Source organism: Equus asinus, chromosome 28 (genome assembly GCF_041296235.1).
Source record: "Equus asinus isolate D_3611 breed Donkey chromosome 28, EquAss-T2T_v2, whole genome shotgun sequence".
Lineage (NCBI taxonomy): Eukaryota > Metazoa > Chordata > Mammalia > Perissodactyla > Equidae > Equus > Equus asinus.
In genome coordinates, this window is record NC_091817.1 from 26,820,310 (window position 1) to 27,108,667 (window position 288,358).

General features: G+C 37.1%; 2 pseudogenes; one reads left to right on the top strand and one right to left on the bottom strand.

The window, feature by feature from the left end:
- Positions 1 to 27,738: 27,738 nt before the first annotated feature.
- On the top strand, positions 27,739 to 30,863 carry LOC139042324 (tigger transposable element-derived protein 1-like; annotated as a pseudogene).
- A 4,638-nt stretch (positions 30,864 to 35,501) lies between these two features.
- LOC106822193 (AP-3 complex subunit beta-2-like) lies at positions 35,502 to 216,156 on the bottom strand (annotated as a pseudogene).
- Between the last annotated feature and the right edge of the window lie 72,202 nt (positions 216,157 to 288,358).

The following is a 288,358-nucleotide window of genomic DNA, read 5'->3' on the forward strand; positions in this document are numbered from 1 at the left end:
AGATTTTTCCTAGCCTTGATGCAGATCCTTAAAAAGTGCACAGAATATAAAAGAGACAGTGGTGGCATAAGAAGTAGAAATAAGATGAGAACCTATTTGAAGGGAAGGGGATATTAAGAGCAACAGAATTTGGAACACCTGCTCCAGCCATTTCTCCCCGCAGATATTGTCCCTTAGCTACTAACCTTGAAAGTTTTATGTTGTCAGGAGATGTCATACGCCTGATGATATTAGTTCCACAATCAAGGATCAACAACCATTCATTCTTGATTAATTTATGCATCCTTTCACTCATTCAATAAGTATTGAATGCTGACTTTATACCAGGTACTCCTATAAAATTGAGACAGAGAGGTTAGACATGGTTGCTTACATCAGGGGGCTTAAATTCTAATAAGAGAGAGGGTCTATAAATAAGTAAACACATAAATAAGGAAAGTAGTCTTTCTATTGTGTATAAAAATATTTATTGCATTCTCTGAACAGCTTAATGTGATAAAGACTACATACAAGTGGGAGAGGGCCCCTAGGATGTGATATTCAAACTGACATGCAGAAGGTGAGGAGGAGCCAGTAATTTCCACAGCCAGCAGAAAGAGCTTTCCAAGAAGATGTAACAGCAAGTGCAAAGGCACCAACATTGTGAGGGGGCTTGAAGCTCAAGAAACCAGGAGGAAGCCAATGTGCCTGCAGTGTGCTTGGCAAGGGGGCTTGGCATTGATGAGTTTGGAGACCTCTTCCATGAGAAGGAAGCTTTTGCATGGCTTCGAAGGCCATGAGCAGAGTTCGATTTCAATCAAATGGTAGCAGGAAACGTTAAAGGTTTTAAAAGGGAGAATGGCAGGAATTATATTTTCAAAATATCATTGTGGTTATTCTTTGGAGGATGGTTTGTGCTAGGAGAAGTAGAAGAAGGAAGGCGTGAGTGGCTTGGACAAGGGGGAAAATGGACAGCCGTGAATGCATGTTTTTGAGGGAGATTCATACATAACGGGTTCAATAATCTCTATGGTCTCTTTCCAATATACTTGAATCTTAGAAAGTTCCTCAATATTTAAGTATAGATATACAAGACTAACGATACAGCTGTACAACTAACAATGTGCATTCCTATTTACTTGGGCAATGTTTTATACAAATATCAGCTATTGCAGCAGCTATTACACAGTTACCTAAAAATTACTCTTCCATCATTATTGATGATATTTGTTAATTTCTTGAGGAAAGTAAGAATTGCCCAATGATATCAGATGCCAGGCTTATAACTTCTCGTCTTTCAAGATAGTAGAGGTATGAATCTGTTGATGGGTTCAGTCCTAAGAATAGGTCCTGCCTCAACAAAATGCTGTCCACGTTAGATCTTCTGTGTTAATCTTCCACCCTTAGATTCCAGCTCTTTCATCTCTGATCTGGGATCATCCAGGGACTAATGGATACTGATGTTTAATATCATTGCTTGAGTTTAATAACTGCTATTTTTGAGAGTTATATCCCGACTTACAGGGACCTCGATTCCACTTTGTGCTACTTCTCTCATGTCTTCAAAGGACTCTTGACCCAAGTCCATTTTCTCTGTTTGTCCTATGTAGCTCGGAGTTCTCCAACACTCCTAAAGCTGAGATAGGTGAGGTCTCAGCACTCCGATTCATTCACTTGAACACTGATCACAATTCTGCCCTCACAAACAAGTTAGCTTCTTGTTTGTACTTCATCTGGACGTCACCTTGAAGTCTCAAGTCCCCTGAAAGTAGTTGGCCAGACCCTGCTTCCCTTTCCTCTCTTGCTATGTCTGAGAACACTTCCTGAAGTTAGTATCCTGTTCAGATACAAACGGTGATGGACCGACCTTTCTAAGAAGAGGTTATTCAATGAAAAAAATCATGTAAAATGTACAGTTGTTGCTACGGCATAATTATAACAACAGGCACAAGACTGAATTTATATGACCCGTGACAGTCACATTTACTTGTAGTGTTTTAAGATCAAGCATTCTTCTACTTTTTCTCTATGGTGTTCAGCCAAACCTTATTTTTCAGATCTCTTCTAGCTCAGCCTAATGCATGCCCCTCTTATTGACGGAATGCCTTACGCCTTAGCCAGGTGTTTGAAAAAATACTCATCACACCAAGCCACCTGGAGGGACTTTAAAATCATATTAAGGATTTGGAATTCATCCATTGACCATAGGAAACTTTTAAAAGACTAAAATAAAAATGAGTTTAGGTCACTCAAAAAGTGTTGTTTTCGCTCTCTCCTTATTCATTCCCGTGTTTAAAGACTACTTCCCCGCATATGGTAAAGCATCTGATATGCAACTGATGGCAATTTTATTTTTAAGGGAACAGGTCTTGGTATTAGTTATTCACTTTAATATTCATTAATGTTTGGCTATTCCTTTGTACATTTTATTTATGTATTTCAGCCCTTTAAATTAAATTACTCAAAACCTCTGTAGCTTCATTTTGAGTTCCTTGATCTGTTCAAAATTTAGAAAGTTGTATTGAAGTCACATTTCATTTTCAAAGAGCTTCTACTTTATTTTGATTCAATATTTTGTTCTGTAATGATTTATGACTCTTAACTCCATCATGAATTATACCTTTTATCAATATGAAATGATGTTTTCCCTCCTATCTACTGCTGTTTAGCTTTTATTTTCATTTAGTCTGAAATAAATAATATCTCAGAGTTATTTGTCAATCATTTTAACATTTTTGTAACTACATTCATTTAAATAGCATATATTTGGATTGGGAAAGTATATAATCTGAAAACGATTATTGCAATTGGGATGTTCAGAAACCATTTCTATCTATTGTCATAATTAATATAGATCTCCAGAAATTAGATGAAAAATTCTGATTCATAGGTAAACAATCATATATTTCTTCATCTTCACTAAGTGTTCTTCTGTGACAAACGTAATCTTAGAGAGTAAAAATTGAGATAACAAAGGTATTTGTGAATTTGTATAGAACAAGTATTAATTTTCTATTTTTATTTCAATCAGGATATGGTAGGCTATTGTGCAGCAATGAGTAAATAGATCAGATGGAATGAATGAAAGAAGGGAGGGAGGAAAGGAAGAAGGAAAGAAAGAAGGAAAAGAAAGAAAGAAAAGAAGAAAGGAGAGATAGAAGGAAACTCACTGGCTTCACACAATAAAAGATTTTTGTTGTTGTTGTTGTTGTGATGGTAAGGTGTGATTCAGACAATTGTTCTGGGCGTTTCTCTTCCAAATGCCGACTCAGAGATCCAGGCCATTTTCCTCCTGTGGCTATCCTACCACCTGGGCTATGTGGCTGCCAAGTTGCTATAGGGCAGTGATTGTATAGTGCACAGGATAGGATTGTATAGTACACAGCACTTTCACCCACCTGCCTTCCTTTACATTCCTTTCACATTTTTGCTAATTTCTTGAGAGAGCTTCTTAGTTTGCCTTTTATGCTGTTAATCCAGTTTGATGCCAATCTCAGTTCCTTTTACTGTCTGTTTGCGTATATAAATTCTTCTGTTGCATTTTCAGTTCCTTTACAGTTGTTTCTTTTCCACCATCATATAAGTATCTTTTTTCCTCATAATGGCGCATTGTTATCCCATTGATAAAGTGCTGCTAAAGATAAAGAAAGAAAAACTGTCTCATAGAGATGAGGCTTTTGGATTCTTTGGAAATTGTGAAACATTTCCCTGAATTTTCTTCTAGTTTTAATTGTAGTTTGGGTTGAATGGTAGGATCATCTGTGTCTTCACGATGATGCACTGTTCTTTTTCTCAAACTCAGAGGGCTCATCGTTTTCCACCTACTAGCTCTACAGGGATTCCCCGTGATCTGAACTGACTCAACAGTGTGCACAGGGACGTGGATCAACCTCGATCCTGATTGTATCAGACGTCTCCTTTGCCCTACTTCAGCCCTCACCTCTCGTTCCAGCTGAAGATAAATTCTATGTGGCCCCAGCTTACTTTGCTCTGATGGCTTCTTGCCTCACTCATGAGTCTTGCTATCTTTCTTTGGGCTTCTTCCTTGCCAATGCCATGTCACAACTCACAATTGTGAGGCAGCTAATGCTCTCTAAGAAACTTCCAAAAAAAAAAAAAATAGGAAATAGCCAAAAGACTAATGCTTCCCTCTCCAATTGCCAGTTCTGAGAGGGCTTCTTTGATTTCTCCCAAAGAAGATCTCTAGTGAGATCTGGATCCAGTTGCCCACATGCTAAGTGACTTAATAAGACACACTTGTATTGCCTTTTTTCTTTCCTTTTCCGTTTTCACAGCCCCTTATTCCTGTTCCTTGTTATTTCCGCCCAAATAAACTCCTTATTCACAATTACCCTTTTTCAAGCTCTGCTTTTGAAATGAACCATCTTAAGACACAGAGTATTGTCACCTTGATTATGTCTAGACCCCTCCCTCCCTTTTCAGATCTATAGTGAAGATTGCTGGATTATGAACAAAGCTTTTTGCTTTTTGGTTGACTTATCGATTGGCCAATTAGGGTAGTTTTATACACTGAATTAAAATCTTATCTTGAACTTAGTTCCTGGTTCTCTAAAAGCTTCAGCCAAGAATATATCACAAGTAAAATCCCCAGTCTTAATTCTTACCCAAGCTATCCTTGTCTATGGTTTATTTGCTGATTTTCTGCTTCCCAATATGGTGAGCTACCAACCCTCTCTCCCTATCTCATGCCCTATTATTCTAGTAATTAGCAGTTCATATTTTGATATAGAAAAATAGGTAGTGATAGAGTCAGTCCAGGGAGAAATAACATACTATAGTCATATCAAAACTAAGAAGTACATCAAAAAGGGACAACTAGAAACATTTCTGATTGGTACAAACCTGGGGTCTCTGACGCAGGAGAAAAGAGCGAGCGAGAGAAGACTATTATGTTTTCTTTCTTTTCAAACTAGAGTGTTTTCTTCCAGTGGTAAACCAGGAAAAAAGTGTTGGCCTTCAACTCAAATTCCAAACTGAGCTATAGAGATGTTAGACAAAGTTTACAAGGATCTAGTTTGAAAGAATTTTCATAGTCCGCCTCAAATTTTGATTGTGTTATCAGTTTAATATGCTATGTGTGTTCACAGGAAATAGGAAAGTTGAGATATGCAAAACAGGGGTTGCTATTTAGACGCCACACTAAACTTTTAAAATCTGTAGTTATGTTGTTCAGCGATTTCTAACTCATGAGGAAATAATATTATCTTGCATTTCCCAGTTTGCTAAAGCAAATTAACTACATTGTTGACTTTCTGTGGTCTCCCATTGAATGGGAAAAGTAATAAAAATGAATTAATGGTAATAATCTGTGTTGCTGGAAGGTTTTCTCCACAGCGCCTATAGAGAACAGAAGCATCCGTAAATGAAAACCCATACGATCAGATCTTCTTCAAACAGGTCACTAATTAACTTCTATAATTAACACCTTACTACAGTAGGGGGAGCCAGGTAATTATCAGATATGTTCTGAAGGTGAGTCACCTCATTTTAAGTAGCCATCATCCTAGAAATACAATTGGAGAGTAACAACTTCTGCATGTTTCAAGGAGTCATAAACCTCTTCAACAGTTCCAACTACAGCTGCATGAAGCACCTTTTCCTGTCTATATCAGCAAAGAGATTCTCACATAAAACCTTTACCATTTTGACCATAGACTCAATGAACAGCCACTTTTATTTTTTAAAAGGCACTCATATTTCTTGATGCAAGTGATTTAAACTATTTGAACATTTCTTGTGCAATTAGAATTTAGCCTTTTTAGTTTTTGAAATTGTCTTTTTATATATTTCTATTCCCTGACCTACTCAACTAGCATAGTATTTATCCCTTATAACTGGCTATTTCACACTCAAAGAAGATTTGTGTGGGCTGAGCAGAGTGATCAAAGAGAAATTAGAAGGAAAAGGAACCATCCGAGTTCATGTTCTGCAATGTATAGATTCACTAAAGACATGGAACTTTCTCTTGATATGTTGCCTACTATTAAGATAGAATGTCTTATTTCTAATCTATCTTGTGAACTGTATTCTATGTATCTATTTATCAGTATATCTGAAGAGGAAAAAATACATACACACATATTAACACATTCATGATCTTATCTGTTCAAGGTAATTGAATTTCCTAAGGTACTATTATAAGAATAAATATATTAGCTATCAATAAAAAAAAAATCTTTGGGGCCAGCTGGGTGGCATAGTGGTTAAGTGTGTATGCTCCACTTTGGCAGCTAGGGGTTCACAGGTTCAGATCCCCGGCATGGAGGTACACAGCGCTCACCAAGCCATGCTGTGGCAGCATCCCATGTACAAAATAGAGGAACGTTGGCACAGAAGTAGCTCGGGGACAATTTTCCTCAAGCAAAAAGAGGAAGATCGGCAACAGACGTTAGCTCCGGGCCAATCTTCCTTACCAAAAACACCCCAACAAAACAAACAAACAAAAACTTCACCTAGTATGGCACTGTGTTAAGCATTTCACCTACATTTACTCGAATCCTTACAAAAATTTTGTCATCCTTCCCTGCCTCATATTTACACATTAGGTTTGAGGCTCAGTAAATATTCATATATCCAAACTAGTCAAAATTCTGACCCATTTTGATAAACTTCAAAATACCACTAGAATTACTCCACATTGCTTTATAAATTACTGGTGTTTGTTTGCCAATGATGTGATGGACATTTTTCCTTAGATACACACATATGAGCATGTGAGTGCACTATTATAAAAAAAACAAATAAACTGCACAGATAGATTCTGTTATTGGCTACACTAGGAGTGGGAAAACCGTAGCCCATAGGCCAAATTCAACTAGCCACCTGTTTTTGCAAGTAAAATTTTATTGGACAACAATCATGCCCAATTGTTTACATATTGGCTATGGCTGCTTTCACATTGCAACAGCAGAACTGTGACAGAGACCATAAAGACCATAAGCCTAAAATTTTACTCTATTGCTTTACAGAAGATGTTTGCCAACTCTTGGACTAGACCATTACTGTGGTAACTGTATTGATGTAAGATGTTGTCATAGTAATGTATATGCATGTCACTAACAGTAAGTCACTGGAACCCCAAAAGAGCATTAAATTACTTTCTTTCCATTAGGTGAAATTCTTCCTTAGTACCTAAATCATAATTATTCAGAGTTACTCTTAAAACAGAAAGTGGCAACAATTGTATTTTCTTAGAGTTTCATCTTTTGCAGATGAAACTGCAAAAGATGAAACTCTTATGTTTCAGTTGAACCCAAATCTGACAGTAACACTGTGGATGTCTTTGTCTTATTACAAACCATCTTTGAGTAGTGCCTCATTTATACAACATATTCACTTTATTAAAAAATTTTTTCGGTTCTCTGACATGTTTTTTTAGATCTCCTTCTTTTCACATTTTTATCCCCTTATCATTTTGGACCTTAAATATTATGGTAGTCTCATACTAGTCCTTCTTTTCTCCCTTTCCTCAAAAGTGCAGTTTTAATGTCTTCATTCTCTACCACGAATAGCATCATCATCATCATAATGGCAACAGCAACAACAAGAATAAATACATAGCTCTTACCATCTGCCCGTTGCTGCTTATATACATCAACTTATTTGATATTAACAACTCCAGGAATTTTTATTGTCATAATACAGATGAGGAAACTGAGACAAAGAGGGGTTAAATATCTTGCACCAGAGTAAGTGTCTGAGCTAATATTAGAATCGATATCTTTCTCAACAATAATCCTTATGTTTTTTGCTTTTAAATGTTTCATCTCTTTATTGAGACCTCTTGGATTGATTGCCTGATCTTTGAATGCCTATTTTGTTTTAGGTTATAGGAGTGTCCCAGCCCCCCAAAGCATCCTCCGAGGCATGATCCTCAGTCTCAGGACCTTCATCCATTGTGGTCCATGACAGCAGTGGGAATGCCTGATGGGAAGACTTCACAAAGCCCATAGGAGGCCAAGTGTGCAGAGGGCCTCCTTCCTCCCTTGCGGGCTTTGGGCTGAGTGTTGGTTCTTACTGCTTATCTCATTTTCAAAAGGAAATGCATCTAATCTTTAACACTTTTTGCCAGTTGAATCCTAGCTGCAACTCCAACCTTATTCTTCATTTCTTGTGAACCGCACCTTGTTCATATCAATGCTTAGCATGCTTCCTCAACTACGGTTTTCTAAATAGTGATTTTGTGGCTTTGCTCATTTGATTTCCTTTGTCTAGGTTGTTTTGCTTTTATTTCTTACTTTTTTTTATACAATAACTAACTTTACAATTCAGCAAAGGGAAAGGCAGTAGAAAGGTTGAAAGTGCCTGCTCAGCAGTCACAAGGTCAGGGTGTCCATCCCACTTAGCACCTGGTGACCTGGTGACTCAAGGTAAGAAATTTGTAATCTCTGAGACTGTATTTCTTTTCCTGGAAAACAGATCATAACGCAGCTACCTACCATAAAATGCTATTATGGACTTTTAATGAGATAATCCATGTAAAATGCTTAGGATATGGCCTGGCACATAGTAAGCACTCAATTTCGGTATGAATGAACACCATCTTCTGAATAAACACAAGACACCCCTCTAGGATAAAGGATGGCAAACTTTTTCTGTAAAGAGCCAGATAGTAAACATATTAGATTTTTTGAGCCAAGAGGCAAAATGGAGGATATTATGTAGACATTTATATAACATTTAAAAATTTAAATCATTCTTAACTCATGAGCCATACAAAAATAAATGGTGGGCTAGATTCAGCCCACAGGCTATAATTTGCCAAACTCTGCTCAAGGAGATAAATAGTAAATAGAGCTAACAAAAATTATACCCTTAATTAGGATTAATCATTATTTTTGTTATTTGTAATTTTTTTTTGTCTTTCCAACTAGCTTATAAACTCCTTGGCTCATAATTCTTATTTTGCCAAAGTTATTTTTCTGCTATTTTCATTTTTCTTTATCTCTCCAAAAAGTGTTCTGCAGTATAGAGTGATTATGCAGTGTATCTGTATGTGTGTGTAGATAGATAGCCATGTATATATACACACACATTGACATATATGTACATGCATTATAGAGAGTAATTGATGCATAGAAAGACATAGAATGATATATAGTGATGTATATGGGGGAGAGAGTGCGCATTTTGTGTATTTTAAGCATCATAACATTTATTATAATAAATAATGTTTCCTCAAATTACCAGATCCATCCCTCAGTTCTATAGCTTACATTCTCCCATTTGTGTTTATATTACTGGAGGCCCTTGCTATTTATTTTTTTAATGTGATTTGCTGTGATCAGAGTTCAAACCTGCATTTACAATCACCATTGGTCATAGGATTTGATTGTTCAAAAAATTAAATCACAATTACCTCGGGGGAAAGTAGCTGATGAAAATACTGGGAACTAAGGTCTGGTAATTCCATTTATTCCATATGCTTCCAGGAATCCCTTTTGTGTCATGCTCTGAGCAATTTTGTAAGGTTGTGATAAAACATTCTCAGGCATGTTTTAAGAGGTGTTTGGCTGCCCTTCATTTGGGTATGAAGCGGCTCTTCTTTCCTGCTTTTTCATATTTTATTTCTCATTAGTGAATCAATAGTCTCCAATGTTGAGTGGTAAATAAATTTAATTATATTTATACGTAAGTGCAATGTCCATAGTCACCTCTGTTTTGGAAAAGGTTGTGTGGAGATTCAAATTTAAAAGTAAATGCCTTTTGAGGGACGTTCTGTTGGAGGCCATCTGTGTGCTGGTGCAGGTCACAGGGCAGCAGAACTTCTGTAAACTAAGTGGAGAATGCTGTAAAGTCCATATTAGTAAGAAAATGGCCCGGGTCTTAGACTATGGCGCTGAAACGAAGGTTGGCAAATCAAGTGTTTCTTCCTGGAAGAAGGGAAAGCACTGCAAATATTTTTTCTTGCTTTTGTTCCCTTTCTCTTCAGTGGAGAATTAGAAAGACCATATAATGCTTAGAGTGTTGAGCCCTGAAACGGAGACTTTGGATACATTACTATGTAATTACCATGATTAGATTTCTTGGTATATAGATAGAAAAACAGTCTCTCAGAGTGAAACTAACATAGCTACTAAGTGGCAAATCTATGAATTCTAACCCACATGTATTTGATTCCAATATTGATGCAAATATGTAAATCCAACTATACTCTTCAAGCTTAATGCAATAATATGTATTATTTTTAATTAATATTTATTTATTATTATCCTTGTTGATTCCACTAAATAAGTACTTTAGCTTCTGAAATTACCTGTGGTTTGGTAGGTTGTAAAATTTTATTTATACAAGCCATGAGAGAGAAACATCTATTTTGTGAAAGCAGATATGTTCTTTCACTGTTTTTTCAATTGGTCCCCATCGTTTAAAGCCATATTGGTCTATCCTGGCAATATTCTTGATATCATGGATCAATCCATCTGGGATACTAGCTTGATCCTGAAGTATTCTTCTTGGTTTTGCACTGGCTTCTGTTTTTCACTCTACATGCTCTCCCCTTCTGGCTCCATCTGGTTCCGTGGCCTCAACCAGACGTGCTAGATATTTCCAATGAAGCAAAACACAGCCCCCAAAGTCAACTTCCCCAAATGAGACATCCGAATTCTGCTTCAAAACATGCTCTTCATCCAGAGGAGTCATCTCAGTAGTTCCTGTAGTGGGAAAGGAAGGATATGATAACATCCTGATCTTGACTTCATTTAAAATTTTGGTATTTTGTTCATCATGAATTTTTTACATTAGTTTTGAATTTTTAATATATTGCATTAAATATTATTTATATTGATTATTGAGTTTTTTTGGCATCCCCTTAAATTTTGTGTTAGTGGTGAGTGCCCCATCTGCTTTACCCTAGACCCTTTCCTGTTGAGATCAAATAGTCAACAAGTCTACAGCCAGTGTGACTGGGCTTAAGTTCTTTGTCCACCATTTCCTGGCCAAGTTTCCCTGAACAAGTTACTTAACATCTCAGCATCACTTTGCTCACTTATAAATTGAAGATAATAATAACAACTTAGCCAATATGGATGTTGTGAGTTTTAAAGAAATAATGTATAAAAAGTATTTAGAATAATTTCTAGCTAATTTTAAGTACTATTAAGGTAGTCACCATTATCAATAAATTTGAAATCTTGCTGCTAAAAAGTTTAAAAATAGAAATCCATCTTCATATGTAATTTATTTACCGATTCAGTGTCTCTCAGGGTGAGGCCAAAAATCACTATTTAAAGAAATAAAACAAGATAAAATATCTCCTCATGTCATTTTAATGATCAGCTTCACTTGGAAACTCCTGAAGGATGATGAGACTCCTCAATTCCTCTTGAGTTTATCCACTTCTCACTTTCTGCAATGTTCTAGCCTGGCTCCAGATCTTAATTGTTTCATGTCCAGACTCGTTCAAGAATGGTCCATATGGTTTCCTTACCTCTAAACTTACAGCACTGCAGGCAATAGGAGAACAAGGTAATTATTTGAAAACACGTCTGATAATATTATCACCTTTCTTGAAACCTTGAGAGTCAAAGCTAGAGTAAGCCAGAAACTTGGAACTCTTTAGCGAGCACTTATACTCTTTAATGATGTGGACCATGTCAAACATCTCCAGATTCAGGGGCTGGCCCAGTGGCGGAGTGGTTAAGTTGACATGCTCTGCTTCAGCGGCTGGGGGTTCGCAGGTTCAGATCTCGTGTGCAGACCCAGCACCACTCATCAAGCCACACTGTGGTAGCATCCCACATAAAATAGAGGAAGATTGGGACAGATATTAGCCCAGCAGCAGCCTTCCTCAAGCAAAAAGAGGAAGATTGGCAACAGATGTTAGTTCAGGGCCAATCTTCCTCACCTACACACACACACACAAAATCTCCAGATTCATCTATACATGTAGTTTTAGATAATGATTTGGAACACCATTTCTCAATGTAGTGTTAATGTTTCTGTGCAATTGTAATATTATTCTTTCTGCTTAAACCCTCACCCCAACCTGTCTCTGCTACTTCCTCATTTAATATGTTCCCATCCTTCAAAACTTAGTTCCAATGTAGTCACATCAGAGATACTTTCCTTAACCACAGCCTCTGGAACAGGTGCATTTCATCTATGGCAATCATGCTTTGGTAGAGTCTGCACTGGATGTTCCAAGGAGCACACAGGAATATGCCCCAGCCAATTGACTGTCAATTCTATACTGTCAACTGTCCTGAAATTATAGTCTCTGGTTCCTGGTATATACCTTGCTCATGCTTGGCACTCAAAAAATTTTTGAATAAATGAATGGATGGAGAGAATGATAAGTCTTTTATACCAAAGTGATTGAGAAACCCAAGATATCTTTATAAAATTCAGGCTAATTGTACCTAGATTTTGTGACTAGGAGGTAGACAAGCAATTTACTTCCATACCTTTCTCTCTTCCATCCTCATAATCAATCTGTCACCAGGCCTGGATGATTTTATCTTCCAAAGAATTATCTCATGAAATTGTCTACTTCTTTCTATTTTCACCCAGCACCCAAAGCAGTTGTTTCAAACCACCAATCTGACACCCCATTCCTTACGGATAAAGACAAAACTTAAAATTGACTTCCAAGATTTGTCTAGTCCAGCTCTACTTCTGTATGTAACCTTATCATGGCAGATTATATATTTTCAAAGATGACTGCCACGACATGCCCCATCCCACGTGATGTTCTTATAATGTGATGTTTACATTCATTGAATCATACAATGTATGCATCCTTTCCTTGAAACTGGGCCACCTTTGTGCCCAGACTGATCAATAGAGTAATGTCGAAGGAATGCCAGGTCATAAAAATTGTCAGTCACTTTCTTCTTGTTCTCTGGAGCACACACTCTCAAAACTCAGTCATCAAGGTGAGGGAAAGCTAAGCAGCCATGTGGAGAAACCACATGAATGTGTTCCAGGTGACAGCCCCAGCTGAGCTCTCAGCTGACACCCAATGATGCCTGTTGGATATGCTTGTGATGCTTCCAGCCTCCAACTGTTGAATCATGTCTAAGCCACCCCTGCTCCAGCCACATAGAGCAGTGAAGCTGTTCTTACTGAGCCCTGCCCAAATTGCAGGTTCGTCATCAAAATAAATGTTACTGTCGTTTTAAGCCATTAAGCTTCGTGGTGATTTGTTACACTGCACTCGATACTGGATCACTCGTCAGGCACCGTACTCTTCCCCCTTGCTCTCTGTGTTCTATCTACACTGACCTTTCAGATCCTCATGCCTTCCTTTGTCTTCTTTCACACACTGTTTTCTTGCCTGGGGTGCTCTGTCACACTTTTAATTAAATTTATCAGTTAATTCTTACTTATCCTTTAGGTCGCTGCTCAACCATAATTTCCTCAAGAAAAATTCCTGGGCTTTCCAGCCTGGCTCTTAGCCCTTTCCTTCTCTGTCCTCATCACAGTGATAATTTTTAAAATTAGTATAATAATTTGATTATCTCACAATATCTTGACTATCTCACAAAGTAGACTAAAAGCCCCATGAGGTCAAATCTCTATGCTCCTATCAGTGTAGCCCAGAACATGCTGTATGGTGTGGCACATACTAAATTCTCTGTAAGTACTTGTCCTATTCATAATGGAAATAATTTAATAATCATTCAAAAGTATTTATCTAGTTCCTAATCTGTCTCACGCAATATTCTAGGTATTACGGATTTTGCTATGAACTAGTAAGACGAGGCCCTAGCCTTTATGGAGCTCACATTCTAGTGGGGCAGAAAGAAAAAATATAGAAATAATTTCAGGTGCTAATACATGCTATGGAGAAAAATAAATCAGAGTAATGGAAGAGAGAAGAAGGATGGGGTAAGTATTCTGATAGGACTGACTTAGCATATGATGTTTAGGAATCTGAGTGAAGATGTAGTTCACAAAAAGGGAAAATAGAGAAAAGAACATAAAAAAAATCCCTGAAGTAGGAACAAATTTAACGTTTAAAAACTAAGAGGTAGTGGGCCAGAGTGAGCAGACAGAGAAGGTGAGAGAGGCAGATGAGGTCAGAGAAGTAAGTGATGAGTTCCAGATTCTTGGCAGTTTACAGCATGGGAAAGACTTTGGATGTCTTTTGCTAAGTTTGATGGGATACTGATGAGTTTTGAATAAGGGAACCTGATGTTATTTATTTAAGTCTTGAAAGGTTTCTGTGTGAGGGGCTGGCCCTGTGGCCTAGTGATTAAGTTTGATGCACTCTGCTTCTGCAGCCCGGGTTCAGTTCCTGGACGTGGACCCACACCACTTGTCAGTGGCCATGCTGTGGTGGTGAACCACATACAAAATAGAGGAAGATTGGCACAGATGTTAACTCAGGACGAATCTTCCTCAGCAAAAAGAATAAATAAAAAAAATCTTTCTGTGGGTAAAATACACTTTGTCAGGTGAAGGAGTGAAAACAAATAAACTGGAGGCTGTGACTCCGGTGTAGACCAGAGGCAATGGTGGCCTGTATTGGAAGTTTCCTTAAAAGTGTTGAAAAGTGTGCAGAGGTTGGATCTCTTTAGAAGATATAACCAACGGAACTTGCTGAATTAACGGATGAGTAATCTAGCCCCTTGTGGTTCGACATCGCAACACCACTCCCCTTTCTCCCTCCAGTGCCTTTTCTCCTGTATTCCTCTTCATTCTCACTGTTTCTCATTATTCTGCAGGCCCCTAGAACTCTAGTCAAATATGCGGGTCGCCTGGAGCTTTTTATATGCATCCCGTGCTTAACGGCAAAATTAAAGTCATTGGAGTTGAGAAGGAATCACCATTTGCAGGGGTCTAAGTTCTTTAAATCTCCAATTCCTTTCCATGTTGTAATAAAGGAGAAATCCTCCTTGGGTACTTGTGTTAATATGTATGATTGTATTCTTCCTTTCCACGCATGTGAGATTAAATGCAATCTCTTCCCCCAATACACAAGTGCTATGCAGCTTTACAGGTGAATTAATTGTTCATTTCATTTGATTTTCTTCAAATGAGTTCCAGTTTATTTCTCTTCAATTTGTCTTTGGCAGATTTATTTTAAAAGTCTTTTCTTTCAATTTCTAAAGTATTTATCCTCTGGGTCTATTCTCTTTCCCGTACGATGGGAGACTAATTATTCTTCTCCTAATGAATGTTCTAAATGTATCCCATATGGTGGCATATGTGTGTTCAGACCAAATATGCTTTGGGATAAAATAAGTAAATTCCTCTGTGGGGTTTCCTTGCGAACTTCACTTTGTAAGAGTGATAAGTTCAAAGATTCATAGACTCTAGGCTCTATAGAGATCATTTTCTTCCCACCACCTTCCTCATTTTGCAGGAAAGGAACAGAAGTCTAGGAACTACTTACCTGGATAAAGAAAGAGCTGAAGGCTGGGATTCAAGAAAATTGAGCTTTATTCCCAACTCTGCCACTGACATTTTAAAATGTCTTTTATATTACAGTCACTTGATTTCCAGATGAGAAAACTGGTTCAAAGAGAGAAGGGGGATGTTCATTCCTAAGGGGAGTCTTGCCTGGTCCTCCCATCCTAACTCAGGCTTCTTTCCTTCAAAGTAATTCTCTCTGTTTGTAAATAATATAAATCAAGTAATTACACTAGTGAAAGTCTGAATCCCATTTGCAATATGAGCTTGATCAGTGTGTTTGTTTTTGTTTACTTATAGACAGTAGGTGCTAAATAAATATTTGTTGAATGAAGTGAATGAATCAATTATGTAATATCATGGAGTACACATTAGATGTACAGCAGCATAGCAAGCATTTTGTCTATGTAAATTAATCTTCACAAGAAGCCAGTAATATTTAAAAATAATAATACCCTTGAGAAACTGAGTCTCAGAAAGTTTAAATAAATTGGTATCAGTCAGCCAACTTGCAGAATTATAACATGAATATGTATGTCATCTGATTTCAAAATCAAGTTCTTTCTGTAACAAAGCAATAGGTTAACATTCTTTATGTGTCAATCACTGTTGCTGATGGTTTTACATGTTTTCTGTCAGTAGCTTTTTTAAACGAGCCTGTAACTGTAGTTTTGTCCCATCAAGAAATCAAAACTTGAGGTTTCTAAGTCTACTTATCAAGGTCAAACAACTAGTAAGTGGGTAAAGATCTGAAACCAGGTCTATGTGGCAGGCTCCACATTCCAAACTAGGCTACCATATCCTGATAGATTGAAGAACCACCTTGCCAAAGCAAGTTTTTAATTTATAATTTTGAGAAATAAAAACCTTTTCACAGTTCTCTCAAGTTGTTGATTTCTTTAATTAAAAGAGAGAGGCATTTTACTTAATTTTATACCAATGTCACTGGGTACAAAAGCAAAGTAGTATCATATACCATCCCCCAAAATTTTGGAACAAATAAGGTCAAGAAATAAATGACAAATGCTGAACAAATGGTAAAATACCAAGTTCAGTTTGGCTTTGACAGACATTTTGTAATCCTTGAACACCACCACACCACTAGCTGTGGGAGACGCGGAAAGTCAATTATTTTCTAAAGAGCAGCACTAATCATATCTCCGGCCTGCTCAAAACCTAATGAAACCCCCATTTCTTATCAAGTAAGTTCCAAACTCCCTGGAATGGCTTTAAATGCTAGGTTCAAATACTTTTCACGCTCATCTTTTTCCACCCTGCCCTACACGACTTTTTCGGGTACACAACTGATGGGGTTTCCAGAAACATGACGTATCAATGTCTCTTTCCTTGATCATTCCATTTCTGTCTGTCTAGCCTCTCCTTCCTCTCCCCTCCCCAGGCAGCCAGCTCCTCCTACTCAGCCTTGACATACCTGTTCAAACGACTCATATCCTATATGAATAGGTGGCCAGAGAAAATATATGCAATGTTTGGGATTTTGTTGATCCAAAACAATTATCTATTGTTTATCTGAAATTCAAATTTAATTGTGTCCCATAATTTTGTTTGCTAAATCTGGCAATCCTCCCCATAGAAGATCCCTTCTCCCACAAATGTCTTTGTGTTCTCAGAGGCATGTGCACATAAAAATTGGCCAAGTGGTATTTCTTTTTAAGATTGGCACCTGAGCTAACAACTGTTGCCAATCTTCCTTTTTTTTTAAATTCTTCTCCCCAAAGCCCCCCAGTATATAGTTGTATATTCTAGTTGTGGGTGCCTCTGATTGTGCTATGTGGGACACCGCCTCAGAGTGGCCTGATGAGGGGTGCTTTGTCCACACCCAAGATCTGAACCCGTCAAACCCCAGGCTGCTGACGTGGATAGTGCAAACTTAACCATTCAGCCACGGGGCCGGCCCACGATAAGCGATATTTTGTTATTTAGTTTATATGGATAGCCTTCTATCATCTTCCATGAGTTATCTAGGAAAGGATTTCTCAGGTTTTGTATTTTTACATGTCTAGTTGTAGGTCAATATTTCTTCATTTCCCTGGAACCATTTACTAATGATACACATGGATGGACTTTGTAGTGGAGATGGAGGGAAGGAGAAGATGAGATGGGAGATATTAATTCTTATTTCTAAAAGTGCCATAGATTTCCTCTTGTTCAATGCCCACTTTTATGCTCTATAGTTTAATAAAATCATATAACTTTTCCTGCTGTAAATTGCATGATTTCTGGGAGAAAATACAATTAATTTTATTTTTAGGCCTTGAGTTTGATGAGAGTCATTTTAACTATATTATGCAAGTTTTTGTATGGTTGCTGCAGAGTGATTATGTATGTACAATATTTAAATGTGCATAATTATGTAATTTGGGTACCACAGAATTACTATAAAAGGAAAATAAACCATAAGAGATAGGAACATCACTTATGGTCGGCTTACTGTGTGCTAGACACTGCATTTTTATGTTATTTGGCGTCGTATCAAAACCACCAGGGCCATATGATAAGCTGTATGTTGTAGATCAAGAACATGAACTTGAGGGGCTGGCCCAGTGGCGCGGTGGTTGAGTTTGCACATCCCGCTTTGGCAGCCAGGGTTCACCGGTTCAGATCCCAGTTGCGGACCTATGCACTGCTTGTCAAGCCATGCTGTGGCAGGCGTCCCACATATAAAGTGGAGAAGGATGGGCACAGATGTTAGGTCAGGGCCAGTCTTCCTCAGCAAGAAGAGGAGGATTGGTGGCAGATGTTAGTTCAGGGTTCATCTTCCTCAAAAAAAAAAAAGAAAAAGAAAAAAGAAAATGAACTTGAGAGGCTGGTCTGGTGGAGTGGTGGTGAAGTTCATGTGCTCCACTTTGGCAACCTGAGGTTTGTGGGTTCTCTGGCACAGACCTACACATTGCTCATCAAGCCATGCTGTGGCTGCATCTAACATACAAAATAGAGGAAGATTGGCAACAGATGTTAGCTCACTGCCAATCTTCCTCACCATGAATCTAAATCTATCTCTACCCGAATGTAAAGCCACTTACTCATTTATTTTGATAAAGAGCTCATGTAAACTTAAAATACTTTAACTGCTTTATACCAAATCTTCCATATTTAAATGGATAAACATTTCAGAAAAAAAATATAGCAGCAGCTATATTCACGCCACCAGGAATTAACAACTGTTAGTACATTTGCATAAATGCTTTCTGTGTTTTTGTTGTTACAAATGCTTTTTTAAGGGAAAAATATTTCTATTTATTTTTATAAAATGAAAAATATATATTAGACAAAATTCAAGCAATGCAGAAAACTGCCAAAAAGAATATTAGAAATCACACCAAATCCTACCCTTAAACATTAGATGCCCCTTATTCCAAATATCTTTCTGGTGTATCTAAAGTGGAAGGAAGAAAGGAAGGAGGGAAAGAAAAAGGAGGGAAGAAAGACAGCATGAAGAACTAGTAGGAGAGACGTAAATATAGTTTTACAAAAATGAGATCATCTTCAAATGGTCTCTGTTGAAAATTATTAAATTGAATATTACTTGAATATTACATAACTAAAATAAACTGAAGTAAATCTGAAAAGATTAACAAAATTCAATTAAGTATTTCTTCACTACAAGTGATATTACTTGCTGAAATATTCATTTTTTTTTTTAAGATTGGCACTTGAGCTAACATCTGTTGCCAATCTTCTTTCTTTCTTCTTATTCGTCTCCCCAAAGCCCCTCAGGACATACTTGTATATTCTAGTTGTGAGTGCCTGTGGTTGTGCTATGTGGGACACCACCTCAGCATGGCCTGACGAGCAGTGCCATGTCCGCACCCAGGATCCGAACTGGTGAAACCCTGGGCCACCAAAGCGGAGCGTGCGAACTTAACCACTTATGCCTGCTGAAATATTCTCTTAAGCTAAAACAATAGAGATACTGTGAATGAAACATTGAATACTGTACTTATTTTTAAAGATGTATTTTAATTTCAGCCAGTACAATAACTATTTTGAAACATGAAGAGATAAGAACTCTTTCTTCTACCTACTTTCCAATTTGTGTGTGTGTGTGTTTATAAACCTGGAAAATATAAAAATAATAGCATACTTTTCACATTTTTATATATCCATAATTGATGTAGTTTTTACTTGTTTTAGTATTATCATTTATACTTAAATGGGCTTTATGTTGACCATTGTTCTTTTTAGCACCAATTGCCCATTCTTGGATTGTTGACTTTGATACTTCTTTTAGTTGGCTGGACTTTGTCAAGTAATTTTTCAAAGAAGATCTCACAGATTCTCTGCTGATTCTGTTCCTTAATGATTGGGGTAACTATTTGTTGCCTTTATAATTTAAAGACATTGTGGTTAAGTTCAATATTTTCAAATGTCACTCTCTTTCCCTCAAAAATACAGATATTTTCATTGATATATAGCTCGTGATCTTTCTAGAAGTGAATATAGATGTGGAGGAGATTGAAACCAGTGTCATTTTTTCTCCATGTAGGTCCTGTGTTTTATGTGCTCCAATGTTTTACGAATTCTTGTTTTATTCTCAAAGTTAGACAATTTATCTAAGATATATATTTGCCAGAAAATTTTGGTATGGTAAAACACTACGTGTTCTTTTGATCTGTGCATTCAATTAGTTTTTCAAAAGAAAATTTTCAAAAGAAAAGTCATATATCTTGCATTATATGATTAGATGAATTCTCTGCTCTGTATGTAAGTACTTCACTTCAGGGAACCAGGTACCTTATGTTGAATCATGACATCTTCCAAATCGATTGACTTATCTCTAGTTGTTTTACTCTGTTGTTTTCATCTGTATTTACCATGATTATCCCTGTGTCAGTAATTTAGGCTTAGGGTCTATATGCTGCTCTTTGCATATTTCAACATGTAGTAGTTGCATAATGAAAGCATTTGCCCTCTAGTGTATTTCCTGCAACCTACAACTTCCCTTATTGTTTTATTTGATTGTTGTAACGCTATTGAATTCAAGTTCTTGTTAAGTTATTCTATGACATGAAGCAGTTTTTAGCATTTCTGAATAAGGTTTTATTCTAAATCGTGGTCTCTGACTCTTATTTGCTTGGCACATTCCTTTTTCCCCCATATTTTGTTTTAAGTTTTGGTTGTAGATTTGCCATACCGTTTATTTTTGCCTTAGTTCCTTTGGAGTGACTCTTTGTAGACACTCCACTTCTTTTGATAGAACAGAAAGAGAGTCAGGTGACACCTGTTATATCTGAAAACGGTGGTTTGGTTTTATTTTGAGCAACTCTTGAGGGCTTTTTGTGTTTTATCAACTTTTACACACCTAAGCTAAATGGATGGGGGTGATAGTGGGCAGTGGTGTTGGGAGAGCATAGACAAGGGTAAAGTAGAGACTTTTTAAAATGCATGAGCTCTGTTCTTTTGTGAGAGTGTTTATGATGCAAGAGTATTTATTATACCCTAAATCAACTTGACACAGGAAGTTAAGGATTTACAATTCCCACTCATTTTTGTCATTTCTCTCTTCAATGTGTTCACTTTCCCCACTGAACTCTTTTTGCCTTGGTGGTGGTTTCTATGACTTCTAGGTTAGGAGGAGAAACAATAAGATAAGTAGTTAGTGAGTATTCCAGAGTAATTAGTGAGATGAGTAATTAGTGAGTAATAACTAATTGGTGAGAATTCTCAGGATACTGTCATATTACCACTTAGCCTTTAGGTGGTTCCTAAACTGTCTACTTCAATCCAGCTTCTTTTCTTTCTTTCCCCAGGCACTAGTTGTTGAGGGTTGTTATATGAGGTTGTATCTCTCTCTTTCCTTATTTATTCTTTCTTTCTACTGTTGGGAAACTTTCCCCCAAGTGTTTGTTATTATCATATGTTTTCCATTATATAAGGTATTAGGGGAGAAAATTATTTGAGTTTTAATATGTTTATTTAAATCTGAATTTTAAAGCATGTTATTCTATCTCTATAGTCAAGATGACAATTCATGTGACCCACCTCTTCACCTCTAATACAGCTTAAAAATCCATTTCGTTAGCTTCTTAATCACATTCTATTATTAATACATGCTTATTCATTCATTGTCCCCAGTAAATTGTGAGCTCCTTGAAGGTAGAGAATGTGCCTTCTCTTCCTTCTTTTATTTTTATACTTTTAACATCTGGCCCAGTGCTCAATGTGTGTAAAATAAATGAATAGATGAACGAATTTCATGGTGCTTCCTCTACGTTCAACATAAGGACTTACTTTCTAATAGGCGGGGCTCTCCAAAGGTAACATAGAGATTTTTCAAGGAATTACCTACTGAGAAAAGTACTCAAGCTGTGGACTGAATGATTATCTGGATGGGCTGTGTGCAAAGGAAATTTTCCACATATTGAAATTGGACATCATGTTCTCCAGTTAGGATTTTATTGAGAAGCACTTACTTAAAGACTTCCAAAAAAGGTTTCCACAGAATCTCCAGCTAGATCTCCTAGAATAAAGAATTCCTTTAAACTTTCTAAAAACTTGTGGTTCACTTTTTTTCCCTAGGAAGATTGGCCCTGAGCCAACATCTGTTGCCAATCTTCCTCTCTTCTTTTTCCTCCCAAAGCTCCAGTACATAGTTGCGTATCCTAGTTGTAGGTCATTCTAGTTCCTCTATGTGGGATCCTGCCACAGCATGGCTTGATGACAGTGTGTAGGTCCACACCCAGGATCTGAATTGGACAACCCTGGGCCGCCGAAGCAGAGCGTGCAAATTTAGCTACTTGGCCTCAGGGCGGGCCCCATTTCTAGTTTATTTGTAAGAATTGTTCACTATTAAATTTCTCACACACCATCTCTTTCTCTGTGGACTTTTTTTCCAGTGACTTTTAATATAATATTAAGAACAATAACAACAATATTACCAACAGCAATAGCAATGGCAATAAGAAAATAAATACGCCCGCTTAAAATAAACCTGTATGTCATTCCTCCTTTGAATCTGAAACTCTGGCATCATCAGTGACTGTTTTGAAGGCAATGTGAGACTTCATTCAGATTCATTTTCAAGTTTATGATTATTAACTTCCCAAACTTGGAAACATTCCTGGTGGTCTCTCCAGTAGCTGTGTCCTCTTCCTGACTTTCAGTCTTTGCCTGCAAACAATCATGGGAGTGCAGACCGTGTTAAAGTAAAACCTCTTTAGCAGAAAGATTCGTTTCCCCTTTTTTTGTTGCCTTGATATACTACTAGTTTCACATGCCTAATTTAAACTTGAAAGAAAATTCCCGATGTCCTTGCTTTATATTTCTAGAGATCCGATAGCGTACCAGGTCCTGAGGTAATAATCTATTCATAGATTTATAGAAACAGCAAATAAGTTAAGTAGGATAAACAGACTAGGTCAGGAACTTTAAAAAGTATTCTGATAATTCTGACAAATTGAATAAATCTCTCTTGATTTTTTTATGTGGCTAACAACTGAGCATTTAATAAGAATAATACTTATTGTTTTTGAGAGTACCATCCCTGAGCGTGGTTGATATTCAAAATCCCATATGATACCATGTGATTATTACTTTCTATTTTTCTGAGCTGGAAAATTGAGGTGCAGAGTTGGCACTTAACCAAATTTGTAAAATGTAGAGCTAGAATTTGAATTGAGTTCTTTCTCATCCTGCCACCATTATGAAACAATATCCCTGTGATTAGGCTGAGGTGACTGCAAAATTTAGAATATAAGAAGAAAATGTCTAGCATTTAAGTAAGGCAAGAACAAATGAAAAGTTCAGGAGGAATTTAAATGTTGGTTTAGGAACCAGCCTAATGAGACAGGCTCATCCTCAAGGTCCCTGGCCTAACAGGATAAGGCCCCTAACCAATGGCAAACTAAGAGAATCAGATAGAGACCACCGAGATCCACATTCCACAGCCTCAGGGCTCTTTGGGGATTACACATGCACCCTAGCACCCAGGAGTTGCCTGAAGGTGACCTTTGTGTCATTACTATAGTAAAAATGACACCCAGGGGTGCAGAACTAGCATGTTAATGATACATGTGTTGCATTTAGTAGCATGCTATGCAACAGTGCAGGTGCATGAACAACCCTGCCTCTACAGGCTGTGAAAACGCACTCCTCCCCAACCTTTGCCTAATAAAAGCCCCACAATCATGCTCCCTAAAGAGCTGGTCACTCGCCCTTTCCTTTCCACACCAGCTCCCTTGTGAACAAACTAATGAACTTTTACTTTTCTACTCCCATTTGTTGTCTCTCTTGGTTTCCATCCTGGGGGACAACAAGCACCCAATGCACTGGTAACAATGTCAGGAGTGAAATGTTTTGATGAAGCATTTCATAGAAAAAGAAAAAACAGTAGAGGAGAGTAAGGGAGACCTGGAGTGGGGAGTTTCAAAACTTTTTCCGGCTTTACTGAGATATATTTGACATATAACATTGTGTAAGCCTAAGGTGTGCAAGGTGATGGTTTGACACACATATATATTGTGAAATGATTCTCGCAATAAGGTGAAGGGGAGCGAAATATATCACCCCAAAATATGCTTCTTTGAGCTGATTATTCTTAAGAAGCAGCAGACACAGAAGCTCTGAAAACCCAGTAAAAGCTACCCTTTGTAAGAGACAGTTACATTTATACGGGAAATCTCCATTTGTAAAGGTGTCCTTCTCTCAGTACCTGAAAGAGAAGGAGGACTTTAAATCTCTAGAAACTCTTATCAATGGAGAAGGCAAGGACTTAGCTCTTTATCATAACCATACCCTCAATTACTCTGCTTTTTCCGGAAACCTCCTGTAACTGGCCTCCAACATCTTTCTTTTGTCTATAGCTGGAGATGGTATTTAAGGTGGTGGCTTGAGTTATTTTGGGGGGTTACTCAGTTTTCCTGTGTATCTCCCATATATGGGAGGTCTATATGTTATTAAATTTTTGTTTATTTTTCTCCTGTTAATCTGTCTTTTATTACAGGGGTTGGGGGGTCTCAGCCAAGAATTTAAAAGGGTGAGAGAAAATTACTTTTCCTCCCCTACAAAGGTTAGTTAATACCTCCATCGCCTCACATAATTCTGTTTCTATGAGTTTGGCTTATAATCAGATGCTCCGTTTTGAGAAGATGACATTTGAGCTAAGAATGGAAGGATGTAAGTCAGTTAGATCAGGTCTGTGCAGGAAGAGCATTAGAGACAGAATTAGCACTTGGTGCAAAGACTCCAAGGGAGGAACATACTCAGCAAAGTCCTGAAACAACAAAGACCCAAGTGGAGCTGAAACCATGTGTTTGGAGGAAGGGAGAGTCTGGGTCAGAAATGAAGTTAATTAATGGAGGCCAGATGAAATATTATAAATTGTGAAACAGAATAGATGTTATGCACTAAGTAATGATGGAGCTCGTGCTAAATTAAAGAAGGTACACCCAAACTAGTGAGGTTTAGGTTAAATTTTATAATAATAAAACATAGTACTGACCAACAAAACACATTAAGAGACGGTATTTAACCAGTGGGACACTAGATTGCAATTCCTAATTTAATTTAGCACCTTTTATTTGCAGAAAAGGATGCTGGATCCCTAGAAGTTTAGTATCACAGCTAGCAGATGTCAGAATTTTGTTTTCTAAAATGCCAATTCATTTTCCCCTTCGTCTACAAAATGTGCTGTGACTTGGCAAAGTTTTAGAAAAGCAGTTTGAACGTAACCTAGGACAAACTCAATTTACAAGGAAAGCTTGGAGTGACTTAGAAACTGTGAGATATCATTGCATAATCTAAAAGAACAAGTTTGCTTTTAAAAGCTGGTTTGTGAAATCCAGAGCAACATCCCTAAATCCCCTTGATAGAGGATAGATTGTACAACCAGTTGAACTTGCATCAATGTAACTTGGTGAAATGACTTTTGGATGAAGTTAATCCTTTCCCTTTTCTATCTAGTTCTGCAGGAGCTATCATTTTACATGATAAGGACTCTTCTTCTCTCCTGGTATGGATTTATCTCTCTCATCTTTTAGAAACTTAAGCCTTAGGAATGCAGCAAGAGTCTGTCTGTCATTTCCTGCATCCTGGGTGTTTAAATTTCTCTTTGTGAAACATCCTGGTGAAATGGAAAGGGCATACCACAGAGTTGAATGTCCCATTTTCTAGTTTCAGGTGTGTTTATATATCGTTTTTTCCTTTCAGTCCCAAAGAATAGGATAAAATAATACAAATCATAAGAAAGCTCCGGACACACAATGATTCATTTTTAATAACTCCTTCATTATTCCCATATCATCTTTAACAATTATAGTAAAGGTTCTAGTGCATTGTGGGTCTTCCTAAATCTCAGTTTCTCTTATGTGTTTTTATATTCCACATAATGTGTGCAGCATAATGTTTTACACATAGCAGTTGTGGCATGGCTAAATGGATAGATGGATGAATGAAAGAATAGGCCGTTGGACAGACACACGAATGAACTAATAAATCAATAGATTGAATTGCTTTTCAGAGTTGAGAAATTTAGTTAATCTCAATGGTCATCTGATAGTTCATCTGGTGGATGGTAATATCTAAAATCACATCCAACTCTGAAAATGTGTCATTCTATAAATAGTGTTTATCTCACACATCATTAAGGCCACATATGGTAAAGAGATATTTCTTCTTTATATTTAAAAGTTGGATCTATGAGCAGTTGTTTATACAAGATTATATGACTGTGGGGCTCTGCATTTTTTTTTAAGTATGATGTTTTTGCGTGAGGAAAATTGGCCCTGAGCTAATATCTGTTGCCAATCTTCCTCTTTTTTTTTTTAAGTTTTTTGAGGAAGACTAGCCCTGAGCTAACATCTGCTGCCAATATTCCTCTTTTTGCTGAGGAAGACTGACCCTGAGCTAACATCCGTGCCCATCTTCCTCTACTTTATATGTGAGATGCCTGCCAAAGCATAGCTTGACAAGCAGTGCCATGTCCACACCCGGGATCCAAACTGGCAAACCCCAGGTTACTGAAGAAGAACATGAGAACTTATTTTTTTCTGCCCAAAGCCCCAGTATCTAGTTGTATATGCTAGTTGTAGGTCATTCTAGTTCTTCTACGTTGGATGCCACCACAGCGTAGCCTGGTGAGCAGTGCATAGGTCTGCACCAAGGATCCAAACCGGCAAACCCCAGGCCACCAAAGCAGAGTGCGTAAACTTAACCACTCGGCCATGGGGCCGGCCTGTGGGGCTCTTCTGATTCACAAAAACTTGAATTGGGCTAAATTCCTTATAGAGATACAGGGATATGTAACATATTGCTATATTTTTATTAAAGCCTATGACTTCATCAACAAAATATTAGAACTGATAGGAACATTTGAGACCAAGAATGAGATACCCTCATTTTATAACTGAGGGGACTAAGACCCAGCCTGATCAAAACCAATCCTAGTCTGATCTTGTTCATTGTCACCTAAGATTCTTTTAGGCTTACCGATGTTTGATGGGCAGAATCAGAAGAGAGTTTTAAAGTCAATGGGACAGATGTCAAAGTTGGATGAATGGAAACATAACATGCTAAAGTTTCCTTAAGATTCATACCCTTTGTAATCACTAGACACGCTTCTAAAGAGCTTCAACTAAAAAAATCCCCAAACCTGCAGATTTTTCTTAATCTGATTTGTGAAATTTCAAAATTAATCTAATACCCTCAAATCTATGTTCCTTGTTTTACAAAATAGTTTATTGATTAGCCAAGGTCTAAACAAAGCTTCCTACATGACTCATTGATCAAAACAAGATCCGAGAGCTCATTAATTCTGTTGTCAGATACACTCATTTATTCATAAGCTCCCTTTTTCCTACTAACCTTTCACCATAATAAAAGCAAAAGAGCTTATCTACTTTTGTGTGTCACCAAGCATATATCAGTCACCATTACGCTCCTTTCCAAAGGAAATGTTGGAGAAAATGTACATTCCAAAGTGTCTTACTTGGAGGATGAAATAGCTTAAACCTCAAACTGTTTAATGGATTATTGTAGTTTTATTTTTTTAATTTTTTTATTCAGTTTAGTTAAACTACAAGAAACAAAAACAGTTCACCCATTTCTTCCAACTTCAAATACAAGAGAAAATGTAGCCACTTAATATTCCTATTTTGATACCATTAATTACTAGCACAATCCAACCATCACACAAAATACCAACTTAATAAGGAAGAGAGAGATCTTTTGGAAAATGTTCTTTGGATACATCTTGTGGTGGGGGACTCACTGGTAGAAGCTTGCAAGTTTTATCACTAAAATTTGAATGGACTAGTGGTTAAACTTGTCTCATATTTAATTATATCTTCTATGTGCAGAAACTGAGCTCAACTTAGGTAAATGGTCCCACATTTGCATGGATGGATTCCAATCTATATTTACAAGATGTCGTCTTTTGCTGCGATAGCTATACACTTTATCATCCGAACCAGAACACTTTTGAGAGTAAAAGGTAGTGCTATTAATAATTATTTTGGAACAAAGAAGTCCAATGCAACAGAGTCAGAGACTTATGACTACCCTGCATTTAGTTGAATAGATGACTGGTCTTATCGTAACTGCTCTGTCTTTTACAGGAACCCTATTTCTCACTGAAGAGTATTTTGTGCATTATTATTCCAGAATGTCTTCAGTAAAACTCTTTCCCTCTAGATTTTCTAATTCTATGCATCTCAGGTTGCACTTTTGCAATGAAGTTCCCTGGTCCCCTCGCTCTCATTGATTAATCTTTCTGAGCCGCACTTTGAGTTTGCACTGCACATCATCATTGGCTCTGAAATTGTTTGCTCTTGTTTCATATATGTGCAAGTTTTATCCTCCCAAATATAGCACAAGTTCCTCAGAAGCAGGGAGAAGAGGCTTATACTGTTTCCTCTCCAGTAGTCTTAACAGAGGAATCACCAGCTAATACTGTGATCGTACACTGAATGTCTAAACTGGACATGCTATGTTTTTTTGTCTCACACCTACCTCCCCCTTTCTCATTGTACTCCAGCCACACTGGCCTACTTACCGTTTTTTCAACTTGCCAAGCATGTTGAATTTGTAGTACTCATTCAGTTAGCCTAGCATGTATTTTCTTCCACTTATTTGTGGATTGGGTTCTCTGCTTTATTTCAGGTTCTTTATCTAAAGTTACTTCTTTAGAAAAGATTTCCTTGGAAATATCCCTACTGTGTCCACCTCCCGCCCACCTCATTAGCCTTATTCTCTTAGCTGCTCTCCTCGCATTGTAGCTCTTATTTCTTTTCTAATGTCAAATGAGCACAATAATAAGTACGCTTCGTATCTTATTCTTCTACAGGCATACCTTGTTTTATTGTGTTTTGCTTTTACTGTGCTTCGCAGATATTGCATTTTCTACAAAGTGAGGGTTTGTGGCAATCCTGTGTCAAGCAACTCTATCAGCACCATTTTTTCCAACAGCATTTGATCATTTCATGTCTCTGTGTCACAATTTGTAATTCTTAATAATTCAAACTTTTTCATTATTGTTGTATTTGTTATGGTGACCCGTGATCTTTGATGTTATTACTGTAATTGTTTTGGGGCTCCAGGAACTGTGCCCATAGAAGACAGAGAACTTAATTTGTAAACGTTGTCTGTGTTCTGATTGCTCCACCGACCGGCCCTTCCTCCATCTGTCTCCTTCTTCTTGGGCCTCCCTGTTCCCTGAGACACACAATATTAAAACTAGGCCAGTTAATAACCCTACACTAGCTTCTAAGTGTTCAAGTGAAAGGAAGAGTCTCACATTTCTCATTTGAAATCGAAAGTTAGAAATGACTAAGCTTAGTGAAGAAGGCATGTCGAAAACCGAGATAGGCTGAGAGCTAGGCATCTTACACCAAACAATTAGCCAAGTTGTGATTGCAAAGGAAAAGTTTTTGAAGGAAATTAAAAGTGCTACTCCAGTGAACATACAAATGATAAGAAAGTGAAATGCCCTTATTGCTGATATGGACAAAGTTTTAGTGGTCTGGATAGAAGATCAAACCATCCACAACCTTCCCTTATGTCAAACCCTAACCCAGAGGAAGACCCTCACTCTCTTCAATTTCATGAATGCTGAGAGAGGTGAGGAAGCTGCAGAAGAAAAGTTTGAAGCTAGCAGAGGTTGGTTACTGAGATTTAAAGAAGGAAGCCATCTCCATAACATAAAATTGCAAGGTGAAGCAGCAAGTGCTGGTGTGGAAGCTGCAGCAAGTTCTCCAGAAGATCTAGCTAAGATAATTAATAAAGGTGGCTACACAAAAGAACAGATTTTCAATGTAGATGAAATAACTCTATTGGAAGAAGATGCCATCTAGGACTTTAGTAGCTAGAGAGGAGAAGTCAATGCCTGGCTTCAAAGCTTCAAAGGAGAGGCTGACTCTCTTGTTATGGGCTAACGCATCTGGGGATTTGAAGTTGAAGCCAATGTTCATTTATCATTCCCCAAATCCTAGGGCCCTTAAGAATTATACTAAATTTACTCTACCTATGCTCTATAAACAGCACAATGAAGCCTGGGTGTCAACACATCTGTTTACAACATGGTTCCCTGAATATTTTAAGCTCGCTGTTGAAACCTACTTCTCAGAAAAAAGATTCCTTTCAAAATATTACTGCTTATTGACAATGTAGGTGGTCACCCAAGAGCTCCAATGGAGATGGACAATGAGATTAATGTTGTTTTCATGCCTGCTAACACAACATCCATTCTGTAGCCCATGGAGCAGGAGTAACGTTGATTTTCAAATCTTAGTATTTAAAAAATAAATTTCATAAGGCTATAGCCACCATGGATGGTGATTCCTCTGATGGCTCTGGGCAATGTAAATTGAAAACCTTCTGGAAAGGATTCACCATTCCAGATGCTGTTACGAACATTCATGATTCATGGGAAGAGGTCGAAATATCAACATTAATAAGAGTTTGGAAGAAGTTGATTCCAACCCTCCTGGATGACTTTCCGGGATTTGAGACTTCAGTGGAGGAAGTCACTGTAGATGTGATGGAAATAACAAGAACACTAGAATTAGAAGCGGAGCCTGAAGATGTGACTGAATTTCTGCAATCTCATGATAAAACTTCAATAGGTGAGGAGTTGCTTCTTACGGATGAGCAGAGAAAGTGTTTTTTTGAGATGGAATCTACCCCTGGTGAAGATGCCATGAAGATTGTTGAAACGACAACAAAGGAGTTAGAATATTACATAAACTTAGTTGACAAAGCAGTGGTAGGTTTTGAGAGGATTAACTGCTATCTTGGAAGGAGTTCTACTGTGAGTAAAATGCTGTCAAACAGAATCTCATGCCACAGAGAAATCATTTGTGAAAGGAAGTGTCAATTGATGCAGCAAACTTCATTGTCGGCTTACTTGAAGAAATTGCCACATTTAAATAAGAATTCTTAAAGTATTCTTACTTTAAGAATAGCCACCCTAACCTTCAGCAGCCACTACCCTGGTCAACCAGCAGTCATCAACATCTAGGCAAGAATCTGCACCAGCAAAAAATTTGTGCTGAAGGCTCCGATGATGGTTAGCATTTTTTAATTAAGGTACATATTGTTTTTTTAGATGTAATGCTGTCGCACACTTTAAAATAGACTACAGTATAGTGTAAATATAACTTTCGTATGTACTGGGAAACCAAAAAAATCATGTGATTAGGTATATTGTAATATTTGCTTGCTTGCAGCGGTCTGGAACTGAATCTGCAGAATCTCCGAGGTATGCCCATGTTACCAACAGCTAGCAACGTGCTAGGAACATAGAAAGTCCTCAGTAAGTTTATGTATCTGTTGAAAGAGTATGGCAGGGGAAGAAAAAGCTGCCCAAATAAAGAGTGGTAGTGAGGCTGAAGGAAAGTATGGAGCAGTTTATTTGAGAGAGAATATGAATCATGCTTTTTAGAGTGTGGAACTTCTAATTTTGTACTTGAATTCAGATCTGTCTTTTTGAGGGGAATGGGGGATTTTATTTATTTATTTATTTTTTAAAGATTGGTTCTGAGCTAACATCTGTCGCTAGTTTTCCTCTTTTTTGTTTTTATCTGTCTCCCCAAAGCCCCCCAGTACATAGTTGTATATAATAGTTGCCTGTCCTTCTACTTCCTCTATGTGGGACGCCACCTCAGCATGGATTGATAAACAGTGCCAGATCCACACCCAGGATCCGAACTGGAGAACCCCGGGCTACCATAGTGGAGTGCGTGAATTTAACCACCCTGCCAAAGGGTCAGCTCCCAGATCTATCTTTTGACTTCATTCTCCCTGAAGTTTCTACTAGCTTCACCATGCTGAATGATCAGCAAGGCTAATGTAAATTCTGAGAAATTTTCTGTTTCTAGAAATCCTTCAACATTTCTCCCCCACGAGGAGTTGAATGGAAGCTAAGGTCTGTTCTGAAATTCCTTCTCAGTTGAAAAACCAAAAATGAGCAAATAGAACATCATGCAGAGATCTTTTCTTTTTTCATTAGCTATTGGGTCTGGGAAGGAAAGAGCATCAAAGCAACATATTACAGATGTCCTAGATACCTTGCCTATCACCACTCCTTAAGAGACAAATTTAACCTCTGCTGCTTTAAAACAACCATGCATGGTCCAATGAAAATGGTAGGTTATAAACAAAGTATTTTAATAGATTTTCACTTTTGTACTGTCAGTGTAGATAAAACTTAATCGCATCCTGTAAGATCCTTTTCTAGAAATGCAACAGAACATAGAAAATTTGTTTGGCCATAAACTCACTCTGTTTTTTCTGGAAACAGCACCTTTGCCACTTTGAGATTCATTCTTTCCCATCTATGGTTATATGGTTGGAATAGAAGCTGCTGCCTTTTCATACGATCCAGGGAGTGAAGACATGGCCCAAGCTCAGACCGTCATCATAGCTCAAGGTTTACACTTGATCAACCGCAGATCGATGACACTCTTGCCCATGGATTTGTTAAATTTGAGCCAGAAGGAAAAGCCCTTTCCTCCTTGGCCACAGAAGTCTGGAAACTCATAAGACCTATATTATCCTTTATGTTTAGAAAGGTGCTATTCCGGGGAACAGTTCCTCTTCTCCTGTGATGCCTCCTTTGAAATCCCAGATCTAATTACTTACTTTCTCTTCTCTAGCATTTATTCTATTTCACGTTCATCCTTCTATAATTGTATGTCTCATTGCAGTGCATTTTTGCATGTGAGTTTCCGATGCTGTATTATGTGCACTGTGAAAAATATGGTTCTGTTTTTAACCTCGATCGCTAGAACCCAGCACTTGAATGTCAAACATTCAGTTTTCAGTAAATTTGAAGTCATGGACAATCTTGGAAAGGCACTCTTTTGTCTTCCTAAGAAACTAAGGATGCTCCACCAGATTTCACGCCTGATATTTGACAAAAATAATAATTAAAAACCAAGTAAATAAAGTTCAACAAAATAGTGAAACTGACATTGGAGGCAAATGCTTTCTTGCTCTATTATATACAGCTTTTCCGTCAATTCTGGTCTTTTTCTCTTGCAATCTCAGTTATACCCTCTTTCTGTAGAAATGCTTCATCAGAAATACTCTTATCTTTCTCTGTTCTCCTTTTGAGTATTTTATCATAATCTTTTAATGATATGACACTCAAGATTAATTGCATTTGAAAAAGAGAAGTATGCAATAGTATGATGTAAGATATCAAAACGTTCCACATTTAAATATGCTTCTATTTAATTCAGTTTGCTCCATGCTACATAATTTAAACATTAAAATTTATTTACATATAGTTTATTTTGTGTTTCTCTTTCTTTTAAACAAAGAATATAAGAACAACAAGCAAGGCTTACATGAATTGACAGCGTTCATTCTAATGGATCTTTTGATTTCAGGTTTAGTAACACAAATGCTCACTTAAAATTGGATATATATTACACATTTGTATACCCTTCCATAATTTCCTCATCCAGATGGGTTTCAGGAAGGGACATTTAAAATATATTTATGTGAAATTTAGATTTCAGTTGAAAAGCATCCAGGGGAAAATATAGACTAATACTTCTGTTGCTATAATTATGCCATTAGGAGAGGATTCAAAGAGTACACATTGAAATAGGCTTAGTACAATGTATTTGTCTTGGCACTGGCAGGAATAGAGATGGTTCTACTAATGTTTATTAGCTAAGACCCACCCTTGGTAAATACAAGCTAAACTTTAAGCAGAAAAAGATCTCTAGATTCACACCCTTTCTTCCCAAATGGAAAATTAGGTTTGTTCGAATTTACATTTTTTTGTGTCAGAAGTTCAACCTTGCAGCTATTTTAACTATTCAGAAAATATAGTAAAAAGACAGAAAATTTAATCTACATCCTAGAAGGACTTTATTACACATGAGAACCCAAAATATTTCCCTTGTCTTGAATTTCCATATAACTGATTCTAGGCTATGATGAGAGTTGAGTGTATAGTTATATAGTTAGTGTAATTGCTATGATGTTGACCCTGAACTGGACACTAACAAAACTTTGTTAGCTCTCCATCATGAAGAGAAGTTTCATAGTCCTTAACTTAGCATTCCAAGGCTCTCTATTTTCTGATTTTTGTTCCTATTTCTCATATCTCACCATTCATTTATAACTTCACACTATATACTGTAAACATATTGAACTCATTACAGTTCCCAAAATATGGCTGAATTTGTGTGTGTGTTTGCTTCAGCTGCCTAGCATATTTTTATCACCCCTCAAGAATTGGGACACATTATTTTTTAAAGATGAGAAGGTTTCCATTAAATGGACAAGGGCTTAACTTAAGCATTAAGCACCCAAATTTAATCAGAGTTTGTCACTGACCAGCTCTTTGGCTGTGGGCAAGGTACAGAATCTCTCTCTGTATCTCAGTTTCTTCGTGTGTAAAATGGTAATATTCTAGTATCTAACTGGGGGAGTAGCTGTGTGTGTATATAAAGATATGTTCTCTTCACACAATTTCAGGCATGTTTATATGTCTTTACACATATAAACAAAAAATACAAATAATGCTGAATTAATATAATTTTCTCTATACTGCTATTTCTCTGCCCTGATGATGGATAGGAAAAAATGATAATATTAGTGAGAAATAGTGCATGCGTGTGTTTAGCGCAGACTACAAATGAGAAAGCACTGAGATTTTTGCTCTATTTCCAGTGGTCACCAGAAATGCCTCTTCATGCTCACACTTAAAACCGATTTGGCACATCATCAGATTCACCTGGTGACTTAAAAAAATATAAAGTCTGTGTTCCCCACTCCCCCGACTCTGTAAGGTGGTGATTCTGAAGGTCTGGAGTAAAGCTGTAACATCAGGTAATTCTAAGTCATAGTCAGATTGGGGTGGCCACCATGATCATCTCATCCTCCTTCCTTCTCCTCCTCTTTTTCATCTTTCTGATATCTCATTATTTTCAAGTATTGCATTCTATCCTGTCTGAAAGGCTAAGTGAAGGCATCTCAACTCTGCACCTGCTGCTATGCATGCATTCATTTATTCTTGCCACAAATCCTTATTGAGTGACTTTTGTGTGATGGGCACTGTGCTACCTGCTAGGTGTACATTGTTTACTGTTTGGTCTAAAGGCTGTACTGCTGAGAAACAGGAATACAAACAGCCTGGGTTTTAATCCTGAATGAATCACTGCTTGTTGTATAACACTGCGTGGTCTCTAACCTCACTCATCCTTGCTTCAACATTGCTAACATGTGCATATGCTTGTCCCCCCCTCTCCAGATTCTCTGTGGGGCTTAACAGGGGATCTTTACTGTCACCTGATAGTTCACAAATGTGTTAGTTATTATTTTATTAATAGCAATATTCATAGTGAGGGAAACAACAAAAAGTAAACAAGTGAAAAATGATAAATTGTGATAAGTTCTCTGAAGGGCAAAAATTGGAAGCTTGAGAAAAAGCAGAGAAATAAGACTCAAAAAAGCAATGAAAGAAAGTTTCTTGAGAAGGTGCCAGTTAAGTTGCTATATAGAAGATAAGAATGAAAATTCCCAAGAAAACCAAGAACAAAGCATTTTGGGCAGAAGGAGATGCACATCTGAAGGCTTGCATCAGGGAACCATCCAGAATCTTCCTGAACAATCGAAAGGCCAGTGTACAAGTGCTGCCCACCAGGAGAAAGCAATTGGTTGCTTCAAAGAGGTCATTGCCCAAGGCTGTGGAAGGCTGTGGAAACACCTGCATCCCCTAAAGCCATTCTCTGCTGCTGGGTATGGCAGCTGTCCCCTGCGGTGGTGGCCAGCGTTCCTGATGAAGGCACATCAAGCTGTCTGCTTAAGCTGTTAGAGGCAAGGCCAAAACCACCCACCCATGAGATGACCTGTGGAGCAGTTAGTTGCCTAGAGCTTCTCTTACATTCTGACCCACTGTCTCCTTTTATCTGAAAATTTCTCATGGTGCCATGAGCCCAAAGCTGTCCTGTTTACATTTGAAATGACTTATACAAATTTTACTAAATCAGTTCTTTTAGACTCATTTTTGGGCACATGTTGTTGCTGGTGGTTAAGAGTTGAACTCCGGAGTCGTATTATGATTTATAGCTCTGCTTTGCAACTTATGTGACATTTTATGTACATTTTAAATGTTGCATTGAAAAATCAAGCACAAACTCAGTGGCTTCAAATAACACTCACTTATTAGCTCATGCTTCTGTCAGTCGAAGTCTGGGCACAGTATGACTGTAATCCCAGCCTAGGGTTTCAAAAGACGAACTCAAGGTCTCGACCCGGCCCTCATCTTGAGGTCAAGGTAGTCTTCCGGGCTCACATGATTATGGCAGAATTCAGTTCGTGGCTGGTGTGGCACTGAGGCCCCATTTCCTTGCTGGCCATCAGCCCAGGGGCTGCTCTCAGCTCCTAGACAATGTCTGCGTTCTTTTCCACGTGGCTCCCTCCATCTTTAAAGCCAGCAGCAGAGAATACCCCTTATGTCGAGTCCTTCTCACTCTTCAAATGAATTCTTCAGGAAGATTCTGGTTCTTTTTAAGAACTCACATCACTAGGTCGTGCCCACCCAGAGAATCTCCTTTTCTTAAGTTCAACTGTGCTCTATAACATAACCTAATCACTGGAGTGACCATCCCATCTTATTCAGAGTATACATCTGCATGAGTGGCTGGAACCTTGAGGACTATCTTAGATTTCTACCTGCCACACCTTGTCAAGACTTCAACTCTTAGATTCCTTCTCTGTAAATCAAGGATGATAATGGTGCCTTGTCTTTGGATTGCTGTGATGAATACATGAGATAAACAATGTAAAGTGATTGCTATGGTCAGTAGCATGTGAAAGCTCTTTAAAAAAAAATTGATGCTGTTCCACGATTCTTGCTACTACAACCACCATCAGCACTCCTGCTACTACATTGCTGAGGTGTAAGTCTGTGGTGGATGGCATATCATTTACATTCATGTTTTCCCTTTTTTTGCACTCTAGGATGATTATTTGCCTAAGAAATCAAGGACCCTCTTGACTCCAAAGAGATCCCTGGAAGATTTTTTTCCTCGTTCCTCCCTTCAAAATGTGTTTCCTTGAGTAAATACAATAAGTTTCCTGTCTGTACCCATTTTTCTTCACAAACACACACACCCACATCCACACCCACACAGCACATAAGCTCTTTGAAGAGCAAGAGATGATCATTTAATATGTGTTTTATAATCAGACAAAACTGCATTTATATCCTGGCTACTACTAGGATATTTAACTCCAGGGAGACTCCACTTTCTTACGTATAATAAAGGTACATTCATAATGACTGCCACAGAGAGTGGTTGTTAGAATTAAATTACTCTATCGTGACTCCCAGATAAATTATAGCTATTGTTATTGACACGAAATACCACAATTATTATGAAATCTACTCATGTTGAAAATTGCCAACCTAGAACACTTAAAAAATATTAAATGTGGCATTTTACTTCATTGTTTTTTTAACTGGAGAAAAAAGACAAACATGCCTAATTGTTCATCTTAAATTAAGTTTGTTCACAGGATGGCAACTTAAAAAAAAAAAGAAGTATTCAGTACTTCGTAGCATTTATTTTTTGCTTCTGTTCTGTTCAATTTGTTCTGGGTAAAATCTCAAATGCTTTTCATCACAGACCATGAGGAATCCTGTATAGGTGTGGATTTTGATGGATGTGACATTTGGAGGTGTCCTAGTTAGTTTTTCTTACCCTGAGCGTTCATGCTGATCGAGTCATGAACAGTAGTGAGCTGATCACTTCCATTCATGACATCTACTGTTTCTCCACCTGAGCCACCTTACCCCAGATGTGCTAGACCCACAGAGACCAAGTATTAGTAAATGCTTTTCATGAAATAGAAAACTAAAATAAAGAGGAGCTCTGTCTGCTATCTTAACACCCTACAGAGCTTGAAATGGATTTTGAGATATTCAATGTTTTACTCATTGGTGTACATCTCCAAGGTCAAGCTGTTTTTATTATGTTTAAAGACAATATTACCATTTTCCTTTTCTCTTCTTTTCTTTCTGAATGACAGAGTGTTATTTTCCAGAGTTTGAAGTGCATTCCAAGCAAAGCCATGCTCAACTGAAGGGTGATTTTTGTTGTTTGGTACTAACATTTTGATTATACACTTAGCATTTAATGTTGCTTTTTTCTTTTCTAGGAATTAAGTGGTAATCCACCATGCGATTTTTCTTTTTTTTTTTAAGATGTGCTTTTTGGTGAGGAAGATTGACCTTGAGTTGACATCTGTTGCCAACTTTCCTGCTTTTTTGTTTTTCTCCCCAAAGCCCCAGCACATAGTTGTCTATCCTAGTTGTAAGTCATTCTGGTTCTTCTACGTGGGATGCCACCACAGCCTGACTTGATGAGCAGTGTGTAATTCTGTGCCCAGGAGCCGAACTGGCGAACCCTGGGTCACTGAAGTGGAGCGTGTGAAGTTAACCACTCGGTCACTGGGCTGGCCCCTTAATATTGCATTTTTCACTAAACAGAAATAGAGTTTATTTATTCACTAAAGAAATACTCCTTGAACACCTACTTTTTGCCAAGCACAAAGTTAGAAACTGAGGACACAGATATATAGCATACAGTTGCGTTAAAAGAACAGAGTCTGGAACCAGACTGTCTAGGATTACCACTTACTAGCTGAGGACTGTGGGTAAGCTACCTAGTTTCTTTTTGTCTCAGTTTGTTTACATGTATAAGGTGGATAGTAATAGCATCTATCTCATAATAATGTAATGAGGAGTAACCAAGTTATTTGTAAAATGTTTTAAAATACTGCCTAGCACATAAGAAGTTCTCATAAGAAGTTACTCTTAAAAGTAATTTTAGAAAGCAATAATAAAACTGACACATTTACCTTCTTAGAGCTCAAAGTCTTTGAAGGGAAAAGTACCACTAAATGATTATATTTATTGTGTGTTATTCATAATTAAATCTTCATAGAAATAACTTAGCTTAACACCTCATGCAGTTGGGCCTGGGAGATGTGAGGAGAATGTGGAAGCCTTCAAGGAAAGATGATGCTTGATTTGCATTTTGAAGACTGAGTAGGAGTTTGAGTAGGAATTGATGCAGAAAAGGATGAGAGAATTCCAGGCTCTGTGTTCCATACTGAGCAACACAGAAGAACAGAATGGCCAGAGCGATGAGACTGTAGAGGAGCGAGTCATGGGTGGTGAGGCTGCAGAAATAGGCAAGGCATCAGATGATGGAGGGGATGTGCATTTATTGTTGTTGCTGTTTTCCTTCCTCTGAGGGCAGCAAAGAGTCACTGAAGTACTTGGACCAGAAGGCATTGAAATTACACAGATCAGGTGTACCGTGTTAGAAGAGTCATAACAGTAGGCATGAGGAAGAAAGAGGCTAAAGGCAGGGGAACTGGCCAGGGGCCTGCAGCAATGGGCTTAGGCCTGATGAGTCAACAGCAGTGGAGTAAAGGTAGGAAAATAGACACAGGACTCGACTGATGGGAATCCAGCAGTGCAGGAGAGGAAAGAAATTGGGCCACTGGGTGAGAAAAGACAAGGAAATTGACTGACTAACCACTAGTCATTCCTGGTGTAGTTCTTCCGTTCACATTGCATGGCAAAGAGGGCAAAAAAATTCATCAATTTTTGGCAATATTGCTGACAATTATTGCATCAGCAGAACTTCATGAATCAGTGGAACGCAACATTAGACCAAGGGCTCTTGCCTTCGTAATTAGAGAATTAGAGAACAGTTGAGTTAGAAAGCTTCTAATCCACACTCCTGTGGATCAGAGAGATTAAGGATTTAGACGAGATTTAGGCTAACTTTGTTAGCTTCAGCACAATTAAAAGTACATGAATTCTGCCATTAGTTAGACCTAATTTGAGTGAGTCACTAGAGCTGTTAAGCTAAGAAAGTCACAGTTTTGTCTATGTTTTCCCATCTGTAAAGTGACTAAAAGATATCTACTTTATAGAATTGTGGTGAAAATCAAAATTTTGTGCTATAATTTATATAAATGGTTTTGTTCCTGCTACATATTCGATTCTCACATTACAAGGAAAGCAGCCACTTCTTTTTATTAATGTTTTCAATATTTGACCTATCATGGTTTTGAGCTGCCTTCAAATAAGAAGACATTCATTAAATAATAAACTATTGAGCTAGAAATTAAAAATAAAGACCATAGAAAATGAGAATAAAATGTGGGTCATGGAAAGGGAAGTAAAAGATGCAAATGAAGGTCAACTCAGTTGCTAGAGTTGAGCTAAGATTTGAACGGATCCTCAAGAGCCAGATGGTGAAATGTGGCAGAAGCAGGGATGATGCCAGATCTCCTGCCTGCTAGGGCAGTGTGCTTTCTAGTACACCAAGAAGTACATGAATTAAGATTAAAATTCAACAAGAGGAAATGTCCCATTGTTAATTAACAGCTACCTTCTTTAGGAGGAAAGTTGATGCAAGCATTTTTCACCCAAGTGTCTCACTTTGAATTCTGCACGGTGAATTTGAGAAGTCACATTTGCTGCTCTATTTCCCTGTAAGGAGTCCTGCAGTTTGTAGTTTTCCATTATGCTGCCATCTTATTAATGAAGAATTATTACAGCAAAGAAATCTTTTGAGGCAGTTTAAACTGGGAAACTGCTTAAAGGGGAGGAAAGGGATGTTTTCAAGTTCTAATCAGGGACTCCTAAACATTAGGACACATATCATCTTGCTCCCAATCTCCCACTTGAGCTACAATCATAATGCATTACTTTTTGGAGCATCTGGGCTTGGCAGGGTGGGGGGCTGGGAGGAGAAATAAACGGTACTCAGCAGAAAATAACCATGTTGGATTTCCAGTGAAGCAGATATTCATACAGATGTTAAACTGGGAAATGAGAGAAAGATAAATCTCTTGAGACAAGTAGCTCTGTAGAATTCAAAGGTAAATGATGGAGTATGGAATATTTTCGTAGAATAAAAACCTGCCAAGTAATCAACAAAGAGAAAAAAATGGTCACAGAACCTACTTGTGATGAAGCAGACAAAGCTAATTGACCCATATATTTCCACTGGGAAGAAGGAAAGGGAGATATTTTTCTTTCTTTAAGAAATGGAAGCATTATCATTTATGAAATGACAGCTTTTACTTCCCATCAAAATCTGCACCCTTTCTTTCTATTCTCTTGAGATCTCAATCAGAATTAGGAAAATAAAATGTGGCTCCATGAAGAGAAAAAGGATTTGTTTGAGGACAGAACAGTTTTAGTCAACCCTGAAAGCTGATTATTCTAAAAGTAGCTAGAACTTAGTGAATTAATCATCATTTAAGGCCTAGTGATGTTAGAATTAAAACAAACAAATCAAGCAAACAAAAAATATATATTGAGATATATCTTAGAAACAAGTGATGCATGTCAGTTCTCTCCTCTTTGGATTATAATTCTAAAAAACAGGATTGATGAGATATTTACTGTATAAGTTATGTATTACTATGGAACAAATTACCTCACAACTTGGCAGTATAAAACAACACACATGTGTTGTTTTATAGTTTCTGTAATTCAGTATTTCAGAAGTGGCTTAGCGAGGGTTTCTGGCTTAGGGTCTCTCATGAAGTTGAAGTCAAGGCATTAGCAAGGGCTGCAGTCATCCGAAGGCTTGACTGGGGCTGGAGGATTAGCCTCCAAGATGGCTCACTCTGGTTGCTTTGGCAGGGAACCCAGTTCATTGCCACATAGACCTCTTCATATGATTGTTAGAGGGGACCTAAGATAAAGTACAGGCTGCCTAGTTAAATCTGGAATTCAGGTAAACAACAAATAAATTTTTAGTATAAGCATGTTCCCAATATTTCAAGGGACATATTTATATCAAAAAAAAAAAAACCAAAACCAAAAACAAAACACCTCATTATCTATCTGTAGTTTAAAATCACTGTTTCCTGTGTTCCTAAATATGGAAACTCTATCTCCCACATCGAGTGATCCAAAAGGCAAAGAAAGTAGGAAGCTGTTATACCTTTTATGATATTTTTCAGAGGTCACATGCCATCACTGCTACCATATTCCATTTATTAGAAGCAAGACAGAAAGTAGAGCACACACTCAATGGCAGGAAAATTGGTTTCCTCCTTTGGGGAAGAGGCTTGTCAAACAATGTGTACATATTTGAGAACCATCACACATATATAAACAGTGAATGCATTTATATATTCTAAAGAAACTCTTTTCTGGTTCAATATTGACCTTGATTCTCTGCGTATATAAACGTACACACATGCACACACACACACACACATTAGACTTCAATGTATAGAACTGGATTAATTATAGTCTGTGATGATAACACACTTACCATGAGAATCGCTGATGATGATAACATCAATTTAGGCATGACTCTCATTTATTTATTTTTTACTTACTCAGTTAATTAGTTATTTGGAATCATGTAATGAGCACCATGAAACTACCACCCAAACAACATCTCTGACTCTGACGATAGCCTATATTTAACCAGATGATTCACCATCTTATCTCTAAGACTCTCCCCAGAGATTATCATATTTTTCGTATTCTTGCTTTTCATTTCACATAGTTTTATTCCTAAAGAAGATATATGTGTATGTAGACATTATATTAGTATCTATAATATATATACATCAGCTATATAATGGTTAATATGTCCTTTATAGTTTAGTTATACATGCAGGATGCATCCTCTCAGTTATTTTTAATTTCATAAAAAGTGTATCATTGTGAATGTAATGTTTTTCACTTAGGATCATTTTGTTAGCATTCATCTCTATTGCTGCTCGTTGTGATGGTACTTTCATTTTGACTGTGGTTTTATGTTCAGTTGTGATACAGTATTACAGTTTATTCATTTATCCACTCTCCTAATGATAGGCATTAAGGTTGTTTCTAACAATTTGCATGAACAACATTGCTATGCTCATATTTATGTCTTTTAATGTAGATGTGAAAAGTTTCACTTGGACATATACACAAGGGTGAAATTATTGATAAGTAACTCTTGTGGGCAGGAAAAGCAAACCCGTGCCCAGAATAAGTGTCTATTCCTGCGTGAATGAACCACTGGCTCTTCCAGGATAAAAGGGACCCAACTTGACATGTGGTGACTGATTGGTACCTTGAGGAGTAAACGCTCAGCATTGGTCACTCTTGCTGGCAGTTTGAACATTCACAAGTGGCTAGATCAGCTTTAGTAAGTAGGAACAATTATGCTAGGGCCATCAATAGCCTCCACCTCTGCTATTGTGGTTATTCCTTTTGTGCAGCCATCATGCCAACGACAAAGCCTGGTTAATGCCAATTAATCAAGTGAATTTGTTTACTTGGTTGCCCAGTGTCTCTTCCATGATGGATTTTCCTCTTGGTGGGCATTAACATGTGATGCAAACATCGTCGCACTTCTTGCCTACTCCCACATAACTGCCTCTACCACAATCCTCCTGGTTTCTGAGCTTATTATTATTACTATTTTTTTTTTGAGGATGTTTAGCCTTAAGCTAACATCCACCACCAATCTTCCTCCTTTTGCTAAGGAAGATTGGCCCTGAGCCAACATCCGTGGGCCATCTTCCTCTGCTTTATACATGGGACGCCTGCCACAGCATGGCTTGATAATTGGTATGGAGGTTTGTGCCTGGCATCAAAACTGGAGAAGCCCAGGCCCCTGAAGCAGAGTGTGTGAACTTAATTGCTACACTACCAGGCCACTCCCTCTGAGCTTTTTTTGTTTTGTTTTGTTTGTTTTTTTCTTTCAACGGATCTCACCTGCTGGCCTGCCCTCAAAGTTACATCTGAGTATAACACACCCGTCATCCAATTTTGGCTTGTGTACCACATTCTCAGCTGATGCATCCATAAAATGCATGGGATTTTTTCCCATTGTTTTGGCGATTATACAGGATCCTCTCCTATGCTCATAGGTCTGAGTTGAGAGAGGGATGATGGTACAATGGTGACTTTTGACACTGGAATTTGGGCTACTTGCTCATACAACTTGCCATGCCCTATGGTCCTGCTCAAGCTTGATCCTGGATATATCATTTTCATCTTTTGATGAATTGTTGCTGCACCTGCCCAACTTTATTACTTGCTAGATTGAACAGAACACACTCATGCTAGGCAGTTACAGAGAAATGGTCACTTAGTGTCCCATAGTCAAGCATTCTGCCTCTACCAAGTCCCATTAGTACACCAGGAGCTATTTACAAAGGTCATTTAATGCTCCACTGCAAATAACATGGCCTCACTCCAGAACTGTGATTTTCCCTCTGGGACCTGCCAGAATCTCCACACTGCATCTTTTCCCAGCACTGATATCTCCAACACTGCAGGGTCTGCTGTATCCCATGGCCCAAGCAGTAACCCTGCTTACACCGTAGGCTGCCCCTCCTGGAGAACCATTCTCCCCTCTAGACCTCACTCAAAGCTGAAAGTCTGAAGCTTTAGGCTAAAGCAGTAATTCAAGGTGTCGCATGCATTGGTTCAGAATCTGAAGAGGCTTACCATGTGTTGTGGTTCTTCTTCTAAGGTAGCACATAGAAGATAATGCAATTTATCTCTTACTTTGAAGAGAATGTTTTCATAACCCCCTGATCACTAGACCCCTATAAACCTTATTAATATTGTAGATCCCCAAAGCAGGTATCTTACAAGTTTAAAAACTGGCTCAGGTCCAGGAACTAGGCAAGGGATTTTTTTTTTTTAAATTTGAGCAACTACTTTTTGGTCATCCATCTTTATTTTTCTATTATCAGCACTCTTACTGGCTGCCCATCTACCTAGTTCCTGTTGGTATCATGTTTTATTAAATATCTTCACAAGTCTTTGTGGGTGAAGACCTCTTGGCTGCTACTCCCACCTTGTCAGTTCTTATGTGATTATGAACCCCTGGGTTCTGGAAGGTAAGCAATGCCATCTGGCCTCTATTGCTTTGAGAACCCCACATCCCCATTGTTATCCATGAGTCAATTATGTGATAGCCTCTTTTATTCAATCCCAGCCTCCAGAAGAGAGCTACTACCAAACTATTTTTTGATACTGGTTGCCTGTCACCAGAGCATTATGGCCTAGGTGAATAGTGTCGTCTTGGCCTTGCCAAGGAGCATAATACTTCTAGCATGCTGACGCACCTGAACCCTTCAATCCCTTCCTTCACATCTGGCCTGGTAATGTAGGCAGTTGAACTTAGCTCAGAATGGCTCATCAGTTTCCCCTGGATTCTAGAAGCTACTCTAGCAGCAAGTTTTTGTCTTTTCCTAAGGTTTTGCCAGAGTGTTAAATCTCACACCTCAAGAGAGTGGCCTCAGGTTAATAAACTCTCCCTTACCCAGTCTTCTGTTCTGAACGCCTTGATCGAGTGCCCTCAAAATCCAGTTTGGTGAATGCTGGCTAATTCTTGTAGTTCATGGGCTATAGTCCTTTCCTTCATGATCATGCCTACCATGTCCCTGGCTGCGTTACGCTGCGCCTCAACCTAGCACAGATTTGACAGACAGAAGTGGATCTTGTTGTCTATGTTGCTGTGTGGGAGTGAAATCTTCACAGTGTCTTCTCATGTAGGGTTGTGCTAGCTCTACTGGTGAGGGCTAGATCAATTCTGCTGGCACTGAGAGATAAGAGCAGCCTGGGGAACTAAACCCTTTGGCACCATCCACATGTTTCCATCCTATTTGTCAGGGTCCAAGGTTTTCCCAAGGGCCCTGGCCTTGGCATAACAGAACTAAATCAGTTAAACTTCAATTACATTTGAGGTTTGATGAGTGACTATGATGTTGTGAATTTGGTTTTCAGATTTTATAGTTTCCCAAGACAAGAGATAGGTGCCTCTTTCTAAGCTACCAACCCCTTCCTCCCACTTCCTGGACTTTTCAAAGCCTGAGTTAGAGCAGAGACTTTCAACGGGAACCAGTGCTGGAGTGGGAAAACCTGAACTATCATTGACAAATTTCTGGAGGCTGAGTATGGAAAGCCTGAGAGAGAAAAAGTCCAGGGGACCCAGTCATCAGTCTCCCCCACAACCTTTTGTGAGTTTTTACTCATGGAGATCTATCAGGTTCTCAGAGTGAATATCAGAGAAAAATCTCTCCACTCTCTGGGAGGGGGAGGAGCAAAGGAACATTCTGTTCTTATTAACAAGTTCTGCCCTCAGGAGAAATTATTTCACTCGAACCTAACCTGCTGGGGTTTTATCAGAGCCTAACAGACCTGAAGAAAGAGAAATATCCAACCCCACCTACTCCAGACATCCTCTCCCACCTAAGGGAGGGGAAAAACCTGAGAAACATTGGGAGTTTAGTTCAGAGACACAGGTTCACTGAGGCTGAGACCTAATCATAGGACTCCAGAATGCTTCCCCTCCCCCCACAATTTACACCACATCACTGAAGTCCTACTGACAGCAGCTCCTTTCACCCAGTACATCATGAGCAGCTATCAAGAAATAATTAAAAGGCATACTAATAAGTAAAAACACATAGTCTGAAAAGACAGAGGAAGCATCAGAACCAAACTCAGATATGGCAGAAAGGTTGGAATTATCAGGATAGGAATTTAAGCCAACTACAATGAAGATGTTAAAGGCTCTCATGGATAAACTAGACAGCATATAAAAATAGATGGGCAATGCAAGCAGAGAGATGGAAATTCTCAGAAAGAACCACAGAGAAATGTAGAGATCAGAAACACAGTAGCAGAAATGAAGAATGCCTTTGATGGGCTTATTAGTAGACTGCACACAGCTGAGGAATGAATTTCTGAGCTTGAGGCTATCTCCTTAGGAACTGCCTAAACTAAAAAGTAAACATAAAAAAGATGGGGAAAAAACAAGACAGGATATCCAAGAGATGCGGGACAACTACAAAAGGTGTAACATACAAGCAGTAGAAATACCAGAAGAAGAAGAATGAGAGAAAGGAACCAAAGAATTATCTGAAACAATAATGACTGAGAATTTCCCCAAATAAATGTCAGGCATCAAGCCACAGATCCAGGAAACTCAGAGAACCCCAAGCTATATCTATTTATCTACCTATTTATATTTCTATCTAGAGAGAGAGAGAGATCAGCATATGGTTATGTTTATGGTTTTCAAGTCAGGAGACTGTGAAGAAGAGGAGGTTACTGAAAAGAAGTGAGTAAAATGGAAGGAGTATTGAAAGAAGAAAAAAAAATTGCAGTATTCTGAAAATAAAGTGAAGAAACATTTTTTTTCTTAGAATACCAGTTAAATAATGATGAGATATCATGTAAGATGAGAATTGATAAAAGAGCAATGATATTACAAAATGGTGGTCATTGAAAACAGTCTTGTAGAGGTCTTCAGTGTAGTGGTGGGGAGGAAAGGTTAGCAGGATCAGCTAAAGAGAAATCACAAAGAGAAGAAGTTGAGATATAACATTTGGACATTTGTGATGATATTTTGAAACTAAAGTGGTCATTTTGTCTGTTAGTAAGTTGGTAATTTATTAAAATATAATTTATGTACAGGAAAATTCAACTTTTTTGGTATGAAGTTGTATACATTTTGACAAATATTTGCAGTTGTGTAACCATCACCACAATCAAGATATAGACAAGTGTATCATGCCCCCAAATCTAGTCAAGATAATTTAGCTAATGCCAAGATTACTAAAACCTTTGCTTTACTATAAAATCCCTCACAAGTATCTGAAATTATATTACAGAAAACCAATCAGAAATTAACATCGTTGATAAATGTTTTGTCGACTTTATATAATTCAATTTCTTATGTACCAATAAGTAGCCAATAAGTAAACCAAAATAGAATTTAAGAAAAAGTGACTAGAAGTTGTTTGAATTAGGAGCTCAAAAAATCCCCAACAAAGCAGTTAAAAGGTGGAGGCAAATAATTTGTGAGAAAAAGTTCTTTTTTAAAAAATCTTCAGAGACCTTTCATATGCAGTTGAGTCAATCTCAGGAATCTTTCTCTGCTCATTTGTTACAAATGCAGTGATGTGAACTTGGAAAGTGTTACATTATGGTGACACCAAAGGAAAAATGTGTGCTGAATTCACACTTTGTTTAACCATTTGTTGTATTCTAGAAGCATGTAGAAACAAACGTTTAAATCTTTCTTTTCTGTAAGAAGTATCAGTTAGCTGGAATATGGAAGACTATATAGGAAATTCTTTCAAATATTCAAACACAGTAAGAGTCAGGGACTCAGCATTCAGTGTTCCTAAAAGATCCTCTATCTTTTCAAACACCTTGTCGCCTTCAAAAAGGACCAGAAGGAGCAAAGGGCTAAAGATGTTAGGATGTTTTACAGGGGCAAACTGCCTAAACCTATGAGCATGTTCATTACTCCCATTCATTTAAAAAATAATAGAAGAAATAAGAAAAACCTGCCTTGTTAAATCTTTGCTCTGGGAAACGATTGCTCTTCTCCTGATTCTGATTCAGATGAGCACTAAGAGCCTAATTCCTGTTCAGTGAATGATTTAATGTATTCATTTTACTGCTCTGTCCAAAAATTCTGACAGTGGAATGAGCACTATTGTAATGATATTCCAAAACGGAAATAAAAATGGATGTCAGAAATAGTGATAGGAGAGGGTTTCACAGCCTGCGAGTCCAATTTTAAGAAAGGAAAACTGCATTTCTAATAACTCCTCATTATTTATTTCAAAGTACCATAGCCAGAACCTTTGTGTATAATGAAAGATAAAGATAGAAGGGTCTCTAAGTATTTCTTAGACGATAATAGATAAGTAAATAAATGTATTTCCTACACTAACGTGAAAGGATCAAGAAAATTAAAACTTTCCAGAATTCTATTTCTGGCTCTATGTCAATTCCAGTACCACCTCTTCCCGGCCCCTACACACTTGCAAGAGCCTTTTATGAACAGTCAACTTACATCTTCCAGAAATTATCCTTCAAAGCTACCTTTTAGATCACAACCTTAGGATGCCAAGAAAGCATAGAAGCATCAGATGATAAAGAGGTGAACGTATGAAAATGAGACATTATAACAGATGAGAGCACTCACTCCTCTGGTAAGAGCAAACATAGATGTCAAGTGGTTGAGAAACAATGAATAAACCACAACTGTACATTTCAATAGCATCATAATTCATATGGTATTTTTATATATGATAATAGCAATAACAATAATAATAATGGTAATATCATAATAACAATAAAGACCTAAGCAGTTGATGGTGTTATAAAAGAGGGATGAAATGGAGAGAACCCAGCATTGGGTAGAATAGATTTCTGTCATTCTTCCGTTCTATCCTTCACAATTTTTCCCATCAATGATATCATCTATTTGTTTATTTATTACACTTTGTTTAAATATACTATTTATTTTGAGCTTACAATTTTATGGTTGTTACTCCTTAATTCAATGACAAAGTAATAAATATTAAAGGTATATTAAAATACAGGAAATAACATACTGACACTTGTCCAAATATTAGTCTTATATCATTGATGGTAAATACACCACTTTTTGGAAAACTCTGAGCTAGATTAGCTCATTATTTTTTTTTCACTTAGTGATTATATATATAATTAAGACATTCCAAATAAGACTCTTTGTCAGACATTGGGAAAATAAGGGTTAGTTGGACATTAATTTTGTTCTTGTGGCATTCATGATCCACTAGGGAAGAAAGATACATTATCAGATTAGACTGATTCGCTCCTATGATCCTTTCCAATACTGAGATTCTGTGATATTCTGCCACTATGAAGCAAGCTGGAAGCCACAGTTACAAAATACATAGAGTTCTTTGACTTCTCAGATATCTCTGGAAGGACTTACCATTCCTCTGATATTCAGGAAGTTAAAAGAGCAATTTAAAAAAAAATAAAACTACTTCTTCCCAGAACATATTATAAATCTATTAGATATACCGAAATAGAAGGTCACTGAGTCAAGAGAGCCAGGCAGTTTATATCCAAGAACAATATTTGTAGTTATGAATGTAATGAAATCTTTTGCTCCAAGAATTAATTTCCCCAATGTATAGTTGGCTGAATGATTGGTTCAGTAAAGGCAGACAAGTTTTTGTGTCTCTCAAAAGTCATATTGGCCACTGCTCATTTGAAGCCACCTGCCTTTTTGTGGGCTGGAACATGCCATGTTCCTATTAAGCAAATTGAGCTTGTGATAGTTGTCTGCAAGTGGCAGAGGTATGGGAGACATTCTGTCACTCAGCATCAATTTAGAATTTAACACCAAATGTTCTTGTCATCAAAAACTCTGGACATGAGTCCTAACATGGACACTGCTTCCGTTCTGATGTTACTGTCAACTTATTCTAGCTTAAGACAAAGGAGCTTCAGATATTTAGTCCCTGAGGCACCCTGCAGCTCAAATCTGGAAATTTCTTTTTCATGTTCAGAAAAATTACCTTTGAAAAGTACTTTCTCTAAATTTATAAAGTACAAGGAAGCAGCTTTGTATTTTGGTTCTATTAACTTCCTTTGAAACCACGGATTTGTATTAATTTCAAAAGTTCTTACAATGACAAATGAAGTGCTCTCCTGAGGAAAATTTGTAATATAAGATGAGATGGTATTGTTGTTAACATACAGGAGAATTTTCTGTCTCATTGACCAACTCCACCTTTTTGTAACCGCAAAGAGTTGTTTTCAAAACAAAAGAATTGCCCTTGTTGCCTCTCATAACAAGATGTTCCCCATATTACTTATGGTACAAAGAATTAGGAGGGGGTCATCTGACTCCACATGGACCACTACACAATTCCTTCTGAAGGGAAGGTAAGTTCCTGGCCAAAGAACTCAGGGAAATTTTCCTGGACTATTTTTAGCAAGCATTGACTGAAGAGTTGGAGAAAAATATTTGAAATTACTTTAGCCCTATATCTAAGAAGCTTGTTTGATGGAATAAGAAAATCAGTTAAAAGAAGAAAAGGAGCGACACTAAAAAAATGGAAATTCCATCATTCTATTCCTTTGTTTTATGTGAGAATCATTCTGGACGTAAAAAACAAAGAATTGAGTAGAAAAGCTTGTGCTACAAAGGGAAAAGAATTGACTTTGGGATCTAATGAGTTCAAGTTTGATTTCGTTAGCCATTTGAGTTTAATCAAGGTACTTAACTATTTGCCCTAAGCTTTCTAATTTGAAAAAGATGAAAAGAATATTACTTGACATATTTTGGCTGATAAATGCTTAATAGAATGCTGGTATTATTTTCTAGTAGGTGCTTGAAAATCATCTCTATAATCAGTATTATCAGCAACTATGGCATATTGAGATGAAATATTCACTCCTGAGGCACCAGCACGACAGACGTTGATGATGAAACCCGCAGGAATGATGTTCTCAAATGGAAAGGTGAGAAGTTAATGGAGGAGGTCATAGTCTTGGTAATCTTCTTACCCTGTAATATACAGCTATCTAACAATAACTCAGGACCAGCCAACACCTCTCAAGAACATTCGGTTTCTTGAAGTTATAAAACCTAAACTTTTCATCTCTGAAGAACTCATTTACTACCTGATCCAGGATTCCCCCAAAGCAACATTGAGCAAACAAAGGATCACAACTCTATGGGTATTTTTTCTCTTGGATGATTAATCATAACTTGTAAAGATTGGTTGATTTTGGTGCTAGCTATTTAATCTCTGCTCTTTTTTACTATCTTGCTACATTTATCTACTTATCATTAGTAATTGCCTCCCGCAATGAATTTAATTTCATTTTAGGAAGCATCATCTGTTACCCTTTCCATAAGCTTCCCTTCTTGAATACTAATGACCCTGTCCTCCCCTCTCACAAACAAGTGGAATCTTCAAAGTCAAAATGAACCTTAAGCTAATCAATGTCAGAAGTTTCCAAGCTTTTTAAAAGTTTCTTCAATAGAAATCTCATGTAGATGCCGAATACATAAAACAGATGAAAATAGACTTGCTTTGTTTGAAGTAAGATGAGTTCAATGTTCTGCTCACATACCCTTTACTGGATTAATTAATCTGATATTTTCACTGATCTAATACAAATTTCTCCTTATTTCTAAAAAATAACTAACATTTCCTTGAAAGAATAATTCATACCTCAGTTCATGTATCTCTGCTGAGCCTATCAATCCTGTTACCCCATCCCTCCTATCACCATAGCAACCTAGACGGGCCCATCACATTACTCCATCTCTTTTCTTGTCAGAATGATAGCAAAGTATAAACCATCTTCACTGAGATTTGGCAGTCAGATATTAGAGAAGAGATGACCATGCATTTTGGCATCAAAAGTTGTAAGTTGTTAGGCTGAGAGTAGCTTAACATGATGAAGAGAGACTTCCTGATTGTAAAGTTAGCACAAGAGGGTACTGTTCACTTAGGAGTCCTGGCATCATTTTACCTCCTGATTCAGATGTAGCCCAATCCAAACCATCCCCCAACATGTTGTTACAGTATTGGATTATTGTTCATTAATTAGTTTACTTACTTATTTATCTTTCAATGATTCTTGAAAGAGACCTAACACCCTCTCCTTCACCTCCTTTTCTTCTTCATCCTCTGGCTCAGTCATAGATCCCATTTTGTCCTAAAGTAGTAATTTTATATAATGATATGCATTCAATAAATCTAGCAAGACTTTTTTAAACAAAAGAATCATATATAATATTTTCCAGAAGGAGAAGCTATTTGTCTTCCTAAAACGTTTGTTATTCAGGAGCTAAAAATGTATACAATTAACTAGCAATGATGGAGATTAATGTATTATACAAATATAAGGGAGCGTTACTGTTCATTTCTTGAGGTTATAAACTATGAATCATTTTACAATTCATTTTGAGTATAATTTCTTAGCAAATGCCAAGCAACCCATCATGGCTTTTTCAAATTAGTCTGGATATCAGAGTGGAACAATAGTACACACACATACGCACATCTCATAAAATGTGCCCCTCTTCATTACCCTGTAGTTAGTGAAGACCATTCGTTTTACTTGTTCTTTAAAAAAGAGAAATACACTTACTAATTAAGAGGGAGGGTCTAAATTTTACTGCCTCTCTAATAGTTCAAAATAATCATGAGATGGTAATTCAGATAATTCCAAATTGAGGAAGTCATCAGAAGGTTATTAAGTATTTGTCATTATTCCTTCATTCATTTCTGCCCTAAGTAAGTGCTTATGAACTACTTAATATGTGTTAGTAGAGGGTGACTTGGTATTTTCATTACTTATTCTCTGGATCCTAAGTATCTAAGGTGTGTTAATTCCTTTCTTGTTCAACATCTCTTGGTCTAGCATCAGGTTCTGTGCTGAGTATTGAGTGATGTGAAAACGAAAGCGAAGTCAGACAAGCATCCTGCTCTCAAGCAACATGCATAGGGCTCTGAAATCAATACAGATCTTTTGCATGAATTGTTGAAACTGTTCTTTTCTTTAAAAGATCAAAATATGGAGAGAAATATGGACAAAACCCTTAAAACTGCAATGCTATTTGGTTCATTCATAGAAGATTTTTAAGCATTTGCTATGCTCCAGGCACTGTATTAGAGGTTGGCAGACAGTGATTGGCAAGACAGTCCCTGCTGTTATGGTCAAATGGAGAAAAGTAAATATATGAATAATTTAAATACTAGATAGAAGATCCAGAACTACCTCTGAGAGGTCATCGGTAGGATGTTCTGTCTGCATCCCTAACTAAGGTGTGTAATTCAGGGAAGGAGAAGCAGCACATACATTGAAGAATAAATCCAAGTGAGCAGGCACAGAGTGGGCAAAGGAGAAAGTGACCATGTTATAGGAAATGAGGTCGCTTGAGAGTCCTGGTCATGTTGTAGAATACAGCACAGAGCACCAGAGATAAAAAAAAGTCTGCAGTGAGGATACGGGAATAAGCGTAGACTTGATTATGAAGGACTTTGTCAGCCCTGTTAAAGTGTTTAAACTTTATTGAAAAGGCAAAGGGGAATACTGAAAGATTTTAAGCCGGGGGGCTATGGTCAAATTTGTACTTCAGATTGATCCTTTGGGCTACTGTATGGAACATGGTTTGATAATAGAATTTTTTTGTATGTTGGTCAGAATGCACAGATAAAGACATATGTTCTGGATTTTATGAGCAGAGTCTTAGAGCAGTGGTTTTAATGCATTGCCGAGACTTCCTCTAATCTCATACCCTTTATATTATGACATTCTTGCGGTTATTCCTGAGATATGCATCATAGATTTTTAAAAAGTGGTATATCAGTATTGCAAGTCAAAGGAATGCATTCCTAGTTCCCAAATCCAAATGGTTAACAAATTCTGTCCCACCTTTAGCGATAGCTTAAGTGCAGATGCCTAACAATTACAACTATCAGAGTAAATGTTTCAGTAAGGGAAACTTCAAATGCCAGAAAGTGCAAAACTATTAATATTAGATAACATTGAATATTATTGAGGTGCTATGAGGAACATATCACTTATCTTTATATCAAGAACCCTATGAGATATAATCAATTATTTTTGATTCACTTATTGAGCAAACTGAAATTAAGAAAGGTTAAGGAGTTTGAGCAGTCATACAGCTAGTGAGTGGAAAGGCCAGGATTCAGAACTAGGCTGGTTAGCTTCAAATTTGTTTTACTTTTCCTTTAAAAAGCAGCAACAAGCTTACTTTTGTGGAAACTAAGGAAAGAAACTCTTAGCATGTCTCGATTCCTAAACTTTGCCATAAATTTTCATCCTTGGCCTCTTAAATGGAAAATGATATTGGGATAGCTTTTTTCCATCTCTCTCTGTAAAGAAAGAATGCAGAGGAGGGGAGCCCTCATAAATGAAGTAGTGGAGCAGGAGCCCCCTACCTCAGCCCAGTCTAGAGAGAAAAATGAGTTTGAGAAGCTAGAAAGCACATATTTCTCCATTTTCTCCTGACTACTGTCACCTGCCTACAGCTTTCACACTACCTTTGGCAAGTATGCCCCTTTATCCAACAATGAGCAATTATATTGAAAGTCTAGATTTGGGGAAATATGTAATATTATTAAAACTTTTTATGATGATCTTATCAACAAAATTGGAGTTAAACTCTTGACTTATCGTATGTTTTATTATGTCTTTGCCCAAAGGAAGGCAATTTGACTTTCTCGACGTTGCTTTCTTTTTCTCTCCTTTCAAAGCTATGATTAAGAACTAATTTATTTAGATCCGCTGTGATTAGTTGAATGATTCTGCTCCTTGTTGTAATTAATTTTCAGACACTTTAATTGATAGTACCTGTACTATATTTAATGCATTTCAAGGTACTAGAATAAAAATGTTGCCTTTTGAAATATTCACATAGCTGACTCACTAAACAGAATACTGATTTATTCTATATCAAAATTCTGTATTTGTTTTTTATGACTATTATAGAGGAGAATACTTCAAGTCAAGTGTATGATTTATTTCAATGAATATTAGCAAAAAAGAATCAAAATCATTTCACAAAATAAAACAGCGGTCCTTGACCTGGAAGCCCAGATTGCTAAAAGATCAATGGATGAGCTCTTATGAAGACTCTGAAATTATGCACACGCACGCACATACACACCATGCATATCACATACACACACAAGCAGATTTGGGGGAATTTATTAGATAAGTACATGATTTAACAATTTATCAGTGCCTACTCTACTTTTAAACCCTGTATTGAATCACCTTTTAAGTTTTTAAAAATACCTAGATAATCAATTTCTAAATCAGAATTCCTAAGATTTATATTTTGAGGCTCATCCAGGATTCAAACCCAGGGTGCATATTGGAGTACATGATACAACAGGAATTGTGCTAGACATATTAAATAGTTATGTCTCTTAACCCTCATAATACATTTTTAAGGTTGCATTGTCATGACCATTTTTAAGATAAAGAAACTGAGAAGTTAAGTTGAAATATATGTTCTGATTATTAACTACAGTTTTATCCATGTTCAAACATTTAAGAAGTTCATATCATTTAAGAAATATAAAGGAAAGTTTTTTTCCCATTTTATATTTCTGAGTTTTTGTGTTATTTTTTCAATTAATATCTTCTCGATTTTTCAGTTTATTTTTTCTCCAAGAGAAAGTTTTGTTATAGAAAAAATACATCTACATTTAGATTCAAATGGACTGTTCTGTTTATTCTTGAATATAATATTGTTGGGAACGGTGAGCTTTTCTTTGAATTTCCTGGTCTCCTATTTCTTTCCTCTTAGGGAATACGATGTTATCAAGTCATCATTCACTGAATTGTATTAAATATCACACTTCATCCTTTTGACATTCATGATAATGATCAAGCAACCTGCTCCACCTAATATTTCATCGAAAGATCTGCCATATTATAATGTTACACCAAATATTGTGTATTTTAAAGTATTTTTAAATCATTCCATTTTCTTGCTGAACATATTCTGACAGAAATGCATGGGGGGAAGAGCATTGCAATTTAAATGTCACATTTATCCCTGGCAGTGAATTCTACATTCAGGCAGTTGTTGTCTCAGTGAGGGCTGCTGTCAGTTATCAGCAATCTGCTAGCTCACCTTCTAACTTTCAGGAAGACTGTTGTAGGTATAGGAAACTCATGGCTTAAGAATTTAAGCAATGCCAGACAGACGTTTTTTACTTACTTAATGAACCAGTGGGCAACCTCTGTACATTTTTCTTTGAAATTGGACATTTTAGTTCTAGATAACTTGCCCCACATATTAGTGAAAGGATGGAAGCTTCTATAGACAGCATATCTCTGACAATTTTTTCTTAAAAAAAATATAAATATATAAGAAAGGATACAAATGTCTAGTCCACAATTGTTCGATGATATCTGGTTTCCCACCGCTCTCCTACCTATCCTGGATAGGAAGATTTTAGTTTCCTGCCTCTTGGAAGTTAGGCATAGTCATTTGAGCTTTTTTGTCCAATGATGTGGATAGAGTAATATGTGTGCTTTCTAGGTGGAAGCATTTAATTTCTGGTGCTTGATGCCCACCTGTCTCATTCCACTGCTTTTCTTAACATGGAAGCATGAGTTGATTTGGAGGTACAATGCTGAGCCATAACTTAGAAGACAGTTGCCCTGGAGATCTTCCAACTTACAATTGACCAGTTGTGAAAAGCAAATAAAGCTCTCTGTGTTATGTCTCTCAGATTTTGGGTTGATGGTTATTTCATCACATAGCCTATCCTAGGCTAGATCGAGTGATACTTGCCCTTCACTGCTGAACAATTCCAATGTGATACTTTGCCATCAGACTTATAATAAGGTCTTTAAAATGCCCCAAATTTTAGTTGAAAAAACACTCTCTTTTTATTGATTTTAAATTAATATATCAACATCCTCCCCCTTTTTCTCCAACTTTTCCTCTAGACCTTTTGCAATACTGTATAATGTCTGTCTGTTAAATGTGAAGACACTCGAATATGTAGAATAACAGACTATGTATTTTCAATAACATGTACACACACAAAATCTCTCCATGTGTAAAACGAGAAGGGATCTGTCCAATTTGCATGGCCCTTCCACTTAAGAAAGTCTCTCAACAAAAAATCAGTACCAGAAATCTTGAATCCACGTCCATCTGATTCCAAACTTCTGTTCTTTTCACTAAGATCTAAACCTTTTATCATCTAATGAAGCCTACTTCCAAAGTTGTCATTAGGATTAAGTGGGATATCATGTGCAAAGCAGCCAGCCCAGGGCCTGGCACTAAGAGCTACTCAATAAATGTTAATTTAGCTTTACAAATACTTAGGATGCCCTTAAATTTTAATCAGGTGTCCTTACATATTAAAATTATCAAACAGCAATCGTCATGGTCCTCAGCGATTAGTGTCTTTCCACAATAGATCATAGTGCTCTTTCCAGACCTTTAAAATGAAATTGCAACTTAATCCTGCATCCTTTTGTTTCAGCTTGCTGAAATCTGAACCTATGCCTGTGTTTGCATTATGAAATAACCAAAATTGTCAGTGGACCTCGCTTACATGAGATTGTCTGTTTTCTAGCTAGAACCACTACTTTTGGCATTATGCTGATAAACCGTGGAATGGTCTCATCCCAAATTTCATTTTTATTGGCAAATATCACCATAAATAACTTTTAGAACTCACTCAAACATACACAGAGTCTGAATTTTACAACTAATTGAATTTAGATGTACACACCTTCACTTTTATCGATCTGCATTTTTGTTATTGATTTACTATTTAGAATATATTTCCAATGTCTCCTGAAAATGGCGTTTTATTTTTGTTTTTTACATTTCTAGATAAGAGGCCAATATCATAGTTTATATTGGATATTGCTTTAAGAAATATACATTTAAGGAGAATGATCAAACAAAAGTGTGTGGTGGGTGATATTTATTACAAAAAATAGCCAGAATTGACAGTCTTTTATCATTGGTGATATTGACAGAGGTTTCCTCTCTTAGACTATTTGATATAAAAAAGCCTATGAATACATCATATTAAAGGAGCATCTTCACTTGTTTTACCTTTTCAGTACTTACTGAATATTTAGCGCTAAGTTTCTACTTGCAGATTAGGCAATGTATTTGTAAACACTTAGAATATTAGAATCTAAAGTGTCTTAAAGATGATTCTAGTATGCCCTTTCAGTTTACACAAATGGAACCTAAAGTTCATAAAGAGCCTAAGTGAAAACAAATGAATTAAGCTTATAACTTCCAATCAGTCATGTAACTACCTGGGCAGAGGGAGATAGATATTTCCAATCTCTGAGCAGAACTAAAACTTACCCTCTTCTAAACTCTTCACATGAGGTCTGGACTGCAGTTTGGCCTTCTGATACCAGGTCCGACCTATGGGAAAAACCTTACATAGGTCTGGAACAAGTTGAGACATGAGTAAGTAAACCATGAGAAAGCATGAGAAAACAAACAAACACAGAAACAAACAAACTAGCTACATTGCCTTGGAAAACTCACTGAAGCAGAGTCATTCTTGGTGTTCTCCCTTCTCCACAGGGTTGTTGTGAAATCAAATGTGAAAGTATCATGGAGGATGAAGGACTTTTTAAATGTAAGTCAGTCTTGGGTTCCCAGTTGACACAGGGAGTTTAAATATTGCAAAGTTGAACTTCTTGAATTAAGGGGCATAAGATAAGCTTCTAAGAGTATGGACTCTGATGCTAAATTGCCTGGAATTTAGTGTCAGCTGTTTGATTTACTAGCTGTAAATTGAACTTGGACACGTTACTTAATCTCTCTGTGTCTTGGATTTTTCATCTGTAAAATAGGACCATAATACATTTCAATTTATAAACTCATTGTAAAAAAATAAACAAGTTAATATGTGAAAAATAATTTGAAGAGTCTGGCATGTATTGTGGACAATGCACAATAAACATAAGCTAACACACTTATTGTTGTTTCATTAATTTTATTTTCAGGACTGCTAGGAACCTCAAGCCATTATAAATTCCACACGTTTTCTGTCTAAAAGGCACATAAGACAATCTGTTTACATTTACTTGATACCATGGGCTTGACTTACTTCTTCCACCACTGACCATCTGTGACTGACTGACTGTGTGATGGTAGCATCTTGTCATTTTAATTAGCTTTATTATCGTGTCTATGATTCAGACTCCAAATCTTGGGCCCTAGTTGGGTTCTGTTAAAATGCATCCATCAGTTTAACTTCACGAATTTTAGCTTTTGGTAATCAGGCCACATAGCCACTTTTTAATTTAATCTCCAATAATTTCTTGGTTCACCCAGTCCAAACAGCTTGGAGCAGTGTTTTTTGTGAAGAGCAGAAGACAGTATTTCCTATGTGAAGAATGCTCTTCTCTTTCCTTGCTCTCACACTGTGTTGTTAGGGGATCTGAATGCAGATTCCAAATCAATTCCAGATTTAACTAATCTCAGTTCTATGCTGTTACTATTAGATAGTGATTTATCATTGAGCAGAAATCCATTTAATTATGTCAGTCTGATACTGTATTTTGATATATCTCTTTGTTTGACTATTAATGATACTGACAAATTATTTAATAATTAGGCACAGAATTGATTAATAAGGTTTGACTGTTAACAATTAGATTTTACTATTTAAGGCTGATGCTTATTGAAACTGTGTCTGCTCTTAGATTGATAATTTGAATGATATATGCTAAATGACTTGCATCCATCATTCCTTTTCATTTACTCACATGAACCATATTGGTAACCATTGGGTAGTCTATGGTATGCATTCAAGAGGCACTTTGGAAAACAATCTGTCCCCATATCTTTGCTTTATTGCTACAGATTATTAAACAATTCTACATTATGGACACAAAGAATGACTTGGGATTCAAATTAAAACAAGTTTAAATAGACTGCAAAAGCTTTCCTCAGCAGACTGACTTCTACGTTAAACACGCAAATTAACGCACATCATCATTCAGGTAGAAGAGCCACCAGTTTTTAGACTTGAAGCTATAATGCGTACTCTTAAAAAAGCATAAAGTTTACATAAAATATGTTAACTGCATATCATTTCACTGCATATCATGTCTCTTTAATACATCAAAGTAAGAACTTGCTTAGTCTATTATCCTTTGGTGATTATGACCAACATCCAGCAAATCATACGCAAATTGTTCTTAAAAGACAAAAAGGAATATTAACTAAACTTTAAAATATTCATTCATTCATTCAACTCTTTACTAGACTCTGTTAGCCATTTATTAATTATTTCTTTTGTATTCATTCCCCTTTTCTTATCAATAGTCTATATAGTCAAGCAATTTTGTACAGTCCTCACTTCTAGGTATGGGTCCTGGTTGGCTTAAGCCAATTAATATTGACTCAGGCTGAATTTATTAATGACCACAATTCACACACCTATTAATATCTCTATATCAAATGCCACAGCACACATCTTCAGAAAGCAGAAATTTCCTGGAGATAAACAAGGGAGAGATAACAGAAATACAATAAACAAAGGAGACTACTATAATAAAAATTACTGTTAATAAATGCTGGCATTTATCATTTTATTCTATATGAGATATCTATTGTTACACAAGGATTTGTGTAACAAATCACCCAAAACCCCAGTGGCCTAATAAGCATTGATTGCTCAGGTGTTGGGATGGTCAGCTAGGCAGCACTCCTGTTCTTTGCTTGCTTTGCTCAGATATCTGGAGTTGGCTAGCTGTTAGCTGATTAGGATGGGCTTGACTGGAATGATTGGAGTGACTCACCTCTGATCCGTGCGTCTCTCATCCTCTTGCTGGGATCATTAAGTTAGTTTGGGCCTTTCCTTTTCATCGTGGTTGAGAGGGAAAGAGTGAACAAGCTCAATAACTCTTCCAATCCTCCCTTGTGTAATGTCTGCTAAAATTCAAATGGCCCAAAGCAAGCCAAATGGCTGAACTTGGGGTCAGAGATGGAGGATAGTACCAAGTTATAAGGCAAAGGGTATAAAAACAGGAAGTGTTGAAGAATTGGGACCATTATGATAATGTACAAAATACTTTATTTTTACAAATGCAGCATTACCAAAAAAATTCTCCTACTATAATCACCTCAATTTTATCTTGTTTTTGTTTCTCAACCACAATCCCCTATTTCATATTTTCTGCTTTCTGTTTTGTGGTTACTTCTGTGTCCTTTAATTAGGCTACTCCATGTGCACATTTTGCTCAACCTTGGGGCCACCTGAGTACATGGTATGTGGACAGAATGATATTTGCCTTGCTTGGAATGCTTCTTCTCCTGCAGGAAAACAAAAGTGTGATAGAGAAGAGAACTGTATGAATACAAGTCTGGATTGTGGATTTCTTCTTTTGAAATCTTGCAACTTCCACTTAACATTTTAGAGTTTAGAAATGTGCTTACATACTTCTATCCCAAGTTGCTTCCAATGTACCATGAAAGCCTGACACTCTTACTTCAGAGTACTAGTCGGGAGATCAAAGTTGATAGCCTATTTGAGATTTCCAGGGTTGCATCTGGCATAATGTGAGATAAATAAATGGAATTTTTTTCTTAACTCTCCCTCTCTGTGTAGACAGAAAGATATAGGTTACTTTTGCTAGCAGGTGTGCAAGCATCACGCCTAAAAATAATTTAGCTCAGTGAAAAAAGGTGTCCTACTTTTGTTCCACTTCAGAAACTATCACCAGGATACAATTATGAGCAATACTTTCCATTTAAATATCTAATTCTGCTAATGTGTTTTGATTTTTAATTGTATCTTTTACCACACGATACCAAAGTGCTTTCCTTTCTACATCTTCCAAGAAAGGTGTGGAGAGACAGGTGCATAAAAGAGTAGCCTGACTGTCTCTTCTATTTGCGAGTTGTGTCCTGCTATCTGCTTTTATGTGCACTCTGTTGCCTGTTAGGAATCCATGTACCCTCCAGCCACAAGTTCCACATGGAACTGCTAATAAGATGAACTTTGCTCTAGCATTTCTCTGTTGTGGATGAACTATTTCCTTCCCACCAAGGTCATCCTTCCCATTCCAGGTGCTAATTTGTGCTGCTCTGGATCCATTCATATTATTGATAGTGGAGTCCTTGGTACGTGTTATATTGAAATATTACTAATGTATGAACTGTAACATTAAATTTCTAATCTAATCAATCAAATGGCTTACATATGCAGTAGACGCTTGGCTAGTAAAAAGATTAATTGCCATGTGCAATGAAAACTAACTCTCTATACGGTGAAATATTGCATGTCTCCCACAGAAAGATGGAAGCCTGAACACTGTGTTAAGCTAATGACTACTTCTGCCATTCAACCATATGGATTGCCTTTAAGACAAACTGAAATGAAGATTAAAGGCATGTAAAATCAACAGTCTATTAAAGCAGTTAGGGCTTTTCTCCAGATTCTACAGGAAAATTATGCAATCTGTTGCAAAACCAGGCACTTGTCTCCCAGATGGTACCCAGAATCTATCTGAACAAACACTTCTTCCCTGCTCTCTGTAACAAACAGGGCATATTTTTGATTCTCTTTGCTTGATTATGCATCCAAAGACATTTACACGAGAAGGACCTTGTAGAGTTGCTGTGGATTTGCATTGTAAAACTCTACAATGTTGTAATATACACTTCTGAGAGAAAAGCTGAAGTTAGGAAGTAAAAGATGATGCTGTTTTTCGAGATATACTATTTCCCTGATTTGTTGGTTGACTTTTTTTCTCAAAAATATTTTGCATGTGGCTGATCAGAAAGCAAGACCATGAATCTTTGATTGTTGATGATCTCTTGTTAATTAACGTGGACCTGATTGCATTTTTGGAAGCCTATTGTGAATTAAATTATTGGTGGTAGGATACAAGCTTTTAATTATTATTGAGGGAATTTGGAACACAAAGATCATGCTTATTTGAATAGATGCCTGGAATGGTTGTAATTTCCTTCCACATGTATAGTAAACATGTTTATTTATATATTCAGGGAATAGTGATTGTTAATCAATGCTACTGGGGAAAAAGATTAGGCTACATTATCCTCCATATCTTTTCCACCAATTTTGCCTGGGTCTCCTAGCCTTTTTCATGACTATAAACCATTCTGTCCCTCTTTGACTTGACTAACTCCATGCACCTTAAAACTCATGTTAGACATTCTTATTCCAGGAAGACACTTCTTGTCACTTAGAATTGAGTTACGTGCATGTTACTTGCTTCCAAGGGACCAGGAATATACCTGTCCCATGAACTTATCATAGTGTCTGCCCTCAAGAAGCTAGTCTGCAAGGGAGACAAAATGCACTGTATTTAAATGGTTTATTTATCCTTCATTTCTGTAGCATTTCCCCCCCAAAAAAATTTTGGCCTATGATAACAACTTATAATTTTTTCTTGTTTGTTTACTTGATTGATTTGTTGACTACAGATCAATAAAATAATGAATGAGTAAATGAATGAATCTAGGTAAGTCATGGAAGAAACAAACAAACAAAATATATATATGGAATTCAAACATTCTTCCAATATGTAAAGAGCTTGGAAGTCATTATTCCTACCTTCACAACAAGAGAAAAAGCTGAATAAACTGAAAACCAATGACTTTTCTCAGATCCATCAAAAAACTGAGGTCACATACCAAGTCACCACCCCAAAAAACTAGAGAGACCAGGCTAATACAGAGAATACATAGCAGTTTACCTGAAGTAGAAGTCACCAGAGCCAGTACCTGGTAGGAACACTTAAATGGTGTTGCTAGAGGATGAGTGCAGACTAGCTTGAAAGTTAAAAACTCCTGGGGGTCAGCCTAAAGGAGGCCACCACACTTTCATGGGTTTTACCCCCAGAAGCTTCATCAGGTTCTTATGATGAAAATTGTAGAAAAAATCTCCTCAAGTGTGGCCCGGGGGAGGGTAAAAGTAACCATTTTGTTATACCCCAAAGGAAAAGTAACCATTTTGAAGTATTCCCAAGGGAAAAGCCACCGTTTTGAAATATTTCCAGAGCTTTCTCTAAAACAAAGTCTTGTCTAGCAAGGGAAAGGACACCAGCAGGGCCTTATCTGAGTTGTGGAAGCAAAATGACCCAACTCTAGCCCCTATAGCCTTCTTGTCTCACCTAAGAAGAAAAATAAGCTGAGAAGCTCTTGTGAAGGTCCTATCACGTAAACACAGGACCACTAAAAGACTGAGACCTAATTACTGGACTGTAGAACCCTCTTCCTTCCCCAAACCTTACCACTCATGAACAGGGCTCCTATATAACAAGAGTGAGTAACAGCTAAAAGAACTGCAAGTGTAGGACTCTACTTAAGAAGGAGTTTCTAGGGAAACCCAAAGACAACAGGAAACCAGAGGAAATTCCAACTTCTGACATCTATAGGTACATTAAACAGTAAACACAGCCTAACTCCTAGCCAGATAAATATAAACCCTCACACTACAGGCCTATCTACTTAATTTCCTTTTATTGGATATACCATGTACAGCTTTCAACAACAACAGAACAAATTACAAGGCATGCTGAGATAAATGCAAGTAAAACCCCAATCTGAAGAAGGCATCAGAATCAGATTCAGATATGGGAGAGATTTTTGGAATTACTAGACGAGGAACTTAAAATAGCTATGATTAATATGCCAAGATATCTAACGAAAAATGTCAACAATATATAAGAAATGATGGGTAATGTAACCAAAGATATTGAAACCATAAGAAAATGTCAAAATAGAAAATATTTACAAAGGAAATGCTAAATACAATAAAACTTCCCAAACTGAAAAGCATAATAGAAAAAAAAAAAAAAAGAAAGAAAGAAAAGATAAAGGGCAGTGTATCCAAGAATCATGGGACAATTTAAAAGGTGTAAGGCATGCATAATAGGAATATCAGAAAGTCAAGAAAGAATGGATCAGAAGAAATGTTTGAAGTAATAATGGATGAAGATTTTACAAAATCAGTGAGAGAAACCAAACCACAAATCCTGGAATTTCACAGAACACCAAGCAGTAGAAATAAGAAAAAAATCTACCTGTAGGCATATCATATTAAAACTAAAGAAAACCAAAGACAAAAAGAAAGTCTGGAAAGAAGCCAGTGGAGGAAATACCTCGTCTAGAGGAACAAGAAAAAGTATCATATCAGATTTCTCCTTAGAAACCATGCATGTAAGAAGAGAATGGAGTGAAACATTAAAGACTGAAAAAACGCCAAAACACCAACTTCATATCCAGTAAGATTATCTTTCAGAAGTGGAGAAATAAAATCCGTAATTTTGTATCTAGTGAAATTGTCCTTCAAAAGTGAAGGAGAAATAAAGACTGTCATACACAAATACAGACTGGAGCAATTTGTCACAAGTAGAGAACTTTCTTGCAAGAAATATTAAAAGGAGTTCTTCAGAGAGAAGGAAATTCTGAGAAATTGGAAACTCGTATCTATATAAAAAAAGGAAGAGTGTCAGAAATGGAATGAATGAAGGTAAAATAAAATCTCTACATTTCTTATTCTTATATGATGCAATAAATAACTGCTATTCAAAGTAGAAATAGTAACAATGTATTGAGGATAGGGATAAACAAAATTAATGGCAACAGTGTTATAAGGGATGGGAGGGAAGAATTGAGAATACTCTTTTATACCTTACCTACACTACCTGTTAAGTGGTAGAGTGCTATATGAAAGTAGACTTTGATTAGCTTTAAACATATATTACGAACACAAGGGCAACTGCTGTTTTAAAAGGTATAATTCATATGCTAAGAGAGGAGAAAAAATTGGAATCAAATAAAAGGCTCATTTAAAACCAGAGAAATCAAAAAAAGGGGGAAGATTTAAAAAAGAAGAAAAGACGTGCAATGAATAGAGAACACTTACAAACATGACAGATACTAATGCAACTCTACTAATAATTACTTTAAATGTGAATAGTCTAAATACACCAATTAAAAGACAGGGACTGTCAGAGTAGATAGAAAACAGCACCCAAGTATTCATTGTCTGCAAAATACTCACTTTAAATGTAAAGACACAGAGGGGTTAAAAGTAAGAGGATAAACTCTGATTCATTGCTGGTTGGAATGTGCAATGACAGCCATTCTAGTGACACTTTGGCTGTTTATTATAAAACTAAACATACTCTTACCCTACAGTCCAATCCAACAATTGCGCTCCTTGTCATTTAGCCAAATGAATTGAAAACTTATGTCCACACAAAACCTTACATATGAATGTTTATGGTAGTTTTATTTATAATTGCTCAAAGCTGGAAGCTACCAAGATGCTCTTCAAAAAGTCGATAAATAGGCAAACTGGTATGTTCAGACAATGGAATATTATTCAGCTCTTGAAAGAAAAGAGCAATCAAGCCATGAAAAGACATGCAGGAAACTTAATAATGCATATTTCTTGGTGAAAAAAGCCAGGCTGAAAAGGCTGCATATGATATTATTACAACTAGATGACATTCTGAAAAAGGCAAAACTATAGAGAGAGTACAGAGCTCAGTGGTTGCCAAGGATTCAGGGGTGGGGAAGGGGTGAATAGGTGGAGCACAGAGGACTTTTAAGCTAGTGAAAACGATTCTGTACAAAATTTTAATGGTCCTTGAATCTAAAACTGCTCTAAAATTGAAGTTCTTTAAAAAATCTTAATGGTGAATACATGTCATTTGTTAAAATCCTTAGAAACGCACAACACAAAAAGTGAATCTTAACATAAATAAGACTATAATAAGAAGAAGAATGTATCAATATTGGTTCATTAATTGTAACAAGTATACCGCACTAATGCAAGATGCTACTATGAGGGGAACCTGTGTGTAGGAGTGGATAGGTGGAACTCTTAGTATTATCCATTTAATTATTCTGTAAATCTAACACTGTGCTAAAAAATAGTCTATTAATTATTAAAACAATACATCCAAAATGTTGACACTCAAATTGCATAGCAGTTACAAATAAAAAAGTCTTTCAGTCACAATTTTGCCCTTCTATCTCTCTTAATCCTCCCTCAGACAAATGAATTCTCTACAGAATTGTTGAATCAGCAATTAAAGTGAGAAATTAATGTTTTTATGCCATATTTAAAAGGTGATGGGGTTTCATTGAAAGGAGAAATGTATCAATGCTTAAAAATTATGGTGATATATTTTTCTTAAAAATATTGAAAGAAAATGTCTTTCATATGGAATTTAATGTCATTGAATAAATGATTTTCTGTATTACTTCAATTCATATATATATAATGAAAGTATACTTATCTATTTTAGAGCCATTTTTTTCAGAGACTTGTGTAATACATCGAGATAAATGAATGTCTACATTCATCTTCACTGAACAGAAAGTTGAAAGCAAAGTTTGCTTTAAATGTCCTGTGAAGAAGAATGGATTTTAGTATATGAGCAACAACTAAGCCATCAGAAATTTTTTAATATGAAATTTACATGACAAACAGTTCACTTTGGATGACTGACCCTAAGAACACCACAAGTTGTGGCCTCTCTGATGAAGGGAGAAGGACCTGGCCTGGTGGCAGAACACCCCATTAGAAATCTATTTGCAGTTAATCAGTTGAGAGATAATGGTTTAATTAGAATAGATGACAGTAGAGATGAAGAAAATTAAGGGATGTATCTCTAAGACATTTGAAGTCAATGAAATGGATTTTTGGATAGTGATTACATATCTTTCACTTGGGTAGATTTGGTGATTTTGCATTCAGTTAACTAGATGAATTCTCTAGATGATTTTGTGTTTGGAATGGCATTGGTCAGTGATGCACAAATTTTGACTGGGTACTCTTGAGAAACATTATTTCTCCTCTACCCATGGACCTATAGTTTAAATTTCAGTAGCCACTGGAATTAAACATGTTCAGTTTTTGAAAATCCGTCTGATAGAACAATTTAGAATTCAAGAACTTAAGACTTAATAGGGTAAATAATATTAGAAAACGAAGTTCTGCGAGAAGCCATTAAAGAACTTTTAAATATGATTTTATGGTTATTTAGTTTCATATTGCTTTTCTTTTGCTTTAGTAAAAATATCTGACATTTTATGCATCTTAATGCATAGGATCTATTATCCTCAATCTAAAGTCTGTTTATTATACTTATGTAATAAAAGCTCTTGAGATTTGACCATAGATGAAATTTTTTGTTAATATCATATCTTGCATGTCATCTAGAGACTTATTTCAGAACTGATTTCAAGCATAACCCCATTTCCTTAATATTTTATAGTAGTTTTGTGGAAGGATCATAATAGCTTTGTTTCTTTGTTTTGTTTTTTCTTTCTTTTTAATAGTGTAGAGGTCTCTTCAAAGAGAAAGATACTCTGCAATGTACCAGCTTTACATAAGCAATTGCAAATCTCTTGTGATGGAGGCAACCATTTCATGTTATCTAAGAAGTCATCAAAGTTAGAATGCCGTGATTTCTGAATCTCTAAGCTGACTTTGTGTCTTTACTGTGGTGTACTTCAAATATCCAGACTGGCTTGGAAGAACTGAACTCTTTAATCAAGATTTTACGTCTGGGGATACACGTGAAACACAAGTGTTTAAGTTCTCTTCAATTCGTCTTACATAATGGCTCATCCTTTAAGCTGAGTTATTTCTTTGGATTGGACTTTAGAATTAAATAAGTATCCAACAATTTTTCTGTAAATGTTTGGCAAGCTTCATCCTCAAAAGCCAGAGAGCAAATATTGCAGTCCTTGCAGGCCATATGGTCTCTGCTACAACTACTCAACTCTGCCTTTTAGAAGGAAAACAGCAATAGATGATATGATAAAACTTCATTTACAAAAACACTTGGTTTGGCACAACTTGGCCCACAAGCCTTAGTTTTCTGACCCCTCATTGAGTGGCATGCACATTATATAAAGCAGTCATGTGCCACATAATGACTTCTTTGGTCAACACTGGACCAAATATATGACAATGGTCCCATAAGATTAGTACCATATGGCCTAGGTGGGCAGTAGCCTGTACTACCTAGGTTTGTGTGAGTACACTGTATAATGTCCACACAACAATGAAATCACGTAGCACTGCTTTTCTCAGAACAAGTCGAGTCATTAAGCAATGCATGACTGTACAGTTTATAAATCTATATAGTTTACAACACTGCAATTTAGTTTTATACACAGACTTTAGGTTAAATACATTTCTCATTCAGCTTTCAGATAGTGCGGTGTCAACCCCTTAGTTTCCTCTATTGCTGATTATGTATGGGATATCTTGTTAAAACCACCAAAAATGATATGGATTAAAAGACATGATCTTCCTTACAAATGCCTTCATCCATAAAAAGAACAAAGAGACAGATTCAGAGAGATGCATCAAATAGTATAAATCAGTGAAATAAATTGGCCAAAGAAAAAATTTTAAAGAAAAAGAAACATTATCCTTGGGGTACATTTTATTCATAAATGTGTACAGCAGTAAAATCCAAAATTTAGCTCTGTCTTGTGTCCAATGCAAAGAAGGAAACCTGATCAATTATAAAGATTTTTTAGCAAAAACATTTTTAAGTGATTTAATATCTTGGAATTAGATATTTCTGGGTATCTACTGAGAGAACTTTCCCAAATAATGAGAAAAGATCATTTGGTACAATATTTGAAATTTCTGGAAAAAATAGAATGACAGATCACATAAGAATTTTCCTTTTAATGCTTTCACAATGTAGGACACAGTAAGATCAGGTCACAATTTCTCAGTGTTTCAATAATTAAATAAAAAATGAGAAATTAATATCCATCAAATTATATTTTATTGATGCTATTCTGTTGTTTGTGGACGTGGTTTTAGGAAAGTTGGTAGGGTACAGAAATGCTGCCAACTGATGATCTGACTTGAGCTAAGAACAGAATAGAATTTTGACAATATAAGGTGATGCTGTAATGAGGAGTCTGACTCTAGTTTTTGAGGTTTGCTGGCTGATAGCTATTAAGCCTCATCCTTCCCCCTTCCTCTTGCTCCCACATCTGGACAAGCTGATGAGAATGCCCCAGTGCTCCCTTCTTTGACGCTGGCAGGAGATTCATGCCAGATGAGTCCCTGCCTCCAGATGGAACTCTTACAGTGGCCCCAACCCCTAAATCATAATAAAAACTCAGAGTCCATCTCCTTTCGTTGTTATCTCAAGCCACTTTGGACCTGCTTAAGAGGCCTGCTCTGTTCTCCCCTTTTCAATTACATAAGTAATAAATTGTGTTATACACATTTGGAGTGTGTGTGTGTGTGTGTGTGTGTGTGGTCATCAGTGTTAACATCCAAAACTAACTTTGGGAGGCGGTCCCTCCTGTTTTTGCTATAACTTTTGCTATAGTTTGTTAACTATAACAGATGAGCTTAGAATAATTGATTGGTATCAAATTGTGAAAGATTCTGAGTTTCTGCCTTGCTCCAGTATGAGCCTGATCACCACCATTATCATCCTTACCAGCATCAACTCTCTACACAGGTTATGGCATGATTAGAGTGTTGCATCAGGAAAATGCCTCCAGCACAACCTTACATGGAAAGAAGAGGTAAAGTCTTGAGCAGAGGTTATGACATTTGACCAGGCAAGAGAAAAAATAGGGGCAAATGCAATGATTTTTTGTCTTTTCTTTGCTAACGAAGATTTGCCCTGAGCTAACATCTGTGCCAATCTTCTTCTTTTTTTGTATGTGAGCTACCGCCACAGCAGGGCCACTGACAGACAGTGGAGTAGGTCCATCCTTGGGAAACGAACCTGGGCAGCTGAAATGGAGGATGCCAAAATTAACCAGCAGGCTGCTGGGGCTGGCCCTGCAATGAATCTATAACTGAGAAATCAAAAGATTTTGTCAAATGCTGAATGTGTGTATGTGTGTGGTACCATAAATGGAATGATAGAGGGAGACAACCTCGAAAGAGAAAAGAATCAATGACTACACCAAGATTTCACACTTGGGTAATTAGTCTTATGAAGTCAGGAGGAAAACAGTATTTGTGGTAAAATAAATTCTTTTTTGGATATGTTGAATTTGATCTTCTGATGGGTCATACAGTTAAAAATAACTAGAAGAGAACTGGAGCTAGAAATATCTAGCCAAGGACTGGAGATGGGGATAAGGAGTCATCTCCATAATGGTAGAAGAAAATATGTTATTGGATAAAGTCCTCAAGGGTGAAATCTTAGAGAGAAGGGAGTGGTGGGAAAATTTACATATTGTTAGGAACGATACTGAAGTAATTAAAAGAAGCTTTGAAATACTTCAATAGCAAAATAAACGGTCATTCAGAGCTACGGACCATCAATACCAAAAAATTGTTAATACCAGATTACATTCTGTCAAAAAATCAATTGTTTCAACATACTGAAGAGTTTGAAGAGTTGATGAAAAATGTCATTGACTAGAATTATGTTTTACTTATTGAATTAATTCAATTAAGATACAATGCAGTCTGAGTATTGCTGGTAGGATTTGTAAAATTATCAGGCTATTCAACCATTCTGGTCAAAGAGGCTAAGGGAAGGAAAGAGATTTATAATTTCATGGTTCAATGACATAATGAGCACTATTAACTTAATTAGTCAATATGAAAGCAACAGTCTATGCTGGAAACAATAGTGATTCTTTGGGGATGTGGAGCTTTTCAATGCCACCTAAAATGTTTTCATAAATTAAATATGTCACAAATCTTTAAGTTAAGAACTGATGCATACTTTTCTCTTAGGTGTACTCAGACTTTAAAAAATATTGCCCTTGCAATGTTGTTCTAGAAAGACATATAGCTAAATCACATAGAGATGACTGCATAAAATGAAGGCATTAAAAAGGAGTTTAAGATACATTTCACTTAGCCTTGAATATTAAATAAAAGAGAAGTGAGTGAGTTTGATGTTCCTATGTGACTTATATAAATATCTTTGAAAAGAAGAAAATATGCCCTACCCAGGAGAGACAGTTAGGTGCTAGGTCAGGCAGATTGTCATGGAAAATGACAATGTGGTGATTCTTGCATGGCCTGTAATCTTCAAGTAGTGAAACTAATAAGGAATGGTAGAAAATTCATAAATGAATGAAGAAAGAAGCAGAGTAAGTTTTATGTATATGTATAATAGTTATACATAGCAGTTAATTTTTCTTTTCTAACTTGAGAATATTTTACCATGTCCTGTTTAGCATATATAAACTGAATACATTCCATGTGTCCTATAATTCCCAGAAATACAATTATGAAAGACTATACGATTTCTTCAAGGCTGGCAAATTTCCTTCATATCAATAAACGTATTGGAGTGCAGCTCAATATTAGCTTCGATATAAAAACTGTACAGATTTCTGTGTAGCGGATAAGATTCTTTCTAGAGAAGATACTTTTTCAAAAGTTCAGATTGTAGCTTTTTGAGGGGCTACTACATAGTTAAGTTTTAAAGATTCTGATGTGGAATGTTTCTAAATATTTAATAGTTTCTTTAATTTCTTGACTTGTGTACAGTAGACAGGAAACTCGTAGAAATTAGCATCAATAGTAAATTTTGAGTTTTGTAGATTGTTGCATTTTGTTTTTTTGTGAAAAATTTTATAATAAAATTATGTAAAAAAAAAGAAAGAAGTTACTGTGATGCAGATTGAGCTCCTTCATTACTGCCTCGGCTAGTACTAGAACCCGTCTGATCTACTTGTCTCTCCACACTTGGGGGAATGGTAAGGACTGAGAGCGTGTGGAAACCATGATTTGCCTTTTTGCTTAAGTCCCACAATAATGAAAGAAGGTTCATTTCACACATAAACAACTATAAACGTCCTCTTCTTATAATGAGGTCGATTCAGTTCCATCTTGAACCTTGAAGCCTCAGAGACTCAGGATTCATGTGGCTCAATTTACATGGCTCAATTTGCTGTTAAAACCTGATCTGGAGAACTGACAGCATCTCTACATAGACACATATGCATCTCCAAATGTGTTCACTTCTGTGGAAGCAATATATAATTCTGCCGTTTACAAAGATAAAAGAGAAATAAATGATTCTTCTTAAAACATATTTTCCTTTTCTTTCCATCCTTAAAATGGCCTTTTATTCTCCCCCTTTAACTCTGTGGGCCAAATCAGAGGTATTATAGACCCAGCACCCTTTATTGAGTATATTTTATCAAAGAGACAAGGCAACAGAGTCTGCTGGTTCCATAGATAAAATGCAAAACCCCTTAAAGCAAAATAAAAGAACAATTCAGTGAGATCTATGGGGAGCTCATGTTTCTAACATTGTATAAATTTGTTACATATTATACAACAAATTTTCTTAAGGTAATATATTGCATATTATATTTCTATAGCAAGACACATTAATTGCCTGGGAGTTGAAGTACAACTGTGCAGGAGACGTAGCTTTTATTGCTCAGCCAAATAAACAATTACAGAGAGACTATTTACTCAAGGCCATGTTCATGAATAATCTGGCAGAAATTTGTCTAAAAGCATTAGACTGTTTAACAATACTTTTTATTTTGTTTGTGCTTAAGTACTTAAATTTAATTTCTTCAGTGTACTAGTTCTTTACATTTTATTAAACATATGTAAAAATGTGATTGTTTTCTTTGCCCCCAAATTTAAAATTTTTCATCAGCCCTCCACTTCTTAGTAGGAAAAAAACCCTCTTTCCATATTAATTGCACTACAGCTTTTCAAGGAAAAAAATGAGTAAAACTATTTCTCTACAGTTTCAGCATTCTAAAATTTTCTTCTTTTAAGACATGCAGATGAAATCATAAGTCCATATGAATATTTAGCAATGATCAGTTAGTCTGTTAATATGGTCGCCTCAAGTGGATACCTTTGACTCCAAAGAATACTGCTTAGTAAAGTTGTCCACTTTTCTTAAATATGGGAGCAACTGTCTCATACGTGCACTCATACACTATCCTGATATTAATAAATCTAAAAATTAGTGATTTTTCTTCTTTATAATTAGTTTGTTTCCATTTTCTCATAGATTATTGCTAAAAAGTGGGAAGTTGACAAGTAATGGCAAAAAAGCCAAATGATAAATGCATATTTAAGAATCAAAACAGGATTTCATTGTATTATGTGGTTGGTATGCCTAATGCATCACCCATAGTTTATACTGTGAATTAGGTACTTAAAGAATATCAAAACAACTTAATGCCTATTTTCAAAAACTATGGGTCTAAACAAAGATATTTCAATATTTATAGCTATTCATAAATATTAAGTAGAGTAACTGAGAATTTCCCATTAAATGGTAACATTTGAGCTGTATACATGAAATCTTAATTTCCAAATAAAATTCCCAACTCTTGCAAATGCTGCAATTTTTTAGTAACCCATCACATGAAACAATAATTTAGGCTTAGTTCCCAGTTAATAGAAGTTTTCTTTCTTTACTTTCTTAGGAACCAAGAAGAATTATGGGGATAGAAAATTTGTACATCAACATGTTCAATTCAATATTTTCTGTCTAAATTCATATTCAAAGGAAATGCAAACTTTCAGTTAAAGGCTAATGAAATTAAAGATGCAATTATGCTTTACTGTCCGTCAGAGATAATCTCAATTGTAACCACAGCTCTCGTATTACTAACACTCACTGCAGCTGGAGAAACCCTATTGCTTCATCTTTCGATTGATATTGTCAATATTTCTAAGCCAGAAGTTTCCAAATTTATGGACCACCAGATCGCCTGGGAGCTTTATTTTTAATCTTCTTTCAAATATACAGATTCTAGGGCCACTGATAAGCACAGCTCTAGGCAGCAGTGTTTAGACAACTGTGCTGCTCACCTGACGTGGGGGACCTTTTGAAGAGACGTACAGCAGTTTCTCAGAATCCTGAGTGGAACCGTAAGAAAATGGTCTCAGTTTTGTTCATAACACTCCCAACAGCAATAACAACAGAAATATTTACACAAACAGACACATAGTTGAAATATCTCGCACCCAAGTAACTTTTGGCAAATTGCCAGATAACTAATTCGTGCCTCTGTGTGTGTGTGTGATATCCCAAAATATCAGCAATATAGAAAAACAGAAAGCATACAAACTTAGAATGATTATCCCAATCGGAAAGGGTGTCTTTGTAAACATTAGAAGCATCAGTCTTTCTCTATTATTTTGCCTATTTCCTAGTTCTTTTAGAGGAGGTTATCAATACTCTCAATAAGAAGTGTTTATGTTATAGATATCCACTCTGAAGATGAAAATTCCAAGCTTCCTCTTCCTGCCAAGAATAAGGACTTGCTTCAGTCAGATGTGGGGAGATTAGAAGAGAGCTCACAATATGAAGAATAGTATGATTCTTATCCAGGAAGTCGAAGGGGAGGGGATTATTGGAGATGTTCCAGAGATCAAAGAACTTCAAATATCCTTCAGACACCAATTCAGTATGGCATAAAATATGGGAAAAGTAAAGTCTCTTGTTTATCTCCAGATATTGTGTGGGGGAGAGGGCATCTCTTGGCTTTTGTTTTTTTCCAAACAATATTAGTTCCAACTAACAATATATGGATAAAAACAAATCAGCAATTCATTACTAAAGAAGTTCTAGATTCTCTAAGTTCTAACCAAATGAAATAATAGGACACTACTGAGTGAAAAAAGTAAACACTATTTCAAAAAGGGGCTGAATACAGTTAAGAGGGGATAAGGAAACTCATCCTATCTCTTCCCCTGATTGCAACAAAAAGAAAATATAAAGACACTGAAGGATCGTGAAAATTAAATGAGAGCAAGTGGACAAGATAGGAGAATCAAAACCCAAATAATGACTTGCAAGGTGGTGAGTTAGCTATTTTTTCCCTCCCATATTTTCTGACTTAGACTCTAAGGCAGCACAAACCACAAATAGGTGCACCAGATCATATCTCTCTCAGATGAAACATAGCCAGAGGACTAAGGAGGGGGCCCCCTGTCTTTTGATTCTCCTGGCGTTACCCAAGTCAAGCATCAGTTGTAAAACTGCACCCATGTGTTGACAGTGGTGTGGCAGAGCAGTGGGGAGGTGGTGACAGTGTTCCCACAGGCTGTTTTCTCTTGCCACTTTCCCCAATGCAGACCCAATCATGGGAAGAGGCAACAAGGCAGGGAGACTAGAGCCCTCATTTTTAGCAAGAGCCCCAGGAGAAATAAAAAGCCCAGGGAACCCTCATGTGTGTGGGAGATTAGGAAGAGACTAGACCTAGAGGAATAAATTGTTTGAACTTGTATACAAAGTCTTAGGCTCACCTCCAAGCTGTGCATGTGTGAAACTGACTGGATTCAAAATAGCAAAGGCTTTGTGAAGTGAACTTTGAAATAGATCACCACTCATGTTCCAGACTGGCCCCTGGGAGGTGAATATGTGAAGCTGACCAGAATAGTAATGCAAAGCCTTTGAAAACTAAAACAGTTTGGAGCTGCAGCCCACAGAAGGTGGGTCAGAAGTTGCTGTGTGAATCTGAGTTTATTGCCTGCTAAAATTACAACAAAACAAAATCAACACTGTCCAGAGGATTTCAGGTGGAATCAAATTGTCCAGGGTACAGTCTAAAATTACTTGACATACAGAAGCTAGGAAAACATAAACAAATATTATTAATGAGCTCATCTTGAATATTCAATAAATGAGAAATTTTCTTATGTGTATATAAGCACATGAACATATTAAAAATGTGTGTGTTGGGGTCAGCTCCAAGGCCTAGTGGTTAAGTTTGACATGTTCCACGTTGGCGACCTGCGTTCAGTTCCCAGGTGTGGACCTACACCACTGATCAGCAGGCATGCTGTCGTGGCAACCTACATACAAAACAGAGGAAGATTGGCACAGACACTAGCTCAGTGCAAATCTTCCTCAAGCAAAAAGAGGAAGATTGGCAAGAGATGTTAGCTCAGGGCAAATCTTCCTCAGCAAAAAAAAATGAAATAAAACAAAATAAATAAATAAAATTAAACAATTTACAAAAAAGATGTTTATTACATATATATGTACATATGTAATTTACATATCATGTAAATTATATATAGTGCTATATGTAATATATATGTATATTGTCAAATTAACAGATTTAAAATTTGGATATCCTATTCCCTGAATGAGGAAAAGAGACCAAAATTATTTGAAGTGGTTATTAAAACCATTATTATTCCATAAACATCAAATATTTTCTATATCATTTTGATTTAATCAGTCTTGCAAATGTGTATTAAGATCTAGATAGCTCTATGTGTAGGCTTTCTGCTTTTCCTTTCTTTATAATCAAAGCCTATAAATTGTGTTAAACATTTTTATAAATAAAATAATGTCATACATGCATGTGTTTTAAAAAATTAGTCCAATAGTTTAAAGGCTTATAATGAAAAGCAATAGCCTCTGACCTATGCCCCTCATCCCCACTGTTAATCCCTACTTTGACAAATTTTCTTTTAGCTATTTACTTTTATAGTCTTTAAATCCATATGTAAGATACTTTTACTGCTGTTAGTTTTATAAAAATTTTTAGGATTGTCCACTGGTTATACTATGTTAGACAGTGTTTAGTTCTCCAGTGTCAACCCTCCAATTGTCCTCATTCCACCAATACACTATATTATTGACTTTAATTAATGTATTGAATATTGTTTAAACTTTCAATACGCTTTTCGTGTCTTATTCTTTGTTCTTATAACTCTAGGGAACACAACTTTATTTACCTATTTATCTATAGATGAAGACTTTAGCATCCCTTCTCTTCATCTCAGTTCCTCTTCTATCTCTTAAATGTAGTCATCATAAGAAGTTCTTTTAGTTGTCAAGTTTTTTTCCCCAAAGAACTTATTGATCTTATAACTGGAAATTTGTGCCTCTTGACTACCTTCACCCATTTCTCCCATGTCCCCAACCCCCACCTGTGGCATCCACAGTTTGTTCTCTGTTGCTATGAGTTCAGTCTTTTTAGACTCCACATGTAGGGGAGATGATACAGTATCTGACTTTCTCTGCCTGACTTATTTTACTTAGCATAATGCTCTCAAGGTCTGTCCATGTTGTCACAAATAGAAGAATTTCCTTCTTTGTTTTGGCTGAATAATATTCCATTGTATGTATTGTTGTCAAGTTTAATAATTATGATTACAAAGAAGAATCTAAAAATAAGTCTGTGTCTTTTGTCTATGGTTTAATATTAACATGCAGTAATTAATACTGGAATCTTTAAAAGTAATAGAAAGTATGTAAAGTTGATATACACATAAAATCTGATAATGAAAATTTCATTTCCTTAACTCTTTGTGGGAAAAGAAAAGCATAGAACAACAATTATCCCTGTCTCTTAGATGTAACACTAAATACTGTGTGTATAATGTTAGTGGAATTATCATTTTGTCTTCTAAGAATTTGATTCAAGGGCCTAGGAGTTTGCATTATTAACCAGAACCATAGATAATTCTGTTGTAGAAATTCTATAGACATTTTTATGAAAATAATAGTCTAGAACTTTGCTACTCAAAGTGTGGCCGTATAGAGTTTCTAGCTAAGATACAAAATTCTCGGTTAAATTTGAGTCTCAAATAATCAATGAATAATAGTTTAGCATAAGTTTGTCCCATGCAATTTTTAGGGCACACTTATACTAAAAAATTCTTGTAGTTTATTTGAAATTCTAATTTAACTGGGAATCCTATGTTTTATCTGCTAAATCTTGCAACCCTGAGTCCTCTGACCAGCAGCATCAATGTCACTCAGGGAGTTATCAGAAATATAGAACGTTTAGCCCCATCTCAGACTTAACTGAATGAGAATTTGCTGTGTTTAACAATATCTAGACTACTTATGGATTCAGCTCAACGTGTAAAAAACTTAGAAGTCATCACTCAGAAAAATACCTGAAAAAACTGAAAGTCAACAGCTACTCTTTGACCAATCAAAGAACTAAGATTGCAGGGGAAAGTGCCACCCCCAAATTTGGAGAGACAGGTGAATCTAGAAAATCACAATCAATATCTGATTACCTCGAGCAATAAATGGGCAGAAATGTGTAATGATAATTTTCACACCTTGCTGGAGGCTGAGTGAGGAGTAGCATGAGTGGCAGAAACTCCTGGTCTTAGGAGACCCCCACTCTTCTGTAGGTTTTGCCTCTAGGAAGCCCACTAAATTTCATGGTACAATGCCAAGGGTAATTCCCTGTGGCTGTGGCAAGAAGAAGTGAAGACTAACACCTGTGAAATATGCCCAGAGCATTCTCCATAACAACAGCCTACTCTCTGGCGTCAAGAACTTACCAGAGTCTTAACCCACATTTGAGTAAAGGCATTTTTCCAAATCCATCCCCCTTAACCTTCCTGTGTCACTTAAGTTGGGGGAATGCTAGGATATACTTGTGAAGGTCACAGCCCAAAACCAGGGGACCACTAAAAACTGAGACATAATCATAAGATTATGGAATTCTTCACCTCATGTTTACCTTATCAACAAACCAGCAAGCTCTATTTAATAACAGAAGATCACAGTTAAAAGATCTACAGGATGCAGACTATAACTGAGGAGGAATTCTTAGAGTAGCCCAAAGACAGGAAGGGACACAACAACAACAGAGGAAATTGAAGCCTCAGGCACATTCAGATACAGCAAGCATTAAACACACCAACTCCTAGTTATATAACATAAAATGCCCCACCAAAGGCTTATTTGCTTCATTTCTTATTATCTAATACGTTATGTGCAGCTCTCATCAAAATATTACGGCATGCTAACAGGTGAGAAAAAAAATACATTCTCAAGAGACAAAACAAGCCTCAGAACTAGACTCAGAAATGATATAGATTTTGTAATTATCAGAGAATATAAAATAACTATGATTACTATTTTGAGTGCTAATGGAAAAAAGTAAACAACATACAAGTATAGATAAATAATGTGAACAGAAAGATGAAAATTCTAAGAAGGAATCAAAAGGAAATGCTAGATATTAAGTGAGATAGCTACATGGTTTGTACATGTTTGAAGTTTGAGAAGCACCAGTCTAGAATATGGTTAGCAAGTAAGTTTCACACAAGATCCAATCTACTATTTCATTTAATTTCCCTCTCAAGGCAGCTATCCACTTGACTTTCCCTAAGAGTCCTTTTCAGAACAAGTTTTTATCCTGTGAGCTCAGAAGCTAGCACTCATTGGGTATTTTCCATCTTGAGTAAGGAAAAAGAATCATAAAATGTTTTGCCCAAATGATACCCAAGGAAAATTTAATCTAATCCTCTCATTCTAGGCATAGATACTGTGACTTAGAGATACTTCTTGTGCTTCCTATTGACATTTGCAAAACTGTGATTGGGATTTTCACATGTAGGAGAAGCTCGTGTTTCTATACAACATGATACCAGAAGATAAAGCTGGGTTATAGCACTACTGAAAAATCTTGTATTTACAGCGATCTTTAAGAAAAAAAAATTTCTAATATTTTAACCCTAAACTAAGAGTCTAAAACGATATTCATATCTAGAAAATAGAAGCCAAATCAAATCTGGTAAATTCCCATCAGCCTGACAGTTATATCCTCCTATTTCTTTTCATCGTCATCATTATTTGACAGTGTCTTCAAAGTTAAAAAGCAAGTTGAAACTCACTGTTAAAATTGGTCCTCAAAAACTCTACAGGTTGTAAGTTCAGGAGTCATCATTTCCAATTTTCTGTTAGGACAACTGAAATTTTGAGAGCTAAAATAACTTACTTCAGGTCCTTTGACTCCAACTGAAATTGTCTGCAAAGGCATTCAAATGAAGCTTCATGACTTAGGGAGTGAATAAATAAATCACTACCTACATATGTTGATTCAAAATGTGTTTAAATGTAAACTAGAATGTTTAAAACACATCCTAAGTAACTACATCAGTTGAATAGCTTAAAAACACATCCAGTGAAATTAAAGTCTTTGCATATTTGAAAATAACACCTGGTTCTTCCTATAATCGATTATTTCCCTTGAACTACCATAAAAGTTTCTAATAAGTGGGGGAAAGAATAATATCCACTGAAAGTCAAACAAATAATATGCTAAAAAAATACAAAAAGTGTTTTTCAGCTATAACCATCTAAACTGTATTGTACAAAAAGTGTATTTTACATTGAGGAAATCTCCTTAGGAAATGCTACGATAAACCCAATTTTCTTGTAGGAGGATTTTCACTGTTTTAAATCTCATTTTCTTTTATTTTTCTAGATTTTTTTGTAATACAACTCAGGAGATTGGTGACAAAAACAACATAATGAATTTTCAGGCTACATAATTTATGACTTCATACTCACAGCAACAGTTTTAACCTCCACTCGTATTTACATTTGCCCTCTATTTCCCAGATTCAAATGGTCTTTCTAAGGAGATTGGTTTCATGCAGAGACAGGATAGTAATCAGAAATTTCTATCTTACTTACAATAAATCAGAGTGATTTCTGTCCACATTTGTGGCCACCATTGAAACAAAATTGCACCTCTGACTAAAGGATGCACGCAGACTATTAACTACTTGAGTTTTGATTTCCAGTAAAGATATCTTTTCAATTTGTATAAGGCTTCCAAAATAGGGGTGTGGTTTCCTGGCATATTACGACAGTTTAGCTAACAGTCCTTGCTGCATCCTGAAAACATCTACAAGTACCATAATTTTAGGAAATGTTTATGAAGCAGAAAAGGAAAATAAGAAAAATGAACACAGAGGAGCATATATTTTATTGATATTTTTAAAAGTGAATTGCAAACCTTAACTTTTTAAATTAAGACTCTTTGGCATAAGTAAATCAAAATAAGAAGCTATCCCCCCATCCCTTTAAATAGATTGGAGTCATGTGAGGGCATTGTGGCAGAAATGCTATCAACAATGGCAAATATGAAGAAATTACTTGAAAATTTGAGTCAGAAAAAATTGATATTCAAAAGATCCAGGCAGCTCAGACAGCCCATTATCCATTTAACCACTTACCTGACTGAGACACAAATGTCCAATCATTGCTAGCCCAGATACTTTAGCAAGAAAACTGCCTGCAAAAGCCAGGCATCTGGATGTAGCAATTGCTAGAAGGAGGATGAGATAATTTACACAGAACCCTAAAACAACAAGAATTTTTGTTTTTCCAAAGAGAACATTTGGCCAGCTACCAAAGCAGCACATACTACATATCCTGGGGTGTGGTAAGGAGCAAGCTATGCATTGTTATGCCATAGGTAAAAAGTGAGACTTGTTCACAGAATTGCACACACTTGCGGTTTCTTCACATCTTTTTGTAAAGTGCTGACTATGCTGATGAGGCTACCCCATCCCGTTTTTGTTATTAAAAATTGATCTGCTCTTTTTAATTTCCATCGAAGAGTTTGGTTCTTCTTTTTAATTTCCAATGGTCTGATTCTTTGAGTATGTACTGTTGTAGACAGAAGTTTGACAGGAAAAATCAGATCATGTGATGAAGAGAAAGAAGAAACTTTTGAAGGTATGTGACTGTAAGTCCACATGATGATGAAATAGATTGTCAATTCTGGTATAAAATCATTCAAAGCAGCCAGCTGGAGTTTCATTAATGGCAGTCAAAACAAAGGGCACATTTTCCAACAGGATATTCTCCTATTATATAGGCATAGCCATTCCAACAGGTAGAATTAAACGGCAGCCATATCACCGCTTGAACTGTCGCTTTCCAGCATGGTATACATAGCCTTACTTCTTTACTTTCTTTAATATCTGGGACCAGGTTGTTGACTCCAGGAAAATTCAGTGGGGACTTTACTAGATACAGGCTGGAGAGTGCTAGATGTTTACCAAAGATGGTTAAAATAAGCTTAGTCAGACAAGGAGTGTCAAAGCCATGGCCAAATTGGAAAGTCACAAAGATGGTGGTGAATGGTCATTCATTCATTTATTTATTCTGCAGATATTCCTTGAGCATCCATGATCTGCCAGACCCAATGACAATGAACAAGACAAACCCTCTTTTCTCTTACTCTCATTCTTAAGTTTAAGTATAAATCCTGGAAATGACACAAGTGACAACCAAAGGAGAACTCTGAAAGGTGAAAAGAAGAAGATGAATTGATTAGAAATCCAGGACTAGAGGAACAATATAATAGCATGTTATGACACTGCACACAAGGAAAGGTGACCTAAGCCTGGAATTTCCTGACCCCTAAACTAGCAATAAAAGGTGGCTCAATTCCTCCCCAGGATGGAACAGTAGATGTGCAGAAACACCAAGCAATGATCACACTAGAAAGAGGAACGTTCTTAAATCAATAATATAAGTTGCCACATCAAGAAATGAGAAATTAGAGCAAAATAAATTGAAAGCAAGCAGAAAGAAGGAAACCATAAAGATAAGAGTAGAAGAAAATGAAATTTAAAACAGTAAGGCAATGGAAAAAATCGAGGAAATGAAACACTGCTTCATTGAAAAAATCAACAATATTGACAAATCTTAAGCAAAATTGACAAAAGTAAAAATATAGAAGACATAAAACCATAGCAAGAATGAAGCAGGAGATATCACTACAGATCATGCAGCCGTTAAATGGATAGTAAAGGAATACTACAAATAACTTTGCATTCAACTTAGTACAAACAGACTTAGTCCTTCAAAACCACTAGGTACTAAAACTCAACCAAACTGAGACAGATAATCTGAATCACACTAAAGTAATTAAATAAAATAAATTCTAAATTAAAATGTTTCCAAAAAATATATTTCCAGGCCCAGATAGTTTCACTGGAGATTTCTACCATACATGTCAAGAAGAATCAGCAATAATTTTTACAATGTCTTCCAGAAAATAGAAGAGAAGAGAACATTTCCCAAGTCATTTTATGAGGTCGCTATTACCTTTATACTAAAACCAACCAGACAGTATAAAAAAAAAAAAAAAGAAGGAAGAGAGAGAAAAGGACAAACCAATACAGACCAATATCTCTCATGAACATAGATACAAAATTTTCAGCAAACTAATAGCAAAGAGTGTATAAAACAGGATATAAAAACAATTATAAACCATGACCAAGTGGGATTTATTCCAGATATGCACAGCTGGTTCAGCATTCTAAAATCAATAAATGTAATCCACCATATCAACAGCCTAAAGAAAAAAAAAATCATATCACCCTATCAATTAACACAAAAAAGCATTTGACAAAATCTTACACTCATTTATGATTTAAAAATACCCAACTCTCTCCAGTTAGAAGTTAGGAAATGAGGAGAGTGCCCTCAACTTGATAAAGAGTTACAAAAAACTGACAGCTAACATCATTCTTAACAGTGAAAGACTGAAAAATTTTCCTCTAAAATCAAGAGCAAGGCAAGGCAAAGATGTCCACTCTCTTCTCTTTTTTAACACAGTACACTAGACTCTATAGGGTTAAATCAATTTCTATCAAAATCCAAGAAATCTTTTTGGTAGAGATAGACAAGATTGTTCCAAAATTATTATGGAAATGCATAGGCCCTAGAACAGCTAAAGCTTGACAGAAAAGAATAAAATGGGAAGAATCACTCTCCGAAATATTATGGCCTGCTATATAGCTACAGTAATCTAGATAGTGTGCTATTGGCAGAGGGATAAGCACATAGATAAGTTCTTCTAGATAAGAACCTAGACATAGAACCACAAAAATATGTCCAATTGATTTTTGACAAAGTACAAAAGAAATTCAATGAAGGAAGGAGAACTTTCTAAAACTCTTTTTTTTAGGAAAAAAATATGAGTCCTCATGATCTAGGGCTGGTCAAAGAGTTCTTAGACTTGACATCAACAGCATAATCCGCAAAAGAAAACAGATGATAAGTTGGACCTTATCAAAATTAAAATCCTTAGCTCTGTACAAGCCCATGTGAAGACAAACTCTGGCACCTCCTTATTCTAGACTACTACTCAGCAGTAAAAGAAATGAACTATTGATGCACGAAACAACTTAGACGAATCAGGAACATATTACTAGTTGATTTCCTTCATTTTGGAGGAGGCTTGGTTTTATGCATTATTACAGACTGTCTGTGCCAGTTTTACCCTTAGCTTTAGGTATACTACTTAGTCCAAGGAAATAGCCTTTACTTCTAAGCCATGACAATTGTAGAGTTTCAGTAGAAAGTTTTTTCACACTCTTTTAACTAGGTGCCATGTAGACTTCAAAGCATGTTTTCCCTGCTGTTGACAATAGCTGAGACCTCTGGTTGGATTTTCAATCTTCCAATTGTTGTTTTCTGGCAGGCTTCTTGGAACCTACATGTGCATGAACAGTTCAGGGTCAGCCAAAGTTTGCGGTAGGTTTATGCTTCTTTGGGACTCCAGTATCTCTAGAAAAATTCCCTCCTCAATTTCCAGACACTCTGGTATCCTAAACTCCATTTTCTGACACCTTGATTTGATAAGATTGTTGCTGTTATTTCTACTTCAGTCCTAGCTGCCCCACACAATGCAAACCAGAAGAACCTTTAGGGGAAAGACTCTTTAAACACAGATGTTATCCAGTGATGTACCTTCTCCCAAGAGTCAAATTTCCTCCAGTTTTTCTCTGCTGTTGTCTCCAATGTACGTAAAGTTTATCATCGCTATCTAGAGGAAGATCGCTCCCACATAAGCTTGATGATCCTGGAGGGACTGCCCCCCTCAAGGTTAGCTAATTCCTAGAGATAACAAACAGCTCACCTGGGAGCATAACTTTCAAGTGCAAAACAATGAACCTGGAACCCACACTGCCAACCACCTCCTCTGTGGCACGTTAACTTGATCAGTCTCTGGGCTATTATTCCCCTGTCCTAATCACCGTGGGTCAGGTGCCAGACAACTAGAGATGGCACCCATAGCCCAGAGCTCACTAAAACTGTTCAAACTAGCCAATCCTACACCTGATTACCCTGCCTCACCCAGTCTTTCCCATGAAAAGCTGGAAAGGCTCCCCGCTGCGTTTCCCCCTCGCTTCTTCTTCCTTCCACAAACCTTGGTGCTTCCATGTGGCCCTCTGTGGCAGGTCCTGCCTCCTCTTTCTGGAGATCTGTGAGTATAAGAAAATATTCCTTCATGACAGTCATTTCCATGTCTGCATGTCTCACCATACTTGAGTAAAACGAATCCTGGATATACTTGAAACCCTCATTTTGTAGCTCTGGAGATCTATAGCTTTAAAATTTTCCTAAAGTATTTATATCTTACATAAGTTTGGGAAACTCTGTGGTGGGCATAGGCCACTAAGAGGGGAATGATGTGTAAGCTAAATCTTGAAGGGTGATGGAGACCTGGGCTGGCAGGAGTTTTCCAGAGAGAGACGGGAATAACAAGTATAGAAAGACCAAGGTTGAGAGGACACGAAGATGTGCAACATGGCTGGAGTAAATTTATCCAGATTGAGAACTAGAGAATACAGCACTGAAGTAGACATTGTGATGGCCTAGTAAGTATTACTGATAAAGTTGGGCTTTAATTGGTGGCCCAAAAGGGAATCATTGAAGGGGTTAAATTGAGAAATGGCATGATTACTGTGTATCCAGATCTTTTGAGTCCTTGTTCTCTTCTCTTCTTAATAAATCATGTTGTCTCACTCAAATTACCAACTAATATTGTCCCGCTTGCTATCCTAAACTTAAAGGAAAGTGGAGATATTGCACTGACTGTGGTCACAGAATAATCAGTTTGCAAGTTTTCAAATGACACAGCACAAAATATTATATTGGACTTTTCTTTAAAGGCTAGACATGAAGGAAATTAAAAATGAGCTAAGTAAAATTGACTGAAATCAACTCTAGCTTAGGAAATGCACCATCTAGAAATATGTGCTTTTAAACAGCAGGTAGGGGACAAACAATCTATAATCAGTCAAGTAGAATCTGGAAGCCAATAAATAAAAGCAAAGTCAGGGTGATCATGGTAAAGACATATGGCTGATGGTCAATTTGGAAAGGACAAATGCTTATGACATTGACTTTAAAGCAGAAAAATGGATAATCTTTGGAATATAAAAAGTAACAATGGATATTTTGTATTTTTGGTGCAAAGCACATCCACCATGGTTTGAAGTGTTTATTTTTTTTTGTGAGGAGCTTCGTGTAGGGTGACTGTCACAGAGATATATGCAAAGATTAAGTTGCAATGGGTTGGGTCAATGTAAAGTAATGTAAACAAAATGAGCGACTTTTGAATTAAATTGGCTCATGCAGCAAAATTATTTGATATTGTGGAAATAAAATCTGAGATCTAAGTGGAAATAAAATCCAAGTGCTTCCAAAAGAGCAGGAAGTCCTGCAACTCAACAATCCAAATTCTATTTAATTACTCTTCCTCAATGTCCTTGGTGCTATTTATAATATAGGAGCCAGTTACTTTAATTCTTGCCTTTGAGTCTGTTTAGATTCTTAGAATTTGCTATAGGTCATGTCAATCTATTAATGAAATCAAAGCTTTCTATAGGGCAGTGCCATTTTCTCTTTAGTTATCAGTATATGCTCAGTGCTTGGCATAGATTAGGTTTTCAAGGTACATTTGATGTTTGTACAGATGAATAAAGAGCACACGAAGGAATTTTTACTGAGCATGTAAGGATAGAAATAGTGAAATATTACTTATTTAGCACTTACTGTGCTTGTGACTTCTTGATTCTTGATGATTGTTAATGCATTCTAATATTAAACTCACAAACATCTTAAATCCAGTGTTATTATCATTTTTAAGTGAAATATTGAGCTTCTGAGAGGATATGATACTTATCCAAACTGACAGGGAGCAACAGATTCAGGATTTGAGCTCATCCAGCCATTTTCCCCAAAATTATCAATGTCAGTCAGAGTCGGTGGTGAAAGAGACAACAATCTATGGTGTGGATAGAAAAGTGTGTAAATTAACTGTGTGACGTTGGGTGAATTATTTGATCTCTTTTAAATTCAATATCCCCAAGTGTCAAATGGAAATAGTCATGACAACTCTTTTGGGTATTACAAAATTAAATAATACATATAAAATTCTTAACATCATGGTACTAATAATGACAACAATGATGAAAACAATACTAATAATCAAATTAATATGTGTGGTGACTTAGGAATTCATAATTTTTAGTCAATACTGATTTTCCATCATAAAAGGAGGGATTAATATTAGTATTTCTTCTTCAAATAGTCACAATCCTCTTTTGTCACCTATCAAAGAGATAAGATTCAAAGCGTTATTGGCTATGCAGGGAGAAATAGCTAACAGAGAAATAACTCACGGAAACCCAATTGCAATTTTCAGTGCAGTTTGAGAAATTTCTGCTTTTTTCCTGTAACAATTCAGAACTTTCATTGGGTCAGCCTCTGCTGATCTCTCTGTTGTTACATACATGTTCTTTTCTCCAGGCCAATGTGGACCATCTGAGGAGATTTAACTCCCTTATTTATCTTGAGTTCAGAATATTTTTGAGCCATCTTTATTTGAGAGACCCACCCTTAGATCATTGGTCTTGAAATAATTCTCAAAGCATTTTAACTGTTTATAAGAAGATTTCCCAAACAGATCCTTAAAGTAAATGTTACATCTTTGGTTCCCATTTTCTCAGACTTCCAGGATGGCAAGAAAGTAACAGCTCCTCAGAAGGGCCCAGAGCTTTAGAAACCTGACTATTGAGAAGCAGATGGACGGGCAGAAGTCGATCCTGTGACTAAGATACTTCAGATGCACACAGGGAATTAAATACTAACCAACAAATTTTTGAAATCAATATTTAGCTAAAAAAAAGCTAATGTCCCATTGTAATTGCTCTCATCTGTTTTAAACTATGTGTTAATAAATGTAAGAATATGCAAAGTCTGTTGTGATTGTTAATTTGCTGAGTCGGGGTGATGTTGATAATTGATGACAATGACAAATGTGGAGAGAGAAGTCTCTACATGGAGTTTCCTTTTCCATCTAGAATGATTTATTAATTTTAAAATAGTTTATTCATCAGCTTTTACCAGAAAGATTCTGAGTTGGCCAATAAAAGATGAAACAGGGAGAAAAAGGAAAAGAAATCGTGTAATTTTCTCAAAGGGTTCACAATGGTGGACAAAGACGAGAGAAGAAAATAGTGCGTTTCCATTCAGTGGGATGAAATTTTTCTACTAAACTGAAGCTATGGACAGCTCTCAAACGAAAGAACTTGGTAACCTACATCTTGTTAGATGTGGGCAGGTCACTTAACTCTTCTGAGCCTCTGTCCTTTCAATGGCAAAATATTGCCATTGAAATATTCTGGTACCTGGTATACTTTGCAATTATTAGCTTTGATTATGTTTTAAATAACATGAACGCATTCTAATTCAGGTATAGTGATAGTGGGTATGATGGAGTAGGAAAAGCATGAACAGAAATCTAGGAAGAGCTAACAATGTCCAGTTGTGCCTCTGATAATTTAATTTTAACCAGCAACTTATGACATAGATGCTCAAAAATGGTTTCCTTCAGATTTTTAAAAAATTATTCTAGCTACATTTTCTGAACAGTCTAGTCAATAACATGGATGTGTTTGATCCGAGTGCTCCTATTAACTTTCTGCATTGATGAAAAGAATTTGACTGTATTCTGTGTTGAAAAATAAGTTACACTCGAGCTGAAAGCTTTAACTGACATTGATTCTCAAGTTGGCTCTGTTTCTATGTTTGGGCATGCGTTAATTTAATCAGAGCTAGAATCTGCCTGCAGCAAGGACTCAGCAGCTTGGGAAATTGAGCGTTCTGCTATCCTCACTTTTGAATACATCATTTGGAATTTGTGGTATTAGAATGACTATTGCAGAGATATGAATTATGTATTGTGTGTAAGTTTATGTTTATAAAGATTCACACCTATTTCCATTCAAATGGCAGAAATACACTATAATGATTAAATGAGAGAATTTTATACTTTATATACCATATGAGAGTATTTCATATTATATCATATTATATGAGAGAATGTTTTAGGTTATTGTATTATGTGCAATCTGGGTTCATTTAGGAAATGCTACTTACCTCCTCTGAGCCTCAATTTCTTCATCTCTAAGATAGAGATGACAATTACAGAATTATGAAGAATTGAAATTTATTTTACAGATAGGCCATGTCTCACATCTGCCACTGTGGTTCTTACTCGAGAAGTGATTAATTTAGTCTAATTCATTGACTTTTACATTTGGAGAGACTGAATCTCCGAGACAGAAAGTAGATTGACCAGGGGATGTGGTTCTCCAGTGGCAGAGCTGGGACTGAAACTCTAGTCTCCCAATGCCTTCGTCAGTATCCTCTTTAGTGTGTGCATAATGATAGCGCAAATTGGGGACAGTGCGCTGCGCCTCAGGGTAGGGACAAACCAAGTACTGGAGCAGGGATGCACAGGAAAGAAAAAATTTAAAAATTTAAATATAATTAGGGGCCAGCCCTGTGGCCAAGTGGTTAAGTTGCTGCGCTCCGCTCCTGTGGCCCAGGGTTTTGCTGGTTTGGATCTTGGGTGTGGACCTAGCACCACTCATCAAGCCATGCTGAGGCGGCGTCCCACACAGCACAATCAGAGAGACCTACAGCTAGAAAAAACAACTATGTATGGAGTTGCTTTAGGGAGAATAAGTAGAAGCAGAAAATAGAAGATTGGCAACAGATGTTAGCTCAGGTCCCAATCCTTAAAATAAAATAAAATTCTATGTGTGAGTCCCACAGATAATTACTTGAGGAGGTCCATTGCCTCTGACTCCCTTTATTTACATCTATTTTATATTGATATTTGAATAATTCTTATCTTATTCCATAGAGAAGTGAAGGCATAACAAGGAATCACATTCTCCGCTTCTCAGTTATAACCCAGCTGCTTGCAAATTGAAGTTAGAAAGTTCTCAACAAAACAATTGAAAGACTGTCATTTATTTATTGTAATTGTAATAGTTATTTATTGTTATTGCTGTTATTTATTGTTTATAATTTATAAATAATTTATAATTTTTTATAAAAATGTATTCATTGCTATTGTTGCTATTTTGGCATAAAAAGTTGTAGTATGCAGACTGATGGTCCCAAAAGATGTCCACGCTCTGATCTCTACAACCTGTGAACAAATTAGGTTACGCAGCAAAGGGCAGTAAGGTTGTAGATGGAATTAAGGTTGCTCATCAGCTGGCCTTAAAATGAGAGCACTCTAGATCATTCAGGCGGGCCCAATATAATCACAAGCATCCTTAAAAATGGAAGAGGGAGGCGGAAACTTCATGAAGACAATCCCTCTTTCTGCCTTTACAGAAATCTAAACTAAATTAGGTTTTGACAGAATTTTTTGGGGGGAGTGGTTTGCAAAACAGAATCAAATGTTTACAGCAGTAAGGAAGAATGGGATGAGGAGAGGTCAGATACTGCCAGCTCTCTGGCAGCTGCTGGTAGAAGTGGAGATATACCCTTTGATTTATGGAAGGGCTTCCAGGAGAGTGGCAAGGCTTCCATGCAGATGGCTGGGAGGGGTGCTTAAGGAAACCAGTCCCTAAGCACCAAGGCTCAGCAGATTCCTGTCTTTTTTTTTTTCTTAGCATTTCTTTGTGGCATTTTTTTTTTTTAGGAAGATCGGCTCTGAGCTAACATCCGGTGCCAATCTTCCTCCTCTTTTTTCTTTTTCTCTTTTTCTTTTCTTCCTAAAGCCTCAGGACATAGTTGCATATCCTAGTTGTAAGTGCTTCTAGTTCTTTTATGTGGGACATCACCACAGCATGGCTTGATGAGCAGTATGTAGGTCCACATCCAGGATCTGAACCAGAGAACCCCAGTTGACTGAAGAGGAGTGTGTGAACTCAACCACTGGGCCAGGGGGCCGCCCCAGATTCCTGTCTTTTAAATGCGTCCCTTGATTATCTCAGTTTCTGACTTCAAGTCTACAACAGCAAATCTTTCAATGGTAATTACTTTTAGTAGAAATACGTGTGTTCCCCGTGCTTGGATATTGGGTAAGACCAAGACGTCTTTGCATATTTATTGAGGCTATGTGTGTATGTGTAGATATGTCTACATGCACAAAAAGCACAGAGATTAAAATTTTGCTGATCTAGAGAGAAGGAGCCTCAGAGTTAGCTTTAGGCTACTTTCAATGAAACAGAGAAATGTGTTTTTTTTTTTGCATACTTGACTTTGCACATACAAATGCACTATATAATAAAAAAATAGTTTGAATAAAGTTAAGGAAGGGAGCTGAATAGCTATATATAGCTATATATATAGCTACATACTCCAAAGCTGAACGCTTGGTATACAAAATAAATGCAGATAAAAATATTTTACTTTGTTTTGGCAAAGTAAATTGGAAAGAATAAAGACAGACATATTTCCTTCTATCCTATATTCCACCTAGATTTTTGTGAACATTATTTTCTTCTCAGTTAGTTTATTTATAATCCTCCTTCTCCTCAATTCTTGAAGGCGTACTTCCATGCAATTCCTAGTACTTATTCAGTCATGCTTTGTTCCATCGTTTTTCCAGAAATTACTCTGCCCCATCTTTTTAAATAAGTTAAGTAAAATAGGGGAACATTTGAGACTTGAGGAAGGGATATTGTTTTTATGTCTCCCGAAGGTCGTCAATTTTGGAAGAGTACTCTATCATAAGATCGTATATACTTGGATATCAATCTTAATTTCACCAGTTACTAGCTGGTTGATCTTATCTGATTCCTCCAGTACTCATTTTCTCCTTGCACAATCTGGAATACTTTGTGAGGAAGCACCATCTGACATACATCATTTAATTTGTTGACTTACGTACTTGTTTACTGGCTGTCTCTACTTACAAAAATGAAAACAACCATGGCAACAATATTTGTGTTTTTGTGTATATATGCAGTCTGCACACTTCCCTAACCCGGTTCTAGAACAATACCTACCAGCAGCAGGCGCTCAATATTGGTTGATTGAATGAATGAATGAACGTCTCTGATTCACCCTTTACCATCAGTAAAATCCAGATGCTAAAGTGAGTTTCACAAGTTAATTGTGAAAATTAGAATGCCTACTAAGTATAAAGTGATGAAAAGTGTGTTTGGTATTCAATAAGGATAGATAGTATTTTTGTTGTTTTAAAGTAAAAGAAATAGATAAGGACAGGGCTCTGGTATAGACAAGAGACACGGTAGAATGGTTTTATGGGGAAAGAGAATGGAGCACACAGAAAGGGATTTGATTTTGAAAGAAGTGCTTCTAATAGACTGTCAATATAGCTTATGTACACAATATGCACTGTTGTGTCCAATAGAACTTTCTGTGAGGGTGCAAATGTTGCATGACTGTGCTGTGCAATATGGACATTGCTATCCATCCTTTCCTGTACAGCACTTAAAAGGAGAGCAGTGCCACTAAGGAACTGAATTTTTCAATTTTTTATTTAGTTAAGTTACATTTAAACTCAAACAGTCACATGTGGCTAGTGGCTATACTACGGCAGTGGATCTTGAGCACTGGTTCCCCAAATTAAATGGACTTAATGAAGACACAGTGAAGAACACTCATTAAAATGCAGATTTTCATGCTTTACCTCTGAAATTTATTTGCGCTTGACCTAAGGATGAGGCCCAGGACTCAGCATTGTAAGGAATCAATTTTACATTACTCATGTAGGTTATCCATGCACTACCCTTTGATCCTGCCTCTGTGCCAATTCCTGGAGGTCTCTTCCTGTCATTCTCTCTGCTTTTGCTTGTGAAGTGCTCCCCCCATTAAATTATGTGTCACATTCCATGTCACCAGTGATTTTGTCCCAATAGTTTAAAAATAAAATCATATCTAAGAAGCAGAGTTTGCTCTTTTCATTCTCTTTGATGTTATTATTAAATGTGTGCTGATTTATAATTCCATTACCATCATTCACCTCTAAATTTAATCTTTCTTATACTTTCAGAGAGTCAAATCTTTACTATAAGTAGGATGAAGAATACTAGTAGTTGCATCATTATATCTAGACTAAATTCAGTAATGCCTGTTGTTCAAACTTTTACAAATGTGTCCCAAAACACCTCTGAAGAAGATGAATTTTAGAAAATGCGGGGACCTGGGAAGGTCCCACACTTCCATTTTACAGATAATAAAATTGATAACTAAAAAAGTCAAGGCCAAAGAGCTAATCATTACTGTTTCCTTTTTTCCACATATTTAATCTTTGGAGGCCAAAGACAAAATGGTCATGATCAAATAATTAATGATAATTAAGAGTTATCAACCACTCCTTTTTCAGAAAAGGATTATGTCTGAAACTTCATGAGTATCGAGGTTGTTTCTGTCATCTTCCTGATGTAGTTGCAATACCTAGGATGTATAGGTATGCCAGTTACTAGCCTGAAAACCTGAAAATGGCTTGCATAATAATGATGGCTAATTATTCCCCAATTAAGAAGTCTGGAGAGAGGCAGTTGTGGCCTTCATGCAATGGCTCAATAATGCCATCAAAGTTCCAAGTGTTCCCGTCTTGGTCTCTTATGCTCTGCATGTTGATTGTCCATCCTCAATCTTGTAAACTCCTGGTGACAAGATGATTGTCACAGATCCACACACATCTCTTAGAAAGACAGAAAGGAAAAGGTTGCGATATTTCTTGGAGCTATGTCTTTATTAGGGAAGGACATCTTTCACACAAGCCCTCAGCAGACTTTTGTATGTCTCATTGGCCAGGATTTTGATGCCTAACGGCTCTTAACTGCAGAAAGGCTTGTAAAGAAAGGATTCAAAATTTCAGTCCCCATGATGGGAATTAATTTCTGCCAGAAAGGACGGAAAATGGCTGTGCTAGGCAATCAATTTCTACCAAAAGAAAACATGTGCTTGCTATGGATAGATTAAAATTTTACAGGAACCTAGGGGATGATTATTAAGACATTTCTATCTTGGAAATTAGTATAGAAGACCCAGTGGTTATCATCTTGGAAATTCTTCCCTTCCTCAGAGTATGGAGGAAATAAAACAATCGTCAGACAAGAGGAATGACCAGTAGGACAGAGAAGGAGTCCTGAAGTTATATTAAACGAGGCTGTAACATTTTTGCCAGAAAAGATTTTGGAGAGGGACTATAGAATGTATTCTTTGTAGCTCTCGGTCTTATACTGAGCTGCCACTGAATAAGATAAACAGTCTACTAGTGTGTGATGCAGTGAAACACAGTGTGAATGAAAGCAGGCAATGTTACTGCTTTCCAAGGCAGTGGTTTGACTAGACTGAGAGTACTATATCTGGTATTTGTCACTATTTCTTAGATGGGGTATAATTTCTCTTGAAGGACTATTGCACCAAGTCACTTAATGGCACCAACCTTCTAAGATTTAAGATGTAAAGGAAGAATGTTAAAAATTGTGCGTTTGTTCACAGGAGGTAAAAGGGAGTTTAAATTCCTATTTAGCCTTTGCAATTTCCATCATTGGCAAAGACTATTCCTCTCGCTCATTTTTTCTCGTTATTCAGTGCCAGTTCATATTCTGCTGTTACTTCTCTCGCTCACCACTTTAACTGCAGCACTTTATGTGAGGGGCACAAGTAAAGCAAGGAATCAGAGCTGCTCTATGAATCATCTGTCAAAGGGAGATTTAAATGCATGTTTCTTACCTGCCTAGAGGAAAACGCAGTAAATGCATTTTGAGACAGGGAGAAAAAGTTATGTGTTCTTAATAACGGGCGTTATTTATTATGACTTAAACAGGAAATAACATATTTGCAGGTTGAAAACTACAGTTGGAGAGAATGATCAGCTTTATCCACGGGCAAAATTACAACCAGGGCTATAAGCGTGCAGTAGAATTAGTGGAATAAAGTGGATCTAGGTTAATTCCTTGGTATCTGTGACAACTCGAGGAAGGTACATACTCCTCTGAGTTCAATTTTCTCATTTGTAAAATAGGGATAATAATTGTACCCATCAATTTAGTTTGTACTAATACTAAACGAGATAACTATTATAAATTTTTGAGTTAGAGTCTGATACACAGAAAATATTTAATACATATTAGCCATAATGCTGACAATGATAATGCCAACAAAATCCAAATAAGTAGTCAGTTAGTATTCAAACTGCACTTTTCAGATAAGAAAAAAGAGAAGTTCATGAAGATATGATGTACAAATATAACCAATAAAAGAGTGAAATATATTAAAAATGAATTCTGAGATGGATAAGTATTGAAATCTTAGCTTTGGGAGGCAGAAAAAACAGCAGAATTGGTCTTTTAGAGCAGGGCTAAATGCCTCTCTGCATTTTAGCTGAATCCATTGCCCCATGTAAGTGATGCTATACTAGTCATATCTTAACTGTTTGGCATTAGTGGTTAAGAGGATGGCTATTGCCTCGTGGATCCATATGGTTCACACCAGGCTCAACATTTAGTAGCCCTTTGATTTTGGAAAGATTGTTTAAATTCTCTGTAATTAAGATTGTCCATTGTGAATTAAGGGCAATTTTAATAGCTATTCTGTAGGATTGCTTTTGAGGATTTCATGAACTTATGGTACAAAGAACTTAGAATAGTGCATGCTATGCCATAAGTTCAATAAAATTTAGCTATTATTAGTGGTGGAAAGAAAGAAAATTCCATCAGTTATAGGAGGAGAAATGGCTTGAGTCCCCATACCACATATACAGTTTGAAACTAACATTCAACTCAAATCAGTTGGGAATAGAACATGATCTTATTTTGCACACATTAGAATTTGTAACCAAGAATAACAGTGGCTTAAATAAAAATGGAGGTTTTTAATTTTTCCTGTGAAGGTAAATGGTCCAGAAATTTCAGGAAGAAGAAAGCTCAAAAGGAAGACAAAAGAACTTGATGCTGCTCAAGCTTGGAGTAGCGAATCAACGGTATATGACACCTTTATTGAAACTTGACAACATATTTTAAGTGTAAATGTTGTTTGGAAAAGCTTGACTACCTCATTGATTATTTTACAATATTGCAGAAATATATGTCTGTTTCCTAAAGTGCTGGATACCTGATTACAGCTCTGTTTGCAGCAGTTCAAATAGCGCATCCACCTCTAAAAACAGAATGGCTTATTTTATCTTCTGTTTGAGAATCTGTAAGAGCAGCAATGATGACACTACAATAACTGAAATATGTTGTATCTGAAAAGTAACAACTGTCATTATTTTACCTCATTTTCTGTGTTCTTTCTCGTCTTATGATGTCCAATGAAAGATGGTCTTTTTATGAGTTTAATGGGCACACTGACTCTGGATGATTTGAGACAAGAGCTTAGATATTTTTCAAAATAATTTGCCAACCCCTGGTTTTTATTGGGCCTGGTGCGCAAGTAATGGAGACCCCAAAAGTTAAGAGCAACTGTCAGTGCTTATAACTCTAGGAAGGGGGTTTACAACAACGCTTTATTTTCCGGAGTTCTATCCTAATGCTGGTAAAGGTGCTTGATAGAAATAGAAGCCCCAGCTTGCTTATATTCTTATAGGAAATACGAATTTTAAATCTCTTAGCGTCATTTCTAGAAATTCTGAAGACTAGCTAAGTCACAAAACTAGAAAGCATTGAAATACTCCAGTTCGCCTAGGTGTGAAGATGTCATTGTCCTTTATGCATTCACATTCTATAGACTTGCACTGCCCAATATGGTAGCCATGAGCCACATGAATATTAAATTTTTAATTAATTGAACAAGCTAAATTTAAAATTTAGTTCCTCAGATGCTCAAGTCACATTTCAAGTGCTCAATAGTCACATGTGGCTAGTGGCTACCATCTTAGAGAGTACAGATATAGAACATTTACATAATCACAGAAAGTTTTATTGATCAGTGCTGCTGTAGACTTTCCTTGGGATCCCCCTACCTCCATACACACCGTTTTACATCCATGTCTACTATATCCTTGTGCTGTCTCCTTCAATCTACAGGAAGTTCTGTTCATATTTAATGCAAAACAAATTCACACAGTGGAATCAACTTAATGCTTTTTCACTTTCTAATTTTGAATGTGGAATTCTGTTGGAAATGATGGATTTTTGATATTCTTTATTCTCATGAGATTTGTTGGTCTCCCTACACTTATACTCTGTAGGATCTCAGTTCTAGGTTTCCCCTTCATGAAATGATACGAGCCATATATCCAGTGGAAGTCAGTTTCCTGCTGTTAGTTGCCCCCTACTATAATCATGCTCCTGTGCCACCTACACATTGCACTATTAACACCCCTCTCTCCAGGCAGCAATGTTTTTAAACTACAAATTGTGTCACACGTCCCTCACCTTGAGCCAGTCTAAAACTCTTAAATGGCTTCCCATTTCTTATAGAATAAGAACAATAACACCCCATATATATTGAGTGCTTTACTTTGTGCCAGATGCTGTTCCATTTGATTACATAGATTACCCCTTTTAATCCTCAAAACAATATTATGACCTAGTCATTATTATCACCTCTCCTGATCCTGACACATGGTGAGGAAACTGAGACAGGAAGAGATGATATAACTTTCTTAAGATTATACAACCAACAAAGTGACAGAGCTGGTGTTAGGATCTAAGTAGACTGTTTCCAAAGGTAAACAATGAGATTATTGTGTTTGGGTTACCTCACTTAGTGATTAAAATATGGAAGTCCCTCTACCTCTTAGCTTATGAGATATCAGCCTCAGAAGAGATGGAAATCCGGGTTTCTGCAGCTAACTCGTTAAGGAGAGAGACTAATGTGGAGTAAAAACTTCAAATCCTATTGTTCTCTTCCCTATATCATCCTTTATTTAGCTTGTTCAGGCATTAAATTATAAAGGAATACAATAAGAACTAGAATCATTCCAAAAGTACTTAGGTACACGCTATTGTATGTTATGCTTTCTTTTAGACACTAATAAGTTTCAAAACTTACAAATTACCAGTGCAAATATTATAATGAAATGCCAAGTAGTGGAATCCCAGTTGACCATACCCTCAAATGACTGGGATTTTCTTAAACACTGTTGCACTTTGCAAAAATAGAAATTTCATTGTATGACAAACTCTATTGCCTGAAGCCCGTTTCCTTTGAAATGTTATTTTCCAGGACTACAGCAGCCTGGCACCATGCAGATAAGAATAAAGCCTCCATTAACTACTGTGCCCAAAGTTTCATAGCTGTGGCATAACAAGCTTTGGAATTTATAGATCAATTATAGAATTATAGAACAATCAAAGCTTATATAACTGCCACAAATGCTAGCTTCAGCACCACAGGTGGGATTTTAAGAAACGCTAGTGCTACCAATGCAAACACTTTTTAAAATGTTTTGTTATTTCTTGCTTGTTATTTTGTTTGTTTGGTTTTGTACTTTTTTTTAAATTTTTTGGTGAGGAAGATGGTCTCTGAGCTAACACCTGTGCCAATCATCCTCCATTTTATAAATGGGACACTGCCACAGCATGGCTTGATAAGGGGTACATAGGTCTGTTCCCAGGATCCAACCTTACGAACCTTGGGCTGCCGAAGCAGAGTCCACGAATTTAACCACTATGCCACTGGACCAGACCCTGGTTGCTTGATTTTGTCTGTTTCTGAGCTAAGTGTTCTGCCTTTACATTCTACTTCAGTATAACATTAGAACTATCTAAGTATCTATTTATCTAAAAAGTGCTTAAGACGTGATGGTTGTTTTAACAAAATTACACCATTGAATCCTTTTAATAATCCTCATTTGAGAGACAGAAAGACAGAGGCACAGAATGGAAAAATAACTTGTTTAGGGTGAAGTATCAGGTAAATGGTGGAGGAAAGTATGGAATTTTACTTTGTTGACCTGCAAGCCTAAGCTTTTTTTTTTTTTTTTTTATTGCAGTAACATTGGATTGTAACATTGTATGGCTTTCAGATGTACATTGTAACATATTTTGAATTCTGTGTAGATTACATCATGTTCACCACCCAAAAACTAATTATAGTCCATCCCCTCACATGTGAGCCTAATCACCCCTTTTGCCCTCCCCCCTCCCCACTTCCACTATGGTAACCACCAATCCAATCTCCATTGCTATGTGTTTGTTTGTCTTTGTTTTTATCTTCTACTTATGAGTGAGATCATACAGTATTTGACTTTCGCCCTCTGACTTATTTCACTTAGCATAAAACCCTTAAGGTCCATCCATGTTGTCACAAATGGCCAGATTTCATAATTTCTTATGGCTGAGTAGTATTCCATTGTGTGTATATACCACATCTTCTTTATCCATTTGTCCTTTGATGGGCACCTAGGTTGCTTCCAAGTCTTGGCTATTGTGAATAATGCTGCAGTGAACATAGGGGTGCATGTATCTCTATGCATTTGCGTTTTCAAGTTCTTTGAATAAATATACAGCAGTGGCATAGTTGGATCATATGGTAGATCTATTCTTAATTTTTTAGGATACTCCATACTGCTTTCCATAGTGGCTGCACCAGTTTGCACTCCCACCAGCAGTGTATGAGGGCTTTTAATACAATTCTATTCTGGTCTCTTCCACCAGGCCTCCTTTGCCCGTTCATCTGTTTCTCCCTTTTGGAGCTAGTATGGCATAGTCAAAAGAATAGCATGAATTTTGGCATTAGGGTGGTCTAGTTTAGAATTAAGATTCTGGAAAAGTAATTTATGTCTCACAGCCTCCCCCACCCATTATAATTTATGTTAATCATTCTGATTTTTAGAAATTAGAAAATTAGGAGAATAAAATAGGACACCCAGTGGGCAGGCAAAAATTTCAGTTTATAGGTGGTCACCCTCCTTCTTTCCAGGGGAAGATCTCATGCTTTTTCTTTTCTCCTTTGATTAGCAGCATTCTGTTTCTACTTCATTCTTTGCTATTCTCTTCTCTCCTGCCACTATCATCCCTTTTTCTTTCTCTCTTCCTTTCCACCTCTTAATGGATTTTAGGAAAAAATGTCAGGTATTGTCTACTTCAGATAAAGTCCTTATCCTGCCACCTAATTGAGTTGAATAGTTATGTAGCATTTTAACACTGAGTCTGTTGCTTCATCTATAAAATTCAATAGGTATCCTCAAAGATCCTTCGCAGAACTTCCATTTTATAACGTTGATGATATTTCTTTCAGACACTCTAGGCATTTATAAAATTTTATTCTACACATTCTATCCTAATGTTCCCACATTTCCTGACTTCTGTACCTTACAGTAATTTTCTAATCTTTTATCTACGAATGGCAAGTTATTAAACATTTGAAATGGAATTAAACATCTTGCTCCATCACATTTCAGTTCTCCATCTGGCTTTCGCAATTGAAATTTAGTGGCAAATGTGATTTCAAGTTTGGGGGGCCTGAATGTGAGCAAGAAATACTGATGCCATCAGCCCACATGTCTGTACAACCCTGAACTTCGTAGTCTCCATCATTTTCTGAAGAACAGATGGCAGAGAAAATAATCCTGAAATGCTTCCATCTGGGGTGGGAAGGGGCGGGGGGAAGAAAGAGAAAGAGAGAGAGAGATTTAGAGCCATGCCATGCATTTGTGCATTTATTGGCTTCAGAAAAGGATTTCATTTGGAGAAAGACAGCCTTTGCCTTTTGAGGGAAGCACAGTAAGCGCTTATAAAAGAGTACTTGAGGACTCTGAGAAATTATTGAGAAATAACTTTAAAGTTAAGGGTATGAAGGAGCAGACTGGAAGTATTACGATGGGAGATATGAAAGAATGCCCATTCTTCAGTTATTCTGATTACCTTCAAATCTACATTCCATAGACATTGATTGTATCTCATAACTTAAGTCAACTATGGAAAAGACCTGCTAGGACTATGGCACCTGAAACAAGTAAGATAGGACAGGAGTTGGTGCCTGAGTGGAAATTGCCAAAAATTCTAAGTACAAAATGGAAAAGAACATGGCAAACTTGCCTTATTATTTGATGAGAAACAATCTGAAAATTGTGATTAGTGGCAGAAATTCTTTTACGTGTTTTGGTCTGCTCTTGCTGTATAATTGGCTACCCCTACAATAGGTAGTTTAAAATAATAATTATTTCTTCTTACTCATGAGTCTATACGTTGTCTAGTGTTTCTGATCTAGTCTGGATATGGTTGAGTGACTGTGTTTCAAAGTCTGGGAACAGCTGGGCCTGGCTCCTCTCTGCAAGTTAGGCACAGACCTGCTCCACATAGCTTGCATCTCCCGTGGAATATCAGGTTAGCCAGAGTGTGTTCTTATTCTAGTGATGGCAGAAGTACAAGAGAAATAAAGATGAAATTGGTAAGACCTCTTGAGATCTAGGCTTATAAATGGTACACAAGCACTTCCACTCATATCTCATCAACCAAAAAAGGCACAGGGTTTTCTAGTTACCTATTGCTGTGAAACAGGTTCAACCAAAACTTAGTGGTGTGAATGCGTTTTTATCTCCGTTGAAGGTAATATAAATTACTTATTGATTTAAACATATGAGTATTTTTCCTCAAATTAATAAATTTTCTTCATTAATAGAGTACTCCAAATCAGGTTTACTAGTATGAATAAAAAACCCGGATTATCAAAAGGGGTGGAGATAATAAATCTACGGATACAGAGCCAAAAAATGCCAAGAATTTACAATCCCAGACTAAAATAAGAGTATTTTCAAGGCTTTCTTCCAAAGCTCAACAATATAAAAGTAGGATATGACTGTTTCACTCAGGACTCATTATTTTTTTTCCTGACACAAGCAGATCAGACATTGACAGAGATTAGCTGAGCAATCAATGTTTTTGGTTGGAATTTCCAAAACAAACATCATGAATAGTTAATGCGTATAAAGGTACATCTGCTTGATAATAATAACTTCAGTTCTAAATTAATTATTTAAAAATCTCTGGTATCTTCATAAGATTTGTAGATTATATATATATATATATGCATTTTTGGAAAGATATTCACACAGGGTTTCTTCCTGCTCGTTAGGGAGTCTTACATCAGGGACCTTGAGGAAGAGCTTGCCTTGACATCAAGGTCTTGGTTCCCTGAAGCACAGAGAACTAAAAGAGATCATTGTTTTCTGTGCCTGGAATTTTAGTGTTTTCCAGGAGTTTTGATGATTTAAATATTGCTGATTACTAGAGCTGTAATTCAAATACCCATTGCTCCCAGAAGTGATTTTTGATCTCTGAAGATGGAAATGACTTTGTGTCTCCATTCTGAACAACCACAGACTTTCCTTATGCTTGTTCATGACACTTAGCACTTTTTAGCTTCAACGGAGTTTATTGACAAGCTTTCCCTCCCACATATGATCAAACTCTCTGTTTCTCATGGGACTCATTCCAAAAGCTTATACATTGGAGGTGATAGATAGATCCTTGAAAGATAATTTTAATTAATTCATATATTTATCACTTCTTCTGATGAACAAAGCATTACATACATTCTCCTGGTGGCATCTTGAATACATACATAGAAATATAAACTGTACACTTAAGATTAGAACATTTTACTATATGTAAAGCAGGCTTCAATCAAGATAAATACTAGAGAAGGATTAAGCCAGTGTCTGTCTCTTAAAGGCATATTAGCCATGTATAGTATTTTGCAACTGCCTTGGAGAGCTCTGAGTCTAATGGCCTTGTTCTTGGCCCCTTCTTGATATATAAAATAAATGTAACTTAGGAAAGTAGACATGACATATGGAGATACGGCAATAACTCTCTGCCTCAGAGCTGCATTATTTGGTCCCTCCAAAACAATTGTTTAATCAGTAGATTGATCCTATCTTCCACGGAGATCTTTTCGAAATATAATCACGCCAACATCGCCCCCTCGTAGGGGTTCCCTGTCCGCTCATTACCTTCAGCATAACATCTGAGCTCCTTAGCATGACATATAAGACCTCTAACCTACAGCTCTAGTGGTCTAGTGGTTAAGATTCAGTGCTCTCACTGCAGTGGCTGAGGTTTGTTTGCCAGTCAAGGAACCACACCACTCATCTGTTGGTTGTCATACTGTGGCGGCTGTGTGTTGCTCTGATGATGAAAGCTATGCCACTGGTATTTCGAATACCAACAGAGTCACCCATGCTTGATGGGTTTTAGCAGAGCTTCCAGACTAGACAGATGAAGAAGAAGGACCTGGTCACCCACTTCTGAAAGACAGGCCATGAAAGCCCTATAAATGGCAGTCTGATATTAGCACTGGAAGGTGAGAAGAGGGCGCAAAAAGACCAGGCACTTTTCCACTCAGCTGTACACGGGGTCACTAGGAGTCAGAATTGACTGGTCATCACTAACAACAACAAAATCTACAGCCACAATTTCTGTTTCTCAGTTGCCCCATATTCTCCCATGCCTCTAATCCTCTTTGCCTACGTTGATTTTTTTCTCCTGAAAGGGCTTTTCTGCTTTTTATGTTTAATTCTGCTTACTTTTTACAACTCAGTAACACCTTTTTTGAAGACTTTGGTGAACACTTCCACACCTTAGTCTTTTACAAAGGCCTTTCTTTCCTGAGGATCCCGGAGTATCAAATGACATCACAGTGTTACTGAGAGTATCAAATAAAGTAGTAGTTTTAAAGCAATTGATATAGCACTGATATCTGATAGACTAAATATTGATAAAAATTATTTTTAAATTATTACCAAGTCCATACTCTGTTACTCATCTATAAAATTATCTTCTAATTTTTCATTGCTACCCTTAATAAACTTGCATTTTATTAAAGATAGAGCTGTGTTTAGCATGTTTTCAAAATATGAATAGACGTGATGGTCAGGTAAAAGGTAATACTTTTAGTATTATTTTATTTGTTTGGAAAACTCTCGTATGTTTTTGGATGAGATTTTATATTTGAAGAAGCTTCTAGACACAAGCCGTGGATCTTGGTTCAGGTATAATGCTTTGTAAAATTTAGGGAAATCCGATTATAAATCTCTTACCTTAATAAATAATGTATATTGGTTACAGTTGAAAACATAGTCTTTTCTCCAGGGACACCAACAAGTTACTTAAGATAAAATATAAGTGGTAGAATATTGTCATTGCTTCTAGCATCCTTGTAAGAAAGATTTTGCAATATGTAAATTCTGTCTCTGAATTTTATTCCTGTGGAATCTGCGAGTCTGTTTATAGTATGTGTAGATCAATGTGCAAAATATTGCAATTCAGATGCGTTAGTGAGGATGGAGTATGATGATTAAGGATAAGGGCCTGGAGTAAGACAGCCTGGCTTTTAATTGCAGCTTTATACTGATAGTTTGACCTTGGTGAGGTTGCTTAATTTCTCTGTGCTTCAGTGTACCTGTGTATGACATAATAATAACGTTAGTGTTTGTCTCACAGCATCATTGTGAGAATTAAGGAAGCTTTTGTGGCTATGTCACAGATTACAGTGCTTCTCACATACAGGCACTCAGTAAGGCTTGATCGTTACTTTTATTATATAATGATTTTAATGCAGCCCCTCTCATCTTCCCAAGACAGAAACTATATACCATTTGATCACTAGTTACCCGATGACACCCAGACCATTACTCCTTCCTAGTTTGGTCCTTTACTCATTGTTTCTACCCCATTCCATTTTCTCAAGGTCTTTGCTTCTCTCAAATCATTGACATGTGTGGTATATATAAAATACACAAATATCTAAAAATAATTTAGACTTCATACTCTTATCAGGTCCATTCCATCCCTGAGACTTTATAATCAAGAATAGAGACCATAGATGCCCATAATAAAATCTAGACTTTTGTGATTTAAAAAAAAATATCTATTTTTTTATTTATAGTGGGAAAGACTTCCATGTTGAGACATCAAAACTTCAATAGTCACAAGCATGTGCATGTCATTTTAGAAGAACCCTGGATTTCGTTGTGTATTGTCTTGCAAGCTGTTTGTTTTCTTCTCTCTCTTCCAGCTGGAAATCACTTATAGTCCCTCTCAGGAGGAATTGTCAGCATGAACAATGTAGATTACAAGATGAGAAAATCTGAAACAAAAGCATGTGCTCAAATTTCTGAGGTAAATATGTTTCACAACTAAATCTTTGCCTTTGCAGCGTTCTATACCAAAAGAGTGGCTTTTGCCTGTGGTTCTGAAGCCTTCTGACTCTGTATCGTGTGAAGGCAGGCCCTTTGTGGGAGAGTGGTCTACCTTGGCGTCATTTCTGTTCCCTGGAGACTACTTCACGTGTTTATCATTCAGAACTATTCAAGGAGGAGAATGTTATACCTGCGCTTAGTTCCTTGACCACTAGAGCTTATGAGCTGACTTAGAAAGTGAAGGAATACTAATAAAAGTAAAAGAGTCTGTAAAAAGTCTTAAGTTTCTGGGGGAGTGTATGTTTCTAAAAATAAAATGATGGCTCCAGTATCAATAAGCTTGTGCTATATCTGGGAATGAAACTAAGCAACAAGAACACCCAACGAAGAATCAGAGGAGGTTAACTGGGCCCATAGGATGCACAATAAAAGCTAACATGGTCCAGCTAGCGTGCTTAAATGCAATGCGTGATGATAGCTGGTGTGTGGAGAACAGTTACCGGGTGCCAGGAGACTTTTCATTGTATCCCAACAGCACTTCAATAAGGAAGTTACAACTCGTATCCCTTCCTTGGAGATCGGGAAACAGGCACAGAGAAATGAAATGTGTCTAAGTTCACACAAATTCTATGTGGTGGAGCCAAGCCTTCTACCTAGCCATGTTGTCTCTAGAACCTACACTCTTAATGGCTACATGCTCTTTTTCACTGAGATGAACAAGGGAAATTGGAGAGAAGAAAAGTAAGCTTGAGCGTGGGTTCTCTCTATCTAGCAGTCACATATAAAGTTATTACATATGTATATATAATATATACAACAATAAACAGCGAAATGATTTTCATCAACCAAATAGAGAATTTAAATTATGGAATATAAGCTTGTCAACATGTAATGGCATAAAGGCTGGAAAAAGATATGGAAGCATGAAAAGAAGCTGAACCACTGCCGTTGTGCTGAGCAGTATGCCATAGAATAGTACAAAGGAGGTAATCTAGTCATTGCTTCTCACTTTCCTGGACCAGATATTTTGAAATACGACTTCAAAATTATGATCATTATGTATGACCAAGTGCATAAATTCTCCTGTTAACACTAACTATTTCTTTGGACACAATTCCATAGCTAGGTCAATTTATCGTATACATTCATAGCATGGCTGCTCTTTCTATTTATCATAGTTCATTCCTTTGTGTAACTCTCTCTTATTAATTTGCCTACCAGGGTAAATTCTCATTCTATAAGGGTAGGTACTTTGCTTTTAGCTCAACATTATATCTCCCGTATATTGGCACATAGCAACTATACAATAAGTACCCCTTCAGCACGTTAAAAGCACAGGTTTGATTTTCTGATTTCTAAGCCCAGAGCCTATTAGAGAGAACACTAGTAGGCTCTGTGATATTTTTGATGATGAGGAAATATAGCTGATGGGAAGGAAAGGGACAGACAAACCAGAAAAAAAAACTAACATAGGAACCAAAACAACAAAAACAGAAATCAAATAGGAATGTTGGACTAAAGCCTTCAGTCACTCAGTTAGGGAGTAAATAGCACTGTCTGATTCAGTAGCCCTCCTTTCACCCGTTTCACTGTATCATTATTTGTGGTTGACAAGAAACTATGTGGAGAACAGTTGAGGTTTTTGTAAAAGTTACATTTTAACAATGGCTCCAGTTGTGTGTGTGCTTGCCTGTGCTTGGGTGTGTATATGTGTGTTTGTGTACAGAAAAAAAGATTTATTTTCTGAAGCACTTTTGGGCAGTAAAAAGTGAATAAATAAATACACAATAACTCTACTGTGTCTCTTTCAAACGTGGAAAAAAGTATTTGTGTACAAACCCCAAATCTCTCTTAAAGATATAGCTTTTGTTCCGTGCATTGTGCTTGAATTAATTCAGTAACTTATTCTCTCTAAATTTTATCCCTCAGCTACTAGTTGACATCATCTTTTTTTTCTGCACAGAGACCTGCCATCAGAAGACGAATGATAATTAGCAATATAGCTTCAATGAAATGATTATGTCCAACTTAGTATGTCAAATACCAAGTTGGATCTATTTTCTTTTAAAGAGACATCATTTATGGTAACATCAAAATTACAGTCACATCTTCACAAACACAGGTATAGAAATAAAAATAGAATGTTGTTAATAATCCCAAAATGAATACTTCTGATTCTAATGGTGCAATCAACACCAGGAAACTCTCCTTGTGGTTTTCTCTTAACTAAGATAGAAATGACAATCATCTTGGGAAAACAGATATGGATATAATAAATTATCCCTTTCACATGCCTGACTTTATTTGTGTTTTGTACCAATAGTATTCTTGGGTGCATTCACATGAACCAATGAAAGATGAATAACGTAGCCTAGTAGTTATGAGCAAAAATATTAGAGTTATATATTTCTGTTGTTTTTTATCTGTATAACTCAATAGCGGACTGATGTTGAAAGTTAATCAATCTTATCAAGAATTGGGCTTTTTATCTTTAAAATGAGAATACTAATTCCTAACTCATTTATATAGTATTCAAGAAATAAGACCATAATGCATGTAAAGTGTTTACTACGGTAAATCTAGCATAAACCCGCTATTACCTGCAAACCCCTACTCATTCCATACATCCATTCAACCACATCCACATACAGTCGTGCATCACTTAACAACAGGGATACATTCTGAGAAATGCATATTGTACGAAATCGTAGAGTGCCCTTACACAAACCTAGATGGTATAGCCTACTGTACACTTAGGCTATATGGTACTAATTTTATGGGACCACTGTTGTATATGTGGTCCATCATTGACTGAAACATCATTGTGTGGCGTATGACTCTTACGTACCGACAGCCTATCAAGAAAGAAGGTCTTAATTTAAAAGATGAGGGAATCTGTGTGACCTCATCTCAAATAGACTTGATATAGGTATGTTGAACCTATCTCTTTCAAAGGGCTATGGTATTGGAGTTATGACATTATGGAGTGATGGCACTGCAGGTTTGTTAGAGGATGTGAGCGAAACTTCACAGGACTGAGATCTAGTCCTGCTATTTTATAATATTAATAACATTTATTTAGCACGTTGTCTCTAAAGTGTCTCAATTTAACTGTTAATGATATTTGCCTAGGTATATGTAAGCTTATAGACATGCCATGCATGCTATCACACATACAAATGATTCTGAAACATGGATATTAGGAACTCGAGTTCTTCAGGGAGATTGCCTGGCTTACAGTCCCAGTTCCATGATATAAAGGCAGTGTAACCCTTGGTCGTTGTGCCTATGTTCTCTTATCCTCCATCAAGTGGGGAATAACAGGTTCATAGGGCAGGGGTGAGAATTTAATTATATTATATATCTGTAGCACTAAGAATGGGCGTATGATGAGAGTTCAATACGTGTAAGAAGCTTTTTGACTTTTGGTTCTGATTGCTGTTGTGTCCTATGAATGTTTTTGGTATTATCATCGTGGTTGTTAGCATTTAGTAGACCAATAACATGGGTTTTGAAATCAAGAAAATCAAGATTTAGATCTTTTAATCTCTCTCTGAGCTTGAAATTTCACATCTGTGAAATAATAATGTCGACCTTACAAGATTGTTATGAGAAATAAATGAGCTTTTGTATACAAACTAATTAGCCTGGTGCCTGTCACAACGGAAGTAAACACACACATTTACATATTTATATTTATTTATTTATTTTTGTATTCATAGTCATAGAATGTTATATTAATAACAGCATATGTTGTATAAAAATAAAATATACCATTTAAATGTATGTTTACTAGATTCTTCGGCTTGTCCTTTGCTCTGTGATATTTTGGTTGTTCATCCTGTTTGTTTCCATGGGTGCCAAATGGGCATAATAACTATTCAGAAAGACAAACAGACCTCAAAAACTAACCTTGATGTATATTTCATATTCGAAACTGGACAGAAAAAAGACAACTTTTTTTTATTCTATAGTCTTATGTCTGTCTGCTTCTATCTCTGTAGAATCAAATGCTATTCTTTTATAAGACAAAACATGCCATTGACATGATTGTCCAGAACGAATAACTTTTCTTGAACATTAATTGGGAACATTGCTGGCAGGAAAATTCCAACATCAAAATGGCCTACAGTCAGGGACATCTCTTTATTTGTTTCTCTGTTCAACTGTTAAAAATGTGGCCTGTCTGATGCATTTGTATAGAGTTTGTTATGAAAAACTTTTTTACAGTGAGTTATCTGGGCTTCAGGAAGAGGGATATAGCTGATAAGCAATATCCTACTGGCAGAGTAGAGGCTAGTTAGCATTAAATGAGTACCTACAATGGATTAAGCACAATGTTAACCTTATAAACACAAAGTTTATGTGGTTCACACACATAACAATATTTTAATATATGGAAAAGACTGGTATGAAAAATAGAAACAATGAACTAAAAAATAAATAAATATATTGGCATTATAGAATAGGAAGAACATATTTCTTGGGAGTAGGTACTCTATTTCCAGAGCAGGTGACTGCTGAGCTAGACTTTGAAAATACCCTTGTTGTTTTTTAGGTGCACAAGGGGAAGAAGAGCGTTGAATGGATAAAGAATATCTGGAGGAAAGATTTGGAACGTACATGAAATTACATGGCACGTTTAGGCTATTATAAACATTGTTAATTACTCAATCCTAAAGTGTTAGAGTGAGAAGAGAAACGGGAGGGATTGAGACTAAAACAAGAGTCAGAAACTTGAACGAGATGCATCTTTGTTTAAGACGTGGTGACTGGAATTCAAAGACATGAAACAGAATAGAGAACAAGAAATAAACCAATGCATTTACAGTCAATTGATCAAGCGTGCCAAACCACAGAATGGGGAAAAGATAGTCTTTTTAAGAAATAGTGTTAGGAAAACTAGATGTCTACATGCAAAAGAATGAAATTGACCCTATCTCACACCATACACAAAAATCAACTAAAAATGTATTGAAGAAGGGCCGGACCTGTGGTTGAGTGGTTAAAGTTCTGTGTGCTCTGCTTTGGTGGTCCGGGGTTCGTGGGTTTGGATCCTAGGTGCAGACCTACTCCACTCATCAGCCATACTGTGGAGGCACCTCATGTACAAAGTAGAGGAAGATTGACACAGATCTTCCTCAAGCAAAAAAAAAAAAAAAGAGGAGGGCTGGCAACAGATGTTAGCTCAAAGCAAATCTTCCACACACACAAAAAAAAGGATTAAAGAATTAAACACAAGACCTGAAACCATAAACCCCCTAGAAGAAAACAAAGGGAAAAAAATCTTCTTAACACTAATCTTGGCAATAGTTTTTTGGATATGACACCAAAAACAGGCATGAAAAGCAAAAATGGACAAGTGGGACTACATCAAACTAAAAAGCTTCTGCAGAGCAAAGAAAACAGTCAACAAAATGAAAAGGCAACCTATGGAATGGTAACAAATATTTGCCAACTGTGTATTCAATACAGGGTTAATATCCAAAACATGTAAGAAACTCATACAACTCAATACCCAAAATACCAACAATCTGATTAAAAAATGGGCAAAAAACTTAGACACTTTGAAAATAAGAAATTCAAATGGCTAGCAAATACATGAAAAAGTGCTCAACATCTTTAATCATCAGGGAAATGCAAACCAAATCTACAATGAGATATTACTTCACATCTGTTAGGATGACTATGGTAGACCCCGCTTATCTGCAGGACCCCCAGTGGATGCCTGAAACTGGGGATAGTACCCAACCCTATATGTACAATATTTTTTCCTATACTAAGCACTCATCTCATACTGTGCTGTAACTTTTGCAGTTTGAGGGATGACAGCAGAATTAGCACAAATTTCTTTTTCTTCTTCACAATTTCATGGACAGGAGATTCATTTTTACCGTAGATCTCAGCAAGCTCAGCATACAATTTTTTTTCTTTCCTTTCAAGTTGAGAACTTTCAACTTTTCACTTAAAGGAAGCACTTTAAGGCTTCTCTTTGGCATATTGTAATTGCTAGCATCACTGCTCTTATACTTTGGGGCCATTATTAAGTAAAATAAGGGTTACTTGAACAAAAGCACTGTGATACTTTGATAGTCAATCTGATAACTGAGAAGGCTACTAAGTGACTAAGGGGTGGGTAGCATATGCAACGTGGACATGCTGGAAAAAGGGATCATTCACATCCCAGGTAGGACAGAGTGGGATGATGTGACATTTCGTCATACTACACAGAATGGCACAAAATTTAAAATTTACATATTGTTTATTTCTGGAATTTTCCATTTAATATTTTCAGGCCACAGTTAATCATGGGTAACTGAAACCATGGAAAGTGAAATTAAAGATAAGGAGGGACTATTGTATTATTGAAAAGACAAAAGACAGCTAGTGTTGGCAAAGATACAGAGAAAAGGGCACTGTGGTACACTGCTGTTGGGAATGCAAATCAGTACAGCCATTATGGAAAATAGTATGGATATTCCTCAAAAAATTGAAAATAGAATTACCATACGATCCATCAATCTCACTTCTGGGTACATATTCAAAGGAACTGAAATCAGGATGGTGAAGAGATACTTGCACTCCCACATGTACCACAGAATTATTCACAATAGAGAAGATGTAGAAATAACTTAAATGTCCTTCACTGGGTGAATAGATAAAGATAATGTGGTATGTATATACAATGGCATGTTATTCGGTCTTAAAAAAGAGGGGAATGCTGCCATTTGTGACGACATGGTTGGAGCTACAGGACTTTATGCTGAGTGAGATAAATCAGATGGAGAAAGACAAATGCTCTATCATCTCACTTTTATGTGGAATCTAAAAAATCCAAAGTCACAGACATAGAGAACAGATCAGTGGTGCCCAGGGCCTAGGGAAAGGGAAAGTAGAGTGATGTCGTCAAAGGGTACAAAGTTTCAGTTATGCAAGATTAAGGTCTGGGATCTAGTGTACAGACTGGTGACAATAGTTAAGAATACTATATTGTATACTTGAAATTTGCCAAGAAGGTAGATGTTCAGTTAAATCTTATCACACACACATCAGTCACACAAGCACACACATACACTAGAAACTATGGATACGTTAATGAGCTTGATTATAGTGATCCTCTCATAATGTATATGTGAGTCAAATGGTTTTATTGGTGTTCTGATTTTGGGGTTTTTTGTTTGTTTTCAGTGAGTTAGGAATTAAAACAGCAGCTTTTGTCACATCTCCTCCTGGTTTTATGCATAGCTCTTTATCAAAAAGATATCCTTGGCTTCTTCCTGTGCAATCTCTAACAAGGTAAACACAGCCTTCCCAAGTAGAAGCAGGTATAAAACAATGATTAAAAACAAAGACTTGAGTCAGACAAATGTGAGTTTTGTTACACAGGAGTTAATTAATATCTCTCAATTGTAAAAAGGTGGGAAGGATGTCTCAGTCCATTCGGGCTGCTGTAGAAAACTACCATAGCCCGAATGGCTTATACACAATGGAAATTTATTTCTCACAGTTCTAGAGGTTGGCGACTCCAAGATCAAGGTGCCAGCAGATTTGATGTCTGATGAGTGCCACTTCCTGGTTCACAGATGGCCATCTCTTCACGGTGTCCTCCTCACATGGCAGAGGGGCAAGGAATCTCTCTGAGGTCTCCTTAAAAGACCACTAGCCCCATTCATGAGGGCTCCACTCTCATGACCTAATTATCTCCTAAAATCTCCGCCTTCAAATACCATCATATTGGGGATTAGGTTTCAACATGTAAATCTGGGGAGGGGAGAGCACAAACATTTAGTCTATAGCAGAGGGGGTTATAATGGTAATAATTCTCTCCTTCGCTCCATGCCTGGATCTTTCTCATCACTCAGTCCCCACCTTCTCAGAGAAAACGTCTTAACCACTGTATATAATTACTCTCTGTCTCACCCAGGACTGCCTTCCTGGTGTGTGACCAGTGCAATTGCACTAAGCCTCACACTTAGAAGGGTCCTGTACTTGAGATTCAATGTTCTGTAGTTGCTATCTTGAAATTCTTGGTAATTTTATCTTTGAGTTTGTTTCTTGTGAGTGAAATCCAATGGGACAACGGATCGTGTACCCAGGCTTAAAACTTTGGCTCACACATAGTATCTCCTCACAGCAACTCCCTGGGATGGATTCTTGGCCACTTGCATCTCTGTCCCTTGTCCTCTCGACCCACTTACCCTGTTCCTTCTCTTTCCCACTCATGACTACTGTCATCCTCTGTCATGGTAGGGACATGGGAACGGGCACAGAGGGCCAGGGTTGGGCATGCCTGCCCAATGACATCTTGGAGTGGGACATGAGAGTGACTGTCCCTGCTCCAGGCTGGCAGCACAATGGTGTGTCTGGCAGATGACTGACCAGAGAGTACATCTCATCGGGGGAAAGCCTTTTCCTACCCTCAATCCAGTTACCAGGTATGTCCTGGCGAGGAGGTTTAAAGATCTTTGGGGGTTGGTCATCTGCTGTTGATTGGATATCGGACCCCACTTCCCAACATCCCACCCATGGCGAGAGCACAGCATATCCATTCATCAGCTGGTGGATGGAGAACCAGGCACATGCAGGATTTATCTCATGTGGAAGGGCCCATCTGCACCTGTGAGAGTCTGCACTCGCCCTCGAGTATCCCTGGGCCCAGGAGCACTCTCTCAGCCAGTTCCATTCCTGCATGATACTCTTTCCCTCCTTGTGAACGTCTGGAGTCTGACTCGTTTTTGCCCCTTCCAGCAAGCTTGAAACCCCTTCCAGGAATGGATCATGAAACAGGAATTGAGTAATTTCACAATGTGGAGTCAAATGAGGTCTATAAAATAACACGCAACATGTCTATGTAATATTTAATTACAAACTAATGTTCTATTGAGGTAGAGTCTATATTCGTTTTGTCAAATGGTTGTCAAACCATCAGAATGCCTGCTATAGATTAGGCATATAATAAATGTGTATTGAATGAATGAATGAATGACCACATGAATGAATGTAGCTTTGTGTAAAGATTAAGTGAAAAAATGTATGTTAAAAAATTAACATAGTGCCTGGCACATAGGACTCAAATTGGTGAGTGTGGACATAGTGGTAGTGGTGGTGACAGTGATGATGAGGATGATGATGATGATAATGATGGTACTCTTCCACCTGATAAAATATATTTCCTACAAATTTTCTTTTTTTAAAATACAAATTAATCACTGGGGGTTTTTTTAGACATGGCCTTGTTCTTTCATTCTCTCTCATGCTCTGAGCCTTTGCCTCATATATTTGTCTTCTGATTGAAATGTTGTTCATCACTCCCCCTCATCCTACATCCTTTGGTAACTTTTGTTTCCTCACTAACTCACACTCATACATCAGAAGTTACCTAAAATATATATTCAAGAAGACCTGTCCGGACATCTCTGACTAGGTCACGTCTACCTGTATATCCTTTACTTATACCGCTCCTTTGTACCGCATATCGACGTTGTGATTTATGTGATTTGTGCATGTTTTGGTCATCTCTCACACTGGCTATATGTTCCACAGGGATAGGGCCTACGTTTTTGCTCAACGTGATGGTCTAACATACAGCTCAGATCTTGGCATGTGGTTCCCATGTAACACACATTTACCGCATGAATCTGTGATTGAAATGTAAAAAAAAATAAGGTGGTTGCAGTGAATAAAGATGGTGGGGGATTAACAGAAAGAAGTATTATTCTAAGCAGTGGGAACATTTCTAGCCTCTTTATTCCCCATAGATATTCTTTATTTCTTCTCTGTCAACCTCTTTTTGAATTCCAATGATGCCTATTCAGGTCTGTATGTGTATTTACTTGTCTGTTCTTTATGCAGTTCCTTTCTTCCAAGGAGCCCCCTTAGTAGCTCTGACAAATCAAGAGAGAATATTCATTCTTTGGGCTTGCAGAGCTCTGCAAGATAGCCTCAGGTAAAATTGCTCAAAGAGCCCAAAAGGAAAGTAAGAAGAGACAACTCAATATGTAAGATGATGCCATCTTCCCCTCATGTTTACCTTTTCTGCATTTCTAATCCATGCTAAATTGCTTGAGTGAGAATTCACCCTCAAAAACTGGAAAAAACTTAGCCTAATTTCTAAATATTTGGAAGATATTCCAGAAGAGGTACATTCATGTTTTGAAGGTCTTGAGAATTTTACAGTATGAGCGGAGCCTTCTTTAAGATAGAAAATAAAAAATTATGAAGTCAAATTTGTATGAAATATAGTGTTTATTTAGAATGAGTAAAGAAATCACAATAGAATATAAATTGAAGAAAGATTACAAATGCCACATAATGCAAAAGAATAGCACATTTTTTAATTAACTTCTTGAAACACTTCCATAACACTTTTGTTCCCTAAATTATTCGGCAGTATAATCTTAGGACAGTTTTAGGTTATTTTGTTTTGTAGAGTGAATAGAAAGTTAACTTCAGTCTCTCCTCTAGCAAATTTGATTGTTTTTCACTTATTTTTCTTGAATACCAAATATATTCTTGATGAGATAAAAGCTGCAGTTTGACTAGGCTTCCATGAGAACTAAATCCTTCCTTAAAAAAGTTACATGTGTGTTGGTTGGGAGAAGATTCCACCGACAAGCTTTACATTTCGCATCTCTTCTTTTTCCCTCTATCATATAATTCTTGTGCTGGGGGCCATAGCGCGTATTTGCATCATGATATCTCCTATTAGTGTGGTATGATGGTGCAAGTAGATAAATCTTTGGAGGTCCCTACATTGAGACAGCTAGCAATAACTACCATACACATACCACATAAATATATTCTCCTAAATCCACTTAGTCCCAGCACAGTTTCCAGTTAGACAGATACCAAAAATGTCCACAGGGCATCTCAACTCTAAACTGGGGGAGAAGTGAGACAAAGGAGAGTCTTGGAAAGAAGGAAATGATGGTCTTGGCTAATTGAGGCTAAAATGTCTTACTTTGTAAATTTTATAAAAAGACAACCATGCGACTACAGTGCTGGACTCGCTGTGGATAATGGGCACCTGCAGATGAGGAGGCCTGAAATATAAGCCTCATTCCCTTTTTGGTAAACGTATCTCCGTTTCCTACACAAGCTTCTCAGCAAGCATCAATTAGTCAAGCTGGCATTCTCTCCAGGTCACTGAGATAATACATTAGCAGGGACTCTCTAGGAGGGCAATATGGTTGACAAGTTACCCTTCAGGGGAGGGGTATTGAATCAAGGTGCTGACTTAGATCCTATATATACTACATTCTAGACCATGCTGAAGGGAAAATAGAAAGAATAATTCTTTTCATGCCTCTCATAGCAAACTTTTATTGACTGTATACTATGCACCAGACGCTGTGTCAAGTGCTTGCATGCAGTATTTCATTGGTCGTTTATAACATCCCTGTGAGGATGCCTAGATTTAGTTCCATTGTATGCGCAAGAATGCTGAAACATAGACAAATTACACAAACTGACCCAAGGCCAAGCTGGTGGAACTGGCATTTTCCCATGGAAATCTGATTCCAGTGTTGGCACTCTTAGCCGCTCTATTCTGCTTCATTTGTTTTTCTCATTCCTCAATACATTGAAAAGGAATACCCTCATCTCTCCCGATGATGTAGAGAAAATAACCTAGGGTTTAGAATGAAACCAGGCTTAATTTAAATCTTTAAATATTATTAGTTGAATGGGCCAGTTACTTTCTTGTTGTCGTTGTTGTTTAATGTTTTGTTTCTCATCTGTAGAACGAGTATTTCCAAGTACCTACTTTATGACACTTTTTTGAAGAATGATTGAGACAAGGCACGAGACAACTTTCAGCTCATTGGACAAGTTACGTTCGAACTTCATAGTAGCTCTCTGGCTTTAAGTGCCTCCATTTCCCTCCCCTGCACAATGGGGTTACATTATTTATTTCCGTTGGCAAGAAAGTAAAATGGAAAACAGACATGGAAGAGGTTTGTTAGTTCTAAAGCATAACGCATAATGTGTGTTACTAATATTTTCCATTATCTTCCAAGAAACCATAATTATTATCACGTTTTAAATTGATAGAACATTATGGCTATTAAGTTTATGAGCATAAGATGTTTGAAAAATTAAGTACGGCTTGAGCCTGTGGCCATCTTTGAGGAGGGCGAAGACATAGGAAAGGAGGTTTGGATTTGTTCAATCAGAACTAAATTCCTGATGGCACTAGTTGCTTCTGATTTTGACATTCTGTTTGCATAGGTGGTGACTAGCGAGACTAGATAAAGTACTAGGTCACTTTGACTATAATTTTTTCTCTCACAAAACCAGAATCTGCCTGGAGTTCAGAAATAAAATTTTAAAGAGTAAGCAATAAAAGAAATACAATGCAGTTGTTTATGCATTAATGTAGCTGCATTTCAGACATCTTCTCCAGATTACCCATTTCTTTTATAATAAGGATGACATTTTCTTTGGTGTTTCTTTAAAAACGTAGACAGTAAACAGTGAGGAAGAAAAGAAGCAATTCTTATGCAGTGCATTCAAGTGCATTATATTAATCAATTTACATGTCTTTAGGGAACATCATTTATTCAATTCACATGTCTTCCTTGGGCCTCAATTTACTATGAAAGCAGTGTCTCACCCTTCACTTTAATTTGGACCAAGCCCAAATGAAACCATGAAAAAAGACAGATATAAAGAAAGATGGACATGAACTATTATTTGGAGACAGGAAGCAAAATGACCTCTCAAATGATTCCAACTGAGGACACGACATTTTCAGAAAAGTCAAAGAAATTTGCGAAGCCACCTATTCCATTTTTCCACCTATTTAACGTTGGTATCTTCATGGTTGGTTACAAGAAAGGTAGGGTAAATTTGCACCCGGGAACAGTGATGTGGGGACAATGAGCTGAAGAGTCAAAAGAAAGATTTCTTGGACTCTCAAGGTCTGGCAGCAGTGCTCTTTTATTTAAAGAATAGTATGGAATAGCAGGGCACAGGACCCATGGGCAGTCAGAGCTGAGGGTTATGGCTAAATTTATAAGGCATGGGTGCGTGACTTATTTTTACTGGAAAAAGAAAAGGTGATGTAAAAAGTCATTAAATGGTTTCAGTGCAGATGGGATCTAGTTACTGAGCGGTCGTATAACTTTAGATACGAATCTGGTCATACAGATTGGCATGTGAGGATGCCCTGGGCTTCTCTCCCTGGGGCAGCCCTAATTCATACCATAAAAATCCGCTGGGTCATATAGATCGGCATGTAGGCCAGGTCACTTTGGGCTTCTCTACCTGGGACAGCCTTAATCCACATCAAACAGTAATTCAATTTGGTTGATTATTAGAAAGGAGTCGTGGGGAAGTTTCCTAAATGCCAGTATACACAAGATATTGTTGTGATAAGATTAATGAGCCAGAGGGAGAAACACCCTTCAAGAAGGCTGACAATTGCCAAACGCTGTGACATTTTACCATGTAGCCACAATCTCTTAAACTCCTTCAAATGCTGTCCTCCGCTGGAAGATCAGAAGGGCAAATGAGGACAAGAGCAGAAGTTCATCCTTGTGACGAATTCAAGTTTTTCCTAGTCTGGCTTATGGATCTCTACTTGTTGCTGCCAATAACGCCAGGCCTTCCTTCTGATCCTTAGTCTGTCAAGGTCCTCAGTAAAGGTTTCAGCTCTCTGAAAGAAGATTTCAAAACAACAAATGCTCTCGATGTCTGAACACCTTTCTCAAGTCTAATATAGCTTCTGGGTTTCTCCCTACTGTCCTCAAGTGTTTAACTTGATTTAGATTTTTGTTCTTGTTTTTTTCCTAAAGCTTACAAATCTATCCCTTCGGTCATTCCCTCTTAGATCTCCAAGCCTGGCATCAGACTGGAATACAGTCCCTTAGTTCTCGCTTCCCTTGGTCAACTAGACAGACCAGCACATGTGCCTTTCTTTTTTTAATGGCACATGTGATTAATAAGAGAAAGTACAAGGATACTGACAAAATCATAATGTGAGGAAGTAACACACACTTCAGAATTATGTGAAGTTATCACAATTTGTGTCCCTAGACTGTGATTTCTCATCACCCTCAGAAGTAATAAATGGATATTTCTTCTGATTCGTATTCTTAAATATTTTTCCTCTACTTGGTCTGACCACATATTTCTCTCTCCTACAACCTAAACACGATCTATTCTAATAACCCTTAAAATGAACATGTCTCATGAAGCATGCAGCATAGAACAAGGTGTTTCCTCATTCAAATGGTCAATTTGCATAACTGTCGCGCACTGCAGCTTGGGTTAGAGTTCTCTTATCATTTGTTCCACCAGAGAATGGCTCTCACATCCCTCCCCTTAGATCATTTTCCCTCAGATCTTAGGTCCAAGTCAGGGAAACTCTTAAGATCCTCAAGCTGGTGACAAGTAGTGCAGCAACTGGATTATTGCTAGGACTTGATAACCAAGTCCCCTTCTCCTGTGTTCTAGTGACAGAGTCTTGCCAGCTCTTTCCCTTCCTCTTTTAAATATCAGTGACTCTGGTATTAGGACCATCTTTTGTCCTTTGAGGTTTACACTCCCCACAGCATTTCGTTCACAGTATAGGAAGGTCCTGTATTCCCCGATTCTACGCTTCTGTGAAATCTCCCTGGATGATTTGGTGTCCTTCCTGACCCCTTCCTGTATGTCTCATTCCGCTGCTTGTACAGAATGCAGACTTGTCTCTAAGAGTGGCTCCAGTTCAGATATAGGCATTTTTGTCATTACAGAAAAATCTCATGAAGATCTCTGGAATGGAGAAATGAAGACCTCTAAGGATCTATTTTCAGGATCTTCCAACACCATCATTTGTTGGTCCCCTCTGCCCTAGCCCCTCGTGGATTTCCTCTAACTATGTCTGTGCCTGTAGGTTCTGCTTTACTCTGGCTCAATGAATGCCAGAATGGGGGCAAGAATAATAACAACTGGCATTTTTGGAATAGTCGTCATATCAGTCACCGTACTAATGCGTTACAAACATTATATCTTTTAATTCACTATGGATGATAAACTGAGACCCAGAGTTTAGTTAATCTACCCAAGATGGCAAGGTGATTCAGTGATAGTGCCAGCTTTCAAAATCAAATCTTTCTTATTCTCAAGGGTCCTTGCTCTCAACCTTAATGTCAAAGCTGTATTAGAAATTCTTGCCGTACTGCAATGAGGCCTTAAAGTAGAGACTGATTTTTTTGGAACCTAAGCCTAAAAGACATTGGGGAAAAAAATCACTGCTGAATGCCATCCACTGAAGCTGTGCCTGGAACGCTGCTGATGCCCCAAATATAGTTATTGAGTAAATGAAATCTATCATGATCTAATATCAGATAGAATTGGAAACAAATGTAGGCTACTTGGGATCTGCCAGTTGTCTGTTAATCCTTTAATAATCAAGTGTGGTCCACGGACCAGTGTCATGGCTTGTCTGAAGAAAAGTTTATTAGAAATGCAGACGCGCAGGCCACAGGGAATCAGCAACTTCCTTTTAACAAAATCCTCAAGTGATTTGTATGCAAATTAAAGTTGGAGAAGGACCCCGCCCCCCATTGTGGCCAGAGTTCTTGGAGGCAGAATGGCTTTGAGTGTCCCCTAATCTACAATCTACGGAAGAGACGTGTGAATTTTCTCTCTGCTAATTGAGCAGCCTCTCTAGATAAAGACACTGCTCTCCAAAACCAGCACCCATTCACAGCCCTTAATAAAAAAGGGACAATTGGAAAAGGTGGAGCGTTATCTTCCTCTGTTTGATAGAAAATTAGATTTCTGTACTTTTTGAGGTTCAGTTCAGGAACAAATCTGTGGTCCTCTGCCTCTGATGGTGTTGGAGAGATATATTATGACAAAGGGTAAAGGCTGCAGCAAGAGATTTCTCTGCAGAGCTTTATTCCCTCTCTTCTGCCCAACGGTAACAAAATGGTATCATCACACACAAGTGAGTGATTATGGTGTGTCGGGAGAGGAAGGGATGGTGTAAAGAAACATAAGTTTTTTAAAAACAAAAAAATTTGGAAACTTACCTTTACGAAATCTCTCAGGCTGTATGAGGCCTTTAAAAAAATTCTCATGAAATCATATAACTGATAAATCTCATATTTTATCATCCACATGGCCTTTTTTGGGTAGTATCTTTATATTATCTGAGGAATTTAAAGAACACTGGTAAAGGATGTGTGTTTGTTAGTGCGGGTAGTCTTTTTCTTAGCTTTCTGGTTATATAACTCATGAGCTTAAAAGAATTGATTACTTAAGATGTGTTCAGCATCCACACTTCTAAGTAAATAAGTAACAATAATTTCATTCAGAGTCATCAATAGAATAAACAAAGCTAGTGTGATCTTAGATTGAAACCAAAGTAGAGAAAATTTTCTATATTAGGATTCAATTGACAGTATCTGTTTCCAGAGCTCCAGAGTAATGTATTGCTAGAACTAAGATAGTAAATTCAGTTCTGGTTGTAATGCTTCAAAAATGTGGACAAATTGGAATTCTTTCAGTGATGAGGTGTCAGGATGGTGAAGGGAAAGTTGAGGAATGATGGAAGGAACTGAGAATATTTCAGACGGAGAAAACATGTTCCAAGGAAAGATGGCTACCTGGCATATACTGTGGAAAAGGTGATTAGAAATCCTATGAGTGACCTCATGGTAGAGAAAGGCAATCTATAGTTGAAAGAAATGTATCTGTAATAGTTAGAACTATCCAAGAAAGTTTCTTGCTACAGAAAATTTTAGTGAGAGACTAAACAAACAAGAACAAACATACTATGACGCTGGGGAGAGGGATGGTCAGGAATCGAGACTCATTCATCTTTATATCCAGGGCTTGCTGTTCAGTGGGTGATCAGGAATTGTGTAAATGCAAATCTGTTATTTCTTGTGTCAACCGGCCCTGGTGTTTGACTCTCCACTGTCAGTTCCCTCCCACAAATCTCAGAGAGGACTAGACACAGACTAGTCCTTAAATGTAGCTAATGGACTGAAATGCTTTATCATTTCATCTTTCTTTTCTCTAGATGTGCACTGTTTCTCAAGTTCAATAATTGCATTACACTATTACGATTTTCACCACATCTGCATAAAGTCTCTACTTGTTTTCCTTTAAACTGACTCCTTTTAATGTAAATAAATGTATCTTAAAAGGAAACTTTACAGTACTACACAGGAGAAATTAACAAGTGTTAATAAAGTGCTAAAGACACGTTAATATAAAACTGGAGATTTCTATTAATGTAGTTAGAATACGTGGAAAAGAATGGAAAAGGAAGTGATTTTCTCTCTTCAGTTCAATTCATCTGGGTCCAGCATCTGTGTACCATTTAAAATAATTTTAAGTATTACTCATACTTTCGGTGAAATGGTCTAAGTCTAGGGCAGTGTGTTTTTGATACCCATTGAGCTGAAATCTTTGGATTTGGGATCTAGTGCAGAAAAAATTTCTTGCTCTGACTTCAATTCTGCAGCCTTTCCCTTTCATGCTAGACTCCTCCAGGATTGTCTTCTACCTGTATTGGACATCCATTTGCTCCCTGCCCTTTATTATAGTGTTTGACTTGAACTGATGACTCTTTTTTCCCTACAGCACTTCCGTCATGAAACCCTCTGATCCATTAATTCATGTACGTCACAGTTTTTATATCCCAGATTCCCCGACATTTAAGTCACACTATTGATGACAAAATCCTGAGATTCTATTTTTACTACTTATCTGGTTTCTCTAGATAAACTCTGACTCATTACTGATAATAAAAAGGTTTGGTCAGGATGGCCTTAGAGGTGAACATGTTCTATAGAATCCGGGAACAGACCCGTCATTGAAAATGTAAATTGCATTCCCATGTGAGCCTTGTTTTTCCAGTCACAGGCTGTGTGTGAGAAAAAGGCAAAATGATTAATGACAGAGTCTTGCAGGCAGAAAAGATCAATTCTTTGTGCTGAACATTCTAGTGATAAATGTTAAATCTGACATGTGTCTGTGATTTTACTCCATTATAGTTGGAATTCTGCAACTTCCAGGGACTTTGCGATATTATGTAAAGAACGTAGGCCTTTGAATCTTCCCAGATTGAATATGAGTCTAAACTCCCGACTAATTAACTGTGAGGTCCTGGGCTAGCTGTTGAATCATTCCAAGCTTTATTTTCTTTCTCAAAATATTGAGATAAAAATGTCTTCATCGGGCCAGTCTGGCAGCATAGTGGTTAAATTTGGTGTGTTCTGCTTTGGTGACCAGGTTCACAGGTTTGGATCCTGGCTGCAGACCTACACCACTCATCAAGCCATGCTGTGCTCAGGGCCAATCTTCCTCACCAAAAAAAAAAAAAAAAAAGGTCTTCATGCACCATCCTGAGGCAACTCAGCATATATGCCAATGTCTTCTAAGTGAAACTTGTTTAATACTTGCAGTAGGTGACATAGTAGGTCTAAACATATGCATGTCCCAGAGTGGTACAAAAAGACTAACATAAAGGGATCTTGAAAGGATAATTGCAAATATTACATGCCTTGCCCTGTGGGCAGAGGAATCTCAGAAAATTAACCCTATGTGAAAAGTAGGCTGCTTTTCATCAACTCTGAAATGTGAAAACACACATAAGGGCTGTTTTATGAATTCTGACATCTAAATAACCAATGTAACCTACATTTTAAGAAATTATATCCTCCAAACAGAAAATCATATTATTTTTCTTCTTTTATACTGGTTTTACTTTTCTTGACTTTATTTAACAATGTCTAATTCTAAAGACAACAACATGTAAAAAGCAGATGAAAATAGAATATGAATTATACCCAGCCTTTTAAAATGCCTGTGCAGGCATGCACTCACACCAAACACACACAAGACACAGATAAGCACACACACACATAACTTGGCAAGAAAGCTCCTTGATATTCTAACTACAGTGGTTAAGAAAAATGAATGTATGTGGGAATTACCGTTCAGTAGTTTAGAAAATGGGATTTAAGATTGGTTTAAACAAGGTGATAAAGACCTTTCAGCCTTTTTCCCTCTTGTTTTATATAGTTTCATTTTTTTAATAATCATTTTTTGGCCCAACATTATACCCTGGGTAGATATCTACATGTTTGACACATTGAAACAATGTCATGAGTAAAAATTCTAAATTAATTCTAAAAATCTCCCAGCGTAATGATAAGCCAAATAACTTCTCACCCACTACAAATATCTGTGTCAAACGAGGAAGGAGAATTGCATAGCCTGGAACTATTTCCTGCTCCTTAGACCTCCATATCTGGATGTCTTTTTTCATAATGTAAGCTATAAATTGAATGGCATAATTTGATGATGGACATAGAACTGTATATTAGTTTTTATTTTGACAAAATCATTAAACATCATATAGGTTGAAAAATGAATACAAGGCCCAAAGTCTGCCTTCGAAGATTGCACTTCATAAACTGAATTGCTCACATGGGCAACATTTTGGTGGAAGTTATAGATTTTCTAGCATATCTCTGATAGATAGGACTAATATAACTTCAATAAAAACTCCGGATATGTCAATATAAAATTTTCCCTACCATTGAAAGATGTAAGATACTCCAACTAATAAATAGGATGACAACCTATTCCTTAAGGCATAGTAACATACATATTGGGTTACAATAAGGAACAAAATCATCAAGGTAATAAACCTCAGTCACAGAGGGGCCGTTGGAGAAGGTTTCTCTCCATTGCAAGGGCCCAGCATGATGGTAATAAGTATGAAATATCCCTAGAATGTTAATTCCCAATAATTGACCCAGCTATATGTGCAATGATTTAGACCTACGATATAAACTATACCTGAATGTCATATATGCCACTTATATTTATGATGCTTCATATAAATTATATTGCATACACTAGTGGTGTGTGCAAATCCATTAGCGGCCTTCGCCTGTGAAACATGAGTAATGCATTCTGAGTCTCATGTAAGAATTTGTCCATGACATATGAACTTGATACGTAAATATCTGGTTAATCGGTAGTGGTGGTGTTGGGTGCGTGGATGGGGTTTAACCAAACTAGGCCTGAGGTGCTAGGTAGACTGAAAAATAAAACTAAAGAAGGTCTTTTTTATGCATTTCTCCAAAATTTTGTGTTTGCTTGAGATTTCATGTTGCTTAAATTTTCAGGCCTCAATATCATTACTTGAAAATGGAAGATGATAATGAGTACCTCCTAAGGAAGCTACAGGGGTTACATTTTGAAGCAAGTAGCACAATCCTTGATAGCTACGATATGTTAGTTTCCTTGTCTCACACATGCAGGTCACTTTCACCCTCGTGACATATTCTACTCTTGGTAGTATGCTTTATTTGTGGTCCATTGTTTTCTCTTCTAATTCATTTATTTCTGGGACATAAATCATTCTCTCTCCCTTTATATTAATTAGGGTTCTCTAGAGAAATAGAACCAATAAGACGTGTATATATATTTAAGGAGATAGATCTATTCTAAGGAACTGACTCCCCCAATTATGGAGGCAGTAAATCTAAAATCTGCAGCTCAAGTCCAAAAGTTGCCTGTTGGGCAAATTCCCTCTTGCTCAGAGGAGGTAAGTCTTTGTTCAAGCAAGGCTTTCAACTGATTGAATGAGGCCCACCACATTATGGAGGACAATCTGCTTTACTCAAAGACCACTGATTTAAATGTTAATCTTGTCTGAAAACATCTCATAGAAACAATCAGAATGTTTTACTACATATCTGGGTACATAAAATTATGTTTAACCTTTTTATGCAGAAGCCTATCATTGTGTCTGTATTGTTCTTCTTTGTCCATAATTCTACTCCTTGGCAACTGGGATTCAGCCTTACTAGATTTTGTTAACTGGTGAACATCAGATTATAAAATAGTCATTTTCAAAACATTAAAATGAGTATAAAATACATTTGATAGGAAATAGGTAGGTTGTATTTTTAATTTTTGTAAGCACTAGTCAGGCATTTTGATTTTCAGAGGTCTAAATTTACATCAGATCAAATATATGAAAAAGCTTTAAAATGCCAGCTTTTATAAAAAGTTAATAAACTTTTTATAGTTTGCTTTTCTAATAGTTTGCCCATGAGTAATTCATTTAATTTAAAATTGAGTATACTTTCTCAGCAAACATAATTCCCCCTTAACGCTTATTGCAAAGTCAGAAAACTTAACCTACAATATGCTTTCAATGTGATGAGTATTTTTGTGATAGCTAATTTAACAATTTAATCATTTAAAAATTAACTAGTTTTCTTAATGTTATATTTTTAGATACTTAAATATTTATTAATTCATATTTGTGCTTTTGCATTTTTCACATTATTTAACCTCTTTTTCCTAATATATGCATTTGAAAATTGAGGATATTAATGAATATCTCTTGGGGAAGTCATGGGGGTTAGTCTTTGAAACAAATGGCACAATGCTTTGAAACTAAAAATGTGTCTCTATGTCCTCAAAACAGGAGATATTTCACCTTGCAGCAACTCCTTTATTTTTTGTTACCTTCTGGCTTTTTCTTTCAGATCCAAGATATTTGCCTAAGTCTGTGAAATACTCATGGGTTGTAGGCAGGGTGATGATCAAGATCAATGGAAAACTTCAACTTTATTTTTCTCTGAATTTGAAGAAACCATTTATCTGGTTCTCTGTTATCTCCCCTAACCATATGCCTGAATGAATACAATTCTCCACCCCTCCAGTAATTGAGAACGGAGATATTATTATTGGAATGCCTAATCCGTTCTTTAATTCTAAAGATAAGCATCAAACAAGTTTTATTATTGTCAATGGACTACAGACTAAAGACAGTTTAAATCCTTCCGTATGAGGCAGAAACACAATTATCACCCTCTGATCCCAAGAATGATCTTAGAAGGCAGTCAGGATTAAAGATAAGAGACCTAAATTATTCCTTTCTAATTTTTTCTCAACAGCTATGATAGGTACTTCTCTCTTGAAATTTGCATCTTGTTCTAGAAAATACAACCATTCTAGAAAATAGACTCCAAATAACTCACTTTCTAGACTTAATTTCGGTGAAAGATCACAGATTAGGCTCATGTTATTGCCAATCTTGTCCTACCTGGTAACAAAAAAACCACTTAAAGTAACTCCATTATCTGTTGCTTCTAGGTTCTACCTATCCCATAGGTTAATAGAGTCTCTCTCAAAACTTTTAAGTTTAATTTAATAAACTGAACCCATGTTGCAAATTGTAGAAATCAAAAAGTGTCCAAAAGATAGAGATAATATCTCAAGTATCTCAAAATATAGTTGAAAACATAAGATTTCAATATCTTCTGGGATTCTAACTTCTAAGAGAAGAGACGAAATGAAACCACAACAAAAACAAAATGCATAAATCTATATTAAAGATAAAATGTAAAAGCAGTGTAAACATTTATGGAAATATACTGAGAGAGATGAGACTGGTTTCCATCCACGGTAGGTAAAAGGATGTCCCCCCAAAGATGTTCATGTCTTAATCCCCAGACCCTGTGAATATATTACGTTACATGGCAAGAGACTTTGCACTTTGCAGATGTGATTAAACCAAGGACATTGAGATGCAAAGATTATCCATGCTTATTCTGGTGGGTCTAGCATAATCAAAAAGGGCTTTCTAAGAAGGTCAGAGTCAGGGAGATTGTTGAAGATGCTACACTGCTGGCTTTTAATAGGCAGGAAAAGAACACAAGCCAAGGAATGCAGGCGCACTCTAGAATATGGAAAAGGCAAGGAAATGGATTTTCCCTTAGAGCTTCCAGAAGGAATGCAGCCCTACTGACACCTTGATTTTAGTCTAGTGAGACTTCTGACCTATAGAACACTCAGATAATAAATTTATGTTGTTCTAAGCCAGTAAGTTTGTGTTAACTTGTTATAGCAGCAAAAGGAAATGAATACACCATTCAAGAAAAATTTTAAAAAGATCCTGGCATTTAGGGTAAGTTTTTTACAGGTAGAATGGAGGTGTAGGGGAGAAAGAAATTTTCCTCTCCCTTCTAAGTTCTCTTGTCTAACAAGTAAATTGACATGAGACACAATAACAAGAGAAAATCAAACAAAGTTTAATAATATGCATATGTGGGAGAAACCTAGGAAAACTGAATAACTCCTCAAAATGGCCAGAGACACCACCTTAAATACCATCTTCAGCTAAAGACAAAAAGAAGAATTTGTGGATAGTAGTTTGAGACTTCAAAGGGGAGGAAGGCAATTCGCCTGAGATGGAAAAACAAATGTTTGGTAAACAAGTGTTTGGCATGCCATGCAGAGACAATGGGACATGGAGAGGACTTTGATCAAATGGGCCTTGCTAGGTTCCTCCCTGTCTACCACACCTAGTTCATACTATACTATAGGTTTCTATGGTGATAGCTCCTTCCTGGAACAGGCCTTCTATCTGAAATTCTTTTAGGCAGTTAGGGGGAAGGTCAAAGTTTCTTCCTGAGTCTCTTGTTCTTAAAACGAATCAGTTTTGGGGCCAGCCTGGTGGCGCAGTGGTTAAGTTCACATGTTCCACTTCAGCAGCCCGGGACTCACTGGTTCAGGTCACAAGTGTGGATCTATGCACCATTTATCAAGCCATGCTGTGGCAGGTGTCCCACATATAAAATAGAGGAGGATGGGCACAAATGTTAGCTCAGGGCTGATCTTCCTCAGCACAAAAAAAGAGGAGTATTGGCAGCAGTAATTGCTTAGGGCTTATCTTCCTCAAAAAAAAAAAAAAAAGAAATCAGTTCAAAATAATCAAGCTGAAAAGACTCATTTTGTGGTGACAAATTCTGCTCCCCTAGAGAAGCAAAGACCTGCCACAAGGGTTGGAGAGAATCACTGTTTCCACTTCTGAAGGAGGATATGTTTAATAAATCCGAAATAGTACAGTGTGAGTAATGGTAGAGATTGAGGGGAATTTGTAGAATAAAGTCTGTCTAGTGTTCAAAATTTTTTATTTCCCTATATTCAATGAAAAGTCAATGCAGACCAGGATGTACACACTCACCCTTCCACCCTTCCACCCGCATATGCCCCCCTCCACACACACAAACATAGGCAAATTATTGTGTAACTTACTTAATGTCATTGTGAGTGTTTATTCATTGATCCCCCTTGCTATTATTGCAAGTCATTCAACAGTTGTGGTTATTTTTGTGTTGTTGTTGTTATTGTTTCTGTTGTCATTTTGCACATAAGCCCTTTCAGGCAATGCCTGAAAATGGTGAACCAAATTCTAGCAACTACTTTCAATATCCTGGGACCATATAGGAAGGAAACAGAGAAAAGTCAAAATATTTTCTAAGAGTATAACATTACACAGTTATTTGGTTTTTTCCCTGCCTTATTTCCCTCTATGTAGAATGAGGTTAACAAATACTACTTCAGATGCTTATTGGAGACATTAAAAGATACAGGGCACTCATATTACCTAGGGGAAAAAAAAGAAGAGGGGACAAGAAAGAAGGAGAGAAATAGAATACTAGTATTTATTAAATGCATATTAATGCTATGATTGTGCTGTGTTTATTTCTCAATAGAACATATTTTTGAAAACCTTTACTCTTATTTCCCCAATAAACTTTCTACTCAGAAGTCCTGAAGAACAACAGAATTGCTGATTAGGGGAACGTTGATGTGTGTTTACAAATAGATATTTAATTTTATGGCTGAAACTTCATCTTAGTAAGCAAAAAAAAAAAAAATCAATTGTAAACAAAAAGTTCCAGGTTTTTTCTGTTGGAAGGAATTCATCCTGGGTCACTATAACTTTCTTATCCCTACCACATGTTGATTTAGAAAAAAAAAGAGATCTCAAAATAAACAGAAATTATTTCCATTGACAAAACTTGAATGATTTATTTTAAAATATGAATTTGTAATTCTGTTGCAAACAACAACAAAGATAAAAGTTCTCAATCGCTAGGATTCTGAACAAATCTACAAAATGGTTTAGTTAGCACTCTGACCTTTCCAAAAGAATGACTGACAAATTTTATCCAGGCTGGTGGAAATCTTTTGCTTGCGTTTTGTATAGGGATTAAAAAGGAGCTGAGAATTACCTAAAATGAAGAGAGTTAAGGAGAGACAACTTTGAATCTGCCTAAGCATAGAACATGACATGAGAGCAGGGGCATTTCTAATTGTATTAAACACACTGTCTTCAGGGGGAAAATTGAACTTGTCAAGAGTGGTCAGATAGTATTAAGGGAACAAAGATGGCTAATGGCACCTCACAGAGATCAATGCATGGCACACCTCTGCCCAGCTCTCGGCATGGCTTCCCATCACAATGGACAGATGTGTAAATCACAGAAAATTGGAAAGAATGGTCAACTGCCAACAGGAAGGATTGAGAAGCAAGTTCCTTTAAAATGGCGATACGTTGCCATTCTCTGTGAGGTTTTCAGTTCATAGCAAAGATTTTATAAAACAAAAGGATTTAACACCTGGTTTGCATAAATGATTGTATTACAATGTTCCATTATGAAAACCAATTTGATATTGACCCGTTACTTTGTATTCAAACTTACTAAATTGAATGAAATTTGCACATGGAAATACTAGATATTAACACATAAGTCTTAGTTAGTCATTAACTATTAGAAAACTACTATTAATAAATGAGTAATATTAACCTCCACTATTGCTTGTAATTTCATTGTATCATATCCTTGGCATAACTTCTAAAGATCACAACATACTCCTATTCTACAGATGTGAATACTGAATTTTAGGGAGCTTGTCACTTTTGCTGATGTTCATGCTGCTAAGATGATAGCAGAGCTGACATTCTAATCTCAGTTTTTCTTATCTTGGAGTTTAAGATTTTTCACAACTGTATGTAAATACACACACCACACACATACACAAAACCAGCCTATCCTGTATATGTGTGTAGTAGACATATAAGTATATGTATCTATTCATCTACCTGTCTATACATACCCTGTGGGTTGGAATTGTCTCATGTATCTTTTAGAATTGCCCCTCACCAGAGCCATTTGAGGAAGTGAAAGACGCTATTCTTCAGGTGAGGATAGAATGGCCTTGAACAAGGAGAGCAGTCAGGTAACAGGGTGAGGCAAGGAGAAAGAAAAATTGCTAAGGTTTATTTCTACTGTGAGAAGGTAAAAAGAACCAAGGTTGCAATTTAAAGCCCCATGTATCTTTCAAAGCATTCTAAAAGGCGCATTAAGCCAAAGTGAGAAATTGATACGGGATCTTACTAAAGGAGTCAGAGTTTCCAGATTGAGGAAAATAAGCTACTAAACCTACCTTCAGTTCTCTGGATATGTCAAAGTCCCATGTTTGTCGCTGACATAAAACATTCTTTTTAAATACAAGAAGTTTTCCTAAATGTGGTAGTAATTTTTTTTTCATATAAGTACTGGATAAGTGTGCTTACGTCTGTGAATATATCTCAGGATACATACCTCTGGAATATAGATGCATGAATTTTCTGTAATGTAAAGAATGGAGTGATGGGGCAAAAAGAGATTGAAATTCTGAAATGATAACTGTGGGCTCAAATCTGAATTCTTAATAAATATTCACATTTTCATTAGGAAAATGAAAATAGTATTACACACCTCTTAGAGTTCTTGCAAAAAAAATAACATCATTAAAATATACATAAAGTCTCACAATAATGACAAATCTTATTAGGGCTTGAAAGTTGTTTTGTTTTCTCCTCATCCCCAGTCTCATTCAAATCATAAAAGGATTTCAAGTGATGCGGAAAGATATATTTCTTTGTCCAAGTTAGGGCTTTGCAGCAGAAGATGATTATTTAAAGTCACCCAAAGGTGAATGAAGTAACAATGTCCATTGAATGTGTGCTGTCATCAGTACTAGCACTAAATTACATCTGACTCCTATTGTGAGTTGAATTAATATGCAACAGCATCTATCTCTGTGCCTGACACATTCTGGACAGGCAATATTTTGTAGTTAAATCTACATCTGAATTTATCGGCCACCTGCAATGTCCTGGGTATGTCCAAGCTTATACCTATGGATAGAAAGACAAAACGTGATTCTTATTCTTGAGAATTTCATAATATGGTACAGGGATAAGTGAAATTAAATATGACAACCAAATACATTGTGTTAAGTATTAAAATGAAGATAAGTATAAATTTGTTTGGAAGCAGCCAACTTTATCCTTTGATAATGCAGGGTAGACTGTGTTATTCATCAAAATTCTGCATTGCTCTAAAGTTTACCCAAGGTTAAAGCCAAAATCTTTGTAGTAGCCTGTAAGGCCATATGTAATTGTTTTCTTTATATGCTTTATGACTCCCGTCTCCTACTCTTTCCCTTTACTCACTCCAATCCAATATTTTTTGCTGCCCCTAAAAAACAGCATGCGTACTCCTGTCTTAGGCTAATTATATAAGCTTGCTTCTCTGCCTAGACCATTCTTCCTTAGCTATTTGTTTGGTTCACCTTCTCAACTCCTTCAACTCTTTGCTCAAATGTCATCTTCTCAATGAGGCCTACTCTGATCAGCCTACCCACCAGTCTCTTCAGCACTTTCTATTCCTTATCCTGTTCTACTCTTTTGGTCTTCTCAAAAACTTTTAATATACTTATTTGTTTGCTCATTTTCTTTCTTCTCCACTAGAATATAAGACTCATGAAGACAGAATTTTTTTTTTTTATTAAGGCATTCTAAGTACTTATAGTAGTATCTGGTACAAAGTCGATATTGAATTAATAATTATAGAATGAATGGGATAACTACTTTTGATTGTGAGAATTAGGTACAGCTTCGTAGAGAGGATTAAAATTGATCCGATTCTTGTGAATGAAAAAGATTATTAGCCAGTTGAAGACAGAAATGCCTTCAGGTAGAGGAAATAACATGAATATATGATGTCTTTGGTTGGATATTGGTAAATATAAAGTTTTTTGGGGAGGTGCAGTTAAAGTAGGATCAGACTGGAAAGTTAATGTGATGTCATATATAAAATTAGGAGCTAAATTTTTATCTTGGGGAATTTTTTAAAGTTTTAAGCAGAAGTCTTATTAGATCCATCCTTAAGTGATATCCTTTGGGACATTTCTGGAATGATGACTCTTGAGAAGAAAGTGATGATTAAAACGTGATTAATCCTGTCGAAGTTGAAGAGAAGTTGATAGAATTAAATAATATTTCTTCTACAGACTCAACAGAATTTGGCAATTGAATGGATACAGGAAGCAAAGGGAAAAAATGAATTGAGAAATTGGAAGAGGTTTTCCTTGCAAAAGAGACTGAGTATCCAGTAATATGATTAAGTAACATAGAGAATGTAACACAGGAAACAGTAGATAATGGGTTCAATTTTAGATGTGGAATAAATAAAGCACACAGCAGGGGAATTCAGAAGACCATTTGCATAAAATTCTGAAGCTCAAGGGAAGGAAAATTTGGGGAGACAATTAAGATTAACTGGTATATACAAAACAGATAGAGTCAAAGACACGGATACAATTGATGAATGAGAGACAGACTAGAAAAAATGATCAGAACACATCTCTGGAGAATAGTAAACAGTCACAAATAGAGCATGCGTAAGTACCATGGCTGGCCCATGTATAAAGGGTCATGGAGGAACAAAGGAAGAAATGTATAATGCTAGTGTATTAAAGAAAGCTTTCACGGAAGAGTTCCTGGAGGCCACAGAAAAGAAAAGAATTTCCCTTAAAGAGCCTTGCAGACAAAGACATATAATTATGCATGTAGATATCATATAATAACTTAGGAGCAGTTTACTGTAGCTAATAGAAAGAGTTATCGGTTTGGAGACAGACGTAAAATCAGGAAAGTTAGTCTGACTTACAAAATCCCTGTACAAACTGACGGCTGCTCTAAAAAAAGTCATTGCTTTCCCTCATGAGTGGCGACTTGTAATGAGGTTTAACATAAGAGCAAATTGATAAACATTTATGTTTTGAAAAGATAACCCAAAGCAGTAGCTTTAAAGATAGATCCACTGAGTGAGGCGTCAGGGAATCACATTAGGAGGGATGATAATAATTAAGGCAAAGGATGGTGAGACTCCGAACAGCAGGGAGGGGAGGAGAAGAGAATAGTCTAGTTAGAATGACTAGGTACTGGGAGTAAAAATAGGAATTGATGTCGTAGGCAGGGAAATGAAGAATTGAAGGTAATTACGGCCTGGCTCAACATTAGGATAGACATTCTATTTATTAATGTCAGGAAAAAAATAAAACACATTTTTATTTTTGAAATGAAACTAAAATAAATTTAATTTTGCACTGAGTAGGTATTTTGAGTTTTCTATTAGCAGTTTCCACTACCTGGCGTGAACGTGGGCAAGTCACAGGAACTGTGTGATGTTAAACTTAGGAATTCTGACTTACAGCGTACATGGCATCAATGGACAGCTGCTGTATCTTTCCCAATGTGAATTTGCACTTTAACTTTTCATATTAGTGTAATTTTTGTGAAATGATTTAAAATAAGCTGAAACTTGTATAGATTACTTTGGCTCTCATGGTACTTTTCATGATGTGGGAAATTTAAATTATCAACTGCAAAAACAATTTTGAATGATAAATTAACACTAACATCTCTACTTCGGGCTATATGGAGTGTCTAGCATCACACCAAATCTCAGAATGACCGTGAATCCACTTAAAGACATTAGCAAGCAAGCTAAGATACAGGAGAATAGAAGAGTGCATTGAGGCAATCCCGATATTTGCCACTATTTTTATACATTTTTTTTCTCTCTCAGGGCATTTGCTGATTCTCAAGGTAAGACATAAAATAGAGAGTTGTGACTCAGAGCTTGTTGCAATCTCCCAGGGCTGGAGATATGCACACAAAAAATAGAAATTGAGGAATTCCAAGTCTTCTAGGCCTTGAGGAATAAAGATCTCTGGGGAAAAAGAAGAACCACAAAAGGTCAGCCTGTCATTTTGTTTAGTTTGATCACAAGGCACTTCCCAAAATAAAAACTTCAAGGCATAGGAGGTGAAAATTATGTAGAAAGCACATGCTTAGAAGTTAAAAAGCCTGGCAGAGCTTCAGCAACTGCATAATGCTGAGGAAGAAAAACAACTGAACTCTAGGACCTGTTAGGGACCAGAGCCTTGATAAGCACATAAAGCTTTCAGCTTAAATCCTGGAATGGCTCTATTATGGGAGTAAGGCAAACAAAAGTGGAACAGCCTAAAACTCAGCCTTAAACTAACTGAAATATTAATTGGATCAAGACAATCAGGCTACACTCCAACAGTTTACCAGTCAAAAGCGAAATCATCTCTGGAGGAAGATAGCAGCATTTGTACTCTCCATGCTTTTCCATCAACTCTGAGGCATTGGATTAAAAATTACCGTGTAGAGACTTAGGCTTCTTCTTAGAATATAAAAAGTTGCATAGGAATGTGCTTCTATCTTAGTGATGCAATATGCTAGATGACCTACAAAATCATGTTTATAAATCCCAACGGAAACCTGAGGAGGTGAAGAAATCTAATGAAATAAAATTGAGAGAATGTTGAGCTCATCTTAGGAGAGAATAAACTCATGGCTGCTGTCAGCCTTGGTGGAGCAGTGGAAAAAGGAAAAATCTGGGGCCAGCCTGGGGGTGTAGCAGTTAAGTTTGCATGCTCTGCTTCAATGGCACAGGATTTGCCAGTTCAAATCCCGGGTGCAGACCTATGCACTTCTTATGAAGTCACACTGTGGCAGGCGTCCATGTATAAAGTAGAGGAAGATGGGCACAAATGTTAGTTAGCTCAGGGCCAATCTTCCTCAGCAAAAAAAAAAAAAAAAAAAGAGGAGGATTGGTGGCAGATGTTAGCTCAAGGCAAATCTTCCTCAAAAAGAAAAAAAGGAAAGGAAAAATTTACCGCAATTTTGGTAAGAAAAAAAAAGCTTACCTTTCAATGAATTTTCAAAGTTCAAAGGTGTACTGACATAGTAGTTAAGAATCCCTGGGAGCCACAAACAGAAATGAAAATCAGACTCACCCAGCAATTCTTTTCACCAAGTGCTTTCAAGAAAGAATGGGAGGCGGAAAAGTATTCACTGCCAGTCCCACAGTATCACAGTAACTGCAGGGTTTTCTTGCTCTCTCATTACTCATCAGCAGGCACTGAGGTGATATTAGCCATTCATGGCTGAGAGAAACCATTTAGATGCCCAGAACCTAAGGCCTGCTAACAGAGGGTGCATGAGCCCACCCTCAAGTCAATTTGAAAATTGTAGTAAACTGACCCTAAATAATGCAAAACAAAGCTCCAGCACAGATCAACAGATTGACCAGTCCTCCACATAAGCAGACTGACAGAAGAAGGGTGTGCCCTTTTCTGTATAGAAATGTTATTTCTACAAACTAAACTGCTCTTTTACTCAAAATGGCCAGCATTTATCAAAAACTACTAGAAAACAGACTTCTAGTTTTGGCCAAGGTCGGGCTATGAAGGCCAGTTATCTCAAGCATATGGCAAACAAGGCGATGCCTACAGGTGCCCAAGCTAGCCGACTGTAGAAGGTTTCCAGGTCCCAGGGAGGGGAGAAAGGATTCAGGGAGAGCCTGCCAGACTCCCAGTGTTGAGGGGGCAGGGTTGGGGATCCAGACATGCAAAGGTGACTAGAGTTTGCACGCAGAGTCTCAGAGAGGAGAGAGCTGCAGAGAGAGAGAACTCTGGAGATAGGCACAGGGTCCCTCTGTATTCCGCTGAGTACTGATACTACACAAATGCGAGGAAACTAATGATGCCTGGAGAGAAACATTAAAAAGATTCAGAGGGAGCAATGCCCAGAGATTCCATGGTACTGGGAATAAAGCCTTTTCCCACCAGTTAGAATGGAAAACCTCATAATTTACAGGTCATCAAGTGAAGTATAGCAAACGGTCGTGTCACAGTTGTGAGTGAAAACTAACTCTAGAATAAACACTGGCTGGCTTTGCTTAAAAAAAGAAGCTTCAAAGCAAGACTCAGAGGGTCATGCTGTTCTATGTAACTTCGGCACATCCGAGAATATGTATAGGAAGACAAAAATAACTAGCACCAAACAAGGTAAAATTTACGATGTCTATCATCCATTAAAAAATGACCAAGCATGTTAAGAGGTAGGAAGATCAACTGAAACTGGCCAAGATATGACATGGATGATAGAATTAGCTGACTAATGTAATAAAAAATTATGAAAACTGTATTCTATATGTTCAAGAAGCTAGAGGAATTATTAAACAAGTTATGATATAAAAAATAGACCCAAATCAAACTTTAGAGATTAAATCTATAATATTTAAAATGGAAAATACAATGATTGTGATTATCAGCATATTAGATATTGTAAAGGAACAATGGTGCAATTGTGGAGATAGCAAAGGAATCTATTCAAAAGGAAAAAAAAATTAAAAACATGGAGCATCAGTGGTAAAATGGAGCCATTGATCCAAAATAAAAGGGCACAAAACCAAATTTGACAAATAGAAAAGAAAGAGGACAATAGTAGATTTTAAACTGACCTATATTAGTAATCTTTTAAAATATAAATGGCTTTAAAATCGCATTTTAAGGCAGATATTACTAGATTTGGTTTAAAAGAGGAGTGCAAGACCTAAATATATACTACCTATCTGAAAAAAATCCACTTTAATATAAAGAAATTAGCATGTTAAAAGTGAAAGGACGGCAAAAATAATACTATGCTAGCATTAATTAAAAGAAAGCTAAAGTGGTTATATTAACATCAGAGAAAATAGATTTCATTATAAAGAATATTACCAAGAATAAATAGTATTATTTTGTTATTTATTTCTCTCTCTCTCTCTTTACCTACCTAACAACCAATCTATAAATTTTTCAATCAATCTACTTCTTTAATTCAATGAGAAAAAGCCAGGCAATCTAATACAAAAGGGAAAATTCTTCATCAGGCACCTTACCCAAGAGGATATGTAACATCATTAATCAGTAGGCAAATGCAAATTAAAACCATAGAGAGGTACATTATACACCCACCAAAATGGTTAAAACTGAAACAAAGATTATACCCAATAGAAATATAATCAAATACACATAATACATATTCATATTAAATTACCCTAATAACCTGAACTAGAAACATCCCATGGCAAAGAGGTGCTCAAACTACTGCTGCCTTCTATATGTCACCACATTGATGAATATCACAAATGTAACATTCAGGAAATGTATTCAAACATATACATATCATACGACCCCATTAGTGTACATTTTTCAAATGAACACATTTGCTCTATATTGAGACGTCCTAAGTGAGGTTTCCTTTAGGGGGCTTAATGACTGAAATGGAGCATAAAGGAAGCTTTTGGGGTGCTAGTAATGTTCAAATTTGATCTGCCTTATAATGAAATGCATTCATTTTTCAAAAATTGATCCATTTATGAGTTGTGCACATTTTATGAATATATGTTTTATTCCACCAAAATGTGTATTTAAAGGAAATGTTCTAAATAACATTCAAAATCAGATTTTCTCAGAAAAATGTCCTTGAACATTATTTATTTGATAGAATAAACATTTTCATATTAAAAATGTGTAAAGGGCATAGAAATTTAAGACATATGGAGACATATTTGCCACTTTGTTCCTGAAAAATTAAATCTGAGTGTAGTTTCTATGATTCTGAAAAAACACAAATGGCTATTTTCTTTATGAAATACATTAGTGCTGTGATATAAAATTAAATATGAAAAAATGATAAAGAGAATTTTGTGTCATAGGGGAAAAGCTACGTCATTGCAAAATATCATAATACACATTTAATCACAAAAACTACTTCGGTCTACCCTCTGTCTATTAAACACTTTAATTTAAAACTGAATAGAATGCTCCAACTGAAAGAATTATTTTGCATTTGTATGCTTGGTGTTCTTTTTTCTCTTCTTTTTATTAACTAATGCATAGTTTGGGTCAAAACAGTTTCTATCTTTCAAATTTGCACAAATTATTTTAGAAATCACCAGAGTTAAAAATGCATGCCAACGTTAAAAAAAAGAGAGCGAGTGAGCAATAATGTTGCCGAATGTTTCATGATCAGCATTTCCAGCTCTCCTTGCATGTAAATACAAATGACACCCTGTCTCTGAAAATGGACTATGAGTCTTGCACACTTGAGCAGCCTTGCCTTCTTCATGCTAATTTCTGTCCTGTGTGAAATCCCATAAATGTCACATCTGCCACATCTGCCTTTCCCAGTCTAACATACGCTTTCAATGGAGCCTAATGATCACCATTATCAAATGAGAAAATGTATGTGAAAGTGCTTTGAAAACTATAAATGACGAAAGAAATAGATATAACCCTTTATTGTCACTGAGGGGTCCTTGGTTTCTGATTTAGCAAATTAGGATCACGGGGAATTCCTGGAGGAAGAGAAATATTGTTTATTGGGAGATAAAAGCTTGCTTTGCAAGTAATTCTCAGAGACCTGGTGGGACAGCCATTTCAGAGGCTGAATGGAGAGAGGGTGGGTGAGTCTGTAGCATCCACTTTCTCCCTAGAGATAGAGGAAGCTTTGAAATTCAAGGAAAAAGGCAACTTTCTCTTCCAGATATGGGCAGGAAGTTTTGAGGATGGACACTACTTAACCTTGGTCAGTGGATGTCCAGTTCTCTGGGTCTTTGCTTAAAGATAGAGCCAAGGTATGTGTCACAAAATCAATGGAAAATAAGTCAAACTTTATTAAACTCTGAACCCAGGAGATTATTAGCCTTAATTTTTGTAAGTAAGATCCTTCTGTTTATCTGCTTTCTCTAAATGTGAAACTCTCCCTTTCCTCCCAACAGCATCCTCCCCAACCCAACACATATAGAGATATTTAACAATCAGGAAGGAAGATGATCAGGCAATTAAGGCATTTAGATATCATTAGGTGCTCAAACTGTTTCTTCCTGTTATTGCACACTTCCTATCTCAGTAGACGAAATATCTGAAAACAATCATTGCAGGGAAGAGCTTTAAGTAAAATCAGATATAAGCAACTAAAATCTTGAGAAGCGCTGAAGCTTCATGAATAATTCTTGAATAGCGTGGTGTGAATGCTGCCTTGCTCAACTGAGAGTCTTTCAAGATGTTAGTTTCATGTTTTATTCAGGCTCAACATAAATGTTAACGTGGTCCTCATCAGATTCCTTTTATCTAACTCTGAAGACTGATGTGTTGATGTTGTAATATGGGAAGAGAGCCTTGGGGATAGACTTTAAATGCCCATCCAGGTATTCTGTGAGGATTCACAAATGAATTTATTTTCCAGAAACTGAGTTGTAAATTTGTATGTCTCAGTGCACCACCTTAGCAGGCACATCTGCTGATCAGCATTAATTAGTCTATTGTCCAATTTGTAATCTAGATATGTTTTATGGAGATATAACTGGTGAAACATCATTGTGTATAATCTTTCTCTAAAAAGATTCTGCTGAGCAAATGGCCAATAAATTGTATGTAATGCAAACATTAGTCAAAGAGAATGTCATTAAAACCTTGCTATAGCAGAGTCTTCATTGAGGAAGAAAATTAAACTATTGGCCTATCTTCATTATGAATTGTTACTATTATGACTATTTTATGATTCTGCCAGTCAATAGTCCTCATGGGATATTTAAGTCCCTGAGTTACTTACAAATTAAGTTTGGGACCTCGAGTCATTTGTAAATCAATTATTTGTTTGTTTCTCAGCTCAAAATCTGCTTTGAGCTACAGTGTTCTCTTTGGTCATTAGGGTCCCTGGCTCCTTTGAATGGTGTATTGCCATTAGATTTGAGCGTTAGGGAGTGGAACAAAGAAAGTGTGTTTGTGATGCCTATAGGTTCATCATTCCTACTAAAACATTATTCCATTAGTGTAATCAGTTACTTAAAGGAAACCTGATAGAGATCATGCAAATTTTGATGTGGCCCTTAAACAAAACATGAAACTAACATCTAGAAGAACTTTACATTTATCATTGTAGTATTCACACTAATTGCCCTTAAGGACAATTTTCCCAAGATTTTCTAGATTCAGAGTTGACTACCTACCCTATATGTATCAGGAATATGGCTCAAGAGGGTTCTGAGCGGTTCCTCCCAGAATAGAGTTCAGTAGGTTAGATATATAGGGGTGCTTACAAAGTAAGTGGCAGGCCCTAAAGTTAAATTCTTTATTTTGAATGGGTAAAGGGTTGCTCTTATAGGCTAGACTCCAGCTGTATTAACAAACTATTGTACTGCAGAGCACCTGGCCAGAAAAGATTGTTTAATAATTTTGGGCAAAAGAAATCCTTTGGTATAGAAGTAGATGTCTTCCAAGAGTTATCTACTTTGAACTAACACATGCATTTCAACTATGGCCAAATATTTGACTCTCTGTACCATGACTTACAAAGTGGTTTTCATTTAATTGAACTTTACAAGACTGCAAATGGGTTTGGAACCCAATATGTCAAAACAGACCATCTGTCTAAGTGTTTGAAGCCAATGAGACAGCGAATCTTTTAGTTTGTGTTCATTTTCTATATGAGAATTGACCTATCTCTTTTTATGCCTCTTCATTGTCCAAAGATGGAAACCACGCTCTTGCAAAAGGTAGATGTATTCATCAGTTTAACGGATTTCATCCAAGTGCAAAGCAAGGAAAGCTTTCCTTATCATCATTAAGAATAATAAATAATAATAATAGATGCTAACATATATTGAAGACTAACTTTGGACTAGCCCAGTTTGATAAACACTTGATGTGTACACCTTTAACCATCACAACAAATGTATGAGTTTCAGACTATAATAATTCAAAATTTCCAAATGAGACAACTCAGGCACACAGAAATCAAGTAACCTCTCCAAGGTCACTTTACTAGAAGTTATAGTGGGTTTGAAATTAGGGACATCTATCTCCAGTGCAGTGGTCAAGCCTTTCAACTGTTACCACTTTGCTACACAGCCCTCATAGAAGATTATCAGAATTCAGCGTGAAAATGGTTGAGATATTTCAAACCATTTGTCATCCATGGTTGGGTTAATAAAATTTTGACTGAATTATATTTGAAGTTTCCTTTGAATATGTGCTTGATTTGTGGGTCACTCAGGTCACAAAATAGAGTAAAATGGGAGAGCTGACACTGGGAGACGGGACATCTCTTCCCTCATTCTCACTCTTACTAGTTAAGTGAACTTAAGCGATTTCCTTGACCTCTTTGGACTCCAGTGTCCTCATCTTTAAAAATGAAGAGACTGGACTAAATTAAGTCTAATCTCTCTCCAGCTCTGACCTTCTGTTTCAACAAAACCGTATCCTTTACATTCATGAAGCAACAAAGACATAAAAAAGGAATAATGAAATAAATGTGTGTAAATACTCTTATAGATTTTGCTGACCTGGTACTCCATGAATAGCATCCCTATTGCATTGTCTGAAATATCATCATGAATTTTTCCCCTCAACCCTGGGTGACACATGCTAATTAGAACAAAAACAGCTTTTCTAAGTGAAGGGGGCCTCTTCGTCTTTCACTTCACCATATGACTCCTGGGCTCAAAGAAACATTTTATGGGCATTTTTTAATATGCTACTGTCTTAACTTGTTGACCTTGTCTTGGGCACTTTATTTTCTGTCTTCAGCTTCAATATTCATTAGTAACACTGTGACAAAAAGGAATATGAATGGCATTAGGAAATTGAGCCCTGCTCAAGCTAAGAAAACCATGCTAGTACTTACACATTGTAATATAGGGTAGATGTTTAGTGTTTCCATACAAAGAATTGGTTGCAAATGATTGTGAAAACACGCGGAGACTTCTCATGTGAACAGCACATTTAAAGACAAATACATTTTAATAATAACAATAAAGGCAGAATTTACTTCCCTACCACAAGTTGAAACTTTATTATGTGTCAAATATATTATTTGGGGCTGGTATGGAGCATGACATACTAAATGTTCTGACCATGGTAGCATATGCATAGATAATATATGGCTCATACAACTTTCATAAGCCTTCTCTGCTGATTCTCTTCTAATATCTCTCTAAAGACATTTGTGGTATCATTCTCCATTTATTTTGCATGCTGCTTTCACCCATTGTGGATAAACATGAATAAAAAATTCTGGAGATAGGAACAGTTATCTTTGCTGATGCTTGGTAAGGTTTTAATAAAATATACATGACATCAGTGTCCGGGCATGTATCTATGAATCATAGAGCAGTGAAAAAAACCCCAGAGATAATTATGATCTTTTATGATGATGGAGAAATTAACGCCTCAGTAATATGGGATGTACCATAGTGTGGACAGAGTTTCCTATTCGCCCTTGAAGAATTTGATATGAATGCAAATAACTAACTCATGTGATTCTAATTTTGAAGAACCTATTCAGGAATGTTAAGAGATGCAAAAAGATGGAAAGAAAAGAACTTACATAATATACTAGAGAAAATCTTCAAGTTAGTTAATAATTGGTGCCTAGACATCTCCCACCTGAAAACGAAGGATCTCAAAAAAGAAAGTCTGGAGCTCCTGGCTTAAAAAATGGATTCCTTCCTTTTCCTCCACTTTACGAATGGTCCTCAGCCCTGCATAAAAAGCAAATCTCCTCATATACCATGAACTAAGTTTGCTGTAGGTTATTTATGTATGCTCCTTAGATTTCGTGAATTTATAAAATGAAATCAAGTGCATGCTTATAATTTTTGGCTTCAGAAAAACAGTCCATTTCCAGAATCAGTCAATTCCAATTTTGTCTCACATGGAGATATCTGAATCGTTAAAACGAGTCCATGCTTATTGTGCTTGGCAAACCAAGAATAACTGAGACTCTTTGCACTAGGAAAAGAGAGCGTTGCATCAGAAAATCATAAGAGATATACACGCTATGTTAACTGTGATTGTTTTTTGTGTGATCAGTGATTTTTCTCTTATTTCTATATTCAGTACATTTTTAATATAATTTTCCATTGCAAATTTACAAAAATAAAAATTAATTGAAAACGAGCTAACGAGATCAATGGCAGCTTTATGCTAAGTGTAACTTTCTTTCATTGCTCTACTTAAAAATTGTAAGTATGTGCTATTCAGTTCCATATATGACATGAAAATAGTTAGTATGCATTATATACCAGAAACTGTGGCGGGTGTTATGTATGAATAAACTCAAATCCATATGGTATTTCTGCAAGATAGGTGTTATTATTCCTGTCCTGTAGATAAGAAACAGAGATTCAGAGACTTTTATAACTTGTAAACATCAGTATCTCTAGATCTATTGAAATTCAGATCAGATCATTTTTAAAATTCTTTTTTTTTTCCTTGAAGGACACTCAAGACCAGGCTATACTTATGTATTCTTCTATGAGTGGCTTTGGGCCATAGCATGGCCAGAAATATTAAAATCACTTTGTAGTTAGTTTTTATTCAGGAGAAGCTTTCTAAAGCTTAGTTGGATCATAATTTTGTTTTTTCTACTTCTTAAAGATTTTTACACTGAAATGTATTAATTTGGGTCAACCATGTGATTGAAGTAGAAGGCATACAGTTGAACAACTGTAGTCATCTGGTTTTCACTTACTACCTAATAACAGTGGAGACTTTTTTTAAATCAATGCATCCCTTTTATTAAATCAATTCTGCTGCTTAAAACTTTGATGTTCTACTCTTAGGTCTACCATCTAGAGTTATGTAAATGTCTCGTGTGGGAAAATACATTTATTGTAAGAATTTAAATGTTCTAACCTCACCAGCTCAGATGCTCTCAGGATATTTAACCTGGAGATAAGCAGACATGAATTATTTTATCGATATCTCATCACTTATAGTTTCTACATCTTCACCCTCTTGTTAGCAGTCAGGGTTGAGCATTATTTAGATTCTGAGGTTGAACTGACTGGCTTGAAGTCCCGGCCCTACCATTATAGATCTGTGACCTTGGCAAAACAATTTACTTCCGCGCCCTCCCACTGCTTCATTGTAAAAGAGAATTTAAACTATGGAACTTGCCTTATACAGTTGTTAATACAGTGAAATTAAATCATTTGGGGCCGCCCAGGTGGCACAGTGGTTAAGTTTGCACATTCAGGTTCTCGGCTGCCCAGGGTTCCCTGATTCAGATCCCGGGTGCAGACATGGCACTGCTTGGCAAAAACAGTGCTGTGGTAGGCGTCCCGTGTATACAGTAGAGGAAAATGGGCATGGATGTTAGCTCAGGGCCAGTCTTCCTCAGCAAAAAGAGGAGGATTGGCAGCAGTTAGCTCAGGGCTAATCTTCCTCAAAAAAAAAAAAAAGTAATTAAATCATTTACCTGGCTCTTAGTAGTAAGATGAAATCGTGATCAATTTGAATGGCTCTAATAAGTTTTTCCCTAAACCCTTTGAAGGAGATGATTATTATTGAAGACATGGACCTTCATGAGCTTGAATACCACCATCACAGCAAAACGTGTTCTAACAACTGCCATCTTTAAAAAAAAAAGAAGTTTGTTGACTCAATGCCCCCTCCAGCTCCCACCTCAATTCTCTGTGATCTTTATAGGCAAATTACTCAAAAAATGCCTAAATCTACAGTTTTCCATTCTTCATCCTCCAATATCTACTCAATACACTCTTGGTAGTTTTTTGGCCTCCACTATGTCATTAACTAGATAGCAAAGATTTTCATTGAGATGCATCCAGTGGTAATTCTCAGCCCATCTCACTTGAACAACGCAAAATTTGACACAGTTAATTACCTTTTCTTCATGAGGCACTTTCTTATTTGGCTTCTGAGGATCCTCAATCTCCTGATTTTTCTCCTGACTCCCTGGCTGCAGCTTCTCAAGTTCTTTCGCTGACTTCTAGCCTACTCCTGAAATCAAAGTAGTAGAATGAACCAGGGACCAACCATTGTCTCTCTCCTCTAAATACATTCTAAGTTAAAAATTGTTTTCATCCAGACCAACTACTCTAAATATGAGCCACACGTTGACAATATTCAAATGTACCTCTCTACCTTTAACTCCTTGCATCACCTCCAGACTAACTGTCCAATGAACTATTTCCCATCTCCACTTGGATATCTCATTGGGACCTCACATTTATGAGTTGCCAAACAGAACTCTTGATTCCCTACTCCCCCAAACTGATCATCTACTAGTGTTCTCATCTCAATAAATGTCACCAATATTCACACAGCTATTTAGACCAAACCTGCAACATTCTAGTTTACACACTCCTCATAGCCAAGGCATCAGCAGTTTTATTGCTTTTACTTTGAAAACATATCTTAAATCTGACCCCTTCACAACATACATACAACTATCAACAAGTCACCTTCCTATCTTCTAGACAATCATGGTTTCTCCTAACTGCTCTCCTGCCTTCACTCTTCCCTTTGTAATTTTCTTTTTGCTACGCAACAGTCAGAAAGATCTCTTTTTTAGTCATAAATAAGATCAAGAAATGTTGCTTCTCAAGTCACTCCAAAGAATTGTCATAACACCCCTCATACATGCCTTCTCACCATCCCGTCAAGGACTTACGTGTTCTGTGTCCTGTCTATTTTTGGATTTATCACTTATCACATTCCTTCTTATTCACACCTGTCCAGTATTCTTGCTACTCATTGGATAAGATGAGCTGATTGGTCCTCTTGCCTAGATTGAGTTTCTTTGGGTATTTATTTACATGTCTGCTTTCCTTCATTTGTAATACTCAACTGCCACCCCTTGGTGAGGCCATCCCTGGACAAACCTGCATAAAAGAGTTTGCTTTGCCAGAACACTGTACTTCCACATCCTGCTTTATTTTCCTTCATAGCAATTTGACAATAAACTTTCATCACTTCATATGCTTTCTGATTTGTATTGCTCCAACTAGATGTAAGCATTATAAGGAGTTATAAGGGTTTTTTTTTTTTTTTTTTACCCTGTCTTGATTGGTGCTGTATCATCAACCCCTAAAACAATGTAGGAGTTTAATAAATATTTGCTGTGTGAATTGATTCATGTTGGATTGAGCCCCTTCAGACCGAGATGCTGATAACCCTCTGTACCTATTTTAAAGTAAGAAATACCATAATAGTTCTATTGTTCTAAATGATCTTTTATTTGCTTTTCAACACGCTCAAGCAATTTTAGCAGGTCAGGGACATGCTCTATTCCACTTTACACACTGGAAGATTCCTGCTACAATGTCTTCTCTCTGTGGGGTGGCTTTATAAACCATCCTCTCATCCTGATGGAAAGAGAGCAACTTTCAGACTGAGTTATCTGGATAATGGGAATGAGTGGTTCCAACGTCTTTTGGAAAACAATTCTCAAATATTTTAGAAAGCTTTCTAGCAAACACATTTAAAAAAAGGCTTTTGTGCTGGCCCTCAGGTAGATAAGAATTGAGCAGAATATCAGTATCATCTTTTTTACGCATTCCAATTAATTGAAACATCATCATTTATATTTATACATGCTTGCATGCTTACATAGTTAGTATTATCTATTTAAACTATTACATCGAGAACTGGTCATTCCTGATAAATATACCTACGAACTTAAAAAAAGAAATAAGCAGTTAGATAGACATGGATATAGGCACATCCATGAGTTAAAAAATTCTTTACAGCCCTCACCATTTTGTTGTATTAACTTAATAGCAAAATATTCTCTAGATTTAAAGCTCAAACTCTAACTGCCATCCAATTATAAACATTGCTATTACTTAAGCCAGAGAAACGCTTGATATTAGATATTAACTTGGTATAAAATAAGGTACTTTAAGTGATGAAAAAGCCCATCTTTGAAAAGGAAATGTTGTGCAGATTAATGAAATTATATGAGAGGCACTTTAGTCTCCTCAGAAGGATATTAAAAGGAAAATACATATTATTAACTGGTTTAGAAACAGCTGAAACGGAACTTCTTAAATAGTAATTGCTGTTTTAAAATGCTTAAAGGACTCCAGGCATATAAAGTAAGAGAGGATGACTCTTCGTGTGGACATCTCTCCTTGATATACGGTTAGTGGCAAAAGGAGTCGCATTCACTGTTTCCAGTGACAATTATCGTGGACATCATTTTTAGACCCATAGGGTTTCCAGCCCACTGCCTTGCAAACTGGCATATGGGTATTACCACAGAGTAGGTGGTGGTGTGCCAGACAGAATGAGCAGCCATATAGTAACTGTGGATGTAATTTCCTAGAGCATAAATCTTACCAGCGGATTTGAGAGAAAACTAATGTTTTTTTATACTTAAACTAACATGGCTGTATTATGAGTAGAATATAAAATTTACATGAATTTTTCAAATCAATCCAGAGACTTAAAAGAAACTTCACTCTTCTAGTTGGTTGAAACCTCCGGAGGTTCTCTTTCACTCCCCTTTGCTATTAGAATAATTCAGTGGGAACGTTTGTGAAACACTGCAACACCAATGCTTTGATATTCTACATTAAATAAAAATGAATTTCTGTCAAGATGGCAACTATGCATATTCTATAGAAACTTGCTTATTCCTCTTCCTTGGGGCCAGCGCAAGCCCAAATTTTGGTTGGAAAAACTTGGTATTCTGGGAACTCATTCCCTTTTCTTTGTCTGCTTCTTCTTCCCTGCCTGACTTAGTCCCTCCTTATCTCTCCTTCTTTCCCCTGCCTCTCTCGTTCCCTTTCTCTCTCTTGTTCCCTTGACCATTTTTCTTCCTTCAAATATTTACTGAATACCTCATATCTTGGGCACCGTGTTAGCTCTGTGGTTCTAAAGATGGAAGTTAAGCATTACAATATTGAGGAATTATGCCTTAAGCTCCAGGAGAGAATGATCTATATTTATTTATTCATAACTATGTCACTAGTGCCTTTATAATGTCTAGCATATATAAGATGCTTAATAAATATTTATGAATAAACAAATCAAAGAATGCATAAGTGAATGCAATGAAGTAATAATACATAAAGAAGTTCTTAGAATACATATGTTTGATTTGATCATATCATTTGAGACCTAAACTAATGGATAAAAGAGGAAAGAGGAAGAGCTGAAGTTGGGACTCAAGTGAGATGCAGTTGCTTCCCAGAAAATATCTATAGCGTTGCATCTTCGTCTTGGTCTTGCATGAGGATTGCCAAGAGTAAAAGAAAAGAAAGAATTTCTCATGCAGGGGGAAAAACACATTCAAAGACAATAAGGCAAGAAATGGCATGATGTGTTCAACAAATGATTAAACTTCATTTAAATGTGACTACTTATGCAAAGGAGATGGGTGTTTGAGAGTAAAGTAAATTGCTTGGTAGAAATAATGGAAAATATCTTGGCAAATAGAGCAAAATGACCTTGTATACCTTCTCAAACACTTTTGCTTGATCCTTAAACATCTCTTTCTTACCTGATGCTCATTTAATTCCTCCAAAAGTATTTTCACAGGGTTGTAAATAACTCAATTACCCTATTTACACACACAAGTGTTTAATAATGGCTTACTGGGATTCTGACTCAAATTCTACAGGGACCCTGCAGGTTACATTAATATGGGGCTGCTGGGAATAATTTTTGAAGAGAGTGGCTGATGGTTTTATGCTCATGCACCTCCTTAGCAGGACTCAACTCCATCTGATTGTTTCCACGCAGGAATATGGGTAGAATGTTATCAGATATTTTCATTTTTGCAAAAGGGACGGGGTATCCATACCTGAGTATAAAATATACAGTGTTTAAATGTCTGTCAATTTTATTAGTTTTCTATTGTTTCTGTAACACAAATTTTGGCTTAAAACATATTCCTTATCTTATAATTGTCCACATCTCAGGTTCTTAAGCTAAATCACATTTACAAAGTCCTTTTGCAATGACAAGTAACATAGTTATAGGTTCCTGAGATTACGACTCCAACATCTTGAGGGATGGGGTGGGGAATTAATCTGTCTACAACACAAATTTATGAGTTTGCATACATGATTTTTCATTGTACAAATCAATACCAACGGCCGGAGGAAACAGATAAACGAGCAACAACAAAATTGCTGTCAGATATACATTGTTTTTAACACCATCCTTTGTTCACCTCCACTGTATTATAACAATCATTTCAAGTTTTTTTTTTTTTAAGAAAATCCAACCACTTGATCAAAGTTGTAGAACTCTTAAATGGAGAAATGTCTGCTATCCTCAACAGGTTGATTAAATTTTACTGTTTTGTACTCTTGCAGCCACATAGTTTATTTACTCATTTGTTCAGTGGATATTTAAGTGTTTATTGTTTTTGCTACTTTGTATTACAGTAATTCATGAATTAAAAAAATACTATGAATATGACTTTCTGTTTACGTTTAACAATTCATCTTTCTCGTCCTTCCTGTTTTTGTTTTCCCCACTCAGTTTTCAAATTTTCTTCCCTTAAAGTGCTCTCTGGTCCCTGAAATTCTTCTCCTTTGTCTTCCTTCTGCTGTTTCACCTTCGGTAGCAGATCCTTAACAAGTTTCACTGAGAGCATGGTGAGTGTTTGAAACAGCTAAGAACGCACTGGTGAGGTGATGGTCTCCATTCACCTCCCAAAGATTTGTCTGAGGAGACATTTTGCTGACTTGTCAAATTTATCATTTAACTTTAATTCATTGCAATGTTATTTTTGGTGAGGAAGATTCACCCTGAGCTAACATCAGTTGCCAATCCTCTTCTTTTGTTCTTGCTTAAGGACAATTCGCCCTGAGCTAACATCTGTTGCCAATCTTCCTCTGTTTTGCATGGCATGTGGGACACTGCCACAGCATGGCTGATGAGTGGAGTAGGTATGCACCTGAGATCTGAATCCATGAACCCAGGCCACCAAAGCAGGGTGAGCAGAACTTTAAACACTCAGCCACAGGGCTGGCCCCCACTGTTTGCATTTTTTTTTTTTTTTGCATATACTGACAATATCAAGTGTAGGTGCCAAATAACATGTGGTTTAAAACTTTGTTTAGAAACTGACATGGCTCTCTCTGGATTACTTTAACTAAATTAATTGCCTTGCTGTGTCAAAACCAAATTTTTTAATTTTTTCTTGCTTTTTGAATTTTCTGCAATTTTTTCTTTGTGTTTGTGAATGGGAGAGCAAGAAAGTCCCAAAAGCGTCAAACTCTTAAACACAATCTACTTCACAGAATTGTATACTCTAATTCTCTCAATAAGCTCTTTAGAGAGTATGCAAGATATATCCATACTTTTTCAAATTTTGTGTTAGTTTAAAATTATTCCAAAATAAACACTCAGTATATTTTCTTTCTTAGTTTACCATAATTCCTTGCATATAGGTCCCATGTCTTATTGATCTCTTTATCCCTAGCAAGTAACATTATTGTTGGCACATGTGGGTTCTCAGTAAATCTTGCTCAGATGAACTGTTGCAGACTCAAAGAAGGAGAAGGAGGTTTAGATTAATCTGACACTTCTTTCAGACTCAACATACAAATAATTTGTTTTCCATTTTCATGAAACTTTTCTGACACCTTCACAAGGGAACAAGGGACAAAGAAATATTATTTTATTGGCAGACAAGGATGGTAACTGGTTCCTAAAGAAAGCTTAAACTCAAATGTGGTTACTTGCTAGAATTATGGGCACATAGACCACATTTTAGGAAATAACGGCAAATTAAAATATTTCATTCCATTATACCAATAAGTTATTTTTTTAAAGAAAGCTTCAGAGAATGTCTCCTTGCACTCTCAGATATTTCCAAGCCTTCAAAACATCCCAAACATGTTATATCTGCCCACATTACCCAACTGATGTTTTAGCAAACTTGTCACTAAATTGCAGAAAATGACTAGAGTTATCCCAGAAACTTTTATAAATTTTTACAATGATAGGAATGTTGTATATCTTTGCTCTTCGGAATGGTAGCCACTAACCCCACATGGCTAGTGACTACTTGAAATGCACTAAGGGTGAGTGAGGAACTAAATTTTTAACTTTGTTTAATTTTAATTAGTTAAAATTAAAATTTAAGCAGTCATATATGGCAAATGTCTACCATATTAATCAGTGCAGTGGAAATTTCGTGATTAAGTACAAAGTACATGATCGTGTCAGGACAGGTTTCAATAATAATCAATTCATTGTAACATCCTGTGATTGAAAGTGACACTACAAAGATATCAGTGAGAAATCATCCCTTTTGTTTTCATTTTTGCAAGCTCTGATGTAGTAGAGGTTTTTTTTTCAGAAGTTTTTTTAAAAAAATATTTATTTTTTTTTAAAGATTTTATTTTTTCCTTTTTCTCCCCAAAGCCCCCCAGTACATAGTTGTATATTCTTTGTTGTGGGTCCTTCTAGTTGTGGCACGTGGGATGCTGCCTCAGTGTGGTTTGATGAGCAGTGTCATGTCCGCGCCCAGGATTCGAACCAAGGAAACACTGGGCCGCCTGCAGTGGAGCGAGCAAACTTAACCACTCGGCCACAGGGCCAGCCCCTATTTATTTATTTTTTTGAGGAAGACTGGCCCTGAGCTAACATCCGTTCCCATTGTCCTCTACTTTCTATGTGGGACGCCTACCACAGCATGGCTTGCCAAGCAGTGTAACATCAGCACAGGGGATCCGAACTGGTGAACCCCATGCCACCAAAGTGGAAACCTGAGAACTTCACCACTGCACCACCAGGCAGCCCCGAAAGAGTTTTGAATGACGAGTTAGAATAACTAAATTCTAGTTCTGTGTGTCCTTTTATTTATTCATTTATTTTTATACATTTAGTGGGGAAGATTGTCCCTGAGCTAACATCTGTGCCAATCTTCCTCTTTTTGCTTAAGGAAGATTGTCCCTGAGCTAACATCTGTGCCAGTCTTCCTCTATTTTATATGTGGGATGTGGCCACAGCATGGCTTGATGAGTGGTGTGTAGGTCTGTGCCTGGGATATGAACCCACCAACCCAGGCCGTTGAAGCAGAGCACGTGAACTTAACCATTACACCACCAGATCGACCCTAATTCTGTGTGTTCTTTACCTTCGTACGTTTATTTTTCATTTGTATACAAGAGATGGTACTCTACCTGAATCCCTCACAGAGGCTTTACAACGATAACATTTACATTTTAAAAATTATTAAGTACCTGCTAATTGCTAGCTATGAAGCAAGTTACTGGGTTGCAAAGATGAATAAAATATAGTCTCAGGCCTCAAGCTTGCAGTCCAGCTTTAGATTGCCTGTGAAAATTGATTTAATATTTAGGAAGTGCTATAGAAAGTAAAGTATTATTTTTCCATTATTTAGCTATTGTAATGATTCCTGTATATAAAGGTCAGATTTCCAATCACACAAGATATTGGAAAAGCATAAAATCAGAAAATAAAAGACCAAACTGAAAAAAGCCGAATGTTCCAAGACCCCAAATATCTCTGAGGGAGTGATATTAGATAGGTGACAAGAAAGCAAGGGACTTGCTTGTTGATTGAAAGCAACCATAAAAATTAACATCTCACCGGTGCTTTTGATTTATGAAGTACAATCACAATATCTAGGCCCACATTTAAGGTACAAAATCTAAACTCTGGTATTGTGGAAAACAAGAAAAGGTGGAAAAAGAAGAAGAAAAGAAACTCATCTGAAGAAAACTAAGTGTAGAGAAGAGGTCAGGCAATGAACAAGGAAGAAATGAATGAAAATCAGAAGCTAGATAAAAGCGTTTTTGTTCTTGACACAAAACAAACAGAATATAGAAAAAAATGAAACAACTCCCCAATGTGAAACCAATGCCTTCCTTGTTTTAGCAGCCACCAATTGCAGCCTTGAGACAAGTCTGAAGAATGTTAGTGCGATTGAAGTTACTGTAACCATTTTAATAGATCTGATTGCATCTGTTAACAACAACAAGACATTTATCATTGTGTTGTTTTTTTGAAGTGTTTACTCTATGCCAAAAAATGTTTTATGACTTTTAAATATAATTACTACTTTAATACTTACAGCCTTATGAATTAATAACCATTATCATCTCTGGCTTACATATGAGGATACCGGGTCACTGAGAGATTAAGTAAACTACCCAAGGTTAAGTGACTATTAAATGATGTTAAGTCGACTTCATTTTAGATGATATGTGTACCATTTGTTAAAAAAAGATTTGCATTAAAAGCCAATTCAATGACCAAGCAGCTATTTCCAAGCCTTGAGTTTTAGGTTTCAATTACTGGACTATACTCAGTGATGTAGTACAATTCCTTTTTTTAAAAAAATTTTTATTTATTTATTTGTTTATTTTGAGGAAGACTGGCGCTGAGCTAACATCCATGCCCAACCTTCTCTACTTTATACGTGGGATGCCTACCGCAGGGTGGCTTGACGAGCGTTGCCATGTCTGCACCCGGGATCCGAACCGGAGAACCGCAGGCCGCCAAAGCAGAACATGCACACTTAACCACTGTACCACTGGGCTGGCCCCTCCAATTTTTTTTTCAACACTAGGTGCTCAGTAATTGTTTGATGAAAAATAAATGGCTTTCTCAGGGATCATGCTTGGTTTAAGTGCTGGAATATCAGAGAATCATAAAATGGTGTCCCTGTTTGAAGAACTTTTAAAAATCTCTTCTCTGTCGTCTTTCAGGGATGCCCAAAATTAACTATATCCAATCAATCCACTGAAACCCCCTTCCTCAAGTTGAGACTTTTTTTCCCACTATTGACATTGAAAGAACATCAAGATCCTCAAACCTTCTACGTCAAAGTTCAGTGTTACTTGGGATCTCTTACCTATTTGCTACCACCCACCTACAATGGCTTCTAAAGTACTACCCTTCTCTTAATCTTCCACCATTGAACCCAACTGATGAAATTATAGGATTCTATAAACTTGCAGCGTCAGCCAACAGTTTTTACAAAGAGCCAGTTAATTTTAGACTTCAAATTATGGTATCTGTCTCAGCCATGCAAGTTTGCCTTTACAGTGAATGTAGCCATGGATGATACTTGGACAATGCATGGCCATGACTATATTACAATAAAACTTTATTTGCAAAAATTGGCTGTCTGCAGATTTGGCCTGTGGGTTGTGATTTGCTGAGCCCTGAATGCAACTGCAGCACAGAGAGAGCTTATCTTTACCTCCAATTAAAGCAATAGAATTTGGATTCTATGTCTCTCATCTGTTTTTTGGCTAGGTTTCTGAGGTATTTGAAAGGGCACTCATGCCATGACCTGGAGGTTAACGAGCTGTAAACACCCATGTTTACGGGAAATCTATAAAGACTAGACACGTTTCAGGAGCAGAACTTGGGCTGATAACATTTACTTCCTCTTCTACTACTCAATTTGTTCTTTCTTTAATAACTTTGAAAGATTGAGTAATTTTATTTAAATAGTTGGTGGATTTTTTCATACAATTCAGCTTACTGGCCTTTAGGCACTAATTAAAATTTCTAAGAAAACGGTAGATCTAAGAGGCTATGAAAAATGAGGATTCAGTCCATTATACTTGCAGGAGTGAAAAAAAGAATAAAGAAAAGACTCATGGAAAGATGCTGATAACTGGTGGCAGATAATGATACGTCAATGTATCCTGGATCAGTAAATTTCTCAGAATCCTCTTTCAATTATTTATGTTCTCAAGCTCTAGAGAAAATGGAGGCATAGATATGCTACCTATTGGATTAAGTGGTACTTGCTTTTATTTCTTCGACTGTGACCTTTATCCAGGTTGACAAAGGGATGTTCACATTGCTTCAACAAATCTCAGAATGCTGAATCTGTGTTCCCTCTCTTGAGTCCTCTTGTGATATGCTAGGCTGTAATCATCCAATCTCTGGGCCATCATCATCCTGGTTAAAGATCTAATCCTCTTGTGACTAATCCCAGACTTCAGGGACTCTCAAGAAATTTTCTGTCTAATTTGAGAAGAGAGAGAGGTTGTTCTGGAATAAAAAGACACAACAACTTAGGGTACAGTGAAGTCACCATTCCTTTAGGGCTTTTTGCTGCAAGATCTAAGATCAGTCAATCACTCCATCATTAAGGGGAAACACATTTATCAAAGCACCAGATGTAATAGTAAACCCTAAGATGAAGTGTTGAATAAAATAGACATAACTCTCTTAGCATTTGAGGGTGAGTGGGGAAGAAAAAGTAACTCAACACACATACTTCGCTATGGTCATATCTTAACCATGCCTGCTGCCTGGTTTGTTTGTTTATAGCAGTGGGTGATGCAGCATGTCAGGAAGACTTCCACAAGGAAGGATGTTTAATATGAAACTTGCAGGATGAGTGAGGCTCATCGGGAAAGGAAAAAGCAAGGGCATTCAGGTCAAATGCAATAGTGCAGATGAGAGTTTTGAGATGTGAGAGAGAGAGAGAGAGAGAGATGAGAAATTAGAGGTTCAGTGAGACTGGATGAGAGAGAATTGTATGGAAGTTCTTTAAGATAAAAAGATGAGACTGCAGAGATAGGAAAGTGATGGAGTTCTTCCAGGATCTTGTAATTGCTTATTATAAAGGCTAAAGAAAATGCCATTGAAGAGTTGTAAGCAGGGTCTTATTTATTATTATATTTCAGGGTCTTAGCTATGGGTTGTTGCTGGCAAAGCTGGACATTGATAACATTTTTACTCCCCTACCAGGGTGATTCTCATCTGTGGAGGCATCTTCATTTCGTACTCCTTGCTGGGGCTAGAGGAATGAGAGGACAATGTAAGACTTGGGAGAATGAGAGATTTTGATGTCACCCTCACCCTATGTCCCAATTAAGAATCACCGAATATAACAAGATCCATCAAGGATGAGCATGCCTTCACTAGTTTGGAATTAGAACAGAGTTTCTCAAATTTGATTATGTAATGGATCACTGGAGTCCTAAGAAAACCTGATGCCTGGGATCCACACTCAGAGGTTCTGATTTAATTGCTTTGTGGAAACAGCCTGGTAAACAAGCTTTTTTCAAATCTTCCAGGTGATTCTTATGTTCATCTAAAGGGTGGAGAATTCCTAGAGTGGGGGTTGGGGGTGGAGAACCACTGCTCTGTCAGCACATTTCTTTCTGTCCTCTTCTCTATTTTTCATGTTCAATTCCGTCAATCAACAAGGCTGTGACAAATTTCAACCCTAAACCAACTTCCAAATGATTGTTTTTTGGCTGTTTTTCTCCACGATTAAGGCTTGAACTCTTCCAGCTTTATTACCATTTTTTTTAATTCTGATGTAAATATAAAATTTATCATTTTAACCATTTTTAAACTGCACAATTCAGTGGCATTTAGTACATTCACAATGTTGTGCATTCATCATGAGTGTTGTTTTTAAATGGCCTAGTAAAGTGGGGCAGGAGAAGACAGATTTGTGGAACAGCAGACCCAACCCCAACATCAATGAGCATATGTGGCCGTTAGTTTTAGACTGTCCCTGGCCTCTTCCAATTTGAACAGTGAGCTAATATATGCACGTCTGCTTTGCCATTCTTTTAGGGTTGAAGACTACCATGAATATGTTTATTATAAGTATGAAATGTCTGCAGCGCATGTAGAAATGTACTTGGAAAACTTTATTCTGTATCAAATGAACGGCATATCTTCCCATATTTCTATTCCACTGTCAAAATTGGCATCTCCAGGAGCAGAAGCTGAGATGGAGATCAGGGTGGAAGATTTGTACTAGGAATCAAAATCTGTAAAAGAAGGAGAAAGAGGCAGGATTGAACAAAGAGAGAAATGCAAATGTGATTCAGGCTTGGCAAAGTCTTGGCCAACTCTTGTGGGGAGCTCTGGAACAAATATGGAGTATTGTCCACAATAGTTGACCTGGGCATTTAAAGATGCTCCTCCAAGAAGGATAGTTTCATCCTGTAAGAAACTTACTCCTCCTTCTTACTGAGGTGCTGTGAAGTTTTGAAGGGGAGTGACTGTGAGGCATCTTAACTTTGCTCACGCTATCAATCATAGGCAAACTCAGGAGGCAATTCTCTTACTCCTTCATTCTGTGTCCCTGCCAAAGATCATGCATGTGATCCTTTTGAGCTGTCTCAGAATTCAGTGCAGGATTCCAAACAAGCAACTCTATGTTATCTTAAGTGCAGGCAGATAAAGACACAATTGCCTTCTCTTTCAAACAAAAGTGCTCAAAAGTTGTTTATTAAAAGAATGAAAACATTGTCTTCGACTCTTCATTATCTGTCTGCCTACTCAAGTTTATCTTTTATCCTAAAATAATGTTACTCTAAGCTCTTCTAAACCTAGATAGTGAGCTCCTTCAGGGATGATACCGTGGGTTTTCTGCCTTTGAATCCCTGATACCTATCAGTGGTGGAAACTAGTCAAGTTTTAATAATCCGGGTTGAATGAAAACAGCAACAATCGTAACAAGTCTATATTTCCTGGCACTGTTTGCATGCGCTATCTTATTTATTCTTCACAACAATTCCATGAGGTGTTTTGAACTATTTACTGATTAGACAATTACAGAGAAAAATACACTTTTATAAGAATCACAAGTCATCAATAAAAAAACTACAGTCAAAATGCAAAACTATTGGCCCCACTGCTCATACTTCCTGTCACTGCGGAATAGAGTCTGCTGAGTATGGGGTGGTTAAGAGGAAAAGGGGAAGGGAGGGCAGAACGAAGAGACAGAGATGAACAGAATAGAGAGAATACACTCATCTTGCTATATATGTCACAAAGAAATTTAGAAGAAAAACATAAGAGTTGGATGAGTAATTTGGGGTAGCTTTTTAAATGATGCAAATATGTGTTACTGCAAAAAAAAAAAAAAAAAGCGAAAGGTACGATGTAACAGGACAGCCAATTGGAGTTTTGATTGAAACCAAAAAATAAAAAGTAGATAAACAAAGCAGAGATCTGAGAATTGGAATGGAATGGGTCTGGGGTTTGAAAATAGGCCCTTTTGTTTGAACTTGATCCATTCTAGGAAAGCAGTGAAGGCACCTCATAAGGAAGGCGGCACTCTGGTCAATGGGATGAGAGAGGATTCAGTATTTGATAAAACAAATTCTGAAATTGCTTCCACTCATGTTATCATTCAGTGCTGAGGACTTTGGTCTTATCTCTTCTGAAACATAAAAGAAGTCTAATTCATTTAAAAGCAGCATTCTATTTGTCCCTCTGCAGTCCACTCAAGGAGCTAACATATTTAGAGAGCTTTTATCATGGAGCCAGCTTAATTTCTCCCTTCCTCATACTAAGTAAATTTCAGTGAATTAAATGACAAAAAGCCATCTGCTTTCTATAAATAAGCTTTTCTAATACCTGGCAAATCTTAAAAGTCAAGCTGACAACAAATCTCTACATGATCAATGATCCAAATTGTATAATTCATCTTCTGTGGAGCAGTATTGGTCTTGTTATGGTCAAGAAGGAAGAGGATGTGTCCATGTTTCTGACTAGGAGGTCAACGTTTTATAGGAAATTCAATTTTCCTCTAATAATCATTACATATGCTGTTCCAACTGTCAGAATGAGGAATCTTCTGCTACAATGTTGGGACAGCACCTACTCATCCTTAAATAGTCACCTCAAATGTATCTTCCTTATGATAGCTGCTCTAATTCAGTAATAGAACATTTATTGTTTTCATGGAAATAATAATTATTGGTAATAATATTGTCATTTAATTATTAAGAAATAAAAATGGGCTAGCCACTTAATGCATCATTTACATTTATTTCTCTTGAAAATTCATAGAGATAAATACAAATATCACCTTCATTAACTATATGAGGAAAATGAGGCACGGAACAGTTCAATAGTTTCCATAGGCTATGCAGCTACGTAATGATGGAACATAGTTTAAGATCAGAGCAACCTGAAATCAAAACTTTGTGTGTTAGTCATGCTATGAATATGCAAGTGCAGCACTTTCCTAATTGCATATTTATGTATATATATATCTGTCTAGCTCAATAAAATGGGAATACCTTGAGGAAAGAGATCATATATCATTTATTTTCATTTTAGCATCCCTTAGGATAATGACTGGCTCATAGTACTTAATCAATTAAACTTTTCTGAGTCTCCTTTCCATTTTTCAGGTGAAAGACTGCTAGTAACAGGCACACTACAATTTGTTAAGAGGATTCTATGAATTATCACATTAAGATTTTAGAATTGTTCCTGGCACATAGGAAGTTTGTGATAAATATTAACAACATGAACAGGTTGGGACTAAGAATTGGTAGAAGTATGAGAGAGCTTTCTGATCATATGATGACTCTTGGACAGTTAGAAGAAAAGATTAAATGTGCTACTCCTCATAAGAATATTTGCTCAGAAATGGGAGTGAGAACTGACGGAATGTAAGGTTTAGACTAAGTTATATGTTGGTTAGTGGTTCAGGGAAAGAAAATTCCTAGAAAGAGGATTCCTAGAAAATCTGTGTTCCAGATGATAATGTACACATAGAGATCATGGGGTAAGATAAGGAAAGTCTGGAGCTTTGCTGCCTGTGTCCTCAGAAATCATGTGTATCTGTTCTCTACCGGCTTTGGTAAGTTTGTGATTGTGTCTGTGGCTATGACCTGTCCCTTCTTCCTTTCTCCATAACAAATACTTATTGAGTTCCTATTCTGTGCTAGGAACTGTACTAGGCACTAGATATACCGTGATAGGAAACAAGAATAGTCCAAACTCCATGAAGATTACAATCAACTGTACCTTCCATGGACAGTTTCCTTATATATGTTGCTTTATTTTTGCCTTAGTAAGGATATAATATAAAAACCGTACATTTCTAGGTGACTTGGTATAGCAACCATAAATCCAAAATTTTCTGGGAAATGCCTTGATTTCCTAACTTTAAACATTGATCATATTAATGATAAGAATGTTCTAGAAATTCCAATGCCCTTGTATTCTTTTACACATAGAAACAGAAAAATTTGTTAGTCTATTGATTTGCAGTTTGGAAAATGTGGTCTTTTTCGGGATGGGTCAGTTGCAATGTCTATAAGATGAATGAAACTTTATGAAGGGTGAGTAGGGCAGTTAGGTGTTTCTCTCTGGTCAGGAGCTGCTTCCGGTGGTCAAGAATGGGGAAATACAGGAGGCCAAAATAATGTCTGATGAGAGAACTAAGAGAGCATTTTTAGATATGAAACACCAGGCAGGGACTCAACCTTACATGTGCCCAAGGAAAACTCAATGTATCAGTCACTCAGTGCAAAATGTGCCACTGATGCATTGCTTCTGGTCTTTCCTGTGTGATTTCCCTCCATGCTGCATGGTAAATTGCCATATATAAAGAATGTCAGTCAAAAAAAAAAAAAGAAAAAACAAGAAGACCTGGGTTGAAAACGAAAGTAGAGAAAACCAATGAAATAGAAGCTGTAGTTCAAACACATAGAAAAAAGTTCTGCTAATTTTAATTTCATTTTTCTCAAAAAAGGTATGAATTTAGATCAATAGAATTCACAAGTTGGCTCCTTACTGTCTACCACACTAAATGTGTATATGTGTGTGTGTGCATTTGTGTGTAAATACTCTTTGCAGGACCTGTTCCAGGATTTTAATTAATATAAATGGAAAGGATGGAAAAAATGAAGTTATTTTCCCAAGGAAAGAAATAAATCTTACTGAACTCACACATTTTGTTTTCCCTTAGAATTTTTAAGAGATCTTTAGGCACCTGGAACTCTATGACATCATGGTGGGGAGTCAGAAAGGAAATTCAATTTGAGCTAAAAAAATATTCTCCGTGGAACAATTTTAACAAAGGGATAAAAGAGGACTCAGGAGACAGTATAATGAGAAATAGTAATAACCCTTCCAGCAATCACGGCTCGATGGGTGAACATAATCTGAGATTAGAAGACCCACCAGGGAGCTGCAAAGTTACAGGACTGCTTGATGAAATAATTTAATACCCACTGGCTCCAATAAACAGCATGTGCAAAGAACGCTCGGTGACCTGGCAGTCCTGCTAACCCAGAGCGCGAGCGAATCTGCTCGAGGCAGCGATAGGGCTCACATTTCCCAAAGACTTTCCACAAGCCCCTCTTTACCCCTTACTTTCTGCCTAAGCTTTACTCTATGCCCAGAGTGTTAATCAGTTCCTGATGCCGTTGCTGGAAATCTCAGGAATAAGATGTTTATGAGAAATAACACATGGCGATACACAAAAATAAAAACAAACTGGATACTGTTAGAATTCTGAACACTTGAAAATTGCTTGGTGCTTCATGGATCTCACGTTTCTTTATGTCTGTTGATCCTCATAGCAAGCTTAGGAGGTAGTTTTTGTAAAACAGATCTTGAAAATAACAGCAGCAACAACAATAATAATAATAACAACTACTAATTTGTTCTAAGACAAATGTTATAACAAGTGTTATTATGTATTTACTCTGTGCCAGACTCTTTACGTGTTCAGTAGTTCAGTAACTCTTTCTTTTTTGTTTTTTTGAGGAAGATTAACCCTGAGCTGACATCCACCACCCATCCTCCTCTTTTTGTTGAGGAAGATGGATCCTGAGCTAACATCTGTGCCCATCTGCCTCTATTTTATACGTGGCACACCTACCACAAGCATGGCTGGACAAGCGATGCACAGATCTGTGCCTGGGGTCCAAACCAGCGAACCCTGAGCTGCTGAAGCGAGCAGGCAAACCCAACCACTATGCCACTGCGCTGGCCCCCTTCATTAAGCCTTTTAATCTCACAGCAGTCATATAAGGGTGAGGAATTGTGGCTTAGGGAGGAGAAACAGCATGCCCAATGTCGTACAGTTATTTCATGGTGGAACCAGTATTTGAACGCAGGCTCTCTATCTTTGGGCCAGAGCTCTTATGTATTCACTGTCTTACCTTGAAGACAGTATAATGGTTAGTGTTTGCCTCTAATTCACACATCTAACTCCAATTCCTCCTTCCACTCTACCAATCTTAAATGCTAAGAGTCTGTTTTGTGCAAACTAGGCAATAAGAGAGCAGGCAGCCATATCGTATCAGCCTTCCCTGACTGCCTTTTGCCTAGAGCAAGTCCTTTATCCAGGGAGCACAAGGCCCTCTAACATCGCCATTTCATTTGCACAGGCTTCTGTCCAGGCAAAAAGGGGCAAGACACATTATCCCCAACTTAATAAGCAGGATCTCCAGGACCCTGCGGAATGAAAGCATGAGCTGCCAGAACTAATCTTTGATTTATTGACATCAAAGCCCAAGATGGGCCCAGATAAACTTCACATTTGTCTTTCGCATCACAGGAAAGCAACCAAGTACACAGTGGGAAGGTGATTCCGTTTTCAGTTGTTGGATGCCTCCTTGAAATACCAGCCATCGGGCCAATTAGCTCCGGTTGTTCGGATGGTATTAGATCCATATCTGGTAACCATCAGAATGAAACCAATAATTCATTTCACATCGGCACTGCAGTGCCATCAGATAGTAATGCCTTTTAGTTACTGCCAACTTGGGGCATTTTTGCAATAGTGACCTCAAGATTTAAGCTGCAAAATTCCATTATCTATCTTCAAGCCAGCCAGAGCAGAAATTTTGAAATATCCTATTAAGTTTTCTGCTCTGATAAAAATTCAGAGGCCTTTTTCATATTAATCTCCCCATGGTAAATGAAATTTGCTGAGTGGTAGATTTAATTTGCTTCTATTTATGTATTACTGTATTTTGGAGAAAAAATAATAATTGCTCTCAATATCACTTTTTCAGCATTACTAGAAACCATCATAAAAATATAAGTCCTTTACCCCATTTATTTCATTGTTTAGACTCCTCACAGTAAATAGCTTATTCTTCACCTTCTGATCACTTTCACATTTTAATTAAAATATAATTACCATTCAAAGGGTATTAATGCATAAGTTTTGGTAATTGTGCAGGTCATTAAGTATATTTTTAAAAAGAAGCTAAAGTGATCTAAAATATTCAGTAAAAATATACCTTCTACATATTTACCTAAGACAGGTATATCCTGGCATGTTTTATTATTTCCCCAAGGCAACTTCCCCATTTTAATTATGGAATGAAATTGAGAAGGAGTATAAAAGAGAGATAGTTCCCTGTGGAATTTTTAATAATGAAATATAAATGTTTTCATTGTGGTAGATTTGTAGAAAATCTATAGGATCTTGAAATAAAGGAAAATTGATGGCTCATATTTCTATCAAAAATGAGCAAGGAAAAATAACTGCCTTTTAATAATGTAAGAGAGACCAGTGTTTCGAGCTCACATCCCCTGCTCCCTGTATCCCTCCCATACACAACTTTTTTTGGTGGATGATTTTGGAACTTAAGAGGATTTTATTTTTCTGTTTTGTTTTGTTTTCTGGATGGAAGCCAGTCAAGATGCTTACAGAGGAGAAGAGATGTCCGGGTCATGCTAACACAACATAGAATGTCCCAATATTAGCAGCTTCTAACGACAAGAATTTATTTCTTCTCAGTCTTCAGTCCATTGTGAATTGTGTTGGAATCAGTTTCATAGCTTCTCGCTCTGGAAATCTCTCTGACTGACTAAGCAGCTGCCCTTCAAACATTGCAGGTTGCCTTAGTGGGGGCAAACACACCAACAAGTAAAACCATCAGTGACGTAAGTCATTTCTTTTGACAATGCCTTGGCCAAAACAGTTCACGTGGCCCCATCCACTCCTTAGCAGAACAGGAAGTGCCATCCTACTGTGTGCCCCAAAGCAGAGAGCTGGCCATGTTTGGTGAACATTGCTAATAACTACCCAAAATAGTAATTACTACATATTAATGTGACAGTGCAGCAATTAGCAGTATTATGATTATATTGCTTTACATAAGACACGAGAGCGGGATTTTTATTTATTCAGTGACCAAGATAGTCTTAAATGTCCCCTCAGCTTGGCTAAACTTTAGACAGATTTCTTCCTGACTGTACATCCCTGATGTCCCTTTTCTTAGAGTACTTACTTTATAGATTACTTTGAATTTCTATTGTAAATTCTTTCTCTGCCCCTGTGAGATGTAAATCTTCTCCCACGGTCTTGCCAGTTTTATAACTGAGGGATGTCTTTTTCAAGGACCCAGGAGACATCTCTTGAAATGAAGTCATCAAGAAAGGTAGAGCCCTTATCTCCCATTCTCTGTGGGAGGGCAGGAGCCGAATTCCCCTCCATGCTAATTAGAAAACCCAGATGGCCTAATCACATTGACCAACCTTCCCTGACATCCATCAATACTTTTCTACTCGCTCACTCCAGAACTTACAAGTCCTCCTGCTTTTTGTTTCATGGGAATTGACTTGAGTCTCTCTCCTCTTTTGCAATTGTCTTGAATAAAGTCTTCTTTGCCTGTTTAACTCCGGTGCAATTTTCCTTTGACTTCAGCAAACCTGTATTGTGGATCTATGGTATGGAAGGCCCTGGCTAACTTTGGGAATATACAATAATAATGATAGCTAACATTTAGAGAACACTTAATGCCTGGCCTAGATGCAGTGGGTACTTACTGTATTTCTTAGTTAATCCTCAGAACAATCCGATGAGGTGTTTACAATTATACTCTCTGTGTTACGAACGTGGAAATGAGGTACACAGATATTTAGTTAAGGAATTCCCTGGAGTCATCCAGTTAGGAGTTGACACGGTCAGAAGTCCCATTTGAACACAAAGAAACAGAGATTACTCCTGCCTATTACAGGCTCATAGTTTATTGGGATAGACAACACAAAACAAAACAAAAAGAAATCACTTTAATGTAATAAAATCAGGGCTTTAAAGAAGACACGTATGTTCAAGATGCTGTAAAAATACCAAATCTAACAGAACCTCACTCAGGGTGTGGAGAAGGAAAAGATAGTCCAGGCAAGGATATTCAAGAGAAGAGAGAACTTCATCTGAATCTTGAACACAGCCCGTGAAGTCCTTTAATAGTTTGAGCTGAAGAAACAGCTTATTCAAAGACAAGGAGACATGAAAAGTCACAGTGCTTTTGGAAAACAGGGAGGAGTTTAACACAGCCAGGGTGCAGGAATTGGGGAAGAAGCAGGAAATTATATCTGTTGCTTTTTTGGTTACCATACTATCTATTGAGTGCCTTTTCTGTGCCTGACAATTTCATGTCCTATATTCGATGTTATTTAAAATGTCTATGATGTCTTGCTAGAGCGCATACAAGTTCTGAAGATACAGCAGAAACCAAACAGACATTGCTTTTGCGTTCTTGAGCTTTTAAAGAGAAAAACAGAAGAACAGAATTCAGCTGCTGTTCCTACTTGGGGTACAGCCTTCTGTGAATTTCTTAACCTTTCCAGGCTTATTTCTGTTCCTTGGAAATGAATTATCTCTTATTCAAAATGGATTTTGAAACGTATTTAAAGAGTAGAGATTTAGATAATTGCAGTGGTAAGAGTAATAAAAAAATTAGTAGGGTAGAGGGGTAGAATGTAACAGATGGAAGACGTTCTGTTTTCTACATGGTGGTCAGTGGAAAGCCTCTCTACAAAGGGGGCATGTGAAAAGAGACGATGATATGAAGGCTCAAAGGAGAGATAGTGGCATGTGTGGAGATGCTCTTGGAAATAAGCACCTTTTGGCCTGTTGGAAGAGAAGCAAGAAACACTGGGTAACTGGAAATGAGAGCAACCTGGTAAAGATAAAGTCAGAGAAGTGGGCAGGGGACATATCGTATCAGAAATGTATGTTAGCATAAATACGATGGATTATATTTTACCTGGAATGTGAAAGCATCGGAAGGTTTTGAGTAGGATGATGACATGACTGAATTTAATGAAATAATGATTACACAAGTTGTCGAGTGAAAGAGAAACTATTTCTAGTATCAAGAGCTGAAATAAGAACATCAACTGAGAAGGTGTGTCTGTGGACCAGGTGGGAGATAATGGTGTCTTGGATGAGGCACAGAGCCAGGGAAAGTGGTCAGATTTGGAACATGTTTTAAAGACAGAGCTATCAGGATTTGCAGGACTGGATGTAGTGTGAGACCAAAAGAGAGGAATCAAGAATAAATTCTATTTTGCCTGAACTATGTTGCTATTTACTGAGATGCTAATAATGTAGGGATGAACAATACAAAAAGATAGAAATCAAGTCTGGGTTTCGATATGTTAATTTGGGAGGACATGTTAGTTTTAAGATAACTATTGAGTACCCGTGATGAGATTTCAAATGGGAAGTACAATATTTAGTCTAAAGCTCAAGGGAGTAGCCAGGATAGTAATGTTATTTAAGACCATGAGACTAAATGAGGCAATTTAAAAGATTAATATAGAGACAGAAGAAAATAAGATTTATTCTTAGCCCTGTTTTCTATTTTATTTCAAAATAAATACTAGTGCTATCCTAAATACTTTGAAGTAATGATTAAATGAGATAATAAATGTGTACTTATTCAATCATTCCAAAACTGTAGATGATAATGTTATTATGCATATTATACAGAGAAGAAAATAATTACTCAGAGAGATTAAGTAAATTGAACAAGGTTGCCCAACCGTTAGAGGCTGGAATGCAAAACCAGATCTGACCGGCCTCAAAGCCTGCTTTATACTGTGCTACCCAAAGAATCTTACGTGTATCCATTGCTAATCTAAGGCCAGGGCTTACACGAATGGAAATGGAGGGTCCATCTTCACAGATAGCACAGCATAGCTTCTGGGGAATTCCACAGCCAATAGATTCAAGATGACGCCTTGGTGTTCTGTCTGCCATCTTCCTGCATCTCTGGGATCCCAAGACCCACTTCTGTACCATTTATTACAGTTCCTCTCCCAGTTTACTGATACTTCCTCATTTGTGTTATTCCTTTGATTGCAATTTCCATGAAATCCCTATTGTGAACCAAACATCTAGCACAATCTCTGCCTAAACTCACTACTTGCTGAGTGAATAAATGAATGTTTCCTTTTAATATGCAACATCTCTCTTGGTTTAGTAAGTTAAAAGCCTCTGCTTCCCTGTTTCTTTTTCCTATTTTAAGATGTCTGTAGAAAATTAACCTCGGCTGCTCTTAGCAGGCCAGCTCACCATCTGGAAGTTGACTTTCATTGGACGCATTTGGCTCAAACAATGGAGGGAAACTATAATTCTCTCTCTAAGGCTTGGTCTCTCAAAGAAAAGACATTGAATTACCTTGTTGACTTGTTAACATGCACATTCCTGGACTCTACCCCCAAAAGAATTAGAATTAGGAAGTCAGACTCCAGGCAATCAGTAAGCACTTTAAGATTGAAAAACTATACCCTGTCCTGGGGGATTCGCTTCAAGGTGCCTGATAATCACCCTTTTGTATTGGTGAGGAAAGCTTTGCCCTTAGCCACTTCTCTAAAGCACAGACTTGGAGTTGATGGTGTTGGATCTCAAATTCAGCTGCTGTTCTTACCAGGGGTGCAGCCTTCTGTGCATTTCTTAACCTTCGTGGCTTACTTCACTTCCTAGGAAATGAACTACCTATTACTCTTTCAATACTTAAAGTTGCTATTTTGTTCTTTAAAAAGACCAAGCAATGTGCTTAACATATAGGGCACTCAATAAATAGAAATTATCATAAATTTTGTTTTTTATTAGTAGTAACAGCTTATGTGGTATCTAAGGACCTGGTCAATTGGACAGGAAAGTGATATTTGTCGAGATGCCCATAACAATCCATCTTGTAAACAAGACTCTCTCCCTTAGGTGCATTAGACTGCCTCCTGTATGTTTTAAGTCCCAAGCAAGATCAAACAACATTGCTAAAGAATAAATGAAATATAGGTGCAAATAATATATTAAAGTGTAAGAAAGAGCTTGGCTTTTAGTGGTATGATTTAAAGAATTGCTTGGCTGCTTGTGAATGGGGTAGACATGTGCATTAAGGCAGGGACATGAAAATATGTTCAACAACAGAAATTATCAGGGAAATGCAAATCAAAACCACAATGAGATACCACCTCACACCCATCACAATCACTATTATTAAAAATACAAGAATAACAAGTGTTGGAGAGGATGTGGAGAAAAGGGAACCTTCATGCTGGTAGGAATATAAACTGGTGCAGCCACTACAGAAATCAGTATGGAGATTCCTAAAAAAATGAAAAATAGAAATACTATATGATCCAGCTATTCCACTTCTGGGTATTTACCGAAAGAACATGAAAACCCTAATTCAAAAAGATATATGCATCCCTATGATCATTGCAGCCTTATTCACAATAGCCAAGACTTGGAAACAACCTAAGAGCCCATCCATGGATGAATGGATAAAGAAGAAGTGGTATATACATATATATACGATGGAATACTACTCAGCCATAAAAAAATATGAAATCTTGCCATTTGCGACAACATGGATGGACCTTGAGAGTATCATGCCAACCAAAATAAGTCAGACAGAGAAAGCCAGATACCATATGATTTCAGTCATATATGTGGAAGGAAAAAAAACTACAAAAAATAAACACATAGACCAAGAGATTAGATTGGTGGTTACCCAAATGGAAGGGGGATGGAGGAGGGCAAAAGGGGTAAAAGGGCACATTTGTATGGTAATGGATGGCAAGTAGACTTTTGGTGGTGAACATGATGTAATGTACACAGAAGTCAAAAAATCATAACGTACACCTGAAATTTATATACCATTACAAGCCAATGTTACATCAATAAAAATGTTAATAAAATTCTTTTGACTAATTAAGAATAACAACCAAGAAAAGGTCTGTACTGTTCCTATAATGGCCATGACTATATCCAGATAGACTATAAAATAGTGGTTCTTAAGGTTTTCTCTCTAGCTCAACCTGAGTAAATGGAAATAGACCCTGGGTCAAATCATTATAAAGATATCTTTTGGAATCCTACGTGGACTTGCAGTATCTGTGCAAAATGACAAAGTAGGCACAGTGATCATGGACGTATGAAATGAAGAAGCATTTGCCTCTCTCCTCTCTGCATCTTGCACGGAGTGGGGAATCCTGTCATCCTTACTCCCACCTGGGCTGATCCCCTTGGTTCACTTCTCACTGGATTATGGGGGTGGTAATTGGCAGCACTCAAATGTACTTTTTTTTTTTAAGATTGGCACCTCAGTTAACAACTGTTGCCAATCTTCTTTACTTTTTACCCCCCGAATAATCCCTCCAGTACACAATTGTGTATATGTATATATATATATACATATATATGTAGTTTTTTTTTAACAAGATTAGCCCTGAGATAACATCTGCTGCCAATCCTCCTCTTTTTTGCTGAGGAAGACCGGCCCTTGAGCTAACATCCATGCCCATCTTCCTCTACTTTATATGCGGGACGCCTACCACAGCATGGCTTGCCAAGTGGTGCCATGTCTGCACCTGGGATCTGAACCGGTGAACCCTGGGCCGCTGAAGTGGAACGTTTGCACTTAACCACTGCACCACCAGGCTGGCCCCCACAATTGTATATTTTTTAGTTGTGGGTCCTTCTGGTTGTGGCATGTGGGATGCCGCCTCAGCATGGCCATGTCTGTGCCCAGGATCCAAACTGGTGAACCCCTGGACCGCTGAAGTAGAGAGCACAAACTTAACCACTTGGCCACAGGGCTGGCCCCTCAAATATACTTTTGATTTACTTGTCACTAAGAGTCTTTCTTCTCTATTTAAGAGTGAATTTTTTTTGGAGAAGAAGAACCTGCTAAAAGTTTTGTCCCTGAACTGGGAATTAAAACTTTGACAAGAAAAAACAGGTGTTTACCTAAAGCATTCTGAGACAGCTTAGGTAGAATGGGTTTCAAATTATTTTCACCAATGGAAGTAAAAATGGTAGCCAGAAGTTAGGCCAAATATCAGATCTGAGACAAAGGGTGAAAGGTAAGATGACAATAGGAGAAGAGGGAGCAAGATAGATTAAGACATTATAGATTAGTACAAGTCATTTGAGACTGAAGTTATTGGACGAACCTTATAGAAACCTGCTGCATGTACATAGAGACAAAAATAATAGCTAACCATTTTTGAGCATCAGTTGTCAATGAGGCACTGCCTTAACTATTTTACATATAATATCTCATTTAATATAAACAGTATCTATTTGAAATATTTGAGAAATGGAGATGGAAACGAGCAAAGTCTATTGTTTGTAGTCCCAAGTCTGCCTTAAGGCAGCACTGTTTAATAAAATTATCTGTAAGGACAGAAATGTTTATAATTTGTTCTGTCTAATATGGTAGCCACAAGACCCATGTAGCTATTAATCACGTGAATGCGGCTACTGTAACTGAAGAAGTAGTCATATGTGGCTAATGGTTCCTGTATTGGACAGCAAAGTTCTAGAGACTGAGCACTTCACCACCGTGTCATACAACCAACTTTTGGCAGATAGGCCTATGGCACGAGGAAGCGCAATCGCCACAGTTGTAGCGACACCTGAAAACTAGAAAAGGAGCTAGTCACTAAAAGATACCAGGAAAGAACATTCTAGAACAACAACACAGAAAACATTGAGGAAAGAGTTAGATATATATTTTTTAGAATTCTCCTTGAGTTCGGTGGACCTGAAAAGACTAAAATGAGCTGAAGCTGGAAAAGTTAGCAGAATACTATACAAGCAAAAGTTTAGTGAACTGGGAGCCAGAGGGAATGACTACTTCCCCTGAGCATGTTCTTCAACAATGGCAACTTCCAACTGCTTATTTATTTTATTTTATGTATTATTTAGAGTAATGTTGGCTCCTGTATTAAATGTCTCAAAAATATATCTATTCAAACATAAGAAAAGTTTTTATTACTCACCTAAAATTAAAATAAGAGCATAATTTACGAAGTGGTAAATTGAGCCACCTAAGCTCCTTCTTTCTTGTGACGTTACCACTTTCAAGAAGACTAGTGTATTATCTTATAGCATACTCAGGAAAGAATAAAGAACATCGAGGATCCTTGGAGGTTTTTGTGAACCATTTCTGATTGTAGCGAGCATCAGTTCTGCTCATGTAACACGGACTTGTCGCATTTTGACCAAAGTAGCTGGCAAATGTAAGTTAGCAACAGATCCAAGGAAAACATAAAATGCACTTGGTGCACAGCTATACTCTCAGCCACATGATAGTCGTGAATTAAATTTATGACGAAACAATATTAAGAGAGGAAGTTTGACATACACAACAGAAATATCATTTTTGGACCAAAACACAACAGAAGATAATCAATAGATTATACCTATTTTACGTGATCACTCCATCCTTCCAGAATTCCCAGTCCCCCAGTTTATTCTTTTTGATATTAGAACATGAAATTTTGGAGCCTGTAGGCCAGGCTACTGAAGGTACAAGGGTGGCACGAAATGCATGCATTTGGCATTCAATAAGCTGAACCAGACTGGGGCCTGCGAGCCATGCAGACAATGATGGGAGATGTGTAGGAATAAGTATGGAGAACATGGACTAGCCATACGTCTGCATACTTGCTCGACTCACCATCATGCCCCCAGAGATGTTCTTGAAAAAATAATTCCCAGTGCTTGGATATGCTTTCCATTTGGCAAAAATTGCTTCTTTTGACAAGAGTTTGGGGGACCAACTGCTTTAAAATGCTCTTGGGACGTTCAGCCATAGTCAAGAAGAAGTGACAGACTGAAACAGCATCTCAGCTGCTGAGAGCTGGGCGAGAGTGGGAATCTTCTATTTAAATGCGTTCGTACATACGTACATACGTTCATACATATGGCAGTAGAGTATAATTGTTAGGAGCAGAGAATTTGGGACCAGAATTTGGTTTTGAGCTTTAGTAGACCTATTTCTGGTTAACCTTAGAAATGTTACTTAGCATCACTGTCTCTCAGTTTTCTCATCTGTAAAGGAGGAGTACAAAATCTCCCGCATTTTGTTATTTTGAGGATTAAGTGAGTTAATTTGTGTAGGGCAACTAAGAATCGGATGATTGTCTACATTATACACATTAGTCATTGTCTTTAACGTCTTCATATTATAAATGAGGGACATCAAATCCTAAGAGTTTGACTGAATTAAGAAGCTCAAATAGCAAGATCTTTCTAACTTTCTTTGTTGTCAGGCCTAGCATGCCCTGGGAAAAGAAGTTTAAGAGCATTGTCTCTGGCATTAGACTTCTTGAGTTTGAACCTCGGCTCTTACTTGTTAACTGTGTGCTATAAAATCTTTTTTTTAACATCTGTAAAACTCAATGTTTTCATGTGTGAAATGGGAAGTAAGATAACAGCTCATTCCTAAGACAGTTTTCAGGTTGGAATGAAATTTTTCAGAACACTGTTCTCAATGACTATCACAAAGCCAGTGCTCAATGAGTAATATCAGGGATGATGAAGGAGATGATGATGATGATGATGACAATGATCATTAGATAATGATCATTCTGCTACTTTATTCTCATCATATAACCATTATTTCCCTGAAGAGAATGATTTAAAATCACCTGAATAAGCAATTCCATTTCTTTCTTTTTTTTTTATGAGGAAGATTCACCCTGAGCTAACATCTGTTGCCAGTCCTCGTCTTTTTGCTTGAGGAAGAATGTCCCTGAGCTAACATCTATGTCAATCTTCCTCTGCTTTATGTGGGATGCCACCACAGCGTGACTTGACAAGCAGTGTCTGGATCTGCTCCCGGGATCTGAACCTCCGAACCCTAGGCTGTTAAAGCAGAGCCTGCAAACTTAATCATTATGCCACCGAATCGGCCCCTCTATTTTTTAATAGAAGGAAAAAAATGTAGCATGATACCTTTTGTCTCTATTGCTGATATGTTAGACTATCTCTAGTTGTTACAGATGATATTTTTACCAATTCAATTATCTATCATTTTCTAAGATTTTATTTTTTTCCTTTTTCTCCCGAAAGCCTCCCAGTACATAGTTGTATATTCTTCGCTGTGGGTCCTTCTAGTTGTGGCATGTGGGACGCTGCCTCAGCATGGTCTGATGAGCAGTGCCATGTCCGCGCCCAGGATTCGAACCAACGAAACACTGGGCCGCCTGCAGCAGAGCGCACGAACTTAACCACTCAGCCATGGGGCCAGCCCCTCAATTATCTATCATTTAAAGGAACAGAGAAAATTAAATCAGTATCAATACATGCTTTAAACAATAATACATCTAAAAAATCATTTCAGAACATGCTGAATTTCAATAATTAATAACTCATTGACAGAAATAGTGGTTAATGTATTACAATTGAATCCTCAACCATTTTTCAGACATATAACTAATATTTAAATATAATGTATTATACTCCTGACATTTGTGCAGACAACTCATGAACTAGAGCCTATGATTTATTCACATCTGTTATAACACATTCTGATAATTTATTTGGAAGAAAGCAATCTGCATTAATCATTTATTAATTATTAATAAAATATAAGCACTGCATTAAAGAACTGCTGTTCAAAAATAACCTTTCTTCTTGAAGCCAAGGACCTATTTATTTTCACCTTGCATTTTGTAAAGATTAATCACCTCTTTAGGTATTGTCCTCTGATTTGACCCTGTGAGGCTTTGAGGGGACACTTTGTGCATCCAGATAGGAATGTGTCTGTTATGGGTTGAATTGTGTCCCCTAAGAAAGATATGTTGACTTCCTAGCTCCAAGTAGTTCAGAAGGTGATCTTATTTGTAAATAGGATTGGTGCAGATATACTTATGTAAGTTAAGAGGAGGTCATACAGGATTAGGGTGGGCCCCTATTCCAATTTGACTGGTGGTTTTACAAGAATTCAGCCCATGTGAAAACCCAGAGACACGGGGAGAATGCCTTGTAGACATAGGGGCAGAGATCAGAGCTATGCATTTACAAGCCAAGGAACACCAAGGGTTGCTGGCTGTTGCCAGAAGCCAGGAGGAAATTATGGAACAGAGTCTCCATCACAGCCATTGAGAAAAACCAACCCTGCTAACACCTTGATTTTAGACATCTAAACTTCAGAACTGTGAGAGAATACATTTCTGCTGTTTTAAGCTACTTGGTTTGTGGTACCGTGTTACAGCAGCCACAGGAAACTAATACAGTGTGCTTTTTCTGTCCTTGCTGCTGTGCCTGTAAAGGTTTCCAGAGGCTTTGCTGGAAAAACTTTGCTTGCTGTGGTTAGAGAGCTCCAAGCAAAAATTCCCAATTCCTGACATTCACTAGCTCTGTGTTGCTATTTATTTGGTAAATTTATCTAAACCTCTGCATCTTCATCTGTGAAATAGAGATAATCCTCTGACCCTTGCAGAAATTTATGTAACCTTGACAGCTTGCACAGATTGCTTCATTTAATTCTATGTCTGCTTTTTAATAAATATTATCTGGTAGTAAGGTTAGTGCAATGGTACTAATAGTACTAAGTAGTACTTAGTGGAATAAGGTACTAATAAGTTACCAAGGTACTAATATTCTTTGTATTTCTTATGGCACTCACAAAAAGATAGCAATGAAGGTTATGAGAAATGTGTTTGTAACACAAGGTAGGGTTTATTCATCTTATGAATTTAACCTATGTTGCTAATCAAATTGAAGACTTCAGGTCAATGTTCCTGATTTCTTTTCTCTTTTTCCATCCAATCAACACATTTCCAAACTTTGATCAGTCAGAATAATTGTTTGAGCCCTTGAAATGGTATCAGAGTCAGACACAAACTTAAAGGTGGGAGGGTGCTGTTGGCTTGTGTGATGCAAGACTTGAGGCGTAGACTTGCTGAAGATCACTCTTCAGTGGTGAAATTGTGTCATGTCTACATCTAACATTTATTTCATCTTATGCCTGCAAAAGGAGAGGGATAGAGGGAAATGAGAAATTTAGGCAAAGAAAGAGAAAATAGAAGAAGGAAATGTGGCAAAGAACAATTAGAATCATGCAGATGTGTTCACTCACCATTGTACTATTTAGGCTAATGTACCAGAAAGAATTTGAATCGAAGATTCTGGATCAGTTTTCCTCTTAGGATTCCAGAGCACTCATAATATTTACACTTTATTCTGATGACAATGATTCAAGTGTTTAAAGACACAGGACAGTAGTCCCCCCTTCTCCACGGTTTTGCTTTCCATGGTTTCAGTTACCTGCAGTCAACTGCGGTTCAAAAATATTAAATAGAAAATTCCAGGAATAAACAATTCATAAGTTTTCAATCACATGGCCGTTCTGAGTGGCATCATGCTACCCATGGAAATCTCCCATGGAAAGATCTCCCACGGAAAGGTAGCTACACATGGAAATCTCTTGCAGACCTGCTCTGTCCAGCCTAGGACGTGAACCATTGCTTTGTCCAGCGTGTCCACACTGTACACGCTACCCACCATCAGTTACTTAGTAGTCATCTTGGTTATCAGATCAACTGTTGAGATATCACAGTGCTTGTGCTCATCACCCTTATTTTACTTAATAACAGCCCCAAAGTACAAGAGTAGCGATGTTGGTAATTCCGATATGCCAAGGAGAAGACAAAAAGTGTTTCCTTGTGTGTCCTTTAAATGAAAAGGTGACAGTTCACAACTTAAAAGGAAAGAAAACACTGTACGCTGAGGTTTCTAAGAGCTACAGTAAGAACAAATCTGTGAAATTGTGAAGAAGGAAAAAGAAATTTAAGCTAGTCTTCCTGTCACATCTCAGATATGTGTGTATAGGAAAAAACAGAGTATTTACAGGATTCGGTGCTACCCATGGTTTCAGGCATCACTGGGGATCTTAGAACACAACTCCCATAATGATAAGGAGGGACTACTGTGTATATTTTTCATGAAACCCAGCACCTAAACCCGTTTTTAGAAAAGGAGCTATTTCGTTGCAGTGCTGGCGAAAAAGTAGTTTTGTAGGTTTTTTTAAGTAAAGTGTATCCAATTCTAATTATGGGGAAACGTACGGAATTTTCCTAGGTGTATGGAGTAAGTAGGCAGAATAATAGCTCTCGAAGATGTCCAGTCCCTAAATCCTAAAACCTGTATGCATGGATACGTATACATGTATGTAGTCTTGGTGAAAGGGACTTCGAAAATACAATTAGGTTATGGACCTTGTGATGGTGAGATCATTCTTTTTTTTTTTTCTGCTTTATTTCCCAAACCCCCCTGATACATAGTTGTATATCTTAGTTGCAGGTCCTTCTAGTTGTGGGATGTGGGACGCCGCCTCAACGTGGCCTGACGAGCAGTGCCATGTCCACGCCCAGGATCCAAACCCTGGGCCGCTGCAGCGGAGCGCGCGAACTTAACCACTCGGCCACAGAGCCGGCCCCTGGGGAGATTATGCTTGATTATCATCATGGGCGAAATTTAATCAAGTGAATAATTTAAAGTGAAGAAACTTCTCTGGCTGTGATCAGAGAAATATTTGACAGCAGAAAAAGGACAAGAGGGGAACGTGACTTGAGAAAGACTCGACCCACTATTGTTGGCTTTGAAGACAGAGGAAAGGAGCTGTGAGTCAAGGAATGTGGTGGCTTCTACAAGTTGAAAACAGTCCTCAACTAAAAGCCAGGAAGAAAACATGGGCCTCAGTCACAGAACTGGCAGAAATTGAAATCTACGAACAGCCTGAATGAGCAGGAAACACATTCTCTCCTAAAACCTCCAGAAAGGATACAATTTTGTCAGTGAGACCCATACTGGACTCCTGAACTAACAGAACTATAAGAAAATACATTTGTATTGCTTTATGTCACTAATGTGTAATAATTTTATACAGTTGCAAAAGAAAACTAATACATATAATTGACTATAAATTATCATATAGTTTCCATAACTATTATATTACTACATATATATAGTATAAAATCCCATGTCACTGTTTGCTTTACCCTCTCTATATTCTCTCATTTCCTTGAAGATGCCACATCTGACATTTCATGTCTTTGTGCTCATGCTTCCTCTGCCAGGAATGCTCCTTCCCCACTTATTTTGTCTGCGTATTTCTTACTCATCCTTTGTCAGTCAAGGTAAAGGTATTTTCCTTAACGGCCCTTCTCTCCTCAAATAGACTAAATTTAATCCCTTTTGCAGTGTGTTCTCATAACCACTCCTTTTATGTCAATTTTCACCCTACATTGTACTTAATTTTCCAAGTTGATAGAAGATTCTCTGTTAAACGACAGATTCAGCTGTAGGATGATCTAAAACAGCTCTGTCTCACGAATATGGGCCTATGGAGATCCACATACCTTTCTTTTTTATCGTTTGGCCATTGTTCGGTCTTGTGCATTTTTGCAAGGTAAAATACTCCAGCCACCTGTCTTTATGTTGAAGCTTCTCAAATTACTTGTTGGCTGAAGTTTCTCAAATTAGTCTTTGGAATCTAATCAAATTATTAGATTCATAGAGAAGTGTCCGTAGAAAGAATATTCTTTGAATGTTTCTACGTTTATGACCATTTTCCCATGGTTTTTATTCTTCAAGATTAGTTTGGCTGGCTATAAAATTTTTGCTTTACACTTTCATTCCTTCAGTACCTTAAATATATGATCTGATTTTGCCTGTAATCAAGTGTTTTTTAAAAACAATAGTCATATCAGTCTAACTTTCTCTTTTCCTGAAGTGATTTTGACTTTTTGCTTATATAAACAGAGTGTATTCTATTCCTCTAAAGTGTAATAATTTTGCAACAATGTGTCTTAAATTGACCATATTGTGTCAACTTTTCCCAGTTTGCCCTTTCAATACAAAAATTTACATCTTAATTTGGAAACGTTTTCTTGGACTCCATTTAATAACTGCCTGCTTGTATGTGAGTGTGTGTGTCTGCATGTGTTCCATTGTTTTGGTTTTCTTTTTCTGTGTTTGCTATTATAACATGCTCTTTTAGCTTTGCTTTTCTTCTGTGTCTATTCCATTTTTAAAATTCTTTTTATCATTGTCTTCATTTCCATTGATAATTTTCATTTTTCTCTTTTCTGTCCTCTATTTTCTTTATGAGATTCTCTGCTATCTATATATTCCTGGTCCTTCTAGTTTAGCTCTTATTTCTATTGTTTTTACCTTTTATTTTTAATCTTTCCCTAGTTTTGTCAGTTCTCTTGTCATGGTCTATTGTTACCTATTAGCTTATTTAATAATTTTAAATTATAATTTATATTTATTTAGCTCATTATGAAATATAAGGCATTACATAAAGCCATGTTTTTCTGGTATTTATTCAGTTTGTACAGGATTTTTATTTAGCAATATCTTGGTGTTGGGTTGAAGTACAATCCTTTCTTTGTAGTTTCTGTAAAAACTATATGTACTTTCCTTCTGAACAAGATGGAGTAGTAGGAATCCAACTAACATCTCCCCTTAAAAAAACAGTAAAATTTTACAAACTCTAAATCAAGCACTAAAATAAAAGAAAACAGAAATATAACTAATAAGCCAACTAAGGAGATAAAATGGAATCATATAATCATCTCAATTGATGCAGAAAAAGCATTTGACTAAATCTAGCATCTATTTCTATATTATGAATAAAATAGGAATAATAAAGAGTCTCCTGAATCAGATAAAGTACACCCTGAAAACTTGCTACAGATAACGTCATGCTTTAATAGGGAAGGACTGAATAATTTGTTCCTGACATCAGCAACAAACCAAGATTGAATGCTCTCACCACTTCTATTAACGTTGTACTCAGATTCTAGTCAGTGTAATAAGATATGAAAAAGAAATAAATTTTTCAAGACTCAAAATTAAGAAATGTAACTGTTTTCATTAGCAGACAGCTAATCTTATAAGGAGAACACCCTAAGAAATATAAAAAAGCAAATTATAAGACCAATAAGTGACTTTAGCAATATTGTAGTATGTAAGATAAATACAAAAACCAATTATATTTTTTTATACTGGTAGAGAAATGTCAGAAATTTAAAATGAAAGCCTTTTCAATCTCATCAAGTATGTGAAATATTCAGCAATAAAACTGACAAACCACATACAATTCCAGTACCTTGAAAAGTACAAAACATTTTTTAGCTAGTAAAAACAACCCCTCTGTTAATGTAGAGGCATACCATGCTCACAGACTAAAAGGCCCCAAATTGATAATAGATCAATGGTCTTTCAATTCACTATATAGTCAACACCATCTCAATCAAAATCCCAACAGTGTTTTTGAAGAAAACTGATTTTAAAATCCACATGGACATGCAAAGAACCTAGAATACCCAACCAACTTTGAATACCCAACCCTCCATTGGAGACATGCTATAAAGTGACAGTAGTCAATAAAATGTGGTATTAGTGTCAAGACAGACAGAGAGATCAACCCACATACTGGATTGAGATAAAGAGTCATACATATTTGGACAAAGTTTGAACAAAGTTTCAAAGGTAATTTAATGCAGAAAAAAATCTTTATGTTCCTCCCACCATTATCTCACACCCTAAGTATCCATTCCCACACATGTTCCCCAATTTCTGTTTGCATAAATTAGAAGAGTCAAGTATATTTTTTTGAAATGTAGCATATCTCTTTATATATACATATATATTTGGTGTGTCTATCTAGCTAGCTAGCTACCTATCTATCTATTCGTTTGCCCAATTTAACATGTCTAAACTTAGCAGCACTTTCACAAACATGGTTCAAAATATATGCCTGTCCCTCACTTCAAAAGATTCCATTACTCCCTTTTTGATGTGTAGGTTGATGTCCAGGTGGAGTAGTTTATAGTTTTAAAAAGGCTATCTGTGGAAACCTACACATTTTTCAGCCATTCTTTCCTCTTAAAAGTAATGAACAATTTCTGGGGGGCAAGTGAATAAGCTGTCTGTGGTGTATTGATATAAAACTGTGTTTTTTCCCCCACGGTAACAGTGGGAATCCTGTAGATAGCAAATTATTGCAGTCAGGAACAGCAAGTAACTCAAGAATGAGGTAGACAAGATGACTTCAATAAATCCTGCAATGCCTGTTCTCAGTGAAAGCTTAGAAACATCAAACTTGTTACAGAAGCAATTCTGTCTCTCTTCTACTGAAGGAAAAGAACAGTTAAATATTTCTCCTAAAATAATATCAATGTGTCAAGTCAAATATTTAGAAACTTACTCTTTGCACCTATGGTCAAATTCCTATAAGTGCACAGGGAACTCTGGGTTCAAACTTGTATATCAAACTTTAAGAGAGAGGTCAAGAAAACAATCAGAAATAATTTTAAGTAGGAAAGAACTAAAATTTTACTACCTGCTGCATACTAGTCAGTGTGATGGTATTGTTATTGACCCTGATATCTGTTTCCCTACATTAAACCCAGCATATATGGGGTTAAAACCAAAACACTCATTCCCTGCTTATTCCCTGGGTTCCTGGCTCCAGAATCCACTATCCTCCATGGAGACAGATACGGCTAAGGGCAAGCACCTGGATTTGCTATCTCTTCCCTGCAAAGAGACACAGGCTGGTGGGAAAGCTGCTGACCAGCAAGGTCACGGGCTCCCTCCTCTCTGCAAGTAGTCTCAAGGCCAAAGATAGGCTGGTGGGAAAGCTCCAACCAGCAATGCCATATGCTCCTCCTCCCCTGCCTAAAAACCCTTCCTTTTAGCTTTTTGAGGAGTTTTGGATTTCAGCATTAGCTGCCCTCTCTCCTTGCTCAGCCCTGTGCAATAATAAACTTCCTACTTTCTTCCACTATACCCAGTGTCAGAGATTGGCTTGCTACGCAACAGGTGAGCGAACTCACTTCAGGTTCAGTATCAGTATACTTATTATTCCTTATTAACAAAATGTGAAATAGTTATTAATATACTTATTTTACAGGAGACAACACTGGGCTTAAATTTTCCAAGAACATATTGTAAGGAAATGGAGCAGCTGTGTTTTTCCAATCCACATCTGCCTGATTAAAACCCAGAGTCTGCTCAGTTAGAGGCTGGCATAAAACTGGAGAAATGCTTGATGAAAAGGAGGCTTCTTAGACTGCAGAAAGAAATACTGGATTAAGAAAACAATTTGGAGAGCTGTAACGTCCAAGAAAGATTTGACTTTCTTTATGTGGTTCCAGAGGATTGTGCTAAAAGTAATTTGAGGAAACTATAAGAAGACACATTTTGGCTTTCAAAACAGGGAAGATCACTACAGATGTCCAGCAATGGAGTGGGTGTTTCCTCTGTGGTGACTTCTGTGTCTCCTAAGGAGTTCAAACTGAAGCTAGAGACCAACCCTGCACTCTGTAATGTAGCAGTGCTAGCCACAGGTTATTTTAATTTAATTAAAATTAAATGAAATTAAAAATTTAGTCCCTCAGTGGAATTAGCGGAATTCCACGTGCTCAATAGGCACATACCACCACATGGAAAATATTTATTTAAAATATATTCTCAGTGAGATCCACAAGTTTTGTTTCATGCTTCCTTTGCAATTTCTTTTTTTAATCTTAGCAATATTTTTATGTCTTCAGAATATTGAAGTCATCACAGCAGTGACTGGGGGAATGGAATTCTTTGAGGGCATTGCTCATAGGCACTCCCCAGATGTCTTCTTTGTATCTTTCCTACATAATATGAATTTCAAGGCAACATCGTCATTGACATAAAGGGCTTCTCAGTCTTTTTTCTGAATCATCAATGATAAAGTTCTTGGTAAAGGGACGTTTGGTCATTGACTTGCATCTGTCATTACTCAACTGCTGTAACACAGAATAAGTACTAATAAACTTTTTTTTCAAGGAAATGATGGAGAATGTTGGTTATTTGACTTCAGTTACAAGTCTCATAAAAGTATAAACACAGACGAGAAAACTGAGATTTAGAAAGAGAAAATAACCAGCAAGTGTTTGTCAGATTTCAAACTAGACTCTATATCTCCAAATTCAACTATATACATCACATTCTTTTCAAAAGCTACTCCTACTTTCTCCAGTCTCTCTATCAAACACATCTATATTATAAAGTCACTGCCTTTTCCCCCTGCCCTGACAATTCTTCTGAAGGAATAAGCATGTTATAATTTCTAGGGTTTAATAGCCAATGAAATATTTTTCAAAATGTACTGATGCCATAAAAAATTATCATCAAATATTTTTTGAGTATCCATTATGTTTAAGAGACAAAGTCCCTTCATTATTATTTTAAGGAGATATTACAGATTTCTATAAAATATTTATTGTATTCAAAATTTATTTAATTAAATTCCAAGAGGATAGCAAACTCTTCATTTGCTTGCACTGATTGTACAACTGTACCTCTATTTCTTTCTCTCTCTCTCTCTACCTTCAAGGAACCTACCTTCTAAAAGAGGAGTCCAGTATTTTATTTCCCCTTTTATTATAGATGACTATTTCTATAAGAACTACAATAAAGATATGCACAGAGTATATTGAATAGCAAAGGATATTTCAAACGGGAAGGCTTTGCAATCCAGCTGCCAATTCTTTTGGGACTTGAAAGCAGAGTAGATTTACAAAAGGGAAAGACATTTTTTGAAAAGGTGAGTGTGTGCGTTTTTTGAAGATAATCCTGCATCACTGTACAGGGTGCCCCAGAACAGTGCTTCTCTCCTTGGCTACCCGTTGAAATCACCCAGGGAACTTCCAAAATAGATATGCCAGTGTTTCTGCCCCTGAGATTATAATTTGATTGATCTCAGGAGAGGCCTGGTCATAGAGATTGTAAGAGCTCTCCAGGTGATTTTCACGAGCAGCCAAAGTTGAGAACTGTCACCCTACAGGATAGTCAAGGGATTGTAGGTGGGGTGAAGTGGCTGTTTTACACGGCTGCTGTAAAAATCTCCTACTTATAAAATAATGTTGCTCATGAGACTTGATAATAATTTGATAGAACTCATTCTTATGCAAATAAAGGAAAAATAAAATAAATTGTATTGCCTTATATTAGATACAAATAAAAAGTTGATTCCAGTGCCTGACACATAAAAGATAAAGGAAATAAATTAGTATTTACTGAATAACTCATATAAATCCAGGACTGGGCTAGGTAATTATACATGTAATCTTAATTTATCCTCACATCACCCCCTTTAGGTTGACATATCTATAATAATTTTACTGATGTATATGCGTGTATGTATAGGTACCAAAGTATAGGATTTTTAAATCTAAACCTTACATTAATAAACATTTCTTTTCTAAGAAAATGTTATGAAAACACTTTGGTTTTCAAGTGGAAAGAGCACTATTTATGCCACAGCTACAATGTTCTGACATACCCTGGGTCAACACGAAGGGCACATCTTCAAGCATCACACAAAATTACTACCTGTCGTAACAACATTCTTATCACTAAGTCACAGTGTTCACATTGGTAGAATGCTCCTTAGAATCCATTCACAGACACCACTTAATCCTGGAGTGATAATGGTTAATCAGCAAAGGGCAGAACGTAGCTTAAAGAGGGAAAACTAAGGAGCCTGAGGAAATTCCTTTTTTTTTTTTAATCTGAATGAGCTATGGTGGACATCTACAAGACCATTTGTGACCTGGGCCCTGCTCCCTCTTCAACTTAATTTCCTGCCATTTTCCTCCTCACTCTCTGCTCCCAGAGCACACCAGGCCCCTTTACACTCTTTGAAGACATCCCTCAGGCACTTTCGCACTCTGTTCTCTCTCTCACATGTGACCAGCTTGGAGAAGTTGTGCCCGACTGTCTAATCCGGACAGCCCAGTCCACTTTACTTTTCATGCTCCTATTTTTTTTTTCCTGTGAATTTATTCCAAGTTGTAATTATGTTTTTATGTCTCTCAAATATAAGCCTCACGAGGGTAGGAAGTGACGTGTTTTGTTCACTACAGCGTGCCAAGCACCTCACAGCAATTGATTTATAGTAGTCACACATAGTTGCTAAATGAATAAAATAAATGAATGAAAACCACAATTCTGACATATGCATAATATAGAAAATCAATCTAGCAATTGAAATAAAGCTTTGATGAGTAGAGCTCTGGCTAAATGTTTATAGATTATAGGATTTGTAGAGCAAGGCAACACTCAGTTTCTCTTTCAGCTATGACCAAAACATTCAATTAAAAAAGAAATTATTAAAGGGGCCGGCCCGGTGGCGCAGCGGTTGGGTTCGCACGTTCCGCTTCTCGGCGGCCCGGGGTTCGCTGGTTCGGATCCCGGGTGCAGACATGGCACTGTTTGGCAGCCATGCTGTGGCAGGCGTCCCACGTATAAACTAGAGGAAGATGGGCACGGATATTAGCTCAGAGCCAGGCTTCCTCAGCAAAAAGAGGAGGACTGGCAGTAGTTAGCTGAGGGCTAATCTTCCTCAAAAACAAACAAACAAAAAAACCGAAAAAAAAAAAAAAAGAAATTATTAAAAGAACAGAAGGCAATTGAGACATCTTGGCCAAAAATATTAATATTGAATGATTTTCTCAAACATGGAAATTACAGATTCTGTTTTTAAAAGATAATAGAATTCTTGTAAATCATTCAAAAGGAGCAAGACAGCAAAGTGCAAAATTGGAGATGAAATTGTCAAGTGGCTAGTTTTCTGTAATGGTGGTATTGTTTATTTTGAAGTGAATGTCAAGCGTGATTAGTAAATTAGCTGGTTTCTGGCCATAAGAGCATTCTTGGGTCTTAAACAAAAATGTGATAGGATGGATTCACAAAACGTCCATGATAGACTGTCATAAATAGCTGTTTCGGTGACCCTCTCATGCCTCTGCATTTGTGATATGCATCATTTGAACTGTAAAGTACAATAAGAGAAGATAGTTGTGAGACAGTGGTACATCTCTTATAAAACAAGGACGTCACACATCATGAGGGCGGATCAAGAGGCATGATCCTCACGCTAGGTGAAAAGACATTAACTGTGGAAATGATGTTAATTACTTTCTAAATGTCATTCATTCAGTGTGTTCATGCTATATTAACAAAAGAAATATCTATTATCTCTTAATGGTTACTGGGACAAATAAATACCATATTGCTGCAGTAATTGAATCTTTTTAGTAGGAATGTGTTTGGTTCTGTTAAATTTATTTTTGCATATCCGAGTTTTCAATGGGTTAAAGACACAGTGATTTGGGTAATAGGGGTAATGTTAATCTGTGCTTATTCGTGTGCGTCTCGGTTCAGTTATGTAAACAGTGTAAATGAAAGATCTATAAAGAAAGGAAGGCAGAATGAATAGGCATTACAAGTCAGTGTGGAAGCTGCATTTATGGACTAACACTAGCACACTCTTGTTTTTCATGGATTAGGATTCACAGTTCTGATTTGTGAGGCAAATATTTTATGACATGTTACAATGCATATTTTCCAATGTACACATTTAAATGATAGGACTTATTTAAATCATACATTTGCTTAAATTATGTACATATTTAAATCTTGTGTGAGGTTGTTGTACAGTATTAGCAATGCCAGGAGAAGACCCCCATCTCACTGTGGGTTGGCAGTCTCCACTTTCACTAATCTTCAAGTACATCGGAAGCTCCCTCAAGACTTGGAAGGAGTGGCACATTTCTTAAGAATGCTGTATCTCCTGAACCATTTTATTTTATTTTTTTCACTTTTCTAACAGTAACTTTATTTGTCTGAACTCAAGTCTTCTACCTTCAGAGTAATAAATACTTATGGGTTAATTTTGATATCTGCATTTCCACACATATTCTCAAATATTCCTTGTACTACATTTCCTAGTAAAGAATTATATCTAATCAATATTTTCACCTTTGAATATACTTAAAGTATGGAGGGGCTTAAGACAACAAATGCCAATTCGTTATGATAGAATTGTGTGTGGAAATCTAACTCACAAATAAGGCTTGCTAGGTATTTTTTTAAGGGGATGACTGTTTTTTCTTTTTATCTTTTGACCTCATTTTATTATTATTATTATTATTATTACTTTTCTTTTTGAGGAAGATTAGCCCTGAGCTAACATCTGCTGCCAATCCTCCTCTTTTTGCTGAGGAAGACTGGCCCTGAGCTAACATCCATGCCCATCTACCTCTACTTTATATGTGGGACACCTACCACAGCATGGCTTGCCAAGTTGTGCCATGTCCACACCCGGGATCCGAACCAGTGGACCCCAGGCCGCCAAAGCAGAATGTGCACACTTAACTGCTGCACCACCAGGCCAGCCCCTCCATTTTATTATTTTTTAATGCTAATTTTACAATGAAAAATCAGATGTGATTAGTGGTTAGAACTGGGGCAACCTAAGGAAGGGAATATTTATTGAGTTCTTACTATATGCAAGGATATTTGCCGGATCCTGGGGATGGGAGGGAATATTATGAGAATAAGATGTAGATGTTAGGATGATGTTTAAGTTTATATCTATATACAAAAAAGTAAATTTTGTTGTTAAAAGTATAACAAACTTAGAAGGAATTAAAAAAGTTAGCATTTGTGAAATGTTATTTGAATATTGTTTTCTAAAATGTGTTTTATGGAATACTAATCCTAAGAAATGCCTTGACACATATCAAATAGCTAATACATGTTTTTATTAAATTTTGGACTCAATGTTTTAGGAACATATTCCATAATTGATGTACATCAAATCCCCTTTTTAGTGATTCAAAGTGCAAATATATTTAGGACTCTCAACAAACTTTGACAGACTAAACTTATTCATTCCATGATGTTTATCACACTTCCTCAACTTTTTAGGTATTATATATACTTCTAATTATTTTATGCCAAATAACAAGCAATAAATATATATTTCATACAACTCATTTTGAGAAATGCTGTTATTATTTAACTTTCTGTTATGTTAGTGCTTTTGCAGTAAAATGTCAGACATACATAATATCCACAAGCTAGAGAGAGGCAGAGGGAGAGTCCAGGATTGTATCTCCTAGCCTCTATTCACTGAGAGCAGTTCTATTGGCCCCTTGAAATGTGCCAGACCAGAAGTCCACCCCTCAGACCAAAGTCCCTGAACAAAAAAAGAGGCCTCTTTCTCAGAAAGACTGAGGGTATGTTTCAGTCTGCTATCTGTGCAATGCCCTGGGGTGGTAGTCTACATTCTCCCAAGAACTGTCTCTCCAATTGTTATAGTCCCATGGGACCCAGACACACAAGGCCCCGGCCTCCAGAGCCAGGTGATCAAGGTGCATCCTCCGGGCTGCAGCCACAAAAACCAGGGCACCAGACATAAAAACTGGGTCACTAGATGGGTACAGAAGCTCTCCTTCAGGAGATACTGGTGCTCTGAAAAAAGGCAGAGGCAGAGCTCGAAGATGGCATCTCCAACTGGAGTGAGGCAGAGGGGAAGTTCGAAGATGGCACCTGCTGAGAAAACAAAGAGAAAGAAAGATGGCACCCTCCAGCTTTAGCAAGGCAGAGGGAGAGCATGAAGATGGTGCCCATTAGCCTCCCTCCCTGGGAATATCTCAGTAGGCTCCTGCCCCTCCATCTGGTGCTTTGACATTAGCAAATGAAATTCTTTTACATAAACTCTGGGTGATTTTCAAAGGCTGCTTCCATGGGAGGAGGTGAGTTCAGGATCTTCCTATGTCACCATCTTGAACTGGCTCTTCATTATTCTTATATGTACTAGTTTGGGTTCCTGAGAAATAGACAAGACAGGATTAAATTTGAAGGGATTTATTGGGGGAGGAAGTAGGAGAAGGCAGGGAGAATCTTTAGAATAAAATGCAAATCTGATTCCTGGGAAAGGAGAGACAGAAGGACGACGAATTGTGTCAGGAAAAGTCTGAGGCTGCAGCAGAGTTCTAAGAAAGATTCAGCGAGGTCACTGGGGAGTCCTCAAGCTAAAATCAGTCATTGAAGGAACGCATCTCACCAGATAACTCCTGAGCAATCGCTCCACGCTCTCCCATTGGGTTAATCTTGGTGCAGACTTTGTGGAGAATATGAAAGGGTAAGAGCTGGAGTCTTTCTATCCACAATAGGATATATGAGCAGCACGTTGCCCTGACTGTCACGTTGTAAATAGGTCTTTATTCCTTCCATTTTTGTTCTTATATGTCCAGATCCCTAATATTATTTTTTAATTACCGTACAAAGGATACAGACATTTTTAAGGCTTTTCATGAACGTTTCCAAATGGTACAACATCCACGGGGCAAAGTTTGATATGTTCATAAAAATGTGAATTAAATGCACCTTCTTATACACTTGTCATCATCAGCTGGTATCATTATTATTAGTTTCAATCTTTCTGAGTTTGAGAGTCATACAGTGATATTCAGATTTGATTACAAAACAGTGTTTTCTGACTACTTTTGGCATGGCTTGGGGCATAATGGAGACAGAAACTCAGCCTTTAGGGTAGTAGTATTTGGGCCCAAGGTTTTCGTCCTTATGATATAGCACTTGCCTTTCTCTGTTGCCTGACTAGCTTAATGCCAGCTCTGTTCTTTAATTCTACTGGCTCCTGCCCCTTCCATTTATTTTGCATTCTTTCGATACTGTGCTGGGGCAGTGGGAGGTGAGCATATGGAGGATCCGGTCTTTGGAGGATTGGAAACAACAGCAACAGCAGGCCTGCTGGTGGGGAAGCAGTGTCTTGTTTGTTAAAGTCATCCCTCTTCCCACTGAGTCAGCCCCAGGCAGAGGGGCCACACAGTTGAGAATGTCAGAAAATGTGGAGCATCTCAGACCTTCACCAAGACTGACATTTCAGGCAGAAAGGCCGCCTTTGCCTAGGGGATGTCACTGCAGAGTTTGATGGTTTTTAGTAATTAATCAAGTGCTTCAGTCTAAGCATCAGGATGGATCAGGAAGAGTGAACAAGGAGAGAACTTCACATGAGGACAGAGGAAATTAGAATTATTCGCAGCGAAGATGATACCACACCGCCATATCCTCTCCAGAGGGATCGGTCCCTGCATATACAAAGAAAACCAAATTGCCACGGCTCTGTCACTAGCTTTAGGTATAATGTTGGGCAGAGCTGGGTCCAAGTTTCCTTCACTGTGAAGTGAAGAAGCTGAAAATGAAATCCCTAAGAATCCTTCCAGATTCAAGATTTTGTGGACTCTATTAAAAACTCTCTCATCTCCTTCAGCCTGAGGCCTCTTCCTTTCTGACTCACCTGAACGTAGGGTGATGTGAACGATTTCTCCTGTATCTCTTCACTAATGGGTGTATTAGTCAGCTCAAGCTGCCATAACAAAATACTGGAGAACGGGGGGCTTAAATAACAGAAATTTATTTCTCACAGTTCTGGAGGCTGGGAAGTCCAGGTATAAGGTGATGGCAAAGCAGGTGTCTGAGGCTCTTCTCTTGGCTTGTGGATGGCTGGCTCCTCTCATTGTGGAGAGCGGGGGAGCTCTGATCTCTCCATCTTCTTCTTACAAAGACACTAATCCTGCCAGATCAAAGCCCCACTCTTATGATCTTATTTAATCTTAATTACCTCCTAAAGACTCTATCTCCAAATACAGTCACATTAGGAGTTAGGGCTTCAATACTTGAACCTTGGGGGGGACACAATTCAATCCATAGCAATAGACTTGTGAGAATTAAGGAGCTATCAGAAGCAACACACAAGATAAATGTGTTTCACTCACTTTTCAAACACCATGCTTTTTCATGCCTTGTATCTTCAGCATGTTCCAATTCTCTGTCTAAAATGTTTTCTCCAATGCTTTCTTTTCCCTAAATTTGTAAGTGCCTGCTAATCTTTTGAGTCTATCCGACAATACTCCTCTGAAACTGTTCCTTAAATTTATTTCCATTTAGTGTCGCTCACATTCTTCCTCTATTTTCCTACATTAGTCTGCATGTATTTTACAATAACACTTATCCTCTTCTCGTGGGGGTAATGCCATCTCCTTCTTCTCTCTTCTCTTAAATTATTTATTTAGATGTGGTTACACAGGGCTGGACCATGGTCAAATGGTTGAGTTCGTGTGCTCCACTTCGGTGGCCTGGGGTTCACTGGTTCAGACCATGGGTGCAGACCTGTACACTGCTCATCAAGCCACGCTGTGGCCGTGTCCCACATAGAAAAAATTAGAGTGACTTACAGCTAGGATATACAACTGTGTATTGGGGCTTTGGGGAGAAAAAAAAGAAGAGGAAGATTGGTGATAGATGTTAGTTCAGGGTCAGTCTTCCACAGAAAAGAAAAAGAAAAACACCACACTAAAAAAATAAATAAATAAATGTAGTTACTATGACAGTTGAGATCATGCTTCGCTCAACTTTTTCTGGAATAGTTGAAGTTGTGATTTTTCTTGTTTTGGGGTGAATAATCCTGGCTCTCATGACCGGAGACAGTGTCAACTCAACCACTTAATGTAAATGAATCAAGCTGAATGCTTTTTTGTATGTGCAAATCATCTCCCCAAAATAATTCACTATGACTAATGCCTGCATTTTTATACCTGGGTTTTCAGTTGTTGCTGATAATAGTATTCCTGAAAAAATAGGGTAGTAGAAATTTTATATTGTTTTGCTAAGCTTTATTGCCTATCTTACAATTCAAGTTTAGTGCTATTTCTTATTCTTTTGAGAATATTATTTTTGTCTATTACTTTTCTTTTTTTTTTGAGGAAGATTAGCCATGAGCTAACATCTGCTGCCAATCCTCCTCTTTTTGCTGAGGAAGACTGGCCCCAAGCTGACATCCGTGCCCATCTTCCTCTACTTTATATGTGGGACGCCTGCCACAGCATGGCTTGACAAGCGGTGGGTAGTTCAGCACCCAGGATCTGAACCAGCTAACCCTAGGGCGCTAAAGCCGAGCGTGCAAACTTAACCGCTGTGCTGTGCCACCAGGCTGGCCCCCCTATTACTTTTCTTTAATAAGCATAGTTATACTCAGATTAAAAAAAAAATTGAGCTGTATTCGTGAAAGAAAACGAAGAAAACCTTTCCAGAAAATAATATACATCTTTAAAATGATTAGCAAAATGTTGTGCTTAAAAATTTTCTATCGGTGACAAAGATCCTGCATAGATTTAGAGTCTTAATTCAAAATGTTTAATTCTGCTCTTGCTGTCTTCCAGCTTTGATAAATTTAGCAGAGGCTTTTCTACTTTTTTAGTCTTTTTAAAAAATCAGTTTTGGGGGGGCTGACCCCGTGGCCGAGTGGTTAGGTTCGCGCGCTCCGCTGCAGGCAGCCCAGTGTTTCGTTAGTTCGAATCCTGGGCGCGGACATGGCACTGCTCATCAGACCACGCTGAGGCAGCGTCCCACATGCCACAACTAGAAGAACCCACAACGAAGAATACACAACTATGTACCGGGGGGCTTTGGGGAGAAAAAGGAAAAAATAAAATCTTTAAAAAAAAAAATCAGTTTTGGGTTTAGTTGATCATCTCTGTTGTTTGATTTTTATTTCAGTTTTATTATTTCTTTCCTTTCTACATTGTCTGGATTCACTCTGGTTATTTTATTTTGGTAGAATTTTGAATGTGTGTCATATGTCTGCTCTTGCTTTTCCCCCCTCCACCCTCCCCACCACACCCCATATGGGATACTGTGGAATCTGCAGTAAAAGGGGTTATTAACTAAGAGGAATCAGAGATTTTCTAAGGCAGTGTTTTTACAACATTCCATGAAACCAGTAGAGAAGAAGAGCAAATTATTCAAATCTACCATTCATTTACTGCCTCAGATTTCCTGGGTGTTAATTTCAAATTTTCGTGGGGGAGTAATTTGCAGACCACCGTCAATTTTACAGATGGAAAAGTTGAAGTTTAGAAGGCATAAGAGATATTTGTAAGTTTACACAACTAGGAAATGATGGCGCTATGGTTCAAACAATGTAAAAAGAATGTGCCGGAGATAAAAAAAAATGGAAGCTAGATGTGAACAATGTTTCAGGGTAAGCTGTGATAAGAATAAGAGACAAGCAACAAGTCCCAAGATGGAGAAACTAGGAACAGGCTCAGGACATAGGTGGAGCTAGAGAGAAAATTGCCTTAAGCAAGGTTACAATGTGCAAAGCCCCATGAGGTAAGTATATGGGTCAGTATGAAGTTAGGGCTTAGAGTATTGCCTAGTCACTATGACACTGAAATACTAAATTGTTCGTGTTTACCAAAATTGACAGTTCACTGAATTGTCTTTGTAAGCCGACTTTGACTTTAATTTTGAAATGCTCGGAGAATAATAATTGGAAAACAAACACAGACAAATTTATGTTTGTCAGATTGTTCTGCTCAGATAGCTTTGCCTAAATGTGAGGTTCGAGATGGGTTCTTTACTTCGTGATCCTAAAACAGGCTCTTTGGAATGACATCATTTCTAAAACCCCAGGAGCACCTTCCTCGGAGCTTTTTGTGGTCCTGAATGTACCTAGCATTTATGGAACAGAGAATAAATAGATTTTTAGCTTCCACACATTCCATGCATACATACACACACATACCTGTTTCTTGGCCTGGTTCAGGAGCTTATTTCCCATATGCTCTATTCTCTGGCTTTCTCATGGTTCATTTTATGATATGATATTGTTTTACACATGAATGAATTGAAAGACATAGGACACAATCTGCCTGCTGTGACTTTACTCCTAAATGAAGCCTCCATGATCAAGAACTAAGAAAGATTTTTCACTGCTTGGTATTTCCATTCTGTCCACATTTCCACTCTACCCCACCCTCAAAGAAAACATTGGGACTTAGTTCAGAGTTCTGAAAGAATATTTGCATTGTAGATTCCCTTTTAACATTTGCAGTGAAAATAATGAGAGACAACTCATTCCCTAACGCTCCCATTACGGAGAATTTGCGTAAAATTAATTAGAAAAGAATTAATATTGTATATGTTCCACTTATGGACACAAATATTTTCTTGAAATTGATGTGATGTCATGTAAATGCGCAAAAAGTCATGCTTTTTCTGAACACAGTCAGCATGATGCAAATATTTATTTTATTTTCATTTATTTGCATTCACGAAATAGGCTGTTTTCTTTTGTGCTTATAGATCTCTGTGCTTACGCTTATCAAGAAATCTAGCCATGGTATTTCTTTATAAAGAAATAAAACACATGCACTTTATACACGGGAATCCCTTGATAGATAAATCAGACATGGTCTCTGACCTCATAGAGCTTATGGTCTAATATGAAGATTATTGAATAGGTAATTGCAAGTAAGAATATTCAGAATATGCTATTTAGCTATATAACCTACACTTTTAACCTAGTCTGTGGCAGTACTGAGCACTCCTAGAAAAAATGACCTTAAAATTAAGACCTTACACATGAGTAGATTCTCTCTAGCTTCCCCCAGGAAGGGATGGGCTATACAGATCGGGGAACTGTCATTGTCAGCCCTGCAGGCAAGAACACAGTCTACATGCCACCTCCCCTAAAGAGCATCATTTGTAAGAGAAGAGATTGTGTGTTTCCTGGTTTCCTTAATCCAGGGAAATGAGAAGACCAAAACATGGTGACATTGAGATGGCAAGTCTACAGTGTGGATTTCCCTTTTTTCTTTAGACATAACGTTAAGAGCAAGTTACAACATTTCATTATTCATGAGAATGATGAAGTAAATTCGTTGTGAGAATGTAAGGTAAGTCAGTAGGAATTTTATTGCTTCCCTGCTACAGGTACCAGTCAATGGTTTCAATTCAATTAAACAATTAAATAGCTGCCTCAAATTTTATCCAAGTCAAAAAGTGTAATAAAATCACGTATTCCAGAATTTTAGGGAGATCCAAAGGATCATAGAAATGGATGTGGCAGGATGGCAGGAGTGAGGGAGAGGACAAGCCAGGAGAAGAGAGCAGCAGGTATTGCTTTACAGGTGTTCGAGAAATTTCACGGGCTGTACTGTTTACTAATAAGCTTCCTCTACTCTTCACTAAATTCCATTACCATCACTCTGCTTTGGAAAAAGGATTTGTTTAGACATCTAGATAATGCTACAACTTCTAAGGAGCCTTGGAGAATGGACAAGGTGTAGTAAACTTGGTGATGAATGATTATTTTAATATTCAAAAATGAGAAGAAGGTTCATTTCACAAAGAATAAACCAGGGAGATTACCATGATTTTGTAGAATTTGTATGAATATTCACTAACAAGGCATTTAAAGGATGAATGGCAAAAATTAGTACCCTTTGATTTCAGGTAACTAAGATCCAACTTGACCAAATTTAAGTCATAAGAAAATTTGTAGATGACCATATCTGAGAAGAAACTTGGGAAATTCACAGAATCAAAGCATGAGCTGAAGAAACTGGAGCCCCAGGAGCTGAAGGGAAGCGAATATCCCAGAGATTTTTCTCTCCATCTATCTCTCATCATTGTCTGTTCCTTAGCAGCTTCATTCTGCAGACAAGATCTCTCCTTATGCCAAAAAAGATGGCTACTGTCAGCTCTAGAGTCCCATCCTCCCAGTTTAATAATCCCAGTCCAAAGGAAAAATATAATTTTTATCCAACCATATAAATACCAAGGACTCAGATTTCATACTCACCTGAGTCGCATTCCCACTTGTTGGCAGCATAAGAGGTTGCAAGGAAGTAGGATACAACCACTGGGTCAAAAATTGGGCTCAAAAGCACTCAAAGGGAATTATTTTAGGAAAAAATATCTACCATAGTGCAGGTCATTATATTAGGCAGTATGATGTACTTGCTATTACTGATTTCTTTTTTCCTTTAAGATAACGCCATGGTGCTCTTTAAGGATGGATGTGCAATTCATCCTATAGGGGGAGCTCAAGTTATCCTCTGGCTCCACTTTTGCTATATGTCAAAACACTAGATTAGACTTGACATTACAGAGAATTCAAATGGAACCGTTAAATGGAAATTATGTCCAAAAAGGCAATAGATAGGAGGAAACTAGAAATTAATATAAAAAAGTAACAAATATATAAAAATTAAAAAATAAATTTTAATAGATTAATCTAAGAAATACTTCCTGCAAAAAAAAAAAAAAACTCTAGGCTTGAATTGTTTGTGGAAGTTTCAAACACTGAAGTTATTTTCACCATGTTATATGTATATCAGTAATTCTATCTATAATTTATTTTATGATATGAATCTAAACAGTATGAGTGTAAAACCAACAAAATACCCTTAGAACAATTTTAATTATAGAGTTGTAAAAGTATCAAATCAAACACCAGAAAATATAGTACAATTATACTGTCAAAATATTAACCCTACTTAATTAAGGGAGATAAACCCAGGAATATAGCGCTACTTTAATGTTAGTTAATTTATTAATCTACTGGAGCTAGTCAATAGCACATTGGTTAATAAATGAGATAATTTAACTGAATAATATTGATGTAATCTATAAAGTCAATTGCCATTCCTCACAAATAGTAATTTTCCCCGAGATTACTTTTATAAAAGGATAAATAAGATTAATTTTAAACCAACAGCCAAAATAATACTTAATAAAATATATCCTGACATTTCATTGTTTGGGTGCAAATAGGTTTCCTTTGATAAGTAGATGTTTTTAAAAATCCCTCCTTTTTGGGGCTGGCCCCATGGCCGAGTGGTTAAGTTCACGCTCCGCTGCAGGCAGCCCAGTATTTCATTGGTTCGAATCCTGGGCGCGGACATGGTACTGCTCATCAAACCACGCTGAGGCAGCGTCCCACATGCCACAACTAGAAGGACCCACAGCGAAGAATATACAACTATGTACTGGGGGGCTTTGGGGAGAAAAAGGAAAAAGACAAAATATTTTTAAAACATCCCTCCTTTTTTGGAAGCGGGTAAAGCATATGCACTCAATATATAAAAACTACAGTCTTTCAGGGGGCTTCTAAACCCCCAAAATTGAATGCAATATTTGAGGCACACATGCACTAAAGAGACATTACTTTTAAAATAGAGAACAAGAGACATAATGATTAGGATATCCGACATCCTTAATAGTATTTTGGAAATTTTGATCTTTTCAATAAGATGTAAAATTCATTCATGCATTCAATCGTTTTCCTGTTGAGTTGCCTATTTAATAATTTTGAATTTTGTTTTTGTACAGGAATTAGCTTATGTACTGGGAAATAGGGATGATAGGTACTCAAAAAATACTTATAGGTAACATTCTACAAAGGAATCTTTTGTTGTTTTCAAATAAATTTTGGTTCGGTAAATTAACCAGTGATAAGCTCAACTTAAAAAACTTTTCCTATTTTTCCACATAATTAGCTTACAAGGTAATGAAAAATATGCAGAATATCAATAACAGATAAATTATCTAAGAATAATCCTGACAAAAACTGTTCAGCAGAATATGTGTGAAAACTGTTTCAGACCTAAGGGATATAAAAGAACACACAAATAAATGGAGAGAGCTTGGATATGTCTGCAGGGGAAGACCCAGCACCTACATTTTATATATTTATGTATTAATTAGTAGAAACTTCAAAGTCTCAATGATATCTTTGGAAATTAATAAAAATTTTACAAAAAATAGAGTCTTTTGAACAGAAATATTGAGGGTATTGTGAATAAGAAGATTAAACGTTCTTTTCCTATCAGCTGTAAGAACATACTACAAATGAAAATGTTTTTAAAATTTTGGACATAACACACAAAACCAAAATGATCAATTGAACAAAACAAATACAACTTCAGCCTGTTTGGAAGATACAGAAATATTTATTATGTTTAAAAAAGCAAGAGGAGAACTATCATAATCAATGTGAATTTTGATAGATAATCCAACAAATGATATGAAAAATTCTACAACCTAGGGGAAAGTTAGAGATCAAGTTTCAATATTCTTTCATATTATGTTTCAACAATGCTTTGCCTGATAAAAAATGTATATGTGAAAAAGATGACATCTATGAAAACATAGATACAGACAAGAACACACACATTTTGGAACAATAATCATAATTGATAATGTTATGATGAAATTCTTGAGAAATGTCATATTTGGGTAGAAGGTTAAATGCTAAAAAATGTCATATTAACAGGAAATCACAAAAATAATAACAAGGAAATAATGCCCTAATTTGAAACTGCATAAAATTTAATAGAAATTTTGCCAGTCGTAAAATCGGCAAAGGATATTAATGGAAGAGTTTCTCAATGGGTAATACAAATGGTCAATAAGCTTGCGGAATCATCAGAAATTCATATCAATGAAAATGAGAACAATATGCCACTTCCTACTTATTTAACTAGCACGTGATAAATTGCTGGAGATTTTACAGGGAAACAGCCTCATTTTCATCTTGCTGGTAGAAGTGTGAATTGATTCCACCTGTCTAGAAGTCCCTTTGGCAATGCAAATCAGAAGACTTAGAATATTCTGCTATTTGACCCAGAACATTTATGTTTAGTAATCGATCAGAGAAGTGATCCTCTATGTGGACAAATGTTTGATTTCAATAACAGATAGTGTTTAAAAATTGAAATAGCATAAATATCTAAGAGGAAAATTGGCAAATAAATTGTAATAAACCTAATAATGGAGTATTTGAAAAAAATTTTTAAATCTCATTTTGAAGCATACGAAATGTCAGATCGGTCAAAACGAAAGTTGCATATGCATCTATATACAGAAAGAATTACAGATATATAAAATATTATATATGTGATTTTTTTATAGCACACATTTATCGGAATGTTATCAATGGCTATGTCTGGGGTTTTTAAATACAGATTTTTCTTCTCTACTTTTGTTTTTCTTTTTGTTATAAATTTTCTACTTTGTGCCTTGGTTTTAAATTTGAGGCCCATGACTTTCTGAGTATTTCCATGAATGGGTATTTCCATGAATGAACTTCACTGTCTCTATGGATCCCTTGAAACCAAACTTGAACAGAAATGTTTGTTCAACATATACTCCTTCCTGACACAACAGGACACTTTCCACTAGAAGGAAAAAAGAAACTTAAAAAAATGTTTTTCCAGTCATCTTTCTTCGTCCTCTACCCATTTAAATAAGTTATATCTTTGAGTATGATTTTGAGTGACATAATATGGTTTTATAACATAGCTGGATAATGGGAAAGAGAGGGAGAGACAAGAATAGAGAATCAGAAAGAAAGAGGAAGAGGTACAAAGAGATAAGATCTGTGTAGGCTGGAAATTCAAGAAAAGTGTTTTATGGTGAGTAACTGTTTAAGCAAGTGAATGGCTTAGGCACTGCTGGTTTGAGAGAGAATTTGAGTGTAAATAAAAGAGCATATGCTGAAGTGTTGCTTTGGGATATTGGATTTCCTTTACAATTCTCTAAGAGGTGAAAGTAATATTTGCAATCTTTCTATTATTACTTGTATTTAATGGATCTACTTTTTTTTTTAACACACTACCATATTGTATAAGTATTAGGACATAAGTGAAACTAGGATTTATTTGTTTGAAGTAAAGGTCTGTATAGGTTTAATTAGACTTTTAAAAAAACCGTTATTAGTTGAGAGCACTGATGTTCTGTACATCTGTTGCATTTACGATTAGAGGGAAAACACTACATAGAATTTTCCAGAGGCAGCCCCTCAATGACCGTCACATAGTCCATCTTTTTTGTTTTTAGGATTTTACATTTAGGAATGTAATAGAGTCTTAGAGTTGTTCCTTCAACTGCATTTAAGGTCTTCTATATTAATTGAAGCAGGGTCTCAGCACAAAAAGGATCATACAATTGAAAGGAATATTAAAGAGAGTTTCATGAAAGGACTATTTATAAAAATGTCATTAAAATTGCAGGAAATGAACGAAGTATGGTGAATCATCCTGGGATTAGAAGTAACAGGAGACGTTGCCCTTCCTAGGCCTGGGGTGTAAGGAGGAGAATTTACTGGAACCTAAGAAGAGCTGTAATTATAGTAGAGGGACACCAAACAGAAGTGTAGCCTTTTGAAAAGGATCGTATACACACTCCCAAACCTAGATCGAGCAGGAAGGGAGCCAAAAGTATAAATACAATGATTTCTATCTCTTCCCACCCTCCCATCTCCAACCAGTTCCTCCCACTGGATGCACTCAGTGGCACTCTGGAGGGCAAAGAGGCTTCATTGACACAATCCATGTATGTCAGGCCTGTGAGGCACCAGGAAGAATTAGGAAAGGTAGAGAGCTGACCTGGAGGAACAAACAATGGATATCTAGAACATATGAAACTATTATCTATCAGATAATTCAGTACCTCTGTATGTGAAAGTGACTCACAATATGCACCCCAAATACATAAAGTATAATAACTTGATTACAAAGATAGTGATGGGGCCTTGTGTCTGTTATATAATTATCAATTTCTCCTGTTGAAGACTGAAATTTCTAGAAGCATTGCCACCTACTCTGAATAGGAGCATTTGAGCTCTGGGGAATTAAAGGCAGTCTTTGTCTTTTCATTCTTTTTATTTTAATTTATTTTGTGTTATATTTACCATCTTCTCAGTTTGCTACATTAAATTGAAAGATGTGTTTTTGGAATGACCTAGAAATATATTCAACTTCCAGGGCCGCTATTACCCATGATGTCATGACTATTTAACTAATTTAGCTTCTACAAAAAAGGTCTCCTTTTTGTAAAGAAAAAATATGGATACTGACTGCAAAAATAATTATTGAAGATTATATAAGACAAATTTCAAAGGGTCCAGATCACTATACCTGCCACATGATCCTAAGAAAATGTCAGTTTGTGTCTCAACACATTCCTCTAGCAAACTTCACCTTTTTTCCAAAGTCGTGGGCTCATTCTTCCATTTGAGAGAGACTAAGAATATTCTCCGGCTGTCACAGCATGAGAGAATTAATCAAAAAAGGCTTTCATGCATGAAAATCTTTGGTTTAAATGGAGAATGTTTGCAGACTGGTGTGGATGGGTGTACGTGTGTAAGCCTGTGTGGTGAAGGGTGTGGTTGGTATGGCAGCAGGATTATAGAGCATTCACCCTGCGCTTAATAATTGAATGAATAGAGCAAAGATTGACAGCTAAGTGGATGAAGCTCTGACCTTTCACCACTGGGACTGTAATTCAAGTTCAAAGTGATACCTGATTGCCACAACCTGGACTGTGGTTGAGGCAATATCTAAGCCACCCCTGAAGGATGCTTGAATTGACTGCCTACGGATAGACAGGGCACATTTATTTTCTTAGCTGAGGGCCAGGAATTTGAAATTGTGTGAAACAAAATAATAAAAATAAGAAATTCTCATGGATCCAGGCTCTGAATCAGGAGCATATTGCTGACAGAGGCCATCATCACCAACCAGTGCGTGGTTGACTTTACATCTGCCTTGACTATTTTCCTGTCAGTTAAGTTAGAGAAATTTAGGGTGCACTCAAATACAGTTGCTTTCAAGTCACTAGAAGCACTCTTGAGTGCCTAGAGGGACCTTCTAAAATGTCTGTTTGTGAAACACGACTCCAAGCACAAAAAGTTTTCAAATGTTGTGTTGTGATCAGCTATAAAAGTCACGAATGTTAATAACTCAAAAGATAGCTATAAAAACGATGTGGCATTCTTTCACTCCCATCCCCTCACCGTGTTGCCAGATTATCATAATGGAAAATAATACTATCTGATGATAATTATCTGATGAATTTTCTATGTATGAAAAAGAAACACCAGTAAATTTCATTAAATTCAAAACACATCTTTGTGTGCAGGATCAAAGACATTAAGCGATAGTCCTCTTAGGAAGCAACTGGCATATAACAAAGAAACCATAAATAACAGTTACCTCTGCAATAGCCTTTCTGCTGCTCATCACATCCATGTGTCCTGGAGTGACAGGACCCTTTGCTATCCTTCATTTTCCCTAGCACAAAATAAAGACAATCATTTCTGCTCCACACTGATACTGAAGAATTTGATTGAAAAGATGTCAAGTACCTCGTATAGCGTCTTGTCTGTTGAAGTATTCAATAGATTCTTAAAAAACCCTCAACATGACATAAAGCTGACTCTTTAAATAAAATATGAGTAAGTTAGTGAGCTATTGGTATAAATATACACAGACGTTGCTCCAAGTTACAAACACCGATCTGAGAATACTTGATTCTGAAAGTGTTACTTGTCAACAATTTATTTAAGGAGCCATTGATTCCCATTAAAATTAATCTAAAACTGACAATGTTTCTATTCCTAGAAAAATAAGCCCGGCAGCATTGTAGCGATATTGATGGTATTATTCATATTTACATAATATAGATAACCGAAAACTTGTTGCTGCATTAACATTTAAAAAAATTTCTGAGGCAGCGAGGCTCTTAGTAGCAATTGAAACATCAACCACTTCCAGTTGTTCAGAAAGCAGTACTAATTGGACCAGTTCAGATCATCCATAGATTGTGTCAGACACCATCTCCTACACACTGGTACCCTGGGAGGGGTACCGATTTTGTGTAAAATAATAATTTCAACATAAAAAACATATTTAACGCAAAATATTGGTCATCATATGATACACACCATGGTTCTACACTAAAAACAGTACAATGAAAGCGTGTCTTCCAATAGCCTGCAGAAGGTTGTGACATTGTATTAAGTACTACAAAAATAAGTTTGCACGCATATCAAAATTGGGTATATAAGGTTTTATAGTTTACAATAAAGAGAGAGGATTATAAAATAAATAAGTCATGGGGATGCAATGTACAGCTTAGTGACTATGTTAATAGTCCTGTATTGCATATTTGAAAGTTGCTAAGAGAGTAGATCTTAAAAGTTCTCATCACAAGAAAAACATTTTTTTTTTTAAATATCTAAGGTGACGGATATTAACTAGATTATTGTGGTGATCATTTCACAAGGTATACAAATATTGAATCACTGTATTGTACACCTGAAACCAATAAAATGTTATATGTTAATTATCCCTCAATTTAAAAAATTTTTTAAAATAGAGAGAGAGAGGTATGGTCCTGTGCCTGAAAATCATCTGGACCAAAATACAATATAATACAATATGATATATGATATGATATGATATGATATGACATGATATGCTGATATGATATACAATGCAATGTAACATAGCATATTTGTATGTTCTTGATATCTGAAATAAATCAATGTAACAAATCAGTGGTTTCCAAACTACCTTTTTTTAAGGCGAAAGATCAAATTTAATTATAAGATTGTACATGAAATGCCCTTTTTCTACCTTCTACTTCCTCACCCCACTTCTGAGGGGACTTGACAGTGTAGCTAGACCCTGGTGGGGGAGCAGAATTAGAATCAAAACAGAACAATAGTAAACAAAACTAAAATCACACAAAGCATTAAATTAGGGGATATAGGGAAACATAATTATAATAACATGCTAATAAATATCTGCTCTATTGCTTTGATAACAATACCACAGTCTTATCAGATCAGAACTTTCTTGAATCCTTCTGAATAGGAGGACTATCTGATAGACTTTTCGCCTGAGAAAGGGTAAGGGACAAAGTTTTACAGAGCGTTGTTTGTTTTGCCATAGATAAATCTCAGGCCTTGCATCTCAAATGCCCAGAAACTCCATTTTTAATACATCTGGGATAGAAGGCAGATCATTCTCAGGAGTGCTGATTTCAGTAGTAGGGCTCAAGAAAACTTACGCGTCAATGAAAAGGGCAAAGCAAATGACAGTAAGCATGAAGAGAAGTAACGTCCACATTTCCCCTAAGAGGAACATAATCCAGTTAGGCAGATGCTGGATTCCCAGAACTTGCCTTAAAGAGATTTGTGACATGAGCCGAGTACGCAACAGTGTCAGGGACCTTTAGTATGATGCTTCTATCCCACAATGGAGATTTAACTCTTAGGCTGGACAAATTTCTTGCTCAGTGTCTGCCCAGGCTAGCATTTGAATGAACAGTGCCTGCCTGCTCCACTACACTGATTATGTTTTTCAAGGCTTACAAGAATTCTGTTTGACCAGTATGTTTGTTGATTGGGCATTGGCATCCTGTTTGGAAGTGGTCTCTTATTTAGGTATTTATGACCTCTGTAATGTAAGCACTTAGGGTCTTTGCAAAAGAGAGGGAAAATAGGGAACTGATGGTAAATTAGAACCAATCTCTCTGAGGCAAAGCAGTGTAATGGAAAACCATGGACTTGGGAGTCAAACTTACACAGGTGCTAACCTTTAGTCCTCGTGTATTAGCTCTGTGACCTTGAGGAATTTGTCAAACATCTGGGTCTCAATTCTCTCAAGTGTGTTTACCTCACACAATAGTCATGGATAAAACGTGCCTAGAGCCAAGCAGGCGTTCCATCTACATCTATGTTTCTCACGTTCTTTCCCTCTTGCCCTGAAGATGCTTAAAAAAAAACTGGGAAGATAAACTCACATATGTATTTTGAGAATTTTCATGCTTCTCTGGCAAAGAAGTTCATTAAAGAACACAAATAGCATTACCCGTCAAAAACCTAAGGACACTCAGTGGCTATTTTCTCCCTCTTTAAACTTTTGCCAAATGACAACACTAGTGGATTTCCAGGTGATTATTTTGGGTACCACTATCTTCCTTTTCATCACATAACCTTCTGCTCCTATATGTAATTTTTTTCTCTTCTCTCAATTGTTTTAGCTTTCTTTCCCTAAGACGAATACATCCAAAATTCACTCTTCTCCAGTGAAGTTTTAAAAGCTACTTCTTACATTCTGCTTGCCGGCAAATTAAAGTTAAATATTAGCAGAGTGCCTCATTTATTCATTAAACTTACAACCAGTGTCTTCATGGCCGAGCCAGTCTTTAATTACAACGGTAACTTCCGTGGTCTACAATTCACTGCTGATGTGTGTTTTGTTTGGTCTATAACTGGTGTTTCTTATAGTTCACAGCTGACACAGTGAGGAGAGACTCCCTTTGGCAGAAACTTTCTTTGGCATTATCATAATGCTAACGAGAGGAGAAAGGGGAGGAAGCAACAGGGTGTCAACCCCTGCTTGGAAATGAAACCTGTGACAACTAAAGTAATACAAGAAAAGTCAGAGAAATGTATGCTGTATTAATTATCTATTCACTATTATCTATTAATCTGGGGAGACTTAGGAGGGCTATGAGTTTTGAATACCCATTATCTGCCAGGCATAGTAGCAGGCACTTTCCCCAAGGAAAAGGAACTAACATTTGCTGAGTGTCTGCTAGATACTAAAAACCAGGTTACTTTTTATATACACATGTGATTTAATCCACTAATCCTTAAAATATGAAACCTTCCTTTTTTGCAAATGAAGAAATAGTTTTAGAAGGTTTATAGACAAAGCAAGTAAGTAGAGGAGGCAGGGATTAAACAGGCCTGAATAACTCCTCAAATTTTACCCTTTGAAAAATACCAAGTTAGTACAATCAGGAAATAAAAATCCTGTAAACGACAAGGGGGCCATTGAAACTACACTTCTTAAAGTTATTACATAATTTTTTTTCAAATGTAGATTTTATATTGAAAGGAATATAATTGCAAATTATTTTAAAGATTTTTCCAAGTAGTTAAAATATCAAACAAATTAAGAACCATCCAATTATTTCTGTTTTCATTCCAAAATTTCTCAGCAAACTTTTTTTTCATATTAAGCCTGAGACAAATTTCAGAGCAATCACTATTAACATCATTTAAATTCTTTAATAGGTGGAGATTAAAGTATTAATGTTTATTGTATCATTACAAGCCAAATTAAGAGCACCTTTCTTCTAGTGGTGTTGTATGGTCAGTTCTCTGACATTGACTTCATAATTGCTAATGCAGATCTTCATAGCTAATCCCACCACATTAGACAATGGCCAGAGGCCTATCCATTTCTTTTCTTTTTTTTTTTTTGAGGAAGATTAGCCTCAAGCTAACGTCTGCTTCCAATCTTCCTCTGTTTGCTGAGGAAGCCTGGCCCTGAGCTAACATCTGTGCTTGTCTTCCTCTACTTTATATGTGGGACACCTACCACAGCATGGCTTGCCAAGCGGTGCCATGTCTGCACCCAGCATCCGAACCAGTGAACCCCAGGATGTCCCACCTTATCTCATAGTTCTTTGCTATTCTTATCTGATCACTATTATCATTATATACATTAGACTCTAGACATTTTTAATATCAAGTTTTTCTCTCCTGATAGGCCATAAGCATATCAAGAAGAACTAAATTTTATTATTATTGTTATTATTTTTTTTCAGGAAGATTAGCTCTGAGCTAACATCTGCCGCCAATCCTCCTCTTTTTGCTGAGGAAGATTGGCCCTGACCTAACCTCTGTGCCCATCTTCCTCCATTCTATATGTGGGACGCCTGCCACAGCGTGGCCTGACAAGAAGTGCCTAGGTTCATGTCCAGGATCTGATCCAGCAAACCCCAGCCGCAGAAATGGAGCTCGCGAATTTAACCACTGTGCCACCAGGCTGGCCCCGACATGTTATTATTTTTTATATCATTCACTACACCCATTAACAGACAAATACTCAAAGAGATACATTATAGAGTCAAGAACTACGGAATAGATTTAAGATCAAATTTATAGATACACAATCAAACCCACTTATTTCACTACTTAGCTACATGAATTTAGGCAAGTTAATAAACTCTGAGTTTTAGTACCCTCATCTATAAAATGGAAACCCAAGAACCTTACAGGCTGTTTCATGAAATTTTGCAAAGCTGCCTCACAGCCACTATTTTCAAAGAATAGACAGAGTTTACTGGAAACATACCAGTTGTGTACATTTAATAAGTTACTTAACCTTGTTAGGCCTCAATTTCCTCATCTGCAAAATGGATATGAAAATAATTACTATCTCTTAGGACTATAATAGATATTGAATAAGGTAATACAACTAAATTTCTTGGTAAAGTGTTTTCATAAATGTTCAACTATTGCAACAATTTCACTTTATCCCCTAAAATGACAAATGCTATTCCATCCTCTTCACCTCCTTTTACTTTCTCAATACTTGTCTGGTGTACTTATCCTGGAAGAAGTCTAGAACTCCAGGTAGTAGAAAGAGGACAGATGTAGTCTGCAAGAATGAAAAGAATTAAAACAAAGTGGAGGATGGAAGGTCAGAGAGTTGAATAAATGCCCTTATGTTGTTAAAAGGTAAGAAATTCATGTGAAATCATCTTTTCAAACACAGGAAACAAATAATAAAAAGAACATTATAACTCCTTTGAAATGCAGTGAAAGGAGCTGTGGTTAAAATTTTCTCAAGTTAGAGTCATTAGCTAAACAAATCCTGACAGCTTCACAGTCACATAGACACCTAACAAAGGCTAGATTTGTGAGACCTTCTTAATAGGTCCCTCTGCATTTTCCTCTAACATTCGACTTTGTTCTTTTACTGTGGATCCTAAAATGGCATTACCTATTCTCTCTGGTAGCCACATGTGTTTCAAAAGTACAGCTAACACTTCCCTTCATCAATGATCAGAAAAGAGATTTTCTTCTGCATCTCACTGTATTGATCCTCTCGAAAAAGAGGGACGTTGTTGAGGAAAATGAATCAATTGATCCCTTTAAGCTTCCAAAATGGAGACTGCCTTTCTTAGGTTCCTAGCTTTCATTTTCTCTCAAATGATAAAAAAGCAGATGGTTCTTATTGCCCCAACCCTAAATAAGACTGAAAAATTATGGATTATGCCATACATAATTTATAACACTTAAGAGAAAGACGACCCGATAGAAATATATTTTAATGAACACCCAGCAAATGCGAGGCATTATGGTATTTAATTTACATGGAATTCTCTTGTAATCCTCGCAAAGATGCAATGGGGTAGGACATATTGACCTTATTTTTTAATCAAGGAACCTAAGGTCAGCAGATGAAAATAATTCCTCATGGAAACAACACCTGTAGGAGATCAGCTTGAGAGAGAGCTGGAATGAGAAATATGTTCCGTTTATCCACTTTCTAGTAGGGGAAAATATTATTATTACCAATAGCTCATGTTATATTCATAGCTCAAATTTATTTTGAGTCTTCTTATATTTTGATTTTATTTCATTTTACTATGAACTGAAAAATAGAGCTTTTAAGTGTAATTTTCTTATTGAATTAATTCAGTTCCTCCACCTCCCCAGATGCACATCTCAAATTTTACAGAGCAATTGGCTAAGAAAACATATTTTTTTGATACAGAAATGCACTTTATATAGAACTGGCCAAAAATAAGTCCTCTATTATATTTGCTAGGTGTGGATGACTCATAAATGAATACTTGTTATTTTAGATATTTTTATTAGCACACCATCGTCTTAGGAGCAGAAACAATAAAGCTAACACCTTTGACATCACTGTAGAAAACTATCACAATAAAGAATGGGTGGAGAAAGAGAAGGGTGTGCGAAACTGATTTCATTGAATTTTCACTGTTCTCCCTTATAAAGAAAATAAATAGATTTTATTTATCCATTTATATATATATTTATCTCAGATGAGCTCACTGTGAAGCTCAAATATTTCTCTAACCGGAGGCCTCATATGTGAACTCTTTTTACTACCCCTTAAACCGTTTTTCTCTTCCCAGAGAATCAAACCAACTTCTCTAATCTCAGCAGCTTTCCAAGGGAAATCAGAATCTCTGGAGGTTGCCATCAGATTATTCCCTTGCCACTGGTGTATGTTTAGTGATTCAGGGAAAAGAATGAGGATGGGGGGGGGGGCCACAGGATATTTCCTCTTTGTTCAATGCCTCTGAGTCAAACTGCACACTCATGGAGGGGGGGTCCAGGCTCCATTCTTCCTGAGTGCTGTGTGAAATATGCTGTGTAGCTTGATGATGATCAAGGCTGCCCCAGGGAGAAAAGCCCAAGGCATCCTGCCCTACATACCGATCTATATCATCCTCCAGGAAGCATAGGACTTCCTGACCTGATCCAATCTGATTCTTATCTAAAGTTATAGGACCACTGAATATCCAGACTCCACCTACACTGATGCCATTTTAATAATCTTTGCTTTGTCTCGTAAAGATAACTCACCTACCCATGCCTTAAATTTAGCGCTACCCTCAACCCATGTTTGCAGCTCTTCACTGTCCATGGGTCTTGTCCCCGTGCTAGTCTCTGAATTAAGGAACACTACTACCAGACCTTGAGAGTCCAAGAAATCTTTCTTTCGACTCTTCTGCTTGCCAAGCCTGCATCAGGTTACGTAAGAGGGAAAGTTGTATGGGAGTAGAGGTGGGAGGGTGAGTGTGTGCATGTGTGTGTCAGGGGAAAGTTCCCACTATTACTTAATTTGAGATAATTTTACTGAATTTTCTGAGTGGTACAACTACAGAAGAGTGAGTTTTCATGCACGTTTTTGTTGAAAATCTATCCAGAAACCAATCATCTCCACTAAAAATAAGGGATTGACAACATGGTTTTCATGTGTTAGAAAAAAAGATTTGAATAGACAATTTACAGTAGAAGAAATACTGATTGAAAAGTACACATGGAAATATTCTACCCCTCAGCCAGCAAAAAAATACAAATCCAGCGTCAGTGTTGGAAACAAATAAGAAAATGTAAAAATTAGAACATTTAATATGAGAATGTTTATAGGAAATGGGCAGTTTACCCGATGGTGAGGCAAAAATAGGAGTAACCTTATCAGAAAATGTCACAAAATATATCAAACTCTTAAATATTTCAGTAACCCTTAATACTTAATCTCACTTCTGGAAATAAATCCTGAGAGGTCAACAAGCAGAAAAATAAAAAACACTGAAAAGTTAAAATATCCAGGTTAATATACTTATTGTACAACCTTATTTAGAATACTGTATGCTTGGAAATGGCACTTATGATTGATAGGAGAGGAATGGACAAATAAATTACAGCCTACTTTATATGAAGAAAGACTATGCAGGGATTAAATTCATTTTTGCAAAATATTGTAATATCATGGAAATATGTTTGCTTCATAATTACATGAAAAGATATATACTTTATATATACAATATTTAGTATGATCTCAAAGTTATGTACAAATTAAAATATAAAACATGAGAGAAGTATACTGGAAATGTTAATTTTTATGTGTGACTGTATCTGATATTATGGGTACTCTTTTTTTCCTATTTTCTATAACTGAAATATTTTCTCATGCGTACATAGTAATTTTTAAAATGAATAAAAATAAATCTCATTAAAATTATTTTTAAGGTAAGCCTTGGTGTTCAGAAGGCTTTCTGAGTGGGGTTTATCATTTTATTAAAACCTAAAATAAGCTAATCACTACCACCCCCCAAAATGTTGAAAGATGTCATGTGAATAGCATGGATTACTCCCCCACAATACTAGATCCCATTCCTGCTTCATTATTATTTTAGAAAACTCACCTTTCAACTGTCTAAATGCGGGCCATCATTCGTATCGAACTTAATTAGAAAACGGTTTGGAAGCTGGAGGGATTCCTAATTTACATCAATTAAAGGGAAAGTTGTCAGGTTCGCTTTGGGTCTGCTTCTCTCTACTCTCACGGCAGGACTGAAGACATCTGTCTTCCCCAATCTCCTTGTCTTCCTCTAGGATTATGTCATAGCATTCAGTGTGTAAATCTAGAAACTCATGGAGGCAATTAGCATCTGAGGCTCCTGACACCATTAGGAGAAGGAGCTGGGGTGACACATGAAGCCATCCCAGAATTCCACGCTGAAACTTCTTTGAGGGGTGCTTTCATCCACAAATGACATCTTTCTCGGTGGTGGGGCAAGGCAAACTTGGACTTTGGCCCTATCTGCATTCTCTGTTGAGAGCTCTTCTTGCTTCCCTCACCTCATGCCCTAAATCCTATTGTGTCACAGTTAATCTAGTTATCACATGCAAAAAGCATGTCAGATAGTGACTATTTAAGGAACACTCTCTTTCCCTGAGTAGATCATTACAGGTCCTTTACTTCTCCATTGCTAAAATAAGATTCCTTGCCTGATCTGTCACCTGCCCATAGCCCTGCTTGTTCAAAGTGTACACTCCCTCTCCACCCAACTTATACAGGACTACTTTGGTGTAGTAATTCCATCTTTTCGTGGATTCTAAAATCATCCTTATGTACCAAGCAAAGGGGAAAAGATATATTCTATATGGTGATTATATGTATATATTTTTTTTTTCAAAAATTGAGGCACTTGACCGTTTATGTATCTGCCTTATCTCTTAGGCTGCGGTCTATGAGAACAAGGATCAAATTTTAATCATCTCTAGTATCCCAGGACATAGACTACTCTCAATCTATGACTTAGAATGAATGAATGAAAAAATAATAATTGTCTTGTAATACTTTTGAGTACAAAAGCAGTAGAACATTTCAAAGTGATCGAATTTCCGTAATCTTTTTTTTTCATTTATTATTATTTTTTAATTGAGGTCACATTGGTTTATAACACACATTGGTTTATAATTTTCAGCTGTACATCATTATATTTTGGCTTCTCTATAGATTGCATCATGTTCACCACCAGAAGTCTAATTGCCAACCGTCACCATACATATATGTCCCTTTACCCCTTTTGCCCTTCCCCTGTCCCCTTCCCCTCTGGTAACCACCAATCTGTTCTCCATATCTGCATGTTTGTTTTTTTATCTTTCACATATGAGTGAAGTTGTACAGTAATTATCTTTCCCTGTCTGACTTATTTTGCTTAGCACAATACCCTCAAGGTCCATCTATGTTGTCACAAATGTACGATTTTGTCTTTTTTGTGGTTAAGTAGTATTCCGTTGTGTATGCATATATATGCCAAATCTTCTTTATTCATTCATTCATTCATGGACACTTAGGTTGCTTTCAAGTTTGGCTATTGTGAATAATGCTGCAATGAGCATAGGGGTGCATATATCTTTTTGAATTAGTGTTTTCATGTTCTTTGGATAAACACTCAGAAGTGGAATAGCTGGATCATATGGTATTTCTGTTTTTAATTTTTTGAGAAATCTCCATACTGTTTTTTGTTGCATAGTGGCTGAAAATCTTTTAATAACTTGAGAAAATAATCCAGGATATTTGAAACTAGACATACTTGAAATTCCAGACTATAGTCTGTTTATACACAGGGTAACTCAAAAGAAATTTCTAGACAACAGACTGGAAAATCTAGACTATATTATGGTTATACAGTTAGGATATTTAATGGAAAATCCTAGACGAGAGGTTAGAGGACTCCAATCAGAGTTTCTATCTCTATAGTCAAAGCAGATGTAAAAGTGAAGGCAATTACCCAAGTAATTAGTGGGTTAGATTTACTTTTCTCCTCACACAACTTTCTTGTGTAACTTTGTCTCTTATCAGATTGTAAACCCCTTAAGGTCAGAAATCCCTGTCGTCCTTGAGTTTCCAAAATTGTCTCTCTCAGACTTTTAGTAGATGCTCATTTGGATGATTGCTGTCAAATAGCTCCTATGGGACGAGCAGACTCCAGGTATCTTAGTTCTTTTTCTTTTGGTCATTTCTTCTGGCACCTTAGTGCCAGTTTACTAAGGTCCCTTCTGAAGGGCTGGTCCAATGTGGGAAAGCCCAGGCGAAGAGGGGGAACTGCTGAAACAAGAGATGTCTAAGGCATACTTTAACTGCTTTTCGCTTTACTATGCTTTAAGATCATCTCTTTTGAAGATTTTTTAAGATTTTTTGAATGATTTTAACACCTTTTAAATGAAGATTTCTAGGCTCACCCCCAGGAATTTTGATTCAATGTTCCTGGATTAAAGCCCAGAAATACGCATTTTAATCAAGTAATTAATTAATTCAATTGAGATATAATTGACATATAACATTATATTAGTTTCTGGTGTACAATGTTATTATTCCATATTTGCATATATTGCAAAACGATGACCACCATAAGTCTGGTTAACATCTATCATATATATAATAATACGTAATATTTACTATAATATATATGTGAGGGAGAAGACATTTTATTGAGATTTGGCAACATAAATAGCTGAAGAAAGCTGGGGGGACTGAAGGGAGCAGCTGTCATCTCCCTCTGCACAGGTCACTAAGGAACTCGTGAGAGGGGAATTGTGGGGAGCCTGGTAATGACCAGAGGGAGATAGGACCCACTGGATGCTATCTGGCATGAGGAGTCTGATATGAGAGAGAGAGAGAGAGAGAGAGAGAAAGACAGAAAGAAAGAGAGAGAAAGGGGCTAACAGTCCAAATGTCATGAGGGAGGCACAGGTGGGGGCCGAAGAGGTCACAGTGCTTGGGAGTCACTGGGTCAGATCCTACCGCATCCTTCTCCAGCATGGTGCCGATTACCATCTCTCACTGTTGACTGTCAGCTGGGAAGCTCCAGAGGGCAAGGTGTCCTGGGTCAGCAGGAACAGGCTCCTGCTGCTCGGTGTCCTCTCTGTAAATCCAGACTCATTATATGTCTCACAAGGGACATGAGCAAGGTTGGTAGTGGTAGTTAATTTCTGTACCACAATGTGGTCACTCTGACAGGTGTCTAGCAGCTTGAGCTTCCCTGTGATTTCATTCATGCACGTCAGCTTTCCCTGGTTGACTCATTCTCACCCAGGAACACAAGGGCCATTGGCTCCCCAGTGGGTGGCTGAATGGAGCCAGTGAGCTACCAGGTTTGTGTGCACAGCTGGAAGATGGCCGCCTATGTTGAGTGACAGAAATTAACGCCCATTACAGTAGTGGAAGATTCTCCAGGTGCCAGGGACTCGATTTAAGGATGCTCATGGCAGCTGGAAGTTTAGGGGTGCCCACAGGCGGGCCCTTGATAGGGGCATCAGAGCTGCTTCAGAAGTGGAAGGGAACAGACACCACGTGGGGGTCCAGGAGAAAGGCTGGCGTCTGAAGGTGTAGTCCACAGTCAGCCCCTCACCAGCTATGAGGTGCAGCAGCCACTGCTTTCCAACACCCGACACCAGTGGGGGGGCTCTGTGAGTGACAGGCCCTCAAGGTCAGCAGCCAGACTGGTGGACACAACCTTGGGGGGTAAAAAGGGCTGGACACTGGGAGAGGTGGAGTCCTCGAACAAGCAGTGGAATCTCCTTGGCTGCAGGGGCACTTTTGCTGCTGGGAGGGTTTTTTTCCCACCTGCTCCTCCTCAGACTCTGATGTCATCCCGAACTCTGGTGAGCTACTGCTGGAATCGCTGCCTTCTCCCGAGGACAAGCCTTCTCCTTGTCCTTCTGGCACATTCTTCCTCTTCGTCATCTTTCTCTTCTTACCTTCCTCCTCGCTCTGTTCACTTTCATTGCTCCTCACTTTCTCCTCCTCCTCATCCTGGTCTTCATTATTGGACTCATGGCTGGACTCCCAGAGCTGCTCTTGGTGCTGCTCTTACTGTCCATTCACTCTCAGACTCGCAGTCACTGTCTGCGGACTCTGTGGGCCCTGACTCCCCCGGGAGTCTGAGTAGAAGAGTTTCTCCTTCTCCTTCCCCATCTCCTGATTTGAGCACTTGGTCCATTCAGATATGTCTACGTCACACACAGACGGGTCTAAGGTTTCCTCTGACCAGTCTGGGAACTCCCGATAGCCTATGGAGCAGGTGGGACAGTGAGCTCATCCTTTGAAAGATGACTCTAAGTTGGGGGCTGGTTTGAGTGTCCGGAGATTTGTGGCATGGTGGCTGAGGGCCCTACCCTGCTCCAAAGGATTAATAAGCCTCTGGGTGAAGCGCACTGGGTCAGGGATTGACCACACTCAGTACACACTGGGTCAGTAGCTTGGTCTGCTTAGAGTTGGTCAGGTAGAGGTTGGCCGCCAAGTTGACAACCTGCAGCTTGATGATATCCTCCTTTGCTGTGAAGGACTTGGCCATTTTCTCAGGATGTCAGGTGCAATGCTGGAGACATTCTCACAGTACTCGCTACTGAGCCATAGGATGCTGGCTTGAGCCATGGGCACCAGGATATTGTCTGTGAACTTTGCCAAGTATTAGATGATCTCCCCACACTGTGCTGGCTGCATCTGCTGCAGCTGCTTTTTCTTTTCTTTTTTTTTTTTTTGAGGAAGATTAGCCCTGAACTAACTGCTGCCAATCCTCCTCTTTTTGCTGAGGAGGACTGGCCCTGAGCTAACATACGTGCCCATCTTCCTCTACTTTACATGTGGGATGCCTACCACAGCATGGCTTCCCAAGCAGAGGTGCCATGTCCGCACCTGGGATCCAAACCAGCAAACCCCAGGCCGCCGAAGTGGAATGTGTGCACATAACCCCTGCACCACTGGGCCGGCCCCTGCAGCAGCTTCTTAATGATGACCACTGACTCTTAGACCATGAGCTCATCATGGTGGGACAGGAGCTGCATCAGCCCGTTAAGGCAGGTGTTAAGGACTCAGTCTATGTTAGTTGCACAGTGTCCAATTGCCTGGTCGTCGCTGCCACAAAGTGCTTGTCCATGCTGCACATGTAGGCCTGGAACTCTCATAGGATAGTAGGGATGTTAGTTTCATCCACCAGGTTGGTCAGCACTTCCAGTTTCCGGATCTTGATCTGGATGGGGCTGGTGGACCTGATGCAGAAGCTCTTCAGGTCGGGCTCAAACATACCCCAATGCTTGCTGGACATGGTGGCCATGTTCTACACATCACTGCAGAGAGAATGGGTCAGAGGTACCTGGGACCCTTGGTTGGGGAAAGGGGCAGCAGGTGGAGGGGAGTGGGATAGGCCAAATAGGAGGGAGGAGAGGATGAGCAGGAGGATGGCACCAGTGAGAGAACATCAGCAGGAGGGGGACACCAGTGGGAGGGGGGCAGGACGGGGGTCTGAGTGGGGACAGTGGGCTAGGGTGGGGAGGGAAAAGGGAGGAAGACATGCCTAAGGTCCTAGAGAAGGCCTTTAAATATGTTTTTGTGAGCCCAAATATTTTATGTAAAAATTTGCAGTGTGACAATTTGCATTTAGGAAAAACAGCAGCTCTCACCTGGGAGGAAGCTTCTTGAATCAAAAGTTGCTGGCAGTGAAGGGCGGCCCAGTGGTGCAGCAGTTAAGTTTGCACATTCTGCTTCTCAGCGGCCCAGGGTTCGCCAGTTCAGATCCTGGGTGTGGACATGGCACAGCTTGGCAAGTCATGCTGTCATAAGCATGCCCCATATAAAGTAGAGGAAGATGTGCACAGATGTTAGCTCAGGGCCAGTCTTCCTCAGCAAAAAAAAAAAAAAAAAAAAAAAAATTGCTGGCAATTGACACAAGAGAACAATGGGCAACACTGGACTGGAGGAAGCTGAGGGAGCCAGGAGGGTCTCAGGTCCCAGGAATCACACTCAACACTGAGCAAGGAACACACCAGACTGCCCGGTTAGAAAGAACCCGCCTTTCTCAAAGTGCCAGGAACAAATGGATCCAGTCATACAAGTCTGTGAGACATTTTGGACAACATTCTGTGGGTATTTCCTAGAAGATCAAGTAAACCAGAAAAAACGAGAAGGACCTAGGCTAAGCCCACATTTACACAATTTCTACACTGAGATTTAAAATACCAAGTAAACTATGTTCCCCCAGCAGAATCTACAGAAATTATTTCCTAATGATTTTTATGAATTTTTAAATCTTTTCTTAAGTGTCTTTAGACGTTACAAGAATGTGAGTAGTTTTAAGATCAACTGGGGAAGCCTTAAAGTTTTGGGTCCTACAAGAGGAAGTCTTCCTTTGCAGTTACTTTTGCTGATAGTCAACATATTGGCTGCTGAAGATCTTGGTGTGGCAAAAAATCCATACATATACATGACGGACGGAGCCTCACCTAGAAGGGAAGGGGAGAGCCTAGGGTTAAGAAAAAAGATAAAAAAGATGGTGCCCACTCACTGGAGCCAGGCAGAGGGAGAGTTTGAAGATGGCACCCATCAGCCAGAAGACTCCTAGATGTGTGTTAAATTAGATGCCTACCCCTCTGGAGACACTTTAAGATTAGCAAATGAGCCTCATTCACAGAAAACCTGGGCCTCTCCATTGGCTGCCTTTATGCTGAGCCCTAGAGTAGGTGAGTCTGGGTGAGCCTTATAAAAGCCTTTTCTCAGTTCTTATATAGCCTGTGGGTCTCCTGGACTGAGCATCATTGGTTTTCAAAGCTAGATGTTTTGGGAGCTCATCTCTCAGGTGCAGGTCTTAAAAGTTGTGGTGCCCAATGTGGTGTTCAAACCCTTCACTCCTCAAGGAGAGGCTCCAGGTCTTGAGTTCCCTGCCAACTGTGGGTCACTGCACAGATGGGGGTTTACGGCAAAATTGTATCCCAGCCTCTCCTACCCACTTCCATGTGGGCCTTCTCTCCTTCGTGGGATCTGTAGCATTGATCGGTTGTTAGGTTTTTTTTCCAGGGATCGTTCTTCTACATGTAGATGCAGATCTGGTGTGTCCATGGGAGGAGATGAGTTCAGGATCCGCCTCCCTCGCCATCTTGAACCCAGGACTATTCTGGAGGCTGGAAGTCCGAGATCAGCATACTGGCATGGAGAGGTGAGGGCTCTACACATTTTAAACAAGCTTCAACTCTTCTTTATATCTGTGTGGTCCATGGACCACACCTTGAGAAACTGCCACTTATTTGTGTTGCTGCCATCAGAAATATTACTCTTTTCACCCCTCCTGCCCCTACTTAATAGCTTGGGTCTTCACCCTTCCCCTCGAGAGTAATACAGAGAAGACAGGGTGTGAGCTTGCTCAGGCGATCTTATAAAACAATAAAATGTGACTCTCAATGTGATGTTTTAATTTTAGCTCTAAAGAACTTGCCTTGAAGTTATTTTCCCATCTCCTCACACTTGGCCTGCCCTCTCATCACCATAACAATCCATATCCCATGAAAAACAGTCCAGCATTACCTAAAGAAGTAAGGTGGTGACAATTTTACTGTTTCTCTTTGGTGTCCCATGACAAGTTATGCTCTTCTTGTGGGCTCTTGGCATGTTATTTTATTTTATTTTATTTTATGAGGAAGATTAGCCCTGAGCTAACATCAGTTGCCAATCCTCCTCTTCTTGCTGAGAAAGATAGTCCCTGAGCTAACACCTATGACCATCTTCCTCTATTTTGTACGTTGAATGCTGCCATAGCATGGATTGATGAGCAGTGCATAGGTCTGCACCCGGGATCCTAATCAGTGAACCCCAAGCCACCAAAGCGGAGCTTGCAAATGTAACCACAACACCACTGGGCCAGCCCTGGCTCTTGGCATGTTTTAATGCTCCAGCAATGAGCTGTGTAAGGGTCCAGAGGCAGGGGGCCTCTTAGCATCTTGGCTGGAGTGACAGATGCATAGCAAAGGAGGAAGAGTAAAAATAAATAATACCACTATGTTCAAAATGCTAACAGCAACTCTATGTATTCTATGTATGCATAGTAAAATCTTTTGGAAAAACATAGCCTAAACGTTCTGGGTCTATCCCCAGGGAAGGGGCTGGGAACTGCAGGGTAGTCAAGAGGCTTTTATTATTATAATAGTTTTCTGTTAGTGTCATTATTGCAAAATTTCTTTTAAGTTGATTTTTTTGTTGTTTTGCAATTGCCACAGTTTCAAGAACATGTTGAATATATATTTTTAAGATTGGCAATAATATTAATACATTTAAAAATATTTTATCTTTGTATATCCTAATAATAACAGGAGATTATAACAAGAAATATCCCCATCATAAAAGCTTTTTTAAATAGAAAAACTGAAAGGCTACAGGAAGACTACTGATGGCAATGAAAGATTATCTACGCATGAAGGTGTGTATTAGATGGAATTCACTCCAGCTAGAATGAAGCATCCACGTTTAAGACTCAAGAATTTGTCTATAGCAATTTCCTGGGAGTATTTTGGGAAGAGGAGTTTTCTTCATGTCTTATCTTAAAGGAGGTAGGGTAGCTCCTGTCTGAAGTAGAGCATCTCTGTGCGATCCAGAGTTACGTACAAGTGTATGGACAGATGGATGTATGGGATGTATGGATGTGTTAGTAAATTGTTAGAGAATGGAACACCTTGACAGAGGTAATGCCACATACATACACACATACATACATGTCATATCGTGATATCTATGTTTCTTCGCAATGGGCACACTATTTATTGGCTAGGATTTACCTAGGAAATGGCAGTTGGTGTCAGAGAAGTAGAATATAAACATTATGATCACTGTAGCATTACAGAGAGAAAGGAGATGCTGAACATGACATCCAGCTTAAAGCAGTGGGTCTAAACATTGACTGCACATTATAATTGCCTAGGGAGCTTTTAAAAAGACGTAGTGGAGCCCCACCTTAAGAGATTTTGATTTAATGGTCTGAGATGGGGCTCAAGCAATATTAATTTTAAAAGCTCCCCAGTTGATTCTAACGTGCAAGCAGAGTTGAAAATCACGAGGTTATAGAAAGAATCCATAGTAGTGGATGGCAAAGCATATTGGCAGAGCGAACTTGGGTAGCAATCAATTGATAAACATTTCCAACCTGAAGAATATTTTGGTCAATTCTAAGGTCAGACATAAGAAATGCTACCAAGAATTCTGAAACATGGGGCCAGCCCAATGGCAGAGTGTTTAAGTTCACACTCTCCACTTCAGCAGTCTGGGGTTTGTGGGTTCAGATCCCAGATGTGGACCTACACACTGATTATCAAGCCATGCTGTGGCAGCATCCCACATGCATAAAAGAGAGGAGGATTGGCACAGATGTTAGCTCAGGGCCAATGTTCCTCACCAGAAAAAAAAAAGAACTCTGAAACATGCAAGAAACCAGTTGTAGGGCAGACCAGGGCAGCATGATACTTTGGGACACCTTGGAAAGAAGAAGAAAGATCAGACCAGAATAGAAACAATTTATTCATTCTAGGACATGAACACTACTTTCTCAACTACACTGGCTAATGGTTCTTCTCAATTTCTTATTTAGAAAGAACTAGACAATCATTTTGGAACCTGCTATACACCCCATGTAGTCTTTTATCTATGTTTAAGTTAGATTAACATAGACTAAAACACTCATGGTTCTTGTTACACATGTGGGCATATTTGAACCCAACACATCTTTTCAGTTATATTTGGGAAAGGGTATTTTGAAATAAAGCCTGTCCTAAATTCTGGGTAAGATCATTCAATAAACATTTTTTGGGCACCTAATTGGAGTTGAATATAGAGCACCTATTCAATAAAATCATAAAAATCCCTGCTGTCAAAGAGGTTACATTTGGGGAGGGCCCCGTGGCCGAGGGGTTAAGCTTGCTTGCTCCTCTGCGGTGGCCCAGGGTTTCACCAGTTGAGATCCTGGGCGCGGATATGGCACTGCTCATCAGGCCATGTTGAGGCAGTGTCCCATATGCCACAACTAGAAAGACCTGCAACTAAGATATACAACTATGTACGGGGGTTGAGGGGAGGTTGGGGAGATAAAGCAAGGAAAAAAAAAAAAGATTGGCAACAGTTGTTAGCTCAGGTGCCAATCTTTAAAAAAACAGAGGTTACATTCTAGGTGAGGGCGGGTCAGTTCAGCAGAGAAAACAGCTAATCTTCTTCTTTATTTATTTTTGCTGGGAAAGATTTGCCCTGAGTTAACATCTGTTACCAATCTTCCTCTCTTTCTCTATCTTTTCTTTTACTCTCAAAAACCCAGTACATAGTTGTGTTTTCTAGCTGTAAGTCCTTCTAGTTGTTCTGTATGAGCTGCCACCACAGCTTGGCTACCGACAGAGGAGTGGTGTGTTTCTGTGCCCAGGAACTGAACCTGGTCCGCCAAAGTGGAGCACACCAAACTTTAACCACTAGGCCATCGGGGATGGCTCGGTTTTTTGTTTTTCTGAGGTGTTTTTACGTAATGATGGAAACTATGAACTACGTCAGGCTGAGTCATGTGAGAGAGCTCGTTGAGTGGGAATGATGCTAGGGTCTCCAGAGAAGGTGCTGGGAGAAGACATGTGAAATGAGGACTGAATGACTTCCACAGAAATCTGTGAGAAAGGGTATTTCAGAGAGTGTAGCAAATACAAAGGCTCTGGACAGAAATGGAGTTATTAACGTCAGCTAGGTCAAATGACTAACATAAAAAGCAGTTCAGCAGGCAAATAAATAATTAATAATCTCCTGATACACTAAACGGGTCCAGTGCTGTTCTTGAGAACTTTACATTTTGTTTAATCGGAAACTGCCCAAATTTACATGTCCCACCTAACTCCTCACCCCAGGCTGGATACATACATACATACATGCATGCATGCATACGTACATACATACATACATAAAGTTCCATGCTCAAATATTATTCCAGAAGGCTAAGAATACTCAGTGGGATGCTAATTTGGTAGTCCCACCGACAAATACTTGATCTGGATAATGCTATCTTCATCACTGAAAGCACAGCCTTAGGACTATCTTAAGCAAATATTACCTTTCTATAATTCTGTGTTTAATTTATTTTTCCTACCTGTTCTGTCCTGACCTTCCTGGGTCCGTCTGTCTCTTCCCTTTCCTCTTGCACTGTTTTGTTAGCTAGAAGGATGAGAGTGGGGCTTCACTCTCTTCATATATCAAATTTTATGCATGTATATCATAATCAAAATGTCCTTCTTGTTGATTCCATTCTCTAAATACATAAGGCTTTTAGAAATTTAGGCTACTATTAACAAAATAATCAAATAAGTAAAGGATTTGCTAGGGCCAGAAGCTAGCAGACTCTTTGCAACTTGGGTGATTTTCTATATTATTAAATAAGGGGCAAGCATCTTTTTAAATTTTGATTTTTCATCTTTTTGATATATATTCATTTACCCTAGGGAGTTTGGTATTTCAATACTTCCTTGTTTGTTTGCTTGTTTGTTTTTAGCTTTAATCCTTTTTGAAATCATCTTGGAGTCCAGTGTGAGGCTTTTGGGTAGTTGTTTTTTGATTGTTGTCATCTTTAATTGTGAAGTTAAAATTTTGATAACATATTTACTAGATAATAACCAAATAAATCAAAAAGATTTTCGGCTTAAAGCGCTCATATTTTTAGGAGCAAGGTGAGCTTTATCAGAAGGTCAATGACGATTTCATCTGGAAAAATTCAATACTTTTATTGTAGGATTGTATTGACTGCTATGTGACTGTTAATTGTCTTGTTCATTCAATCTATTTTAAAAAAACTTTAAAACACTGTGAGCATAGATACATATGTTTGTTTCTTTGGGGAGGAGGGATTAAATGATTTTGTAGTCAAAAAACAAACTAAAGAAAACACAAATGCTCTTCTCTTTATCATATAGTTACAGAGTTGTTTTGTGACGGCCATCTATAATAAATTTTAAACTTGAAAGTGCTCAACTTCTTGGCTCAGACGACTGTGTGTCTTTATCCTCTGCAACTCCATCTTAAAATATATCTAGGGAGAAAATCAGGTAATTTCTTTTCCTAAAGGAATAAAGATTACTAAAAATCCTTTCTAAGAATCTCATTGAGTTTCTTTATTATCTGAAGATAATTTTCAAAGTTGTGTTTAATAGCTGTCTGTAAATAAAACCCAGAACCTATAGTCATTAAAACTTCTATCAAACATCATTCCAGATTATTTTAATAATACTATTATTAATTAAGTATTAGTCTCAATACCTAGATTTTACTTTGGCAATTTTTTATAGATTTCAGAAAAGCAATCCATATCTAATTCAGGCAATAAAATAGAATTTTTTTTAAAGTGACATTGATGGTCAGCTTCTGAATCTTGACTGTAAGGAGTTGGTATTTTGAACCTAGAAGAGCTGCTGGCACATATTTGGCACTGAATTAAGATGGAAGGAAGGATGGAATAAGATAGAGTTCTTCTGTTGTCATTTTCTACCTGAGATAGCTTTTTATTGTTTTTTCCAAAACATGCATACCTGAAGTTCATTATATGTCCTTATATGATAAGGCTCTATTGTCTAAAGTTTTTGTTATATTTTACTACAATGACCATTTTTGTAGTATGTGTGATATCAAATATAAAGAAAAGGAGAAGTTAAAAAGGCTTTTCTGTCTTACTTCGGTAGCTAGTCTTAAGAGAGTAGTAGTTAATTTTACTTTATTTTTGAGAAGTAATAATAAACATGATCTCTGTAAATATATGAGAGAGCAAGCGAGCATATCTGGTGGTTTCACACATAGGCAATTATTTCTGGATTCAAAAAGCCCAAATAGATCAACTTCAGTGCTAACATTGAGCACATAGCTGCATTTTAAAAGTTCAGAGGGTCAATTGAGCTATCTGTTTATCAAAATCATATGCTTTTTTCCCTTGGGTTTCAAAACTAGACTAGGCATATTATGAAAAGAGAATTTTCATGAAGATTTCAAAAATATTTAGACTAGAAATATATAAGCAAATAAAAAATCAAATTGTATTTCTAAGTCGATTAAGCAATAACAAGAAAAATTCCAAATATAGATAGATGAAATTTGTTTCATGCGTTCAATCAAATATGCTGTCTGTACAGTTTAATGAGCTTTTCATTTTATTGGAACTGACTTACCAATCCATATCAGAAAGTAGAATTTAGACCGGATCTACGGAACACCATCCATGTGTACGATTCATAAAAAGGCTAGCTTATACATCGGGAAAGTATGAAGTTTAGGGGCACAATAAAGGAGGAGCTTTCTCTTGTCCCTTAATTACTTATTTTTTGTCTATTTATTGCATCAGTGTGGACTCATGGAGTCCTAATTTGTTCAATGGGTTCTAATCTAATAAAATCATGATTTATTTTGATGCTCAAATTTTCCCAGAATAGGATCCCTATCAGTTTGCTCCTGTGTCCTTTTGACAAATCTTCAACATTTCTTATACATATTTAACTTATAACCTAAGTAATATTATATGACTTCATGTATAGCATGAGACCTTACTATAGTATACTTCTATTGCCTCCTTCTGGCCTTTGTAATACAGCTGCCATACATTTAACTTCTAAATATACTATAAACCTCACAACACATTGTGGTTTTTTACTATACACATTCAATTACTTTTATAGAGATTAAAAAGAAGAGAAAATATGATTACCCACGTATTTCTAATTTCTGATGCTTTTGATCGCTTTGCATAGATATGTATTTCCATCTGATATCATTTTCCTTCTGCTTGAAGGACATTTTAGTATTTCTTGTTGCACAGGTCAGCTTGTGATGGATTCTTTTAGCTTTATATATCTAAGAATGCCTTTATTTCACCTTCACTTTTGAAGGCTTGTTTTACTAAGTTGTAAATTCGAGGTTGACAGGGTTTTCTTTTAGTAGAGTTGTTGTACCACTCTTTTCTGACTTGCATTGTTTCTGATGAGAAATCTGTCATTCTTGTCTTCATCCTTTTGTTAAAAACACATTATTTTTCTCCAGTTGCTTTTTAAGACTTTTTCTTTATAACTTTTTATTTATTTTGTGATGAAGATTAGCCCTGAGCTAACATCTACCACCAATCCTCCTCTTTTTGCTGAGGACACTTGGCTCTGAGCTAACATCCGTGCCCATTTTCCTCTATTTTATATGTGGGATGACACCTCAGCATGGCTTGATAAGCAGTGCATAGGTCCATGCCTGGGATCCGAACTGGTGAACCCTGGGTGGCCAAAGTAGAGTGCATAAATGGAACCGCCACACCACTGGGCCAGCCTCCTTTATCGCTGTTTATAAGCAATTTGTTTAAGATGTGCTTTTATGTTGTTTTCTTCATGTTTCCTGTGCTTGGAATTTCTCGAGTATCTTGGGTCTGTGGGGTTATAGTTTTCATCAAGTCTGGAAAAATTTCAACCATTATTTCCTCAAATATTTTTTTTATTTTAACTTTCACCCCTAGTTATTTTCCTTTGATTCCAACTACACATGTGGTAGTCCACTTGAAGTTGTCCCACAGCTCACCAGTGATATATTCATTTTTTCCCAAGACTTTTTGCTGTCTGTGTTTCCTTTTGGATAGATTCCATTGCTATGTCTTCAGGTTCACCAGACTTTTCTTCTGAAGCATCACTCTGCTGTCAATCCAAACCAATTGTTTTTCATGTCGCACATTGTAGTTTTCACATCTAGAAGTTCAGTTTGGGTTTTTGTATTATTCATATCACTACTTGACATGTTTAATATTTCCTCTTCCTTCTTGAACATACAGAAGTATAATAATAACAGTTTTAATGTCTTTGGCTAGCAATTCTTTTATCTAGGTCTGTTTCTATTGATTGATTTTTCTCCTCCTTATGGGTCATATTTTCTTCGTTCTTCACTTATCTGGTAGTTTTTAATGGAATGCCATACACTGTGACTTTTAACTTTGTTGTTGCTGGATATTTTTGTATATTTATAAATATTCTTGAGCTTTGTTCTGGAACGCAGTTAAGTTACTTGCAAAGAGACAGATCTTTTTGAGGTTGTTTTTAAGTTATGTTGGGTCTCATTAGATTAGACTAATCTATATCTAACTTTGCCCCATTACTGAGATGCTACTGAGTGTTCTAAGTACTCTATATGATTTCCTGTAAATTATGACGTTTTTTTCTTTCCTGTTTCATGATACTTTCTCTGCCCTCTAGTAGTTTCTCTCACATATGTGTTTATCAGCAATGAGACAAAGACTTGAGAAATGCTCCGCAGATCTCCATTGCTTTCTTTCTGTACAGGTTACTATTTTCCGATACTTTGACCAGCAAACCTTTGTCATCTTGGCCTCCCTCTTTTAATCACCTCCTGTTCGCCTCATTGATGAGAAAGGGATTTCCACCCTAGAGTCATAGGGATAACCAAACACATGTTACCCAACACTGGACACATATGATTGACCATAGTCACATATATTATTAGTTGTGTATACTCACATTCTAGGGGAAGAGGACACAGCACACCACACAGGGTCTCATGCTGATGGCACTCGGGAACAGAGTGAATAACCAGAGGCTATGGGAGGCAAGCTTTGTAGTATTAAGAGGGTATGGTGACCCTGTTTCCTGCGGGAGGCCGTGATTGGCTTATTTAATAATTCCATGGGTTGTCAGGGAGCTGAAAACCACTACTCAAGGATAAGCAGGAACTGTGCCTAGTCCCCTTGATGAGGAAGGTTGTTTGGCCAGGATCCCTCATCCACAAGAACAGAATTAGGAGAAGAACTTGTGGTTATCTCAATCGAGGTCCTCTTGAATTCATCAGATATAAAGACAGCACATAATATTAGATTTTAGTGTAAAATATTAGATTTTAATTTTACACCACACCCCCCAGAGTCCCAGCTCCATCCCTTTAGCTCAGTAGGATTGCTGTGCTCTGACGGGGTCCTCCCTCTCAGCACTGCAGTCTGGTAAACTTCACGAGGCCATAACCTGGGGGCAATCATAGAGTTCACCTGTCTCGGATATAAGTTTCCTGTGCTACCTAATGTGCAAGGTTGGGAAATGTTATTTCATAGATTTTGGTCTCTTAGTTGTTTTTAGTGAAATGATAAATCTGGCATATTTACTCCATGTTGGCCTTAGGTTAGGTTTTAGAGAACTTTGGCAGAATACACATGATAAATTGAGATTTAATGGAAAGTTTGTCATTATTAAGCAGATGGAAAGTATTTGATCAGGAAGAGAAGGATTTCACCATGATTAATTTTAAGGGGCTCCTTACTCCTCCAGAATCCTGAAAACATTATGACTAGACTACAACTAGGGTCAGAAGGGCATTAGAAAAATATATACTGAGTATTTGAAAAAGAAGAGGGAAAGAGTAAACCACATTCTAGTAAATCATGTTCTTGTCTTTAGCAATGTTCTTACCTGACTTATATTCCTGTATATGAATCTGGCGACTCAGGATTTTCAAAATGAAGAGACATTTAGGCAGTTGATTTTTGAATAAGTATTTAAATTCTTTCAATATCAATGCCTCTATCTAAAAAAAAAAAAAAGAAAAATTTTAAAATGTGGGGATAACATGCATGTCAGTGATTTGTTGCAAAGACATGGTATAAAACTTACATAGGCACTTTATACAAGGGTTGGCATACAATAGGTACCCAATAAATACCATTTCCACTTAGCCACTTTGATTAATTCTTAAGGACTTCCCTTTCTCAAAGTTTCCCTATCTCCTTTTGTGCAAACTAAAGTTATTTTACCAACTAGCTGGTTTCGATTTTGTTTTTACCAGTTTCCTTTTCCATGTCCTCGGTCTGGGAGGCTATAAACCATGCTGTGTCCGTAGGTAAATAAAAAAAGTCCTCATCTTCCCGACAAAGAATACTTCTTGGCAAACATACTGCACACTGCACTCAGTGTCAGAGTTTCACAGCCTCCCTGAGGAGCCCAGTGTACGTATCTAAGGAGAGGTAATGCCGGGATTATGAGTCCTTTTCAAGGCAGCAAGACCATTCTTCAGAAAGTCAGGCTGTGTAAAGAATCACTTGCTTATCCAACAAAACCTTTAGCAGCAGAAAAAAAAAATACATGCAGACAAAGAATAAGGTATTGTTAGCTTTATAAAGAAGAGTTCACTTGAGAGCTGTGACTTATTTTTAAAACTTTGCTGTACGTAGATAGGAAAACTGTAATCCTTTTGATTATGTTCAATCCATATGATAGTCAATTGTGTTAACGAGTGCATGTTGAGCAAATGAAATCATTTTCAATAGCTTGTACTTTAACGTTTGGAGATAAAGAGGCTGTGAATTATATGGATAAGGACTTGTTAACATTAACATTCCAACTTTTCCATTACTAGTTCTGTAACCTTGAGCCAATTATATAATATGTCTGAACCTCAATTTCCATCTCTGTTAATTATGGACATTTCATAGGGTTTTCTGAGCGTTAAATAAACCAACACAAACAAAGGATCAATCACGGTCCATAATTCATAAAAAGTCCCTGAGGAATTATTACTCTGCTGCTGCCACTACTAGCAAACCATTACTATTACTACATTTATGATTAAATGTTTGTTTTCAAACAATGGACATTTTTAGATACTTCTAGTGCTTGCCAAAAGCAGAACTCCTAAAATCAAAACAAGGAAACAGAGATTTAATAGTCTAGGCATGATGATGGCAACTCAAAAATAAAAGCTATCATGTAAGAAAATACAGCATTAAAACCATAAACAATTATTGCTCATATAAAAGAGGAGAAAAATAAGGAGAATACAATAGCATTCTACCATTGTAACCTCTTTTCCTTGTGTATTCATTCATGCTTTTGACAAATACTTAACAAACACATATAATGTTTGAGCCATTATTCTAAGCATGGTGGATAAAGAAGTTAACAAAACGAATACAAATTTCAGCCCTAATGGAGGTTAAATTTTCATAATGGAAGATAGAGAATAAAAAGCATATTATACCCTATCCTATCCTAGCTTATCCTATTCTATTCTATTCCTCAGAGGCATTTTATACATAAATATCAAAGTCTAGAAAAATAAGACCAAGAAGAGGAATAAGGAGTATGTGTATGGATAGAAAGAATTGTGACTTTAAATAGGGTGGCAAGGGAAAGGCTCAGTGAGAAGATATGAACAAAGACTTGAAGGCATGACTTGGACCTTACTGAATAACTGAGGAGAGGGGGTTCAAGACAGAAGAGACGACAGTGCATAGGCCCTGAATTAAGAATACGCCTGGATTGTTGATGGAACATGGAAGAGACCAGTGTGGGTAGAGTAGGGTGAGCAAGTGATTAGTCCTATGATTTGAAGCTCGAGAGTTACTAAGGGAAGGGTTCAGATGATGGAGGGCCTTATAGATTATTCTAAGGGCTTTGGTTTTTTCTTTCTAAGAGGTGAGAGACTCATTCTACTTCTGTGCTGAGAAGAGACTGAAGGGAAGAAGTAGAGAGAGAAGTGAAGAAGTAGAGAGGGATGGGATTCTTGATATATTTTGGTGGTAGCCTTGACCCAATTTTCTGAGTTATTGGATATGGGGTAAAAGCAAAAGAGAGAAGTCAAGGGTAACTCCAAGGTTTTGGCCTGAGCACCTGGTGAGATGGAATTTCCAGGTAGAGAGATAGAAAAAGACAGTGTGAGAGCAGGTGTTGGGATTGGAAGATGGTGAGATCAGAGGCTCAATTTTAGGAATATTAATTTTGAGATGATTGTCAAACATTCAAGCTTAGATGTCATGGAAACGTTTGAATACAAGTCTGGACTTCAGGGTAGAGATCCAGGATAGAGATGTAAATTTGGAGTTATTAGCATACAGAACTTTTTTCGTATTGATTTTACTCATCTGTAGACATATAGAATTTATATATCATCTTTTCAGCATTACATTAAAATGTCTGTTATTACCTCCTTGCAACACTTAGCATTATTTTAAGGTCAATAGAAGGTATCTGGCAGATCAGGGTATAAATGGTCAATTTTGCTGGATGATATTTTGACAGCTTCAAGCTTTGACCTGCTATGTTATCCTGTGATTCTCAGTTTCCTGATGTGCAAATAAGAGATGATAATACCTACCTTACAAGATTTTTGGGAGGATCACGTATTATACTCTTCTTCATAATTTTAGTTTCTAATTATTAAGTGATATGAGTTGTCCAGTGTCTTAAGTGCTTCATATCCATATTCTAGTTTAATTCTCACTAAGAAAATAGAGGTAGGGGGAATTATCCCAATAGGAGTACTGAGCCTTAGCAAGATTGAATAATGAGCCCTGTTAACCTAGCTAACCAGTAGCCAAATCAAACATATCAATTGCTTTTGTTTTGTTTTGCTTTGCTCTTTTATTTTTGCTTCTGTGTGTATTCATATATAATATGAGCCAAAAGTCCCAAGAGTAGAATAGACTCACAACAATTCCTCACTATTGTCACTATTACACATGTGAGAAGGTTGAGAACCAGCATTAAAGCAGCCTCTACATAATTTTCTCTGAAGAGCAACAAAATTATCACTTGAATGAATAACATATGCTTGGTATTTCTGGTAGCAAAATACTTTCAATGCAATATCTTAGTTAAGTTAAGCAACACTTAACAAATATATTTCCATAGGTGAATTTCACTTGCTCAATCTATTGGATAGTAGAAGATGCCCAGTATCTTACTCAATGAATTTCTCCATATCAGTGCAAAGTGGATCCATGGAGCCTCTCCCATTCACCCAAAGTGTCCACTTCTCCAGTGTTCTATGAAAGACCCTCTGCGATTCTTTATTGCCCTCTTCCAGTGCCTTCTATGAAGGAGGATCTATCCTAGGCATCTAAATGTAACCTCAGTTCATCTGCTGGATGAAACCAGCCCATTAACTGGCAACTACACTTGAAAAGATACAGATGGTGAAGTCTTCATTCAATTACCTCTTTTTAGCCAATCCAAACTGAGTTAACTCTCATTTCTGCAAATAACTTGAATATTGTCTGTTTCTAGTTTGCTTTTCTTCTCTTGTTATTATTTACCATATATGTTTCACTTTAGTTACATAATAATTTTTCTTATTATATAAATTATACCCTAGCATATATTACTATATTTATTATATATATGCCAAAAGATCTGTGCCAGTGAAGTCAAGTATAGACAGGAGCAAAAATGTTGGTCATGAATTGTGCTTTTGACATCCCAATCATGTGAATCTTACTTATGTGGGTAATTTCTCATAGAATTAAGTTTCTCAGTTAGAAATTGGAAACAGGATCCTAGTCTTTCAGGGTTTATATCGTAGCCAAATCAAGTACTTTGCGAGGTATACATAACTTATTATTAGTAATAATATCTGTGACAATAACTTTAAAACCCACTATCTGTTGAGTCCACATAGACTAAGCGGGTGCTCAAAATATTTACATGAAGTAGCTAAACTAATCCTTACAATGACCGTCAAAGGCCAGCATTACGATTATAACCATTTTACAGATAGAGAAATTAGACACTGAGGTACAGAGAGTTAAGTATTCTACCAGAAGAGGCACAGCTGGAGTTTGCCTCTGATTTAAGGGCTCTTGCTCTTAAATGCAATTCTTTAGAGCAACGCAGTCCAATAAAACTTTCTGCAATGCAGATAATATTATATGTCTGCCCTGTCCGATATGAGAACCACTCGCCCATGTGGCTATTGAGCATTTCAAATGTGGTGAGAGAGATAGAGGAACTGAATTTTCAGTTGTATTTAATTTTAATTACAATTTAAATTAAGTAGCTATAAGCGGCTAGTGGCTATCATATTGTACAGTACAGCTCTAGAGAAAAATCTATTAAACTGTGAGACCCTCCAGGGCTTGTGTTGTGTCCCACTTGGCTTTGTGTCAGGGCCCAGTACGGAACTTGGGGCAGAGGTGCATAGTGAATGTTTCCAGCAGCCAATAAAGAAGAGATTTATTGATGGGTTCTGCAGTCAACTTGCAGGTCTAGTTTCTGGCTTGTGCATGTCCCATCACAGCTGTCTTCTTCCACACTTTCATTGCATTTTAAGTTCTTGCTTAGTGAGCCTTGCCTTGGCTTCTTTTCAAGTTCTTCTGCTGAATTTAGATGGCAAAAGTGTCATCATTTCCCAGAGAGGAAGTATAAATAATGGTTGAGAGTGTGGGCTTTAGAATAAAGCTGCTTTGCTTGACATGCAGTCCTACAACTTCTGAGCTGACTGTCTTCTCTTAGGCAGGTCCTTTGCCTCTGTGCATCTCGGTTTCCTGGTCTATACAGTGTGTATAACAAAAGTCCTCATCACGTGACGTTTTTGGGAGGGTCATGCAGTAGTTCTTGAAAAAGACTTTGCAGCATATCTGGCAGGTATGTTACAATCAACAAATATCTATTTTTATTATTTTTCTTTAATTTTTCCCACTTCTGCTTTTCTTTCAAACTTCCAACACATCACCAATGTAAATTTCAGGAGATGTTTTGCAGAAAATATTTCAAGACATTTATTAAGAGTGTGTCTACAGGATTCTGATTCTAGCCTTAATTTAAACAGTTATTTTTGAGCTGCAATAACTTGCCAGGCTCTTGAGGTAGAACAAGGAATGTAAGAACGAATCAGATGCACCTACTGCTTCCAAGAAGTTCATAGTCTGGTAGGAAAGAAAACTAAGAGATGACAGAGCAGGGTGACCTTATAGAGGACATAAGTCTGAGGCAATGATCACTATTATTGGACGGGTAGAAACTGTCAGGGAGGTCTTCATGGAAGAGGTCATGTCTGACTGTGTTGTAAAGAGCACTTACTGGATGCATATGAAACAGAATCCTCGTTCATCACTCTATCCTTTGCTATCAGAAACGTAATGAATAAATCATGAAAAGTAGTTCCTTCTTTTTTGTTTTTTCTCTTTGTGCTGGTTGAGTTAAAAACAAATATCTGGAAAGTAAAAGTTGATCTTGTATTCAGATCACGCTTTCTCTGCAAAAAAGTATCTTTTCTCTTCAAAGGGTTAAAGTGGGTAGTAGGAAGAAACAACAATAATTTATATGTGATTGTGCTTGAGGTTTCAGACTAGAGCAGACGCCATATTAGAGGCTTTCAAAAAAATCCAGACAACAAGAATATCACAAAAATTACAATTCTTTTAGGTATTAAGGAGTATGTCAGATAATCACCACAGCTGGTAAGTGATTACCAGCATATATGGAGGAGAGCTTGCGAGGCTCTGAAGAGCAGCTTGAGCCTTCCATCACTGTAATTATGTCTCAGTCCTGCACAATCTACACAGCCTTGTCCTGCCAAGACCCCTCAAATAACTATGCACAACCCATGCCACCGACAGGACACATTGCACAGAAATCACGCATTTTCAATTAGATGCCTAAAAGAGGCTCTCTAGTTGCAAAGTGGAGGCAGCTGCACTGAGATGCTTGGCCATCTTTATTCTCCATGGTTTAGCTCAATGGAAAGATGGAGCTGCATTCTTTAAGTCTCTGACACCAAAGCAAGAGGGCATGGTGATCGAGAGTTGTGGAATAGTTTTTATTCAAATCCTGTCTCTGTTCCTTCCTGTCTGTGTGACCTTGGGTAAGCTTTTTAACCTATATGTGCCTCAGTTTTCACAGCTGTAAATTATGGCTAATAATCCTGTCTCCCTTATAGCATTGTTCTAATAATTAAATCGGGAGACATATAAAGTGTTTAACCAGTGACTGCCATAATTAATGGCTAATAAAATTTAGGTATTGCCTCTCCCATTATTCTGTCAGGTTAGACTGTGTCTTCTTCATGCATGGTGTTCTTTCAACTCATTTGGCCTTTAATAAATGGTTGCTCAGTTAAGCAATAACTAAATGAGACCTTATGTCTGTATATATGCCTTTGTAATCATTCCAATAAACAATTTTTCTGATTCCAGCATTACAATATTAATATATTTTATTCAGTAATTTGAATAAATGATGCCTTTAATAGTAAAATTATATTATTGAATGTCTGTAATACTCTATAGTAGGGGCAAAGGGTGGTATGTGGATTATTTTTAGGAATTATTTCAATGTTCCCATTGATATTCATTCATTTCTCATTTATTCTTTCTCTCATTGGTTAGTGAGCGTTTGCGAAAAAAGTTTGCCGATTCATATATAGTTATGTGTATATATATGAAAATTATAGATTATCACGATATAGTACTGAAGATGGAAGATTTAAAGAAATCATGGAAAACCACTTTTTCACAAGGACATTCGTTGAGAACTGCTCCACAGTTACCCTAACAGCAAGAATTTTTCTTCTGCATTTTTTCACAGGGGACAAGATAGTCTCAGGGTGGAGTTAGGAATCAGAAACCAGTAGAATGTTACTTCAGATTACGAAAAACACATTTTCCCTATTAACTATAACTAGGTACATACTGTGGAGATCTGAGCTGCGGAGACGTTTTATAAAATGTAAATAAAAAGAAACAGCATTGGGGCTGGCCCCGTGGCCGAGCGGTTAGGTTCGCGCGCTCCGCTGCAGGCGGCCCAGTGTTTCGTTGGTTCGAATCCTGGGCGCGGACATGACGCTGCTCATCAGACCACGCTGAGGCGGCGTCCCACATGCCACAACTAGAAGGACCCACATCGAAGAATATACAACTATGTACCGGGGGGCTTTGGGGAGAAAAAGGAAAAAATAAAATCTTTAAAAAAAAAAAAAGAAACAGCATTTCCTTTAATGAATATACTGGGCAGCATAAGAAAGGAAAGACATTATTTCAGATACTTTAAGAAAATGTTAATTAAATCAATCATTCCGTTGTAACTGGCATGTAATGTTTCAGCATACTTGAATTGTTCTTTTGTTATAACCCAAGATGTGTTCCCAACAAATGTGTGAAAATGATGAGTTGTACTAAAATGCATGGGGAGGTGCATTTTCACTTCTCTGCTCGCTAGGAGGCAACATTTTTCTTAAACTCATCTGTTCTCTTGCTCCATGCTTGCATCTCACCTCTCACTGATGTATAAGAATTCCCCTTGTTAGGTTTGCCATTTGAATGGGGCTATTCTCTTACAGTTTTTCTTTCAGGGCTTTTTACCATGGATAAGTGGGAGGCTGTGGACCTGTAGATTTTGTGTTTTTTGCACATTTCCCTCAGGTGAGGCAGAGGGTGAACAAACCTGTTTGTAAATTTTATTGCAGCATGTTAATTATCAGCTTTATTATTCATCAAACACATCCTTATTTTCTGAGGCTCGCTCTTGTTTTTTTCTTAATTTGGGAGGGTTTGTTTTGACTGACCCCCTTCCAACCCTATTGGAACTCATCAGCCAACTCCCATTGTTCTCTCAGAGAACAGATGTGTCCATGGGACTTCCTTTGTCACTCAGATGAACAACTGCACCCTTAGCATTATTCCTGAGTAGGGAGAGCGGTAGTACATGGATGTCTCTGAAGGTCTTATGTTAAAATGTAAGAGGTAGCGGAGGGGAAAAAAAACAGAGAGTTGTCAGCAATAAGGTTTTATCTTAATGTCGTCAAGTGACTTCCGGAGATATCACTGGCACATTTGTGAGTATTTGCCTCAACAACAAAGCCTGCTTTACAAAATCATTTTGTGCCAGAAGCGACTATTTGAAATTGCGCTCGTGGTGCTGTCTCCAGGCGGGGACCTGTTATTAGTGGTGGTGATAAAGAGGGCTGCAGACATGTCATGACATTGGTTACCCTCAGGACCAGAGTAGATCAAGGCTTTCTGAGGAAAGGGCAGAAGGGGAGAATTACTCCTCGTCTCTGCCAGCCTTTGTGGCTACCAGCAAAGGATCATTTTAAGCTGCTTCTGACTCAGGAAATTGGGAAAATTGCAGCTCCTACGCCGATGATTTCTCCCCTCAGTCTGCCTTCCTCAGGGCTGTCGTTTGCCGCGACTTCACTCGGGTCCACCGTCAGGGCAGAGTTTTCCCTGCAAATAATTGAAGAATTACTTCAGCTGTGTGTACAGGGCCCTCAGGTCAGACGTAGTGAGTTGAAGTATTAGTAACATTGTTTTTACACTCCCCTACACACACACCCCCACCCAAAAGCACACACGTTGTTTTGAAAATATTGGCTATGAAGTGAGTGTTAAAGTGCCTAATGTGTGTCTGGGGGGAGTGGAGTTATTTTCCATTGATCAGGAAAGCTTTTTAAAACCCAACACAATAGAGTTGACTTGAAATGAAGAGACTTATACACTCACAAATTTGAAACAAATAAATATTTCTTAATTTCTCCCATCCCTGAAATAAAGCACATGAAATGACTAAGGGATTTCGTGTCACATAAGCATAATTATGTCATTCACTAGTGTTCTGGGCTATTGGTAAAGAAAACAAAAGAAATAGCAATAAAAAAAAGAAAACAAGGAGAGATTGAATGAACTCTAGGACTGTGCTTATTTTAGCCTGAAGACTAAGCATTATTGGATATGAAACTTGCAAATTCTTGGTTATATTACCTTTTATTCAAAGATCAAAATGTTTCTATATACTGGAAAAGAAAATGCTGGGTATCTTTGGATTCAGTGGATATCACAAACTCCTTTTTCAAGTGTTCTGACTTTGGCAGAAGCCAAGAAGCAGTTTGCAAAGCACTTTCCTTAATATTTAAATTCCCTTTGAGGTTTAAGAGAAATTTAATCCACATGTTTCTAATTCATTTGCACTCAACTCATAGAAAGATGTTCTTCAATTTGATCTCATTGTGGTCCAGGGGTATTAAAAAGCTTTCAAATGAGCCTTCCTCCTTGAATTGAAATCCAGATGTTGTGTTTTGTCAGCTCTAAGCAAATTTGGAACTCAAAAAAGTCTTGGTCATAAATGAGAAGGCACAGATGGTTTTAGAACTTAGGGAGAGAAAAAATCTATAGATAATAGAAACTCTCTTAAAATATAAGGAATTATCATTTTTAAGGATTTCATTCAACTGGTGAGTAACATTATGCTCATTTAAAGATGGCAGTCTCTGTAGCTAAACGAAATTGAATGATCGGGGCCAAACTACGAGTGAGAATATAGCCAAGAATAGACTCTTAGAGCCCTTCTTTTAACTAATCACGAGTAGTGATTAAAATAAATAAATAGTAGGAGGGTGAAAAGGATGGAACCAAATGCTAAAGCCATATGGTAACACCATCAGGGATAGGAAAAAAAAAAAGGGTTATTTTTCACATTTCAAATATTCCCTCATGTTAGCCACAAAAAAGATGGGAGGGGAGGGAGGATTGAACACTGTGCAATATAAGGCAACAACTGTCAAATTCTACATAATTATATTCCTGGCATTTCTCAGAGAGTTGAGCTTTGAAACATTCAAATCTTCAATCTCAATATACTGCATTTTGAGGCAAAGTGTGATTCCATTCCTCTTAAATATGAATTTTGTTTGAGAAATCTGTAAAGTTTTTCTACATCTTTAAACAAATATGTCGATTTGCACAAACATAAACACATCACTAACTGCTAACCAGTAATCTTTTTCACCTTAGAAATTAGGCTATTAACTTTTCTGCCTTAGTTATAAATTCCCTCATAAGAAGGATGAATTTATCAAAATCATATGCATTTTTTTTGTGGGTGAATTCCACCTGAGAACTTTCCTATGGTTTTGGAAACCATATATTTGAAAGACACTTTAGTATAAACTCCTTAGCTAAACATTATTTCCATACTTAGTTTAGTAAGAGACAGATATTAGTGGGGTTTTCCCTTAGAAATTTCTTTAAAGCCAACCAAATCTAGGTTCAAATTCTAGTTCCACACTCCCTACCTGGGTTTTTTAGGGTCTTCACATTACTTCTCTGATCTTCTATTTTCTCATCTCTAAAATGGTGATAAAAAAGATACACCTTGCAAGTTTGTTTGAGAAGAGTGGGATGTGCAATATCCATTGATTCCTTTTCCATCCACCTTTCTCTTCCCAATACAAGCTACAGATAGGTGTAGCTCACTCCTTAATAAGCCCATGAAAGCAAAGAGAACTTTGCCAGAGATTTTTCTTTAATTCTTTAAGGCTTTCCCTCTTGTTTTACTGCATAGGGTGCTCTGCAGTTCCTCTTGCATGTAGGTGTTTCATAAACATTGACTGCTGGTCTGGATTAAGCATCCTGCAATTCTAAGTCCCAAATTCCTCTTTCTTTAGAGGATATCTATATCTACCCAGCCATTGTTTACCCAAAGTCTCATTGCAGCGTCCCAATTTCCATGTCGAATCCCCTTTTCCTCCTCATTCCAAATGGGGTTGATACCAGACCAAGCCCACCAGGGCACTGGTTTAGTGTTAGGTAGGCAAGTGACCCGCAGAATGGCATTAAGGGCCATTGGAACTCAATTTCAGCACTTTTGATTAAATGAATTGGAGAAAGATGCTCTTTTGGGGACTCTCTGAGAAGACAGATTTGATATCTGGAGTTTCTTGTAGCTTCTGCCAGCATGAGTGGGAAAGCTTGTATGTGGAGGAGCCCCCATGGAAGAGAAGGGAGTAAAACATCTGAGTTCTGATGGCATTGGTTATGTGCCTGGAATCAGCCATACCTGAAGCCTTTCAACAACAACAACAAAAAAAACCCACATTCTTTCTTTAGCACAAGCCACTTGGAATAGAATTGTTTCATTTAATACTAATATGAAAAGAACACATAAATAAAAGCATTTTTCAATCCATAATGGGATGGCTTTCATAAAAATAGTGACTAATGGCAATTGTATTTCTTCTTTTTCTTACTGTTGTTATTATTATGATTATTACTTGGGGCTGAAAATAGCAATAAAGGATAGTTTCCTTTTCTCATCTTGAACAGGTTTTAAATGTGCTTTTCTCTTCCTTTCCAGCCCTTAGACCCCACGATGCTTGCAGACATAGGCAACTACTTTGTTCAAAGAAAAAAATCATTTCTCTCCTTAAATATGCCCAGCAGGTCTATTAAACTACTGTGATTTCTCAGCCATTCACAGTTACTGCATGTTGCTTACAACTGTGTTTCAACAGATCCTTCACACTTTTTATTTCTTTTTTTATTCCCTCTCTGCAGATTGGCTCACTATTTAATGCCTTCTTGGGTAGCATGATACTATTGATTCTAAAGAGTTCCACTGCCTCTACTTGTTGACTGATACTGGCCATTTTCTTTTGAGAATGGATTCTAATTTCCACCCTAATTTATGCTAGTAATGTTTACCAAGGAGCCAGAGAAAGGTCTACAGATGATGATATTGTTAAGAAGTAGGAAAAAGAAGGAAATTGTTGTTACAGAAAAATAGCAAATAGATGGTGAGGATAAATGTAAAGGAACCATCTTCCTTCCTTGTGGATGAAGGCCAGGGACCATAAGCACCCTGGAAAAAGGCGCTCCATTTGAATTGCTTTCCTCTGTACCCAAAGCTGCCATCTTGGAAGAAGAATTCTCATAGGTTCTCATCTCCATTTGTTTAAGGGCGGGGGTACTACTGATGGCCAGGACCTCAGCAAAACAGATGATGGAGTCAAGTTTTAGTGTTTAGCCTTGTTCTGATGAGTTTCCATGTGCAATTATTAGGGATTACGTAAAGTGTCCCACATCTTGTTTTAGGGAGGCTTTTGGAAAAGTTTATTTGGGCAAAGGCAGAGTTTCCATTCAGCGATGGTATTCTAATAGAAAAATAGGGTTGCCTCAATTCTTTCTCATCACAAATATCTAAACATCCTTCCTGGGACACTGAGAGATCAGGAGGGAAAAGTCAGTTACGTTATTTTAGGACTTGGTTCAGTGACTGAGGAGAAAGTGGGACAGCAGCTCTGCAGACTGTTGGTTAGACGTAGAGGATAGTAGTGAATAACTGCAGTCTGGCTTCTTTGAGTTGAATGCCCTTTTAGAATGACCAGTGCATCCCGGAAGCATTCTGTTGGTGAGAATAACATTCAGAAAGACCATCCAGGTCAATCTTTTTGACCTCTTCCTCCTCCATGTGCCCTAATGCTCTGGTAGAAGTTTTATCGCAACACATTGCCATGTGATTCTTATACCGCTTAAGAAGATCATTAGTTGTTAGCACAGCATAACATTTACCTGCTGCTATTCAGAAATGGTGATAAATGACCTCTAGCTGAACTTGCCTACCCATTGTGTCCGTGCCTTTTCAAGGGCAGAGATATCAGCTGCATGGTGTGCTATAAAGAAAATTTGTCTTGTCATCAGTATATATAATATATAGTTTGAAAAACTATGCATATGTATATGAATGCATCCACATGTTTTTTTTTTTTTAACCTCGGCTTACCTATGTTACTTGGCCAAATCACCTACCTTCTCAGAGATATTCCACCACCCTTGCCATTGGTAAAACCAGAGGGCTTAATTGGATAATCAGTGGTGTTCTAAAGAGATGAGACTTGGTGGCTCAAGCACAGAATAAAGGGATCATTCCAACAGTTGTACTGGAAGGGGATATACCACACTCAGCCCCTGCAAAGTTCAGATGTTTTCAACTTCCAATTGAATTGCTCATTTCAAACTGCGTGTTCTTTTCCATTGACCTCAATATACAACCATTCCTTATTTAGGGAACTGCGGATATTTGCACATCCGCTGATTCAGCTTAAATTCTTTAATGTTCCTTTTTGTCTGAAAATAAGTGCATGTGAAATTATCTAAATATCTAGGATGATTTGCTTTGTTTAACCTTCTAATACGAAAGAAAAAGATTAAAATTTAAAAATTCTTAAAGAAGGAAACTATTTTATGTGCTGAAAGCAGAGAATTCTTCAGAATAAGTCATTCAACTTTGTGTTTATTCTGTAAAGCCAAATTAGTAAAACTAAATGACAAGACTTCTCTGCTTCCAAAAACATTTTAAAGATGATAGTTAAAATGTGAGTTTTAATTAAGAAATTTAAAATCACATTTTATCTATCTGGAAATGGAATTGCTCTTAAAACATAAGACTTTTCCCATGGATATAGGATGGCACTGTACTGTGAAATAAGGGAATGTCTTGGTTGCTTCCTTAGAAATAAATTTCAGTAACAACTTTTTAAATTTTTTTTTTTTTTTACTGAGGAAGATTAACCCTGAGCTAACATCTATGCTGATCTTCCTCTATTTTATATGTGGGTCTCCACCATGGCATGGCTGACAAGTGGCGTAGGTCCGCTCTTGGGATCCAAACCCACGCCACAGAAGCAGCGCACACTGAACTTAACCACTATGCCACAGGGTCGGCCCCAGCAGTAACAAGCTTTTATCTGAAGTTTCTCTGCTATTATCTGTTTATATTTTGAGTATTTTATGAGTCAATCATTTTTATAACTTAAATGAGTTGAGAACAATCCTAAAATGCATCACTCCAAACAAACGGCAAAGAATATTCTACCAATTGTTAAGAAAGAAAATATTTTATTTCTACGGAATATCAAATTTAATTGTATAGCTAACTGTATTTCCATCATCTGGTTCATTTCACCCTTAAAATTCTAAACAACCACTTCTCGGAATTTTTTAACACTGATGGCCCATTTTGAGCATTACAAACTTCTCAGTCATCTTCTGTCAAGTGTAATCACCATAGCCATATCTGTTTTGTAGCTGTGCTTGGGATCCTCTCGTGGAATAGCACACTTATCCTAATTTAGGATGATTGCAGGGATGAGTGAGTTCTTATCTCATATGACTTAATGGAACTGTTCTGTAACAACTATGTTAAATTACATTCATTTCAGGTATTTGACAGAGAGACTATCATTCATTTGTCCCACCTGTTCACACATACCAAACGTCTGCTGCTTCAATGGTACCATACAAGGAGCTGGGTAGCAAGGCAGGAGGAGAGCAGGCATGAATCAGGGGCCCTTGTAGGGGTGGCAAACAGGAGAGCACATCATGACTCTACATGTGGTTGTAGGGTGCAACTCAGAAGGATGTGCTAAGGAGGAGGGAGTGCTCACTCTGTCTATGTGAGATTATGATGTCTCTGTAGACGATATAACATTAATGTCATCTCATTTATTATCATTCACCTTGGAGGGTTTCTTTAATGTTTTAGTTAGTGTGTCTTTTATGCTTCTCTGAGGTTGCTCAAAGGATATTTCTGCTACTCCCTTATCCATTTAGAAAAGTGAATGCACACGTCTTAAATAATCCATTCCTCTCCGTCTCTACAGCCACCGTACAGTTCCAGTAAGCCTCTGTATTGGTTCCCCTGCTTCATCTTTGCCAGCTTCAGTGAGCTCTCTATTCACAGAAGAGGGAATGTAAATCAATCTGTCATTCTCCCGTGATTGACCTTCCAAAGGTTCAACTTAATGGTCTACAAGGTTTAGCAAGATCTGCCCTCATCTTCATCAGTGCCACAGCCTCTTGCTAGGTACGTTCAAGTCTTCAGTGTCTTCTGAAAAAAGCTCTCTTCCTTCTATTCTTTGTTTGGCTGACTCCCCATTCTTTAGAGTCTCAGATTAAATATTCCTTCCTCAGAGAAGCCTTTTCTCATACTCAATTATATTACTTCATAGCATCCTGCACTTACCCATTGTAACCTGCTCCATTATTTGTAATTTGCATGTTTATTGTCTATTTTCCACAATAGATTATAAAACTGATAAGGGAGGAGACAGTTATAGACTATCCCCCTATAATGGAGTCTGCCAGGGATAAAAAATTAAAAAAACTATTTTCTGGGTGAATTAATGTCATAACATTTGTATCTAGGCTAAATATTCTGTCAATATGTTTATAATGCATATTGACCATTGTGCACTGTGAATTTAACTTCCTAAGGATTGAAGATAAAAAAGAAAGGGAAAAAATCAAGGGTCTTAGGCATAGAATTAATTGGAAAACATATTGTATATTGGAATATTCTTATTTTTCTATTCTGTGCAACTTGACCCTAAATTCAATACGTTCATACTGTAGGCTATGTTTACTAAAATCAAACTATGTTCAGCTGTGGACAACGTGTCTTTGAACATTGCTGCAAGCTGTACTGTATCAGAGGAGTGGGCAACAACGTGTGAGACTAAACTTTTATCATCATATCTATAAATCAAGATGAAAGATATTGACTTACTCCTGTGGACCTCACACAGTCTTTAGAAAAATAGGAAGGTGAAATATTTCGCTTGAAAAAAAGGAAATATAAAAACAATTATTTGGCATTAATACACTATCATTTACTCCATTTCCTTAAAAAAATCCAGATGGCAGAGAATTCCCAAAATGTAACAAAGCATAATTGCAGATACCTGGAAGAGCATGACCAATATTTTCTATCTCAGTTTATGATGCCAACTCCAGTGTAAGATATTAATTCCCTCGAAATATTTTTTTTGAAATTGAGGTATAACCGACTTATAACCTTATTAGTTTCAGGTGTACAACATAATGATTCAGTATTTGTGTATATAATGAAATGATCAACACAGTAGGTCTAGTTAACATCTATCCCCAAACCTAGTTACAAAAATTTTTTTCCTGTGACAAGGACTTTCAAGATCTACTTCCTTAGCAACTTTCGAACATGCAGTACAGTATTATTAACTATATATAAAAAAAAACATTTACTTTATGTTTAGATATAGTCACTTTTTCTTGAACATAAGTAGAAACTAATTCTAAGCCATTTAAAAAGCTGTAGTTTCCACTTTGCATGCCCTTTTTTTTAAAGTATATTATACACAAAACCCATGCCAGAATAAAGTAGTCTTTATTTTGGACTTGTAAAAATGAAAATAAATCAAGTGGAATACAAACTGTGACATTTATCAAGCTGCGTATCAAACACGGAACATATATATCCTGATATCTAGGGGCCACTAAGAATTCTAGATATCCTTTTTTACATTAGACCATTAAAAAAAATAGCTTAATATTATCTTGCCTATAAGAAGTAGAAAATCAAATGTATACACATTGTAGTGTGTATTACATTTAATAGGCAAGCATTAAAAATAAAGGTACACTTTTCTAATAATTATCCTTTCTAAGAACAAATGATTATTTTTAGTAGCAGAGGGAATGTGTTTTAATTGAATTTAATAATACATTGATAGCAGGCTGGACTTATTTCAACTGTAAAATGAAAATTAGAGTACATTTCATACTACTGACTTCTGTGCACATTAATCTAATTTAAACGCTGTTTAAGTATAGCTCACTTGCTCTTCATTTTAATATTAGAATGATGGAAAATAGACTTAATCGTGACAAATATATTTAGCTTCTACATAATAACAATTTTTCAGTTTTACTGCCTTTTTTCTGAAGTTTTCCGAATGCTTCCACATATTCTGTCTTATTTCCTCCTCCCTTTATCTTGTGAAGTCAAAAAGAAAAATAAAATTTTGTCAGAATCCTTGGAATTGACTTTTAATTTTATTTCCTTGCTGCCTTCTGATTGACTGACTGGTTTTTTGTGAGGAAATCATTCACTCGCAATCTATCAGTGCCTCAATTTCTCCAACTGTGAAATGGAAAGTTATTCTTTGCTATTCCTTCCTTATTGCATTGTCAAAGGAAATATGAAATTAAATATTGGTGTCTCTACAGAAAATGGTGCCACATAAACTCAAGTAACACTGCTTTTTATTTTCTAGTTGACAAACTAATTCACTTCCCAAACCAGTTATTGAAAGGAATTCAACCTTGATACCCTGAACTTTCTGGAAACTTTGATAGTGGGAGGAATAAATTCCTTAGTTAGCTCTGACCAAAGAGAACATTCGATGCTTTGCTAAGATGTGGCTTCAAAGGAAATAACATTGAATTTTGACTCATTTTGATACTTAAAAAATGAATCCTCAGGCCAGCCCCAGTGGCCGAGTGGTTAAGTTCAGTGCACTGTGCTTCAGCTGCTGGGTTTGGTTGGTTCCTGGGCGCAGACCTACACCACTCTGTTGGTGGCCATGCTGTGCTGGGGGCCCACATACTAAAAAATAGAGGAAGACTGGCATAGATGTTAGCTCAGGGTGAATCTTCCTCTGCAAACAAAACAAAATGAAACAAAACAGAAACCAAGTCCTTGTGTGAGGCTTGAAACTAAAATGTAGATGGTAGAGAGGGATGTCAACTCTATTGGGCAATAAATCTGCAGCCAGCATTGTGTTAGTAGGTGCTTGATTTACTTCTTAGTAAGGTTTCCAGGTAAAATACAGAACACCTAGTTGAATTTGAACTTCAGATAAACAACAAATATATATATGTTTTTTTTGAGAAAGATTAGCTCTGAGCTAACATCTGTGCCAAACTTCCTCTTTCTGCTGAGGAAGACTGGCCCTGAGCTAACATCCAGGCCCACTGTCTTCCACTCTATATGTGGGATGCTTGCCACAGCATGGCTTGCTAAGTGGTGTGTAGGTCCACACCTGGGAGCTGAACTGGCAAACCCTGGTCTGCCAAAGCAGAACGTGGGAATTTAAACACTGAGCCACCAGGCCAGCATCGTGACAAATAATTTTTAATGTAAGTATGTCCCATGCAATATTTGGGACATACTTACACTAAAAAAAAAAATTTGTGGTTTATCTGAAATACAAATTTAGCTAGGAGGTTTGTACTTTTATTTGCCAAATCTGGCAATGCCATTCTCATGGTAACTCTGCAAGGTAGGCTAATTCTGCCCTATCTTACAATTGGGAAAACAAAGCTTCTGAGAACTTTCTTTACATGTCTTAGATCACACAGCCAGCAAGTGGCAGAGCAGCAGATTACACGCAGGCCCGTCAGCCCCCAATTCTAGTGCTGACTCCAATATGCCTTCGTGCCTATATACACGCCAACACATTTGACTGCAAAATCAACAGCGATGCCTTCCAACAACACATACATTTCTCCCTAGCTAAATAGATCAAGATAAAGTGAAATCTTTTATTTCATCCCACCTCTTCCCTGGACAAAATCCCCCCGCTCCACAAGTTGTGTCAGAGAAGAAAAGAGCACTCTTGTTCACTCTCTAGCACGTAATGCCACTGTAGCCACATCGCCTCAAGGTGAGAAGCCCAGAGTACATTCAGAAAACTGAGGGACATATTTACAGTCTCCTAAGATCCTCTCTGTCCTCCTTTACTACTATTTATCATTTTTGTGGCGAGACATATTTTGGAAAGCGCTGTGGTAAATTCCCTTAAAGCGCCAGTTCCGGGACTCCGTGCAGCGGTAGGAGGCCATCCGTGTTCTGTAGATTCTGAAGGATGAAAGAAAAACTGAGCTTATTCGCAGTTAAAGTGATGAAAGTGGCAGCTATTAAAGCTGTTAGTTACTATTTTCTGTTCTGAAAGAAAAGGAGAGAGGATATTAACACTGGGGGCAAAGGAAGATGTATTGCTGAGCTTCCAGCTTCCGAAGCGTTGCTCTGCAATCTGCGTCGCTGCTCCCACACAGTTTGGCAGGGGACACATAGTGAACAGTGTCCTATTTTTAATTTTAAACTTTTAAGCAGAAGGCCATCAAGAATAATCTGCTCAGTCAACATTTCATCTCGAGTCTTAGCATTTCTCTTCTTTCGGCAAACAGTATCAGAAATGTTAAATGTTAGAGAAGAACCAATGGCGTGTGTGCTTCATCAAATGAATCCTTTGCCAAGAATGTCTCTGGATTTATTTCTTCTGATGCAGTTTTGGAAAGAAATGATAAACATAGCTGGAATTCAGTGGTTGTAGGTATAAAATCTAGACCTTCTAGCTAGATAGACACGGGTTCAAGTGCCATTGCCACAGCTTACCTGCTGTGTGACATTGAGTGTGTTACTTAAATTTCCTATGCTCATTTCCTCTGAGAATGGAATTAATAGCACTACCCACTTGATGGTAACATTGCAAAGATGAAAAGAGATTTTATAAATGAAATGCAGAACAGTGCCATAGACTTATTAGACAACCCCAAATGCTTATCTATTTTTAAAATTTTGAATATGCAATTTATTGACAGAGAAGAGAACTGTATTAAGCAAAATAAAACAATATATTTAAAGGCACCATACTCTTTGATTTGAAATTATATCATATGTTATGAATTCTCTGGTCATATAGTCATGCTATAGATCCAAAGGGAATAGTATTGCCTTATATAATCTTTTTGAATACTTCTCTAATTCCTACAGTCCATCTTAGGGGAGGTCAGTGGATGGAAGCCACAAGGACCATTAGTGTTCTTCAATAGAGGAAACTCTCAGGTATGTGTCACTGTAAGTCATAGGAATTAAGTGATCCACGTGGTAATGAATTTTCTTTCCAGAGATATTCAACTAGCGTCACAATAACTACACATCAGGAACTGAGTGGAAAGTATCCATTTTCAGGGAAAATAAATGGACCAGGTGGCTCTTAAGCCAAGATTATTTTCCAACTTTGAGATTCTGCATTTCTAAGCACAAATTCTATAACTGATTTATTGAATCTGATTTAATTACCTGTTCATTCATTCATTCATTCAAAATACATTGATTGTGCTCCTACTATCTGTTTGACGCTGCTTTAAACCCTTAATTAACTAACACTATGTAGAAATCATAGAGAAACTGTATTGAAATGTAGTGAGGAGAGAAAAAAATTTGTCAACCAATAGTTTCTTGTTACTGTACATTGAGCGATATATTTTATCCCATTACATTTTATTTGTGTCACTTCCATTCTGCTCTCAGTAAAACAGACAAGGCTAATATTGTTTCTGGTGAAGGCCTGACAGCTATTCTCTTGATTTGTTTGGCATTGTATTTGAGCTGCACTCATGCGGCCCAGACTGTTAAAGGATGGCTTGGCAGAAAGGAACAGGTGGTACGCCCTAGAAAGCAGGGGCAGGGTGTTGGAAAAGAGAGAAATCTGGAACCAATACTTGTGCATATATGCACTGCTAAAGGCCCTGAAAATTCCCGCACAGGGTCTAGGTGCCTAAAAGAGAAAAGACCTTTACCCTCTATAGCAAAGCAGGAACCACGTAGGCTGATTTTACCTTGGTGGTTACCAGAGGGGAAGGGGCGTGGGGAAGGTGAATGGAGTAAAGGGGCACATATATATGGTGACAGATGGAAACTAGACTTTTGGTGGTGAATATGATGCAACTTACACAGAAGCTGAAATATGGTGATGTGCACCTGAAATTTACATGATGAAAAAAAAGAATATGTGTTTGTGAGCTTTGATGTCATGTGATCCAATCCCTTCTTCTTGGTTATAATGAGCCCTGCATGTTGCCTTCTCAGTAATCTTTTCCACAAAGGGTACCCTGATTTTCCTTTGAGAAAATCTATCCTCTCCCAATTTATGTTAGCCAAATGATTTGAATGGGATTGGCCCTACCCTCTGCCAGAGCTGTAGGCCATCTTGGACATTAGCAAATATGGGCAGCTGTCTTGATCTGGGTAAGCAGAGATATTTTCTAGGGCTTTCTAGCCAATTTTCTTCCTTATTATGACATAGATAGTAAGAGGCGTTCCTAACAGTCACTCTGTTTAGCTCTGGATGATGTGGGATGCAGATGTGAGATCGGAACAACTGCAACTATTTGCTATCATGAGGCAGCCATCCTGATGAGGAAGCCTTCACATAGACAGTGACACAGTCAAGATATTAGCAGAGAAGTGAGCCCCAGCCTATATCATGAAATTTTGTATCAAATTGTCCCCCGGGACTGACCTGTGAACTTTTTAGTCACGTGAGACAATATGAATTACTTCTTTTAAGAAGGAAGAAGATTTAAATTGGATTATCTGATAACCACAAAGAGAAGTATTCAAAATGAGAAATTCGTGTCCTAGATGTGACTGTGGTCACACTGCCGATCTTCACTGAGTTTTTTGAACGTGAATCCTACATTTCTTGCTAGTAAGTTAAGTGACTTTGTTTTCTCTTCTGTAAAATGAAAGCCATAAAATTTTTGGATATACATTTTGAATAATTCATTGCACAAGGTATTCAAGCATCTAGCACAGCACCTTGCACACTTTACTCTTCAATATAATCTAGTTGTTATCATCATCAAGTTAGTTTATGCATATGCATTCATATTTTCACAAAGCTATGTTGACCTTCCAATAGTGCACAACTCAGTGCTACATATGGTAGAATTTAAACATGATGATCGAGATGTGACTCTTATTTTCTCTTTCAGGGAAAGAAAGAACAAATTTCAAAAATAATTATAATACAGAGTAGCATGTGATAAATTATATTTTTTTAAAAAGGGTGTGAGTAAGATGTACTGGGTGTTTGACTGGAAAGAGATCCCTCTTCTGAGTAGAACGATCAGGGCACACATCATGGAGAAGACAGAACCGTTGGTTGCACTTAAATAGGTGGACTGTGGTATTTGAAGGAGTCCATTCATGTCTTGCCCAACTCTTTGTTCAAAGTAGAGTTGACTCTAGGGAGAAGGGATGTGTGGTGAGGAAATCAAGGACTGAGAGATTTGACAGAAAGATTGAGATTTTCCCTGGAGTTTAAGACTCTTCTCTAAGCTTCTTGTACTCAGGGATTATAACTTTTTTGGTTTTAAGTCTTATGTGTAAGATGATATATATTAAATGAAGGGGCCAATATGTGTGTGGTGATTGGAGGCATTCCAAAAAATTCCTTGTCAAATCTATTGCATATTTTTATTGTTTACTTCTTGTTTTCTCCTCCAACCCCTCACCAAGCTCAAAGGAATGAGAAGTGAAAAGTGTGTGCATGAGTATATAACAAAAGTAGTCATGAAACTAAGAATATTGTTGTGTGCCTACAATCTGCCAGTCAATCTGAATGCTCACTCTTTCTCTGTCTCTCTCATTTCATTTTTCCTTAGATTAATCCTGTGATACAGGCATCACTATCTATGTTTTACAATGAGAAAGAGATTCATAGATTTTAAATCATCTGGGTCTATTGCAACTAACTAGTGAAGTCAAAGAAAATGTACAAATCACTGTACTTATAGTTTCATATAATAGAGGGTAATGGCATGGGCAAAACATTGGCCTTGTTAATTGTTCCCTTTCAAAATCCATTAGCTTTAGAAAGTCTATTTTTCTCATGCTGTTGTTTATTTTGCTTTTGTTTTTGCCCTCTCCTATCACAATCAACCTGTTACTGGTGATGCCCACAGTTGTCTTGATCCACTACCATGCGCTAAATTTCTCTGTCTCCTACTCGCGGGGCCATTGGAATAGGGATACTTCATCTGTATTGAGAAATTAATTTTGTAATAAGGATTATGACAAATTACATAATTAATTTTTTTCTTGATCTGAGTTTCAAATAGTATGAGGTAGCTTCCAGTATCCCAATGTTTGTTCTTTCTTTCCTTTTTTTTTTTAGTTAGAAAGATTGTCCCTGAGCTAACATCTGTGCCAATCTTCCTCCATTTTGTAGGTGGGATGCTGCCACAGCATGGCTTGATGAGCAGTGTATCGTTCCATGCCCCGGATCCAAACCTGCAAACCACAGGTCACCAAGGAGGAGCAAGTGAACTTAACCACTACACCACCAGGCCGGCCTCATCCCAATTTAATATCTAAGAAAAGCAATATTAGGCAGTTTATTTAATCTCCCAGCCTCAAACATCTAGTCATGGTGAGACATATTTAAATTGTGAGCCAATTCGACTAAAATCAAGTAGCAGGAACACAGTATGCTACAGTGGAGAGAACTAAAAGTACATGCACAGAGCCTGTAAGATGCTCTTGGCTGCAAGTGAAAGAATAACAGTGACTTAAGGAAAAGAGACAATTGGTGATCTCAATTAATAAGCCTGGAGGAAGGCAATCGAGCCTGCAGTGAGTGAACACAGCCTATGTCAGTGAGCTAACATTTCATGCTTGAGCTTGCCACTGCTTGGTCACAATTTGGCTCTGTCATGTAACTCCAAGTACTGTGTATCACATAACAGCATCCACCACAGGAAGAGACAGGAGAGGCTCATGGCCCTGCTCATCTGTTGGTCAAAAAGGGAGATCCTCTCTCAAGAAGCTCCTATCTCCCAACAGATATTCTTTCACATCTCATGGGCCAATATTGGGTTAGATGGCCACCTTAACTTAAGGAAGTCTGAAAAAATAAAACAAGTGGCTGACTTTTAGGTTCTAACATCCCTCACCCTACAGAAAGAAGAAGAAAAGGAAAGGCTGTTGAGTTGCAACCAATGATTTCAACCATAATAGTTTTTCTTCCTTTTCTCACAAAGAGTATCAAAACAAAACAAGAATATGTTCTACAGGTAGAACATGCCAGCATATCTCATCACCTCTGTTTTCCATGCTGTTTGCTACTTGGCTACCAGTCTTTGTGTAGGATACTTCCTTCCCTTGGGCTGGTCTTAATAAAGTTATGGTCACTCACTTTTCACTGAGGGGCTTCTAACTAGGGTAATATTCTGTTTCCTAAATCAGTTTTACAGCCTATGAAATTGAATATACATTAGAAGAAAATGAAATTTCTCTAAGAATACTTACATTTGTAATTAAAATAAAATTTATAATTAACCATAGAGAAAGACTGTAACAAACATCTATGCTTGTCAGAATTTTAAGATTTGGTAATGTTAGCTTCAGAACATTTAGAAATTAACACACAAAAATTGGAGGAAAAAAAGTTAGTTTCGTTTTTTTAGTAAGATTAGCCTTGAGCTAACATCTATGCCCAACTTCCTCTACTTTATATGTGGGACACCTGCCACAGTGTGGCTTGATAAGCTGTGAGTAAGTCTTTGCCTGAGATCCTAACCAGCAAACCCCAGGCAGCTAAAGCAAAGCATGTGAACTTAACCGCTGCGCCACCGGGCTAGCCCTAGTTTCCTTTTAAATATTCCTCAATCTCATTTCCACATAGGCAAATGCTAATTTGAATATGGTCTATATCTTGCCAGTCCATTTGTAATATATATTTTACAACATATATTCATACATCGGCAAAATATATTGATTGTTAATTTATATAAATTATGTCATTGTGTATATATCATTTTGCAACTTGAATTTGCACTTAACATTATTTGTGAGATCTATTCTTGCTGATGGATATTGCCTTTGTCCATCTGTCTAGCTATCTAGCTATCTATTTGCTGGTGTATAGCATTCCATCACATGAAAAGTTGATAGTCATTTATATTATTTCCTGTATTTTACAATTAATGTATGGGTGCTTGTGGGCATATATGAGAATTTCCAAAGAGTGATTACCTAGAAGTGAGTTCTGAGTCAGATGAAAGCAAACACATTTTCAGTTGTGCCAGATATTGCTAAATTCATCTTCATTTTCCCACTGCCCCAAATTATAATATATCTATACCTATACGAATTAAACTAATGATAATGATAGTGTTTTGTTTATTGAATTGGATCCACTTAAGAAGGTCAAAATGATTCCACCACTGTCTTCATATTCCCCCATGAGAATCGATTACTGTCTAACTGGAACTGATCAATAAATGCTCCAACCTTCCTTTCTCCTGATCCTTGGTAAAGGCTCAGGTTAAAGGGAATGGATCTTTTCGTAAATGATACTGCCAGAGTCTAACTCCCAGGTACTCCAACTGTTAAGAAACCAGAGAATGAAGTAGGAACAAAGAGCCAAATACTTCTAAAAGTATCTAACAGATGAGTCAAATGTTTTCTTCTTTCTGAAAAGCCATCAGTTGTTACTCTTCTGTTTTTGAAACAGAGAATTTTACCCTACATTTGAGACAACGTCTCAGACAACTAGCCATAGAGACTGCTTTACGTGAATTCAATAATGACATCCACTCACAATCATTTATTGGATGCTTCCTCTGTGCCTAGAAGCACACATGGCTGGGGATACAGATGTGCTTCTCTTCTAAAAGACTACAATCATCTATAAGGGAGACAAAACTATGAGCAAATACTTGTAATCAGTTATTATAAGTGTTTTGACAGGATTATGTGTAGAATTGAAAGAGCATTTCAAGGAAGGATAGACCAGTACTACTGATGGGAGTGTGCTTTAGAAAGGATTTTGCCATAAATGTGTATCTTAAAAATGTTTGTAAGTCTATAATGAGAAAACAAATTACCCAATTTAAAAAGGGGCAAAGATTTGAGTAGACACTGGAGCAAAGAAAATATACCGATGGCAAATAGGCATAGGAAAAGATGCTCAAGATCACGTCATTAAGGAAGTGTAAAGTACAACAACAATGAGATACCACTATACACTTATTAGAATGGCTAAAATCCAAAACTGACAACATCAAATGCTGATGAGTATGTGGAGAATAGGAATTGTCATTCATTGCTTATGGGAATAAAAAATGATAAGCTACTTTGGAAGACAATTTGACAGTTTCTCACAAAGTTAAACATAGTCTTAGCATACTAGCAGTTGCACTCCTAGATATTTATCCAAAAGAGTTGAAAATTTATGTCCACACGAAAACCTCCACATGAATTTTTAGAGCAGCATTATTCATAATTGCCAAAACTTCGAAGCAACTAAGATGTTCTTCAATAGATGGGTACATAAACCAGGTACAGTAATACAGTGGAATATTATTCAGTGAAAAAAAAGCTATCAAGCCATAAAAAGACATGGAGGAAACTTAACACATATTGCTAAGTGAAAGAAGCCAATTGAAAAGAGTATATACTATATGATTCAAACTATATGACAATCTGGAAAAGGCAAAACTATAGAGATAGCAAAAGACTCAATGGTCACCAAAGTTTTGGAGGGACAGAGGGAAGGATGAATAGACGGAGAATTTCAGGACACTTAAACTACTCTGTTTTATATCATAATGGTGAAGAAATGATATGCATTCATCAAACCTGTAGAACAGTGTAACACAAAGCGCAAATTCTATTATAAGCAATGGACTTTAGTGATTAATAATGCATCAATATTTGTCCATCAATTGTTAACAACGTACCTCACAATGCAAGATGTAATAATAGGGGAAACTGTGTGCCAGTGTTGGGGGAGAGTATATAAGAAGTTTCTGTACTTTCTGCTCAATTTTTCTGTAAACCTAAATGTGCTCTAAAAAAAAGTCTATTAATTTTCAAAAAAAGATTGTATGTCTATGAGGAAAGCTAAGAGGGGCCAAGTATTAGAAGAAATGACAGCATTTCCCATCAAACTGGGAGCAAGGAGTAGGTGGGTATTAAAAGGCCTGGAGTAGCGTTTCAAATGAGACTGGTTAGGAAATTGTTGACTCTGTGCAGAAGATCTGTGATGTGGGTTTTAGCTCAAGGTAAGTTGTGGAGATGAATACGATCTGGCCAACTGTAGAGAAAGTGGAGGGAAGAGGTGAATCTAAACTAAATTATTTCCGGGCTGACTCCAAGGCCAAGTGGTTAAGTTTGCGCGCTCCGCTTCGGCGGCCCGGGGTTTAGCCGGTTGAGGTCCTGGGCACAGATAGGACAACGCTCATCAGGCCATGCTGAGGTAGTGTCCCACATAGCACAACCAGAGGCACTCATAACTACAATATACAACTATGTACTGGGGGGGCTTTGGGGAGAAGAAGAAGAAGAAGAAAAAAGAGTAAAATAATTTATTTCTGAAATAAACCGATGCAAATGCAAAGTCAAAGAGAATCGAAACTTTTGCTTTTTTCTCCCCTACGCTGTGGATTAAAACAACAACTCCACAAAAAATGCCTGGGTTTCTATATATTTTAAAACCCTCTATTTCAGGAATTTGTTATTAACTGAAATTTAAGAATTTATATATTATAGAAAATGCAGTAATAACACAAAATGCAATTAGTCAATAATTGAAACTATTAAATCCTTTTATTAGAATAACCAAAACTTAATTTCAGAAAGAAAAAAGTAGCAGTGTGTTCTTATAAAATGCACATCTTTCTGACATACTCATGTGTAAAAATAAAAAACAAACTTGATAATGTATGTATTTTCAATGGTATATGAAAGGAGTTATGGTGTAAATGGGAAGGAAAAAAGCATTAAAATTTTCAGATTATATACATATCGATTTTTAAATCAGACATTTACCTTAACATCTTGAAATTTGGAAGTCACAAGGTGTATTTTTGGATGAAAAGTGAGAGATGTTTCAGAAGTGGTGGTGTGTGGTTTTACAAACACCATAAATGTTGGTGAGCTTGGCTACAAAGTAGTTGGAATGAGAAGTAATTCCAGGGGTGGATGATAAGTGGTTGGAAGACTGGGAAGGAAAATGATTATAGTTCAGATTCTGATAAAATCAGGATCCAAAAATATCTTGGCAGTGTGCTAAAACAGTGAGTCAGAAATCAGCAATAAAATTTAATATGGCAAAACATATGTCCGCTAAAATAATCTGGTAGTTTCAAAGTAGGAGAGAGAGGAATATGTATAAGAAGCAAACAATAAAAAATGTTAAGATTTCAGTTGATAGCGATTTCATTAAAACTCAACATTGATGGATGACTGTCTTGGCCTGAAATTGATCCAGAACTTTGGTGCCTAGAGAATATTTGGCACAACTTTTCCATGCTGGACAGGTTTGGGTATGGGTCATTAACAAGGACTCAGAAAGACTGAATTTGTCCAAAGATTATCATTTAGACGATTCAAGATGAAAGTTTATAAAACATAATTGAAAGAAATAAAATTTTTTCTATGATATAGTCTCAGAACTAAAAGCAAGAGCTATCTTTAAACAGTGGAAATCCTCTATTCAGGAATCAGTCAGGCTTGCCTTTCTTGGACCCAACAGATAGGATTAAAACTATAGGAAGGAAGCTTCTTGAAGTAGAAAACAGTTGAACAAAGGAACACTTTATAAGGACTAACAAAGAAAAGGACACCTTAGGAGGTAGTAAATTTCCCACCGCTTAGCTTTATGAGAAGGCCAGCCATTTTGGAGGAGTGATTCATATATTGAATAAGGAATCCTTTCTAACTCTAGCCATTCTTTAGAAAGCTAAAACAGGGGCTGGCCCCGTGGCCGAGTGGTTAAGTTCGCGCGCTCCGCTGCAGGCGGCCCAGTGTTTCGTTGGCTCGAATCCTGGCTGCAGACATGGCACTGCTCATCAGACCACGCTGAGGCAGCGTCCCACATGCTACAACTAGAAGGACCCACAACGAAGAATATACAACTATGTAACGGGGGGCTTTGGGGAGAAAAAGGAAAAAATAAAATCTTTAAAAGAAAAATGAAAGCTAAAACAAATTACATGGAAGAGAAGGAGCACGGCAAAATCCAAGGCTGATGTAGGACTTAAAATTATAAACTGTGAGTTGTTCCAACTGCAACATGGGGCCAAATTCATTGGTAGGTTTAGTTCCACTTAAGTGGCTGTTGTGTGGTGATTATGTGTTAGAATATATTGAATTGATCTAAAGGGTATCATTGGCTGTCCCGTGCAGCCTGTAAGATATGATCTCAGGAACAATGACAGCAGCAAAGCAGGTTTCACTACTCAACGAATCCCAGGAAGGAGGCAGCAACAATGCCATGAAGACGCAGAGTTTCAATAAGATTAAGGAAAGAAATACAGAACGGTGATGTGGACTTTATTATTTAGTTGAATTGCATACAATTAAAATAAAATCATCTTCTATTCTAAATCAACTCAATCATATTTAGTAAAGCTAAGGAAAACAAAACCAAAACAAAAATATCCTCCCTGTTCTCAAGAAACCCATGGTCTCTTGGCAAAGATGGTTGGGCAACAATATAAATATAATACTCCTGCTTTTGAGAATATACCATTTGACAGACACTATGCATGGTAAATTTATCTAGGATCTTGGCTAATCTTCTCAATTCTGAGTTATGTATCATTATTAGCCCCATCTCTCAAATTTGGAAACTGAGGCCCAGAGAGGTTATGTAAGCTGTTTCAGGCCCATGGCTAGAAAATGTCAGAGCTGGAGTTACACCTATAGCTGATTAATTCCAAAGCCCATACTGCTAAACACTAAGCTGCAAAGATAACTCTAGGGCCACAATAATGGATGGGCTAGGCAGAAAGATTCTAGATGCAGGAGATGTATTTTAAGATCTAGCCAAGAGAAAGTGCTTGGGAGGCTCTAGATCCTGAGAAAAGCAATGGTAACAGACAAGAGGGTCTATGTGGACACTCAAGCAATATAACCATCCCTCTCGTTAAGAATGCAGTGAGGGTCCGGCCTGGTGGTGCAGCGGTTAAGTCCGTACGTTCCACTTCTCAGCGGCCCGGGGTTTGCCGCTTCGGATCCCGGGTGCAGACATGGCACCACTTGGCACGCCATGCTGTGGTAGGCATCCCGCATATAAAGTAGAGGAAGGTGGGCATGGATGTTATCTCAGGGCTAGTCTTCCTCAAAAAAAAAAAAAAGGCGGAGGTGAGATCACAGCTACCAAAAGAAAGATCTTAAACCATGAGTAAGTCAAATCTCAGAAACACTCACAGATTATATGACTATTTCAAAAATTATTAAATAGTCCTAATGCCACCTTTAGTAAAAAGCAGGCTTCTAAAACAGAGGGAAGTAATAGGACTTTATAGAGGAAGCAAGACAGTTATGATGAATTTATTTACCTATAAGCTTAAAGGTAGAAAAATCATAAATAAGAGCTGTGAGCAAAGTTGTACAGTTACCCTTTTACATGTAAACATAATTTCATATTTTTGCGTGAAGTGAGACCATTTGATCATGCGGTACCGATCTAAAGCTGAAAAAGAAAGTAATTAAGAACCAAAGTTGCTAAGCGTTGAGGTTTAATTTTCAAACCAACCACTAAAGTCAAAGTTAAACTTTGAAGAAGTCCTACTAAGCTCTTTGTCTGTGCTTCCTGTTTTTAAGAGAACTAGTCCTTATAATTTTGAAGACACAAATCCATATAATATACCTTGATGTAAAAAATACTTGTAGAGAGATGTTTTAAAAAGAATCCATTATTTTATAACGTAAAAGAAGGGTTGTCTTCATTAGTTTAGGTAAAAAAATTCTCAATAACCATAATGATGGATCATTTTTCTCACAGAGATAGAAAATAATGTTTTTAAAGTAGCTAGTATAATTTTACAGGAAAATAAGAGATCTTTTAAAATGATAATTCCAGCTTATTACCATTTGAACAGCCTTTCTATGAGCCCAAGGAAAATGTATCTTATCTTTTATTTCATAAATCTGCAGTTGCCAACACCATGCCCATACATTTAGATGGAATGCAATTTTATAAATCTTAATTTGTCTTGAATAATGAAAGCCTGTGACTTCAGCACAAAATATCTCCAGAAACTAAAAACGGACCATGGCTCATCTTTTTAATCTGGCCCTCAAAGTGTCATCTCCATGTTTTGTTTACTGACATGGAAAACCAATTTGAGAATAAATGGTAGAGAATAGTGTGGGATGGGAAGAAGAGATAAGAGGCTTCTTGAATCCTAGATTCCCCCAGGGGTAGAAATCTATAAAATGGCACAATTCCAGTAAAGGAAATTAAAGGCCAAGTAGTTGGGTCCCATAAAAAAGCCATAAAATCTGTGGTGCGGGGAAAAAGTAGAGAGAAATTCAATAGTGGAATTTTACATGTTGGTGATAAATAAAAATGAAAAACAACCACAGAAGTTAGTAAAAGAGACTAACTCTAAATCAACAGATATGGTTGAAGCTACAATGAATTAAATTCACAACAGGGAAAAGTGTTGAAGGAAAGACATACAGGTCTTGTTTACATATCAGTTTGCAAAGTCCAAACTTTAGTGTTTTTAACTAAGTTATTCTGCCTTCATGAAACCTGTGAAGGAAAATATAACCTTTTCAAAATCATCCGATGAATCCTCATTTTTCTTAAAACAGAATGCAAAAACATTGCTGTGAGCAATAGGCACTGCAAACTAGTGAAAAGCCTTGGAAGTTTGGGTAGTTGGATTTCAGTGGGGAGTGTTGTTTGCATTTGTGATACAAAGATGATCTTGGGTTCAAAGTTTTTCCATGCGGAGTGAGAGCTAAGAGAGAAGCTCACCATATAATTCCATAATTTTCTATTACCCCTTTCAGAGATGTGGATGTTCTCTGGGAAAAAAACAATTATTTGGGTTACATGGTCATGCATGACCTTAGGTGATGCAAGCCATTCACTTTTCTTTCCCGATGCTCTAGAAGTTTCCTATGACATTACATCTTTACGTATCCTCCATGCTTTCTCCAATTCAAGATGCTCATATATTCACACCAATGTCCACAAATTTGGATTTGTTCTACTTGGTTTTGGCTGCTTGACCACTATAACCTCCACCCAATACCTGTCTAATTCTTTTAATAAAACTTTGCTTTAGCACTTTCCAGTGTTAGCAACTCAGCCTCTATCCGCGAAATATATATGACAAACTCAAGGGAAATATTTAAAGATAACTGAATAGAAAATGGAAAAAAGCCATATACACTCAAGAAAGTCTAAAATTAAAATTGCTGACAATAACAAAAGTTGATGAGGACATGGACCAAGGAGAGCTCTAAACCCACGCAGGTGGTAGTAGAGATTGGTATAACCACATTGGACAACTGTTTGGCAGTCTCTAGTAAGGTTGCACTTATGTATGCACTCTGGACTGTATATATTTGCATACTTTTAAAAGCTGCTACCTGGTAGCCAATGGAGCTTATGCTGGTGGATCCCACAGGACTGTAACCGATGGAGAAAGAGCTGCAAAAATCGGGGCACCAGAAGCATGTAAAGGCTCCCTTCTGGGAGATAATGGTGCTCTGGAGCATGGCAGAGGGAGAGTGCAGAGATGGCACTGCCAATCTCCATCCCCAGAGAGTCTTCCAGCAGCTCCTAGATGTATATGTTAAATTAGATGCCTGCGCTGAAGGCAGAGGCTTTAATATACGTCTGAGTGAGGTGTGCTGCCTCTAAGCTGGGCCCTTGGATGGGTGAGTCTGAGCCCAGGAGCCCCTTAAGAGATGTTTGTCAGATTGCAACCATCTTGTGGGTCTCTGGACGCAAGCTCTCTTGGTTTTCAAAGTTAGATGTTTTCAGGACTATTCTCTCAAGTGCATATCTTAAAAGTTGGGGTGCCCCATGTGGGGTTCCAGCCCTTCGTTCTTTAGGGAGAGGCTCTGGATTTTGAGTTACCTTCTGGTTGTGGGTCACTGCACTGGAGATGCAGTTTATGATGAGATGTGTCCTAGCCTCTCCTACCTGTTTTGATGGAGTTTCCTTCTATTTTCTTGATGTGTTGTCATCAGACAGCTAGCCTTTAGTTTTGTTAAGAGGAAATTGTTCCATATGTAGCTGTAGACTCAGTGTGTCCAGAGGGGGAGGTGAGTTCTGAATCCCCCTATGTCACCATCTTGAACTGGAACCTGACCAATATTTCTATTACTAGGTACAAACCCAAGAAAACCATGCCAGTGTGCACCAAAAGATATCAGCAGAAAATGCTATGGTAGCACCAATTTTAAGAGCCACAGACATGAAACAGCTTACATGTCTATCCAAATTCAATGGATAATTTTTTTAAAAAGAGGTTAATTTATACAATAAAATACTATACAGTGATGAATGAATAAACTACTACATGCCGCAACTTCTAAGAGTTTCACAAATGTAGTATCAGGCAAAATAAACCAGATTTAAAATAAAAAGACTACATAATTCATGGTTTTATTTATATAAATTTCAAAAAAAGGCAAAACTTATTTATGATGATAGAGTCCGATTAGTGATTACCGTCTTTTACTTTTTTTTTTTTTGAGGAAGATTAGCCCTGAGCTAACATCTGCTGCCAATCCTCCTCTTTGTGCTGAGGAAGACTGGCCCTGAGCTAACATCCATGCCCATCTTCCTCTACTTTACACGTGGGATGCCTACCTCAGCATGTCTCAACAAGCGGTGCCATATCCTTATCCAGGATCCAAACCAGCTAACCCCAGGCCACCGAAGTGGACCGTGAACACTTAACCACTGCGGCACCCAGCCTGCCCCTAGTGATTACCTTTGAGAAGAGAAGGACAAGTGATAGGTGAGGGGCATGAGGAAGGCTTCCTGAGTTCTATTTTATGATATGGATTGTGGCTACCTGGGTGTTACTACCGTGTGAAAATTCTCCAAGCTGTATGCATACTTTTTATCTATCTGTATCTCTCTCTATATATTTCTATAATTTATATAATAGATAACAGTGTTTTATACATTCACAAATATATATTAATTAAACACATATATAAGTATACATAAATATCTATTAATTACAAAGCTGATACTTTGTAAAAAGAGAGAATTAAATATCCAGGAAGCCAGGTGATAAGGATGACAATGTGGATGATGGTGAAGGTGGTGGTGGTGATGGTGACAATGTGAAAACTCTCTGTTCTGCAAGAACATATCACACAAAAATAATGAGTAGTTTGAATCTAAGAAGCATCTACACATAGTAGTTAAGAACTTGAAACTCTGGTTTTAAGTAGTTATTGATTTAAGCCTAACTTCCACCACTTACCAGTTATGTGATATTAAGTTCTAAAAATACTATGTAACGTCTGCTCTTTCCTCATTTGTAAAATTGAGCTGTGAACATCACTTACTTAATAGTATTAAGGTGAGGGTTAAATTGGATAATCCATCTAAGTCTCTTTTACTGATATTAGTATTTATTGCTATCATTGTCATTGTTATCTTGTTGCCTTGCTTATCAATATTACTATTTGTATAGCAGCAGACTAAATGTTAGGTGGATAATAGCCTTGGTAAATCTCAGCCTTAGGAATAAGAACTGACTTATAGGTAAATGGGTTTTCAAGTGTCTGTATAACAAGATAAATAAAATTTGAAATTAGTTTTTTTTATCTTTTTGACAGTGCATTTTTAAAACTTACATCATTTACAATTTACATAAGAGCTCAAATTGCAAAAGTTGGGCACTAAACATGTTAAACTATCCCAGAGAACTAAAATAATTATAAAGTTCTAATTAAGTCTTTTCATTTCACCACTTACTTTGTCTAATTAAGTTGAATGAATACGTGATGGCCACAAAATTCATCTTCATCTTAGGCACGCTTTAAGTTTTTATCATTTTTACATCACTTCTGTGATATCCATAAGACCTAACACTTGTTTTGACTACTAGTGCCGTAATTACTCTTATATCTCACTCCATTTTACAGAGTAATAAGGTTAAGATGTAATAAACTGTTTATTAATTACACAGTGAAATTCTGCTGAACCAGTAAAAATGGGGTGTGCTAAACCAAACGTGGATGGCGGGCAGCACTCTCATGAGATGAACTAAAATGGTCCTTCACCTGTTGCTATTTGCAAGTTTTCATATGATATATTCCGAGCAGTTCACTGTATCAAATACAACATACAAAAGACAGCTCTAGAGTGTCAATATAATAACTAGAATGTAGCACACATGCAATATAAACTGAACCAAGTTGAGGACTGCCTGAATGATTCTCAGGTCTGTCATTTCTGTCTTTTGGTTATTTCCCGTGTCAATGTCTAGAGTGAGTTATATCAAAACCTAGGATGGGGCCAATACAAGTGTAGTAGGTTGCTTACTGGTATAGCAGAACATGGATAGGAAGGAAAGAAATTTTGTCCTACTACACAACAGATTTTGGGTAAAGAAAGAAGATAAAGCTATCAAGTATAAAAATAGGAGAGAAAATTCTGTGAAGATGCCATGCAAGGAAAGAAAATGATTTATTCTGAGCCATAGAAGTAGGTCTGATCTCCTGTAATTGAAAGGCCTAAAGATATTTTTCTAACAATTTTACCAGCTAATTCGTGTACTTTTGACTGAATTGCATTTTTCCCATGTGTTCTCTGTATTAATAATGTAGACTGCAGCATTGGTATGTTTCCACACTTGGCATGTAGCAAATATATATGGAATCCTACCCCAAACTTAAGACTGCAAATTGAAAATGACACTTGGATTTGCTCTAGAACATGCTTGGTTTTTTCATTTTATCGTTTTGATAGGAGATAAGAGTGGGGAGACTATGCTCAGTATTGCTAACATCCTTTAAAATTCAACTTTCAGGTGTAATTTTCTTTACATATCAATTGTGAATGTTCAAACTCTCCTAAAAATAAAAATTGAAATTTCATTTTCAGCATATGCAATTGTTGATTGTTTAAACAATTATTTACTTTCATAATGCACAGTTTTTACTGTTTGTATAACACTGGCAAATCTCTTAGCTCCCTTGAGCTTCATTATATTTATTTCAAAAATGTGTAGAATAATAAGCACATGAAAAGTACCTGAGAATAGACATTTCTCCAAAGGAAACATACAAATGGCTGGCAGGTATGTAAAAAGATGCTCCACGTCGTTAATCATCAGGGAAGTGCAAATCAAAACCACAATGAGATATCAACTCATACTTGTTAGGATGCTATTATCAAAAAACCGAAAGGACAATGAGCGGTCAGTGAGGTTGTAGAGAAACTGGAACACTTTTATACTTTCGATGGGGTTGTAAAATGGTATGGTCGCTATGGGAAACAGCATGGAAATTCTTCCAAAAATTGAAAATAGACCTACCATATGATCGAGCCACCCTCCTTCTGGTTATATATCCAAAAGAATTGCAATCAGGATCTCAAAGAGATATTTACATTCCCATATTCATGGAAGCATTAGTCATAATAAGAAAGATGTGGAAACAACCCAAATATCCATCAACAGATGAATGGGTAAGGAAAATGTGCTATATACATACAATGGAATATTACCCAGCTTTAAAAAATAAGGAAATCCTACTGTGTGTGACAACATGAATGAACCTGGCAGACATTATGAAAAATCCGATGTCAGTCCTAGAGGGACGAATGATTGTTCATGATTTCTTTGCTTTGAGGCATCTAAAATAGTCAAATGTGTAGAAGTTGAGAAGAGAGTAGTGCTTATCAGGGGATAGGGGAGAAAGATATGGGTGTAAATTTACAGTTATACATGATGAATAAGGCCCAGAGATCTGCTGTACGATGAAGTATTTCTAGTGAACAATAGATATTGCGCACTGAAAAATTTGTTGAGGGTAAATCTCATGCTAAGTGTCCTTATCACATACAAAAAAAGGACACAAGGAAACTTTTGGAGATGATGAATATGTTTATTACCTTGCTTGTGATGATGGTTAACATGAGCATACATGCACGTCCAAACTCACTAAATTGTATACATTAATTAGGTGCAGTTTTTTGATACCAGAACCTCAACAAAGCTGGAGGGAAAGAGAAGAAATCTAAGAAAAGAAATAAGTTGCCAAGGAGGTAAAAAGGGAAAACATATATTAAATCATTTAGCATAGCGCTTAGCAAATATATAACAAAATTCATTTATATTTTATGCCCTTTATTCCCTTCTCTTCTTCTTATGTCTCTTCTACTTCTCTTCTTTCTGCCCATGTTGGAAAAGGAAAAAAATACGTCATAATTTTCAGCATCAACTTGTTTACAACATTTGATAGCTTAAAAAGAAAATCCAAAAAAGATCTTTTGGAAAGTTTGCAGATAATGGAAACCTAGTTTTTAAGTGACAAAGTTCAGCTATGGTCTGTCAAATACGATCCTTACAATATATTCAGCGCAAGAAAATAAATGACAAGTGACATCAGGAATAGAGACACACTGATCCTTGAAACACAGGGAGGAAGCAGATTTGTGAGGAGGCTGCAAATGAGTGCAGTCAGTTGCCTGCAAATCATAATGGCCAAGGTCAGCAGTGAAATAATGTTCAAAGTACCAACCTGGAGAGACATCAAGTATGAAAGAGCAACGTTGAAGTGCACTTATCACCGTGGTGGTGCCCATCAAAAGGACTGTTCTCCGCATGTGCCTGAGCACACCCACTGGCCCAAACCAGAGTTTGACTAGTATGAAACAATAGTAATCAAAGATCATTTTGTATTTCACCCTAATGCTCTCTCATTTTCCAAAGTATATTAGTTATTCATAACATTATGATTAGAGAAAGTTTTTGTGAAATTTCGCTGTACCCCAAACCCTCTCCTGCAAAGGCAGCGAGCACATGATGAATTTAAATCAGCCTTTATTAAACAGCATTATGTCTGGGGGCTTTCATTTTGCATAAAAGGCCAAAATTGACATATAGTCCTTTTTGAAAGAATAAGCTCTAAAGTCTGTTAACCTTAACTTCCATTTTAGTGCAATATTTTACAACATAAAACATGACTCTAAGAAAATGTCACGCTACTCTAAAATATGCACCCCGAAAATAAAATGACCCTTCCAGACTTTGGAAGGCATTTTTAGGAAATGTTGAATTTGGTTTATGAGTCAGCTTTCTGAGTTGAAGTGAAACTTCAAGGTTTCTAGAATGGTTTCTCAGTGCTCAAAAATGGTATATTAATGATGGCGTATGTGAAGCCAAACTTGATATTGGCTCAAATTCAAGCAACTAATATTGTATCTTAGTGAGAATATTCTGATCTGATGTTATCATTTATGCCATAGTGGTAGACTCTTATTATCTGAAGAGTATATTAATAAAAGTATTAAACTGTTCTAGAATGTAGAATTCAAACCATTCTACCCAATGTTTGAATATTCTCTGTTATTGCCCTAAATTGTGGTTGCCCGTTCTCTATTTCCATATCTCCAGTGTCAGGGCAAGCTAAGACGTTCTCTACTTTGGTAATATAAATTTATTGTTACAAAAGCCTCTCTCTTACCTTGAGATCTCTGTAATTCTCCTGTACGATAGTGGTTAAGAGCACAATTTTGGGGGCAGCCTGTGTAGGTGAAAGCAGGAGTGGCCCGGTAAATGATAAACAACTGACTTAAAGCTCTTGGGGAACAGCTGACTTATAGCATTTGTGGTGTAAATACTTCCCTTATGGATAGTTTTAGGCTACTGGCATGATGTTGCTGAGTGTAGAATTGGAAAGAGGTGTACACAATCAGTTTTTGGAAGCCATTAGGAGGTGTCTCCAGAACACTGCTGGTTAAATCTCAACTCTACTATCCAGAAACAGTTGTTTGCATTAATTTATTTAAATATTTTTGGAGTTTGACTTTTCTCAAACATAAAGTGATATAAAAGAACACCTGTATCACATGTTGAGAATTAAATGCTCTGAATCACCCAGCACAGAGTAAATGATATACACATGCCCATCATCATTATTAATATTCTACTCATCTGGTGATGCCTAAAACAGAATACTTCAGATCCTCCTTCTACTACATGGCATGCAAATATTTGAATCCACATATTATCGTCCCTGTAGGTCGGTCCTTCCAAAACATGTATCTTATTTAGTTTTAGTTTTCCTAATGTATATTTTTGCATACTCTCCGCATTCCTCAAATTGGCCACTCAATGATTCTATATTACAGCCTTCCCCCTCCCTTCAGATGCCAAATTTCATGATAATCCAATTTATTGCTTCTCCTGATGAAACTGGAGATTGCTCTTTGAATACAGGGTGTGAACACAATCTCTGTTTCGTCTACAATGCTGGCCATGTCACTGATTGACTTTTCTGCTTTGTTCTCATAAATAGGTTTGAAATTGCATGATCTGAATCTAGTAGATATTTGTCTTAATACTAAGCACCCAGAAAGAAATATAGCATCCCAGGTGTGATATAAGGAGGTCAAAGTAAATCAAGGTCACCATTCCTTTTATAATGGACACTGAATTTGTGGTGTCAGGACTGAAATTTATTCATGATTTACTTTTGAATCATCTAAAAAAGCAAATTTCTCTCCCAGAAATGTCTCCTTTTTTCCTGGACAATTATTTTTCGTATGGATTTTTTTCAGTAATTTCCAAGTTTACTGTAAGATACTTGAAAACAGATAATGTCTTTTCTTAGCTCAAATTCCTTAAAAAAGCACAAATATCAAAACTAACACAAGATGAAAAGCTGTGCATCTATTGAAGAAATTCTATTTACAACCAAAAACCTTCCCAGGAAGAAAGAATGAAAGCTTGGGTGGCTTCTCAGAGAAATTCTATCAGCTGTTTAAGGAAGAAATAAAAGCAGTCCTGCCTAATTCTCCTTTAAAAAATAGAGGAGAAAGGAACAACTCTCCCTAACTTTTTTTAATATAAGAATAGCATAATAACCCAGATAGTAAAATCTTAAGAGGAAATTACAGGAAAAAGAAAACGATAGACTAAAATCACTCAGGAACATAGATGCAAAAATCATCAATAAATTATCAGTAAATAAATCTAAGAATATATTTAAAATTATTTTTTAGGAATTTCAGGAATTTAAGTCTGGTTCCACATTAGAAAAATCAAAAAGTCTGCCACAAAAGCAAAAGAATAAAGAAGAAAAATCATGTGATCATCTCAATAAAGAAAAACTTTTCACAAAATTCGACATCCATTCATGTTAACAGCTCTCAGCAACTCAGTATAGAAGGAAAATTCCTCAGTTTGAAAGGGCATTAGGAAAAACCTACAATTAACTTCAGACTTAATGATGAAATAAAACCCCTGAACTATAGGGAAAAAATGCTAGTACAAATAATTCAAAGTAGCTTTCAAAGCTGGACAAAAAATAAATACGCAGATATAAAGAAATTAACCAATGAATTTAAAAGAATTAATTCATACCTAGACAAATCCTTTCGATATTTATTCTAGGGAAAAAGACAATGTCTTAACACATATTTTGGCGAAATAAGAAAACTACAGCTGGCCTCAGACTTCTCCTCTGAAACACTTAAATCCATAAAGCACTAAAGCTACTACCTAAAGAATTTTGTCGCATGAGTTTTATTGACCTTAGATAAGATATTCTTTCTGTTAAAGTTAAGAGAAAAGAGAAGGTTCTTTGAAATATACAGAATTGATCAAAAAATGGACAATAGAGCAATTTAATATAGAAAGGATATCTTGCTTTGATTTTTGGCTTGGGTTTTCCTTAGAAAATATTTACTTATTACTAAATCTGGATAGGAGTGTCATTTATATAGAATTACCATATTTGCAAGCATAAAGGTCAATTTTGCATAATAACTACACTTAAGCTTTAGAATCAGACGCTTGTCATTTAGATATGGCTCCTATGTGGATTTGCTGAATTACTTCCATCTTTTGACTTGAGTGCCAAAAATAAGCATATCAGCTGAGAGTGGTTTTGATGAGAGGCTGTATTCCCAGCAAGCATATGTACGTATTTCTCCCAAAAAATGATTCATCCATCGTTTTGTATCAATAATAATTTGTTTACTTGAAGAGACTCGAGTTTTTTATTTTAATGATTTAAACTCATGACTGTATATCCAACTAGTTTCTCCCTACTGGTTTCCTTTTCTCTAACATCTCTCACATATATAGCCTTCAGAAGCCCTCCTTGACATCTCATCTGTCATTTGGATTATATATATATTTTTGTGTTATAGACCAAATACAAATTCTTTTAAGAAAATTTATAAAATATCAAAAATGTAGAAAGATGAAGAAGAACAACAAAGATACATATATATATCTTGGCATCCAGAAATGTACAAAATAAATCTTAAAATTTATAGCACATTCATGCCTTATGTTTTTTTCATTGATTATTGGATTAAGCAAAACTACTATTCTTAACACGTAAAGCGATATTTCCAAATATTTCTCTGGCATAATACTTCTTGTTCTACTGAATTCTTCTCTACACCACTCCACCTATACATTTCCCTAAATATGCAAGTTATTTCTTACCACCAAATCTTTGCTTATGGTATCACCCCTCATTTGCCAACTGATCACAATATAAATTTCTGTATAATCACCTTGCCTATCTTATTAGACTTTTGTGTAATCATTTTTGCTTAACTTGTCTTATTTCTCCAACTCTAATTCAGGCCTCTGAAGAATAAAAGCTATCAACCTTCCTAAACAATACCTCGGACAGAGGCTTGGTGCCTAGAAGACACGCTCATCAACTTGCATTCAAAGATAAGTGCAGATGATTTGCCTCAAATATAGGCATTAAAACATACCAGACTAAGTCTGACAAAAATAAATAAAACCCATACACACGTTTAAATCTGTTCACCAAAGCCCTGTCCCCATTACATTTTATATCCTGGCTTATGAGAAGCTTTTGCATATTTCCGCGAGAGCTAGCATCACATCATGGACTGTGATCCCCATGAAATAGAAGCTTGAGAATAATTCATTTTTTTCTCAAGTGGGTGCTGTCAACGAATGCCCCTCTGAGCATCGGATGATTGGGATGGGTTTCCTATTTAGTATTTGTCTTACATAGCTCTTCCTCCCTCCCGCTTATATTGGGTATCCAATTTTGAAGAAGAAGTAGAATCCCACAGCCCCTTCTACCATGAATAGGTATTATCAATTCTGTAAGAAACTTCGTCTAGGGCATAGAACTCTAAGAGGCCAGGAATGGTACAGACGATTCTGTTAGAAATTATGTGGACGTGTTCTTTCATGCCTCTGGGCCTTGCTGTGGGTGACTCTATGTCATTTACTGGGTACACAGTTTTGCATTAGACCTTTCCTAATTGCCTCTGTCTATCACCCAACCCTCAACTCACATAAGTAGGTGAACCCCTACCTCTATGTTCCCAAAGCCTCAGTTGTGGGCTTTTGCCAAACCGCTTGTCACACGGTACTGCAGCTGTCATTTCTGTTTACTTGTCCATCTGTCCCATAAGACTGCGAATTCTTTATGAAGATGGATGTGCCTTTCTCAGTTCTCCATCTCTAGCATTTCACACTGTGTCTGAAGCAGAGTGGACACTTCAGTTCCCATATCTTTTTGTTTCCTTATTCCCTCAGCAAACATTTTCTGATTGGACTTCTTCCAGGAAAGAGTGAAATTTAATCACAGTTCGTTTCAGTCAAAGTTAGCAGACCTACCGCTATGGGAGGAAGGCCCTAACATGGCTGAGGAAACAGACAGAAGGACCTTGTGACTTCACCAGCTCACCCTTCTGCAAGACTTTTCCCGTTTCAAGAAGAGTCAGACGCTTAATATTCTATCTTAATGCTGAACTTTAGAGAAAATCTATCCATATGAGGAAGGATTCTGTTCCCGGAAGGAAAATCAGTGTTTTGCAAAAACCCTCATTAAGTCAAGCTAACCAATTCTGTTAGTAACCAACTACACGTCTTGAGCTAGGCCATTTCCCATTGCTGGGTCTCAGTGTTCTCATTTGTGAAAGAAGGAGTTGAACTTAGCATCTTCTAATCCCCTTTCAGCACTAATGTCCTATGACATAGGGCAAGTAAATTGCCTACACAGTATATACATGATTATTTCTTTCAAAGTTAGAGATACATATTGCAATAAATAATATCTTGACTTTGTGTTTTCGTTTCTCCCCACCCTCTTTTTAAAATTCCTTTGATTTTTCCAATATACTTAGAGCTACATTTTCTCTTTACCACCACTCTAAGGTAGAAAAGAGAGTTTTTCATTCATGCATGTTTTCATTCACTCAGCAATTATTCACTGAGCGCCTACTACGTACCAGGAGCTGTGTCACACATCGAAAATATAAAAAGGACAGAAAGCCAAGTGAGTGAGCTCCACTGAATAAATGCTGAAATCAGATGATAAGCCAGGAATAGAACCTAGGAGTACCAAACCTGATCTCTTTCTTTAAGTCAACCAAAAAGTTCAATCATCATTCCATAGAACCTTGAAGTTCCTCTCATTTCCGGGTTCTGCTTTGGAAGTCAAGATTAAAGAAGAAAAAAAGAATTAGGTATTTTTAAAGATGCTACTTTGCCAGAAATATATGTGCTCATCTGAAAATTTGGCCTGGGAACAGATTCCACTTGGAAACTGGCTCTACTCCCCAGTTGTCAAAAGAGCCTCATAGCAGGAATGTGACCCCAGCAAGAGAGGTACTGAGTATGTGTGAGTGAAATCACTGGGGGGTTGGTGGGAAACAGCTGTGTGATTAAGGAGCCAAACTTTCAAGTAAAAAATAGAATTAATGGGATAGTTAGCCTCGTTGAAAAGAAATTGAAAATGAAACCTGTAACAGGCTTGATCTTCTTTTGTAAATGCTGGAAAATGAACATATTACACCTGGTGCAAGGGCAAAATACCAATGTTGCCAGGAATGGCGTGGATTCTGCTTGTATTTTGCTCCAGGAAGAAATAGGAGAAGATAGAATTTTGCCCATCCTTTCTTTCTCACCTGCTCTTATTCTTTCCTGCCTTTTCATCTCATTCCATCCTGTCCTTTCTCTTCTATTCATGTTTCATTTCATATAATGAGCATTGAGAACCTATTATTTCCAGACTTTGTGTTAGACATGTAGAACAGATGTACAATAGTGAATCAGAAGAGTCTGCTCTCAAGAATGTCATGATCCCTAGGGGAGATATACGTGTGACCTAGATATGACTATGGTTCTTCACAGCCCAGTCTTTTTGACTATATACAGCTGACCCTTGGAATTCACAGGAGACTGGTTCCAGGAACCCCCACAGAGACCAAAATTGCAAATGCTGAAGTCCCTTATATAAAAAAGTATAGCACAATGAGCAGAGTCGGTCCTTTGTATCCACAGATGCAGAACATGCAGATATGGAGGGCTGACAGCGTGCAAAAAAACAGAAAAAAACTTGACATCTAAAAACTACAAGTCAGTACAAATATTTCAAATAATGTTAACATCCAAAAAGTTATTACAATTAGTACAAGGATTTACTATGGTCATTCTCAAAAACTAGTGAGAGTCTATGCATTGGGATGGGGTGAGATCTCTGCTCAGTACCCACAAAAAGCCCTTTCTATAGTTTTCTGGCAAATCTCTCTCTCCCTTCCTCAAATTCTTTTTGCTCCCTTCCTTAACACTATGCTCATCAATTGCTTACATTCTCCTTCCATTCTGGTTGTGGCCACTAGGAATTCTTTCCCCACTGACCAGTCCGGTCAAATTGCTCTAGGATCATCAAACACCTTAACACTCCAGCTTCTCTGTCTTTCCTTACTTCCCAAGGAGAAAATGATCTTGGACAATCCATTATTTTCTCTCTTCTTTCTTTTTCTATGAGAATTTGCATTAATTTCTAATGAATAAAATTCTCCACTTGATTAGCATGTATTTGGTCCTGTCCAAAATGTCCACAAGACATTTGGTCCACTCTAAAAGTTTCTTGTTATTTGGTTGTGTTCAACACATCTGTTAAAACATTAGGTCCATAAGACAGTTGGTCCATCCCAAGAGGTCCTTGACATTTGGTCCTGTCTAAAATGTCAGTCAGACATCGGGTCAACACTGAGAAGTTTTTCATATCTGATCATATTTGGTTCTGTCCAAAATGTCCATGGATCCACGCCAGAGGTCCTTGATATAAGATCCTGTCCCAAACCATTTGACATGGACCAAACATGCTCATGGATGTTTTGGACGGGACTAAACGTCAAGGACTTTTTGGCATGAACAAAATGTCTGATGGGCATTTTGGGCAGGACCAAATATCAAGGACTTTTTGGTGTGGACCAAATGTCTTATGGACATTTTGGACAGGACCAAATGTCCTGCAAGGCTCTACTTTCTGATTTTTTCCTACCTTTTATTATATTTATATTTCAATGTGTTAGAGAAGGAAGAGATCATGAATGGCAGTGGTTGCTAATGGTTTCCACATGAAGATGACCTTGGAGATTGGAGCAGACCCTGAAAAGGGCAAGGAGAAGACAGCAAAGAAGAATTAGTCAATGCTTACTTTTTATTTTATGGAAACCTTATTGAATTCTATAGTGAACTACTGATGGATGATATGACCTTGCATGTTATTTTCTGAGAATAGCCTTCACGACTTCAGAGAATCAGATATGTGACGTACATAGGGAGAGAGAGAGAGAAAGATAGAATCTTGAGAATATCTAAGCCCTCATTACACACGTCTCTAAGGCCCAGCCATTCATGCCGTGGTACAAATTCATTTCACCACAAAAGTGTTCCTATTTTTGTTTAAGAGAGTACAATATAAATTTCTGTCACTTTTAATCAAAAGCTTTTAATGATTTCAAAATCTTCCAAGAATCCTTCTGGGATTGTAGCATTTTCATCCTAATTTTACAGATGGTGAAATTGAGGCTGAGAGAAATGGAACGTTAAGAATAGTTTGGAAAGATGCAATTCTGAGGATGTTGTTGTAGGCAGATATGATAGGTAGAGAATTTGGGGAAAATACATCTTCCCGTAGTCTAGAGCGTGCCTCTGTGTCTGTGTGTGTGTGTTTGTCTCTCTGTGTTTCTGGGTGATTACACCTCTTTGCGCCTTTATGTGTGCGTGTAGGTGCGCATGTGTGATGAGAAGTTGAGAAAGAAAAATGAGACAGGGAGGGGATGAGGGAAAATTTGGAGCAGAAGAAATAAAGGCTACATGTGAAATAATGCAAATCGTGGCCTTGACAAAAAGAAAAAACATCTCTAAGTCATTGTAAAGGTGTTAGTGATGTCCTTATTTTCCAAATCACTTGATCTTCATGTTATTTATTTTTACCCATCTTTCAAGTACCCAGTAACCTGAAAAAATAGACAGTAGACTCACTTCTCTCTGTCCTTTCTGACAAATGAAGACAGCTCTCAACGAGATAGTAATGGCAGCTCCTCCAAATTATTCTAAAAATACTGCCGGAGTATCAGCCTTTCCCTGAACTGCCTTGTTATCCTAATGCAATTATGTAACTTTCTAATCTTTCTGTCAGTGCAGTAGTCAGGAGGCAGGAGAAAAAAAAAATACTGTGAGCCAGAAGGACTGAACATTTCAAGTGGAGGTGACTGATTAACTGCTGCTTCTGCTTTAATATCCATTTATTAGCTGCTGGCATCTGGACCAATAACTTCTTAAAGTTCCCGAGCTGGTCAACAATTTTATATTCAATGAATTCACTGCAATGCCCATGAGTATTGGAACCATCCTAACAGCTTTCTCCCCCTATTCCCCTGTCTAATCATCCTAAGTGTAGCCAGGGGCAGATGATGTAGCCACACATTCAGTGGGCACTAAAATGAAATCTGTCCAGGAGATGAAGAACGGATGACACGTCATGGAATCCACATAGAGTCACTTTCCCGGCTTAACCTCAGCCCTGTGCAGGAGGGACTGAACTGGTCCTGGAAATCTGCCTGTCTTTCTGTGTGGATACCTTTTCCTTTTTTCCATGAAGGGAACTAATAATTGAAAGCAAGATCACTGGAGGGATAAAATCATAGGATTTTAAAGGTGTGAGGGACCAAAGAAATATTATTGCTTTTGCTTCAATTTTGCAGATGAGAGAAATGAGGATTTCAGTAGTTAAGTGAGGGAGGCTGGCATACTGAAAGTAACCTGGAGGATGGAGACCCAGGAGGCTCTCTCAAAGTGGTGGATTCAAAGTTTTTTTGTTTTTGTTTTTGTTTTTGTTTTTTTTGGTGAAGAAGATTGGCCCTGAGCCAACATCTGTGACAATCTTTCTCTATTTTATGTGGGATGCCATGACAGTGTGGCTTGACAAACGGTGCTAAGTCCACACCTGGGATCCGAACTGGTGAACCCCAGGCTGCCGAAGCAGAGCACGTGAACTTCATCACTATGGCACCAAGCTGGCGCCTGACTTTACTTTTTATCCTCATTTCTTAAACTTTCTAAAACGAGCATGTATCATTCTCTAAATAAGTGTTATTATTTAAATAACATAAGGTTTGGCATCAGCCAGATGTGAATGTGAGTCCTAACTCTGCCATTAGATACTGGGTGACTTTAGCAATTTATTTCACCTCTCTGATGCTTGCTATTATCTCCATTTTGTAAATGAAAGCACTCTTACCCATTTGCAAAAGTGGTGTGAGGATTGGCCAGAATAAAATACCAAGATAAATAGCCCATGCTTAACCCCCTGTTCCCTAACTACCCTCAACGAGACACACTCATGCAACTTAAATGCCCTCACTGCTTACTCTTTCCCACTAAAGACAGTGAAAGTGTCTATTTAGGTTAAATGACACACTGTACCGTGTTCATGTCCTGTTTGGACTCCCAGTCCCCTCTTAGAACCAGGGAGCTTGCTCCAAATCCCCTGGACCACACAAGTTCCTGTAACACCTGTGAACGATGCTGTTTCTATCAAGACAGAAATCCTCAGTTAAACTGGGCTTGGTAATGGCACCCCATTGAGGGCCAACAGATTCCTTTTGCTATTAAGAACTGTATCTTCCTTTGTGTAGATGTGGCTTATGGGGCCCAAGGCACAGGTCCTCTGAGACAGCGAGAGTGACATAAGTAATAATAAGGGTGATGATAAAAGTAGCTAACACTTATTGAGTGCTTATATGTGTTAGGCCCTATGCTAAGTACTTTAATATCAGTGTGTTTAAACCTCCCTGTAAGCCTCTGAAGAGTAATCTTCGATAAACTAAGGCTTAGGGAGAAAAAGTGAATCACTCAGGATCACATGACTATTAAGTGGTGGATCTGGGAATTGACCCTGAGACGTCGGACTTCAGGCACTGTGTTCCTATCCACCGTGTGTAACCTTAGCCTTGTTCACTATGCCTGGAAGTTTTAGGGGCAGGAATGGGGATTCGATTCTGAACATGGCCTGTAACACGACAACAGAGAAAAAGAATTTGGCTAATTAGAGTGCAGGGCTGATATGGAGGAAACAACAGAGCAGTTCGGTTCTCATCATTCATTCATTCATTCATTTCTTCACTCTGTAACTATTTGTTGAGTGCTTACTAATCACCAGTTCTACATTTAAGAGTTGGAGATACTATGGTAAACAAGAGATGATCTGTAATAAGAGTTTACCCAGTGTTAAGCCCTTAATATTTACTTTCTGGTTTCAGAAGAGAAATACCTAATATATTTTACTAAATTTGAATATTATTTTATATAATTCTTACAAGGACAAAATTAAGGATATGGTACTGTCCTCATCTTATAGACAAAACTCTAAGGTGTTAAAAGACTTGCCACTTGGGTCTTGCCCCAGCCCAGGGGTTTAAGTTCCACATACTCTGCTTTGGTGGCATGGGTTCAGGGGTTCGGGTCCTGGGCGCAGACCTACTCCACTCACTAGCTGTGCTGTGGAGGCATCCCACATACAAATTAGAGGAAGATTGGCACAGATGTTAGCTCAGGGCTGGTCTTCCTCAAGCAAAAAAAGGAGGAGGATTAGCAACATATGTTAGCTCAGGGTGAATCTTCCTCACCAAAAAAAAAAAAAAAAAAAAAAAGCAAATAAAAATTACCCTAAACTAAACTCCAGCAACACACCCACCATCCCTGAATGTGTTAGTGACCATTCCTGGGTATTTTTGCCTGCCAATATGCATGCACAGATAGGATGATGAACACGTAACTTTACAGGAACAAGATGCATATAGCTTAACAACATTCTGGGGTTTGACTTGAGCATCAGTAGATCTGGATTCCAGTCCGTGGTCTGGTTCTGATATTAACTGGCTGTTAATTGTAGGCAAATCAATTAGCACTTCTGCATTTCATGGTATATTAAAGGAGCGGCTTATTCTTTTGCCCAGAAACTAGGCTTTCTTATGCAATCTGGAAGAAGGGAGGGGGTGTCTGGGAAGAGCTTATATAATATCAGATCCTGAAATGGAGGAACAGAAATTTTCTGACAAACTCTAGCTCCAATCTTTTGTGCATCTGTGGCTTCATATTAATCTATTTATTACCAAATAATTTATTTTTTTAATTATGCATCCTTTTCATTTCAATATATTGATGCCCCAAATGAGGTAGTAGTCTCAGAGGTTAGAGTAGAAAAAGTAATTCAGGGACAAAAAGAAACGCAAATTGCAACATAATTTTGCATTGCCATGACTTTGGGTTCATCTGAGTCTATTTCTATAGTATCTGAACATATAAATGTGAAGGATAATGATCTAGCAAAAACGTAGGCAAATTATGCTGTTATGAGCTCCATAGTAAATCGGAGGATACCATGTAGGCATTTATTTAACCTTTTAAAATTTAAACATTTAAAAATGTACAACATCCTTAGCCCCCAGGCTATCCAACAACAGGCAAGGGAGGGTTTTGGCCTTGGGTGGTAGTTTTTGGACTCTTGATCTCAAAGATTAAGATTTATTCCAGAAACCTCTGCAGAAAGGTTTTTGGCAGAAGTAAATAATACGTACAGTTACTTTCAAAGCAGTTCAAACTACAATAAAATACATTTGGAAATTCATACCTAAAGGATTGGGAAAATATATTTATGAAAAAATAATTTCGAATATATGTTTGCTTTAATCCTTTTTGTCAATTCGCTTGGCCAAACAAGCTTGTCCATCCTTCCTTGTGTAGAGGTTCTTCCTGCTGACTGGCACTGGGGAAGGTATGTGGGCAGCGCTGTCTGCCAAGGGAAGCTGGACAGCTGAAGCCTGAGTGTGATAGGGAATAAATTCCTTTCTTGATATGACATTTCGTAGAGCACCCACTCTCCACTCTCCAGTCCATATGCATCCTTTCCACATGCTGTTTCCTCTTTAACTTTCAAGTTTTGTTATTAGAAGTTTCATGAATATATTATTTAAAAGTCCTCAGATTTTTAACAGCCTCCTGATAACCTATCACCTGGGGAGAAAGAAAAAAATATTGGGTGACAGTTTAGTCTGTGAAAACTCTAAGGGCAGATAAGAGATTTGCCTTTTCTTTTCCTCTTTCCACAAACAGAATTGCTGCATTTAGGATATGGCGATTTCTTCCTTAAATACCTTATGGGGAAGTGTATATGATTTGAAAGTCCTGTGAATAAGAAAACTGAAGCTTCACTTAATGATCGCAATTTCTTTTCCTATGAGATGCAGAGTTAATGGATTAAGATGGATGTTGAAAAATACATCGATTCTGTTGCTCAGGACTCTGTCGTCATCTAGAGGGTTCTCTGTGTTGATTCACTTGGACTCATCTGTGTCACCTCAACTGAAGCACTTTCAAATACAGCCTCACGTCTGAAACTAATACCAAGGTCATCTCTTGCCCTGATTCTATTTATACATACTTGTTGCTATCTTCCAAGATTTGCTGATCCTCAGTTGGCTCTGACATTACCCTTTCAAAACCATCAGCGGTATCCTAAGGCCCATGACCCACCCCATCAGTCCATCCTGTGTTAGAACTGTCCTTCAGACGAGCTGCTGGAATTCCCTTCCCACGTTCAGTCAAGGTGGCCACTTCCATCCCAGGGCTGGGAGACACAGACCAGAGCAACCTAACCCGTAGGCCCCATTGGGTAATGGATTTGACAGGGGTGAACTTACAGGCAAATGGGATAATGGGATCCCATCTTGCTTGTTCTTTTCATAAGCGTTTTTGTTTTTCCTCTTTGTGTCTAAGACTATAAGCTAAGTCAAATTTCAATAATTGTTGAGCTGAAGACTGAGAATCTTGGTATGGCCAACATTGTTAAGGTGATAAGGAATGAAAATTTTTTTCTCTTCTGTGATGGCCTTACAGCTAGCTGCCAGGAAGTGGATCTCTGTACCTTCTCTGGTGTGAGGTGTGTGGAGTCGCTGGTACATTTATCACTATTATTTTCTCTTATAAAACCCAGAAAATATAAAATATCTTCCTAATTCCTATATTCTGAGTTTCACTGCTTAGCATGAGATGTGGTACAAAATAATTATCTCTTTCTTTCTCTCTATCTCAACACACACACACACACACACACACACACACACCCCGAGTAGGAATATCATCCTGCTTTGATCTCTAGGACATTTTGCTCCTTTTCTTGCTCATTCTTGAAATCTTTTATTCCATTCTAAGATTTACGCAGTGCTTCCTATGTCCTAGGGAAACCACAGTGACAGAAAGATGACCACCTACCCTCCTGGCATGTAGAGTTCTTCTTCTCCTTCCTGTGTCCTCCTTGTGCAACTACTACATCATCCTCCTTGCCTGGATTCCCTTCTAACACCTCTCTCCATCTCTTCAACTCCTGAAATTTACTGCCCCGAGCAGGGCTGCCATTCCTCAGTATCAGATGTCTCTGGGCTTTCCTGTTGATAAGTTCTTCATTTTTAAGCCTAACGTTTTCACCTGCTATGGTTATACTCTGTGAATCGCACAGATATTTTTAAAGAAATGGAGATAATTGGAAGACAAAGTGATGAGCAATTGAAGGCTCTGCTCTTCAAAAATTTGACCATTCTCTTCGAAACTATTATTGTTTAAAAACAGGAGGTCAGGGCCGGCTCTGTGGCTGAGAAATTAAGTTCGCATGCTCTGCTTCAGCTGCGCAGGGTTTCACGGGTTCGGATCCTGGGCGCGGACATGGCAACCTTCATCAGGCCATGCCGAGGCAGTGTCCCACATGCCACAACCAGAAGGACCCACAACTAAAAAAAAAATATACAACTATATACTGGGGGGATTTGGGGAGAAAAAAAAAGAACATTGGTAACAGTTGTTAGCTCAGGTGCCAATCTTAAAAAAAAAACAAAAAAACAGGAGGTCAAAGGGCCAGCCTGGTGGCACAGCACTCAAGTGCACACATTCCGCTTCAGTGGCCCAGGGTTTTATGGTTCGGATCCCGGGTGCGGACATGGCACCGCTTGGCATGCCATGCCATGGTAGGCGTCCCACATATAAAGCAGGGGAAGATGGGCACGGATGTTAGCTCAGGGCCAGTCTTCCTCAGCGAAAAGAGGAGGATTGGCAGCAAATGTTAGCTCAGGGCTAATCTTCCTCAAAAAATAAATAAATAAACAAATAAATAAAATAAATTAAATTAAAAAAATTTTTCAAAAAAACAGCAGGTCAAATAACTCAAATCCCTGATCCACCTCCCACTCCCACCTCTATGCCTAAGTGGTGATAATAGCATTATATAATATGTTCCTAGACTTCTAACAAAGTGCACTCCAAATGGATTAAAATGTACAAATAAAAAGCAGATAATATGAAAAGTGTCACATCGTTGGTACTAAATGAAGTCATGAGTCAGAACCAAAGACTTCCCGGGAGTACAGTTTGTAGATGGTCTTGTAGTTAAATTGTAATTTAACAAAAAAGCAACTGGTCACTGTGTGAAAGACAGTAATAAAAGGTACATGGCTGGAAACGAAATTGACAAAAGAGTGTAACAGACCAAAAACGTAAGAATTTCCTAAACCCCTCTCTCTCTGAGGTCTTGTTCTTTGATGTGTATCTAAGTCATTTTTCTCGGAATGACTAAATCATGCTTTGGTCACAGACCAGAGAACCAGCACTGGGAAGTATTTATCAGGGAGACACAAAATAACGTGGTTTGGGAATGGCATTTTTTCTTATTTTTGAAAAAAAGAAATTCTTCAACTATCCATCTGGGGCACAAAAAACCTGTCAACCATTATCAAAATGATTTACTTAAGAGCCATTTAACGAGATTCATTAATTTAAAGAGATTAAAAACAGTCTATATTAAAGGACATTTTGACAGAAAAAAATAGGTTATAATAAAAGCTGAAAATCAGTAGTCTCTCTTTTCATCAAAGACAGTGCAGAGCTCTCAGCAAAGTCTTCTTCTTTCAAAGAGAAATTTAAGATCTGATTCAATTAATAGCAGGCTTTAAAGAGAAAATAAAGAAAATTTGCAGTAGGTCAAAGTACTAAATGTAGTACTGACAAGACCACAAAATGATGAGTATTTTCCTAGGGAGACATGTAAAATGTGATAGGAAGGACAAAATCACAGGGGTAAAACCACACACATTTAACAATGGAAGAAAACGCCCTGGCCTAGAAGCAAAAGTTACTTTTAACAAACTGAAAAGTAATTTTCCTTGTCCTAGTTACCTTTGAGGCAGCAATTATTTATAAAATTAGTGAGAGAATCATTTTTTCTCTGAGACATATATCTGGAGAGTGTATTAATGAAATGCATTCACCTCCTTAAAGCAATAACATTTACCCTTTCTCTTAAATACAGTACATTTCAAGGATGTGTACTAAATATACCAGAAGGACTGCCTTTGTGGCGGAGAGTGATTTTGGAATAGGTAAGCATAAGAATAAATGCATGAAATTAAAAGAAAGGAAATATGTAGACATATGTTTGTGTATATTCACCCAAAATGCATGCATACATATGAACGTGCAAGCATGCATACTTACGTACAACTGGAGAGTTGAAGTGCGTGGATCTTTAGGAATCCGGGTAAGTAACTTTGACCACAGAAGAGACAAAGTTAGAAGGGACTGTGTTAGTTGGGTCCTCTGGGAAGCAGGTGCTGAGATGGAGAGAAGAACGCAAAAGGTTTTTTGAGAGGTAATGCTTTCCAAAGATAAAAGAGGTTGGAAGTGAAATTGAGCAGGGACAGCTCCAAAGCCTGATGCGGATCCTTTCCGGTGAGAAGGAAGAGGAGTGGAAGCAGGACTGGACAGGTGAATTTCAGACCGCAGCGTAGATTGGGAAATTTCTTGCGGAACCCAAGGGTGAGGGCCAAAGCAAAGATTTCCCACTTATGAACCCAAGGTTGGACAGAAATAGCCAAGTCCCAGTACATTTGTGGGGGTCAGTCATTGGTGAGGGCTGCCCAGGATGAGCATGGCCTTGACAGAAAAGCTGAGGTGGGTCCTGAAGGCAGAAGCAGCTGCAGCAACAGAAGGATCTTGAAGGGAGCTCTGAACAGCGTATTTCCGAGCAGCCACTGTAAACTTTTCTCTCCTTGATGTCCATGGTCTTTTACTCATTTGACTTTGAAGAATATTTTAGAGGGGAAGGGACTCTAACTCTGTGCTCTGTTCTTACTAAAAAACTGAATCTCAGACAGATTAAATGACTGGCACAGGATCTCACATCATTCATTAGAAAACTCAGGACTAGATTCATTAAGCCATTTTAGGGTCATTTTCCACTTAATCACACTTCCTTCCTTTTCAGAAAAACACAGTGTGTTTGATGCTAATGAGATGATTCCTTTATGTACTGAGTTTTAACTATGCCTACTGTCCTAATTCTCTTACCTTTCCTTTATTTATTATATCTTTATACCAAACAACTTGCTAGAAACTTGACTCGTATTAACGTTTTTTCGATGTTAAAATTGCTGTTATATTATTAAACATCTGCAAGGGGAAATTAATATTCAAACAGTGAAGAAAGAATTAAATGAGAATGTTTCCTGACTGACACCAACTTCATTCTTTTCCCCAAAGATTACTAATTTTGACCATTTCTGCTTTGAATTCTTTTGGTGAATTGCAAAATAATCATCTTTTCCTTTATTTCTTATTTTGTTATACTTGACTATAGACTATGAAAGATGTTGGATTCAGCTTTCTCTAAAATATACATCACTCTCATTCCTGTTGTTTGAAATTTCCAAATAATATTTAAGTGATAAAATGTTATGATTTCTAGGGCCAGCCAGGTGGTTTAGTGGTTAAGTTTGTGTGCTCCACTTCTATGGCCTGGGTTCAGAGGTTCGGATCCCAGGCGCGGACCTAGCACTGCTTATGAAGCCATGCTGTGGCAGGCGTCCCACATACAAAAAATAGAGGAAGACTGGCACAGATGTTAGCTCAGGGACAATCTTCTTCACCAAAAAAAAAACAAAACCTACTTCCTTATCTCTCAACTATAGACAATACATCTTTTCTCTCTACTACATAATCTTTAAACCTTGTCTACTTTTTGCCTTTTTTCTCCCTGTCAGTTACACCATCATTTTTAACATTGTGTTTTATGACATTTACATTCTCTGCAGTAATCTAGAACAATTGTCACCTTTTCTGTGAATTTTGAGAACCAACATTCCAAGCAAGAAGATAATATAAGCTTATGTTTCTAAATCTGTGATACTCAAATGGGAAGGTTTGGAATGTCAAGGTCAAATAATTTCTCTTCTTTTATTACTCACCAGGTGAAAAACTGAGCAACATTTTACTTTGATTTATATGAGCATCACAGATTACTTATATAGATTTTTCTTTTCTAAAGTTCTATTTTCTTCCCCAGTGGCAGAAATATATAAATACACATGTAGATACATTTATTCAGTTATGTTACATATAATGTGTAGTACCATCTTCAAAACGATCATTCAGTTTATTTTATGTATGTGTGTGCATCTTTTATAAAATAATTTGGTGTATTCATTATTACTGTTTCATAAATGCTTTTAAATATAGTCTGATTTATTTCAAGTGCTGATTTAAATCTCTGGTCTCTTTTTATTGTATTTCCATTTATTTATCTCTTTTGAAGCTTTATTTATCTTTTTTCCAGGAGTACTTACTGAAATGATCTTTTAAAACATTGTGAGTAAAAGGTAAACTTTCTGTGGCACTTCCTGTCTGAAAACATAGAAGTTGGCGGTGGACAGCATTCTAATTTTAAAACCATTTTAGTTTTTGTTTTTCTATATAATACTCAGCAATCACTTTTTTCTAAAATTAAACTTTTACAAATTTTGAGATAATTGTAGCATCACTTGCATAGCTCTAAGAAATAATTCACAGAGCTCCTGTATACCTTTTCCTGAGTTTCCCCAACGGTAGCATCTTGCAAAACTACGTCATATCACAACCAGGATATTGACATTGATACATACATTCAAGACGCAACACTGTCCTTCACGGCAAGGGTCCCTTGCCTTTCCCTTTTATAGCCATGCTCACCTCTTTTCCATGCCCACTGTTGCTAAATCATGACTACCACTAATCTCTTCTCTATTTCTATAATTTTACCATTTTAAGAAAGGTTTATAAATGAAATAATACAACATGTAACATTTTGACATTACTGTTTTCACTAAGTATAATTCCTTCAAGATCATCCAAGTTGTTGCATTTATCAATTTTTTTTTTCTGAGCAGTATTCCATGGCGTGAGTGTACCATAGTTAGCTTGACCATTTATCCGTTGAAGGATATCTGGGTTATATCCGTTATTGGTTATTACAAATAAAGCTGCTGTAACCATTATTGCACGCATGTGTGAGTTTTTATTTCTCTGGACTAAATGTGTAAGAATGCGATTGCTGCTTTGAGTGATATTTGCATGTTTAGATATACAAGAAACTTCCAAAATATTTCACAGAGTAGCTGTAGCATTTGACATTCTCACCATAAATGTATAAGTGATCTGTTTTCTCCATTTCCTTGTCAGTGTTTCATTTTTGCATTTTTTATTTGGTTATTCTGATAGATGTGCAGTGGCTCTCATTGTGGTTTTAATCTGCATTATTCTGATAACTAACGAAGTTGAACATGACTTTTGTGTGTTTATTTGCCAACTGTGTACCCTGTTTCGTGGAATGTGTGTCCATGTGTTTTTCCCATGTTCTAATTGGATTGTGTGCATGTGTGTGTGTGTGTTAATGTTGAGTTTTAAGAGTTATTTATATATTCTAGAACTAATCCTTAGTTAGATATGTGGTTTGCAAATATCCTCTCTGTCTGTACCTTGTCTTTTCATCCTCTTAATAAGGTTTTCTGCAAAGCAAACTTTTTAATACCGATGAGATCCAGTTTATTGGTTGTCGTTCTCTGATTGTGCTTTTGCCTAGGCGAGATCTTGAAGGTTTGTTTCTCCCAAGTTTTACTTCCTAAGAGAGTTACAAATTACATTGACAATTTTGCATGTAAGCCCATGATCCATTTTGAGTTAATTTTTGAGTTAATTTTGTAGAAGATTGCCCCAGGACAATTTCTTGAATTGTTTTGCGCCTTTCTCAAAAATCAATTGAGCATATTTGTGTGGATCAAGCCACTTTTAAAGAAGGCATGAGTATCTACATTTTAAATGTTAGAAAAAAGTGTGGGAGATGGTTCCAGTTCATGTAGTTAATCAGTGCAACATCACTTTCAAAGCCAGCTTATCAGAGCCGAAGGACTTTTCTTTCTCAGCTTTTATGAGCTACGTCTCATGCTTCTTTCAAGTTCCCACAGTGGTCTGCATACAATAGATACTTAAAAATGGGGGAAAAATGTGCTTCAATTTATGATTGATTAAAAGACCACTTAGCGTACATTGGACGTTTTAATTGGTAGGAAGTGTAGATGAGATTGGACATCTATCTCTAGGTCTACACATTACCACCTAAACATCTGCAAAGGGTATCTTGTTTCAGAAATTTTCCTTCCCCTTACTTGCATGATTTCTACGTGGGGGTTGCTTTACAGTGTGGCTGATTTTTAGAAATCTGACAGCACTTCTCCATCTTGAAGACAGACTATTAGAATAAAGATGAAACCTGCCAATTCTGCAAAATTGGGATTTCTACAATCGCTAATTTAATGAATAAATTGTCTCATATTGTAAGACCAGACTTGAGTCATACTTTCTTTTGATTATCAAGCCATACAGGCATCTATTTTCGGGTAAATATTGAGAACGGAGGAGTAGTCTCTAATTTCACTAGACCATTTACCTCAGAATTCTTGGAGTGTTGTTAAAAATGAAGATTCAATGGTTCTACCCAAGATGATGTAATCTAAAAATGTTGGTGTCAGGCCCTGAAATCTTCATGAATTTAGTACTCAGGTGATTTTTTGCATGACAGCATTTGAGAAACATAATCACACAGGAATGTTCCAGGAAAAACAGTTCTTTAAGATTAAAGCATCTAGATTAGTTGCTGATGTAAAATCCTTAAATAACTGGAGACAGATGGGAAACTGTATATCATTTAGTATCCAATTGTTCCAGAACCATCTGCTATATGATATACATTTAGTGTTGAGGCCAATGCTGCAAATGTAAAGAGCAAAGGAGATAAATTAAAAATATCATGTGAATTACCATTTTTCTGTGGTAACTGAGCTTATTTAATCAGACAGGCAAGCTCAATGGTATTTTCCACAGAAATAGAAAATACAATCCTAAAATTTGAATGGAATCACAAAAGACCCTGAATAGCTAAAGCAATCTTAAGCAAGAAAAACAAAGATGGCAGCATCACATGTCCTGACTTTGAACTATATTACAAACATATAGTAATCAAAACAGCATCTTTCTGGCATAAAAACAGACAAATAGACCAATGGAACACAACAGAGAACCCAGAAACAAATCCATGCATATATGATCAACTAATTTTCGACAAAGTTGCCAAGAATATATACTGGGGAAAGGACAGTCTCTTCAGTAGAATGTGTTGGGAAAACTGGATATTCACATGCGAAAGAATGAAATTGGACCTTACGTTACACCACATACAAAAATCAACTCACAATGGATTAAAGATTTAAATATGAGACCTGAAACCATAAAACTCCTAGAAGAAAACATAAAGGAAAAGCTCATTGACATTGGTCTCAGCAATGTTTTTTTGGATTTGATACCAAAAGCACAAGCAACAAAAGCAAAAATAAACAATAGAGACTACTTCAGAATAAACGGCTTCTACACAACAAAGGAAACTATCAGCAAAATGAAAAGCAACCTACAGAATGGGAGAAAATATTTACAAATCATCTATCAGGCAGGAGATTAATACCCAAAATATATAAGGGACACATATGACCCAATAGCAAAAAAAATCTGATTTAAAAGTTGGCAGATGAACTAAAAAGACATTTTTTCCAATGTCAATATGTAGACTAAGTAGTCTGAATCAACACCCTTCCTTAAGTTGGATCTCTTTTATGACTTCCTCTTGAATAGTAAGAAAAGAGGATGAATGTATATTGAGTATCAATTATGTTCCAACCTTTTTATAACTATTATCACACTTATCTTCAACATCATTTTCAAGTAGGTATTATCTTTGTTTATAAATAAAGATGCTGAGACTCAGCAAGGTTAAATAATTCATCAAAGGTCACACAGCTTATAAATGGTGAAAATGGGTGTTCAATCTAATTGTCTGACTCTGAAATTCATGCTTCTTTCTACTACATAATTCTACTCTTTCTCAGTCATTCTGTGAAGTGGTCTTCTAAGAAAATCACCTTTGACAAAACACCCCCTCCTTTTATTCAAAGTCCTCTCCTGGGAGTTATAGTTTAATAGAGAAAGCCCATGCTGGTGCCACTTTGCCTGAGTCAAGTTTATTAAAGTTCTTGAACTGAAGCTGGGTGGATGTCCTACTACTTTCTATTTTCAAAGAGTCAGGAGCAGTTAGCCGGAAAACAAACATAGGTTATATACAAAATCAACCAGTGAATATTTCTAAGCAGCTACCTTATAAGAGAAAAAGACCTCTGATCTTTGAATGTGATTCAGCTTGTCTCCAGCTTAGAGAGCTGCATTTCATAGTTTCCTAGCTTTTCTTCTTTCTTTCTTTTTCATTTTTTTTTTTTTTGTTATCTTTGACAAAATACTCCCACCATTTGCTTTTTAATGAAAATCTGTGGATGAAAATAACTAAGCTTTTAAAAGTGGCCAAGCAGTTTGGCGGTGTTACCTTAGCAAAATTTACAGACAGTGTGCCAAATTTTTACACTACTAAAATAATAATAATAATGATATAATGCTAATCATGACTGTAAGACAGAAATAAGAACTTCCAAAAAATCTTCAGTGATTCTACTAAGATATAAATCTATAAAGTGGTATATCTGACAAATTAACATTATACAGTGAAGATCAGTACATTTAATTACTAATGTTACTACATTGTCATAACCCATAAGTAGCAATTCTGAATTCTGCAGGCTGAAGTCAAGGGAAGGTAAATATATTAACAACGAATGTACACGTTATACATGACAGAAACAGAGTTATATTCAAAATAGTGAACTTTCAGTATCACGTGCTCACTGACCACTCAGAAATGATATTGATGGCAAACATCAAGATTCTGGTTGAACATCAGAAGCATTTTCCTGTCCGAATTTATGAATTCCTGTATGAATTTTTTATCACCATTTAAAGTGCCTACTGTGTAACAGACTCTACCAATTTTGAGGAATACAGTAATGCATGTCTTTCCCTAAAATTGACATGGTCACATTCACCGAAGATGTGAATTGTAGCACTTACAAATTAAGTGTGTATTCCAGTTAAGCCTTGGAAAGTCAGGAAAGCCTTTACAGGGAAAATGACAATTCAACTGACTTTTGAAAGATTGCGAGTTGACCAAGCGGGACATGCTGGAGGAAGGATAGTCCTATGGTAAAGGGATACAGTGCTAAAACCACACCGGTGAGAGAGCTCTGTCGTTCCCGGATGGTCCTCGGCTGAAGCTAGTGCCATTCATTATATGGGCCCAGGAATTGACTCTGAGGATTTCTTTAGTTGGGTACTAGCTAACTTGAGCCTTCACTCTCATGTCTTCTTAGAAACACAGGTGGCAGGATGGCACAGATATAAAACTCAGGCAGGGAGTATTAAACTTGATGAGCTCTTGGTCCTACCTTCAGAGATTCTGATTATGTGAGTCCGGACTCGGGTACATGACTCATTATTAACAAGCTCCTAAGGTCATAATGATGGATTTTATCAAGAGACCATATTTTAAAAATCTCTGCAATAAACACCATGGGATAATAACCTCTAAATGATTTTGAGATTCTTTTTAAAGTACTCCACACAAACCTTACACAATCAGCCACACTAAATAGATAAGAGCACAGTATTTCCACTAGAGTATTTCTATACCACTTACCCTGGGTGTTTAAAAAGCTGATTTTCATTTGTTTATTTTTACTGTACATCTATATCCCTTAGAGCAAAGAGTGTGTTTTATTTGTCTCTG